The sequence below is a fragment of the Pezoporus wallicus genome, unplaced genomic scaffold (assembly GCF_028554395.1).
Source record: "Pezoporus wallicus isolate ANWC-B61680 ecotype Strahan unplaced genomic scaffold, APGP_CSIRO_Pwel_v1 contig_4722, whole genome shotgun sequence".
NCBI lineage: Eukaryota > Metazoa > Chordata > Aves > Psittaciformes > Psittacidae > Pezoporus > Pezoporus wallicus.
This window is the reverse complement of record NW_026641840.1, coordinates 25,945-314,302: the sequence shown is the minus strand read 5'-3', so window position 1 is coordinate 314,302 and position 288,358 is coordinate 25,945. Positions and strand designations below refer to the sequence as shown.

General features: G+C 47.5%; 2 protein-coding genes across 3 annotated transcripts; one reads left to right on the top strand and one right to left on the bottom strand.

The window, feature by feature from the left end:
* The first annotated feature begins 68,314 nt into the window (after positions 1-68,314).
* On the top strand, positions 68,315-113,788 carry PODXL (podocalyxin like). The gene is made up of 9 exons (XM_057425545.1): positions 68,315-68,412; positions 98,223-99,107; positions 101,186-101,328; positions 102,156-102,221; positions 108,413-108,569; positions 109,647-109,708; positions 109,793-109,960; positions 111,794-111,850; positions 113,066-113,788. Exons 1-9 carry the CDS (start codon positions 68,376-68,378, stop codon positions 113,255-113,257), a joined length of 1,767 nt encoding a protein of 588 aa, XP_057281528.1. The 5' UTR covers positions 68,315-68,375; the 3' UTR covers positions 113,258-113,788.
* A 13,461-nt stretch (positions 113,789-127,249) lies between these two features.
* Positions 127,250-237,699, bottom strand: MKLN1 (muskelin 1). Of its 2 annotated transcripts, none has more exons than XM_057425542.1 (18): positions 237,561-237,699; positions 219,862-219,931; positions 211,210-211,352; positions 209,740-209,828; positions 203,051-203,160; positions 199,081-199,273; positions 190,209-190,286; positions 188,941-189,006; positions 179,425-179,537; positions 158,492-158,704; positions 156,454-156,675; positions 154,447-154,576; positions 145,051-145,198; positions 143,889-144,003; positions 141,123-141,262; positions 137,993-138,095; positions 129,766-129,820; positions 127,250-127,564 (listed from the first exon to the last, which is right to left on the bottom strand). In XM_057425542.1, the coding sequence occupies exons 1-18, from the start codon at positions 237,656-237,658 to the stop codon at positions 127,443-127,445; spliced, it is 2,208 nt and encodes a 735-aa protein (XP_057281525.1). In that variant the 5' UTR covers positions 237,659-237,699; the 3' UTR covers positions 127,250-127,442. The 2 variants fall into 2 exon arrangements, with proteins under 2 accessions (XP_057281525.1, XP_057281526.1); XM_057425543.1 differs by lacking the exon at positions 237,561-237,699 and adding an exon at positions 220,013-220,172.
* Positions 237,700-288,358: the final 50,659 nt, after the last annotated feature.

Sequence of the window (288,358 nt, the reverse complement as noted above, 5' to 3'; positions counted from 1 at the left end):
CCATTTAACAGGCATTTCAGTTACATGCAGGCAAATGAAGAGTACAAATTAAACCAGGCATAAGAAAAAACCCTCCATCCCTAAATATTAGTCCCTTCACACTTCTCAGTGTTCAATATTGCAGCCCCATCAGTTTTCAACTCACCCGTGGTATATTCCAGGAGTATGAGCCACATACAAACAGGACAGGAGAGATCCAGATGACTCCTAGTGCAAAAGGCAAACGGGGAGAAAATCACAACCTTTCACATCAGTTTTGGGCATTGTGAGAAAGCTGGGAAAAGGATTTCATTCAGTTCTGCTTTCCCTTCGGGAGCAGCCCTTAAACATGAGCACTACCTGGGCTGATTTACCTGGGAGCACCAATTAAGCACACTGATTTGCTTTTTGCCTATTAATCCAATTACTTCGTTAGACAGAAGGGGTTTAGTGAGGGAGCCTTGAGAGGTTCAACACAGATAAGCCTGGAAAAGCTCGCATACTTTAATGACACGCAGCCTATGTTCAGGAGATAGCGCTGAACAAAAGCCTCTAACCCACGAGCAGATCCTGACACCAGCACTGAGGTGGGTCTGGATCCATCCTGCGGCTCTGCAGGGAAGCAAGCGCTTCTGGCTGAGCTGTGAAAGGTTTCATGGGCTCCTCCTTTCACCCTTTCACTTGAATGTTCACTATTTCTCTATGGAGAGCTCCAAATAAAACACCACTTCAGCTCCTATCAGCTCACCCAGCTCCAACCCCTGCCACGGGCAGGGACACCTTCCACTTAGAGCAGCTTGCTCCAAGCCCCTGTGTCCAACCTGGACTTGAGCACTGCCAGGGATGGGGCAGCCAAGGTGATCCAGGATCATATCCCTCAGGCCCCGTGAAAAGGAAATCACCTGCATGGAAGCATTAGGGATGCTTTGATCAGCATCCTTCTCCCACCCTAGACAAAAGACCTGGCAAAACATTGCTGTCAGTGCAACATGGATCTGGTCCCCCTGCTGTGTCCAACGTGAGGTCCCCTTTAGAGCAGGAAAAGGGCTCTAAATGTATACAGGAAGGGGGTGCTAGGACATGGCTCTGTGTGTGTGTGTCCCACTGAGGGCATGAGACTTGACTGCCTTTGAAAGTCAACCTGAGCTGTTGTTTAGCTCGAGCAGCCAATTTTTCACCCCTGCTTGCACTTTCATGGAGTGTTTGGTCTGTCTCAGCAGAGAGCTTTTATTGCTGAGATGGTTACTTCAGCCTTGTCTCAATTTGCTTTTAGACTAACAAGCAATGTAGCTGCAAATTAAAAAGATGGAAAACAACAATAACCAAAGCTCTGCCTTTCTTCCCATCCCTCCTCCCCTCAAAGGGGATGCTGGAAGATTGAAAAGTGAGTCATTTAAAGATCATTCTAGGTCGCAAAGACCTTTTCCTAATGCACCGATAATAGAGGAAGGAAGGCTTTGTGATTGCAGCACTGGGCTGGGACCTGGGTTCAGATCCCTGCTTGGCTACAGCCTGTTTTGTGTCTATTAATTACAGAACTCAAGGGGATTGATTTTAACAGAATGGGTAAATGATTTCCCTCTTTCCACATTGGCTTCCCTATTTAGATGGTCATTCTTCAGGACACAGATTGCCTTTCTCGATAGAGTACAACACCGAGTACCCACGCTACACCCATCAGCAGGCTGTAAATCAAAGCCACAATGGACTGCATAAACTGAACTACAACAGCATAACACACCACTCCCTGGCCCACAGGCACCATCCTTTGGCATTTCAGCCAAAAGAAATTTCACCTTCTGGCATTAGCCATTTGCAACTGTGATCACACTGCTTGTAACCAGGATGGTTGAAGGAGGTCAAAGGAGGTGATCCTGACCCTCTCTTGGACTCTTGTGAGACCTCACTTGCAGCATTGTGTGCAGTTCTGATGTCCTCCACATAAGAAGGGCATGGAGGTGTTGGAGCAAGTCCAGAGGAGGCCACGAGGGTGATCAGGGGCTGGAGCACCTCCTGTATGGAGACAGGCTGAGAACACTGGGGCTGTTCAGCCTGGAGAAGAGAAGCTGCGTGGAGACCTCAGAGCAGCTTCCAGTGTCTGAAGGAGGCTACAAGGATGCTGGGGAGGGACTCTTCATCAGGGACTGTAGTGATAGGACAAAGGGTGATGGGTTCAAACTGAAACAGGGGAAGTTCAGGTTAGATCTTAGGCAGAAGTTCTTCCCTGTGTGGGTGCTGAGGCCCTGGCACAGGGTGCCCAGGGAGGTTGTGAATGCTCCATCCCTGGCAGTGCTCAAGGCCAGGCTGGACAGAGCCTTGGGTGACGTGGTCTAGAGTGAGGTGTCCCTGCCCACGGCAGGGGGGTTGGAACTGGATGATCTTAAGGTCCTTTCCAACCCTAACCATTCTGTGATTCTATGATTTATATGCAGGGCTCTTTTCTGAAGGAGCACAATAGTGGTATCTAAAGAAGGAACATGCTTTGAGCACAGAATCTGCTCTTCAGGTTGGAAACAGAAATTATGAGCTCAAGAAAATTGGTTTGGGTCAATTTTTAGTAGAAAAGGGGGAGAACCTGAAGCTACAAATCTGAGTTCAAGCCAGCTTTGCATCCCTGCAGAACCAAGCAATGTGCTTTGGTCAAATGCAGATGACTAAGGGAAGATCTCGATGACAGCCTGAGATGGAGGAAGTGGGATGATTCGGAAAACATGAAAGGGGTTAACAGGTTAATGGGCAACAGTGTGGAGTAAAAATATTAGGTGTCTGGGAAAAACTCCCTAAGCAGCCTCTTGGATACATGACTGTTTTCGAAGGGAAATGATGGAAGCAGCTGTTCCTGGAGATATTTTCAACTTCAGGGAGGCCAAACACTATGGGACACGCTGAAGGAACATTTGAATTAGTGGGGAGGGACAGCTCTTTCCCATGTGTTAAGTATCTGCTTTGCTTCTCTCCCACTAACATTTTCTCCCCTTCTTGGCTCTGAATGTTGTAATACAACAGCATCTCTTGGAAAGAGGACATGGGGTTTTGAACCCTGACTAATTCCTTGTGTCATGAATCATAGAATCATAGAATAGTTAGGGTTGAAAAGGACCTTAAGACCATCCAGTTCCAACCCCCCCTGCCACGGGCAGGGACACCTCACACTAAACCATATCAGCCAAGGCTCTGTCCAACCTGGCCTTGAACACCAACAGGGATGGAGCATTCACAACCTCCCTGGGCAACCCATTCCAGTGCCTCACCACCCTTACAGTAAAGAACTTCCTCCTTATATCCAATCTAAACTTCCCCTGCTTTGAACCCGTTACCCCTTGTCCTATCACTACAGTCCCTAAAGAAGAGTCCCTCCCCAGCATCCCCATAGGCCCCCTTCAGCTACTGGAAGGCTGCTATGAGGTCTCCAAGCAGCCTTCTCTTCTCCAGGCTAAACAGCCCCAACTTAGAATGGCTTGGGTTGGAAAGGACCTTAAGATCATCCAGTTCCAACCTCTGCCACAGGCAGGGACACCTTCCACTAGAGCAGCTTGCTCCAAGCCCCTGTGTCCAACCTGGCCTTGAACACTGCCAGGGATGGGGCAGCCACAGCTTCTCTGGGCACCCTGTGCCAGTGCCTCAGCACCCTCACAGGGAAGAGCTTCTGCCTTATATCTAACCTGAACTCCTCCTATTTCAGTTTGAACCCATCACCCCTTGTCCTGTCACTACAGTCCCTGATGAAAAGTCCCTCTCCAGCATCCTTGTAGCCCCCCTTCAGGTACTGGAAGGCTGCATCTTCTTTTCTCTAGTGCATTAACTGAGACACAGGACACTTAACTCATGGTTTGAGACAGCCTCACCCCCTCTCCAAATCAGCAACAAATAGGCTCAGCAAAGAGCAGAGGGATTTGGCAAGATCACCTAAACCATTCCCTCTGCTCAAAGCCAAGACATACTGTACCCCTGATGTTCCCAGCTGACATCAGGATCAGTTGCTTAGGTTGTTTTGGAGCCAACGGTGATGAAAGCACTTCTGCAATTTCCCCCCTGTTCCTGGATTTTAATTAAGTCAGATGAGCAGCAAGTACATTTCCTTGTACTTCATCCTCAGTTTTCTCTATTCTTCTTGAGGATAGAGAAAACAAGCAGAGACGCAGGGATTTTTAATTGTCCAAAGATGCCATTGACAAATTGCTTACTTGTTTCTGACTCTCAGTTTCACTGCTGTTGTTTTTTCCTATGGAAGAAAACGCCATGCTGGAGGAATACTTATGAGCCTGCACAATGGGGAAATGGCTTGTGAAAGTATCTACAGCAAAGCACACCGCAGACGTGTCTATTTGCTAAGGAGCAGGACCAAGTTACCGAATCTCTGGAGCCACTGATGTATGCAGCAATAGCGTGAAATCAAGCTCCAGAATAAAATGTGCAGTGAGGCAGAGCCCCGAATGAAATGTCATTGCTGGATACAAATGAAAAATTATCAAAGGATAAAATGAAACCCATCAAAACACAATGTCCTTCACTTTGTGGGGTTTATTCTAATTCAGAAACATTTGGGTTTCATCTCCAGCCAGGCCCTAAACGGAGGCAGACTTGTGTTCTTGTGTTTGTTGTATTTCGGGCATTCTTCCTTCGTTCTTTTGTCCTTCTATTTTTTTCTTTTTAATTCAATTTTTGAAAGTGAATCCAAAAAGAAAAAAGGAAAAAAAACACCTTCCTCTTTTGTTTCTAATTTAAGCAGTTTGCCCTTTGCCTGCAGGCTCAAACCCATACCATAATCAGACCATGCTCTCTGACCTCCCTCATTGCAGGTCCCGATGGCTTTGCCTTGAGCATTCCTGTGATAAGCCCAGAGCCTTATCCCTGGACTGGGACAAGAGGATCTGTGTAAAAAAGATATCCAGGCTTCCTTTGCCAGGAGGAGAATTCGCCTGGTCCCTATGCTTGCCTTTCTCCTCTGCCCTCCATTGGTAAATGGTTTGAAAGAGCAATGGCCCCAGTTTAAAACACTTACACGTGTTTCTCCCTTTGCTGTGGATGCCGGCTGCATGGATCTTATTACCCTTTTCCTTGCTGAATGACTGAGCTCTCTGCTCTAAGAAACCCCTACCCTGCATCCTCAAAAGGACTCGCAGAGAGGAATGCGGTGGCTTTTTAGACCCTTCTGCAGTGATTAGACTGAACTCTAATGAAGCATAGGATTTCCAGCACTGGGGACCAGTCTTGTATCACGAACAGACTGTGTTAGTTAGCTGTGTTGTGCTAACAGAGAAAGCAAATTATTTGCTAGAGGTGATTTAACTAACCAAGCACATTCAGATTATGCAGATGTCTTTCTCCCTGCCTGCAAACAACTCGGGATGCAGGATGGGTGCAAGTAAGTCATGCTTGAAGTGGAGGCAAGCAGCTCTGAGGCTGTGGTTTGACTGCTTTTCATAGCTATTTGGGTTTGTGTTACAAGTGCTACCTGCTGCAGTGTGTTGTGCCTGCAAATGGTATTCCTTAGGAGAGCTACCCCTGGGTGCTGGCTGGCAGAGGGGTTTGGACACTTGACTGTGCTGAGGATGCAGCACCACTTGGGTTGTGCAGGGATGTTTGATATGGGAAATTCTGCCATCACATTCATCCATTGGGCAGTGTAAAATGGGATGAGTCCAAGATCATTTGACTCCCAGAGCTTCCAGAAGCCTGGTGGGACATAGAATGGTTTAGGTTGGAAGGGACCTTCAAAGCTCATCCAGTCCAACCCCCTGTAATGTGCAGGGACATCTTCAACTAGATCAGGTTGCCCAGAACCACATCTAGCCTGGCCTTGAATGTCTCCAGGGAGGGATGGTGCATCCACCTCCTCTCTGAGCAACCTGTGCCAGTGTTTCACCACCCTCACTGCAGAAATGCCCTGAAACACTGGGTCTTGGCAAAAGCAGAGATTTGGGGGAAGAGAATCTCTGTTGCAGAATGTGTGGAGATTTCCAAGCCTGACTACTGAGGAAAGCTCGGAAGTAGTCTGATGTTCAGCAGCTCGGCTGTTGGGTGGGATGCTGTCCATCAGACACAGGGAAGCATTAAAAATATCTTGTTCTAGTTGTATCTCGGGCCAGTCATGCTGCAATTCCTCACAGAAAACCATGAGATTGCCTCTGTTGAAGTCAAGGGTTAGAATATGTGGAATTCTTTCTCATTGAGGTCCTCAGGGCATCCAGAAACGTTGCCCAGAAAGCTCCCAACAGCCACCTCTTCTTAAACATTCTTTTCTGTCTTATTTTCTCATGGCAATTTCTTAGCACTTCTAGCTAAGGCATTAAAATATTGTGCTAGTTTCGAACACACAGATCATTTCAAGCACATATTATTGCATTGCTCTGGTTACATTAGTATGGCAGTTTGCCTTTGCATTTGGTTCAAACCCAAAATCAATTCTTCGTACATAACTCTTATATGTATATCTTATCTTTCTATAAGAATATATTTATATTCTTATGAGAATATACTTCTATTTTTAAATAGCTATCACAACTGTTTTTTCTAGCCAATATCAAACATCACTCCAGCCCTTGCATGTAATAGGAGGGCTGATCTGCACCGATCAACCAATTCAATTCACTCCTCTGATTCACCTTTGTAGTTGGTTAAAATATAGCTGCTTAACTTGTAGGTGGGTAAAATTAGGCAATATGAATGTTGCATGAAGCATTCAAAATACGATATTTCCAAGACAATGTGCTTTTGCAACAGTACATAAGATGAACGGTGAAAAATTGTTGCAGAAAGAGCTTTGGGGGCAAACTCAACCCCTTTCATTTAGGTTGATTTCTTAATTAGGACAAGTCGCAGCATAGGATTTGGGAGAAAGAACGTGTTTGTCAGAGATATAAAATGCTGTTGCTTCCTGCTCAGGTGAAAACACTCGCGAAAAGAAGCTATGAGGCTCCTGCAAACATGCTTTGACAAGTCTCAAGGAAAATGAGGCTTGCAAACCAATTCTGAAGGCAAAAAATAGCCTAAGAGAAAGATACTCATAAAAAACCACCAAAACCCTTTAAAAGCAGGCTTAAAATTTAGGGCACGGAAGCAAATGTTAAGCACCTTTCCTGTACATCATGTTGGGAAGGGAAAGGAATGCTGAAGCCCCACCACTTCTCTGTCCAGGTTATGACATAGCTGTGTCCATCAATCCAACCTGAAGAGGCAGGCAAAACGTTTTCAGAAGATATATGAACCATGTGAATGGTCTAGAGGGAGAAAAGCCTTGTCAGCTACCCCAAGGTACTTTGGTTTTCTTACATGAGCAGTAATACTTATTTTACAGGAAGAAAACCAACTGGAATGAAGCAATATTAAGTACTCCCGAGGGAAAACACAGTAGCTGTATCTCAGAACACCGTGTCTGTGCTTAGAGACACGTTAAGCAGAAAATGAAAGCCATGAAGGCTCCTGCCTAACTTTGAGACAAGGCACAATAATAAATAATAACAAAAAGTATGCAGAAGTGAGCAAAAGGAAGTTTATAGTGAAAATAGGAGTCTATCTAAGCGATAGGACTGACTAGACCATGAGATACTGCAGGTACTAAAGGCAAGGGTTCAGAAACATGCTGTCAACAGATGCATCAGAGGTTAGTTTGGAACTGTGCAAAGCTGGGATGATCTTTTAAACCGACAGAGAGGGGATTTAGATTAGATATAAGGAAAAAGTCCTTCCTATCTGAGGATGCTAAGGTGCTGGCACAGGGTGCCCAGAGAAGCTGTGGCTGCCCCATCCCTGGCAGTGTTCAAGGCCAGGTTGGACACAGGGGCTTGGAGCAAGCTGCTCTAGTGGAAGGTGTCCCTGACTGTGGCAGAGCCTTGGAACTGGGCGAGATTTGAGGTCTCTTCCAACCCAAACCACTCTATTATTCTATGGTTCTATGATGAGAGTAGACCGGTTATCACCAGTGTGCAAGCAGCCTGCCTGAGATGCACTCGGGTCATCACACTCCCTGCAGCATTACCACTTTCCCCTAATGTCTGGGTTTTCCACCTAGCACTACACACTCACCAGGGCAGGATGGTCTGAAGACATCATTAGCAAATGATGTCCCAGTGCGACACTGTCCCTTGTCACCCTATGGAGACTGTGTCCTGGACTGACAAAGGAGAAACTGAGTGATCTATGGTTGTGGTAATGTGTGACACAAGGATGGCCGTGGCACAGTGGTGTTAGGTAATGTATCCTCAAATCTTCAAATGATGAAAAGCCATTAAGAGCTTTGGATGGGCAGGAGCAGACCTCAGGCTGCAGCAAACAAGCTCAGGACAAGACCTATTAACTATCAAGGCAGGGCTGGATGTGAAGCTGGGTCTGAAGGAAACTGGTGCTGTTCAACAGCCCCGATCTCAGCCCCGCTGCGAAGGGGGTTTGAACTACCCAGCACACCCAGGGAGTCATGTAAAAAATGGTGGTGTTCAAGGTGGGTGGTCATAAGCACTGTCAGCAGGAACAGCTTAATGGCAGTTATTGCCCATCACAGAAACCTTTCTTGTCGCTTGGACAGCATCCCTCCATCAGAATAGGAAATGCAAGGATGTCATCTCCCATCTGCCTGCCTGAAGGGAGCTCGTTAGCCACCAGTTGCTGCACTGCAGTGGTCCCTCACCTGCCTGAGTCCATGAGCAGGGTTATTCCATCCCAGGGTCTTTGGAGAGTGACTTTTGAGGTCTGTGTGGACTCCTCTTCATGCTTGGGACTGGTATAGTGCATAGTATCAGCACCCCTCCTATAGTTGCAGCTCTGGGGTGTTCAACATCACCACCCCCTATCCCAGCCTCCATCTAGTCCTTCTTTTGGGACCAGACTCAGTCACGGAGCTTTGAAACAGGAGGAATTGCTGCAGGAAGCATGCTCAGGGCAGGGCTGTTTCCTTCCCTTCCTCTTCTCCCCCTCTTTCGCAGTCACAAATACACGCACACGCGTTCGCCTAATGCATGGGCTTCTCCTGCCCTCAGCTGGCTGCACATCGCAATGCAAAGAGCCCGGCTTCCTAAATCACGCCTATTGCCAAAGTCAGTTTGAATGGAAGAGGAGACTTCCCCTCAGCAACACCCAAAGACCATTCGATGCACTCCTCTCTAACCTCGATTAATGGAGACCCGGATACTGCTGGGGGACATGAGACTGAAGAAAGGCTGAGCTGGGGCTCAGTGAGGGGCTCTCCGTGATGATCTGTATTAACTTTTAATTCAGATTTTGCAGTTAGCAGGGAAAGCGTTGGAAGTGTGCAAAGAACTTGTTAGAGCAAGGCCTGAGCTGTAAAACTTTGATGGTGAACAGAGGGAAAAGAGTGATGTACCCTTGACGAGGGTGGTGTATAACATGGGCTCCCAGAACATGGGGCACTAAACTGCGTGGGATCAACTTATGGACAAGTGGAAGAGGAAAAATCCTTCCACAAAACACATCTGATGAGGTTGGTTACATCAGCATTGCAGTATTATTCAGACATTAATCTATTTACAGCAACATCCTTATTTAATGTCATTATGGTGACTTGAAACTGAGAGGACATGGTGTACCCCAAGTCTGATTGTAGGTCCACATATAAATCTGTTTAATGATTAAGAAGTGTCTTAAAAGTAGGCTTTTTGGAGCAGTTCTCCAGGAAAAAGGAGGTGCCTTTCATGTGGGTTCTGCCACGCTGGGATGCTTGGAAAACTTGCAAACTTCTGTTTTCCCAGTAAATCTCTGCATGGGTGGTTTAGTGACAGGAACCCAGTAGCTCAACAAAGGCAGAAATCAATATCAGTAATTACAGCATCATCAAACAAGCGCCTCAGGGTCCATTTGTTTTACTCCCAGCTCTTGGGCCAAACCTTTCTCCCATGCCTCAGTTTCCCTTACCTATGAAATGAAGACATTATTATGCTCCCCATTGCCGAGGGAAGTGGTGAATGCTCCATCCCTGTTGGTGTTCAAGGTCAGGTTGGACAGAGCCTTGGGTGAGATGGTTTAGTGTGAGGTGTCCCTGCCCATGGCAGGGGGGTTGGAACTGGATGATCTTAAGGTCCTTTCCAACCCTAACTATTCTATGATTCTATAGCTGGGTAACCAGTGGAGACCAGACCCCCTTCATATTGCAGGGAATATGTGTGCACAGCACAAGTCTCCATGTCTGCCTGGGAGCGGTTGCAGGAAAGACCTTTGGGATGTGAAGATGACCAACACATGGTTATTCACAGTTACAGCCTCTGGCTGCTGCTCCTGGTGGTCTGGGTCATGACGAGTTCCCATCAGACCTTCAGGTGTGTTGCTGCCTGCCTCAGGTTGTACCAGCTCAGAAGACAGTCGCACTATACCCCAGTGCGGCTGAAACCACTGCTTGGTAAGGGCTCCTAGAACGTGGGACATGTGTAAAATACTGTATTCCTAGAACAATATAGGTTGAAAGGAAAGAAGTTGTCTATGTCCTATCCCTGGCAGTGTTCAAGGCCAGGCTGGACACAGGGGCTTGGAGCAAGCTGCTCTAGTGGAAGGTGACCCTGCCCATGGCAGGGGGTTGGAACTGGATGAGCTTTAAGGTCCCTTCCAACCTAAACTGTTCAATGATTCTGTGGTTCTCAAGGTCTCTGGTCTAAGCATGGGCAGCTTTAAAGTCACAGTGGCTTGCTCAGGGGGGTCCCCCATTGCCCTGTTGTGGTGGGAAAAGCAGTCTGAATTCCTGCAGGAATCTGTCTGTACTAATGTGTCTGTCCCATACATAACCTGAAGGTGTTCCAGGCCCTGCCGTGTGTCCAAGCTCTTCAAAGATGCTGCCAAATCTCTTGAGTACACCAAATAGTCATGAATAGCCTATGTCTCACTGGACTTTAAGGGTGGGTGTGAGTGTGTGTGTGTTAAGCTCACAGAGAGAGGCATAAGTGTGTGTGTCTACTTAGAGGCATCTCCACAAGAGCTGATAACTGAGCTCCCATTACAGCCTCTGAAAATCGGTGACTCCACAGGGTCAGGAAAGAATCAGTTGATCAAATGTAGGTGTTAACGATGTGCTCAACCACTCCCACCACCTGCATTGACTGGACCTTCTCTGCCTGTAATGGAAGATCATAGTGAGATTACATGGGTGTAATCTCACCTGGTGGTGAGCATGGAGACACCATGAGCATCTTCATCCGTGAGCTGGACCTCAACCACACTCTCTTAAGCAGGGTTTAAGCAACTGAATCAATCCTCTGGTACCCTCTGAGATGCTGTAGCATATCCAGAACATTTCCTTGGGTCTAGTGGATACAACACAGGATCTACAGGAGCCTTGCTTGCTTCTGAAATATAAGATGGAGGTTAAATAAAAGAGACTATGGCAAAAGCACCAATGTAAGTGCGACTCTCCTGCACTTCAGGCTTTTCAGTCCAAGTGAAGAGGCTGTAGGGCACAGCCCTCCTTGTCCCAAAGGAGGAAGAACAGAAGGGTCTGTTCCTGAACATCTGAGGACTCTTATGCCTTCACCTGATGTTTTTACATCTTATGTAGACCTAAGCCAGCTCAGCCACAGAAGAGTCCTGCTACTGAGCTGGTAACAGCAACCTAGTGAGCACAACCAAATCTGAGCAATGCATTCATCTGTGTTGCTTGTTCACCCTGTCTAGCCCCCACCAGGCATCTCTATGAAGGAAAGCAGGTAGGTTTCTGTGTAAGAGACAGCTGAGATCCCTCCTTACAGCTTCAGTCTAGGGCTATCACCGTGGAGAGGACAATACATCGTTATGAAAGGAGCTATGGGTTACAGGCGGGAATAGCTGCCATCGGTTCACCTGCAACCGCATCCCTGGTGCTGACAGCTCCTGTGACAGCCCCATCTGTGGTCATGAACTGCTGTTCTGCAGATCTCACAGCTGGAGGTGAAGGGAGGGAATGTAAAGGAGATGTCCCTGGGGAAAGCGTGGCAGGAGATTGCGGCTAAGGAGGGGGAATAAACTGCTCCACCTTGATAAGCAAGCTGTCAAAGCGCTGCCTGGGGATGCTGCGAGCACCTTCATGGTGGGAACAGAGATTCTCAGCTGCACTGTCAGCAGTACCTGTGGTGGTCAGGTGTCTATCACTAGGGAGAGAGTCATTGTGCATGTGGGGAGGGAATCCAGCCTGGTTTCTCTGCTGTCCAGACTGGTTGGTCATGTTCCCAGGAGGAAATACCAGACAATGCAGGCAGATAAAGATGCCTGAGAGCCAACGCTGCAGATACCTGGGTGGTCCATTTGAGACCAACCCAAGCCTCAGTTCTTTCTCTGGCCTCTCTGGACTTCTGCAGAGGAAGAATCACAGCTGAGCTTTCTCCAAACCAGGTCTCTATGGAAGCATTTTCCCATGTTTGCTCTCGGCAATGCAAGTGGGGAGAAGCTGACACCAGCAACTCCATCAGCACCACAGGCAGTCCTCCCTCACCACCCACCCAGATGGGGTCAAATGCAGAAAGCACAGACACTGACAGACAGAATTAGAGGGCAGAGGAAAGCAATGCCTTCACAAAGGCTTGTTCCATGTTGTGCCTGCTATTGGAATGGATGGAAACGCTGTTTAACTTTTATTAGGGATGCAGGGAAAAAGAATAACTTCTTAAAGCCGGTCCTAAAGCTGGAGCCTTATTCCAGGGACAGAGGATAAAATGGTACCAGAGCCCTGACAGTTCTTATGACAGTTCCTATGACAACCTGAGCCAGGCTGGATACCTGGTACACCAGGATATAACAACAAATGCAGAGGTTGCACGGAAGGTGTTGGGAACACGAGGTGGTACCCGTGACCTGAACAAGTTTCACTGCATCACTGAGATGGAATCTGGCTTTGCTTTGTGAAACTCCTTCAATGTTTTGGCCTTTTGGTTTGTTGGAGGCATGTGCTTAAGGGTTGATTATTATTATTATTATTACTTTATTATTATTATACTAGCACTATCGTGGAGATGTGCTTATTTCCTAGACAGCAACTGTGTGAAGCTTAGGAAAAGGGTGTCCCTTCACTCCTCTCTTCAGTCCTCAGTGCCTCTGGTCTGGATGCAAATGTGACCCAGGGAACCCCCCCTCCAGAGCTTATCTTTCCCTGCGAATCCCCTAAGTGTGGGAAAGGGATGTTTCGTTAAAGCCACCACGCGAGGGCAGCCTCTTCCACCTTCCCAAGCTAAAAATCCCCTTTCAACCTCCTGCATCCAGGGTAAAAGGATCTTTAGGTTTGGTTGAAGTCCCTTGGAGATAATATTGCTCTACTGGCTGCTGGCACAGAGTGCCCAGAGAAGCTGTGGCTGCCCCATCCCTGGCAGTGTTCAAGGCCAGGTTGGACACAGGGGCTTGGAGCAAGCTGCTCTTGTGTGAGGTGTCCCTGCCCATGGCAGGGGGTTGGAGCTGGATGAGCCTTAAGGTCCCTTCCAACCCAAACCACTCTATGACTGTGAAATATGGCCCCATTATAAAAAACATCATTAAATGTCTCCCAAAAAGGATGCCTGAAGCTATAGGAATATTGTTAAGGATGGGTTTAACAGTGTTCCCACACCTCAAACTGTGAACACTGAAAGTGTCTGGCTAATACAAACATAATTAATGTTATGATCGCTGAGTAAGAGGTGTGCGTAATGTTGTGTTCCTGAGCAAGTCATCTCCAACAGGCAAAAACCAGATTCTTCTGGCTTTTACACCTACAGCAGATTTTGGCACCTGTATCTACCTACGAGCTGATTTTGGTACCCGGAAGTTGCAGCAGATTTATAAGCTGCTGTTTGATGGAGTAACCGCTGGATGGGGAGAGAATATCTCTCTGTAGGAGCTGAATTACACACATGGGTTAAATACCCTGCTGGCTAGTGTTCTTTTCTGCTGATCACTGGACCTTGATCTGTGTACTCACACCCCAGTGGGGGTAAAAGACCTGCCTTCACGGAGCAGAGATCAGCAGGAAGAGCCAGAATGGTCTCTTTCGGTGGTTGTAGCACTACTATAACGCTGATGTGTCCAAGCTCTCAGCCCTGAGCGAGGATGCCAGCCTTGCAATCAAAATCTCTGGGGAGAGAAGGAATAGCAGTGAACAGCATTAAGTAAACTTGTTTCTGTGACCTCTCCTTAAAGTCTGGGCCCAGATTTCTCCCGGGGGTGCCTTTAAAGAGGTTGAAGAAGTGGTGTGTTTAAGCTCTGTGTGTATGATTAGCCTCTGGAAGAAAACCTCCTTCACCTCTCCAGAGAGAAAGGGTTTTTTCCCATGAACCAAGCCTTCATCTACCAAATCACGCAGCATCCTCCCACACTTGCCCCAATCCATATACAGCAGATGTGCCAACATACCAGAGCCCAACCTGGGGAACTATCACCATCCCAGCTGTGTCATTTGACAGTGTGAGGGGCTGAATTCGTGCAGCCTTGAGCCTGCTTCCCCAAGTGCCTCAGATGTGCAGATTGTCCCAGCAAGTTAGGCAGGAATATCATCAATTGACACCCACTTTGCTTGAGCATGAGCCATTGGCTGAGTACCAGAGCAGTGAATCTGGCACCAGCCTTAACATGTTAAGCAAATTAAGAGCTGGAATAAAACCCATTCTGTCTGACAGAGCACTGTGTGGATCGGGAGATGATGTGGTTTTAATTCGTTGGCAAGGAGGGGGAGAAAAGGGGTGCATCCAGCCACTGCAAACCCCAAGATAACTGGGGATGATTTATTGCAGTGCTGCTCCATCCAAATAAGAAAGAAATCATCAGGCAACTGCCACAGACAGATAAACATGCAACAGAAGAATTGGCAGTTTATTGCAGAGAGATTCGTCATCTCCTCCTGGCACCACACTGAGGGAAAATGATGAAAGCAGATTAGCACCAGGCCACCCCAGGAATGGTTTGTGCAGGCTGAAAGAATAACTGTGAACGTCTCTCCTACCTGCCACCCTCAGGGACCCACCAGGTTAAAACCAGAGGAGCCCACAACATGGAGAGGTCTCCAGGATGGGAACGAAGGCTGAGTGATGGAGAGCAGGTTATTGACATTTCTTTTGATCCAGTCTGTACCCTCAAAAGAGAGAGATGACACCCTGGCTCTCACCTTACCTACTCATTGTCTATGCAGGAGGACATTTATCAGCCCAAGATACGTGCTCTTTCCTTTGCTTCAGCATTATGGAAGTAAATTTCTCCCTACGGGTGCCTCCTTTTAGGCTGGGAAATGGCTAGTCATATTACATGAGCTCTTTTGCAAACAAACAGCAGATGTGTACTGTTTTTTTATGTAGCAGTGCAATTGGTCCTATAGAAAATCAGTTTATAATAAGACCATAATGATTTTTCCTTGGGGAGAAAAAGGAAAATCCCAGTGCAATATGAAACCACAATGTGTGCAGTGATAGAGGGACACCAGAGGAAATACCTGGGGGCGGTCTGGACATAGCCAGCATTTCAAAAGTCTTTGTTGTTTCTCTTTGATGAAGCTCACTTGAGATCTAGCTGTGTTCACACATGCTGCATCACACTGACCAGGGGTATGCTGGGGTAGATATACCCCTCCAGCAAGGTGGTAAATTTAGAGTCATAGGGAAAAAAGAAGTAAAGTCACTGGTTACTGTATAACCAGCATGAAGGATTTAGAGGACAATTCCTCAATCTGCCCAAAAGAGCAGCTTCTAGACATCTTCTTGCATCTTCTGCTCTTTTTTATGCTGTCTCTTCAAATCTCAGTCAGCCTACATCATGGGAAAGTTCTTTCTGTGCTCAGAAGTGTCCTCTGATAAAGGGGACGCAGGAATCCTCCACAGTAGCTCTTTGTGCCACTCTCTTGATTTAGGGGACAAAATAACTTAAAGCTTGCTCAGAGGTTAATGCTCTTCATGGAAGGATGTCAAGCAGCATGATGGCTTTGATGAAAGACATCTCAAAGCCTCTGCAGTATTGGATGCTTTGAAGGAGCACAATTGGGTTAGACAAGACACCAGCAAGTTCAAACCAAGCTGCCCCATGCATTAAGCCTTCCTCTCGGCTTCTTGTGATCTGAAGGGTCTGAGCTGCTCCCGATTCACCAGGGGTTTCCTCCTGCATTCAGTGCTTGTAAGATGTGTGTAAGGGACAGTCAGGTATAGAACAACTGCTGAGATGTGATGCTTCAGAAAGCAGAGGGCATGACCAGAGATCACTGGCAAGCAGCTCTGAACAATGATTTTGAACAAATTCAGCCCAGCCATTTCCCTTCCTCTGTGCTTCATCTGACATACTGCCTAATTGAAAGCCTTGGGGTCTCTATGTATGCTACGTCTACACACGTAGCACCTTGAAGGTGCTCTCCCAAGAGCAATAAATCCCTTGCACAAGAGGCTGACATTGGCTGATGCTGTTCAAAAGGTGTCATCCATGTGTAGTTACCTCACAGCAGTGAGCAGAGCACATCCCATTGGAATGCCATTTTCAGAGCACATCCCATTGGAATGCCATTTTAAGATGCGATGAAAGGTACATCTAAGGCACATCCTATGGTGCCTGCTGGCCGGAGTGAGACACATTCTGCCTCTTGTTCTTTCTTCCAGCATATAGTTCCCAGCAGCTAGATCAGCTCAGTTCACATCTGTGCCTAGCGCAATCAATCACAGTGTCGCACTCAGCAGGGCAAGGCAACGCTTCACTCAAAAGTGAAGAAAAACTAAACAAACATGCATGTTCCAAGAGATGTAGGTTAAGACAAAGTTCAGTATTTGATCAACGAACAGGCAGGACAAACCTATTTCAATAAAGGGGAGAGAATACAAAGTGTTTTAAGCTCTTAGGCTTTCAGTCCCTAAGAATGCAAGCATTAGAATAAGAAGGTGGAAGGTGCCTGTAAAATGGCCATAAGGATTATTTACAGACTGTATGTCAAAAGATGAGAAAGGAAGGAAAATGGAGTGCGTTTTGCAAGGTACCAGGGCAGTGAGGGAGCAGCAATGAGGGCAAACACGGTCTTGTGTCATGTTGTCCATACATGTCTGCATGGTGTCTGGGGAATTGCTGTCAGGGATGGGTTAACCTCCAGCCAAACTCCACCGTGATACCTGCACTATGGAAGTGGGGAGATAGCTGCAAGGAAGCAGTTTCAGGAAGCTACAGGATGTGGGTGCCATGGGCATTCCACAGGCACTTCCTACCACCTATGCAGGGATAGCTGGAGGAAGATGCTGGTGTTGGCATGGTGGGACAGGGTTGGGAAGGGCCCATTTCTGTTCTCTTGTGGACTGGAGCCATTCCCAGCTCTGTCTTCTCACCCCTGTGCATGCTGAGGGATAAAGACTCAAGCATTTCCATTTCAAGCAAGCCAAGGTTTCCCTTGTCCCTCATCTCCTGACACCAAAGGAGAGAAGTTGTTAATTTTCTTCTACAGCCAACATCTGTCCATTTCCTACACCATCACTTTAGCCAGATGGAAGCTGGAAGGCCCCTGGAGCTTTAGGAAGCATCTAAAGAAGAAGTTGTGAATGTATAGATGTTGTGAATGCCCCATCCCTGGCAGTGTTCAAGGCCAGGATGGACACAGGGGCTTGGAGCAACCTGCTCTAGTGGAAGGGGTCCCCGCCCATATCAAGGGTTGGATGAGCTTAAAGGTCCCTTGAACACAAACCAGTCTGTGATTCTGTAATTCTAAAGTGCCTCTATATCATTTTGATAGACCCAAAGACACGCTGAAGCTACAGAGACCCCAAGCAAGGTATCCTCCTTCTAAGAGCAGCTGGCTCACACTCCATGTCAAAGGAGGTGGCAAATGAAGAAAGCAAAAAGCTGTAACTCTGTGAACTTGTAAATCACCAAAGTCCCCAAAGAGAAGAGAAAAAACAGAAACAAAAAACCCAATGTGGCCTTTTTGGTTGCAGATAAGCACAAAGTTTGGCAGGAAAGAGATTAGGGCTTTTTTCCAGTCCACCTCGCAGTCGATAATCCCCACAGCAACAGAGCTCTGGGTTACAAGCAGCAGCACATGTTCCCCCTGCAGAAAATGGGAAAGACCAATGGGAAAGGGGATGGTTCATGTTTAACTCTTATACTGAACTCATGTTTACTTGTTAGTTCTTCAGGAAAGAAAGTCTTTGCCACTGGAGACTTAACCGTGGTCATCACTAATGTCCTCACTGATCTCCTGCACACACCTCCTTGGGCTGTCCTCTAGAGAAGCATTTTTGCTATCTTTGCTAATTCGAAGCTATTGGGACCCCTGTGGTGCTCCTCAGGAAACTCCAGCCTCAATCTATCAGCTCCTGCCAGCAGCCAGGAGTCGTTATGATTAATGACAGAAGAAAACTGCCAATTGTAGACGCGAAGAATTAAGCTGTCACAACAGTTAGAGATCAACGTTAGACCAGGGGAGGGATGAGGGAGGAGGGTGGCGGTTGTACCATATCTGCATCTGCAGCCTCTGCTGCTCCCCATCCCATTCCTCCCTCGGGTGACCTAAGCTAACCCTGAAAAATAAATGGAAAAGAAATAACACCAATAAAAATTGCTATCAACATCAATTTAGAAAGACATTAAATAATTAACTTGCTAACAAAGACATGCTTAGTGTCACTGGAGATGCCCAGGGTCCTACCAAGTACCCAGCTGCTACCCTAAAGGATGCAGGACCCCCATGGGTCTTCCTAGCCCTGTGTGGACATCACAGGTACCCTGGGATATCTCCAGTGGCATCAGACAGCTCTGCATAGGTACCTTGGTCAAGTCCCTGCAGCGCTTCCTGGGGCACAGAAACTGGAGAACCAAGTAAGGGAGAACAAATAAAAGGACCAGGGATAATGGATAAACACAGCAATACATTCAGGCTGAGGGAAGTGGAAGGAGATGGAGAGCAAAGTGACCTCCCACTCCCTGAGGCATCTCCCCACTGTTCACCAGGGCTGAGCCTCAGGGTGCAGAAGGCCACGGGAGAGCCTTGGAGGTAGGAAATATCCTCTAAAATCTAGCATCTTCCTCCAAGATCTGTGCTTAAGGCTGGAGAATGGCAATGACAAGACCTCATGGTTCCAGGGAGCATCTCATAGAAATAGTGTAAATAAAAGGTGAGAAGTGCAGCTGGAAACTGCAGCAGGAGTTTCTGTAGAAAATGCTTCTCCCATCTCTGCAATCCTTTGTGTTTCCTATTCTCACTGTGAACACAAACCCTCCTGCCCATCCCCAGTCCCTTGGCCATGGTCAAATTCCCACCCTTATAGCTCAGTGTCCTGAGGAAGCCAGACCTTCATCCCTGGGTCCTATAGGGGAAAAGCGAAGCAGAGAAAGGGAAGAGGACTGGGGACAGGACCTCCCCTTCCACAGCAGGGGGTATTCTCCTGTCTGGAGCAGATTAGATTTAGGCAGAGCACTCCTTGCAGTGGCGGTGGGGAGGCTGCAGGGACACCTGACAAAGCAAGAAGGAAGCGGTGGCCTCGGTGACGGCGATGGGCTGTGGGATGTCGGGTCACACTCTGTCCCCGCAACGATCCCAGCCCTCTGCAATGCACAGATGGCTCCTTTCCGTCATCTGCCCTCATTGTTTAATCTGACCTGATCCGGTGCTGTAATCTAACGGCTGCTTTAATCACCACTACGAAGCCGGGATTGTTTCCCTGGGCTCCACCCTGAATTCCTTCCCTGTGAGGGCACACGCACAGCCCGGATGCCTGTCCATCTAAGGGGGCATCCTCAGCTAGCTCCTGTGTGGAACCTGCGTGGGGGCTGCTCCAAGCTCACAGATGCTGTTGCTGATAGCCATCACCATTAATGATGGCTGGGAGCAATTAATGATCCATTAATGATCCATTAATTTCCGCTAAAAGGAATTTTCCCTTGTTAACAGGCTAAGAAAACTGGGACTGGAGAAGAGAAGCTGTGTGGAGACCTCACAGCAGCTTTCAGTGTCTGAAGGGGGCCTACAAGGGTGCTGGAGAGGGACCCTTCATTAGGGACTGTAGTGATAAGACAAGGAGCAATGGGTTTAAATGTAAACAGCAGAGATTTAGGTTAGATATAATGAAGAAATGCTGTACTGGAAGCTGTAAGGTACTGGAAGAGGTTGCCCAAAGAACTTGTAAATTCTTCATCACTGGAAGTGTTCAAGGCCATATTGGAAGGGGCTTGGAGCAAGCTGCTCTAGTGGAAATTGCCCCTGCCCGTGGCAAGGGTTGGAGCTGGATGAGCTTTAAGGCCCCTTCCAACCCAAACCAGTCTGGGATTTTATGATTCTGATTCATGAAATCAGCAGAAGTTTCTCCTGTAGTTGCTAAAAGTGCTTCTAGAGAGGTAACACATCCCAGCCAACTGTCCCAAGGGATTCCAAGAGCCTTGGTAATTTCGGATCAATGCTCCTCTAGCATCCGGGTGCCATTTAAAAAGCTCTGGTGGTTAGGGATATAGCCTTGGTCACAGGATGCATTGTGATTCTGCCATAGAGACCCTGTTCTTCATCTTAGTCAAATCATTTTATCTTGGTGGCAGCACCTAAACCGTAGGAAGATTTCCCCAATTTCCTGCTCTGCGTTTAGTTCTGGTCCTGTTCTGGCTCTCTGTTCAGCCACAAGTGATCCCCAGCCTGTCATGGGAAGGTAGCAGATAACACAGCCCCCAGGGAAGCTGCGGTGGCCTCCACTTACCTATCTTTAGATTAAGACCACCCTGCCTTAGTTCTCCCTCTCTGAAGGCCTCAGCCCACCCTCTGCAGCTCTAAATCCATGCTTAATGCAGCAAAGAAGAGATGGGAAAACACAAAAGGCAGCTGAATAGGGCAGCAGACACCGATGACACCCAAAGAACTGCACTCCAATCAGGTCTCAGCCTATACTGTAGTTTCATGATGGTGCAGCCTGTACTCAGGCAAGTACAGCCTTACACACACATCCGTCCATATAGCCAGAGAGGATTTATTCCTTCCCCCACCTCTGCCCACAGCCTCAGAGGGTGGGAAGGGACCCGAAAAGGTCATGTAGTCCATTACATCCCTGCAAGGCAGGATCAGCTCTCCTATGGCCCCATTGACAGATGTTTGTGTAACCTGCCCTTAAGGACCTCCTGTAAAGGAAGGCTCACATCCTCCCTCCCAGCTATCTATTCCTCGTCTCTCTGGGGCAACTGGGAGGATTTTCCCACGCTGTCTGAATTGCACTGCATTACCCCAAGCTATAGGGAACTGCTCTGCTCTCATGGACAGCAGTTGCTGCAGCTCTGTTCCCAGACTGTAGAAAGCAGAAACAATTTGCTAATACCTTTGCAGTGAGGAAAAGAATCTATTCTAGGCTCTCTTCGCCTCGCATCAAATCACAGCCTCTAATTCACAACCCTGTCAACATGTAGGAGAGGATATGGCTCCGCCAGGACCTGTCTGGCAGCAAGAGTGGAGCCAGCGCTTGCTTTCTCAAGGCAGAGAGCCCCATTCCCTGGAATCTGATGGTGAGAAGTGAGAATGAAATGTTAGCTGCTTTTCTGTCCCTACCGCAGGCTAATGTAGGATGCTATTTATTCTGTTGCCTTGTTCTGCATACTTTACCTTACAGTGGTCACCCCAAATCTGCTGTTCCAGTAAACTCGGCCTCCACCTCTCCCTGTATGTGTTCCTGAAATAGAACTAACAAGCAGCTCTGCTTCATGCTTCCATAAGGAATAGCTCTCAGATGAAGGTGGAGGTTGCACAGCTTCACAAACACCTTGGAGTTCTCCATCCTCTCTCATTCCACCATAGATAATTTAATCTGGTTTAATCTAGGATTAAAGAGGTTGGCAATTGGCAAGCAACTCTTTATGCGCACACTAATAGCTGGTGGAAAACCCTCTGGCCAGTGTCTGATACGACACTTTGTTATCTCGATGTTCATCCCCATCTGCAGTGTTTCCTACCTTGGGGATAGCAGCTCCTCTACCCCCAGTTTAGTTTTGGCATTCCTTACTGTACGGAGACTGCTGACACCACGTCCAAGACATTTATTTGCCTCCTGGAAGTCAAACTGTTGTATTTTGCTGGTTTTCTCTGCAATCAACCGTGCTACAACTGCAATGTAATTCTGAGAATCCCACAACAAACCATTGCCCAAGCAGCTGGGGCGTCACCTCAAAACCACATACCCATGATCAAACGCGAATGCTTTGCAAAAGCAATTCTTCTGTTTCCTGCAGTATTACATTAACTTTCTGGCTGAAGCCGTTTTCACTGTGATATATTACCTGTGAAACTGCCGACAGTTGCTTGAGCTTAGACTACAGATTTGGCTGTGAAGGCAGGTTTCACAAATGCTCCCAGGTGATTTTCTTTAGTGCTTGGAAATACTGGGAAGTTCTTTTCCGTGCTAAGTTCACTCTATTTGATTTGGTAGCCTGGAAAGCAGTATCCAGATCTCTCTGTGGCCCTGTTTTAACCATGTTATTTGTCATAGAATCATAGAATCACAGCCTGATTTGGGTTGGAAGGGACCTTAAAGCTCCTCCAGCTCCAACCCCTGCCACGGGCAGGGACACCTTCCACTAGAGCAGTTTGCTCCAAGCCCCTGTGTCCAACCTGGCCTTGAACACTGCCAGGGATGGGGCAGCCACAGCTTCTCTGGGCACCCTGTGCCAGCGCCTCAGCACCCTCACAGGGAAGAGCTTCTGCCTAAGAGCTCATCTCAGTCTCCCCTCTGGCAGGTTAAAGCCATTCCCCTTGGCCTGTCCCTACAGGCCCTTGTCCCAAGCCCCTCTCCAGCTTTCCTGCAGCCCCTTCAGGCACTGGAGCTGCTCTCAGGTCTCCCCTTCAGGAGCCTTCTCTTCTCCAGGCTGACCCAGCCCAGCTCTCTCAGTCTGGCTCCAGAGCAGAGCTGCTCCAGCCCTCGCAGCATCTCTGTGGCCTCCTCTGCACTCGCTCCAGCAGCTCCACGTCCCTCTTGTGCTGCTGCCCCAGAGCTGGATCAGGACTGCAGGGGGGGGTCTCCCCAGAGCGCAGCAGAGGGGCAGGATCCCCTTCCTCCACTGCTGCTCACACCCTGGGGATGCAGCCCAGGATATTAGGTTACATGAGTGTAATGAGTAAACCAAGCCCTGCTCTCAGAAACCACACCAATCCCAGAGGAACAACTCCCTCCTTTCACTGGCTTCTCCCATCTGGTTTCAGGTCAGCCTGCCACTGCCACGCCATCTGGGCATGCTTCCTATACACGTTAAATGGACAACAGCCACAGGGCTTCTGCGCCTCCCTCTAAATAATCCATAACCTCCACAGTGGCCTCAAATCCTGTCTTAACCCGCAGCTAATGTTTTTCTCTGTTCAGCCCCATCCATCTTGTTGAACTGTATATGCTCTCACATTGTGGTGTTTACGTCCTTCAAAGAACCGAAAGCCGTTATCCTATCTTTGCCTTAGTCATAATTTGGCCAGGACTTACACGTTTCTTTCTCCTTTTATTTCCTAATCTGCCCTCTCAAGTCTCTCCCTTCAGGAGACTGGTCTCGCAAGGCTGCTTGTTTCTCTGTTTATCTTGGACCAGGAACAACTCTGAAATCCTAATAACGTAGATCTTGCAAAGCTAGCTGTGAAGCAAGAGACTTTCACACTCAGCAAGCTCATGGGTGGCAAAGTGCCATGGGACAGCTGTTGAACTGGAAAGGGATTAGCGGAGCAAAGTGGAAGCTCTTGAGCCATAAACTCCTTGTCCCTTGGGTATCTCTTCTCCAGTGGAGTGACTGATGTGGGATAGGCTGTCCCACCCTGATCCGAATTAGCCAGTGGGATCATAGCATGGATCATGGTGAAAAGCTCCTGTGAAAGCTGCTTGAAGAGCACATCACAGGCCTGTGTAACAGGGGAGGACAGCGTCTGGTCTCTATACCCTGGGCTGTAGGACCAGCTTGTGCCTGCGAAATGGGCCTTTTCCAGGGGTTACATGAGGCTGTGATTTAGCTAGATGGCATACCAACTGATGGCATGCTATAGTCTCAAACCTTCTCAGTCATCATCACCATAACATGAAAAGGCGATGGAAATCGCTGCTCATCCCAGCCTGCAGTGTCTGGCTGGTGGGCTGTTGGAGGAAAAGGTGTGCAATAACAGCAGGAGAGAACGAGGGAGTCAGTTCTGCAAGTCCCTCACTCCATGCGTGAGAGATGTCAGTTCTGGTCAGTGACTGATGGGAACAACATGGGAAAAAGGCTCTTCTCACTTTGTTTTACGGCTAGATCAGAGCCCAGGGGAGTTAATGAAATTAAACTTCTGCCAGAAAGCGCTGAACCACTGCAACCCTTGGGGGTTGGACTATAGTTTTAGGCTGCTTGTGATGTTACTGGTGCTTTCTGTCCATGCAGACTGAAACATCTTGCTATTCACTGCAACCTCCATCAAGATTGGAACGGATAAGAAGCTGATATGAGAGTGAATGGTACCTGGAGGTCCTCTCTTTTACCCTGCAGAACAATGCCTTTTAGCCCTGGAAGAGGTTGTGCAGTCTTGGCATGATTCTGACATTCAGTCAGGCTTACTCCCTCTGAAAAGATATTAAAAACCAGCATTCATGTACACACTGCCTCCTAACCCTTGTAAAAGTAGGCAGGCAAAAGAACACTATGATCCCAAGGGAACAGCCAGGACAGGGTCGTGGGATACCAGGCTCCTGGCTCATCACAGACTTGTGTTCAGACTTTGGCCAATTCCACCGCTCTTCTCCATGCTTCCCTTTTGTGTCATTGCATTGGAACTCCACAGGAGGGTTTCTCCGTGGCCGTGTGTGGGTGCCCACGTGTGTGTGCAACATCCTGAGGCCTCCTAGTACAATGGCAATATGAATTATATTGTGTCAAGTTCTTGGAATGGTGGCATTGGAAGAGTTTCCTCCCTCAGAGGCTTTGCAGAATAGCTATCTGTGAAATTAAATTAAACATTGCTTCTCTTGGGGTTTAAACTATACACTCCCTCTAGCTTGAGCTGAGGGTTTCTTTATACTGCATTACTTTATACAATAATACAGCTCAGGAAATTAATTACTTTTCTTCAGTAAGACTCCTTTCATTTGTTTCTTGCAGATTTTAGGTATCCAATTTACAAAGAAAACTTAGGGGGGACTGCAGGAAATCCCACGTATGCGAGGAATGTAACCTTAGGATCTCGTTCCTGGTACCTGCTCTGCTCCTCAGACCTGCTCTGCCTCCCCCAGCTGATAAGAGTGATGCTGGGTCTGCCTGCCACGCTCATTCAATCACTCTTGATGCTGTCTCTTGTCTCTGGTGGGCCCTGGACAGGCACAAATCAAAGCTGTCACATCCTGCAGAGCCCTGGTTTGGTCTGGAGTGCAGAGATCTCTGAACCCTGCCTTCTTGCAACCATTCGTTATGGGCAGGAGAGGTGTGGGGTAGAAATTCAGTTGCCTATTTTGCCTCGTTCCCCAGCCTCAAACACTAATCTTGAAGGATGAGGTTTTGCAACACTGACTTTGCCAGAGCTCTTCTGGTGGTCCAGGGAGCGCAACTGGGAGGGGAAGAGCAAAGTACTATTGAGATCTGGTTATAGCAAGGATTTGAAGCACAGAAAAATCTTCATGAATATCCTTTATGTCTTCCAGATCATCAAATCAAAGAATGATAGAATCATAGGATGGTTTGGCTTGGAAGGGACCTTAAAGCTCATCCAGTTCCAAACCCCATGCCATGGGCAGGGACACCTTCCACTAGAGTAGGGTGCTCAAAACTCTGAGGTAGAGACCCCAAATGAGTGTGTACATCTGCACATGCATAAATACCCCAAAATAAATAGTTTTAGGGAAAAATACAAATCCCTCCGTCTCACTTTGCCAGGATCCTTTTTGGTTGTTTGTCTTCTTGCTCTTGCTGCTCTCAGCCAAAGCCTGAAATCCTTTTGGGAGCAGTTTCCTCAGTGAGCTCGGTGCCTACCTGCACTGCTCCTACAACACCTCTCTCCATGAACCCTCCGACCAAGGGAGAGGCAGGAAGGCTGGATTTGGCCAGCAATTGCCAGGCAGGTACCACCATCTCCCAGAGGTCACTAAGCCATTAACAATGTTTTCTATGCAGAGCTGGGTCAGGGAGGACCTCTCCGAAGTGCAGAGGGCAGCGGTTTTATCTATTGCAGCTGGCTATCTTTAGACTATTTTAATAAATCAGTGGGATTAAAAACATTCCTCCCTGCAACCTCCTCAGTGGTGTTTAACCCCATCAGGCTGTGTGGTGAGGAGGAGAGCTTTTGAAAGCCAACAGCGTTAAAAAGGGAGATCTGGAGGAGTTTGTAGTCATCTCCTCTTGAGCAAGTCCTGTGTTAAAGGGGTGAATCCAGCTTTCAAACAATCCTTTTTGGGTATTCATCCTTAGAATCAAGTAGGTTGGAAAAGACCTATAAGATCATCAAGTCCAACCTTTATCCCAGGACTGCCAAGTCCACCACTAAACCATGTGTAACTCATATGGCCCTTAAAGAAAATTAAGATGACAGAAGCCATGCATAGGAGACTAGTGTATCTGTCCTGCCCTATCTCCACTAGATATTGTCTCCATTGCATAGGATCAGAGATCTTCAATGTCCCTTATTAAGTGGTGTGAATCATTCCCACTCTTCTGCCCTAGAAGATATGGCATGTGTATTTGTTCCTTGAATTTAGCAGTTTGGGAAGTCTGGTTCGGGATCCGGAGAGTAATGAAGTCGTGAACTTCCAGTGATCAAAGAAGAGGCAATAACTGACCTAGTAGTGGCCTCTGTCCCCCCATCCAAGGAAGCCCATGCCAGATGGTTACCCTCTCTTCTTGCACTCCTGATATGTCAGGTATAACAGTCACAAAGGACCCATAGTGACCTGCACAGCAGGTTGGGTTCCTGCAAAATGGCCTGCAAGGACAAATCCCCATTAATTGCCATTGCAGGGACAGCCTGCAAGCTCACAAGTCCAAGCCTTTGCACCTACTAGACCATGACAGGGATCCTGAGCTTGGATTTCCACATTGTTCCCCAAGGAATTCTGTTGGGGTGACTCTCTGCTGTGACTCTCTGCCATCAGGGTGTTTGTAGTCGGAACCCACACTAAAGACCTCCCCAAACCATGACTCTGAGGTTGCCCACCCGCCTGCAGGCATTATCTGATCATCCTTTCAGATCGTTCCCTAAGGAAATGCGCTTTCCTTCCCAGCAAAGCCTTTTTCACTGGCAGAGATTGCGCACTGGTGAATTGAGACGTGAAAAGCTGACTGCAGAGACCTAACACCATCGTGTGTGTGTCTCTACAGAGAAACACTGCTTGACACAGCACTTTGCTTGCTTGTGTGGAAATCCAGCCCTTCATAGTCTTTTTTTCAGCTTGAAAGCACAGGTCAAGTGCCTCTTCACACAATAATGGGCTCTGTGTTTCTAAATCTAACCTGTTTTTTCATGACAGGAACAATTTTCAGAGGCACAGACACTGAAAGCTCAGATAAAATGAACCAACAAGACTATTTCCAAAGGCCACGTGGGAAGGGAAGATCACAGGGACATGAACTTTGGCCGTGGCTGTGTCACACAACTGCAAATACACCTCTTGGATTGGGTGTTGCTGGTGGGGGACCACGACTCCAGGATAAATAACACACCCCAGAAGCAAATGCTTTGAAGAACAGTGAAGTCACAGATGAACAAGAGCACCAGGAATGCAAGTGTGTCCAAAAGAAAGGTGGGGCATGGACCATGCCAAAAAAAGCATGGTAAAAAGCCAAGTAAAGGCAGGTTTTTCTCCTTTTTCCCACACTTCCCCCATCTCTGTTCTCAGCACAGTTAAGAGACAGTGGGGAAAACACTGGGTGGTTCTAAAACCATTGAATGATGAAAATCCACCACTATTTTATATTCAGAATAGTCAGCATTTAAAATAAGTAAGCATTGACTTCACTGGGGTTTAGAAACTAATGTTACACTAGTTTTAATGGTTTTTCCTAGAAATCCTCAAGCAAAACCCAAGAAGCTCAGAACACTAACAAAGTGCATCAGGGTTTGCTGGAAGCACCACCCATGATACTGCTACCTCAGTTGCCTCTTTCTCAGCTAGCATGATACACCAGCTTCTTTCTGACCTGCGACAATCTGGTGGCATGGAGCACGTTCTGCCTCCACTAGCCCCAATAAGCAACACCAGGTGATATTTTCCCGTGAGTTCAGGGTACATTTTGAGTTTAAAAGATGCTCCAGACATTGCCTCTGCAGAGCCTTGTGACTGGATTTTCCAGCTGACTGCAAAAAGGGATACAGCACTGAAGGGGCAGCTTTCCTTGTTGCTGCTGTCACTGTTGTCTTACAAATGAGGTCCTAAAGGGTTCAGCCAGCTCTGAAGAGCTGCAGTATCACAGACACTAATGTAGAAGAAAACAGGAAGAGTTTAGATGACTTCAAAATGGAGGAAGAGTCATAGAATCATAGAATCAGATAGATTGGAAAAGACCTTTAAGATCATCAAGTCCAACCGTTCCCCAGCAATGCCAAGGCTAACACTAACCCATGGCTCTGAGGGCATCATCTACATGGGTTTTGAACACCTACAGGAATGGTGATCCTACCACTTTCCTGGGAACATCTCAAGCTCTATTTGTCTGATTTTACTGCCCATTGCTCCAGGTTCAAGCTCAGATCTCAGATATTGTCTGTGGGGATGGTATGGTTAGCTTCAGCTCCTGTTTTGGGAGCTTACCTCTGAGGACGGTAAGCGCCAAAGCCAATGTCACACTCACCTCTGTGAACGCAGGCAAACTGTCAAATAACACATCTCTGTGTGTAATAACCTGCTACCAGATCCAACAGATGGCTGCATCATGCAAACCCCAACCCTTGAGCAGGATCTAAACATCACTTATTCCCTTTAAGGACTTCTAATTCCTCTAATGTGGAGCCCGATGTGACTTCTGACACCTTTTGCATTAGAAGTTCATATCCTAATTAAGTGAAAGAATGAGAAGAACCAGCTGCCTTCCTGAACAGAGACCCTCCTTGCAAATCTCATCTTAACAGGAAGAGCAGGAAGATGCCAACAGCTGCATGAAATCACCGTAATTAAAAAAGTCCAAGAAGAAAACTTTCCAGTAAGCAGATAGCTGTGGGCATCCTGCAATGGGGAAAGGTTAATTCCAGCCTCATCTCCCAGCTGGCTCCATAAGGACAGAGGTTAGGGATGAAACCATAACATACACATGTCAGCTCAGATCTCTGCCTGACAGTCATCCTCCTGGATGTCAGCCCCAATTAAACCACTTCCCCACTGTTTGGTAAAGAGGCTTCATCTGCCAGCATGCTTTAATGGAGTTAAAAATGAAGCATTATTAAATATAAATGTTGAAGAGGTTGTGTCTCCACTTGAGACGTCTGGTCTTGTACCTTAGAAGGCAAGTATTGGAAAGAGAGATTCCTAGGGGGCTACAAGCTAGACAAATCACTGAAAATAACTGGAATATGGAGAATAACTGTACAGGGGTATTACACGTGCTTGCGCTGCTTGGACACCTCCATTGGAGTCTGTCTGCGGACACTCTTCTGTTGGCTTTCCTCTTACAGGCAGGATCAGGCTGCCTATAAAGCCAAACAGACCTCTCTAAGAAGGGAAAAAGCTAGAGGAAAAGGGCAAAAATACGAAATACATTAGTGCTTAAAGCCCAGATGCTCCTGAATATGTCCAAGGAGATGGTAGGCTGCCAAATTGCTCTATAAGTGGAGTCCTGGAAGGACAAGGGAACAGAAACTGTCCCTGTTGCCGCTGGGATCTCCCACCCTGGTTTGTTCTCTTGCCAAGGCTGAGGTTGACAAGGACATCCTGTTATTTCCTGAGTCCTTGGAGGTATAAATAAAAAGGTGAAGGAAAAGGGCAACCAGGACCTCAACAAGAAGTGGTTGCAGCCTGGCAGAAAGGACAGTGCACTGCAGAAAGGACATGGGTCAGAGGATGCTGCAAACTATCTTGTGAAGACATCCATATGCCCTGCAAGAGTGTTTTTCCAAGTATAAGCACCATTTAGGGTGCTTTCTGCATGGCTGTGAGCTAATACACCCAGGTGATTAAATATAGCTATAAGTCCACTTACACAGCTCAGTGATAGCTAAAACATCCCTGGCCATGAGTTAAGGCAAGTCACCCTTTAAAGTGCTTTAGAAGATGCATCACTCTCTCCTATTTTGCTGGTAATTCCTTCTCTCAGCCCCTGTCCTGCGCTTCTCTGCACCTCACAGGGCCCCAGGATCTATCCCTCACCCATGCTTTCCTCCATGCAACCCTACTGAGCTTGTCCTTCACCATGCCAGAAAGCTGCTGTGTTAAAAGAGTGATATATCAAAGCAGCATTGCCCATTCTGAGGTATCAGAAGGCCATTGCTGCTCTGCTGGAGATCAAAAAGCTGCCCTTGAAATGACTGCAAGGAAAGCAAACAAACCAGCCCTTACATATGCATTCCCACAAGGTGAGCTGGTACGAGCCAATGCTGGTCCACAGTCCCCGAGGTGTCCATAAGCAGATCCTGTGCTCATCCACTGCAAAAAGGGGGTTTTATTTTAAAGAAAACTAGATGATTCCTTCATTACCAATCCCAAGAAATGCAATTTAAGTTTGGGGTTTGGAAATTGCACGGGAATGTATAGTATAAAGACATGTATAGTCTGCGGAGGACAGTGTAAGCTATGGAGCAGATGGAGAAAGACATTGACTAAATCCCTGCAAGACTGCAGAGCCCCATAAATCAGCACAGTCAGCATTTCAAGTAGTAAAACTTTGACTTCACTTCACTGGGGTTTAGAATCTCCTTGAAATCTGTGAAAACCTTCTTGAAACCTCACTCCCTTCATGGGGGGTCTGGGTGACCTTTATCTCTGAAGGTTTCCTATGGGGTTTCAACCTCTTGTACTTTGAGCTTTGGGCAGCATCACTCAGAGGTGATTTCTTTTTCCTTCTTCCTCAAATTTTGTCAGAAACGAGCCAGTGTTTCAAGTGAAATTTTCCTTAGAACATGTGGGGATGTTTTCTCAACAAGTTTGTGTTGGTTTGTTTGTTTTGTTGGGGAAAAGTGCTTTGTTACAGTGCTTTTCCTGTATTTTTTCATTTATTTGCCTGTTTTGCAAAACCCCCAAACGGGGTGGGGGGGAAGACACCTGTTTTTCACCAAAAAGTCTGAATTCTCTAACTGAAAGGTTTAGGGAGGTTATTTCTGTTATATCCTGGGTCATGTGGAAGAAAGAATTGGTGCGAACAGGAGCACAGTGTGCAATCAGGTGAAGCAATGCTGTCTTCAGTGGTGTGGCTTCACAAGGATGGTTCATTTGCCCTTTTGAGGGGCAAGGACAGTACACTTGTCCAACGCCAAGGAATGTTCTTGGAGGATTCCCTTCCCCATAACCTCAGACTTTTTAGCCCATCAAACTGGGCTGAGGACTTCTACGTGGGTTTTTTGAGCCTCAAGTCTGTAGCTGGGTCCTCTTTTTCATCCCTGAATTGGAGGATAGCACAAAAGCCAAAGAAAAGCAGCTCACCCTGGCAGCTTCAATGGACACTTGATCCTGGATGATGAAACTGTTGGGAAAGACTGTGGGATAAGGCGTGGGAAGGTGATAAGGAGTGGGAAACACTGCTTTCTATGTCACTTCATTGTAGCACTCTGAAGGTCTGATATCTGAAGGCCTGATACCACTGCAGTGCCATTTGCAAGGCTTGCTGGCCCAGAAAGGGAAGTCAGAGGCTAAGAGACAGCAACATTTCTGGGTCAGTTGTGATTAATGAAGTCTTCATACATAGCAACCTGAATGAGGATAAATGGTGAAAAGCTGGAAAAGTTATCCCTTTGGGAACTAAAAATATGGAAGAAGGGCAGTGATAACAGAAGAAAGAAGCCCTCTACACCCTCGTCATGACGTATAAACCTTGACTACTCATAGATGCTGGAAAAGCATTGCTCTGTTAAAGGTATTTCTAGCACCTCTCTATTCCCTGTTCCCTCCTCTCTCTTCACTCCTTCATTATTCCCATTTGCCTAGTTTCTTGTCTTATTATTTAGATCTTTTATTGTCTAGACAGCTTTATCTGGTTGGCAGGTCTTGCTGTGCGGAGACTCACACGATTGCTTCTCCACCATGAGGTGATCAAGGGCTTTGTACCAACACCTACCAGCTTCCTTTCTCTTTTCCTGTGTAACCCACCTTGAGTTAATCCAGCAGTAGTGGAAAGTTTCCACTACTCAGTCTTTCCTCATATACAGCTGGTCCTTGGGTCAGAAGGGACGTATCAGTGCCACAGCCGCTTCCCCAAAACTTGACAAGAAGTGTATGCTGTTAACAGAGGACAAGAGGGTTGTGGATATCTGCTTCTTCCTTCCTTCCCCTGGAAACCCTGTTCCTGCTTATCTTTAGCCCATCCTCGGTGACCCCGTACAGAGAAGAGTTGTAGCACCAAGAAAGGGATTGGACCACCAAGTTATAAACATCTCCACTCTCCCTCTGACCTGCAGATGTAGGCAAGAAAGATGCACAGTCTCATCCACTAGCAGACACATCCTCCCCGCCCTGCAAGTAGAAAGAACCGACCAGTTTGAACTGAAGGCTGACTGATGTAAGTGGATGTAGGGGGCAATATTCCTGCAACCCCTCCCTTGCAACTCAGTCATGAGTTGAGATACACAGCTCCCTTTCTCCATCACCCCTCCAGGTAAACCCTACCCTCTTATACCACAATCATTCTCAGTTTTCTCATCAGTTTTGAGGCAGTGCTGTTCTTTGCTTCAAAATAGGAAATAGAAGGAGGGGAAGGTTCCTTTTATTTGCAGCAAGGAGAGAAATAAGAACTTGCATCAGATGAGCACAATAATGCAGAATAACGGCAAAATAAATGATTTGATCCTTTCTGAGAAAACATGGCAGAGGCAACCTCTGGGAATCAAATGAAGTGCACATAGGCATGAACAGCAAAACCCAAATGCATTGCATATTAACTCAAGCCAACTGCTTTTCCCAAGTAGAACTTGAGAAACATAAACAAGTTACTACAAAAACAGGAAATTGGCTGGCATTTCCCTGTCTTCCTTTCACAGCTTTTGAACATATTTGATAAGAGATCCTCTGAGTCTTTTGAAGTCAGGGAGAGTCCATTTCCAATGCCAACTGAAAGGCAGAGTCATCATTTTCAAAGGAAATCATGGATTCCATCCCTGCTGCTTAAAGACCGAACTCCATCTTATGGATCACAGCTCCTCCTCCGGTGGTACAAGGCAGATCAGAAGACGCCTGAGAGCTCCCAGGCAGAGCATTTCTGATCAAGGAGACTGGTTAAAGAACAAATACCCGGAGGAAATGAAGTCAGGCTCTGAGAAAATGGCTCTTTCTGAAGATAGACCTTTTATCATCAGCATGACACATCCAATACTTACAGCCTTTTTCAGCCTCAAGTCCCGGTGGCAAAACCCCATTTCGAGCAGAAATCTGGCTCCACCACTTGGCTATTTTCATTGATTTGCGTTGGCAACTGCATGGATATTCCAGGGACTGAGGCCACTGAAAGGGCTTAGCTCAGCAGTTCTGAAGCTGTAGAAAACCTTAAGGTCATTCAGTGGTCTACATAAACACACACAAACATACACATACGAGCTGAACCAATGCTTGCAAATGCAAGATAGTTAAACCTGTCTTGGCGTCTTATCCAGGGGCAAGCAGGCAGCTGTCTGGACAGCAAACACAGCCTGAACATCTCAACAACTTCGGCCCCAGCTCACAACCCAGTGCTGACCCAGGTGTCACTGCCAGGATGCCACATTTTTCTCCTTCTGGAGGATGGTACCCCTGCAAAACAGGCTTGCAAGCAGATAATATGACTCTTGGGTTGGAGAGATATGCTTCTAAATCCCTAAATACCACTTGCTGTAATGAGCCCATCGTTCTGCTTAGGGTGTGCATACTCTTTGTAGGCCAGCCCTGGACTGAGCTGAGGGACTCATCCACTTTGTTCCTAAAAGAACATTTGAATCTGAACTGCTACCAGGCCAAAACCAGCTGTTGTGGTTGGAAAGCAAAGAGACCATGGGTGTTCACATGTTTAAGCCTATTTTCATGGCTGTGTAGACAAAGTCTGTTCTTCCAAATGTAGGCAAAACTATCAGTATCTACTCTTGAAAAGTATCTGTGCTAGGTTAACCAGCCAGTAGACCCTGGAGATATCCAGAAAGATCATAGAAGCTTCTCGAACTCTTTCAGGGATATAAGGATTTTAATTCCCTACTAATGCTACAGAAAGCACAAATAAAACACGCCAGTAGACCTCCACTTCGTATTCTTACTAGGTGATGTGTTGCCCTTTCTTCTAAAGCTCCTGGTGGTGTGTTTCTCCTGCCAGCCATTAGTAACCATCAAGATCACCTTCAAATAAAGAGGTGACTTTGTATGCCAGTCTTTGCTGCCTTTGTATTTAAGACACCAATTCATGATGTCACTTTTCCAGGAAGCTCAATCTATTGGCAATGCTTCTGTTTTCAAAGCCACTTCTAGAGTTAATGATGCCATAAGAAACAGAGAGACTCCATGAGGTCCCTCTCAACCTTTACTGTGTGATTCTGTGAGCTGACTCCTACCAAAGCTCAAGACAAGACCAGACTGTCTCGTACCTCACAGATCTGTTTCTCCTGATACTGTTCCTAAAGCTGTTTATAAGCTAAAATGGTTTCTTACCTGGACAATAACGCAATCATTTAGGCCCCCTGCACAGGGTAAAATGGGCAACTCCAGAATGCAATTCATCTCATACTATGACAGATAGCCAAACCCGTATGGGCAAACATCCCTGAAAGTGATTGTTCCTCTCCTTTAAATATCAAGGCCTCAGAGATAAGCAGATCAGATGGAGGAATGTGAAGTTAGTAAAAGCAAACCCCTTACCATTAAACTGCCAAGACTAAAAGCTCATTTGCCTCCTAAGAAGAACTTGCAAGTTTCTTCTAATGCAACCCTTGAAGATACCAATCAGGGAGAACAAGGCAGAATATTTCTTCATTTTTAAATATTTTCTATTAAAACAAAATGAATATCCCACTTGTTATTAACGTGCCTGTTCAGCAGACTAGATGGAGGGTAAAGCCACAAACCCATTGGTATAAATAGGTCTCACTCTCAGCAAATGTCTTTGTCAGGAGCTGGTTAAAAGCACTCTTCAGGCTAAGAAAGACCTATGTAGAGGGCAAAGAGCCCTCACTAGGGTGAATCATCTTCTGCTTTAACAGGGACACATCCTTCCCAGGGCTGCTGGGAGGACCTGTGTTCAGGAATGCTTTATTCTTGGAGGAAGTCATTTCCAAAAAAAAAATACTAGGAAGGGCAGGGTCACTGTTGCGAGCTCTGATGTTAAAAATGAGTAAAACCTTTTTCATTAACCCATCATCTGATCTGCAGTATGTAACTACCCACATTTATGGTCTCAAGACATATGGATTGCCCAAGTGCATCAGCCTGCACTGTGGCAGGGCTGGCTCAGACCACTCATACAAGCAGTTACTGAGGGCTGAGCTGATGGTTAATAGATTCTAAGCCATGTCTCCTCAGTGACTTCAGACCCTGCGTGTACGTGTCAGCCCAAGACATCTGGGAAATTCCTTTGAGTGAGAAAGTTCATCTGGGATGAGCAGTTGTCTGTGCTACCCACACCTGACCAGTAGGATATAGAGCACTAGAAGCAAGTGCTATACTGCTTTATATAGATATCCTAGTGCCGTCTATCCTACAGCCTCAAGCTGCACCAAGGGAGGTTTAGATGGAGCTGAGGAACAATTCCTTCCCCAGAGGGTGCTCAGGCATTGGAACAGGCTGCCCAGAGCACTGCTGGAGTCATCATCCCTGCAAGTGTTCACACACAGTGTAGGCAGGGCCCTCAGTGCCATGGGTTAGTGGTGACCTTGGCAGCGCTCGGGAATGGTTGGACTTGGTGAGTTTAAAGGCCTTTTCCAACCTTCTTGATTCTATGATCCTATAAAGGCACTCTCAATTTTAACTGCATCCTGCACTTCCTGGCTTAATAACATTACAAATACACACTTAATGCCATTACTAATATGCACAGGGGAATGCTCTGGGTTAAGGCATCACAACAGACTTCTGAGAGCTTGGCTACTTGAGATACAACCAGTGCCAGCACAGCTGCACATGCAAAACCATTACTGCTGATCTTGATCAGCAATCTTTCAGCACTGTGGGTACGTGGGCATAGAAGAAATTGAGACAGTGAAGAGTAGAAAGCGAGTGTGCCTTCTGTCACTGCTGCATTGATAAAAGACTGCTGAGCTCCGACTTAGAGAAACTAATGATCTTCTGCATCACGCAGATGTATGGAGGTGAAAGGCTCTGGGAAAAGAAGATTCAGGTTCCACGCTGAGCAAGTCTGAGTAAGGAAGCTCTGGGAGCCATTTGAACTGGGCTTTGCTACTTCACTGTGCATTTCTTGTCTAACTAATACTATTCATAAGGCTGGAGTGTGTAGTAGCCCCAGAGAGAGCATGTTCCCATTGTATATGAAAGCATAATAAAAGTGAGGCTTGCTCCCAGAAAGCTTTAGAGACTTAGAAAAATGCTGTTCATATTTGAGAGGACAGAAGAAGTATTGAAAAGAAAGCAGTAACGCATGCAGGTGTTGACAGTAGATCACTGGTAGAGGAAGGACATGAATCCAGGTTTCCTGGCAGCCTGTCGCTTTATTCTCTTGCCTACCCTGCCTGATAGAATCAAAAGCTGGAGGAAGGGAAGGACTGGCACGTGACAAAAATAGGTAGGTATGGTTTGTAGGGAAAACACTTGTTTGCATGAGTACCAGGTTTCCTTATCTCATTGATGCTTCTGTTCTAAAAACATAATTATTCACCTCCCCTTCTACTACCAGTATCAAAAGCAGCAGAAAATCACTGACCCTCTTTCTCTGTGTTTCCCATCCTGATCCATTTTCTCTTGACATTTACCATGAGCACAGAGTGTACAGTCCAGTCAGAAGAGCAATGGCCTGATGTGATGTACAGCGCTTCACTCTGTTGCAAGTACACGTTTGCTCTGCCAGAGATACAGCCCTGAATTGGGCAAGGAGCAACAAAGAGCCCATAAAGGAGATAATTTATCCCCTTCCCAGACACATCCATGAAAGCAACTTATCTTCCCCTTCATCCACCCAGAGTCAGGATGTGGCTCTTATCTGCCTGTAAACCAGACAGAGTGGAGCAAGTTGCCCTTTAAGGTCAACCTGCTGAAAAAAAAAGGGGGAGAAGAATAGAAGTAGCATTTTTTAAGCTTTGTTTTTTTCACTAGCAGCCTGGGGCTGTTGGGCATGCCTGTCATCGCGGTCGTCACTGGGGAGTGGGACTTCTGCTTGCCTTTTATCCTCCTGTTGGAAAACATATCCCAAGCGTTTTGAGCTCTGTTTGCAGACAAACCCACTCAGCTGCTGTGCCAGCATGATGCTTCCTGGTGTTCAGCTGTGTAAAGGCTGATGTCCGCAGTGAGCCTACAGCTGAACTAGCCAGAAAAGGATCCTTTTGTGCCTTGTAGAAAAGGACTTGGGGATACTGGTGGAGAAAAATTGGACATGAGTTGTCAGTGTGTGTTTGCAACCCAGAACCCCCCTGCGTGCTGGGCTGCATCCCCATAGTATGAGCAGCAGATCGAGGGACTCTCCCCCTCTACTCCACTCTTGTGAGATCCCACTTGGAATACTGCCTCCAGTTCTGGGTCTCCCAACATAAGAATGACGTGATGTGTTGGAGTGAGTCTAGAGGAGGCCACAGAGATGCTGTGAGGGCTGGAGCAGCTCTGCTCTGGAGCCAGGCTGAGAGAGCTGGGCTGGGTCAGCCCGGAGAGGAGAAGCCTTTCAATGCATAAAGGGGGATTATAAGAAAGATGGAGAAAGACTTTTTCCAAGGCCCACGGTGACAGGACAAATGACAACAATATAAAACTGAAAGAGCATAGATTTAGAATAGATATAAGCCAGAAGTTCTTCCCTGTGATGGAGCTGAGGCGCTGGCACAGGGTGCCCCGAGAAGCTGTGGCTGCCCTGTCCCTGGCAGTGTTCAAGGCCAGGTTGGACACAGGGGCTTGGAGCAAGCTGCTCTAGTGGAAGGTGTCCCTGCCCGTGGCAGGGGTTGTAACTGAGCATTGTTTAAAGGTTCCTTCCAGTCCAAATCATTCTGATTCCATGGCTCTATGTACAGACAAGGGAGCTGGCCAATACAGTCAGTGGACAAGGAGGTATGATGCATCCTCTACTAACATAAATGTCTGTAGTTGGTGAGGTGAGTCACTTGCCTACCACTCTTGACTATAAGTTGACTATAACTGGAGCCTCAGTCCCCAGCTGAGAAGTGGCCTCTAGCACAAAAGATGTCCAGTTCAAGTGGGGTGAATCCACTCCTGAAGCTAGGTCAGATGAATCCCACCCTAGTGACTCAGAGAGAAGGAATTGCATTAATACGGGCATGTGTGATGAAGTATTTCCTTTCATCTGTCTTCCAGTCTGAGTCCTGTTCATTTTTACTTGGTGCTTCCTAATTCCTGTGTTAGGAATGTTATGAGTAACTGTTTCCTACTCACCTTCTCTGTTCTTCACCCACTGTTCATAGTTTTTAAATGTGGTTTTAGAAAAGAAGCTAGAATGATGCTATACAAAAGACATGGATACACTGAAGATTTAAGCAGCTGCATGCTGTTACTTTCTGTTTTGTTCATTATTCCCTTCCAGTAATTCCTAACATTCAGTTTCCCCGAGCTCTGATTTTTTCTGAGTGGAAATAGTTACTCTAGAGACCAACACTGTGTACAAACATTTAGGGCTGCATTCCCCACATTTGCATTACTTTGTATTTACTAGCACTCAGTTCCACCTGTCTCTGTTGCCTGGTGTCTCAAGAATTTGAGATGCTCCTACAGCTCCTGATGGATTAGTTTCAATTACCATGAATAATTCTTTGTTATCAGCAAATTTTATCACTCCTTTATCGTCATCTCCTCCAAATCATTTACAAGTGTGTTCAAGTACACAGCTCCCAGTGGAAAACCCTGCAGGACCCTCCTGGCAGTGCTTTCCATTATCAAAACCAGGCAATTGTTTCTTACCTTTTAAGCAATCAATAACCCACAAGAGTAATCCATCCCACAACAATGTCATTCTTTGTAAACCTCTGTTGAAAGACCTTGCTGAGAACTTTTCCATCTCCACTACACCGGCTGGATCATTCTATTGCACGTCCACAAAGTCATTCAAAACAGTTTGATTCTCCATCCCTGGCAGTGTTCAAGGCCAGGTTGGACACAGGGGCTTGGAGCAAGCTGCTCTAGTGGAAGGTGCCCCTGCCCATGGAAGGGGTTGGAATTGGATGAGCTTTGAGGTCAATTCCAACACAAACCTGTCTGGGGTTCTATGGTTCTATGATTCACGGAGAAGAATTTCTCTGTAAGTCTCTCTTTTCCTCAGTATGTTGCATTAAGCCCTGAGACCATGAATGCTGTTCCTTCTTACAGACCCTACCAGTGAGTTTAATACAGTGTCGGTGTTACTGAACCACAGTTTCTCAATTCCTTCATGATGCCTTTCTCAAAAATTCACAACACAATTGTTACTTTATATTCCCCTGCAGCTAAGTCTGATTGAAATGAGGTTCCATACCAGTATTAATAATAAAATAGTTTAGTGTCTCCATTCCCTTGGAACTCTTGAATCACATTTCCTTTCTTTTCATTGAATTTAATTCATTAATTTATTAACCCTTCTGTTAGGAGTCATTCCTTTGATTGACCCACTCCCTCTTCCTCCTCAAGATAAATGCTGATGTGGGAACCATCTTAAACTACTTTGTAGTTTAAGAGGAGAAGCCTTAAACTACTTTGTAGTTTAAGAATGTTTGGAAGAATTCATCAAGTCCTTCTGCTATAGTTAGTGGCCATGTCTTCCTTGCACATCTCTTTTACACCAATTATGTCTAAATCCCACAATGTCCCTGTCAGATTCTTCACCAATAACTCTGAGAAAGGTTTTATTACTATTTCATTCCTTTAGTAAAATGGTTCTCAAAATCTTTGTGGCATGCTTCATTTACGTTTTATGTTAAACTTCCAGACATTAAGTTCTTTTCTGTTCCTCATTCTTATTTAAATATTTCTAAGGATTGTCTTTTTACTTCAATCACTTATAGTCTTTTACTGACAACTTATTTATCTAGGACTAGTCCTTTTCAAAATCCTTTTAGTACACACTGTATGTTTAGCTTTTGAGTTTGCAGTTTGTTGCCTTCAAAGTATTTGCTGTGCCATCTGTAGATATTTTGCACCTTTTGCCATTACTTAGGGATTCTTTTTGAAAGCTTCCCCCTTTTAACTAACTTAAACCCCTTTTGGACATAAAATTTTATTAGTAGGTTCTTTCATCTTCTCCTTTCTTGCAAGTATTTGTTTGAGCTTATGTACCTTATGTTCACTATCACAGTACAGGGCAGGTTGCCTTTAGAAGCTGCTGGAATTCAGTCTTCAGGAGCAAGGAAATAAAATCCTGTGATTTCTCCTATATCATGTCATTCTTTGCATAGCTTTTTTTAACTATTTTTATACCTCTGGTAGGGAGCAGAAAGCTCACTGGACTCTGACAGTCATTGATAAGGGTACATTGAGACATATCCATGGACCATCATTCAATCATAGCCTGGAAAGACTAGGCTCTGAAGGCCCATGGTCCATGTTTCTGCTGAAAGCAGGGTTAACCTCAAAGTTAGATTCAACTATGCAAGATCTCACCTAGTGAGACTTCGAACACCTCTTAAGAAGGAGATTCTGCAGCTGTTAAAATCATCAGTGATGCCCATGGTGAAGAATTGCACATTAAATCCAGACAAAATTTCCTTTTCTGTAACTTTTTGCTTGTCTCTTGCCACTGTTCACCTTTGAGGAGTTTCTTCTCTTAACAAAGTCTATCTCCATCTTCTGCATAAGTCTCATAGCCTACCCATGCAGTCCACACCTCTCCAATTTGCATATAAAGACACTGAGGCCGTATCAAATGTCTTGCTTAAGCAGAGGTACAGGACATGAGCTGCTCTTGCCTGTCTCTAGAGCAAATCAGCTCATCACAGAAGTCAAAGAAGTTGTCCAAATACAATCTGTTCTCAACAAATCATGCTGAATGTTCCCAGTCAACTTCTTGTCCTTCACCTGCAAGGAACTGGCTTGCTTTGGGGCTTGTTTCATTATTTTCTCAATGACTGAAGAAAAGCTGTCCAGATTTAAGTTCCTTGGGCCCTTTTATTTGCCCCTTTAAAGCTGTGTGATGGTTGCCTTTTTCCATCAGGAAACTCCTGGATTTGCTACAGCCATTTGTCAAAAAAAAAAATCACAATTTCATTGGCCAACTCCCTCATCCCCCTTGAACATGTTCTCTCATGGACTTTTACATGCTTAGCTTACCATTATAGTTCCTAACTTAATCCTCCTCTGCTCTGGGTAGTATCTCTCTTCCCCTCCTATGAGGCAGGTATATCTGGGAAATCTGAGAGAAGAACTTGCCAGCAAATACTGATGCAAAGAAAGCACCATGTACCTTCGTTATTTACATACAAATAGTCTTATATATCTTTGTGACAGTGGAGAAAGCAGCTGCCTCTATGACCTTGTCCTGGAGCAGTTTTAATCAGACACACTCACTTCTAAGGGCAGCTTTTCTGTGTAATATCACCATCATTGGAACAGAGTTAAGGAATACCTGATGATGATATCAGCTGCTTGTTTTGGAGCTCAAGCTGTTTTTCTCAACATGTTGTACAAGGCTACACGCTTAGTAAATGCTAACCTTTCCCACAGATGTCGGGGAGTTAGCAGAGCTGTCTTTGTAGAGGGCCCTATCAACCGGCAACCCAGCCCTGACACTGCTAAGTAGGAGGCAAGAAGAAGAGTAACCTCTTCATCACTGCTGCAGGTCAAAGAGTCTTATCCATCAGTTACCATTTAACCCATGCTTCAGGATTAAAACCCAACATACATACTATGTGCTGCTTGGAAAGCTGAGCTGGAAGAGTGGAGGAAGGATCATTGCTGTAGTTCATCCTGCTTGTCATTTTTTGCAGGGCCAAATCCTTACTTTGGTGTAACTCAGTCCTTGGTCCTGAATTGGCATGTACCCTAAAGCAGAATCTGGTTCTGTATCTGCACAGGGTTGGAAGGAGGGTTAGGTCTGACCTATGCTTGCTCAGAGAACCATGTCTGGAGCTCCTGGGCTCCATTACTAATACGGATCAATACTAACAAGAACATAAGTACAGTTTCGCTCTGTTTCTCTTTCTGCAGTGCTGAGTTCCTTCTTTTCCCCCAGCCCCAGTGCTGGTGCCTTAAATTCAGCTCTCTCCCTTCGTGGTCTGAATTCAAATTGAAATCTGTCTTCTCACATGCCAGTCTCCCTCCCTTCCCTCTACTCCTCATCATTTGCGTTCTCCTGCTTCATTGACACAGATGGGATTCTACGTTTAAACAATGTTCCACCATGTACCAGTTCCCCCTGATAAGCAAACTCAGTCCCAGAATGACTCAGCTCCTTAGCATGAAGGTAATTTCTCCATCTCCTTTCCATTCCTCCCTGGTGCCTGCATCTGTGAGATTCCCACTGCAAGAAGTCAGATATCTATTTGTGTCTAAGGTGACTGAATAATGTATTTGCAAAGCACTTAACCTAAGAAGATATAATGTATAGAATTAATAGAAGTCTTCATAGTGGATCTATCCTGAAAATCTCTGGTGTCCCTTGGTGAAAGAAAGAAAGAGGGTCAATGTTCAGAAAACTATTGCCCACAGGGGCCAAACTCCTGCCAGCAAGTCCATATTGGTGCTGCTCTGAAGATAAGATGTGTGCACAATGTGACCCATCTCGAACCCACACAGCTGCCTTGCAGAGCCCTTCTTTGGCCATGCCAAGATGGTCACCATGCCAGGGTCACCAAAGATTGTGTGATAGACAAAGCTGGGCTAGATGAGCAGCAAATGGTATACACATAACAGCTGGCTTCTCTTAGCAGAGAGCTAGGTCCCAGCTATTCCTTCATCACTGTCCCACAGCTATTTACACATCCATTTATGCTGCTGAATTTTGAAGATTTCTCTTTGGCTGTTTCCAAGCTGTCTCAGCCATCAAATGAGTAGTTGAGATGGGTTGGAATAACACTGTGAAGGACACTGTCAACACAGACAGACATCACTACAGAATCAGCGTGTGGAAGGAGAGCCGAGCAGAGTGTCCCAATTAAAGCAATAATTCACTCCACAGATCTGATGGGTTTGCGTCATGATTATGAAGGCAAATCCAAGACAGTTGCAAATCTACAGTGCTGATAAAAAAGAAAGAGAGAGGAGGATCACATTCCTCACAGCTAGGGCTGACAGCACAAAAGAAATGAGTCCACATAGTGCTCTGCTCAGATATGCACAGGGTGAGTAAGCCTTATCGACTGAACATACCTCCTTGGGAACTTCCCTGAGCCAGGTCACACTTCTGAGGTGTGTTCCCCATCCTGGGTTTGCTTCTGCTTTGCAGTGGAATGATGCAGCCCCTGGGAAGCCATCCCTCCACCTCCTCTTGCTCTCTTGGCTTCTCACTGCAGTAGGACTGGACATAAAGGTCAGCATAACTCAGCTGGTCACTTCCCCATCACCCCCTCAGAAAAAAAAAAAGCCCATTTGATATGCTAGATTAGTCTTTTTTATACAATCATAGAACAGTTAGGATTGGAAAGGGCCTTAAGATCATCAAGTTCCAACCCCCTGTCATTGGGACACCTCACACTAAACCGTATCACCCAAGGCTCAGTCCAACCTGGCCTCGAACACCACCAGGAACAGGAACATTCACAACCTCCCTGGGCAACCCATGCCAGTGCCTCAACACCCTTACAGTAAACAACTTCTTCCTTATATCCAATCTAAACTTCCCCTGCTTCAGTTTTAACCCCTTACCCCATGTCCTATCACTACAGTCCCTAATGAAGAGTCCCTCCCCAGCATCCCTATAGGCCCCCTTCAGATATTGGAAGGCTGCTATGAGGTCTCCACGCAGCCTTCTCTTCTCCAGGCTGAACAGCCCCAACTTTCTCAGCCTATCTTCATACAGGAGGTGCTCCAGACCCTGATCATCCTCGTGGCCTGCTCTGGACTTGTTCCAACAGTTCCATGTCCTTTTTATGTTGAGGACACCAGAACTGCACACAATGCTCCAGGTGAGGTCTCACGAGAGCAGAGCAGAGGAGCAGGATCACCTCCTTCGACCTGCTGGTCACGCTCCTTTGGATGCAGGCCAGGATACGGTTGCTTTCTGGGCTGCGAGCGCACACTGAAGCCGGCTCATGTTCATTTTCTGATGGACCAGCACCCCCAAGTCCTTCTCCTTGGGCTGCTCTGAATCTCTTCTCTGCCCAACCTGTAGCTGTGCCTGGAGATTGCTCCGACCCAGGTGTAGGACCTTGCACTTGGCATGGTTAAACTCCATGAGGTTGGCATCAGCCCACCTCACAAGAGTGTCGAGGTCCCTCTGGATGGCATTCCTTCACTCCAGTGGATCAACTGAACCACACAGTTTACTTCCAAAGGGAGTACTTTGTGGTTCATCCAGGAGTGGAGATATAATTGTCCTTTTTCCATGTCCTTTTTTTCTCTGCTACCACAGTGCCCAAAAATGTGTCTTTTTTGTCTTTTTTTTCTCTTTTGGAAAGGCTATGTCAGCTCATTGGCATGATTCCGGGAGTCTGGGCTTTGAGTACTGACAGGTTCCCTTTCTGCAGCTGCCTAAGCTACTGCATATGAAAATAGGGGTCAAAAATGTGCGAGTCTCACAGGTTTATCTGAAAGCTGGTAGATCTACATGGTCCAATATAAGTGTAGGAGACATCCTCCAAATGAGTTGTGCTGGTGAGGGTACTACTGGAGGGTACCACAGACCTGCCTGTGAACTACTCAGAGAAGGACTCTCAAAGAGAAAATAAAGAAGAATTTGAAAATAAATACATTTAAAGGTTGGAGATGTTTAAAAATATGATTTTTTTTTTATTCCTTTCCAAACTGAAAGTAGGGAGTGTTAAATTGTGAAACTGGCTGTGATTTCAGTTGACCTTTCTTAAAAGTTTGCAGAGATAAGCAAAAAAAAAAAAAAAGCCACCTCATTCTAAAATGAAGGGTTTAATTTTAAGGCAAAACCAAAGTGGAGACTAAACCTGACATGATTTTTGCTTGCTCTTTGATTTCATAAAATCATAGCATAGTTATGGTTGGAAAGGACCTTAAGATCATCCAGTTCCAGCCCCTGGACACCTCATCCTAGACCATGTCACCCAAGGCTCTATCCAACCTGGCCTTGAACACCACCAGGGATGGAGCATTTACCACTTCCTTGGGCAACCTATCCCAGTGCCTCAGCACCCTCACAGCAAAGAAATGCTCTGTGAAGGGAAAAAGAAAACATTTCATTTTGGTTCAACCGATACCAGGGGTTTTATTTCAAGTGACTGCATTTTCTGAGCACTTCTTTGACACTCTGGTTGTTCTATTATTTAATGCAGACTACCAGCTGATAATCACTGAACATATGTCCCTGCCCAAGCCAGGAGGGTTAGAATTAGATGATCTGAAGGTCCTTTCCAACCCTAACTATTCCATGATTCTATAACACTGTTTCTCTGTTTTTATGGAAATCATTTACATTTAGGTAGATATTTTTGGCAAATACCTATAAAAAATGGGAGACCTCATTTCCTTGCATCATCAGCAAAATCAGAAATCCCTCCTAAATTCCTGGAACATATTCCTGTCCTCAGCCTGCTGTGGATGACCCTTTACGGACACACCTCCACGTAGGGTACCCCCAAGGTCCTCCAGGGAAGGGTATTGAAAATGAATGATCCAACTCTAGAGACTGACTGATGCTCCAAGCAGCAGATGTCCTTGCTTGCTTTTAAATCTATTTCCTATTTGACTCTGCTTACTGACTTTATTTCTAACCAGCATATCTCATAGGCTGACTGCCTTGAAGATGCACTGAAAACTGTGCAAGTGCTTAAGAGCTGTTGGCCGTGTCATGTGTTCCAAGAGGGGCCTTAGATCAGGTTCTCACATTCCACCTCATTCAGGTCCAGCTGTGAAGAAGAAATGGTTTTCAGTTAATGCTTCAGGAAGGAAACCAGGTTCACCAAAAGGAATTTGTGTCTGGCCTGGTTACATCCACATACACTTTAAAGCAGCTAAGCTCAAGTTCTGGGATCAGACTTACAAATCTGGGCTCAAATATTACACTGCAAGTCCATCTGGAGAGCAGGAATGTCATGCTGTTGTCACCAAACCATGTCCCTACCCTTGAACTGCCTCAATAAATCACTGGCAAGTATTCCTTGTTTTTTTTCTGAAAGCAGAATAGTATGAATACATGCTTAGTGCTTGAGTTGTTTTAAAATATGAATCCCTTATGGACTTAAAACTGGGTCTGCAGCACTACTGGAGAAGATATGGTCAATTCTTTGGGAAAAGATGGTGTCTGTTATAACTTTCACTCCTTGCCTAAACTAGTGCAGGGCTCTGAGGGCGAGACACACAAGCAGCTCACTATTTGCCTGGAAAAGGGATAACATCAGTGACTATTTGCTTTTACTTTATGCAAACAAAGTGCAGATTCTTGTTCTGAACCTGACTCCTGGTCGCTCTTAGCATCCACCTTGCATGCAGTGTACACTCGAGCCCTGCCTCATGCATTAGCAAAGAGATAATAAGGTGGGACGTGCCTTATGACTAGTCTCAAAGAAATATCAAGACCCTTGGGATCAGCTCTCCCCATCTGGTGGCTCACAGCCCGCTCCAGCAAACAGGCAGGTCACTGCAGTGCTTGGCCACAATGCTTTGCAGAGCAACGGATGCAGGATCACACCCTCTTAGCTTCCTGCAGCCACTGGCACAAAGCTGGCTCACCCTTGCCAGGGCAGCACGGCAGAGCCTTTAGCCAGGCTTCAATTTTGCCCTCAAATCCTCTGTTTCTCCAGCTCAGGAGGAGGTCTGTAGGTGTAAAGCAGTAGAAGGGTTTGCATGGTGCCTCTGGTACAGGGGTGTTGTTGCTCCATCCGTATGGGAAGGGGCAAGAGAGAATACATTTAGGTTGGTGAGTTTGCTATACAATGTCCATTCACTTGTTTCATGCTTTGCTCTTCTTGTTACCCAGGCTTTGTTCGCTTCCCTAGAACCTCTCTGTCCAACAGGTCTGCAAGACCCCACATCAAGAGATGTGGGATCAGTTTGAGAGACACGGGAATCTCCCATTTCCATGCTTCCATCACTGCTTCCATCAGTCATCTGATGAATGAAGACAGATAACAACCACACACAGTAGTTCTTCTCTGCTTCTTCAACTCCAGGTCAGCATACTGGGTAGTGCTCTGGTTACCTTAAGAGTAAATATCACTGTTGCAAATTTACAGATAAGGGAAAGCCAGGGTGGGCATGTGCCTCATCCAGATCCCACAGAAGGAGAGCCCAGCTTATCCAGCTCCTCAGTTCCATGTCAAACCACAGCTATCTCTTTCAAGACCTCCCACCTTCACCATTAGATATTCTAAATACACGCTTATGTCTTAGGTACAGCCTGATCATGCTACTTCTAACTCCCATGCCGTTTCTATGATGTTCACCTTCTCAGAAAAGCACAGTGGTCACTGTCCACCCATCACCTTTTTGTGTTCTGCCTTGCTTGTGTGGCCAATATGAGAAAAGAGAATCCATGCAGAATCCATCAGCAACCTGGCAGCATGAAAAGTTCTTTAGGGCTTCTTCTGGATGTTTTCCTCAACCATTTATGCAGTGTTGGATCACGGGTGTGTTATATGCATGTGGCAAATGTTATGCCTTGATTCCTCTGAGCTTTGAACTCACTTGGTTTTATTTGCCACGCTGTTGTGATTACTGTTTCATCAGCCTACCCCAAAACTCCTCTTCTCAGCCCACTTCTCAGTTGTCTCAACTGTGTAAAGTTCATTCTAGTTTTGTGGCCTTACCTCTGGATTTCTCAAGAGGTTCCCCTTGCAAAAAGAGGGTATAAACTATTTCTTCCTCATGAAGCAAATTTTCTTTGATTCCTATAATAAAAGTTTGTGAAAGTGTAGAGCCAGTCTCAGTGATCAATGTGTTCCTTTTCTTTCCCATTCTCTTACACTAGGAAGGGCGTCTTTTCAATTTATCCAAAAGGAAAACCCTAGTGACTACCTTCTAGTTTAAAACTTCTTTCAAGTAGCTTATATCCACCAGTTTCCACTAAAACAAAGGTTTCATTTAACAATGCACGTCATTAAGTTCTTCAACTCTCAAGAGCATGTGAGCATACAATGGAAACCCTGACTAAACAAAAGTTCTTTTTTAATGGAAATATCTACAGTATTCATCAAGAAGGATGTTCCTTTAAACGTCACTGCTCTTGCCAAAAATATATCTCTACTGGCATTGTATGATGGTCTCAAACCCATGGCAAGGTCTGCCTTTGAGGACAAACAATGCACTTCACTGTCTTTTCAGCCCACTGAAGAGATGGTAACACAGGAGCTGTTAGCTAAGAATGAAGAAAAACATCAAAGGTCCTGAGAACTCACGACAATTGATAACTTTGAACTTATTTTAAGATAAAATATCTCAATCCCAATGCTTTAGCAGAATTAGGCATGAACATACTCTCCATTTCAGGTTCAGTAGGCTGCCTACTACAATAATTTGTCTGGGGACTACTGCAAACACAGCAAGACTTCTGAGGATGAGCCCTCTGTAAGGCGTCTCCAGTGGGCCAGCTGATCTCAGCAGTCCCATCATACAGCTAGTACAGCCTCAGCTCTGAACTGGGCAACTCTTCCTAGTCATGGCTAGGGAATTTGCTACCCAAACTCTCTGGTTTATGATTCCACTAGTGCTGTTGGATAAGTTTTGTTGGGTTTGATATTGTCAGGGTAGGAGTTTTCCTTGCAAACAGCTCAGCATTTAAAATTTGATGCTGCAGATGTTTTGTTTGGTCATGAAAGCCACATAGTGTCATTAAGCTACCGAGATGGAGGAATATTACCTTAAAATAAGTAGAAATGCATTTGTACATCAATACATGAGTCAACACATAGCATCTTTGCCCCCATGACTGGAATTTTCTGTCTGTGAATAAACAGAGACACAAGCATCACATCAGCATTGAGCTGAACACAAGCTGAATGAGTTTCTGACCTAATCAGTAGTGTCAGACTTCCTGACCCAACAGTCTTTTTGGTTTAGGATCCACTATGACAGAAGTTACTGTAGCTGTAAGGCATTAGCTTGCTTCCACCAGAAGGGTTTGAAAAATAACCTTGTTTGCAGTTAATTCATCTCCATCACTCACAATGACTTTCAGTGCCATAAATACTCTGGGAATATCAAGAGTTCCTTGCCCAATGTCCATTAATTTCAATGATGTTTCTAATTTAATCCTAGAAAGAAATCCTTAAATGCCAGTGAGTTACAAAACCACATGCAGATGATTTAAGAGCAGATGTGAGGATCTAGCTCTCAGAAGTTTCCTCTCAATCCTGCCTGGTTGTTGAGCTCAAGATACCCTACAGGATGCCAGTAGATCAAGTGCTTCCTGTGCCCGGAATCAAAACATGCCCTAGAAACAGTTTTCCAAAGACCACTCAGTCCAGTTGGGCCTATATCTTGGCAAAACAGTAGATGACTCTATTTTTTCTTTGCAAGTGATGGGGATTCAGCTGCTCAAACTTCCCTGTGGATCGGGCAAGTGTTGGGTGTTTTTGGGATACGACGGGCTTCAGATGGTGCTCAATGCAGCCTCAGGTCGCTCTAGTGATACAGGAGAAATATTTTTTGCTATGTATTCTTCCCCAAATTCCATGGCTTTCAACCCTACCACCTCCCCAGAAAATGCCTGGCATAGCCCCAAGAATCAACATTTGTCCTTCTTTTTCTTTCCCCTTTCCCATTGCCTGCTTCCCTCCTTGTCCCAGTGCTAGTCCAGCCACGTCAACATAATGCTGCAGCAATAGCTGCACGGAGAGTGACTGGCAAGTATCTCTTCAGAAAGCACAAGAGCATCTGTCTGCTGGATGCCTCCGACCACTGCAGCTCTGCATTGCCTTGCAGCCAGGAGTTCCCAGGGGCATGGACAAAGTGCGCAGTGAGGTTGTGTTAAAGAGGGCAGGGAACACAGCGATCTGCAGGAAGAGGCAGGGCACAGCCAGAGAATGGTGCAGAAAAGGAGTGTGCAGTTATAAGCCAAATGAGTAACAAGCATTCAGGAACAGGAGGTGCCAGAACAGAAAGGACACCCTGGAGACATTCAAGACCCTTCTAGACCATCCATTACTCACTCCTCAATCAGAGTCCTTTCAGCTTGACATACTTGCTCCATCACTCACTTTCATAGACTCATAGAATGGTTTGGGTAGAAAGGGACCTTAAAGCTCATTCAGTCCCATCCCCTGCCATGGGAGGGACACCTTCCACTAGACCAGGTTGATCAGAACCCCGTCCAACCTGGCCTTTCCCTGTGCAAATCATCTCACTCTGTCCCATTCCCTGATCAACACCTCCAGAAATCCATGTAATTTATTCCCTTTTTTCTCTCCCTTCTTCCCACTTCTGACCCTTCCTTCTAGTACCTACATTTCCTGCTTCCTTTTCTTCAGTTTTATACCAGTTGAAATTACAGCACCCATGGGCAACATTGTCCAGGCCTTTACTTTCCCTTGTTCTAAATAATTCCTACTTCAACTGAGTTTTAACAAAAATGTATTGCCCTTGGTGAGGGAAGGAGATGACAGAATGTTTGTGTACAGGCTGGGGACACATACCCTAAAGTTTTCAGGAAGAAGCAATTGTGTTAAGAATGATCTTATGATGTCAATCAGAATCTATATATGCACATTACCTCTTCCCACGTCACCTCTGAGGATGTGCAGGGGGTGCAAACAGGGAACAAAGCCATCAACAAGTGCCACTTTAGGAGGTATAGAGGATGCTACATGCCTGACTCGGCTATCTCCTGACCTAACCTGAAACAACCAGGTGTATGTGTGGTAGGTTCAGTGGCACAGCAGCAGCATCTTCTGAGAAGTAGCCAGAAATAGCAGAATTGTGCCTTAGAGTAAACTTTCTGGGGAATACCCAGGTCTCGGGAAGCAAGTTCTTAGTGTCTTTTTGAGTATTACAGTCAGTCCTCTTCTGCATGTCCAAAAAGCTGTGGCTTTTCTCTAGGTCCTGTGTCATACTGGTGAGCCCCATGTAGATTGTAGGTCTCACACAGCACAAAGTGGATGTCATTGCACTGGGCACCTCTGTTTAGGAAACAGAATCCTAACTTTCACGTTCCAGTTAAGACACCTGCATTGTGTGTATCCTTGAGAGCTGGGTATCTAAGCTGCCATGAAAGTTAATGGAGATTGAGGGCTCAAATGAATTGAGCTCTAGTACCAGCTGGGATGCTCCAGGGCATGTGAGAGATAGATAAGCTTATAGATGTATCAGATACCGAGACAACTCAGATGCCCAATAAATCTATCATTAGGCATCCAAATCCCATCTACATCAAGTGGCATGGGCAGTAGTCTCAGTGGTGATTAGCTTGAGGAACAAGTGGCATGAAAGATGTAGAATTGCCTGCACTGGCTAAGAGTTCCTTCACAAAGGGAGCAGAGACAGGTCAGGAATACCAGACATTATATGGGATTAGTTTGCATAGTCAGAGGCAGTTCCCAAAACAAAACTGGTCTGGATTTCATAGCTTTGTGGGGGGCTAGTCCACAGCAGTGGCTAATGGCATGACGAGCAGTATGCTAAGCCCCATCCTGCCAGTCCCCATCCTTCATACTCCAGCTCCTCCCACTGTGTAAGCAAGAATTGCGGTATGAAGGATGGTTTAACCTCATGGTCTGGGCACCTACCAGTGGTCTTTTGCTGCTGTTTGTTATGCACCAGCAACCTAACAGCAACGGTGGAAACTAAATATAACCTGGCTCGGGCTCACAGATGTCATTATTGAGCTCAGGAAAGGAAACACCTGGGACTATGGGAGGAGCAGCTGAGCACGGCCAGCTCTGGCGCTTGCAGACAATACCCGCCCCAGAAGCACTGGTGTTCCCATCACAAAGAACAAATAGATAGTGTTTTCCATTCCAGCAGCACATCCCTTCGGAGTCTCTGTCCAGGATCAAGCTGTAATTCATAGAATCACAGACTGGCTTGGGTTGGAAGGGACTTGAAAACTCACCCAGTTCCAGCCCCCTGCCACGGGCAGGGACACCTTCCACTAGAGCAGCTTGCTCCAAGCCCCTGTGTCCAACCTGGCCTTGAACACTGCCAGGGATGGGGCAGCCACAGCTTCTCTGGGTATAGTGAAGAATTTCTTCATAATGGCTCATCTAAATCTACCCTCTATCATGGTAGATTTAGTTAGTTTCTAATTAGCTAGGTTTTAATCACCACAGCAAGAGCTGGCCCATCTGCCAGCACCAGGCTGCCTACATGCTCCTCATCCCCCTCAGCACACCACACTCTGCAGATGCTGTCTCTTGTGGAGGCACTTGGTGAGCCAAAAGGATGCCATCTACCTGTCAGCCCTTCAGCTCCCACTGGCCAAGATCTCTTTGTCACAGGACAGTGATGGTTGGCAAAGGATTGTTCCCTACCCCACTGTCCCCACCACCCCCCAACGTGTGGTGTTCCCAACCTCCATCTCAAGCCACCTCCTCCATCCCCAGCCTCATCTCATCAAAGAGCTCAGTGTTGTGCCTCCTGCTCCTATTGAGGTCAGCACTATAAATTATCCTTTCATTCCTGCTGTCATCCCCTCGGCACAGAGCAGAAGTCCCTGTCCTCCCCTATGTTCCAAGTTCAATGCTGAAAAAGAATCCGATTCTTCTTTTTCCCCCTTGAAAAACAGTTCCACCTGCTCTGACTTTCATCCCCAGCCCATTTTCGGCCCTTCTTTGGTGCATTGCCAGCTCTTACAGGAAAGCATTCACAATGAAAGAGATCGGTGGTGGTGGTGAGGATAACACAGGAGCCAGCATCCATCCAGACAGCTGCTCCTGCTCCACAAGCCACCAATAAAGATTTTGTTTTCCCCTCTCCCTTCACATGCTAATCACCCAGCAGTGATTAGAGCTGCTGCCTGACTCCAAGGGGAAAGAAACAGAGGAGAGGGGCCGAGTGGAATGTTTTCAGCATAGCAAAAGGGGGGAGAAATTGGGGAAAGGAAAACAAAACGAAGCCACAAAACCAAGAAATGCAAGGACTTGAAGAATCCTCATTCCTTATGGTTGGTCACGTCCATCCCTTTCAGCATTCAGCCTCCAAGTGACTGGGCAAGGGGCCTGTTAAAGATCCCTGTTTCCTCATTAGTATTCCTCCTTCCCAGCCGGGAGGAGGTGGTGGAGGGGGGGGGAAGTGAGATGGGAGCCGGACTGGGGAGGGCGCTGGGAAATTCCTGGCATTTTTCTGCCTTTGTGTCTAGGGGCTGAACTGAAAGGGAGGGATGCGGAGCTGCACTAAGCCTCCTGCCCCCTCCAGCAGGGAAGGGATTGCACTTGCAGAACTGAGAGCCTTTTTATCCCCTTCCCTAGTCGGCGTCCAAGGGAAAAAACCTACAAATGTGGTGGGGTTTTTGAGGGAGACACAGCTCCCAAGGGAAATCTGAGGTCTCCCTGCCATCTCCCTCGATAACACTGACTGCTTTTGATCCCCGTGGGAAAGCCCTGCTCAGATCTTCTCCATGCGTCTTTGGGATCTTCTCCATACATTCTTGGGGGCTCAATCCCTTCAGTTTTTTTCTCTGCCTTAGCTTTACAATTGCCATCTGATGGAGCTCCCCTGGCTCCTCTTGTGACATGATGCTAGACTGCTTTGTTTCACTGTCACATTCCTCAGGGCAGAACGGCAACCACTGTGGGTCAGAGCAAAGCCTGGTCTAAGCCACCACCATGTCCCCAGTGTAACTAGAGATGGATAAAGAAGGCAAGTGGGCATAGGGAAAGGGGGAGAGTGGGAACTGCAGCAATAAGTGAACTCCCCAGGAGCTCTGGCATGAGGATGTCTGTGCAGAGCGTTGTGTTCATTGCTGGACCCATCCTCCATGAAGCTTTCTATTCCTTTTCCAGCTTTATTCTGCATCCCGAGAACCACACCTGAACTCTGCCTGGCTGTTGTTTGGCTGAGGGATGCAGCTCCCTTGCCAGCAGTTACGGGAAGGAGCAAATGCTTCTGCCTCCTCCCACTTGACATCGTATCCCTGCGGATGTTGTGACCCAGGGGTTGTTCTCCTGCTCAGCTTTCTCTTTTGCAGACAATGGAGTCCCAGTCTATTCCCTAGGCGGTACTTACATAGAAGTCATTCAGGGCCTATAATTGTTCCTGCTGCTTTTACCTTCTCCAGTCCTATTGTAGCCTGTTGAGGTGGGGGGATCGGCATTGTACACACCATGCAAGAAGTCTATGCCCTAGAGATACGCTCAATGCCATGGGTAAGGGGTTTTTTAACCTTATTCTTTTCTTAAAAACTCAATACTTCCGTTTGACCTTTTTGACTCTGGCTCAGTGCAATGATGACATTTCACTGAGCTCTTCACTCACAAAGGTGTCACCCTGGGAATGGCTAATCTGGGGCCCATGTGTGGCCAGGCTGCTTCTTTTCCATGTGCAGACTTTTACACTTTTCTGCATCAAAAGTGGACTGTCCCTTTTCCTGCTCACTTCCTGTAGACTAGAAAATCCTTCTGCAGTTTTTCATGCTGAGCTTTCAGTCGTGTGAATCTCTACTGGTTTCATTATTCACCTTTCTCTGCTGAAAAGACTGAACAGAACAAGACCAGAAGAGGCTGGATTTCTTCACAACTCTACTGGGGAAATCAGGCATGCCTTCCTGTTCTTTGTTCCCCAGTTTTGAACATTTAATTCATCCACTGCAGCTTATGAATGTAGGATATTCTATACTGGGAATATACTACTATAGATAGTCTTCCCGGGAACTGGATCAGTCCAATCATATTGGATGTGACCTGTGTGTCATCTCACCCATACTTTTGGCAGAGCCCAGCAAAAGAGGTCAGAAAGCCCACAGTAGCAGGATGGCCTCACTTATGATGTTCAGCCTACATCTTTCTGGTGGCCACAAGGGAACATTCCCAGAAGAGGTATTCCTGTAATCCACATGGTCCCATGAGAAGATGAATGTGTCTAACAGCAGAAGACCTGAGCACTGAGGTAGTCCCCTGAGCTCTGCCTGAGTTGACTCTCATAGGGGAAGTCATCTTACGTGAATATATAGAAATTACAGGAATTAATATATAGAATCTATAATGAAGAAAGGCTGAGAGAGTTGGACTTGTTCACTCTGGAGAAGAGAAGGCTCTGAGGAGACCCTAGATCAGCCTTCCAGTACTTAAAGGGGGTTCATAAGAAGGATGCAGACAGACTTTTTAGTAGGGCCTGTAGGCAGAGGACAAGGGGGGATGGTTTTAAACTGAAAGAGGGTAAATTCAGACTAGATATAAGGAAGGAGTTCTTCCCTATGAGGGTGCTGAGGCACTGGCACAGGGTGCCCAGAGAAGCTGTGGCTGCCCCATCCCTGGCAGTGTTCAAGGCCAGGTTGGACACAGGGGCTTGGAGCAAGCTGCTCTAGTGGAAGGTGTCCCTGCCCGTGGCAGGGGCTGGAGCTGGATGATGTTTAAAGGTCCCTTCAACCCAAACTATGAAGTGATTCTGTGATAATCTTTGTACACACAAATTATAGAGTGAACAAATGAAAATATGACCAGCACTGAATGCAGGCAGAAAACAGTAATTCTAGGAAAGCTTTCTTTCTCTTTTAACACAAGTTAAATAAGAAGATGGGAATAAAACACAATTGCAGTGTTTCTCCATCCAACCTACCTGAAGGACACAGCTCCTGGTCCTTCTCCACTCCTCCATCTGCTTGGCACCAGAAGGGAAAAACATGCGGGATTTTGCATCATGGGGAGCTATAAACTGTCCAGATCTGTCACATGGAAAGAATTACAATGATCCACCACATCCACATGTCATCCGATGGCTAAAAATAGGGAGCATCCATCAGAAATCATCGAGCCCCACCTCAGCACACCCGTGGGGCACCCAGCAGGAGTGTGTTTGCCTGCACAATGGAAGATGGTGAATGCTAAATATAGAGTTGCTCTTGAGCACAGGTAGGTGGGGTGGAATATGTGCCGTGACAGTAGCTCAGCCCTTGGCTAACAAATAAGAGATGACAACAGCCACGGAACCAAGACAGGAAGAACTTCATTTATCCCTCAGTACGTGCTGTCTTGTGCTCCTGTCTCCTGCCAAGAGTGACTTCAAGGAAATCGGAAACTCCTCACCACCTCTTGCACCTTTCCTTCCCTAGTCTTCTTTTTGCTTTTGACTGGTTTACAGGGGCCAGCTGGCCCTCTGTTGACCATGCTCAGGAGATGCACTAGCACTGCAGAGTGAGATCCACAGAGCATCTCATTCATTGACAAACGAATGTCTCCTACCGAAATCGGAGCTCACTGGAGAGGAAAAGCTGTGGCTGATGCACCAGAGGAGGCTCCAGGCTTCCGTTTTCTTTCTCATTCTTTCCCGTGATTAATCCCTGTGCTATTTAATAAGGAATGGCTGGTCCTACCCTGCATGGTGCTGTGGATGATTCAGACTCAGAGATGTCTCATCGAAATAGGTGAAGAGAGATCCCACCTTGGGCTAGCCATCACTGTAGCTTGGTTCTCTAGTTCTTGCCTACCTGAGGTTAAACACTCATAAAAGACAGCTATGTTGGGAACCCACTCACCCAAGTTTGAGGGTGAGTTCAGGCCTTCCACAGCTTGTTTTGCTATCTGCAGGAAACAGTCAGTAATGTTTCCCAGCCTGTTTTCCATGTTTGCCCTCCAGGACTACTTGCAGCACTCAAAGCTGTTCTCTAATGCCATCACATGCAGACACATTAAAGAGACAAAGAAAGCAGAGTTTGAAGAGGACAAGAAGGCTCTTTTCAGATAAATGTTTTTTGTGATTCAGGATATGAACTACAATGTTACAGCACCAACCTCTTCTTTAATCCAGTGTCTTGAACAGCAACATTAAGAGTCAACAGCTATGTTTGTCATCTACCCTATGACTTCAGACTTGCTTTGAAGGAGCTGAACATTTCCTCCAGGGATTATTCTTATGGGACAGCAGTTGTTTTCACATTCCTTGTTTCAGAAAGGTTTTTCTCCGTTATACAGAAGGCAGTTTGCATTGATTCACATGAAGCTTTATACATTAAATAATAGGGTTTCTGGAGTCTCGGTAGGAATTCATTTGGGGCTCAAGGTCTGGGAGCCAAAAGGGCTGGAAATACTTGCAAAGTTACCAACCTCCCAGTGCTACAGCATACGTCTTACCCTCGTGAACCCACCCTGCTTCTCCCACCCTTCCTACGGGGTGCTCCCCCATCATCAGCATGGATAATAGCCATGGATGGGGAACCATAGAATGGTTTGGGTTGGAAAGGAGCTTAACATCATCTGGTTCCAACCCCCTGCCATGGGAAGGGACATCTCACACTAGACCACGTCACCCAAGGCTCTGTCCAAAGTGGCCTTGAACACTGCCGGGCATGGAGCATTTACCTCTTCTAGAACTTAAAAGCTTTAAAAAAGTGAAAAGATAATAATAATCATAGTAATATATGTATGTGTATATATATATATTTCCAGGAAATAGGAGAAGGTTTCCTCAATGGCAAAGTCCCAAGTCCCATTGGCCAAACACTTCCAACCATACACTCAGCCTTCATTTCCAGGCCCAAGTCAAACTCTGCTCCCTGGCCACCAGTCCTATCTTGCCCAATGCAGACCATGACTTCACCTAAGTGATCCATTGCCATCTGAATGCTCAAGCCCATCACCCAGGGGTTATAAATATTGAAATAGAGCAGACTTACATTTTCTTTGTTGACTTAGCATCCCAAATATCTCCTTATACCAAGAAAATTAGTATGCTATTACCTTCTGGGGCATGAGAGGGTAACTGTGCCTCATCTAACATTAGCCACTGAGAAAGACCGCAGTATAGATTCCAGCTCAACCCTGCTCTTCCTATGTTTGGGATCTAGTTCTAATCATAGGGTAGGTCAATCAGTCAAAGCTCAGAAAACATCCCCTCTTTCTTCTCTGTTGATTTTCCATCCCCTCTTTCTTCCCTGTTGATTTTCCAAACCCATAAGCTTGATCGATCATCAGAGTCATGGGATCTCTCCAGCACGGTCACTGCTGATAGTGAGTTTAGCTGTGGCTCTTTGCAAGCCTATTGGGAAGGAATTGCAGGTTTTCTTTGAGTGGATTTGTCGTTTGTTAGCAGGGGAATCAATCACATCCAACCAGCTACAGAGAGGCCAAAGTCTTTTGTGTCCTTTTGCATCTTTTGCAGATGTTCTCCCAAGCAGATGGCAGCTCGCTCGCATTCAGGATGTAGCTGTAATGACAACTTCCTTTGGTCTCAGAAATTTCAGCAAAGCTCTCCCTACAACAGGGCATTCCCACCATGTTCAATATAGAGTTAGTAAGCACACTGGAACGGCTCCAGCCCAGCCTGCTGCTCTTCCCGGAATTTCCTTTTATTGTTAATCTCAACAGTGTGAAACATAGACTTCAGCTGGAGTGTTCCTATGGATATCTGGCTTTATAACCAGCAGCCCTTCTTCATGATGTTTAGTCCCTTCTCTGGAAGGAGAGGCTCAAACTGTCCCCTTGGTTAGCTGTTATTTTGACTGGAAGAATAGCTCAGCTTTGCTGTGCCCTATCTTGCACTTGGCACAGAGCTGAATACTGCAAAACCCTTCATGTCTCTCTGCAGTATCTTCACATCTTCTGCCCTTTTGCGTGCATGCACCGCTGCACAGGTTGCTTTGTATAAATACATCTCTTAAATGCAGAAATACCAACAAAGCAGCCACATGTTTTACCTCCAGGAGCATGAGATGTCTCTCTGGTCCCCTCAACAGTGTCCATTTGAGCTGCTCCAGAGAATCCCCCATGTCTTCCAGCTACTGCTCCAAAAGGACACGTGCCTCCTCTGGTTACGGGGAGACATCTGCTACTATGGATAAATGTCCAAAAAGCTGGCAAATTGAACCACACTCCACCCTTAACTTGTGCCCCAGGAGTGGTTGCATTTCAACAAAGGGCAAAGGGGGGGTGTTGGATGTGATGTGCACCCTTACAGCTTGCTAGATCCATACTGTAAACCTCATGTAACTGCAACTACTCTGCTGCAAGGACTCCCAGAGAGAGACCAGACCGCATGCTACAGATTACTGAGCATTTATTGCCTTATTTGTTAATCCTGTTTCTCCCCACCCTGGCTTTTAACTCTCCTCCCTTTATTACCTTAATACAGCTGCAGTTTGTCACAGTGCAGAGCAGGGGTTAAGTGGATGCGTGTCTGTGGCTGATGCAAGCGTAGGGGTGCAATTGCAGAGCTCCCTCCTTGAGGCTTCCCAACCTCAGAGGCAAAACTGACATTTTTAGGACAAAGCAACTCCCCTGACACTGCTGCCTGCATCTGTGAGCTGAATCCCTCCTCTTGCAGGTAGCAGAGAACTGAGGTACTTGCTGTATAAAGCAGGGTTGTACCCGATGTAAGATACCGAGGTGAAGATTTGTGAGTGCTGCTAATTCTCCTTTGGGGTGCCTGGGAGCAATCACATTATGCCAGCTCCCCTGGTACCTAATTAGCATCTTTAACCCAGCCAAGATTATGTGGCTTTATCCCGTGCTGGGACAGGGATGCTCTCCAACGCTTGTTTGCATAGCTTATAGCAAAAGACAGAATTGAATCCATTTGAGCTTTCTTAGATCGATCCAAAGCACAAGAATGAATTCCTTAGCTCTAATAAGTTCCATTTCATTGTCAATGTCCCAGGCTAAAAGAATAATATCTTTTTACTGGTACAAGGCTGTAGGCAAACTCCCTCCAGGCTGGCTTGATCTCAAGTGGGTAAAATATTTGCACAAGGTCTCCTGGCAACTATTTCCTAGTGTCTGGGCAGCAGATTTGGAAGTGGCTTAAGCTGAATCAACAGTGACTCCACATTTGGGGTGATCTGGGTTAACAACTTCTGCCTAATCTGTCCTAGACCTGAACATCAGAAAGTTAAACCCAACACTGATGCCCAATATCCATCTGCAGCAGGGAAACGTATCATAAACCTTTCTCAAGGTGTACCCAGCTCAGCACTTTGCTGTGTTGCCTGTAGTTCCATTCTGCCTGTATTTGTCAATAGTAAAGGGACAGGGACACAGAGAAGAACGGAGTTAGGTTGGGTTGATTTGCAATGCAGGATTGAAGGGAAGGAGAACAGGTCAAATTAGTCTTCCTCTCCTGGGCTAGGCTTGGCAGCAGTGCTGGGTACCTGGATGTTCTTTGGTGTTATGTGTTTGGAAGACAGAGGACCTTAAGAAGTTGCTTCCAGAAGATGATCTATGGGGTGTCTTGGTGCACCTAGTCTTTGAAGGATCTTGCATGTCACACAGGGTCTGGTTTCAGCAGGACTCCTGACTATACCAGTATCGGGGTATAATCAGTCCCTATTTTCTCCATTCTCATAAGCAAGCTAAATTCATTAAACCTCTGGCTATTTATTGTGGTGATTTCTTTTGCAACAAGATAGAGAGCTTCAGCTCTCTTCCACTGTAAAGTATTTTGGCCATGTGTCGTGATGAAAGCAGGAATTTTCCTGTCTCTTCTGCACTTGTCCAGCAGGAAAATGCAGGACTTGTATCTCCATCCTTGTCAGTCCTTAAACGATGCTGCGTTCATCTAAGACAGACTTAATTTTTTCTCCTGCCTCAAAAAGACACTGCCCCAGCCAAGAGCCACCAGCTACTGTTAAGATACGTGCCAAGGAGTGAGCCAGCATGTCTTACTGATGCGGTTTAGCTTTGCTGTCCATTAACCATGCCAGATAAAACTGAAACGTGCTGTGATTTGTACTTCTTTTCCTCAGGCTGCAGGGATTTAAGGGGGTTCTTTGTGCAACCGATGTCCTTCTGTAATTCCCATTACTGCTGATGAGAATGACGCATTTCCACTAACTGGATGAATGTCCTTTAAATTAGTCTTCACTAAAACATAGGAGTAGGGGAATAAAAGGGAGGCGGTGTTTCAATTAGCATCCAGTTTTGTTTTAGTCTTGTCTTTAAATACAAGAGAGCTCCATAATGAAGATATTAAAAACCAAAACAACTATTAAGCAAAAAGAGCAAATGAGTTTATCTGGAAAAAGCTTTGGTTCTTGGAAATAAAAATATTTATTACATCTGCTGCATGTTCTTTCTGTAGGTCTCAAAACCTTTCATAGACCCAGGCCAATACTGTCTCATTAAGCTTGTTGAGATGCAGGATGCAATTTACAGCTTTCATTGGAAATTGGGGCATTGAAAGAGAAAAAGACATGTTAAAAACTAAACCAGGGTCAGTATTAGAACTGAGACTTAGGAATGAGGCTCACCTCATCTGGCTGCAAGAAGTGACTGCTCTGACCTAACTTGGCTTCCCACTGAAGAAGTGAATTCTCCTCACAAAAAGCATGTTCCTCCCTTTAGCCTAGCACAAGTAAATGAAAGAGTAAGGATGGGGGTGGTGAGGTGATACAGGATTTACACCAGCTCTGCCATGCTGACACCCCAGAAAGGAGTTTTCAGGGAGGAAGGAATCCAGCTTTGGTGATTCATGTCTCAGCAACCTGCAGTTTTCACCAGACACAAGGGAAACTATTCACTAAGATGAGCTGGGAACATCAACTCTATAGTTGATGATGGAGTAAGGGAGAGAGTATGAGTTCTTGGTAGTACTGGAGGAGGTGGTTGGGTCAGCCACTATTCTCAGACCTGAAGTTTCCAATTGACCTCCTATTTACCTTTCACTTTTCCATCATGTCTAAAAAAGCACAAGGGAAAGCAGGACATGAAGTGGAATGCTTGCGATCCAGGATAGGACCAGAGAGACAAGCAAACAGGACTCCTACAAGACTATTGTATTCAACCAGACCATTAACGCTCCCATCCCGACTCCCAGCTCACTGCAACACTCAGCAACCCTCACTGTCCCCCCATGCACTCCCACAAAGCCCTAACCACATCCTAAACCCACCCTGCTACCAATGGATGCTTCCTGGAGAGGGCCCACAAAGCAAAATCACGTGCAACAAGCTCTCTCCCCCATCCTTTTCCCCAGCCCTCATCTCTAATAATTCAATGAGCTTTGTTATGACAGGGCAACGCAGTTAATGGAGAGTGAAATGGAAGAAGAATGTGTGGAAGTTGCAGCTTTTATCTCTAAAACAAATAGTGAATTCCTCGGGGCAGCTGCAGCCCCAAACAACGATCCAGGCTGCCAGACCTCTGCAGGTTGCCCTGGTAACTCCAAGGCTGTTTCGGGGCAAATCCTTGTTGAAGAGGGATGAGAAAGTGGCAAAGCCTATGGGAAGAGATGCAGAGTTGGTGTTTGGAGTTTGCACCCAAGTGGGAGGCACAGAATATATTTGGGTTGGAGGAACCCAGTGCCAAGAGGAAATTCCCACTGAAGCCAGGAGATTGGGAACTCAAGATGTTCCAGAAGGAAATAACGCTGGTCCATTGTCCAGCAAAAGGGAGCAATCCACCCCAAATCTATTGTAGGGGTCTCCTAGTGATCCTTTCCACCCCATAGACCTCTGCAGGAGTTTGTGGGGAGAGTGAACAGAAGGGACTTTGGGGCAGAACTGATACAATTCTCCACTCACTCTGGGCTTGAAAAAGAGATGCCTGGATTGCTCTTCACAGCTTCCTGAGGAGGGGAAGTGGAGAGGGGGTGCTGAGCTCTTCTCCCTGGGATCCAGTGATAGGATGCATGGGAATGGTTCAGAGCTGCACCAGGGGAGGTTCAGGCTGGACATGAGTAAGCTTTTCTTTACCAAGAGGATCTCAAACACTGGAACAGGCTTCCTAGAGAAGTAGTTGATGTTTGAGAGTCATTTTGACGATGCCCTTAACAACATGCTTTAACTTTCGGTCAGCCCTGAACTGATCAGACAGTGGGGCTAGATGATTGCTTTAGATCCCTTCCAACTGAAATAGCCTGTTCTAGTCTATTTAGCTAGACACAGGCAGAGGGACAGGTTTCCACCAGTGCCTATTTCTAGCAGTGGAAAATGTGTCTAGCTGTTTGCCTGCCCTTCCTAAAGGGCTGTTTGTTTTTCTATCCTGCATCACTTCCCTCCTCCCTTTCAGTGCAAACCATTAGGTGAGCTCTGTATGCAGGACAATGAGAGCCAAATGTGATACGAGACGTTGAGGTGTGTTTATGAACTCTCCTTAGCCCCAGTGGGTAGAGTTTTGCCTCTCCATGTCATCCTTTCCAATGCACCTGCTATGCAGCAACCATTAGTATCCTATGCTGCAGCTCCACATCTCTCTGGGAGTATGCTTCTTGCCATGAAGACATTTCCATTACCTGAGATGCATCCAGGCACCTATGTCTAATCCTGGAATACTGGACTCAGTTCACACCTGGAATACTAGATTCAGTTTTGGTCCCTGCTCTACATGTGGACAGGCTGGAGAGGGTCCAGAGAAGAGCCACAAAGACCATCCAAGGACTGAGAGAGCTGGGACTGTTCAGCTGGAGAAAAGAAGGCTCAGGGGAGACCTTATCCCCATGTTCCAGCAGATAAAGGATGACTACAAAGAAGATGGAGACTCCCTTTCGACAAGGAGTCACATGGAAAAGAGGGGTGACGGGCCCAAGTTACTGCTGGGGAGATTCCAACTGGACAGAAGAGGAAAACGTTTCACCATGAGAACAATAAGCCACTGGAACAATCTCTTCAAGGAAGTGGTGGATTCCCCACTGTTGGACACGGATTTAAGATTCATCGGGACAGGGTGCTGGGACATCTAGTGTAGGTCATGCTTTGCCTAGAAAGGCTGGAGCAGGTGATCCCTATGACTTTAGGATTCCTGATCCTGAAGCAAGCTGCAGTTCAGTTCTTCTTGCTGGCTCAGGTCCAGGCTAAGAAGCAGTCCCTGTCATGACACTTGCAACTCCCCATCTTCTGAAAGAGCAGGCGATCGCCTCCGTTCCCCATCCCATGTCCACCACAAACTGTTTCGCTGTGTTTTTTCTCACAAATCACCAATTCCCATCGCTTCAGATCTGGCTGCAAGCTTAGCTCCATCAGAGGTCCCATTTCCTTGGGGCTGTCAGGCAGACATCAGGCACCAAAAATAGGTATTTTTGACTCTTGCTGAAGGAACGGGAGGTTGGAAGGTGTTTTATGCTCTCCTGCCTGAAATAACCACTGGTGATCTCCACCCCAGGAGCTCCTGTACTGTTGTTCACAGTTACTCATGCCAGAAATACCAGCCCTATGCGCTGCCGTTCGTTTTCTCATCTTAACCCCAAACTTGAATTCCAAATGTTATTACTTTGTACAAGGAAGATGGGTGATGACATCCAATAAAACTGGATTCCTGGCAAGTTAAACGATCCTAAGCTGGATCTCAGCCCGAGGGCTTTCATGCTGGGTAGGTTTTCTCTGTGCAAAGAGGTAAATACTGCAAGGATGCGCGGAGACATCAGTCAAATGTTATGGTGAATCTGAACACAGCTAAGAAGGAATTACATAGTATGGAGAAGAAAAGCTTTCTTTGGGAATTCATCCCAGTGCTGTGAGGCATGGGAGCATCTCCTGCTTTATGTTTTCTTCTCCTTTGTCCAGTTTACTTTTACATTGCAAAACAATGGGGTTTCCATAGCATTTGCGTTGCAATGAAAGCGTATTAGTGTTTCCCCAACAAAGAAACCTTGTGTCATGTGAAGTCTTCCCCCTCCTGAGGCAGTTTTGTCACAGATGACTTGCATACCTTAAAACCACTGGCTTCTTGTCCTGCTCTTTCACAATCTTGGATAAATATTGAGCTGAGACACAGAAACCGGTTATACATGAATCCGTGCTAATCAATATCAAGATTATAGACTGACTTAAGACCATGAGATTTATAATAATAATAATAAACAACAACAACAACGAATTTTAGAGTAAATTCTTCTCTTTTTGTTCCCATTTCTCAGGCAGATGCGCAGACCATTCCCCAAAGGGTTTCTCTGCACCTCTAAACATGCCTTTTCGTGCTTGGAGCTGAAAGCCAAAGCCTTTACTTAATTTCCTGACCCCATGATGCTGGCACTTAGGCAAACCTCCATAGCTGGGCCACTTGTGATAAAGCTCCCTGTTGGCAGTGCCACATATCTTTGGGTGCAGAAGAGTGTTCACCTCTTTCTGTGAAGCCCTTTTTGACATCCCCAGAAGCACAGCTTCCAGAGTTAGGGCTTTTTCTGACCTTCCACCCCAGCAGATGGGTAGGAGTGGAATATGCTTTAATAGACATCCAGATACTGAAGCAGTCATGTTAAATATCCCTTTCTTTATTCCTGCAGCTGCTCATGATTCACAGTCTCGATCTGACACCCTCTTAGTAATTATCCCCTTTGCAGCAGAGACAAGAGGCAGATTCTGAGCCGACACAATCGAGCAAGGCAGCAGAAAATAATGTGAGTCCTTTCTGCTACCCCTTGGAAAGGGAGGTTTAGCCCCATAGAATCATGGAATCAACAGATCAGCTAGGCTGGAAAAGGTTTGGCAGTGTTCACGGCCAGGTTGGATGGGGCTTGGAGCAACCTGATCCAGTGGAAGGTGTCTCTGCCTGTGCCAGGGGTTGGAACCACATGAGCTTTAAGGTCCCTTCCAACCGAACCCTTCTGTGACTCTGTGACCCTTAAGACCATCACCGTGTTTCTGGATGAATCGGTGTTCCCAAGAAGTGGATTTTGTGCTGTTATTTTAACCACTATGGCAATTGCCAGCAACCAAGGCTGGCACAAAGGGAGGAGCTGCAGTCAGAAAGGAGGCTGGAGACCCTCAGGAGACAGCCCTGCTGAGTGAGAAGCAATACCCAGCACAGATGGCAGAGCTGTTATGATTCCAGTATCCAGTGATAACCACAGAGCCCTCAAAGGAAGCTTTCTGCACAGCATCCTCCCTCCCCTGTAGTGGCTGTGCTCTCCTGCTTGTATCTTTAGGCAAAAGGAGGTCCAACAAACATGCTGAGAGCATCCCTGTTGAGAACTGACAAAACTCCCTGTGTAAGTGGCAGGGTGCCTCTTGTGATAACTTAAGAGGAAACCTACAGCCCAGATCAGCCATCTAAAAAGACTTCACGCATCAAATGCTCAGATTCCCTCCTCCCTGCCCAAGGCAAAAGGACCAGCACTGCTGATGGGACCAGCCAGATGAATTTCTTCTCCTCCTAACTCTCAGCACAATCATTGCAGCCTAAAACCAAAAGCCATTGAAGCCAGCCTGAATTTTTAAGTGGATTTCAGGCCATTCTGTTTCCCATAGATCTATCTTAGTTGCTGCCAAGGGAGCTCTGCTCCTGTCCTTACCACAGCCCTCACTCAACATGAAGACCCAACACACCTCAGGGAGCCCCAGTTTCCCAGTCACTGTTACCCCACAGCAACGTGCCATGGGCTATTTTTGCAGTGTATTATGGGTGCTGGTGCAATAAACAGAGCATCACTTCCCTCCTCTCCATCCCAGGGACACTGTTATACTGATGCAGCTCAGGTTTTTCCCTAGGCTGTCTTGACTTGGCACTTAACACCGAAACATGCTGATTGGGAGAAAGTGTGTGCGTGTAGGTGTGTGGGGAGGGGGGAAATGTGATCTGTTATTGAGAACCTTGCACAGGGATAGAAAGAACTGCCTCTCTGATGCTGGCAAGATTAATAATGTGCACCAACACATTCATTCATTGCACTCGAGTTTCATGGCTTTTAGCTGGTGTGTAATGCAGAGTCATCGCAAAGGGAGGTGAAGCTGGGCTGAGGGACACGAAGAGTCTCATTGCACTGACCCAGAAGCTAAAATCAGGACAAGAAGCCTTTAGTGGGGACAACACTCAAAGCAAGGGCTGAGCCAGCTAACCCAGGCTTCCCACCAGGTCTCCTCTAGGTGACCTTGCAACAAGAAGTCAGCCCATCTTTAGCCAAAGGCATCAAGAAAACCACCTTTGGACAGTCCCTTTTGGGAGTGAAGGGTGATTTTACCACCCCTGGGCCCATGATGGTTCATGGTTTAGCTGGTGCAAGGAGGAGGATCCAATGCAAAACCCTGAGCTTATTTTTAGCCCCCTCCTAGCTGCAGTGAGTGCTCCTTGCCTGAACACAGATAAAGAACTTCCAGCACCCTTCTCTCTTGCCACAAAGAATGCAATGATGTGAGGATAATCTTGTCCTTAGTCCTTTGGGCATGTTGTTTCCTTCAAGCCATTCCCAAACTTTTCCTGGAAAACATCTTAGGCAAATGCACATTAATTTATTTAAATGGTATTTAAAAGCAGGGTGAGAATTGCAAATCAAAGCCATCTGAAAATCCCAAATCCACCCCCAAATGTCCATCCTGATAAAAATCCCAAATTTCCTCCACGCCGGTGGGAGCCCCAAGCTGATCCCCGAGTCCCCATCCAGATGAAAATCCCAGATCCTTACCCATGTGAGTGGGAATCCACAATCAACTTAGAAACCCCCATCTCGATGATAACTCCCAATCCCTCTCAAGTCCCAACTCTGTTAGAAACCCCAAATCCCCCACAAATGCAGGTGGGAATTCCAACCGCCCCAAACCCTCAGCCCAATAAAAATCCAAAATCCAACCTCAACGAGATCCCCAAATCCACCATCCCATTCCAGGGGGCGAATTCCATGGAGGAATCCCACATCCCCCCACCCCCCCCCCCCAAAAAAAACAAACCCAAACCTCCTACCCTGGTTAAACCCCCAGACTCCCCCATGCAGTTGAGAACCCCCCACCCTCCAAATCCCCATCCTGATGAACATCCCAACTCCCCACACACAGTTAAGAACCCCAAATCTCCCCCATAATCCTCATCCCAATGAGCATCCCAAAACCCCCCCCCCCCCCCCCCCAAATCCCACATCCCAACGAAACTCCCAAAATCCCTCCAAACCTCCTACCCTGATGAAAACCCTAGAAAACCCAGGACCCACCCCAACAAAACCTCTAAATCCCCCCCCTCAAGTCCCCATCCCAACGAAACCCCTTAAACCCCCCTCCTCCCCATGCACTTGAGTACCCCAACTCCCCCCCCCCAAACCTCATCCCATGAGGGATGCGCGTTCCCCTTGGTGCCCCCTCAACCTCTCACCCTCCCTCCATCTCCCCCCTTTCTCCCGTGGGGCGGAGGCTGGGGCGGGCCGGGGCCGCGTTGTCCCTCCCCCGACAGCGGGAGAAGGCGAATGGGGCGGGGAGGGGGGACCGGGACCGGGGCCGGGGGAGGGCAGAGCCCGCCCGCCCCGCTGGGATTGAGCCGGGAGCCGCGCTGGGGACGGCACCGAAGCACGATGCGGGCACCGCTGCTGCTGCCGCTGCTGCTGCTCGGTAAGTGCCGCCCGGACCCCCCTCCGACATCCCTCGCCTCTTCGCCTTCCCCTCTTTCCCCCTTTACTACTCGGTAGTTGGGAGCAAATAGGGTGGAAAGGTGGAAAAGACGCTCCATACACACCCGCTTTGTGAATCCAGGCTTATTTACCTGCTTATTTACAAACTAAGCGCATCGAGCAGTCCGCAGCAGCTCAACTTGAGCCTCAAGAGCCGCAGTGCTTCGGTTCTTTACGCAGCGGTGTGAGCTAAACACGCCGCTTCTTCGCTCCTTCATCCGGCTTCACAAAGCCGCTGGGCAGGGGTCGATGTGCAAAGTGCTTTTGGGGTCCTATGGAGCAAAAAGGGTGGGGGGATCTTTGGTTGGGTTTGATGCGTCCACTTTTGTGTGGTCCGGTGTGCCAAGTGCTGTGTGTATTGAATGTGAGCTCTCACTCCTGATAGCGTGGGAAAAGAAGGGGGGGAAAGCTGGTGGGAAACAGCAATTCCCTGTTGGAAGTTGATGGTGGAATTGGGAAAAGGATAAACTTCTGGAGACCCTTCGGTGTGGGGTGGATGGGGACCCATGCAGGATGCGTCATGCCGGGGATGTTTGGGAATGGCGTTGGAAGCAGTGTGTGGGGTCCTGTGATAGTGCTGGGGTTAAGGGAGCTGCAGGTGATAAGGGTCTTGTTCTCTGGTGGGGTGTTGCATTGGAGAGATTACCATAAACTGTGCCAAAAAGGAGCAGGGAAAGGGAATGCAGTGATTGTTTCCAAAGTGAATAAAGGTAGGGAGGAGAGGGGTATTTCTTTTCTATATCCAGGGAAGATGAGGGAGGGGGGAAATAGGGAATAAAATAGGATGGTATAAAATAAGATGGAGTAAAATAGGATCTATGTTTCTATGAAGTGAAATAGGATGGAGTAAAATGGAATGGATAGCGTAGGATGGAGTAAAATGAAATGGATAGCATAGGATGAAATAAAGTAGGATGGAATAGAGTGGGATGGAACAGAATAGGATGGACTAGAATGGGACGGAATAGAATAGGATGAGATGGAACAGAATAGGATGGAATAGAATAGGAAAAACTATAATGTAATGGAATAGAATAGAGTAGAATAGAATCACTGCCTGTCTGGTTTGTTCCTGCTCCTCCCAATGCCAGGGCATGGTGGAAGAGCAGGTGGGAAGTGCCCATCTCTCCCTGATGTCAACTTGGGCTTTAAAAGAGAAGGTTTCTGTTTGTATTAAAACTTAGGAAGCCTCAACCTCATCAGTGTTGGCATAAAGTAGGGGCTGCTAATGCAATTTTGCATGTGCTGGCCAAAATTTAGCTGAGTTTAGCTGACTTTGCCTTCTCAGATGGTTTTGTTCTTCAAAATAGGCTGGAATTGGTACGAAACAGGCTTTAAGCAGGAGGGTGGTGGTGGGACCTGCTTCTGTAGCACTCCCAAATGATCCTATTACATTTTTCTCGGAAATTAATGTATTAAATCCTTTGAAACAGTGTTTTCTGCCACGTGTTGCTGCTCTGAGGTTTCAAACCAAGCTCCTTAGAGGTGCTTTTTTGCTCCCTGGCTATTGGCGACAGGGTTTTCTTCCTTAGAGACCCAAAATAGGCACCCCTTTTTGCTGGGTGGTAAGGGTTGGAGTCCAGCAGTGTTTAACTGTAGGGCTGGTATCTGCTGCAGTCGTCTGAGCTACTCAAAACCTAAAATTCACCTGCAAAATGGGGAGAAGCTGGGTTTGCAAGTGGAACTGTAAGATTTGGGGTATCTTAATAGTAATTGGCATGGAGTCCTCATGATTTGGATGTGAAATGGGTGCGTGAGCAGTGAGCTGGGATTTCGGAGCGTGGTTTTGGGTATCATGGGGAAGAAGGTAACAACAGAGCAGCCTCAACAGAAGGCTGCTAAAGTTCTTAAGAGCAGGTATTTGGGGTACAGCTACTTCACTAGAAACACCAGCTCCCAGGTTTGTACCTGCAGAGGTTCTCCCTTTATTTCCCTGCTGTGAATCAGAATGGAACCAGGCTCAGAGAAGTCACAGCCGGTGTGTACGAGAGGCAGCAAACATGATATCGGGCAAATAACATCTTTAAATTCATCCATTACAGCGTGTTCACAGGACGTTTGATCCTATTTGTTCTTTCTCCATACATCATCTTCTCTCCCACACAGGGTATTTTGGCCAAATTGCATCAGCAAGAGGAAAAAGGATACCTTTTATTCTCAGGGGGTTAAAAAGAGCCACAGCTCCAACCTGTCCTGGGGGCAGAAAAAGGCAGGATGGGGGTTTAACCAGAGCTCAACCCTTTGCCCAGCTCAAAGCAAACAGATTGATGGGGTTTAAATCCTTGTTGCCAAAACACTCCTTTTCGTTCCCAAAGCTGTGCTGGCTCCGGGGTACTGGGAGTTGTGTTTGTCCAAGACACGCTGTCAAAGATGTGCATTTTTAAACCCCATTTTATCCACTGAATACTAATCTTGACACGGGCAGGGGAAGGCAATTGGGGCCATGCCTGCAGGAGGAGAAAAACCATTGTTAACCAGAGGGTTTTAAAATCAGCATCGAAGCAGAGCATATCTCCTTATGGATTTGCTGTTGGAGGAACTTCGATAAGGCTTTTGCAACCTTTTTGTGAGCTGTTTTAGCAGTGCAGCGCTTTGATTTTCCCCAGTGGTGAAGCAGACACAGTAACCATACCCCGGGGTCTGTTTAAAAGGCTTAATTAAAGAATTGTTTGTAAAGCACTTGAAGATCCTGGGATGAAAGGAGCTGGAACCATGCAAGACACTGATTTAATTCCGGAGAGTTGCTTTAAAGGCTTATGAGGAGGAGGATGGTGATCATTCATGTTGTCATTGATGGGAGACTGGCTGGAAATATCTGCTCTCAGCATTTGCAGGGAGGCTGGGGTTGTGCTTGGGTTATTATTTGCCCTGTAAATCATGCATTTTCTCTTCCCATCTGCACCCTCTGAAAGACCTAAGCCTGTTGACATGAGTTCTGGGATGCTTTGGGGTTCAGGCAGTGGAAACTGATTGGAGGTTGATTATAGCCAGCGAGGGTCCCTCAGGCTGTGCAATAGCCCTCCTGTGTTATTCTGGGTGTTATATCGCTGTACAAGGGCTGAGAGGAGATGTTTGGGGTTAGGTGCAGGACCCCATTCATCCCACCTGCTCATGCCTGCCCTGAATTTTGCCCCTTCTCCGTGATAGTGGCTGGGTGACCCCTTTGCCCCTTCTCTAAGGACCCACTGCAGCAGCCAGAGCCCTGTGATGCTCGCCTGGGCCAGGAAGGATGAGGCAAATGCAGCTTCATCCTTATAGGGTGATGCTCTGGGGAGATGAGATCTTGCTGTAAAATCCCAGATTGGTTTGGGTCGGAAGGGAGCTTAAAGCTCACCCAGTTCCAACCCCTGACACGGGCAGGGACACCTTCCACTAGGGCAGCTTGCTCCTGTGTCCAACCTGGCCTTGAACACTGCCAGGGATGGGGCAGCCACAGCTTCTCTGGGCTCCCTGTGCCAGCGCCTCAGCATCCTCACAGGGAAGAACTGCTGCCTAATATATAGCCTAAATCTGACCTTTTTCATCACATCCAGCTGAACTGCTCTGTGCTTCTCTAGCCCCAAGACCGGTTGCATTCAGTAACTACATCTCCAAGTGGTCCAAGCAGTAGCAGGACCAAGCACGTAGTGAACAACGCACCCATGGGGGCACAAAAATCCTTCCTTTCCTCCTGTTGATCTGATGGGGAACGAACACATGGGCAGAAACATGCAGCCTGAGCATCCACCTCACCTTCAGTCTTGTTCCACAGCCAACCTCAACGTCACGAGAGGGCTTGCCCTTTGCAGGAATCCAGGTAGCCCAGTTTGGTCCATTCCCCGTGTGCAGGCATGTGAGATCTCACAACCCATCTGAAGCCTTTTCACATACTTCTGCCAACTTCCTTCTCGAAAGCCTGTTGACGTGCACAGCTTCTCCCATAACTGGCCAACCTCCACCTAAGGATGTTGTTTTGGAATTCTTGCAATGCCTGCCCTTTCCTTCACAGAGAACTGACCCAGCCTGGCTTTTTTTCACTTCTAAACCATGCAGTCATCTGGCATTTGTGGTTCTCCAGCTACCTGGGCTCAGCTCACCACTAACCCCGGTGCTTTGATGCATTGTTCACATTGCAGAGATGCAGTGGTCTTGGGATTGCAAATTCACTCTTCAACCCACAACTCCTTGTCCTACCACTACAACCCCTGATGAAGAGACTTGTAGCTTGTGAGGCAACCAAGCTCAAAACTAATTCTGCATGGGGGCCTTGCAGGTCCTGCTGCACAATGGGGTTGGGGGATGCACAACCCATCTCCCCCAAAACCTTTTCCACATGCCGTTGGGGCTTAACCTTAAAAAAGAGCCCATCTTTTCCCCCAAACTTCCTGGTGTGGTGGTGTCCCACACCACGGGGTGAGGTGCTTTCTCCTGCTGCTTCTTCATTCTTTGGGAGGGATGGGGACAGCTCATCTGTGCTTTGGTAGGTGCCAACAGCTCTAACTGCATGTTTGTGTGTTGTAGGCTGGGCTGAAGCCTTGTGGTGCTTTGCTCAGGAGGTCCTTGAGGAATATGGAGATCCAATTAAAACAGAGTAGAGGCAGGAGGGATGTGCTCTGCCCATGCCACAGCTCCAGTTTCAAGGTGTCTAAGCATTGGGATTAGCTTTTACCTGGAAATGTGTTACTTTTGAGCTTAACAGTCCTGGTTGAGAAGGTAGACAGAGCAGAGGAGGCAAAGTTGATCTTCCTTATTACTGTACTTAAATCATATATGATATGCTACGAACCAAAGAGCTGAAATGCTATTTAAAGGACTGGCTGTGCCACAGTTTCTCTCTCTATTTTCCATGCATCTGTTTATACTGTGCGCTGTTTGGTGGAGAGACCATGTGGTGAGTGTCTAGGGATGGGGAGATGCTCTCAGTTGGGATCTCTGGGACTGCTGCAGTGCAAATAGCATCAACAAAGACTTGAGGAGCAGGAGCCTGCAATGCAACACCAGCTTTCCATGGCCAGAAGCAACCTCATGATGCTGCATGGGGAGAAGTGACAAGTGACATTTAGAGGTATTTTATCATGACAATAAGTTTGGAGCTGGGCCCTCTGCTGTGACTCAGGAGAAGTTGCTGGCTTTGCACTTCTGGTTTCTACCCCTTTACAATGTGAGAACGTGGGGCCATGCTGATGCAGCGCTAGTTTTCTTCTAGCTACCCTTCCGAGTCATGGGTATCAGTGTCCTCTCCTCCATCCACAGCTAAGGGAGAAGGTTTCACAGAATCACAGAACACTTTGGCTTGGAAGGGACCTTCAAAGCTCATCCAGTCCAACCCCCTGCAGCGAGAACAGACATCTTGAAGTATATCTGGTAGCCCAGAACCACATCCAGCCTGGCCTTAAATGTCTCCAAGTTTCTTTGAGATTTAGCCTGCTTCACCTTAGCTGCTGGCTTTGAATTGCAAATAGTGCCAGAAATAGTGAGCGCCTGGGGAGTCATGGAAAGAGCCAGTAGCAGCATTAGTGCCTTCTAGGCAAAGCTCTGTGGCGGGTTATTTGGGGGGTCATGCACATATTCACTTGAATTGAGCCTTACTGTGTCTCAGAGTCAGCCTTCAGTACTGAATATTGCTGAAAGCTATTGGGAACCAGCAAATACCAGAATGTCCCATGAACCCTAAAGAAATAAAAACCCTCTCTACTTCAAGAGCTAAAGTTACTCCAAACCCCAATGGCATCAATATCCTCAAATGATCATTTGCTTATTGGGTCCCAACTCTTCTTGCTGATGTTTTCCTCATCTCTAAACGTGGCAGCTTTGCGAATCCCTGCATCTTTGCAGCACGCTCTGCACTGCAGGCACCTTTTCTGTCCCATAGAGAAAGTACATCCCATGGCTTGCCTGGCTGTAGGCCAGCACCACGCAGCAGGCGCTGGTGACAGTTTGGTGACAAAGTGTTGCAAGGAGGCAGGAGAATGCAAATGACTTATTAAAATTAACTCAGTGCAATGCCTCAATGCCCAACATAGAGCAGAAGGGGTAACACGGGGGAATGAACCTTTCCTGGGTGCCCAGAGAAGCTGTGGCTGCCCCATCCCTGGCAGTGTTCAAGGCCAGGCTGGACACAGGGCCTTGGAGCAAGCTGCTCTAGTGGAAGGTGTCCCTGCCTGTGGCAGGGGTTGGAACTGGATGAGCTTTAAGGTCCCTTCCAACCCAAACCAGTCTGGGATTCTATGATTTATTTGGGGTTATTGGAATTCAGCTGCTTTTCGATGTGCATCTGCAATAAACCAGCGGCATGACGACAACATGCCAGTTGAGATTTGGCTTCCAGTGTCCAAGGTCCCTCGTCTCGACGTAGTACTGGGGCTGGGTGGCAGCAGAAAGGGAAAGGGCCCCCATTTGGGCAAGCTGGAATGAGCTGCCTTGCAGTGAAAGGGAAAACTGTGAGTCCTGGTGGTACCAGCTCTTCTGCAGTTGTGGGCAAGTTGCTTTTGCCTCCCACCGAAGGTAATGCCATGTAGGTTGGGATACTTAACCAAGTATCTTAAGCCGTTCTTGAATCCAGCTGCTGTCAGTCAGAGAGAAATGGGCATCTTCTGAAGGCAATGTTGATGCAGTTTGGGATGACTTAGCCCCTACAGATGCTTGTCTCCATACATGCTACCTAACAGGGTATGACCTTACACCAGAAATACCCAGGATCTGCCCCTGGATGCACTTATGTTGCACAACAGTATCTCTGTTTGCTTAAAAAGGTCAAAAAGATTGGTTTTCAGGATTTGGAAGAACTTCTTGGTGGTGGGTCAGGAGTGCACCCTAAAGGCTGCAAAATAGAAAGGCAGATAAGAAGAACGCAGTCTTTAGGTTTAGAAACCAAGTCTGTGTTGGAAGGCAGGTACAGGACAGATGCCTTAGAAAAGGGCAGACAGGATTTACATTAAAACCTCCTCCAAAATGGAAAAAGGTTATATTTTATTTCTGAGTTAGTCTCATTTTATATGTTGCGTGAGGTCTGGCTCATATTCTTAGCATCCTTAATAAAAATTGGATTAATCCAGTGGCTTTTCCTCTGTCTTACTAGCTCTGTGTGCAGGGAGCTTTGGTCTTACACCATATGTCTCATGAGACTGGTGAAACAGAGGAGGAAGGTCATTTTGCAGGGGAAGAATAAGGCCTTAGTTATTAGTGGCAAAGGCTGAAATTTTCCTTCTCATCCTTAATTGATTTTAGTAAATTTAACTGGAGGAGGAGGTAAAAATTGGCTTACAGTTAAGCTGTAGTGCTTAAAGATCTATTAGATCCATTGTAGAGAAATGAGAAGACAACCTTGTCAGACATTTACTCTAAGGGGCAAAGAGAAAAAGCCAGATTTCCAACTTTGCCAAAGGGGACTTGAAAGACTCTGCAAGAAGGGTTTGGAGAAACTGTGTTTGAGAAAGTGCTCCTTTGAAACCTAATAGCAATAGCTTTTCTCCTCCCTGGAGTCTAAAGCAGGAGGGTGAGATAAGACATTCCACCACGTAGGCAAATGGGGAGAAAAAAATGGGAAAGTAAAAATGATCCTGCTGCAGCCTGTGGGAATTGGATAGGTCTCAGAATGACTATTATATGCTGCTTATCGAGATACTGTTTGCTTGACTATGAGAAAAAGCAGAGTAGTTAAAGGGATGCACTGTGCTCCCCGGCACGGATGTGGTTAGCAGGGGTTATACTGGAGTAACGTCAGGTAACCAATGTCCTGGATATATATAGTGTATATATAAATATATATATATGGAATTAAAGAATTAAAGTTGACCTTGTTGGATATTTCTGATTTATTAAGAAACAGAAAATATATTTAAAGCCCAGGTAAGGGAAGCAAGTTTTCTACCGGGCACTAGGCCCACTAATAAGGAGCACTCTCAAACCAGGCTGTGATTGCACAACTCCAAACCCAGCATTCCCATTCATGCATGTTTTCAGCCATCATCCCCCACTGTAGCTGCTGGTGACCTGATTTGGTTTCAGAGCCTACACAGGTTAAAATAACAAATAAAGGAATAAACGTTTGTCCCCGTGGGCTTTTCTTGGCAAAGTGGAGAGAGCAGCAAAATGCAGTAAAAGCATGAAATGACCCCCTCTTGTTTTATTTTCCTCTTTTTCTAGTTCTTTCTTCTGATATTGGTTCAGTTTTCAGAAGCATCAGCCCCCTGATCTGGTTTGAAACAATGCTATGAAGTGTTTGTTCTCTCCACTGCCTCTATCAAAGGGCGTATGAATTGATACCAAAGCAAAGCAATGGTATAAGCACACCAAAATCCCATGTGGCAAGGAAAAGCTGAGCAGCAGTGATGTGTGTGCTGAAAATGGGATGAACCAGCAATTCCTGTTAGGTTCCTGATCCAGCCAAGAGACATCTGGGACAAAACATAAGCAAAACAGGACATGGTATCACATTGGCTCAAAGCCATGAAGTAAAAATCACACCTTTAACCCTACTTTTCAAGTATGCAGAGTTAAATCTCAGCTCACCATCACCTCCACACTCGCCCAAGCCTCGGGGTAATTCCCATGCCAAAAAAGCAATGAGAGATGCTGACCTCTTGGCACAAGTGATAAATTTTCCTGCCCTGAACAGTCATGTGGAATACTGGAGAAAAGTAAGTTTTGAGCTTATTACACCACCTTAGTATAGGAAATCATCTTGTTTCCTGGGAGTTTTCCCAGACAGCTCAAAGAAACCCTCAAGACTATCAGTCTGTGCAATTCTGTAGGCTTCTAAGACAGTTTCTACCCAGAAATTGCACCAATAAACCCCATCAACTGCATTCAACAGAAGAGTGTCCTTTTTTTTTCTCATTAAAGCCTCACAAAGGGTTCAAAACCTCCTTTTATGGCAGGGTGCTTTGATTTAAATTAATGTGGCTTAAATTATGAATTTGAATCACCATTTAAAATACAGAAGAAGAAAGCCTTCATTTGAATGATTTGATTTTAATCATGTTTTTCATTTACAATTCATAACTATAGCCCTATCATCAGGGCTGGTTCTCCCCAGTTGCTTATTATAGAACTTGGAGATTTACAGCCCACTCTTTGGCTTTCAACTGTGTTTTCTACCCAGGTGGACACACTGCAAACATATTTGTTTAAGCTGTTCTATAGCCTGCCACTGCTGTGTTTTGATTTCTGATTGATTTGGGGCTTGTTGGTGGCAATCACTCTTTACCTGCAGAGGAAATCTGATAAACTGACAGATGCAAAACAGCATTTAAAATGCCTTTAAGAGACATCAGTTAGCCGAGGGCATGGATACCTATGGCATAAACTTTTCAACATACCTTTGAGTTTAAAGCGAAACACTTCACTGAGCAAATCTCAAGCATCAATCTTTGACAGGGTTAAGTGACTGAAGTGAATCAGTTTGTGTTCCTCAAGGGTTTTGAATAAACAGGAATCGTTCTCTTAAAACTCACTTTTACTCTTTAAAAGGGGAGAAGAAGCAATTTTGGTTTTCAGCTGCCAGTTTCCACTTGGTTTTGAGTCTTTGGATTAACTATTGCTGGAGCTGCTGGTTGTGTCTCTCCTTGAGCTGCAAAGGGAATGTACATGTCCAGCTGAGATTTATATCCCAGGGTATATATGACTTTTGCCCACCTAACTGAAGGCGAACCCCACACTTACTTAGTGTCTGGATACCCTGGATATCTGCCCACAGCACGAGCAGACAGAAAGTATAATAAAGAAAAGCAAGAATTAATGAAGCTTCCTTTAATTGCCTGCCTAGGTTTTGTCTCCCATCCAAATCAAGTCCTGTTTAGTGTTGGAAAATCCAAGTTCTCCAAGAGGCATGGGTGTTGTTAGCTGGGTTTAGCATGCAATACATTTAATCTTCACTTTGGTGTTTTCACAAATTAGGAAGAGATCTGGCATTGATGGATTGAGGCCCATGGCAGTGCACAGAGCCTCTCCCAATGGGATGAGGCCAGCTTAGAGCGATCCTTCTTGTGTCCAAGAGAGAAACGTAGCCTAGCAGATCTTGGTGGACCTCCATCCATCTACACTGCATGCCTATCATGAGAGTGTGGGGAGGGTGGGAGTGATAAATTCAATCCCCCCTCTTCTTTCCAAAGTAAATCACTATTCTGCAGAGCCTGATGAAGCCTGGATCCTCTCATCCTCATGCTTATTTAGATGCATCTCCTTGCTTTCTCCAACAAGCTTGACAAATAAAACATTGCAGTTTAAGGCAACCATCAGAGGAGAAAAGAAGGATAAAACCCAAACCTCTGGACAACAGGCATGTTCTTGGCTCAGTGTTTTGAGCTCCTCACCATAGGAGGCCCTTTTCAAAGGGCATCTTCACTAGGCAGGATGCTGCTGCAAGCAACCATTGCCACTGAGATGGTTGTAATTGCCACTCCTGGTATCAGTGTTCTTGCCCATAGCCATTATAGCTATTGGGGTATCACCTCCACAGTGTGGACACATCTGCTTCTGCTGCAACACATCAGTTCAGGCTGATCAAGTTGTCTGATATGCTACAGTTCAGCCCAACTCAAGGCAGAGGACGCACTAGCATCATGCAGATGGGCCAGATCTGCAGCCCTCACTCTGTGTTTCGTTAGGCCAACTCCTTCTCAGGCTGTTAGGAGGAGCAATATCCCATGATAGTTATGCTCCCGAGAAGCTCTGCCATGGGGTGTGGTTATCAAAGCCTGGCCTGTAACTTACCATCTCACCAGATCCCTGTTTTCTGCGGAGTTTTCCAACCAGGAGAAGGCTGATAGTTGACTGGGTGGTGTTAAGCTATTCCTAATGAGGACAAGGATGGCTGATACAAGCACCACTGTGGACTTCACAACAAAACACCCATCAGTGTCCATGTTCCCCTTGTCAGTGTCCTCCAAATCATGGTGGGCACATAAGGTTGGGTTGGCAGCAAGAGAAGCAGGGGACCTCATGGTCAGTGTGTACTTTGTACAGCCCTTTATGAATGCCCTTTGTGGGTTAGGGAGGGAAACGCTGAAGCCCAAACTGATGGGTTGATAAATGACTTATTTCTGCCTAAAATAAAATCCATCTTTTTTGTGTTTTTATTATGAAACATGGGGAGCTAACAGCAGCGTAACCTTTTGGGGATCTTAAAGGGGTTTTAGTGGCACAGCCACGAGGAGCAGGGCTCTCCATCCCCTGATCACATTAGGAATGGATATTACAGCATCTCATGATCATCTTATCGGCCTCACCAGCAGTTCTTGCTCCTGCAGGACCCTCTGCGTTCACTCCCTGACCAGTGCAGAGCCTTCTGTCATTGCAGGACATGCTGTGAACAACTGGATAGGCATCAGGATGCGTACGGAGTCCTGGCATGATGCTTATTAGTGAGAAAGTCAAGAGGGAACTGCAGAGAGCTGGTTTGGACAAGACCCAAACCCAAGCTCTGGTGTGGTGGCTGCTGAGGTCCCAGTGCATATAACTCTCTATTATCTCAGCTATGCTCTTACACAGAAAACCCCACTAATAATCCCAGGGAGGTAACCTGCAAAAATCTGCTTGGAAAAACAACAAAAGCCAGGAAACCACCAAAAGAAGAAGCTGCGTGTGCCTTGCGGATTTGATGCAAAATACTTGGGGGACATCCATGCCAAAGGAATGCAGGCTATTTCGGGGCTGTATTTGTGTTTGAGCCGGTGGAGGAGGGCTGCAGCTCTACTCTTTGTCTTCCATGAGAGCTTTTTGCGTGTCTGGCAGGGCCGCTCCAATCTGATTAGGAAGGGGCTCGCTCGGGGAGGACAGCAGCAGCGATGCTGGGATGTAAGCTGCTTTCCTTGGGAATGGGAGCCCCGAGAGCAGTGAACACAGCCCAGCTGGCCTTGCAGGGAAGGGTTTCCCTACAATAATCCAGCTCAGAAGCAGTCTGGAGGCAAGGGTTTATCTATGTCTTGGCTGGGAAAACTGGTACCCGGAGGCGCTGGAAGAAGGGGGCTGATAATGAGGATGGGTGGGTGGGAGAAGTGCTGGGAAACCTCTGTGGGTGAACTGGCTTTGAAGCTGGGTTTTGGAAAGCGCTTTTAGGATTGCACTTTATTTATTTACTCCCATCCTGAAGGCTGATGCTCATCACAGCAGGGGAAGGGTAAGAAAAGTGCAGCCCACAAGCTGTTTTGCTTCAGAGCAGAGGCATGCACCCCATGGAGGGACAGGAGGGAGCAAGGGTTAATCAGATTTTGCCTCTGCCCACATCTGATGAGAGCAGATGCTCACAGCCCGTCTTTGAAGTGGTGAAAGTATTCCTGCCGCAGGAATTTACTTCATAGAGGCAGAGAAAGACTCTCAGATCCTTCAGCTCCTGCTTTAGGCAACAAGTCTGCTCTGTACTGAGATGGACAGATGTGTGTGAGGTGCTTGTGGGCAGATTTCCCATATTCCTCCTTACAAAAGGCAGGGAATGGCTCGTTACTTGGTGCAGCTTGGTGTTACCCAGGCCTCACAGGACTTCCCAAAGTCAAAAGGTCTAGCTTGTTCAATCCATAGCTGTCACCATGAAACTAGCAAGAGTAGGGAAAGGAGGAGGCCTGTCCTTGGTAATATAGGAATTACTAGTAGGAATGCATTTGTTTCACATTAATAAATATCAGCTTTTGGGTCTGGTTGGATCAGGATTTGAGCCAGCTTCCTGGGGTGAGAGTCTGCGTGTGCAGTGCCCAATGTCCTGCTGCTGTAACTCATCTCCATCACAGGTAGGTTCAGCCCTCCATGCACCTGGGCTGTTTGCATGTTTGCACAATGGGGATTTGCTCCACTTCTTGCTTTTCTCCAACACTCTTCTGCTCCCACTTGGGAGAGCTGGCTCAGCTCCTGCAGCAGCACAGGGCTTGGCCATCTGCTCCATCCATAGTCTCACAATGCAACACCTGGCTTCCAGCATGTGTGTCCTACTTATCTGGCCACTGTGCTGTGCGGAACTTGCTGGGCAAAGGACCTGGTGCTGGTTTATGCATCATTCGAGCATTTCACCCTCTCATCCATGACACTGTGGTCCACACAGAGAGGTCTGGATACTGGAAGGAACAGGTGATGGACAAGCAGAGCAATGGCAGTTAACAGGGACCAGGAATATGTTTGCACCAGAGAGCAGTGTCTGGAGTTGAGAGGCTTGCTAGTTATGAATTATTTAAAGCAATAATATGACAATCAACTACTGAGAGTTATCAATAAGCATTGTTAAACGTTGCTATTTGCTGTGGATGTCAACTTTGCTTGCCTCCATGGTCAGCAGGCTCAGGGCTTGATTTCTGAGAGCTGCCCTGACCAGAATCCAGGTGCATTTTGCCTTGATGTCAGGCTGAGATGGGGCTCAGGGTAACAGGGGGGTCTTTTTGTATATTTAATTGTGCTTCTCCAAATCACAGAATCACAGTATGGTTTGGGTTGGAAGGGACCTTGAAGCTCATCTAATTTCAACCCCCTGCCATAGGCTTCCACTAGAGCAGCTTGCTCCAAGCCCCTGTGTCCAACCTGGCCTTGAACACTGCCAGGGATGGGGCAGCCACAGCTTCTCTGGGCACCCTGTGCCAGCGCATCAGCACCCTCACAGTGATATGGTCCTGTCTGACAAGAAGAGATGATTCTTCCTTCAGTATCCTTTCTTAATAGGCACATTAGCTCCTTGCAGTGGCTTTATGCCCTTTATCCTTTGGATTTGTAGGCTGTGTGGGGATTTTTCAGTTCTCTCTTCTGCCTTTCTATAATCAGGGACTCCTTTTCTTGTATGTCATGAAATAGGGTAGTTATTGCAGAAAAGCCATGCTTTGATCTGAAAGTGATCACTTACAAGCATGACAGGGCTGTTCACGTAGCGACAACTTTCACCAGTGTAGCACATCCCCAACATGGGGCTGCATTTGCTCTCCCTTACCCTCCCCGTATTTGCTCCCCAGCTCCAGGACTACCAGTAGCATCCACTGAATCCCAGTTCGGTGCCCTCTCCCTCACACTCCTCTTATCTCAGATGGTTTTCTGTGGATCCCATCATGGACCTGACCTGTGGTCCCAGCCCTCTCCTCCCATCTCCAACCCCACTGTGACTCCAGCTTGGTTTTCTAAAGGAAATGCCCTACCTGATGTGCCAGACTTTCGCTGCTGAGCCAAAAGTAGGATCCAGTCTCTGCCATTCCAGGAGCAGAGTAACTTGGATGTTATCATGAAGCCCAGCGCTGCGTCCCCCTCCTGCCCCCCAGAGCAGGTAACCTTCTGGGTCCCCTACAAGGTAGGAGCCCATTGTGGGGCTTGCAGACCTGCCGGCCTCTCCTAGAAGAAAGAGGAGGACTATTAACAGCAGGGAGGGGATGCAGCTCCTTCTTCCTTCCTATTTCCTTTGCTCCCTTCCCCTGCCCTGCGGCACAACCTCCAGACGCTGCCCTGGAGAGAAGGGTTTTGGTAGCAGAAAAGCTCTGACCTCAAAAGGTGACATTTCCCCGTTGGAAAAGGGGTCTTTTCCATCCAGATAACCCTGCACTTGAGCGCTGCAAGCTTCTCTTTCCACTAGGATTTTCCTTCCTAACCAGCGAGGCCCTTGATGCTCAAACTCCCTACCTGCACCTACTTGTCCAGGGAGACTTTGGGAGCTGAATCTGACACTGTTTCATGCTATATTTGCATTATGTATTATATTTTTTGCTGGAATTTCTCAGCATGTAACCATGCCATTTAAACCTACCACGGAGTGCAAAGCGCTGCATCCCCAACCCAGAGACACCCCACAACTTCCCAGTGCTCTTCTGCTCATCTGAAACCACGCAGGAATCTCACTCCTTGCTGGGCTGCTGGATGGACAACATTGTTCCCCTATTGAGTCATAACAATGAGGTCATTGGGCTGGAAAGACAATGTCATTCAGCAGCCAAGAACCCAGCTGGCTGATCCCGGTTGTGTCTCATCTCCTGTGACAAAGCCACATTTAATTGACTAATTAAAGCCGTTGCAGGCTCCATCTTGGAAGGGGTGACCAAAATGCACATTGTTCTTGGTCAGCATTAAGTCAGGCCAGTTGGCCAACTAATAAGCGAGACCTGTTTTCCTTCTCTGCCTTGTTGTGTAGGCCTAAATTCCAAGTCCTGGCAATAGAAAAACCTGCTCCAAGATGTGCCACGGTGTGTTTCAGAGCAACCTAACTGAATGAGGACCCAAGGGCCTCAAGAGAGCCCACCCAAAGCTGACTCTGTTCTAACGTGACCCAGCTCAAACCATTGTGGATGGCGTCTCTTGCATTGCCATTCCACCTTTTGTTGGACACTTGATATTTTGGGTTCCCAGCTCTCGTAGGAGTTTGATATTGCACCTTAACCTGTAGCATTGGGGTGCTCCTATAGCCTGTGTATTTGACAGACAATTTGCCTGACCCATACACCCAGTGGATGGGTCAACCTCAGCCCAGGACCGGGGGAACTTTTCTTCTCATTAATGGGTCATCTTTCCCTTTATGCATCTTTTGGGTGCCTGCAGTATAGGTAGAAAGCAGGGAAGTGTCCAAGTGTTGGCCACCTACGTGCTCACAGTAAATCTCTGCTTCCCTCAGCTCAGTGCTCCTGCAGTGTTGAGACCTTCTACCACTCTCTGAATGACGTTTTGAGCAGAGACCAGCGGGCACTTCTCCTCTTGACATTTCTCGTTCTTATTTCCATTCTGCATAAGGTCATCCTGTAAATAGTGAATAAATGTGCCCAAAGGGACTTCTCAGGATAAACGCTGTTTTAGGGCCGCTAGGTTACCATTTCCATTAAACCCTCGATTCTTTTTTCCTGCCCACAATGTGATTGTCTTAAAACAGATTTATCTTCTCTTTGCTGCCCAGGCCCAGCGGAGCAGGAACGCTGGGTGTATGTTTACCACGGCTGGTGTCCCAGCCCTAAAGCACAGCAGCCGCTTCTTTTGAAGAACATACAAAGCAAGGAAGAGGAGCAATTGTTTGGGAGGAAGCTGAACCATAATGTAATAGACTCTCTTGGGGATTACTATTAGTAATTATTTGTATTGCTCTGGCACCTAACCAAGGTTGGGGCCCCGGTTAGAAAGGTGCTAGACCAGCCTATAAATGAAGATAGCTCCTGTACCCAAAATCTATCCACTCTTGCATGTAGGGATGGTGGAAACTGAGGCAGGGAGAGGTTAAGAAATGTAACCAGGGTTGTTTCAGAGGGTTGTGGCTGAGCAAGGATGTGAGCCAGTGCATAGCGCTTACACGAGCATCCTTCCTCTCTGGGGGGAAATGGTTAAAGCTCCTCCACTTGTGCTGCTCCCAACTACACATAAGAGACCATTGGGTAATAAATACGCTGTGCTAGAGAATCCTGTGCTAGAGTAGCACTGGGAAAGGTCATCTCTTACTGTTTGTGCCTTTCATCAGTGTTATCACACCTGTGATCATGTGTGTTACTTTAAGGAGGGGAAGAGCAGGAGCTGTTGAAGAACAGAAGTTCTTCAAATGGAAACTGAGTCCCAGTGCTCTCGAAAAACAAAATAAATCCAACAGAAAAGAGCAAAAATGGATATTCTGATTTTTTTTTTTTTTTTCTGTAAACCTGTTTCAGGAGAGTTAAATAATGAGGCAATTATGAATTTGCCAACAATAGACGTTGATCAGATTACGCAGCCTGTAAAGCCAGATCGTCACTGGAGCCATTTGGTGGGAAAGCAGCTCTGTGCCAGACAGTCTTTAAATAGTTTTGAATAGGAGGGAGGGTTAGCTGTGTCCTTCCCTTCCTAGGCTCTCCCCACCTAAAGAATAGCACCAAGCCTCCTGCCAAGTCCCCCGTGTCCACTCCATGCCCGAAGGCTCAACTCGCATGTATATGTAGGTGCATACGTACATGCATGTGTATATATAGAGCTCTGAATTATCCGGGAAGGCTCCACCCTGAGGAGATGTGGGTTGGGAGCTGAAGGAAAAGAGGTGGGACCCAAAATAGCACCGACACACAAAGGATCCCAAGGAAATGTGGAGCCCTCCTTGCGGCGTTAACAGGAAATCTCCAGGCTGCTGGCTTGGTAACCTTGGCTAGCCAAGGTCATGGGGGACTAAGTACAGCAGAGGGATGGATCCTGCCATCCAGCTTGGTTCTTCTGTAAAAACGTGGGGTGAAGGGCACATGGTGGCAGTTTTTCTGTTGGTGAAGGTTCTCAAGTGTCCCAGATGTGCTACAGAAAACCTGTCCTCAACATAACAGCAAAGGAGATGGCACTGGGGAGTGGGTAGTTAACTAAGAATCACCCAAAATTGCTTAGAGAGTTATGTACTGACTTAGAGAGGATGGATGCTTGAGGAGGCCATCAGTACCTCTTGGAGGTGGCATCACATGTGTCTTTAGCCACTTGACATTGCCTCTGCCTTGGCAGAGGGGTTGGACTAGATGGTCTCCAGAGATCCCTTCCAACCCTAATGATTCTGAGACATCACAGCACTTCTGAGTCTTTATGGACCAAAGATCATAGACTCATTAATAGTCTCAAGGTGGTAGGGACCCATAAGGATCATCCAGTCCAAGCCATGTTCAGTCATCATCTTTGGGTCCATCCTGTCTCAATGGTGAGTGATGCACAAATGGGATGGGGAAGGCAACTTGACTCATGACTCCGAAAAGGTTAAGTATAAAGTTTCTTGCTGGAGGGCGTAAATTTGGGCTGGATCGTGACTCATTGGAGGTGCTGGGCGCACAAAGGAGGGTGAGGCTTCAACTCTTATCGCCTCAGAGCCATCGATTTTCCGTTGGCCCTTTCTGCCCTCCGGGTGGACAAGCATCCTCTTGGTCCTGCCCTGAGTGCTGGGGGCTGGCAGCGTCCCCACTGAAAGCCTCGGTGGCAGGAGAAGGCTGAAGCTGTTTGTAGGAGGGTGATTCCTGCTGTAAATCTTCAGAGGAGGTGTGGAGGAAAGGGAGGTGCAAGAACGGGGGACAGCACTTTGAAACACCACTGTGGTGCTGCGTGCCAGCACAAACTGACCTTCCAGTCACACAGCTCCATTTCTTTCCCTTTTTACCAAAGCTGCCTGTGAGTAGGCTGCGGTCTTCTTATTCCACTAGGTTTGGAGACTTTCGTCTCCTTTTCTGCCCCTTAGGGCTGCAGCTTGGATGTCTTCCATGCTAGGCCCCCAGCTGAAGTTTGATGGCAAAAGTCTGGGCATTAGATCCCTTGCTGCTAATGCCAGCTTTAATGCCCCTCTATGGCCTGGCTTTGTTGGGTTGTTAGGTTACAGAGAAGCCAATAGAGGTCACAGAGAAGCCAATAGTCCCTATTTAGGTTTGGGGTTGACTCTTTCCCTTTAGAAAGAGACTCAGCCACAAGAAGGGTCATAATCATGGAATCATAGAATCATAGAATAGTTAGGGTTGGAAAGGACCTTAAGATTATCTAGTTCCACCCCCCCTGCCATGGGCAGGGACACCTCACACTAAACCATCTCACCCAAGGCTCTGTCCAACCTGGCTTTGAACACTGAAGCCGGCTCATGTTCATTTTCTCATCAACCAACACCCCCAAGTCCTTCTCCTTGGGCTGCTCTGAATCTCTTCTCTGCCCAACCTGTAGCTGTGCCTGGGATTGCTCCGACCCAGGTGTAGGACCTTGCACTTGGCATGGTTAAACCTCATGAGGTTGGCATCAGCCCACCTCACAAGCATGTCGAGGTCCCTCTGGATGGCATTCCTTCCCTCCAGGGTATCAACCAAACCACACAGCTCGGTGTCATCGGCAAACTTGCTGAGGGCGCACTCAACCCCACTGTCCATGTCAGCGACAAAGATGGTGAACAAGACCGGTCCCAGCACCGATCCCTGAGGGACACCACTCGTTACTGGTCTCCAGCCGGACATTGAGCCATTGACCACAACTCTTTGCGTGTGGCCATCCAGCCAGTTCTTTATCCACCGAGTGGTCCATCCATCAAATTGATGTCTCTCCAATGTAGAGACAAGGATGTTGTGTGGGACAGTGTCGAACGCTTTGCACAAGTCCAGGTAGATGACATCAAATGCTCTACCCTGTCCATCAGTTCTGCAGCCCATCTTGGAAGGCCACCAAATTGGTCAGGCAGGATTTCCCCTCAGTGAAGCCATGCTGGCTGTCACCAAGCACCTTGTTGATTTCATGTGCCTTAGCATGCCTTCCAGGAGAATCTGCTCCAAGATTTTGCCAGGCACAGAGGTGAGACTGACTGGTCTGTAATTCCCCGGGTCATCCATTTTCCCCTTCTTGAAAATGGCAGTTATATTTCCCTTTTTCCAGTCGTCAGGAACTTCACCTGACTGCCATGATTTTTCAAATATGATGGACAGCAACTTATCATCTTCATTCTCCAGCTCCTTCAGGACCCGCGGATGGATTTCATCAGGTCCCATGGACCTGATGGTCCATGTTCAGGTTTTTAAGATGGTCTTGAACCAGATCCTCTCCTACTGTGGGACCAAGGTCTTCATCCTCACATAATCCCTCTGCTCCCCTTCCTCATTACAAGAGTTAGTGTGATACGTATGAAAAGTGGTAGGTTTTTTGGCTGCAAAATCTACCCACAGGAGATCTGCATGGTTTGGCAGAGCCTTGGGTGACATGGTCTAATGTGAGGGGGTTGGAACTGGATGATCTTCAGGTCCTTTCCAACCCAAACCATTCTATGATTCTATGTTTCTTGCTTTGCAAGACCCCTGGGCCCTCATCTCTCACGGTTAGAGTCTAGACACATCGCCGATGCACAGCACCTAACTTGAGTGACATTAGATGTGACAACTCTCCCCTGGTGCTGTCCAGCTGGCGGAGGTTCAGCTGGCAGGATGAGTAGCTCAGGGCCAACTCCTTCCAACACTGCTCAGTATGAACCCAGATATGAACCCAGCCAGCTGGAGAGGAGGGCAAGGTGATGAACTCAGTCTCCCCATGCTGCCCAGCAAGACTGCTTCTTGCTATGGATGGGTAAATGCCCATTGCCTCTCTGTACACTTGCATTGTCCTGTCCTAGAAGACAGCAGACAGTGGCTGGACCCTGCTGCACCGTGCACCCACTCCTCAGTGCTATGGTGGGGCCTGTCCACTGTCTTCTTATTGTCCTGCCTTTCCCCATGACAAAAACTGGTCAAACAGCAAGAGCTACTGATGTGACATCAAATCTGACATCAATCAGATCTTTCCATTCACAGGAATCAGGGAACACCAACTTCAGCTGCCAAGGGAGGAGTGCCCCATCTCTGATGTTTGGTCAGTATTAGTGCCTAATGGGACATTTAGGGCCTTGCTTAGGTGGACACCATCACCAGATTTCTCCTGAATTAACCTTCTGACACTGCACCAGCTCCCCCTCATCGGCTTTCAGAGCTAAGGAGACTTTAATTTGATTGAACCTACTTCATTTGGGCTAAATGAAGTGAGGGCTGATTTCAAGCCAAACAAGAGTGGCCACCTGGTGGGTTGTGTGCACTTGGACTAATCGACTCTGAAATCAGACCTTCTTTTAATTGTAGATTAATTTTCCTGAGTACTTCTGTGCAGACAAGCCATCAGCCTGAATAAAGCTCAGTTCCTGCCTTGTGGGCTCATGTCCTCACTACTTTCCAAGCTGTCTGAAGTAGAGTCCTCCAGGAAAAGCCAGTGAGGGATGATTCATCTTTCTGGGGTGAAAAGCGTGGGGAGGAACTTCTGCAAGGTCTTAATGAATAAATCTGTCCCCCAGGCACATTGAGCAGCAGCTCTGCGGCAGGGCTGGAGGAAGGAGGTCAGGGCTGCTGTGATGCGACAGTTCAGCCCTCAAGAGCAAAGCGGTGGCTTTGGCCAAGCAGCTTTTCATGTTGGCTTCTCTGAAGGTCTCCTTCCCACCACCTTGCCCTACTGCTGAAGTCAATCCATGGGTGTCGTGGTTTAAACTCAGCCACGCAGTCTCTATCTCACTCCCCCCCTCCCCTTCCTCCCCCCCCGCTCCTGGAGGGATGGGGTGGAGAATCAAAAGAATGTAACTCCCACTGGTTGAGATAAGAGCAGCCTAGTAACTAAGGTATAACACAAACCACTGCTGCTACCACCAATAATAATAATAATGATAAGGGAAATAACAAGGGAAGAGAATGCAACCGCTCACCACCCGCCGACCGATACCCAGCCTGACCAAGCAGTGATCCAGCCCTTCCGGGTAACTGCCCCCAGTTTATACAGTGGGCATGATGTGCTCTTTGGCTAGTTTGGGTCGGGTGTCCTGTCTCCTGCTTCCTCCCGGCTTCCCCTCCTCCCTGGCAGAGCATGAGGCTCACAAAGTCCTTGGTCAGAGTAAACATGACTGAGCAGCAACTAAAAACATCGTTGTTATCAGCACTGTTCCCAGGCTGAAAGTCAAATACACAGCGCTGCACCAGCTATGAAGAAGGAGAAAAATGACTGCTACTGCTGAACCCAGGACAATGGGTCAGTCTTCAGACCTCACTGCAGTGAGGTGGTGAAGCTGAGTGGTCTCCTAATGAACTCAGGGTGGCATTGCCTATCTGATAATCAATGTATTTCAGTCCTTCCTGTGATTCCTCTCCAAATTTGGACAAATGTATTATTTAATCTATTCTTGAAGAAACAGGGTTTTTTAGCATTCATGTTCAAAGACAAAATCCTGAAAGAATATCTTAAAGACTTACTTATAATGGGGAAGTTATACCAGAAAAATCCCAAATGTTTAGCATATAGCAAAGTCGTGTGGTTGTACGTCTTTCATGTGATTTTCAGTGTCATTTTGATTCACAACCAGGATTTAGGGCCAGATGTAGCTGGGCTTTACCTTGCTGCAGAGCAACTTTTCTGGCCCATTCCTCAGCGTAAACCTTGAATTTCTTCCAAAGTCCTGGGTGACTTTTGCATAAATAGAGGGGTCTCCGTGCTAAATGTACCAGACATGGTGTCCTTCAGCCTATGGGTGACTGATGCTCGCTTGATACAGGAATAGGCTGCACTGCCACAAACCTTGCTTCAGAGCAGCAAGGTCACGATGGGATAACTCCACACTAATGGCATAAAGGAGGTAAGAGAAGAGCAGAGTGTGGCTTTGGAGGCTCTGGTTGGTCTGGGACGTGCAGCTCTTTTGGCTTGCGCTCTCCACATATCAGCTCCAGCAGCTCCACTACCGTTTCCTGCAAGATGGGGCTGTTTCTGTTTGGGCTGCAAAGAGCCCATGGTTCATTTTGCAGCCTGAGAAAGGTGTAGGGCTGGAACCAGGTCCCTTCAAGTCCTCTCAGCCCACAGTGGAAAAAAGGATATTTCCAGGCTCAGTGATGATAAAAGTCTGGGGTGTTATAGAGGCGTGCGTGTGTGTCTGTGGTTGTTTGCATCCCTGACAACCTTGTGTGAAGGATTTTTCAGCTTTCCTTTTCCACATTGGTCTTCCTGTCTCCTTTTGATTATATCTTCATCTTTCCCTTCACTTCTTGGATAGCTACAGACTTTCCATGGCAAGAGTTGTGGAGACACAGTCCTGAATAGGATGTCTTATGTTTATCCATACGAGAAGGTGGAATGGTGCTTCTTCCCACCACTGGCATCCCTTTTCTCTGGATAGAGCTGGCTTTGGGATGAAGCACTTCTTAGGATGGACCAGTTGGGTCTATTTGGGTGAAATATGCTTCTAATCCAAATTTTCTGGCAATAACCAGTCTTCAAGGAGAAATTCAGGAGAGGTCCAAGCATGACATGGAAGATAATTCAATGACAATAGGAGTGAGGAGTGCTGAGATACTTCTACCTCAAATCCACTCTCTGGTCTTTAATTAGTACAGCAAATGAACCCATTTCTGCCTCCCCAAATGTGTTTAGAGGGACCAAGGGAGTGAGGAGGAGAAGTGTCAGGGCTGCAGGGGAAGAGGAGTGCATCCAAGTGGGGAGATGTGCCTTGGGATGATTATTCTTCATATTTGTCATACTTCCAAATGAAACAGCAGACAAGCTGAGCTGGCTCAAATATTTGCAGAAAGAGCTGATGGGGAATTTGTTAATGAAGCAAGTTTCTCAACAGAAAATGCCAGTTCATCAGAACGTACACTTTGGGTATGTGCATTTCAGTCCTTGCAGGAAAGGTGTCTCAAGCTGTGGATGGGTTTCTTGGTCAAAACCAAGGAGGTTTAAAGACTGTCGTGTGAATAAAATGAAGTGAGGCAGATCAAACAGGAGGGACAGAGCTGCCAAAGCTTGCCTGAGGTTTGATCCAGCTCCTGCTCTCTGAGCCTCAGGGTTACTTCCCCTGGGTAAAATAGGGAAAACTTAACATTTTCCCAGCTCTGAATTAAAGCAAAGCAGCTTCTGGCGGCTGTAGTGTTGTGAGTGACAGCAAAATCCTGCAGACTGATAAGAGTCCTCTGGATGATTCAGATAGATGACCCAAAGCCCCAGTCGAGGGCTATCTCCAGGCTGGCAGTGCAGCCATGCAGGAGGAAGCCTTGGATGCTTCTCTCTATCTGGAGATGAAGCAAAACCCTTCAGGGCTTGAAGCACATCCTTTTTACCCCTCCCTGTCCAGCCAGGCTTATTGTCCATAGCTTATTGGCTATGACCTTCAGGACAGAGGCTGTGGCTGCAGGTTCATTTCATTTGACAGCAGAGAAGAGGCCACTTGTATTATTGCCTTGATTTTGCTGTCACTTGCATGCAAGATCTAAACAGCACTGATCTGGAGGACTCTTTAAATAGAGCCTTTTCTCAGTGGGATAAAGGAGGTTCCATGCTGAAAACAAGTGCAATGGCTTTATATCAGAATCCAAGCATGTTTCCTTCCCAAGAAATACTGTAGCACAAATGGGATGCAGCTATTAAGGCTCATATTTAACATTTTTGCAGAGCAATTCTATCAAGCCTCTTCTGCAGCATATTTATTCTGGCAGGGGTTTGGAGAGGATTGACATCCCTGCACTGCGTAATTGGACTGATGGGTTAGAGTCTGAAAACGCTTCGGCAACGCTGTTGGACCTTTCCTCATCTTCTCACCCAGAAAGCCAAGTTGGTCTTTGGCTTGGATGAAACTGTTTCATAATGCTGATGGTGAGACTGGCAGCCAAAGGGATGGGTGATGCCAGCTTGGAAGTGTGTATTCTGATGTGGAGAGTGACTCTTTGCAGGGGCAAGGTACCACATCCCTGGCCGAAGGCATTAGGTAGCTAGGATGATGCTGTTTGAAGCCCACCTTTCCCTAAGCAGATAGAAGGGAGAAAGCCTCTATACAGGCAAAATTAAAAAGCCCCGTGAGGTAGCCATTTGCTCTGGTAGCCCAGCTTAATTCCAGGATAAATAACACTGCTCTGTGATATTCTGCCAATCTGATCGCTCTCACAGTTTGAAAAGGAGGTGACAAATTTCCTGTCCTCTGCAGTAACTACTCTGTGCTCCAGCTCAGACACGGCTGCATTGCAGTGGATGAATAAACCCTCCTTTTGCCCATGAGTGTCTTGCAATGCAAATGAAAGGCCGAGAGCCTCTTTACTCTGACACATACCTTCCCCTAGCAAAGGCCACCCCTGGAGCCTCAGCCCCCAGCTTTCCCTTTGACAAACTCAACCCGCTGCTCCTCTTTAATCAGGAAAGGCTGCAAAAAAGGGGAGGAAAATAGGAACTTCCTCAGGCCTGCTTCACATCCCTTCCCCTTCCCTGGGTTGCTTGGGCTTTTTGGCTTTCTCATCCCGCCTTGGGAGGAGCTGGCGTAAGGCTCCGAGCCGGGCTCAGCCTGCCAGCATGGGGTGTGTCACCCACCACTTCCTAAGTTATTCTTTTGGGTTTCCTTTTCTCACTATTAATAGATTTCCAGCCAATATCTGAGCTGTTCCAACAAGGTGGATGCAAGGAGGGGGGAGGCGTTACTGAGATAGGAAGCAGGAAGCTGTTGGGCAGGGGATTAATCAGAGGAACTGCGTGTGGAGAGGTGCTGGCTATGGGTGGGCTGATGGGAGGAGGGATGGGACATGTCCTTTCGCTTTGCATTTAGAGCCAGTTTGCTTCTCTTCTTGTGCTTCAAGCTGTGACCTTTTCAAGCAAGTTAATCCCCTTGAGCTTCTTCCTCAGCCTGCAGAATATCACGCATCTACTGCAGTGAGGTTACGACAAGGGCATCACTTCATGGTGTGGTTAGTGGTGGTGCACAGCGGCTCAAAGTTGTGGTCCTCGACTGATACTGCAAAGAGCTGTGTTGACACAGACCAGCACTCCTTTCCTTTTACATTTTGGGTGGCTTTTCACATCCCAGCAGCTCCTACACCAGCCTTGTCCAGGAGAAGTCACATCAGCACAGACCAACAGTGGCACTTCCACCACCCCAAATGTTGCTCATTGGAGGACGAACAAGCCCATCTTGCTTATAAAATCATAGAATGGTTTGGGTTGGAAGGAACCCTAAAATTCATCTATTTCCAGCCCCCTGCCATGGGCAGGGACACCTTTCAATAGGGCAGGTTGCTCCAAGACCCTTTGTCCATCCTGGCCTTGAAAACTGCCATGGATAGGGCAGCCACAGCTTCTTTATAGCCAGCAATAAGGGAAAGTTCTCTCCACTCTGGGGCTGTCACCACTGCAGACACCGTATCAGAGGCACGGTCATCGCACACACATATGCGGAAATGAAATCATGTTTTTGCAGTGGACTCATTTCCTCCAGGCTGTTTGGCCGCTGTGCACACGGATGCATGCACGGAGGGCTTGGACTCTCCTCCTGCAGGTCTGCCCTGCTACCAGCACATGGTGTGGGGTTTTCTGACTGATACATGCAAGAGGAGAGGTGCAGATCAAAGTATTTTAGACTCACAGCAACCAGTGCTGTCAATAGCTGCTGTATGACCCTCATTTCCCTTAATTTGAGGAACTGATGATGGGCCAAAAGTGAAATCACGTAAGTCGCCTTGCCCTGCCAAAATGCAGCCAGGAACGTCAGGGACATGTAGCATTTTCTGCCTTCTGGAAAACAGGGTGAGGGACTCTGGCTGAAATTCAAGCGCACTTTCCTTTGGAAAGGGTCTCCTCCTGGGAAAGGGAGTGATAGCTTAGAGGATCTCTTCTCCACCTTCCTTCTTTCTCACATCACATGTTAAATCATTTTATCTCCGGGGCTCATGGCTTGAAAGGGTCATTTGTTCCCTGCAAAAGGACATGCTGTATCTTTTGTGACTAATTTTCATGTTAAAGGGCCACCAAATATAATCCTGTCCTGTCTGGCTGTTGTTACCACCAGTCTGTGGTTACTGGGGTTTTCTCCTCCGTCAACTAGATCCTTTTCATTTCTTTTATGGAGGAGACAGTCATCAGGCAGTCCTGGCTATCAGCCCAGGCAAACAGGGGCTCATTACCAGTTATTACCCCTGGGTTTGCCGCCGAGATTTGGCACGGGTGGCCAGTTAAGGAGGAAGAGATAAAAACTATTTATCTGGCATTGGAAAGGGATATATAGCACATGTGGAAGGAAAGCAGTGGCCCCTGGGCCTGCACTGCTCTCACTGTGTTTGTTTCTGCTTTGGAATTAAGCATTTGCTGGGCCTCTGTAAATGAGAGCAATGAGTTCGCATAAGCCAGGTCTTCTGCACTGCAGGTGGTGAAGCTGCCAAAAACCATGATTTGATGTTCCTTAGTTGGAATAAAATACGTTTTTTTTCCCCATTGCTGCAGTGAGAAAGAGTCCCTGGACAAACAACTGCAGTTAAGCCCAGAGTAATAAAACTGCAGAAAGGTGTGCAGCCCTGTGACTGCAGTAGCATCAGGATCCTTGTGGCACAGTGGTGAGGGGTCCAGTTTAGTTGAATGCAACTGGAGAGAGAAGGTAAATTTTGCTGTCAGATGGGTACCCAAAAATCTGTGGGACAGGTATGAGGATGGATGGGGATCCCCCACGGAAAGAAGATCTCACCCAGCCATAGCCTTGGCTGGTCTCTGCTGGTGTGTTCTGGGTCCACAGTGGTGTACATTCACAGAATCACAGACTGGTTTGTGTTGGAAGGGACCTTAAAGCTTACCCAGAACCAACCCCTGCCACAGGCAGGGACACCTTCCACTAGAGCAGCTTGCTCCAAGCCCCTGTGTCCAACCTGCCCTTGAACACTGCCAGGGATGGGGCAGCCACAGCTTCTCTGGGCACCCTGTGCCAGCGCCTCAGCACCCTCCCAGGGAAGAGCTTCTGCCTAAGAGCTCATCTCAGTCTCCCCTCTGGCAGGTTAAAGCCATTCCCCCTTGTAAAAAGTCCCTCTCCAGCAGGTCCACGTCCCCTTTGTTTTGGGGACCCCACGCTGTCTTGAAGAGTACCGAGTCTGAAACCTGCCTGGATTTCATCTTCCCATGGCCATCTCCATGGCTGCTGTTCACCAGAGCCTTTGCATTTAGGCCAGCAACAATAATTCTTCAGAATAGTCTGCTTTGAGACAGGCAGCTATGGAAGAACAAATGGGGAAAGGGAATCATAGAATCATAGACTCACAGAATCACAGAATCATAGAATCATAGAATCATAGAAACATAGAATCACAGAATCATAGAAACATAGAATCATAGAATCATAGAATGGTTTGGGTTGGAAAAGAACTTAAGATCATCCAGTTCCAATCCTCTGCCATGGACAGGGACACCTCACCCTGGACCATGTTGCATAAGGTTCTGTCTAACCTGTTGAATTCCATCCATCCATCCATCCATCCATCCATCCATCCATCCCCTGCATGGTGGCTCACCACTTCCAAACAGGAGTGTGCTGGCTCCTCAGGTTGCTTTGAGCCCATTTAAATCACTGGTCCTAGCTTACTGAATAAGAATAAATAGATGTTTTATCATCTCTTGACCTTAGCAGGACAGTAGTGCTAAGACTGCTAAGGAGATATGGAAAGATAAAATACTGGTAAGCTTTGTAGGCATCAACTTGAGTCTTGGTTCTTCTCCCAGTTGCTTTTTTGGGCTTGAAAGAGGCCCTGCTGTCATCCCAACCAGGGCAAGCCTGGAGTATCCCATCAGATTTCTCCATCAGCAGAGCAACCCCTGGCTTTGTGCTTTTTCATCCAATTTTTGCTGAAAGTGGTAAAAACACATCTGCAGCCCTCCAGGGTTGGATGAGGAAGTGCTGGGGCAGGGATGCTGGTTTCTTGGCTCCCAGGGTCCCAGCTGACCATGGGAGCTGTCTCAGAGACAAAACATGGGCCTGCCCCTTTCTCTTTTGGACCAAATTGAATTGAATTGCCTTTTCTACCTCTCCTTTGGTGCCTGTTTGCTTCCTGCCTCTCTGGGATGGGGCTGGGGCACGAAAAGGAAGCGGGAGCAGTTGGGGATTTCCTTCACCTTCCTTTTGACCCTTTCTTTATTTACATCTATTTTGTATTGTTTCTGCCTTTAAAGGGTTTATTCTTCTGTTTTTTACCTTCTTTGTTGTCAAACCTCTGACAGGCTTTCACAGCCCTATTTATTGGGTTGTCCCACTAACTGGATGCCTGGTCTCTAGCTTGGCGCAACCATCACTGATTCAAGACAGACAGGATGGCAGTTGGAACTGGATGATCTCAGGTCCTTTTCAACCCAAACGATTCTATGATACCTGTTCTATATGATTGTCTATTCTATGACAGTGGCCTGTTTATAGGAAATATGACTTACCTCCACAAAAGCTTTTTTCCTGTACATGTAGTGCTGATGCTTTGTCACAAGCCCAGGGTTTCCTCAAATAATTCATGCTGCTGGTTTCAATTAAACTCACATCTTAACGGTGTTAGCTTTCCGCAGCAGTATGAATGTCAGAAACAAGAGCTTTCATCAGATCTCTGAAGCACAACCGGTGCTAATAAACAGGCTCTGTAAGAGAAAATACATTGCTGGTATGCCAGCACGGAGGAAAGAAGCAGCATTAGGATATGGCTGAAAACCAAACCTTGGAAGCGTGATTCCTGTTCTGGAGGAGTGGAAATCACATACAAGTGTTACATGAGGCAAAAGGACACAGTCATTTCTGCACAGCCATCAAATGGAGGAACACATCCCTCCCCAAATCAGGTTGTTGTCTGGAATGCAGACAGACCTATGGATGAAGTGGCTCAGTGCAGCCCATGGTTCCTATAGAGGAGAAACTGGTTGAACCTTTCCTGGGTTGAATCTCAACAAGAGCCCAGAGCTGATGGTTACCACGTGCACCTCCCATCTGAGGGAGAACTGCCTGCTGGCAGCCAGGAGGTCTTTCCCTCCTGCTCACACTCCAACCTCTTTGAAGCCCTGTGATTTTGAACCCCTGTAGTTCTTGACTACGTTTGTCATGGAGGTTTCTCAGGCTTCCTCTTCCTCCTCCTCCTCCTCTGCTCTGCTTTCTGCCGGACACGGCGAAGGGGGCCTATAGGGATGCTGGGGAGGGACTCTTCATTAGGGACTGTAGTGACAGGACAAGGGGTAAGGGGTTAAAACTGAAACAGGGGAAGTTTAGATTGGATCTAAGGGGAAAATTCTTTCCTGTGAGGGTGGTGAGGCACTGGAATGGGTTGCCCAGGGAGGTTGTGAATGCTCCATCCCTGGCAGTGTTCAAGGCCAGGTTGGACAAAGCCTTGGGTGAGATGGTTTAGTGTGAGGTGTCCCTGCCCATGGCAGGGGGGTTGGAACTGGATGATCTTAAGGTCCTTTCCAACCCTAACTATTCTGTGATACCAACACACAGCACTTGGTACGAGTCTTGAGAGCATGAGACAAGCCCTGAGTGAATGACTCATGGTTTCTGGTCAGCTTATATTTCTGGGTGTAAACCAAAGGTAGCTTCCTTAGTTCAAAGTTTATCTTGGTATTTTCACTTTTCCCTAGGTGTCAGCTCTCAGGATGATGCAAATCCACCTCCTCCAAGCACAGGAGCAACTGGGCCAATCCTCACAACTACAGGCACCACGAAGATGCAAGAGACCACCCCTGCCAGCAAATCAGGAAGCTCACCACACACCCCTACGCCATCACCCACCCCAGCTCAAGAGCCCACCCCTACAAGCAAGCCAGGAAACCCAACACACGCCTCTGTGATATCACCCACCACAGTTTCAGCGACCACCCCTGTAAGCAACCCAGGAAACCTATCACCCACCCTTGCGATGTCTCCCCCTTCACTTCAAGGGGCCACCCCAACAAACAACTTGGTAAACCCAGCACTCTTTTCTACAACATCACTTCAAGCATCTCAGCAGGTCAGTTCTTCAACCAGCTCCACAGCCTCAACAGCCGCCCCTGCTGCCACCTCCAGTATCACACAGCAGATCAGCCCTGCAGCCAGCTTGGGGAGCTCAGCACCCACCACTGCTGCAAGTCCTGTCCTCACACACATGAGCAGCTCTGTAGCCTCTACAGGGAGTATAGGAAGTGCTGTCGCATCCTCTCCCAGTGTGAAAGATCAGGGAAGCCAGCTTTCGGTCCAGGTGACCACCATCACTGTGAGCACCAGGGTCCCAGGGAGCATCCCTTCCCCTGGGCTCAAGGACTACGGTGTCCCTTCCTCCACATCTCTTACCAAACAGCCTCACTCTTCTGCCAGTTCTCCAGGCCAGGGACTGGCCTTTTCCACCAGTCCTGGAAGCATCAGCATTTCTGTTCCCCCTTTTGGTGCATCCACGTCCCCCACCACTAGTAAAGCATCTCTGACTTCACCATCCGGCAGCATCGACAAGGTCTCGGAGGCAGCCACCACGCCGACTCCTGCAGCAGGTACCAGAAGATGAGAACGTTAATTTATCATGCTGGGAGTTCCCTTTCTGTGATCTTTTCCTTTGGCTACTTCCTGTCATTATGGGGTGTCATCTCCTTGTCCCATTGTAGGACTTCCCAGCATCCTTGTCTCAGTGACAACTGGGTGCTTACCTCCCTGTTTTCATTGCTGGAGATCGAGTCAATGCATTTAATGAAATTCAAGGCATAAATCAACTGCCAAAGCGTAGACACTGAATTGGGATGGGTCAAACTGTGCCCAAAGCACCATTGACTGCAATGACTTGATCTTCAGTGGCTGCAGAAAGGAGCCAGCAGCAACGAGTTGTAGGCATTGCAAAGCTGGTGAAACAGATTGACAGCACCCAAATGCTGACTGCAGAAGATCCCTGGTACGGCTGACAGTTTAGTGAAGGCTGTCTGGGCATGCACAGAAAATAAGCTTTAGATGACTAAGGAGATTTTGTGGCTAAACTCTGAGTCTACAAGCTCTAGAGAGTCTAAGTAGCTAGGTAGGATGCTCATCATCGCTGCAGGGGGTTTGGCTGCTGACTTTGGTCTGAGCAGCATTATGAGTGCCTATGTGGTGTTTGGGATCTTGCTGAGCACCATTAATGTGTTTTCTCTGGAGCTTTGCAGAGTCATGTTAGTTCCTAAATGTCCTGCTAAGGCACAGCTTAGGCTCCCTGTTGGCATTTTGTCTGCTAGCATTGGAATCACACTGGGGGACTGTGAGGGTTCCATGGAGCCTTCCAGACTTGGGTGGGATTGTGGGATCAGCTCCCATCTGGCCCTGAATAAAAGCTGTGATGACACTGAGGCCCTTCCTTAACTTCCCCTGGACAATGTTGTTCTTGACCCAATTTCCAGCTACCTGCAGTACAGAAGCCACTCGAAAGCCATCTCCATCCCCCTTCAGCATTAAGCATCACTTAATGCAAGACCACCGTCACTGGCTTCATCCATGTCATGTTTTGAGCAAGCCAGCAGGCGTGAGGAGGTGAAAGGGGTGTCTTCATGAAGGATGTTTCTTTCCCCTCCTGCTCCACAGGACTGTTCTTTATTAGAAGATGATACATGAAATTGTGTTAATTCGAATTTGACCTCAAGTGTTGAGCACGAAGAGGTCTAAAAAACCTTTGCATTTGGTAAGTGAGAGAAGGCAATAGAAACAGATGGCTTTGAAATGAATGATCTCCTGGAGCCTTCAGAATGTGTCTGGGAGAGAAATATCCCTCATCTTTTCTGTAGTCTCAAAAGGTAGCCTCAAAAGCAAATAGGACGTGAAAGAGATGCAGCATTTTAATTCTCTTTGTCAACAGTTAGAGATTAATTAGGAATTCGGGGATGGAGATCCATTTATTCACAAGGATTTGGGGAGGCAGGGGGCTGCTTTACTCTGTGCCCTACTTCCATTGCATTGTACGATGCTACAGACCTTAACAAAGGCATCTGAGGTGATCTCAGGTATTTGAGGCACCTCCATTGGGCTGGTAGACATGGGGCATGTGCCCTTCGGGAGTAGCAGGCAGGCAGGACACCCCAGGCTGTCTCCCATAGCACCAGCCACTGCTTCTAAGCAGGTTACCCTGGGCTTCTTCATAGCTGATGGAGATGCAGCCAGCAGAGGTTATGGGCTTTCATCCCCTCCTAATGGCGGTGCCTGCAGTTGTCAGTGGGACTGCACAGTGATCTCCATTCACTGCAAGAGCTGGGTAACGAGCTCAGGTAGCCTCTGTTTGTTGTAGAAATGTCTATGGAATCCCCTCTAGATAAAGTGAAATGAAGGCTATCCCATTTCCCCAGCAATACTCCTCTTTTAAGTGATCCCCCAGCTACCAACACACAGTCATTATGTTGCCCTTGGGTTCACCTCTCCACAACAGTCTGATGGGTTTCACCAGCAGAAAATAAAGCCAGCAGTAAGACATTTTCCTTATCAAAGTTAATTTTTAAGTTAAAAAAGAGCTCTCAAAGCTTCAGCACCATGAGCTTCACAAATGGAGCTGTGTCACCTGTATCCTCTGTACCGTATCAGTGTCTGTCTGCTTGTTTTTTGGTGTCTACTGGGGACCCAGACCAGAGAAGTCATCCATCAACCAAGCCTGCAAGTGCTGACCAGAGCCCTGCCAGTGCACAGCCATCATCCCCGTCCCTGGGGGACCAGACAGCGAGCTGCAGTCCTGGCCACCAGCACCCTAACATTTCATTCCAAAATGAGGTAATGAAGCCTAAGGGAAGGTGGGCACTTCATGGTGGTGTCTGTTAATGCTTAACTGGTGTCCCATGTACATGTGGAGTCTGAAGGTCTTCTCACTGCACAGGGAGATCTGCCTCAGGGGAACATGGGGCAGCAAAATAACTCTAGATCATAGAATCATAGAATGGTTTGGGTTGGAAGGGACCTTTAATGGTCATCTAGTCCAACCCCTTTCTCCTCTTGCTTTCCAGTGAAGAGACATGGAGGATGGAGCAGGGAGGCGAAGGGGATTATGGTCTGGGTGCTGAACAGGGGAGAAGTCTAATTTGGGAAGAGGGGGAGAACCATTATATAGAGCAGAAGCTGCCTTGGGGTGGACTTGGGCTTGACAAGAGGGCAAAGAATCCAGTTAGCATAAACCATGCATGGATGCTATTAGCAGAAAACAGTTTGGGAGAGTAGGGGTTCTCAAAACACAGGCTGCAACAGGAAGGGGATCCTGCTCCTAGATACTTGTCTTTTGTAGAGTAGGACTGCATCAGGCCCACTGGCATGGATCCTCCCACTGTCCAAGCCAATTCCTGCTTTACCCCATGCTGCAAATCCTAAATGTGGTTTGGGAAGTGCATTAGCAACATCCCGCAGGCAGCCCTGTCAGTTACCTGTGAAAACCCTTCCACATACGAAGAGCTGAGTGAAGGGCTCCCAAATCTGTCTCATTTCCATCAAACGGATCAGAGCTTTGGTTGGGATGTCTCCTGATTTGGGGTAGTGTGTTGTATCAGTGACCAATTCTCCTTCCAATCCATGTCAGTGATGTGAAAGTTGCTTTTCTTCTGTCCTTCCAGGTCATCTGTAAAGACCAAGTGCAAAATACTTGGCCCACCATGTACCTGAAAGAAGCTAAAACCTGTGTGAGTACCACCCTTTGGGACTTCTATGTAGAACCCTACAGCAGCTGTGTTGCTGTTGGAGATCAGCTTTTAACCTGTGGTACCCTGAACGTGTGAGCCTGTAGAGATGAGGGTGATTCATCAAAATGAGTACAACCACTTTAGGGCTGTAAAATGACAGCACCCACTGTGCTCCTGGAGGAGAAGCACAGGTCTGCTGCCGTCTCATGGTCATCATCACCTTCCTGCTTGGGCTTTTACTTGGTGTAAATGCTCCTTGCCTGTGCACCCACAGAAATGATGGTGCTCTGAGCTGTGCTGCCTGCAACACTGAGGATGACTCCAAAGAGGGAGCTTATTACTGTGATGACCATGTCCAAGGCAGGAAGGCCTCTCCCGATACCATCCCCTGCCCTGCTTTGTGCAATGTCTGAACCTGCAGCTTCTCATCAAGTTCCATATTGGATGCATAAAAAAATTTCATCAGATAGATTGATAACATCTAATTTTAGAGCCTGAAGTACCCGGGTGCCTTATGACCATGCTGCTGTTTAATTCTTCCCTTCTCCTTCTGGGTGCAGATGGAGCCAGTGCCATAGCATCATAGAATTCCAGCCTGGTTTGGGTTGGAAGGGACCTTAAAGCTCCTCCAGCTCCAACCCCTGCCACGGTCAGGGACCCCTTCCACTAGAGCAGCTTGCTCCAAGCCCCTGTGTCCAACCTGGCCTTCAACACTGCCAGGGATGGGGCAGCCACAGCTTCTCTGGGCACCCTGGGCCAGCGCCTCAGCACCCTCACAGGGAAGAGCTTCTGCCTAAGAGCTCATCTCAGTCTCCCCTCGGGCAGCTTAAAGCCATTCCCCCTTGTTCTATCACTACCTGCTCTCTCCTCCCCATGGCTTCACTGGAGCCGTGCTGGGAGGCTTTTTGGCAGCAGGGATGGTTTGGCTGGGAAGTGCCAGTGCACTGGTTGTGTTTCCGAGCTGAGCGCTGTGCAGACATCACAGCTTGGCATCCTCCATCCCTCCTGTCTGGCCGCTCCGCTGGGTGCTGGCGAGCCAGCGAGTCTGCTGCCCTGCTTCCCTCAAATTCCTCTGGGCACAATCAATCACGACCCGAAGCATTGTTAGTACCAAATGCCAGTTACAGCTTGAAACAGCCTGCGAGGGTGCATCCTCCCATCGCATCGCGCTCCTCGGCTGCCAAAACACCTCCCACCCGCTCAACGTTAATGTTCCACTCGGTGTATTCCTGAGCTCCAACAGGCTCGGATGCCTCCCGAGCCGAGCAGATAGCAGAGTGGCACTATCTGGTTTCCCTGCTTTGTAGGGACGGTAAACAAGGCTCTGGCCAAATCCTGACAGCAAAGTGAAAAAAGCCTTTGCGTTTCACAAGCCGTGGGAAAACAGGAAAGCGAGCGCTATAAGGAGGAGTGTTCCAGAAATGGATCCAGTCCTGGTGCTCAAGAGGGAGCTGGAGTCAGGGCAGCACTGTACTAACAGTGCTCTTAGTTAGCTCCCTTCCCTCAGCTACAGTGAGGCCTGAGAAGCATCAAAGACATGGGTGTTGGTGGGGATGTGTCCACATCAGAGGGAGGAGGGCAATGCAGATCAACTCCGTGCATGGGGCAGCACATGTGATGCTGGGACCCCAGGGAAATGGTTGGGACTGAACCCAAGAACTGGGTTTCTCCGCCTGCAGTATATGTAAAGACCAAAAAAACCCTCCCCAAAACTCCCCCAAGAGCCAAAAAGAAAAGGTAAATCCTACAAACCCCCTCAAATATATGGTTAGTACAACTTTGTGGACTAAAGGTATTTTATGGTCTGCTTAGTTCCCAACATCCTTCCTCTTCAAGTGATGCGTAACAGTTTGATCCATGTTCCCCCACCCTCCCTTTTTCCTCTTCTCCTTTCTTTGATTACAACAGGATCTTAATAAGTTTCTTAATGAAACTTATTAAGACGAGTTTCTAAATGAAACTTATTAGCTTGATGTCTTGCATTCCATAGGATGACTTTCCCAAGGTGTGGCTCACAAGTGTAGCTTCAGTGGGGTGTTTGCTGCTTCAGGTGCTCCAGCCTTGGGATGGAGGGATGGATGGATGGATGGATGGATGGATGGATGGATGGATGGATGGATGGATGGATGGAAGGATGGATACACGGAAGGATAGATAGATGATAGATAGATAGATAGATAGATAGATAGATAGATAGATAGATAGATAGATAGATAGAAGGATAGATAGAACAATAGATAGATAGAAGGGTAGACAGAAGGATAGATGATTGATTGATTGATTCATTGATAGATAGATAGATAGATAGATAGATAGATAGATAGATAGATAGATAGATAGATAGATGCTGTGTCCCTCATCCCAACCCCAAAATGTGTTAAGTGAAGTGAGAGGTTGTGATTTCTGGGGTGGCTGGTGTGTTTGAAGCTATGCTTTAGGCCAGGGAGCCGTCCTCCTCTTCCATCGTGTCCCAGGCAGGGACATGGATGTGCCCAGCGAGCTGAGCTGAAGGATGCTGAGCCTGCTCCAGCCAGGGCATGCAAAACCAACAGTGGGACCACCCGGACCCGTGCCCAAGGGCATTTGCTGTGTGACAGCAACCAGTGTGGGGCCAGCAGGAGGGTCCCTGAGCAGGCAGAGGGACCCCTCATGGTGCAGGGTCGTGGTCCCCTCGCCCCGTCCAGCTGCCGGGGCTGCTTTGTTGACTCAAGTGCCGTTACCTCATTCGGGGATGTTGGTTTTAGGGCCCCGCCAGTGTGGGAACCGGATTCGAGCTGCTCGGCAGCGCCTCTCAACTCGGGCCAAGGAATGCGAGCGGCTCCGGCGATGGGATGGGAGAGCTGCCAGGGTCGGGGCACTGCAGATGGGGCATCCCTGATGGAGGCAGTGGGGTCCCCCATGGCCCTTTCCTTCCCTGGAAAGGGTAGATCTCTCCAGATCAGCCTCTGAAGGGGTTTAGGCTCTGCCCACTGCAAAGCGGTTCAGTGCTCAGCTGGGTTTTAGCCTCGCATCTGATTTCACTTCCTACCCCAGAAAGATGCATTTTGAAGGGGGTTTTCTTCCCCTGTGGGGTGGTAGGAGGAGAAGTGCGTTATTAAGGGTTGGGTGAAGGCAGAGCTGCAGCAGAACCTGGGGAAGGGGGATGCAGAGAGGCTTTTCGGGCCTGGGCTGAGCAGAAAATGCAGCACAGGCAGGGGCTGATAAAACGGAGGATGTTTAAAGCGTAGGAGCACAACCCAGCGTCCGAAGATGATAAAAGCACTGCCCTGAGCCATAGCCCTCTCCTCCCTGTCCTGCTGGGGATGAGCTTTCAGGGGGATGCTGCCACACTAAGGTCTTGTCTTGCTGCCCAAGGGCTGCCCTGGCACAGGGCTGCAGCAGGGTTCATGGAGTCAAGGAATGGTTTGTGCTGGAAGGGACCTTAAAGCTCATCCAGCTCCAACTCCCTGCCACGGGCAGGGACACCTTCCACTAGAGCAGCTTGCTCCAAGCCCCATCCAAACCATCCATGCTTTGTCCTGCTCACTCCAACCCATCAGCATCCCACCTGCTCCACTGCAAGGGTGGGAGAGGCCTGGATCAGGAAGGTATCTAATCTCACCCCATCTTATCTAAACATCTGGGAAGCAGCGGTGGAGACAGGATGCACTTGCCGGGGCGGAAGACCGGTCCTAGGCACAGTGCGAGGGTGAGCTCAGCATTGTGAGGCCCTGGCTGTCCCTGGGGAACACTGATGGCCCTTGCTTGTCCTTTCACTTTGCACAGGGAAAAACTACCCTCTGGCTCCTCTACTGAGTCCTCACCATCCCAGCTGCATCACTGGGTGGGACTTGCCTGCAAGAAACCTGGAGAGGGGCTTTGGACAAGGGCCTGTAGGGCCAGGCCAAGGGGAATGGCTTTAACCTGCCAGAGGGGAGACTGAGATGAGCTCTTAGGCAGAAGCTCTTCCCTGTGAGGGTGCTGAGGCGCTGGCACAGGGTGCCCAGAGAAGCTGTGGCTGCCCCATCCCTGGCAGTGTTCAAGGCCAGGTTGGACACAGGGGCTTGGAGCAAGCTGCTCTAGTGGAAGGTGTCCCTGCCCGTGGCAGGGGGTGGAGCTGGAGGAGCTTTAAGGTCCCTTCCAACACAAACCAGTCTGGGATTCTAAAGGAGCTGTACATAGAGCATCACCACATACAGGACCTGTGCATGCAGCTGGTGATTGTCTCTACAGCTGCTACAAAGCATCAAGCAGATGCAAAAAGCCTCTGGAACATCTCAGAGGCAAAATAGGCTCCATCCACCCCTCTGCCACCCCTCCAGCTATGTCCAGGCTAAACCCTTCCAGGGATGCTCCAGTTTATCTGAAATGAAAACTCTTCCTCCTGCCTCTGCAGAGCCATGGGGAAGCTCTGGGGAGGACAGGGATCCATGTTGGTGGGGACAGAGCGTAGAAATGTGGGTGGCTGGGATGGCTACAGATGCCCGTGGGGGCACAGGGACGGCTGCACAGCCCTATCCTGCTCCCACCATGGCCCCTGGTCCTCCCTGCCCCACTTCCCTTGGGAACCTGCTATTCCTGTAACGCCAAAAGCTGCAGCTCCCAGATAAGGCCCCAGTGAGGAAAGTCAGCCAAGAGCTTGGCTTCTTGTATAGAAACTCCTCTTAAACCTTTCCTGTTCCCTGGAAATGACGGGCAGCCTCCAGGCAGTGCAGCAGGATGGGGATGGACACAGCATCCCTGGTGACGGGGTGGGATGGGGATGGACACAGCATCCCTGGTGATGGGATGGGATGGGGATGGACACAGCATCCCTGGGGATGGGATGGGGATGGACACAGCATCCCTGGGGATGGGGTGGGGATGGACACAACATCCCTGGTGATGGGATGGGGATGGACACAGCATCCCTGGTGATGGGATGGGGATGGACACAGCATCCCTGGTGATGGGATGGGGATGGACACAGCATCCCTGGTGATGGGATGGGATGGGGATGGACACAGCATCCCTGGGGATGGGATGGGATGGGGATGGACACAGCATCCCTGGTGATGGGATGGGATGGGGATGGACACAGCATCCCTGGGGATGGGATGGGATGGGGATGGACACAGCATCCCTGGTGATGGGATGGGATGGGGATGGACACAGCATCCCTGGGGATGGGATGGGGATGGACACAGCATCCCTGGGGATGGACACAGCATCCCTGGGGATGGGGTGGGGATGGACACAGCATCCCTGGGGATGGGGTGGGGATGGACACAGCATCCCTGGTGATGGGATGGGGATGGACACAGCATCCCTGGTGATGGGATGGGATGGGGATGGACACAGCATCCCTGGGGATGGGATGGGATGGGGATGGACACAGCATCCCTGGTGATGGGATGGGATGGGGATGGACACAGCATCCCTGGGGATGGGATGGGGATGGACACAGCATCCCTGGGGATGGGGTGGGGATGGACACAGCATCCCTGGGGATGGGGTGGGGATGGACACAGCATCCCTGGGGATGGGGCAGGATGGGGATGGACATCCTACCCGAGGTGATGGGGTAGGATGGGGATGGACACAGCATCCCTGATGATGGGATGGGGATGGACACAGCATCCCTGGGGATGGGATGGGGATGGACACAGCATCCCTGGGGATGGGATGGGATGGGGATGGACACAGCATCCCTGGTGATGGGATGGGGATGGACACAGCATCCCTGGTGATGGGATGGGGATGGACACAGCATCCCTGGTGATGGGATGGGGATGGACACAGCATCCCTGGTGATGGGGTGGGGATGGACACAGCATCCCTGGTGATGGGATGGGGATGGACACAGCATCCCTGGTGACGGGGTGGGATGGGGATGGACACAGCATCCCTGGGGATGGGGCGGGATGGGGATGGACACAGCATCCCTGGGGATGGGGCGGGATGGGGATGGACACAGCATCCCTGATGATGGGATGGGGATGGACACAGCATCCCTGGGGATGGGGCAGGATGGGGATGGACACAGCATCCCTGGGGATGGGGCGGGATGGGGATGGACACAGCATCCCTGGGGATGGGGCGGGATGGGGATGGACACAGCATCCCTGGGGATGGGGCGGGATGGGGATGGACACAGCATCCCTGATGATGGGATGGGAATGGGATGCTCCTGGGGCTGGGGGGACCATGCTGAGCCCTGTCTGTCCCTGCAGGAGGAGTGGAGAGCCGCCAGCACCAACGTGTCCTTCTTTGAGAGCTTCTGCTCCACAGCCCAGCACATGTTCAATGCCAGCAGGGAGACGTGCACGGTGACACTGAGCGCCCGTGAGCCCCGCTCCCAGGACTGGGTTGTGCACGCAGTCATACACAGTGAGTATGATCCCAGGATCCTGCATGGAGTGGGATGGGACTGGGGACACTGGGGTGGGGATGTGGCCTGAGGCTTGGCACAGCTCTTGGGTCATAGAATCACGGAATGGTTTGGGTTGGAAGGGACCTTAAAGCTCACCCAGTTCCAACCCCCTGCCACGGGCAGGGACACCTTCCACTAGAGCAGGTTGCCCAGAACCACATCCAGCCTGGCCTTGAATGAGGTATCCTGGATCTTAGATAAGGGGCTCCTGTCCTTGGGCTGCCCTATCCTTAATGGATTTGGAGAGGCACAATGACCTCAGCAATGATTTGCTCCCCAGTGAATGCATCAGATCGCTCTCTCATCCATGATGAGTCAAGGCAGGGAGCAGTCTCCAGGAGGAAAAATTCCTCCCAAAGTGCTTAAATCCAGTGTCCACATTACATCCTTCCCCAAGAGATTATAGAGACTTCAAGGTGAGGTTGGACACAGGGGTTTGGAGCAAGCTGCTCTAGTGGAAGGTGTCCCTGCCCGTGGCAAGGATTGGAACTGGAGGAGCTTTAAGGTCCCTTCCAACCCAAACCAGCCTGGGGTTCTTGCCCACGCTGGAGCCCTTTGGGGAAATCCAGCTTGGACAGGGGTGCTCAAACACTCCTTTAGTACCAGAGTGTCGGGAGGATGCAGACATCACACTGCTGTAGCAGGAGGGGGAGGAAGGACTCAGCTCCATCCTCCTCATCATCAGAACAAGGGCTGGGGGGGGAGTGTCCAGAAGGGTGCTGAGGACTAATCCTGCACCACTTCATCATGGCCTCAAGTAGCTGGTTACAGCCCCTCACAGGTCTCACTTGTAAATGGCCCATTGGAGACCCCCACCAGTGTGGGCACAGCCCGGGGCTGGGGACTGGTATCCCATTTCCAGGACCAGAGGTCTCAGCTCCTTGTCTAACAGTGGAGATACCTGATAGAGTTGGCTTCATTCATGCACATCTCCATCCACCTCCTCCAGAATGAGGGTCACCCATTGACTGAGAGATGGGGGCACAACCTGCCCCGCTCCCCTAATGCTCATTGCAGCCTCTTTCTTCCCCCAGTCCCTTTGGACCCTGAAAAAGTCCTCGAGGAGCTGAAGGAGAAGAAGGACAAGTTAGAGGAGGTACGTGGATTCCCTGTGAACATCCCTCGGGGTGGGTGATGCAGGAAGTCCTCCTCGAGGCCTGACGCATCCTTTCTGTGGCAGCTCGGCATCGCCAACATCACCTATGACAGAATGGAGAGGGAGATGGTCATCACCGATGAGTTTAGCACGCCCCTGATCATCACCATCGTCACCCTGGCTGGCTCCCTGTTGCTGATCGCTGCCATCTACGGCTGCTGCCACCAGCGCTTCTCCCAAAAGAAGGACCAGGTACGGCGGGATAGGGGTGGGATGGGGACCGTGAGGGCTTTTTGACTCGGTGGCATCTTCAGATGAAGATCATCCCTGTTACCATCTCTGCTGGTAGAGACATCCTGGCTTGTCCAGCGAGTATCATCTTTGCATGTTGCTCAAGGGGTGCTCAAGTCCTGTTCTTTTGTAGTGACAGGACAAGGGATGATGGGTTCAAAGTGAAACAGGGGAAGTTCAGGTTGGAGACAAGGCAGAAGCTCTTCCCTGTGAGGGTGCTGAGGCGCTGGCACAGGGTGCCCAGAGAAGCTGTGGCTGCCCCATCCCTGGCAGTGTTCAAGGCCAGGTTGGGCACAGGGGCTTGGAGCAAGCTGCTCTAGTGGAAGGTGTCCCTGCCCATGGCAGGGGTTGGAACTGGAGGAGCTTTAAGGTCCCTTCCAACCCAAACCAGTCTGGGATGCTATGATAAATGCTGTGGGTGCTCTGGAGGGGCAGGAACTGCTCTCTGGGGGTGTTTGAGGCAGGATGAAAACCAGCAGCACCCATCCCTGCTGCCACCCAACATACAGGGTGGGGGAGCTGCATCTTTGGGTCATAATTCCAACGAGAAAGGCTTTCCCAACACAAAAAAGAACCTTAAAATACGTCTATGAGTAGGGGAGCAGTTTTGGATGCCCAGCACCACCTCAGTTCCTCCCCATTGGTGCTGGGCTGGGTGCAGGGTGGCTGCACAGCAGCCACAGGAGGGCATCAACACCGCACGCTTCAGCCTTTGGGAGACCTGGACCAGAGCCCAGTTTCAGAGCAGCGGGATTTAAGGAAGAACAGACATGGAAAAAAAACCCAATCATTACAATTGTTACCTTAGGAAGCAGTTTTGGGTGATTTTAGTGCGGTATCCACCTGCAAGGACTGGCCATTCCCATGCGAGTAGGAAGAGCTCTGCCACATAACCAAGGTTTGCATCAGCAACTGCTGCTCTTGCTGAGGATTTAGCTCCAGAGGGGAGACAGCAACAGAAAGTTGGGCAGAAATGAGGCCAAACCAGGGTTATCCACCCTCCCGATGGAGAAGCAAACCCCTGCATTTCAAGTCATTTCCCCCCAAACCAGCTCATGCTCCCCATGGGGTCCCAACCTCAGCCCCAGGAGCTGTGTGATGCCGAAGGGTAAAGCAGCCTTTGCTTTAAGTGTTCGCACTGTAAGAGGTGAACACAGGAGGCAAAGAGGAAATGGATGCAGCATCAGTCTTGGGTTTAAAAGGCTTGATTGCTTTGGGGAGGGAATGGGAAAGGATGCAAGACCTCGGTAGATGTTTGACCTCCGCTGTGGTCCCCTTGGAGCTGATGTGGTTTCATGCCTGAAATGTCCCTGATCAGGGAGAAAACCATCCCAGCAAGGACAGGGAGAAACACAACACTGTCCTTTCCATGTATTGTTCAGAACACAGCCAGAAATGGGATAATGTTAGTGATGGGAATGTGTGCCCCTCATGAAACATGGTGCGGAGGAACAGGTCCCAGCCCTGGTGGATGCTCTGGAGGCCAGCCAGAGAGTAGGGTATCAAAACCAAATCAAGGGGCTGCCAGTTCGAACTGGATGATCACAGGGTCCTTTCCCACCCTAACCTATGATTCCTCAGCACAGCTCTTGCTCAGACCATAGGAAAAGGTTTTTAGACAAACCAACCCCCTTTCTCCTCTCTGCGTTTGCTTTTGGGTGGTTTCTTTGGTTTTCCTCCTGCTTCTGTCCAAAAAAATGACTTGAAAGTTTTTTTGTTATTTTTATTTTTCTCCAACCCTTTCCCTCCCTCCCTCCCCCCTTTTAAACCCTGTTTTACCTTGGAAATAACCAGCACATCCACCCTGATCTCCCCGGGTTTGATGATGGACATGTGGCCCTGATCTTTAATGTGAGTTCCAACACAGGGATCGGAGGGGCGGGCGCCGCATCCATAACACCCCAGCTCTCACCCCCGGTGCTTGGTAGGATCCAGTAGCTTTTAACAGGACTAAAGCCTACTAAAGCCCAGCTTTAAAGACCCCTTCCCCTTGCTGCACGCTGTGGGGGGTGCATTGCCATGGTGGGAGGAAGCGCTGACCGAGCATCCATCCATGCTGGGGTACCAGCATCTCCATGGGGTGAAACAGCCCCTTAAAGCTTTCGAGCATCCCATCGTCCCTGGCCAAAAGGGACCCAGGGGACCCCCCGCAGCACCTTTGCAGCCCCCCTCTGCTAGTGCCAAAGCTGCAGTTTTGCTTCTCCATCCCTTTCCTTCTCCGTGGATTCCCTCCCATTCCTGTCTCCTGACATTTATTAGGAGCGCTGTAATGAATCAAGCCGTGAATTCAGGTGGAATTTAACAGGGGTGCCCCACAGAGAGCCCTGTGCTTCCCAGAAAGGGCTGACCAAGGACTGCAGCTCCCTGGGGAATCGCTCCAGGGCAGGATGGGCATGAAGAAGCCATAGTGGTGAATGCAGAGTTAGGAAGGGCCAGAGGCTGAAGGGCTGGGTTGGAGCCTGAAGCATGGTGTACCGGAGGATGAGGGTGACACAGGGCCTGGTTCATCTTTCCCTCATCTTTCCCTGCCTGGTTTCCACCATGAGCTCCAGAACGAGGAGGGATGTGGTTTATGGAGGGGCAAATGGGCCGGCAGCATCTTGCCCCAGGTCAAGGGGGAGAATAACAATAAAGCAGCTAGAAAAGGACAGCATAAAGGGGAGGGAGAGAACAGAGTGTAGGTAAGGGTACAGGAGCTGGGATGCAGGATTGGGGTGAGGCAACGATGCTCAGCCTCTTCCCGAGGTCCAGCGGGGACCAAGCCATGGCCAGGCTGAAGCTGGCAACTGCTCCTGGAGGTTTTCCACACGTCTCTGGCTGCTCTTTCCTCCCTTCCACCATTAGCAGAGTCTCTCTCTTGCCAGCTCCATGCTATCCCCTCGCTGCGCTGGCACTGACCGCAGCCCCCAGCCTCAACCTCACCACGAAAGGCTCTATATGTGGTTATATCCATCCATATGGGGCAGTGGTCATGGTAAGCTGGCGGGTGACAGCCCCGAGGTGGCACACACAGCACGGCCAAGCTGTTCCTCATTGGGGTTCCTTGGTTTTCTTTCCACGCAGCAGCGCCTGACCGAGGAGCTGCAGACCATGGAGAACGGGTACCACGACAACCCCACGCTGGAGGTGATGGAGACCTCCTCCGAGATGCAGGAGAAGAAGGTGAACCTCAACGGGGAGCTGGGGGACAGCTGGATCGTGCCTCTCGACACGCTAATGAAGGAGGACCTGGAGGAAGAGGAGGACACGCATCTATAGGATGCAGAACTCGATCAAGCAGACAACCAACCACCAACCCCCCCAAAAGAAGCCCACAATTCCTACACGCACGCACACACACAACTCCAAAACAAGGCGGAATTCCCAATAAACCTCATAAAAATCCACTCATGAACTCATCATGGCCCCTTATGCCATGGAAGAAGAAGGGACACGAGAAGACACCTCTGGGGCGCATCATCAACACAAGCCACTGTGGTGGCCACATCTGGACAAGCATCTCCATCACCTGTGGGTGCTCAGCAGGACCTCCCACACCAGGCATGGGCTCACGGGGTGGCTTTGTTCCAGGAGAGCTGCTGGTGTCTCCTCCAAGCGTGTCCCCTCCCATCCCATGTCCAACCACACCAACTGCATCCTCCAGCTACCGAATCACTCAGAGATGAAGAGAAATAGATGTCAGTAGGGTGGGAGAGGGAGCACATGTCCCAAGAGCAAGTAGAGCTAGGCAGTCCTCCAGCCCATGCCGCTTAGTTGTCACTTTGCCCTCCCAACACCCGGGTATCGAGTATAGATCAGCCTGTTCCTTGAGTTTTAATCTGGTTTCCATCCTCTCCCCAAAAACTGCCGGCTGAAACGCACAAGAGCCTGAGTTGTGCCATAGGCAAATGAACACATCCAGACCAGGTTGGATGGGAGGGAGGGATGCAGCAGTGCCAAGGGATGCTCCATCCTGTGGGATGGATCCTGAACACAGTAGGAGACCAGGAGAGGCACAGCAGCTCCTTGTATTGATGCAAAGGGAAGGGAGAGGAAAAGGAATAACTCCTTGAGCTCATTCCTCTGAGGAAGGGCGAAATGAAACCAAGAGTGATGCCTGGTCACTGGTCAACGCACAAGGTTGGGGGTTCTGGGTGTCAAAGAGGGACTCTTCATCAGCGACTGTAGTGATAGGACAAGGGGTGATGGGTTCAAAGTGAAACAGGGGAAGTTCAGGTTGGAGACAAGGCAGAAGCTCTTCCCTGTGAGGGTGCTGAGGCGCTGGCACAGGGTGCCCAGAGAAGCTGTGGCTGCCCCATCCCTGGCAGTGTTCAAGGGCAGGTTGGACACAGGGGCTTGGAGCAAGCTGCTCTAGTGGAAGGTGTCCCTGCCCGTGGCAGGGGTTGGAACTGGAGGAGCTTTAAGGTCCTTTCTAACCCAAAGCATTCCATGACTCCTGATGCAGGAGTCTAACTCTGTTACTGCATTCCCCTACAGAAGTGTTGATTGCCTTCCAGTCGTTACACAGCAGCATCTCAGAGCCCACATCCATCCTCCCCTGAGGCCGTGGGTTACGTGCACCACGATGGTTTGTGGTTCTTGTGGTCATGTTTTCCTGCATGAGCAGCAGAAGAGGGAAAAGAACAGCAGCACGAGCCGGGTAGCTTGGTGGTGATGCGGGTTTTCCATTGGTACAGCCCTTGGTGCTCAGTTTAGAAGCTCAGCCCACACCCTCAAGCTCTGCTTCAGCAGCTGGTAAAACAAGAGACCAGCAGCAAAGCTGAGACTGAGCCTTGTCCTGCAACCCTTGGTCTGTTGTCCAGGTCTCCCTTTGCTTTAGAGGGGAAAAGAAGAATACACAGGAGCAGGAAGTGGTTGGACTGAGGCTGTTCCCGGTTTCTTCACTCCCCGTCACAGCTCCTGAATGGCTCTAAAAGGATGGGGAGAGTTTCCCACCTTAGCTCTGGATTTGGGGAAGGAGCTCAGCCCTGGCAGAGGCAGGGATCAGCACAGGGCTCCATCCTTTATCACATAGGAAAGGGAGGAGAGGATGGGAAGGTCATTTGGATGAGAGCATCCACCAACACAGGAGGATGTGGTGGTCCCAAGCCCTCTGCAAGCCACAGGGGCTGCAGATGAAGAGCAATGCCTGAGCACGGCCTTTCCTTTCCCCTGCTTGCCATAAACCAGGCATTCACCAACGCACAACACCCCATTCCCTTCGGGCTCTGCCACCAAGTCAACACGATGGGGATCTGCTCCCATGGCTGCCCTGAATGAGGGGAGAAGCAGAGCTGAGCAATGGAAAGCTTGGAGAAACAGGGATCAATTTGGTCCTTGGGAATACACATGAAGGAGAGGGTCGTGGTGGGACAGAAGCTGATGGAGGATGTCTTCTCCAAGGGCCTGGCTCTTTTCCCTTCTCTCCTGCACCGAAGGGCAGTGAGTTTGAAGTGTTCAAACCTATATATTTTTGTACATATATAGTCCTGCTACTCATCAGCGATGTATTCAGCACCCGTCACCTACCCCTGCCCTGCACTGTGGGGAAGTCCTTCCGGAGGGGAGGGGGGTTAAAAGGCAACAAATAAGGAAAGAAAAAGCTAAAGGCCAGTCTGGGAGGGGATCCAATTCAACACGAAGCAGGAAAACACCTCCTGCCCATGTAACCCTGTGCCACAGCAGCACCAAGTTCACCTCTAGCACTGCAGCAAGGCTCAAAGAACCTTGGTCTTGGCATCTGCAGTTGCTTTCCGAGCGCCTTCGCTTCCCTGTTGCCCCAAGGAACACGGTGACCTCGTGTTCCTGCCCTTGGCATGGGATGAATGCAGCCAAAGGATGGGGTTTTGGCCACAGGAGCTGCTGTAGGGATGCCCCTGGCGGAGCATCTCCAGGCAGTGGCGTTTGGGCACGTGCCTAAAGATCCCCCTTCCCAGCAAAGAGATGCCAAAGTGCTTTAATGAATCAGGTCCAAAGACTTGCCACGAGAAACCTTCACAAGGCTTGAGGTGAAGCAAGCTGAGATCTTTCCTTGCAGAGCCCAGTGGAGACGTTGACTGCTCAGCAAGTGCTTTCGGTGATTTCTATTTGAATGGGAATTGTACATTTATTTATTTTTCCAGACACCGTATTTTTTAACCACTGATATTTTATAGTAGAGTTTTTCCTTCCCCCTATTTAAAGAACTATTTCCATGAGAAAAAGAAAGATAAAACCAGTATGCTTTTTATGTTGAGAACATTCTCTTTTGGGATCAAAAAGGAGACATAAACAGGTAGGAAATGCAGTAATTGAGCATCTTTGGCCTTAATCCTTCCCGTCATAGGCTGTAGCCTAACATTTAGACCAAAAATAACAGGTAAAACAAATCTATCCCAGCATTTCCTTCCTCCCTCCCCCTCGCTCCTCTTCTCTCCCCCAAACCAGCTTTAACACCCAACACGTTGGACAAAGAGCTGCTTGCTCTTACCTCCCAGTGGGAGCTTTACAAGCAGCTCAGACGTCCTCGCAAGAGACTTTTCTATCTTCAGATTCCCATGGAACGCGTCGATACTTCAGCACCATTTATCTCCCGCTCACAGTGCCATGAGGTTGATCCCAGGACTGTTGTTGCCTACAGAAGACAGACAGGAGAAGACATAATCCATAAGGGACTGCAGAAGGAGAACCTACTTCCCAAAGGCGGCTACCCGTTGAACCTTGCACATATACTAGAGCTCTTACGTACTGTATAGCAGCATCTCTCACGGGGACAGGAGTCTGATTTACACTGGAATTCACTGAGGAACTGGATTGTAGAGATTATTCTTGCATTTTCCTACAAATATATTTTGAAAGCATCATGTATTTCTGTCAATAAACGTTCTTATGTAAAAGGTTCATTTCTTGGCTGAGTGATGGAGGTGTTGCCACTGGATGGGGTTTGAGCTCTGGAAACACAGCACAGGGCTCGCAGGCTTCTCCTAGAAAAGAATATGGGGAAAACACGGGAGGAAAAGGAGCAAACCCAACCCAGTCCTTCAGCTGCAGGAAGGACTTGTGCTCTGGGTGACACGGTATGGGGCAGCCCTGCCCATGGCAGGGGGGTGGAACTGGATGACCTTAAGGTCCTTTCCAACCCAAACCTGTCTGTGATTTCCCATGCAGAAGGAAGTAAGATAGTGGTGGAAAACGTCTCGTAATTCAAAACACAGAAAGCTCAGAGGGGTGGGAGGCTCACTTGATGGGGGTGAGAGCAGCCCCACCATGACCAGAGCATCTGCTTCATTTACTGGTGCCTTTAAGCCCATGGAGGGAAGGGAAGGATCTTGCCCTTGTTTCTGAACTTCATCCTTACTCAAACCTAGCCTGCAGCCCCTCCTTACACTTGGGTCATGCTGTAGAGGAGGGAATCAAACCTCAAACCCCTAAGCCAAAAGACCCTGGTGAAGGAGGGACACCAAGGGCAAGAGCAGGATCTCCTCCAGCAGCAGCGTGGACAGTTCAGCAGCTCCATTGACCTTTAAGTGCCCAAAATAAAACATTTGGACCCAGGTTAAGTTTCCACTTACGCAAAGGAAGTAGAAAAAGAAAGAAAAAAAAACTATTTGATTCAAATATCAACATTCCAGGGCTGCCTGCCCCATCCCTGGCAGTGTTCAAGGCCAGGTTGGACACAGGGGCTTGGAGCAAGCTGCTCTAGTGGAAGGTGTCCCTGCCTGTGGCAGGGGTTGGAGCTGGAGGAGCTTTAAGGCCCCTTCCAGCACAAACCATTCTGTGATTAAAGATTGATGGGTTGCACCGCCCTGTGTTCTGTGTTCCTCCTCATTAAGTTCTTGCAGCTGCTCAGCACAGGCTGGATTTATGGGACACTGCCCCAGCCCATCCATGATTGCAGGGAACAGGGTTTTTTTCTCAGCTGTTCTGTGCTATGGAGGGACACAGGAGGCTCCTCTAGCAGCAACAGTGACAGCCACTCAGGCATAACCCACCTTTTGGTTGACAACACCTCTAACAAGGCTTTCACAGACTTAAAATCACAGAACCAACCAGGCTGGAAAAGCCCTTCAAGCTCATCCAGTCCAACCTTACCCCAGCACTGCCAAGACCACCGCTGCCCCATGGCACTGAGGCCTCGTCTCCACGCTGTGTGAACACTTGCGGGGACGGTGACTGCAGCCCTGCCCTGGGCAGCCTGTTCCAATGCCTGAGCACCCTCTGGGGAAGGAATTGTTCCTCAGCTCCATCTAAACCTGCCCTGGTGCAGCTTGAGGCCGTTTCCTCTTGTCCCATCCCTTGTTCCTTGGGAGCAGAGCCCAGCCCCTCCTGGCTCCATCCTCCTCTCAGGCACTTGTAGGGAGCCATCAGGTCCCCCCTGAGCCTTCTCTTCTCCACACTGAACCCCCCAGGTCCCTCAGCCCTTCCCCATCACACTTGTGCTCCAGACCCTGCACCAGCTCCACTGCCCTTCTCTGGCCCCACTCCAGCACCTCAATGTCTCTCTTGGAATGAGGGGCCCGGAGCCGAACACAGGATTCAAGCTGCAGCCTCCCCAGTGCCCAGTGCAGGGGCACAATCCCTGCCCTGGCCCTGCTGGTGCTGATACAGGCCAGGGTGCTGGGGGCTTCTTGGCTGTCTGGCGCATGCTCCATCAGCACCCCCAGGTCCTTCTCCATGAGCAGCTTTCCAGGCGCTCTTCCCGAAGGATGCATCAAGCAGTCAGGATGAAGGGATCTCACACAGCCCTGCTGGCATATACATTTTTATTAAGAAAAAAAAATGAACAAAATACATTCTCTCCTTATGTACATTACATACAACATAACTACAGTTGTAATATTCCTTGTATCACTCATTCGTTTATGTACAGCATGGCGCTTACACATCGACCCAGAAACCAGCAGAGATGATTTGTACCAAGGAAGAAAATACCCCACTCCACGCTGAACAAAGATCATCTGTAATGGAAAGGGCAGGATGGGGACTCACCAGAGCCCAGGAATGATGTCTGTAACCACCATGGGCTCTGGTCTAGTCGGTATTTGACTGGCCTGTGTGCAGGTCACAGTGCTCCCCATGGCTGCTCCTCTCCTGCACCCCTCGGTTCAGCATTCCTGTGGGCAGGTACCCAAGACAACAACTGCAGGACACAAACCACAGGGAATTCAGACGGACACCGGTCTGTGGGATTGCTGGAGAGATGCTTCATGTCGGATGCCACAACAGGAAACAAAGGCCAAACTGTGGACAAGGGTTGGACACTCACAACTCCAAGCACTACATAGGGAAAACCAGGTTTTGGGGACCACATGAGGGTGTAGAGGACGAGATAATGAACATTAAAGGTCCTCACGCAACACAAACACCACACAATACAGCGTTGTGGTAAGAGTAAAGGCAACAGCTCATAGAAAGAGCTTGAAAAACCACCCCTAACCAGGTGATGGTGTCCAGCCAGCCAGATATTGGTGTTTAACCACAAGCTACCCAAACCCTGTGTATGCTCTCATCTGAAAGAGAAGTTACTTCGGCAAAGTCGAATATTCACAGGGAAAATGCTGAGGCTCAATGCTTCTAAATGAGGCACGTTGCATTGCAGCATCTAAATGTACAGGATGCACATCGCCCCAGCCCACCAGGACGGGTCATCATCTCCCATTAACTGCAAACAAGCCAACAGGCTCTAACTTTCTACGCTGGTCTGCCAGGTCAGGGCCTCCAAGGCTCAAGAACTCCTACAAATGGGTTTATTCGTGTAATTAAGCTCTTTCCTCTTCCTAAAGGTCTCTCCAGCATCCCCTCATTTCCTGCTGTGGAGGAGCGTGAGCTGGAAGGCACAGCAGAAAATACAGCTTTAGTCTAGAGTAACAAGCTACAAGGGGCTTGTTTTCTTTTCCACTACCCAGCACAGCAGCTTCTGAAGTGAAAAGTGTTTTTGCACATCAAGGGGGGGGAGACGGGAGGAAGGAGAGGAATGATGAGGGAGAGATGAAGGCAAAACTCAGCCTCCGCTGCTCCTTTGCCTTCCCAATTACAGTGGCAGATGAGAAAGGGAAAATGACTCAGCAACAAGAGTTCTCTCCTCCATGGAGAGATAAAAGTCCTCTCAAGTATGGGAGGGCTCCACACTGCCTGGGGAAGGAAATCAAGCTGTCACCTTTTGACTGCAGGGCAAGCAGAGGTAGAAGCATCATCTGCTGTTCAGACCCGACTATACGCAGTGAATTCACAGCCTTGCATCTAGGGTTGATAAGAACCTTTTGCCCCTTTTAGAAGCTGAGTTTCGGGGTGATGAATTCACTTTTCAGCCTCCTTCAATAAGCAGACCCCGTTCACACTCTTCTATTTAAGTGAAACACAAAATAATTGACTGGATCCCTTGGGAGCCAGTTACAAAGTCAGGATATTTAAAGTGTATTTTGTCATCATTAGGGAGAAAAACCTTTCTCTTGGTATCTGGGACATGGAGCAGACTGCAACCACTGAGCCACTGCTGGGGTCCAGCCTCCCCACCATCACAGTAATTAAAAAGCAGCTAATCTCCCTTAATCTCACTGGCAGCTTTCATCAGAAAAGGCTTTAACAGTCTCTTAAGGCCTGCTCTGATAGCTGCTTGTGCTGCACGGCCACCACTGCGTGTGAGCAGTGTTAAACCCAGCAGGCTTTGTCGCCCCTGTTACCAAAGGGACTGAGGAGGGAAAAGGACTTGTATTATTCTCTTTGGTGTCTTTGGGGTGGAGAGGGCAAAAGCTCGAGGTGAAGCTCCAGGACTAGCTCCTGGTGTTGCATCCCTTCCATTTGAGAAAGAGCCAAAGAATCCAGCTTGCTGGAATGAAAACCTCTGAAGAGCACAACCACTTGTTAAATCTTCAAGTCCTTCCACAAGACATCACATCTTAAACACAGCTCCCATGAGCCACCGCATTATCCCCAAGCCTATTTCTCTTCCCTTTCCCTTTGCTACACTGCAGAAATAACCCAAACACCCCAACTATAAGCTGTTCGTCTTCACTAAGAGAAGACCTGGGATGGTGAAAGCAAGTGGCAGAAACCTGGGGTTGCTGTCATCCCCTTCCTGTTTCAGAGGCAGCAGTAAGGAGTTTTGCAAAGGAAGCAGCTGGGATATGATGCCACATGGAGAAACTGATGCCTCAACAACCACCACAAATCCCTAACCTTTTTCTTCAGTGCTACTCCATCAACCTTAGGGAAGTCTGAGGACATAGCATTTTAACAGCAGAGAACGGTCACACAGGGAAGAGAAAGTCAAAATACCCAAGGGGCCATGCCTTGACCATCATGCTGGCCAGCATCTATGCTAGTGATAGCTTACTCCTTACAAATGAGGAGCAAAACCAAACACCTAACCTGGTAGAGCCAGTTTTAAGCTATTCACTCACACCACTTTTCCCAGGGATGAACTGAGATGCCACATTAGAGCTGAACAGAGTCAAGTGATTTCTGACAGCACTCAAGTACTTACAGTCTCCAGGTAGTAAGCAAAAGCTGTGCTGACACACAGCAAACAGCTGGAAGCCAAGGCATCATGTACCTCTGTCTGCACCAAGTATAAATGAAGACTTCGGGATGCTCAATTGATACCCTGACAGCAGCAACTCTGGGGCTGTGGGTATTTGGAAGCAGAGCACTGAATTTGGGGCACAGCAAGTATCTGGAGTTCACTGCTAACAAACGGAGTTCAAGTAGGTGGAAGCAAAGGAGACAGCAGCAATATGTTACCTCGAGGATCTCTGCTTGGGGAAGATGCTGCCTTGCAGACCTCTAGCCCTACGATATACAGCTGCTGACACAGACAACCCACACAACCACTGTCCTCCTCTGAGGTTCACATATAGAGCCAAAGCACAGGTGGATAATCCAGAACTCCATCCAGTTCTTTAGCCTCTGAGGAACACCAAGAGCATACCTGCTGGCATCAACTGTGCTGCTTTCTTATGGCACTCTCCAAGGGCAATAAGCACGTCATTAACCAGCTTCCCCTCTGTAACCACATCTGGATTCAGGGCTTCCAGATAAAAGCATCTGGAGTCAATTCCTCCAAGCCCTGAGCCATGGTTCCAGTGCAGTAAACCTGCATTTTCCACTCCAACTTTTCATTATAATAGAGGCTTTCAGTAAAACACAGATTTTGCCTATAAGTTATGACCACAACTTGAATCATTCCCAGCCTAACCTTTCCCAGGAAAGGATATGATGAACTCTACCATACCCAAAGGCATTTAGATACACTAACAAGCTTCTGACAGTACATTTACCTTTCAACACTGTTTACAGCTTCCATATGACTATCAAGTTATATTAAGAACAACTCATGTAATCGCTCTTAAGCTGTCCTTTCACAAAAGACCCATCTCCAAATTATCACATGTACTTATTAACTTGGCCAAGTGCATTCAGAGTCTCCATAATCTTCCCCCCTTACGAGAACAGCAATCATGTTCATCTTCTCAACTGACCCCACCTCTGTTCCTGTAGTATGTACAGCTATAAAACAACACAAGCACTTCCAGACACATACATGAGTTGGTTTTACTGTCAGGACTTCACTTGACAACAGCCAAACATTCCTCCACTGCCAGCCAACTATGGATTCAAAGCACACTGGGGCTCAAGGTTGCACAAGACATTTTTCTACTTCAAAAATGAATGGAAATGTGTTGATTTTTCACCATTTTCCCCACAAGCAGCACAGAATGACACCAACAGCATTACTGCATGTATAGAGATGTAGTTTAAGGGTGCACTGAGCTAATTTGCACTAGAGGTTTCACTCAAGATGCTCTACAAACATATTTCCTTCTCAGTTCTGAACTACAGCAGGCAGCAAGAGGATTACTAGTTGCAGGTACCTGCCACCCTCCTGCATTTGAAACAAGCAGCATTAATGCTCATCTACCTTACAGTAAGAGCAGTAAACAAGTTTCAAGTCAGAACACAGCTCTGACTTTCTCACCCGCTGTCTGCAGCACTCACACGGCAGCACACCATCAGCATTTAAACCTTGTGACAAAGAAAACTCCCTTCTAAACACTTGCACACATCAGGAAAACGATGCAGGAAACAGCTGTCCCACAGAGCCCTATGGAAAACGCTCTTCCAGAGTCATTCCCCTGCTTTGGAAGAAGGAAGAGCTCATGGAGACCCTGACACTTGTGGCTGCTGATTAAATACACAGATGAAGCCATCGCAATCCCTGGCCACTAGCCCTCTGCAAAGAGCCTGCCCTCCTGCAATAGGTGCCTCCAGTTCATTTGCTTACTGACACCTTGAGTCATTACATTTTCAGGCCTTTTATTATCATCAGTGACCAAAACGTTTCAGCAAGAACTGAAGCCTGGCACTGCATCCCTGCTCTGCTACAAGCTGCACAAAGGGAAGCTTTAGTATGCTCTTTAGGAAAGTCTCCTCATTTCCCTCTCAGTTGTGACTGCACACAGCAAATACCTTAGGAAAAGCTTTTCCAAGTGGGTCTTCCCAGACTGATATTTCAAAAGGAGAGTGGCATTTTGCTATTAATGTTCTGATCCTGGAGATAGCTCGTACCTGTGCACACAGAGCCATCCTGGGACACACAGCACCAAATCCCTGACGTTCACGTCTACATCTGGATATGACTACTTAAACTACACATACAGGATGCTGTGCAGAGAGAGGGCAAACTAAGCTCTTCCAAGACAATGCTCTCCTTCCTCATGATACTCAGCAAAAGGAACATATGCTTAAGAATAAATGTCACAAATGTTACGCCTTTAAAAGAGCCAGAAGATAAAAACTGTATTTCAACAACCACTTTGCCTCTACAGGATCGGTATTAATGGCATCCTCAAAATAAAAGAGGGCAAGAAAGTGGCTGTAATCTCATTTTCACCACCACAGACGTAGGTTCTGCTGCCACCTGCATGAAAACATGTTGGGTCACACTGTGAGAGCAGTTACTTGTTTAGAGAAGGCATTTGGGAAGAACTCTTAAGGACTTCTGCCTCATGGCTACTACCAGGGGTTGCATAAGACAGACATGAAGGAACTCAACTATGCCTAATCCCAGAGACCCAAAATCTAATCAGAAGGGCTTTATTTCTCTGGAAGAACGCATTAGTTGATAGGAACAACTTTGCATATATAGAATATTACTGTACATGTGCATATAGAATAAAGTTTTCCAAAGAGATGATCTACTGATTAATACTGTATGGGCAGCTATGCTGAAAGCCGGTGCAGTGAAGAACCAAACTCATAGGTCTCAAAAGCTAAATCAGAACTAAAGTCTTGTCTGTAACAAGTTTATCCCACCCTGACTACCTACAGCTTTAAAAACCATACCAGAACCTTCTAACTTTGGCTTTAAAGGCCCCAGTCACCATGAACGAGTCCCCTCCTTGCTCCTTCCTTTGCAATACCCTTATTTACAAGTTAATACTTAATTTAGAGATCAGCTACCAGAGTGCAGAGGTGTTAAATCCATACACAAAGTCACCTTATAGTACAAGGTAGAGGCATATAGTCTTGTCTAAGCTAAAAAGCAGTCTCTGCTCCAGCCTGCAAGCAGTAAGGGTGAGGTTCAGAGACTTCTTACGCACAGCCTGGCTATTTATACCCCCGCATGCAGTGGGCTGTGCAACATTTTCAGGTTCTCTTTGCAGTTTGTACTTCAGTTAATTCTGTCCTGATCACATCCAACGCTTTCCTGGAACATCACCAGCATCTTGAAAGATCTGCATGTAATTACATTCAAGCTCTCCCTGTCGCCGCTTGTCAATAACTGGCTTGTTTTGAAAGGAACTTTATACTTCAGTGCTCCCAAGTTTTAATGAGCTTTTTAAAGCAGGTAGTGCAGCACACACCAATGCAGAGTAACCATTTCATTCGGGCTCCTAAAGGACACAGAAGCAGAGGAAAGACCCTTGGCAAAGCCACAAAGCTTTCACTCTGGATTAACCTCTCTGGCCACAGGGTGCCTCTGCTGCTCCACAAACACGCTGGAGCTGAGCAAACAGCTTCTGCTGGTTAATGCCCAGCTGTAACCCACAAGCTGTAGTCGTGCGAGCCGAAATCGATCTGCTCGGGATAAAGGTAGGTCAGTATTTGATCATCCTGAAGTGCTCTCACTAACTGGGGCTGTCAGTCCCGCAGAAGCAATGTTCACCTCGCTCAGGCAATCATCCATTTATGCCATGCTACAAGAACACAAGGTGCCAGGCTTCGCATGCACCCTGATGCAGGGGACAATGGGTTTTGATTGAACTTCTGTAACACTGATCAAGCCTGACACAATGCTCTGCTCACCAGCACCACCATCCACAAAGCTTTTGGCGTTCCTAAAGTACTCTCTGCTCGCCATGGCTCCTACTCAGTCTAGCTGTATCTTTTGGGTTCAGCCTCATGTGAAGCCAAAGATGTACACACAGAAGTTTATGAAGGGCTTGCTTGAGTAGAAAACTGTCATCAAAAGCACGATTCACCATCTAACTGACACTGGAGAATACACAGGGAATGAGAACAAGTGATGGGGGAGCATAACAGCATTACAATTTGAAGTACCAGAGGGCTGCATTTGGACTGATTGCATTAAGAGTACCGAGTTTAATCTCAATGGAAAACCACTTCCAGCACCACCAGCATCTCCATTTGTACCATATAAGCTCTACTTTAGTTAACAAAGCATCAAAAGTAACACATCATAAAGCCCAGCAGTGACGTAAAACTTTCCATGTCACTGGAAAACACATTAAATGGCAATGTTTCAATGAAACAATTCCAACAGATTTCCTTTACTGCACTACATAGAGTGGATTCTCCCACCAGACATCTGATTTGCTGTCCACTGAAGCATACAACATCTAAACAGCCTCCTCAAGTTACAGGTTACCTAAAAACCCTGTGTTTGCATGGTCCTCCCTGAAGCCAAGCAAAGCCCAGCCTCCAACATGTTGTTCCTTCCTTTCTAAGTGATTAAACACTAATATGAGGTTATAAATTCATTTCTAACGTGCCAGGACTACAAAAGTCACACAAAGGACATGATCAAGAGGCAATACAATGCAATCAAAGCAAGCAGACACTCGAGCTCTGAAAAAGACACTTCACTAACTCGTTTTATTTCAGAGTCCAAATCATCTTTGCACACACAAGACTTCAACAGGAGTCATGTAGCCACGGTGGGTGCAGCAACGAAACCCCACTGGCATGAACAGCTCTGGACATAAAGCTTTGCAGTCTCATATCAATATTTACATCTGCCAGTTTGCACTGACAGCAAATGCAGAAAGATTCTGCTGCTGGGTATGTGTATCCTTCATTCCACTTGACAGTGCAGCACCAAGCCCTTACCTTGTTTATAAAGAAGGCTTTCAGCTAGGAAGAATACATATTCTATACATATGCATCAGCTTGCTTTCAAAAGGATGTATGCTAAAAAGGCCTCCCTAACATTCAGATCTAGGCCTAAAACGCATTTAGAAGTGAATGAGCTGCACTGCAGAGGGAGCAGACAAGCTGTTGGGAGCAATCCTCTTTACATTTACACATCGACAAACACTGCACACAGAAGCATAGGTGCGTGTAAACGAAGACAATCTGCTTCAGATATCCTACACCCAAGCCAGAGTCAGGTTGCAGAGGCTGGGATGCTTGTGATGGAAGACCCAGTCCTGCCAGTACCCGCACGGATTCCCACTGGAAGAGTACAGCAGCAAAACCAGAACATCCATTGAAAAGGGGCAGATGAGCACTGCACTCCTGTTGAAGTTGTTCCCTTGGTTTCTCTGAGGTACCCACTTGCCTGGCAGGTTTAAGTGGAAGCTCCAGAGAACAGGAGATAGGCAGGCAGGTATTCAGGTTTAAATGGGGTATCAGATGCAGTTACTCAGCCTGATTCTGGGATGAGGGGGCACATAGGTTGTAACACATGCTCCCCTTCACAGACACACTGCAATACAAGACTCAAGACACAACATTACTATCACCTCAACACGTGCCAGTGTCCTGCCTCCAAGTTATTCAGCTGCTGAGGATGGAGTTGTAGGATAAAGCAATATACCATGACTAGCTACAAATGAGCAAAGAACAACCTTCCCCACTTCCTCACAACCCCCCAAATCAAATCCATCATCCTTAATTCCAGACAACCCACAATTTTCCCCTATAGGTAATCACTGCATGATTGGGTTTTATTTTTTATCCTCTTCCCCCCCCCCCCCCCAAACTTTTCTTTCAATCTTCCATTTGCTAACTCAAAATCCAAAGTCAGAAAAAATATATATATTTAGTCAGAAGTATGTCAGTTACATTTTATTAACCTACTCCAAGGGAAAAGCTTCAGGGATTCACCATACAAGTATAAAACCCCTTGCAAACACCTAGGGGTTACTATATTACTTCATCCCAGCAGTCAATCAATGCAGTAAAAAAATGAAAATACTGAAAGTGGATGCTTTTCCCCTCTTCCATATGTCCAGTGATTGCTCTGTTACAGCGTGATGAGGTCCACCAGGTTGCCTTTAGGAGGGGTCATGTTGTCTGGAAAGAAGTTGACTAGTGTGTCAAAGAGCTGAGTTCTCTGCGCATACGTGTGGTCGACATCTGAGAATCCTGGAGGAGAAAGAAAAGGGGAAATGAAGTCAGTGCTCACTGCTCCAAATGTGGAATAGGCTGGCTGACCATGGTGGACAGATGTTCATATATTCATAGAATGGTTTGAGTTGGAAAGGACCATCAGATCATCAAGTTCCAAAGCCCCTGCCATGGGCAGGGACACCTCACACTAAACCATCTCACCCCAAGCCTCTGTCTAACCTGGCCTTGAACACCAACAGGGATGGAGCATTCACCACTTCCCTGGGCAACCCATTCCAGTGCCTCAATACCCTCACAGGAAAGAACTTCTTTATATCTAACCTGAACTTCCCCTGTTTCAGTTTTAACCCATCACCCTTTGTGCTATCACTACAATCCCTGATGAACAGTCCCTCCCCAGCATCCTAGTAGCTCCCTTCAGACACTGGAAGCTGCTCTGAGGTCTCCACGCAGCCTTCTCCTCCAGGCTGAACAGCCCCAACTCCTCAGTCTGTCTCCATACAGGAGGTGCTCCAGCCCGTGATCATCCTTCATGGCCTCCTCTGGCCTTGTTCCAGCAGTTCCATATCCTTCTTATGTTGAGGACACCACAACTGCACACAGTACTGCAAGCGGGGTCTCACAAGAGCAGAGTAAAAGGGCAGGATCACCTCCTTCAACCTGTTTGCTGTTTCTACCTCTGCTAACAACCAAGGCCCCCAGCTCTCTGGCCTACTACTATGAGCATAGACACACACACAGACCAGGCCACCCCAAGCCAACGCTGAAATCAAACTATATGAAAAGTAATAAGCAAACGGCTGTCAAGCTCATTGACAGCCCTGAAGAACTGCAGGAAGCAAGAACCCTCAGGAGGCTGCTCTGATGTCCCAGAAAACAAAATCTCTGCAGCTATTTTTATTTGGTGCCTCATTTCTTCTGTCCTCAGGCTTTCCTCATTATCTTCACGACTGTCTCACCTAGAACTGGTCCTCGTCTTGCATGCAGTTCTTCTCTAGACAAGCTCTGCTGACGGCAGGAGCCCCAAATCAGAGCTGCGTCTTGGCACAAGGGTGCTTGCTCTACAAACCCCTTTTGTGAAGTGCTGCCTCTCAAAAGGGGAGGGTTTAGTCTGGAGTATTGCTTATCCAAATCCTCATACTAAAACCATCAACAGCAAGAACAATAGAGCAGGCTATACAACTATTTCCTCTGCTTTGTATGACTTCCATCAGTGGGATCTCCAAGGAATGCTTATTAATTCAGTGAACTCACTCTTCAGTTAATCAGAGTCAAGCAAGTTAATCAAATCAAGGAGGGCTTGGGGTTTTTTTGGTTGTATTTTAGAAGCACCACTTGATATACGTATCTGTAGAGCCAACCTCTGAACAAAGTGTTGTGTCAAGAAGTAACCCATCTTTCAGAACACTTAAAACTAGGGGAGAAAACAACGTTCTGAAACTTAGGTTTTCTTCCTTTAAGGAATCCATCATATCACATCAACTAAATAAGACCTTCCAAATCACACGAGCTCAGCTGAGCTTCCTCATCCAGCTGGGCTGACAGTGGAGTGGGCTTTTTCCTTCCATCAATTGCTTAGATTGGGAATTGCTGGTTCATTAAAAACTGAAGGCATCCACGCTCCTTAGCAAGAGCTCGGTGACTTGAGAACACATTATAAGACGTAAATTATGCTTATAGCCTTCCTATAGCTTGTCCAGGATTAATCTCTCGACTGTTCAGAAGAGTTAACTGGACAGAAGAGTGAAACAAATTGTGGCTTTGGCTCAGAGCTCCTGTTTCCAGCCCTCCACACCACTGTTCTCTGCGCTCTTGACATTCTGCCCACAGAACTAGTTCTGCAAAGAACAGGGTGAACCGAACTGCTCCAGGAACTGCAGTTATCACAGCAAACAGAGCTGTAGCCACGCTGTGACATTCCCAAGTGACGAGACAGGAGGGGCTTTATTCTGACCAAAGCTGCTGTTTATTTGGGGGAGGCATCAGTTGTAATAAGAGCCACAAAATGAGCCCAGGAGGCACAGGTTTAAAACCACTGGAGGCACAGGGGCACTGGTCAGTATAAATACTCTCTCTAAGGTCTATGCAATGGCATTTTGCATTTTCAAACCAAAAAGGGCTGATGTGAACTGTAACATTTGATATGAAAACCAGTCGAAACTAATAGCAATTATCAGAGGGAACACAGTCTAATTCTTCTGATACACAATACTCACCGAGAGTGGTGAAATCCGAGCCAGACTTAAATAACGCTGAGGCAAGAAGCTGAAACTGCAGGAGAGGAGGGACAAAGGAAAAAGTGTTATTAACAGCACACAGGAGAAAAACTAAAAGATTCATAGATGTCAGAGTGGTTTTGGAGTTGCTGAGTTCTCTTTGCACAGTCCTTGGAGCTACTGTGCCATACATGTGAATAACTGCAGCAACTTTCATAAGAGCAACACAATTTGTCACCTTGGCAGAGCAAGCCGGATGGTTTTTCCTAGAATTAAGAGCAGTGTTGAAGCAATGAAAGGTACCTGACTGGGAGCCCTAAAAGCTGGTTTTGCATTTACTCTTTTTTGCCTCTCTGGCAGATACCAGAGAGCAGGATTAAGGTAGAGCCTCTTGCACACACAACCACAACGTGGTACAGCCCCAGCAAGGATTACACAACACGAGAACAGGGTAACTGCTAGAGCGCAGAATCAAGTTCCTGAACACAGAGGAAGCTTTATACGGCCCCAACCTTTCTGAACTGCCAGAGAACTCGTGCCACAATGTCTTTTTAACTAAAGAAACCCCATCATAATAAATACTTTTACTGGGAACATCAGAATCACGAACAAAACCATTTTAGGTAACGCATTCATAGTTTTATTCTCCTTTCATGTCTTACTGATAGTGAACATGGAATCTTCCTCTGCCTCTGGCTGCTCTTGTCAGTTACCCACATAGAGACAAAGCTTTGTGCTTTGTCATGTTTCCTTCAAGAATTAGAAGATTCCTTAAAGGCTTATAATCTTTTGCCACTTCTGTGCATGTCTTTACAGCACACAGCCCGAAGGAAAGAAGAAGGGGGGGAAGAAAACAGAAGAGAAGCAAATATGTTCAGAGAAGGAGTGGGAAGGACAGCCAGGAATTACATAGCCATCGGTTTAATTTCAATTGCAAGATAAAATGGGAACCCAGACAATTTGCAGGCATGTAGGAGTGAGGAAGGTGATGAGTAGCAGCCAATGTGGATTTGGCAACAACAAGTTGTATCACATCAAACTGAGTTCTTCTGCAAGGCAGCAGGCCCTATGGAGGGGACCTGGCAATAGACATTGTACATTTTGACTTTCATAGGACTTCTGATGCTTTTATATGGTATTTAAGACAAATTATCATAGCCTCATCTAGATTAAACTAACAGGGAACAGCAAGTGAGGCAAATGACTTTACTGGTGGTAGGCATCACTGGCTTGACATCAAAATGGAGCCATGAATCACAAGTGATGCACTTGCGCCCCAGGGTCAGCATCACTTTGGGTTTTCAGTGAGAACCTCCTGAACAGAACAGGACACATTCACTGGGTCCACAGACCTCACACCACACTCAGACAAACTGACAGCATGGCAGCAGACAGGCTGCAGACTGCTTCTTTATTTCATCCAGCTTATAAAAACACAGAACCCCAGCCTGGTTTGGATTGGAAGGGACCTTAAAGCTCCTCCAGTTCCAATCCCTGCCACGGGCAGGGACACCTTCCACTAGAGCAGCTTGCTCCAAGCCCCTGTGTCCAACCTGGCCTTGAACACTGCCAGGGATGGGGCAGCCACAGCTTCTCTGGGCACCCTGGGCCAGCGCCTCAGCACCCTCACAGGGAAGAGCTTCTGCCTAAGAGCTCATCTGAGTTTCCCCTCTGGCAGGTTCAAGCCATTCCCTGGCAGGTTCAAGCCATTCTCTTTGGCCTGTCCCTACAGACCCTTGTCCAAAGCTACAGTGATGGCTCAAGGCGCAGTTCACCAGGGCAAAGTGCAAATCACCCTGAACAGGAAAAAACAGCTATACCAAACAGATTGGGGTGCACAGGCTCTGTGAAAACACATTTAGGAGTTGAAATAGATCAGCATCACCCTATAGCAAAAATGACAAATGCACAGAAAATGCATGCAATGGAGTGGGATCTTCACATAAATTGAGTACTCCTGCTGCTAGGCTTGGAAGTCTCGTCTACAACAAGGCAACCACTTTTGGATGCTCTCTACCAAGTAGAAATATATAAAGAAAGCACTAGGAAAACAACCAAGTGGTCTGAAACATGAAGCTCTTGTAAAGAAAGTTCAAAGGAGTCAAGGTTGCAGAACCACCACAGAATATCCAAGGAGAAAACTGCAAGAGTCACAAATGCAAAAGGTTGCTACAAAAAGGTAAATCTATACCTAAGTACAAGAAATCACAAGAATACTTCAGCAAGATCAGTATCAACATGACACCAAGAGAAAACCCAGTGTAAAATAAAGCCAGTGGCGCACCAGAATAAGTCGGCATCTTCTGGAGAGGCTACAACATGCAGGTAATACTGGAGAGGTATTTAAGAACAGGCGAGATAGATAGAGGATTGACAAACTGCACAACACAAGTAAGAGGTTGATTAAGTACCCTCTTGAGTGGGAGGTCTGGTTATATGAATCAAAGGGGACTGCAATGCTACATGTGTATTTCACCACTAGCCTAACTTGGCTCCAAATCAGCAATGTACTTAACCAGATGCCCAGCATAAATAGCTCAAAAAGTTCCAATAGAACCTGTGGCTAAATCCATGCTGCTCCTGATAGCAAATGCCATGTCCTGGCCATCTTTCCATCCCACACAATTGCCTTACAGGCCCGCTGCCAACTGCCTGGTAGCACATGAAGCATGGCTCTGCTGGGACAAAGTGGATCCACATGCTCCGAGGGGTTCCCTTGCCTCCCCCAGCAACGGGGCAGCCATCCTGCTGTGAACAGAAAGCAAGCCATGCTTGAGGCTAGGGCTCAGGATGCCCAGCTAAGAGAACATATAAGCAGGATTCAGTCAGTAACTCGCTGAACTGAGACCAAAAATCCCTGGAAAAGCTCTTTCGCCAAGTATTCCAGCCTCATCTGCACAATGCATGATGGATTTTCACGGCTACCAGTTTGCTTCCAGCTGTGTGGGGAAGCAATATCCAGTCTCCTCCTTCATCGATGACACTGCACTTCAGTTAACATTGAGGTTTCTTGTTTTGTTTGTTCTGAAGTTATATTTTATGCATTGTTTCACATTTAAAAAGCTCTTTCTCACACCGAAGTCAAGCACCTAAGTTACAGGCATCAGTTATGGACAGCACTGAGCCTAAGCTGGTTCATTCTGCATTTGCATTACAATGCCAACTAACCCCAGGATGTTCTCTCAAAGGACCCCATCTCTTTTTCCCACACATGGGATGGTTACTGCTTCCTCAAGACCAGGTTTCCCACAGAGTGTTCACAGCATATATCCAATGCTTTATTTTTTCCCCTGAAGCTCAAACTCTGCTCTAAAGAAGGAATTCATTTCCTCATCAGGTTTTCCATCATATTAATTGTTATCACAATAGACGCCCTTCAAATCCTGGTTAATTTTGGGCCCCCTATTTGAAACAGCCAGAACCTGATTTCTCAACACACCCAGTATTATGCAACAGCTCCTGAGTTCACTTGCAAAAGCTCTCAAGCAAACCACACCTCGGATCTCTCCCATCAGGCCCCAGACTGAAAGACCTAATGAATGACCACCTAGGAAAACCCATTTGCTTAACGTCACATAGCAACACCACTACAGAGGACAGAGCAGAAGCATCCAAGTGCTCTGATCACAGCACCACCTGTTTTCTGCTGACAATCCCTCTGCCTCGCTGCCTTCATGCATTCCAAATGAAGTCTCTGTTCAGAAGACAACAGGTCCCTTTTGTTATACAACTAACTTCTCTTTCAGAGACCAAACGCACCTTCTGAACTGAGGCCGGGGTTCCTTGGAGATACATCTATCTGGATAACTAATATAAGGTTATATTAGTTATATACATATATTAGTTATAGATATCTGGCTAATAGAAAGTTAATGAATATAATCAACCACATTCAGAGAGAGGCCAGATTAAGACATAAGTAATACTAATTCTGGCACTTCCCAAGCTATGGCCTTTGTGTTCCCAACAATACTGTTCACCAGCTGTGTGCACTTTAAGCTGTTTCTACCTACAGCAAAAAAGCAATTCTGCCATATAGAAGTCTTGGTATATTTGCTGCATGCCTCTGCCAAATGAAATAGTTAAAGGGGAATGAGTAACTCCTGCTTGGGATACCTGGCAGGTTGGATGAATCAGACATAATTATCCCTCTGTAATATACAGCAAGTGCTCAGATCACAGCATAAAACAGTTCCTCGGCCTTGACCAGTTCTGTCGTAGCACAGCTCAAAGCAGCAAAGAGAGGCTCAAATCCTTTGAGGAGGGAGCCATCCCTCGCTGAAGTTGGGAGGGCTGAATGCTGTTTCTGAAAGGCTCCTCGTCTCCAAAACCTCTCCTCCTGCAGCACTCAGCCTCTGAAGCTTTACAAAGAATCACAGCAGGACACGAAGAGGAGAAGCATGCTTTTCTTAGCTCCTTCCTAGAACTATTTTTCCCATTTGGGTTTCAATTTTCCCAGAAATATCAGTCTAATGCAGACTCAAACAATACTTTTGGGCCCCGCTGGCTTTATCTGGCAAATTTATTGGAGACAAGGTCTTAAGAATGGAAAGTATGAAGCAGCCTTGAACAGGGGCCTCCTGCCTCAGTCTACAGGCTAGTCAGGCCTCAAATTGGCCTCCAGGTCCTTGCTCTTTCTCCTACTATATTCCAAGAAAAACATACTGCAAGTTCTGCTTGCAGTCATGGGATTGAGCTTCACCAGGAGCTGAATCTCAATGTACAAACTCATCTTGCTGTCCTTTACACGGACAGCACTAGCCATTTTTTGTACTATCTTCATTTCTCCTAGAGCCCACTCAGCAGGGTATGTCCAGGAATGATGACTCTAGCGCTCAAGGAACATCATCTATAGCCTTGGAGAGTGGTGAGGCACAGGAACAGGCTGCTCAAGAATGCTGTGAACGCTCCATCCCTGGCAGTGTTCAAGGCCAGATTGGACACAGGGGCTTGGAGCAACCTGCTCTAGTGGAAGGTGGCAGGGGGGTGGAATTGGATGAGCTTTAAGGTCCTTTCCAACCCAAATCCTTTATGATTCTATGATTTCAAGCAGAATCACAGTCAAAGAGAACTGGGTTTGCATTTATGGCAACAGCAGAGGCAGAGTTGGCATAGAGCCTATGGCCACTAAAACATGTACTGCATGATACCCGTTATTTGCAGTCATCTACTTCATTTGGAATAATAAAACCCCCAGAAATAAAACTATAATCCTATTAACATACCTAAAATTCATAACAAAGGAGGAAAAATCTGGGAGTATGTTCCTACTATCAATCATTCGTGCTACTTTAAACAAAATTGGTTACTAACACCAAAGCAAGATTCAAGAACAGCCTGTTTGTTTTCTTTGGCACCCAACTCAAAACAGCTGAAGGGACTTGCCTAACTAAGTTAGAATAAATTCTCTTACAAAGCAAGTCAGCCTTGCCTCAAAGTGCAATTCTGCTTGTAATATAACATTACCCATATACCAGTCCATAAAACATGAAACCACATATACCAGCCTCCAAAAGCACAACAGCATGAAGTCTGGGATAAACCTATTCAACTTGGTCCTTCCCAAGTTTAACAGTTGGCCTAAAGAGAAGGGAAACAACAGGCAGAAACCAATTCCCTTAGGATTTGCCATGCTAAGAAGCCTTACAACATTCCAGCCCTAACTATTCTATGATTCAACAGCTGTAACCAGCCCAGAACAAGCCGATTAGATATACAGCCTTTGATATTAAGACGATCTCAGATATAACTAAAGACAGTGCATGGAGGTGCCTGGGCTGAGATACACAACCAAACTGGTGCTTGAAATTTGATATGGAATCCAAAAAGCCTGCGTCAGTCCTTTGGAAAGCACAAGAGCTATTTGAAGACGTGATGCCAGAGCAAAAAGCCAACTCAATGTGATAACCGGAAGGTAAATTGACGTCAACTGGAAATACACCCAGTCAGTACCAGTGTAGAGGCTGGCTCTGGGCCATATCCCTGCCAGATCTGCTCCAGTGTAAAAAACTTGGGAAGTTAAAGCTCTTGGAACGGCATAATTAAAAATGTTATTAAAAAATGAGCAAGAAAAACAAGACACAAAAAAGCCTCCCGGCAATTGTGACATGGTTTTAGGAGACCACTGGAATGGAAGCTTGAGCGGTACCCTTGATGTGACAGACCAGACAGAAGCTATTGAATTTTGTTTGGATCAGGCACTAAGCCTGCAGAGAAATGATTCACAATATATTCCCTCAGCTGTATTGAGCTACTCATAGGCTACATCATTAATGTGCACAATACTAGTATGCCCTGTGAAAAGGGATAATATGTATTCTATTTCTACATTATATGATAAAACTACTAGTTTCCCTCAAAATCTCAGAGGAGCCCATGCAGTCAAGTAAATTCTTCATTCTTATAAGGTGGCCAAGGTAAATGCTCCACACTGAGTTGGGTAAATCAAATGTAGAGTATTAAAAGGCTTTCCTGTGCCAGATGTTCACAACGTGGAGTCTTTATGGCAGTGCCTTTGGTTTGCTGGTGACAGCAGGCAGCACAATCTAAAAGGAGAGGAGCTTTCTGATCACACCCCAAATGTTTCCTGTTCAGGCAACAAAAAGGCACAGCAAGCCATGAGACACAAGGTCTCTTTAGGAGTAACTGGCCAAAGAGAGACATGGCTTTCATAGGCTACCAGCACACATTGAGAAAACACAGGAGATCAGAGGACATAGGACATGGCCTTAAGAGTGGGTGAGAGGGAGAAGAAGGGATGAAGAGAGCAGCAGAATGGTTTTTTTATGTTAGAGGTTATTATAAGTTCAATTATAAAGAGGAAAGTGTTACCACACTGGGGAGATGGGGCATAATTGGGGCATGCTGCATAGGAGTGATAAAAAAGTACCTCTTTTTCTACCTGAAATAATGCAGGATTGTGTGTCATTTACCTTCCCCATGCTAGAAAGGTCTAGACAGGATGTGAAACTACATGTTCCCCAGAGAAGCTGAGGCTGCCCCATCCCTGGCAGCATTCAAGGCCAGGCTGGGTGGGGCTTGGAGCAAGCTGCTCTAGTGGAAGGTGTCCCTGCCCGTACTGGATGAGCTTCAAGGTCCCTTCATTGTTCTGTGAGTCTATGAACTGAACTGAGAAGCCATTTAACAGAGGCCTTACAGGCACAGCACCTGGATATTTTACTGGATTAGATTATTATAAAGACTAACCAGAATTTATGACCAGTGTGATCAGTTCCAAGGTACTGACATTGAGTAAATACTTTCTTCTTAATTCCTCCAACCCCACAACTCTACACAGTGCATATGCAAGATGCATTTTCTCCCTCAAAAGGTTTTAGTGTCTGGATGAGGATCCTTTCTTTACCTAAAGTAACAACTTAGAACTATCTGATTAAGTGATTTAATGCAGAGACTCAGCATGGAGTAACAGAGCCCATTCCCCTATCACAGCTTTATAGAAGGAACTCTCAAATCACTTCCCAAGTCATTAACACAAGTAGAGAGTCAGAACCATGGTCTCCTCTTCCTCCTCTACCCTGACCACTTGGGCATCTAGTCAGCTGCCCCAAGTTCCATGTGAAAATTCATGGCAGAGTCCAATCAAACCACCTTCTCTGACACTTCTCACTCTTTCTGTAATCCTTTGTGTAAAGCGACACGCACTTCGGTCAGGGAATCAAAACAGGAAATGGGAACAAATGCCTGGAACAAATAAAAGAACATGCCTACTGGATAATAGAAAGGCAGAGGAAACAAGCTTTGAAGGCTAGAAAGCAATGCATATCCACAATCTGCCTCCAGAAATACTTATCAACTAGAGAAAAAGCCTCTTTTCCTCCCCCAGAGCTATTTAATATTGACAAGCCAAAAGGCAGCGTGAGTTTCTTACTCACTTTCTACTACACAACCAACTACAGACTCATGACATTTCAGAGTTTACATTTCAATCAAAGCTCCCAAAATACACACCAGTACCCTGGAATTAAAACAAAGGCCTAGTTCTTCACTGTTTTGAGTGCAAAAGCTATTTTATCTGGAACTGCAGTTGCAAAAGTGACCGTTTGCTACAGCACTATGATCTTCAGTGCAAAGAAACAGATGATACAACGAAGTGTCACACACCTGTAGAACTTTTTCAACCTGAATAAAAACCAAGGTTCAAGAGGCCCAAAACTCTCACATGAATTTACTTTTCTTTATAACTAAACCAGGGATCATTCATCATTACCTCTTTTGTCTCCTCAGGGTCTGAGTGATCCACAGTTACATATAAGTCATTCTGCAGGTACTTCAGTGCACTAAGAGGCTCAGTCTGAGCTTTTTCTTCGAACCTGAAAAGAGGAGACAGAAGACTTGAACACAGCCATTTCCTCTAGGACTACTACTATTTGTACAGAGAGCAAAGCCATCTAAGAAAACCTTCAGCCCAATATTTCCAAGCAAAACAACTTTAATGGCAGCTTGATCCTGTATTCCCTGAAGAACACGCCTTCCAGACAAGCTGAAATACAGAGGAAGGGCTTTTGGGGAGGTGTACAGGAGTTATAAGGGTGAAGTATCACACTCTTACTAAAAGTATTTGAAGGAGTATGTACAGCAACTTCAATTGGTGCTGAGGCACTGGCAGAGGCTGCTCAGAGAAGCTGTGGCTGCTCCATCCCTGGCAGTGTTCAAGGCCAGGTTGGATGGAGCTTGGAGCAAGCTGCTCTAGTGGAAGGTGCCCCTGCTCGTACTGGATGAGCTTCAAGGTCCCTTCCAACCCAAACCAGTCTGGGATTCTATGACTGATACAGAAATATAAACCATTTAGTACAATTTGCTCTCCACAGACAGAGTAAGGTATGAGTAGCACCCCATGTGAGGAGAACAGCTCAGACACAGGCAAGCCTTGAGCACTTCTGTCCCAGGGATATTTACATTCCTGACCATGCAGAAGTGTAACTGGAAGTACAGGGATGGAGATAGCTCCCTGCTGCTGACAAACAAGAGAAAAAGGGATGATGTGGGTGAAACCCCCAGATTCAATGAACACTGGGCCTAAATACTCTCACTTTCAGGAAAAGCACATGTACATGGAAATCCTATGCACCAACAGCTTATTTCCTCATTTTCTTTTAATGAACAGAAATTATAACTCCTATGAATTCGCTATGAAGTTAACAGAGCTGAAAGTGATTCTGGATTCATCATCCTCAGTGAGCACAGCTCCTTCCCTGCAGTTCTGAGGTGGGTGCATAAGCCTGGAAAGGATGAGGTTTAAAATGATCTCTGTTTTTCTCCTATCACCTATCTGCTGAGTGCAGTATCACACTGTCATCCTCTGAATCATCAATACACAGAATTAAACCTTTCCACGAAAACAGCTCAGACACTTTCAGACAGCAGAAATGAGGACCCTAAAAACCGCATTCTCAGTTACTTAACTGCCTTGCATCAAGTGCATTGTAGAAACACAAGGTATTTTATACATAATATATTTCAGTTACCTATAAGAGGTTGTAGCTTGTCAAACTGAAGAAAAAGTCACACTGAATAGAGTTAATCATGTAACGTTTTCATCTGGGTCATCTACTTGGTTGTTTATAATGCAGTGGACATTTGTAGCCCAAATTTGGTACCACCTAAAGATGCAAGTGCATTTAGGCAGTGCACAAAGACTATACCTATTACTTGATGTACATGACATTTTGGTAGTTAAATATTCACACAGATTTTCTTAGATGATATCACCACGATCCAGAGAGCTGAAGTAGCTTAAACAAAGGGACCCACTGACACCTCACTGCTCTTCTTCACTATGGCTTGACTGCTATAAACAAGTTAATAGGCCAAACAGGGCTCCAGCAAATACAGTGGATTTGCAAGTCAAGTACCTGTTCTGGTACCCAGAGCTTGAGGGAATGCAGATAATGGGCAGCCAAGTGACTCTACAACAGTTCAGCTCCAGCCTTGCCAGGCACATGAACTCCATCAAAGCACCCATCATACCAGCCCCTGGGCTGGTCATGCCTGGCCCCCTCCTATGGACCCCAATAAAAGGGAGTATGGTGCATAAACCCCAAACTTCTGCCAGATAACATGCAGCAACATCTCCTTTCAGTGCAACTTAAGGAAGTAATAACTAAGTCATCCAGAGCTGTCTCTGGAGGCTGTACAGCTGAATATGTATACAACCATATGTAGGTTTAATAAACCTCCCAGATTACTGAGACAGACCTTCATTCATTCCTGTAGGTATTCTCATCTACTGCATGGCTAATCTGCAAAAGGCCTCATCAAGCCACAGTGATTGTGAGTTAGGTAAAGCAATTTGCTTGCTGCCTCAGAAGTAAAATATCATCAGTGAAAGCTAACCTCCAACACTTGGCAGAACCCGATAACAAAGTATTCTCACCAAGAATGGAGAAAGAGCTATTTACTGCCTTCAAATCATTTGCTGGGTCTTGAAAGGCTGGCTGACTGCTGCAATTTCTTGCCTAATGCAACACCAGAAGTTTGATTTTAAAAAGCTGTTGCCCTAAATAGCAAATATAAGGCAGCTCTGAAGCAGCCACAGTACAGGAAGCGTCACTGTGTAGCTGAATTCCGCATAAGTGAGATCTTTCAAGTGATTCTGAATGAGAAACTCTGATGACCTCACCATGGTTGAGTCTCAGATGTGCAAAGGCATCCAGCCCCCAGACTTCATTAGCATCCTTGCGAGCTGTTACTATCTCCTAGCACAGTGTTTCAGAAACACATTCCATTTCCTTGGGAGGTGACAGCACCAAAACACATGTTGATGAGCAGCAGAGTGAAAAGGGAATCTAAAAATTCCCCCATGACTCCCCACACAATACCCAGATTTTTCTAGTTTTAGAATAACATAGTAACACCAGAATGAAGTTCATCTTGTAGCTCAGCCATACCCCACTGCTTTTTATTATCATAGAATGGTTTGGGCTGGAAGGGACCTTAAAGCTCACCCAGGTCCAACCCCTGCCACGGGCAGGGACACCTTCCACTAGAGCAGCTTGCTCCAAGCCCCTGTGTCCAACCTGGCCTTCAACACTGCCAGGGATGGGGCAGCCACAGCTTCTCTGGGCACCCTGTGCCAGCGCCTCAGCACCCTCACAGGGAAGAGCTTCTGCCTAAGAGCTCATCTCAGTCTCCCCTCTGGCAGGTTAAAGCCATTCCTCCTTGTCCTATTACTAAACTTAGGTTTTTAACAAAAAAGAATCAAGAAATCTGCAGACCATTATATAACCATCAAAGGGATATTTCTCAAAGCCATTTACAAGACATTCAGGTTTTAGTAACTTTAAAAAAAAACAGACATTTTTGAACAGAAAAGTGCAAACCCCCTTTTGTTTCTGTACCTGTGCTTCCTTATGAGGTATTTGCAGTGTCTTAGCAGGTATTCTTTTGAAGGTCGACAGAGCTTCAGAGACCAGAAGTCATCTAATCTCATCTTTGGAGAGCAGGACTTGCCAGGATTCCCTCCAAACAAGTAATGAACCTAAGCAAATGAGAAGCAGAGCAAAAAAAGTTGACTGACTGTGTACATCAAAGGCTATTTACTATGTCAGCATCTTCGGAGAGGTTTATTCTGGAGGGAGATAACTCTGCTGTGCAGACAAGCTGTTCCATCTTACTATTAGCCTTACTTTGTCCCTTAGGAGATGAAGAAACTTCTCTTAAACTGCTTACATCTTAAGATAATAAAACAGCTGCACTGCTAAAACCTCCCTCTAGCAGATTCCCGAGGTATTTACAAACAAACATCCCCAAACCATTTCATCTCTTTCTTTAGGAAAAACCTATGAGCATGATAAACCCTTCAGCACGTAAGATACGAGTAGAAAAGAAAGATCTGAGCCAACTCTTTTTGCCCCATTCAAAATTCTTGATGCAAACAATACTCAAACTGATGGATTACCAATCTTTTCTCCAATCTTGTCCTCAAAGACCCCAATTTCTCATTGTCACCAAAGAGGGTAAATAAAGAACCTGTATTAAGCCTGTCTTTCATTTGGGGATAAGCAGATTACACCCATATAGTGTGAAAGGACTCCAGCAATCACACATCTTCTTTGAAAAAGAAACACTTCCATGCTTGTTAGGAAAGCTCAGATAAAAGGGACTTTGCAGACTAATGCTCTGGCTCCCATCAGAGCACTGCTGGTGAAGCTGTACTACTGAAGTACCATAGCTCAGATGAGCAGTGAAGACCATTATCTTCCCCAAAGACAAGGGTCACTGATAAAGTGAGTGGGAAGTACTAGAGATGCTCAAAGTGACATGATGTTGGGAGATGACTAACAGGCCTATGTACCAAAGTGTCCCATAAACTCTACAGAGCCTTAGTTTGACTTGCAGAGAGTACTCCCATGGTCCCTAGAAGGGCAGATTTGTCTCATCTCAATACAGCAGCCTTGCTACAAGATGCCAAACACATGACCTGAGCACAAAGGAAACAGTCACCTGAATACAGAGTACATCAAAAAGACAAAATGTAATGTTAAGAACAACTGAGGATGAAAACACCAATCTTATCTAGAATTAGAAATCACAACCATTACTGTGACTGCCTTCAGAAAAGGTTCTAGCAATGCTGAGATGCCAAACATGGAAACATTAAATATATCTTTACCCCAAATTCATTCTGCATTCACAGTAGCTCAAATGAAGCGCTCTAACACTCTTCCAGTAGTTTCAGGACACACCACCTTTGAAACGCAAGGCTAGACTTATGGGAGAGGCACATCTCAAGTGGAAGTGTTGAAAAAGGACTGTTTATTCATTCACCTTTTCCCCTTCACATCATTTGGTATTTCAAACTCTGAACTGTTGATACGAAACATGCCACAGGGGTCTTCAAATAGTGAGGGGGCTCAAGAAGTCCAAGAAGCTACCTTTCTCCACAGCTTTAAAAATAAGCACTCCAAACAATGTATTCTACATCCCATTGATGTAGGCTCTCCTTATTTATATCAGAGAAGTTGAGAAAGGTCATTGGAACAGAGGTTTCTAAAAATAAGGCTCTTCAAAACAAGCACATCAAACAGCTCTTCAGATAAAGCTGGGCAACTGCCATGATTTAGCAACCTTCACAGTAACTTACAAAATACTACTCTCAATCTCATAGTACCTTAGGGGTGGACTTGGCAGTGCTGGGGTAACGATTGGACTTGATGATCTTAAAGGTCTTCTCCAACTGAGTTGATTCTATTCTATTCTTACACTTAGAAGTAAGCCATTAAAGGCAGAACAGTATTTACAGTCTATCATTGTGAAGACGACAAACAATACGACTTCTCCATACAGAAGCACCTAATCCTTCTTAAAAGCCCCTTTACCCCCTTGGGCTAGTTGGGTTTCCCAAAGTTGATGAACATCCCATGAAATGATAAGACTACAATATACTTGTCTTTTTCAATTCAGAGGTTAGGAAAAGGTTTCTTTCAATTGCAAAATATCTGTGACAGATTAAGTAAATGTGTCACAGTAAAATGAATTCATAGATTAATACAATTCTGGTACCTAATCCATGGGGTTTTCCTTTATTTTGGTTAACATGCACAAAGCCCTAAGTTTACTGAGCGCTCATGTACCCTATAAACCATTTAAAATCAATCTAAGCATGAACGTGTCCATTCAAGTCAGACAGTGCTAAAGAACAGTTTGCAGTACTTGCTGCTGATGTGCAGGGCAAAGAAAAGCACCTCTGGCAGAGCAGATTGTTAACAGTGATTAGTTCCTTCAAAGAGAGTTTCTCCTAGAAACATAGGTAACTATTTGTGACCTTTTAGTCACCAACAGGTTGTGACATTAAGTCCCTGAGGATAAAGAAGGAAGCTTCAATTAAGAACAGATAAGAGCTAGCTGCCTGACAACTTTATAAAGGTTTAGTATACACCATTGTCTGCATGTTTACTTCATGGAGGACCTATCATGGTTACTTCACATTGACACAAGTAGCTTAGCACCCGATTGCAAAAGATTAGAGTAAGTTAAAGGACAGGCACCCTCCACATTAACACTATACAAGAAGCTATATTCATCGTACCACCTTTGAAGAAGAAACTACATTTCAAGAGTAATAAGACTTTTAAACACTGTATATGTAAACTGGACCCTCATACCTTGTGCAACTCATCGTACACCAGTTGATGGGCAAACCTTGGGCAGGGCTCCTCTTCCTGAAGGCTTTTACCTGGATTCTCTTTTGCTGCTTGGTCATTCTTATAGACACAAGACCTGAAATAAAAGGCAGGAAGTAATGATTAGCAGTACCTGCAGGAAGTAGAAAAAGTTACTAAAAGACTTTAAGGTACAAATGATGTCAACTTGAACTGCCTGACATGTAACACCAAAGATTTTCTTGTCTATGTATTGTCCTCTACATAGAGGACAATAGGGAACTGCATCCCTATAGTTAACACTACAAAAAACCCCATCCAACAAGCAGAGAAGGTCATCTTGGCCGAACATAATCCTCAATCACAAGCCAAACAGGAAAACAATTCCAGAAAACTCTGTGTCATGAGCTTTAGAGGTATCTTTAGATGTTGCATGATTTGCCAACAGAATTATCAGCATGAAGTATTTCTCATTATGGAGAATACCATCTTGGACACAGCAGTATTGGCCACAGACGGGAGCAAAGCTAACATTTCCAGCACCGATTTAAGCAGAATGAAGTTGTAACTGAAAACCCATTCTTATAAGCAACATTCACACCTTTCAAAGTGATTGCCCCCGCACTAAGAGAGACCCTGAATGCAAAAACGTTGCCAGCTCTGGAAAGGGACAATGGGAACCAGCTGCCAAATACAATACAGGAAATGGATATGGAAATATTTTCTCAGACTACTGGATCTAGTAGCTACCTGAAGTACCCCTGATGCAGCACGGAAAGAGCATGAAGACTTTACCACCACTGTTCATGCAGCAGTTACCTCCTACTATTAACAAGTTCAGTTTGACTGCCTTTGCTGCACTGATGATGAATCCTGGCTTTTAAGACTTCGTAGAGGAAAAGCTCCTTATATTGGCTCACTTCCCCTCATCCCTCCACCTGCCTCCAATAAAGAAGTTCCTATGATGATGTCTCTCCCTCATGTGGCTTACTGCTATGGCGTCTCTAAAGATCATGGGGAAAACAAGGTGCCTCAAGGGAACTCTGTTGTCTTCAACATTACCACCCCATGGCTCTAAGAGGCTGTGGATTGCCTGGGAGACAGGATTGCTTTCTAAAGGAAGTCAGCACTGATGTTAGAAATAGCACCCCTTTCATCAACTTACCAGCTGTTCCTCACAATGTCATAAATCCAGAAGGAATTCCTTACATTCTCTTCCCGCTTCTCCTTGTCTTTACTGAGCCCTGACAAGACATGGATTTCATTCAGTTCTGGATCAATGGTAGCCCTTTGAGTGAAACCTGTCATTGGAACTGACAAAAGAAAAGAGAAGTTACACACTGAAAACAGTGGAGAATACCGTGAAGGTGCTGAGGCACTGGCACAGCGCCCAGAGAAGTTGTGGCTGCTCCATAGAATCACAGAATAGTTAGGGTTGGAAAGGACCTTAAGATCACCCAGTTCCAACCCCCTGCCATGGGCAGGGACACCTCACACTAAACCATCTCACCCAAGGCTTTGTCCAACCTGGCCTTGAAGTGTTCAAGTGCCATTCCTGGCAGTGTTCAAGGCCAGGTTGGACACAGGGGCTTGGAGCAAGCTGCTCTAGTGGAAGGTGTCCCTGCCCGTGGCAGGGGTTGGAACTGGATGAGCTTTAAGGTCCCTTCCAACCCAAACCATGCTCAGAGGCATGCAGAAGTCACCACGTAACCAACTTCCTTCTTGCACATGCCCTCTAAGGCAGGGTGAGGGGGATAAGAGGAAGAAAAATCATCCACAGGCTGACTTCTTCCCTGTTAACGACAAGTCCAGTGCAAAATCTCTTGTTCCCTTCCCACCCATGACTTCTGGAAGCACAAAAACCCTTCTGAAAGTTGCTATTTCCTTCGGAAAGGTACGGCTAGAGCTATTTGGGAGACTACCAGCTCAGGATTAAACTGCCTGAAGATAGAGCTAGATGACCCGTGCAGATGTAAACGGAGTGACTTTGTTCTTGTCTCATTTGTAAAAGGAAGCATTGATTCCAAAAAGCTTAATTGGAAAAGCTGGGAAACTCAACAAAATTCCAGATGAACTCAAGATTCCATGGCTCCCATTGCTTCCTTTAGGACAAAGATGTCAAGAAGTGGGTTTTTTTTTTTTTGTACTTTCTGAATAGTTGTGGTACAATTACCCAGCTCTTCTTCTGCTCCACCTTCAGCTTTAGAAATGTGGTGAAATCCTCAGGGTTCTAACAGTTTTCATCATAATTCCCCGAAAAAAAAAAAGTCAGCAAATTTGTTTGGCAAATCCTTTTTGTTTGTTGTCTAATTCCCCATTTCCTGTTTCCCTAGGCAACCATCCTTCCAAAATGGATTTGTGAAGGGCACGTGATCCTTGTTTACAGATCCTGTTTGTCTCATTCCTCTTTCTGGGTCAGTTGACAAAGGCTGGTGAAGGTTCTTGGCCTTCGCTCAAGATTTTGGCATGAAAAATGCTCACAACTCTTGTATTTTGCAAATTCTCCCCTGCAATTAGTTGTAAATTGCACACAGAGCCCAGAAAACAAGCTCTAATAAACTGATAATATTGGTGTTTAAGAACACACTAAATGGTATTTTTCCCAGCCTGTTCGACGATAGGTTTTGGTTTCATACTTCTCATTGGATAGGCCAAGCATCAGTTAAAAGAATTCAGAGCAAGATTTGGTTTTCTCTGCTTCAAGCCCCTACTGAAATGTTTAACACAGCCAAAAAACCAACCTATTTCTTGAAGAAAAATGCTTAATTCTTACATAAACTTCAATAAGAAGTGAAATCTATTGGCATAATTCATCCTTGAAGTCCCGTCAACAAAATCCTTGCTTATGGTTCTATGGCAAAGCAAGAGGAAGAGCTTTTGGAGCCCTCATCAGCTTAAACCTGCTTATCTCAACCTCCAATTCTGCCATGAGGTTTCAAAGGAAAATTAAGCTGGTTTATAAGCAAATGGGTGGCAGAGCAGAGGAAAGAACAGGGAACAAAACGCTGGTACAACAACTACATACCGTGTTTTACCTGGAAAGCACAAAGAAGTGTTTTAGTAAGACTAATAAAAACTGCCAAAGTTACCCAAATAAGGAAATAAAGAGTAAAAAGGGACTTAAAGATTAAATATAAAGACAATTATAGATCATATATTGTTAATTTTTTGAAGAGCATCATGTTATATGCTTGCTTTCACTGCATTGACCCTAAAGGATTAAATTCAAGGCCGATTTAGACAGTTCTGGCAGGAGAACCATCTGAATTTGAGCAGCAGTGCTAATGTACATGGCAAATGTCTTTGCAACCCTATCTGCTGCTTTGAACAGTAGAGACCATGCAACGTTTTTAGAGAAAAGCATGAAACCTTCACAGCATTAACACCTGAGGCTTATAGTTGTTATAACCATGAGCAATATGGTTGCTATATTAATGCTGATATAGAAAGAGCATGAAACTTGTCTATGGAATTCCATCCCCATGTTGTTAAATAAATGAATTTTGTATCTAGTTTATTCTGGACTTCCTGAAGCTGAAATAATTATTTCAGGAATGAAGGAGGGAAAAGCCACTAAAGTTCAGTGCCTCTTTTCTTGTTTACTCTTGGTAGTAAGGATAGGATTTATCCGCAGCAGCTGCAATCAAAACCAAATCCAAGCCAAGCCACTTCAGGCTTCCCTCAGTTGTAAATCAATGTCTTCTTGAGACTGTTTGAGATGCAGAAAGGTTAAAAAAAAGGGTATATCAGAAAATATGTTATCCCTACATTTAGTAGAGCTTAAGATGAGGAGCAACTTCCACAAACTCTTTGACCTATCTAAGCAACAGTGTAGAAAACGTATTTAAGTAGTGCCTTGGGCTAGAGACAAAGTTGACATCTAGTCTTTTGCAGAGAATTGTGTAAGTTAGATGTAATATGATTAAACAAAACACAACAGAACACAGATTTGGTTTAAAAGTCCCTGAAAATAAATAGAAACTAAGGCAAGCTCCTACACAGTAAGCAGGAAATGGTGGGATATTTTAAACACAACAGAAACATCCAAAAGCTGTTTGCCAAGGAAGTCTGATCCTTGACAGAGCAACAGAGCTGCATAAAGTCCTCATGACTTACAAATCCTTCCACTAGGGGGTAAGAGAGCATCACGATCTGCAAGTGCCGCGGACTTGCAGTAACTGCTGGATGTAATCCAAGCGACTGTGGTCAGCACATTAGAGAGGGACACGGGCTGTAAACCTGAGAAAAGCACTTGTGATATTTAGGTAACAAAATGTTCGTTGGGAAGGAAATTTAATTCTGCATAGGAGATAAAGCTGTGACAGCAGCCGATTGCTTAGGATTTACGTTTTAAAGACTTAAGAGTACAAAGTCATAAACAACAAAGGGTAAGAATCGGACACTAAAGCAGTGTGCTGCAAAGAAATATGATTCACAGTGTAGTAGATCCAAGGGGGGCATGAAGTGGTAAAAGTGGCTCCATAGAAGTCCCTCACTCTTCTGCTTCTTAACATTAATGTAAGTCAGCTTTGGAGCTTATCTCCAGAGATTTCACACCTTTCAAAGTGTGCTTCAGGGCCCGGGATTGCTCAGGTCAGCTTGAAGGACATAAAGCAGCGAGTAAGGACTCAGCCCTGGCTGTTTTGAACACAGCACTGGCCTGTCGCTATGCGATATTAACTTGGCTCCTGTGACAATATATTACTGATTGAAGAGGAAAAGCTGTAGAGGGAAATTCCTAAAAGCAATAAAATCCCCAAAAGCCTACTAGATGGGGAATGCGTTTCCTATGCCATTACTTTTTGCCACTGTAATCTCATCAACCAGCCCAGGGTAGGAGCGCAGGAACTAGCTGGAAATAAGAGGTCTGAATCCGCCCTCCAGAACTTCACATTTTCATTTATCTTTACGCAGCAAAAGTGAAGAGCTCACAGCCTCGATACGTGAAAACAATATTTAACTCAAGCCACACAGGCCTTGAGTTAGCAGTCAGTTACATAAACAAGGAATAACTCCTGAGAAAGCTTTGATAAGGTGCTGTGTAACCCTGTACAATGTAATTCCCATTTAACTATAATGCATGGGAAAAGTTTTCCTACAGAAGTGACACCAAACCATGAAACAGATACATTCCCACCACCGCCATCCCTACTCTGAGGCATTTATTGGATTCTAGTGATCATTCAGCAAGCTGAACGTTTTCTGGCTGCTTCTATGTGCAAACACAGTTGTTTCAAAGCACAGTGTTGGCTGCTGCTTGTATCCAAGCAGGAAAACAGAGGCAGAGCTTGCAAAGCAGTAAATCCAAGTTCACAGATGTGATTCTCATCACACTAGGCAGAAGTTTGGGAATTACATCTCACCTCTCCCCTTTGAGGGGATACCAGAGCATCTTTTTAAACATGCTTTGAAGCACAGCACTGGCAAAACAATGATACAGCACTTGCAGTCTACAGCCCACTTCTGAAGGCTTCGTGAAGGATCAAGAGGAGCAATTTTACTGACAGCCCTTCAGTGTCACCTAAGTTATGAAACCCTCGGAACATGTTACTACCTGCAAATCAATTGCATTGGGATTAGCATCCTTCTTCCTTGTGATTAGAAAACAGGAAGAAGCTCCACCACTTGGATATTGATGTTCACCAGAACTTGGCACCTCCCCCTTAGATTCACTTTTAAAAAGCAGCAGGGCAGCAAACTACTCCATACCACAACTTATAACCCATATAAAACTGAAGCAGCACCCCCCCTGAACTTTAATGGAGCAAACCTGGATGAGTGAGTGATAGCACACAGGGCAGCTGTCACATTGAAAAAGCAACAACCCGATGTCCAATGCTCAGCTGTCTCCTGAGCAACATGAGATTTTGGAAACAACAGGTCAGCTAGTGAATCTGGGTGGAATTCTTCTGCTGCTGCACCATCTCTGTAAAGCATCTTTAGGATGGGGTGCCTGCCTGCCCTCCTCCTCACCTTCACAGTTAGAGGAAAGCATGTTAGGTTTGGTTCACATGAAGAGTACATAAGGGCCCTCACAAAACTAAGTGCTTCCATAGCGAGAGACACGGTAGCTAGTGGCAAGTTAGAACCTGAACTGAACAAGAGCAAAACATGTCAGGTGTCACAAAGAGATGATCAAAATGGGATATTCAGACTGCTGGTCTGAGATGGATCCTGGCCATGCTGAGCTGGGCTATCCATCTCCTTTGATTCATGTGTTTCTGCCTTAGTCTAGGTTTGGCTCAGCATTTCCTGGGCTGGGCTGTGTCGCCTCTGTCCGTGGTACTTATCAATGAAACCTCCCCTCTGCCAGGGCCACACACAGAATCACAGAATCTGTATCCCAAATGAGCACATGCCCCAGGAAGAGACATGGGACCTTCACCAGTAGCTAGAATACAATGCCATTTGTCCATAGGGCCTACTTCACCTTAAATAGGAGCCACAAGAATGTTTAAGGCTTGTTTTCATTTGAAGATAATCGATGCCAAAGGATGTAAGGTGATTGTGATTCTCTTAGAGCTTTTAAAGAACTGATTATTTTTTTCCTCATGAAATTGCATTCTACCATGCAATAGGTAACTCTCCCTCTGACCAACAGCTCTTGAGTCATAAAAGGATTATCACAGGAACCTTGACCAACCACAAGAGTTCCCGTTAGTTCCTGCAGACCACGATTTAGTCATGGACTGTGTGCTGAGCAAGTCATGCAAGCTGGCAGTATAGCTGAAGTCATCTGACCATAGAATCATTAAGGGTTAGGGCTGGAAGGGACCTTGAAACTCGCCCAGTTCCAACCCCCTGCCATGGGCAGGGACACCTTCCACTAGAGCAGCTCTAAGCCCCATCCAACCTGGCCTTGAACACTGCCAGGGATGGGGGGCATACTGATACTGGTGGCATCTCCAGACCACGTGTATGCTTCAGAGATACACTCTCTCTGATATACATAAGCACGGTTTAGTTTTCTTCTTGTTGTTGTTTGTGTGTTACTGTTTGTTGGGTTTGGGGTTTAAGTAACTAAAAGTATAGGACTGCTTTAAAAGGGTATGTCCATCAGTGTATGCATTTCCTCCCGCCCTCCAACCACAGGTACTACACTTCCTCCAATTTGTACCACTACCGCTTTCTTTTTTCCTCAGTCCCGTTTTGTCCATTTACTAGTTGAACTAACAAATCTCTTGCTTCAAACAGTTACCAAGCAGCAGAAAGATAACCATCCCTAATGGCCTAATTTCACTGTAGTACCCTCCTTTGACAGAAAAGAGAAAGCACCACGATTTTACATAGAATCACAGAATCAAATAGACTGGAAAAGACCCTTAAGCTCATCATATCCAACCAGTCCCCAGTACTGCCAAGGCCACCACTAACCCATGCCACTAGGGCCTTATCTACATGGCTTGTGAACACTTCCAGGGATGGCGATTCCATAACCTTGGTGCCATTCTGGCACGTGCCAGACACCACGGGCTGCAAGGCCTACCTATGCTTCAAAGCAGATCAAGTCAGGAGACAAGTTTAGTAGGCAAAACTGTGTGTTTTAGAAACTTCTTTGATCCAATGTGAACTTTCCCAGGAATTTAAAAGAAGTTTGCTACAATTATAGTCCTTCAAATTATGAAGATTTAAGCAATACTCATCACCCAAGATTCTCAAACAGATCACCTACACAAGAAACTGGTTCCATGTTCAACAAAGGAACAACTAAGAGCAAAGAAACACTAACCAGCATGAATACCTCATCTAGAAGATGAAAGCAGCAAAACCAACTTAGTATTACCATAGTTTTCTAGCACTGTAACAAGCCCGTGTTGCTGATAATCCTTAACTATCCCTTTTACTAGTTCTGTAGAAATCTTCTCACTACTCTAATGGCACAAATGCACAATTAAGCTCTTTTAGGAAGGGTAAAAATCAAAATAGCTCCACTAAGAATAGAACTGAATGCCACATGCGAGCCAGGAACAAAATGTAATCATGGGACTTTAGAGGAACATTTAGGTCAGGCATCCTCAACTTGACTCATCACACTGAACAGCTTGAAACTGCGCAGCGACCAGACAGGGAATCACTTTGTTCATACAGATCAAAATGGTATAGCACTACCTAACAGGGCACAATAAAGACTTGCTTTTGGAGGTTGAAAGTAGTGCTGTCAACGTTTGCTGTCTGAATGGAACAAGCATTTTGTTCTCTTCCTGTTAAGATGCAAATAATCCTCTCGTTTTCTTTCAAAGGCAAGAGAAACATTCGGATCTGTTTGTTGACTTTCTACACACAGGAGAACAGTGAACTGAAAATCGACTCATGAATTATTTCCAATTAGTCATTTTCTTACAAAGTCTACTATTCACCACTTTGGGGCCTGTGGGAATGGGGAGGAGGGCTAAATATTATCATCTCATTTGCTCAACCCAACCTCGAGGTTAATGTACTTGCTGAGAAGCAGAGTTCAGTGTATTCTCCAGAAGACTAACCATATGCTGGGCTGATCCCCAGAGCGTGAGCAGCACTTGAGGGAGGGGATTCTCCCCCTCTGCTGCGCTCTGGGGAGCTCCCCCCCTGCAGTCCTGATCCAGCTCTGGGGCAGCAGCACAAGAGGGACGTGGAGCTGTTGGAGCGAGTGCAGAGGAGGAAATGGAGATGCTGCGAGGGCTGGAGCAGCTCTGCTATGGAGCCAGGCTGAGAGAGGTGGCCTGGGTCAACCTGGAGAAGAGAAGGCTCCTGAAGGGGAGACCTGAGAGCAGCTCCAGTGCCTGAAGGGGCTGCAGGAAAGCTGGAGAGGGGCTTTGGAAAGGGCCTGTAGGGCCAGGCCAAGGGGAATGGCTTTAACCTGCCAGAGGGGAGACTGAGATGAGCTCTTAGGCAGAAGCTCTTCCCTGTGAGGGTGCTGAGGCGCTGGCACAGGGTGCCCAGAGAAGCTGCCCCATCCCTGGCAGTGTTCAAGGCCAGGCTGGACACAGGGATTTGGAGCAAGCTGCTCTAGTGGAAAGGGTCCCTGCCTGTGGCAGGGGGCTGGAACTGCAAGAGCTTTAAGGTCCCTTCCAGCCCAAACCCTTCTACGATACTCCAGCCATATGATGAGCTCGGCATCTTTAACTCTAAATGTGTCAGCTTAAAGCCACGTTTTAAAGCTATAAAGAAATACAGGTTTAAAAAAGTAAAATGGTAGAATGCAATTTCATGGGGAAAAAAATAATCAATTCTTTAAAAGCTCTAAGGCCAACAAATGGTGTGTGGGTGTGTGCAAAGCAGCAACAGGCAACATGCAGGCACCTTAATAAAGGAGACCGTCAACAATACAAGCTGGTTCTTTCTTGGAAGCACTCAAGTAAATAAATGACTCCAGAGAATAAGAGCTTGGGTACTCATCTCCCTCCCTGGCATAACTAACTGAATGAGCAAACAATAACTCATAACCATCAATAATTCACCTTCAGAAGTTCAGCAAAAGTACTTGCTAAGAAATAAGGCTTGATCAAAAGGAGGAAGACAGCCTAAATTCAAGATAAATGAGCTTCCTGGGATTCTAGTAAGTGGGAGAAGAGAAAAAAAATCAGGGCTAAATATACATAATATGAGAAATATTCAAAACTTCTGCCCTAGAGTAGTACACAGACTTCAGCTTCTGAGCTGTGCACTGCAGGTCAGGGTATCTGCAAGAAGAAAATCATGCGTTTATACATAGAATGGTTGGGGTTGGAAAGGACCTTAAGATCACACATGCAGAAATACCGTTTGGAAAAGAAAAGAGCATTCTTCTCTACATCATTTGAAAGAAAAGGTGTAAAATCAGTTCTTGATGGTTCTGTTGCAACAGCTTTTGGTTGTTTTTAAAGGTTTCTGGTATACAGACCTATGCCTGGTGTCTATCGCTCTATGATGTGAACTGAACAGGACCAAATTCTTGCTCCCTTCTCCTCCCTTTTTTTGCCTCTCCCTGGTAGTCAGACTTGATGATCCTCAAGGTCTTCCCCAAATCAGTTGATTCCATGGTTCTATGATAATATAGTACAAGAACAACAGGACAACAGATCTCATCTTTCTATTCAGCTCTTGGCATGCAGAATAATCTCTGTCCCTCTACTCCAATTCTCTGAGCATCCAACCTGCCTTTCTGCATCTCAAACCAAGCAGCTTATTTCTATCTTACAGCATCTTTCACTTGGTGGAAAACTAGGAAAAAAAGAAAATGCTTTCTCCTTTCCTGGTTTAAAGAAAAGGACTTTTTCAGCCTTTTTTTATTTTTGCTCCTTGCTGCAGTTTTGAAGGGGATGGTTTTAGTTCTTATTTTGCTGTATTTTTTTCTACTGAGGTGCTGTGTGGTTTCACACATCAATTATTTCTAATGTGATGAAGATGGTGAGTGTCAAATGGCAGGACGGACAGAAGAGCTGGCATAAGTTTAACCTATATAGTGTGGAGTTTACTCGGATGTGGAAGGCTGGTTAAGGATGCCAACCTGACACCCCAGGCCACTGAAGCTGGCCTTTCACCTACTTAACAATATAGTTCTCATTTGCAACATTTATCAACTAATATGCAGTTATTCTCTTACCCATCCCTGAGTCTTTCTTCGTGCCATCTGATATGATATCCACATGATCGCTGTCTACGTCGTAACTGAAGAAGTCATTCAAATAAGTCTTTGATCTCTGGCCACCAAATACATATAAGCAGCGATTTTTCTAGGAAGGAAAAGCAAAGGATGTCTTCATAAAGTATGTTGGCCAACCGTGACCATTAACAGAAGCATCAATGCAGCAGAGAGTAATAGATATATTCCTTCAAAGTTTAAAATCATGCCTTAGCTATCAGGTCTACCAGTATCTTTTACTGCCGTCTCCATGCAGATTCAGAGGGAACAATTATTCCCAGCAGTATCATTGTCAAACTCAATAAAAATCTAAGAATTCTTGGGTCTGGAGTCTTCAATTTATGATTTCTCAGTTTCAAGGGCTAAACTGTTAAGGGTCTTGCAAGTGCAATATAAAAAGTTTTCATGATCTGTATGAGCCCACAAACCTGGATCCAACAGCTGCAGCTCCACAGTGACTAGGCAGATTTTATAGTTAACTATTATAGCCCTGCCTGATCCAGCAACAGCTTCAGAACATTAAAAGAACAATTCATTTTTTAAGTTTAATATTAAACAATTACTAGTCTTCATGTCTAAAACCCCTTTGGTCATAACTTCACTGTTAAATAAATCCAAATAGGAATAAAAGATGGACTGTAAGAAAAATCATCCAGGTACCAGCACATTACTAAACTCAGAGCAGGCAAGCGGCAACCAGCAAGCCAAGAATAACAGGTTTATTACTTCTCTGAGGTTTGCCAAGTGGAAAGTCTCTAAGAGGCAGATTATTTTTCTTTCAAATGGCTGAGAAAACAGCAAGGGAACTGAACTTCCAGGACCTGTGCTTACAGAAACCTGTATTCTTACGTGTGCCACAGACACATAGTTGAGGAATCCTCAGGTACCCTGTGCAGAACTGTGTGTGGCAATATGTTTTTCACCAGATTTTAGACAGCCATGCAAGGCAAAAATCAAATTGAAGGCACTGAAAACATGGTATTCACTATAAAAATTCTGATCCTTCATTTGAAAGGGAAAGAGAAATAAACTCAGTAAATTGCTCAAACTGGGCAGGTCTGAATCGGTGGTATCAGTATACACTTAAATAGCACAATAATAACTTCAATTCTCTTCTTAACCTCTGAGTCAGAGTTTAATGTAAGCAAAACTCTACAAACTCCACTTATTACCACTTAGAAGCTCCATGTAAATACAGTGCAGAACTGCCAGTGCACCATGTAGGCTTTCCTACTTCATGCTAATCTCCTCTGTACTGTGCTATTCCCCTGAGAACACCTATGTGTAAAGGCACCCTAGAACACACAGGCCAGTAACCACCTTCCCTGACCACCTTCCCCCTGCAGTTCCAAACTGGAAAGGCAATGGAAGATGGGTTCTAATACCTAATGATAAATAAAATGCTACATACACACCCCACTGTCCCATCCCTCTGCCTTTCCATCGGCCTGTGGATGAAGTACCCACACAGGCAGCTGTGCCCAGCTGTTAACATCTGCTCAAGACAAGCAGCAGCAGCAAGGGGCTCAGCACAAGGGAACAGGAGGCCTGTGCATCTCAATGCACACGAAGGAAGCCTCTGCACTAGACAGGTTTCCATTCTAGTAACTATGTAGATTATCTCCTAGACCAGAGGCTTCTAAACTGCTCTGCCAACTTTAACAGAAAAGCTCAAACTGAACCATAGCCCTTGGGTCTATTTATAATCATTCTATTAAATCAACCATGTAAAATTCACCTCATTTTTTACTTGGAATTTTTTTCCCTTCAAGTCCTGAAAGCTCCAAATCTTGAATTAATACCACCTGCACTTACCAAAGCAGCAACAAAATGTCAGCAAACATAGAATCAAGCCAGCCAACACACCGCTTGGGAGCTTAAAGAGCTTTAAACTTCCAAGGAAAATCAAACCCAGATGTTCTCCTTCAAGTCAGGCATCATAAAGCCAAGTACGGTGTGGATACTTACAGAATGAAACAACATACAGTGACCTATTCGGGACTGGATATCCTCAGGTCCAGCATTACAGGAATCCTCTCTCAGAAGCTTCCATGTCTGACACTGGCAGTCAAAAGCAAACAACCCACTGAACTGTGGTTCACTGGCTCTGCTGTCATCCACGCTGCCATTGCAGGTCAGGATTCTGCCTCCAAAGGTATAGATCATGTGTTTTTCAGAATCCATACACATCTGGAAGAAAGAGAGAAGTAGTTTTAAGCCAGCACATTCAGACTTAAATACTAAGATTAAACATCCCTCCCTTGCAAGTGATACCTGCTAAGTTAGAGGGTACTTCGCAAAGCTCCTGAGCCTCTAATAAAGAGAACATGCATCTTCACAGCTGATGTGAAAACTAGTTCAAAATGGGTCTAATTCCAACTTACTAAATAAGAAAAAATATAATAAGCAAAAGAAGGGAGAAAGAAATAAAACACTAAACGTAACCTTCATCACCTAAAACCCTTGCCTTTACCTGCTGATTTAAAGGAAGGACATTTTAGAGGCTTTCAACAGGATCCGTAACCAATTCTGCCAGCAAGTTAATAGAATGGCACCTTTGACAATAGCTATGCAAGGGTAAAAACCAAAAATCACTGCTAATGCACTGACCTCAACTCCATCAACCCAAAAATCGGCCTGTGATGTGTTACTCAGATTCCATCCTAAGCACACATTGACTGCTACCCCCACTGCTTCAACACAAAGCAGGAGTATAACCTGGCCAAGGATTTTTGACGAGACTGCAGCAGGAAGATGTTTATCCCCAAAACCTGAATTCAGGTTATGGCAGACAAGAGATACACTGCAGTACAAATCAAACAGCAATCTTCTTGACTCCAGGTGATGTTTTCAGCCGCGGTGCAAGGCAGAGGGTTACAAAACACCATGGGGAAGGAAAAGAAAGAAACAGAACACCAGAAAACAAGGCAAGATTACAGTCAGGCAGAGATGCTACTCAGAAAAGCCTCCAGAAAGGCTTCTAGGGCAGCACGTGTTTTGAAGGTTAAACAAAAAGCGCTATCGCAGGAGGTAGTGAGGGAGAGGAAGAGCTGCAGACTGATAAAGAATTCAGGGAGAACATTCTTTCCAAAGAAACAGCAGGGGGAAAAAGAAACCATTTCAGAGGCAACAAACAAGGTACCCAGAGTAGCCTTGCCAGCTGACAATTTACTTCTGCCTTTACCCCAACACCTGGGAGACTGGTATCTGTTGTTAATAGGACAGAAAAGACTGATTGGCTTTTGTTCTGCAGACAAGACACATCCTAAATGTTCGGTGTCAGCAGAAACTCATATTGTGCTGGCGAACATCAGCTTTGGTTACAAAACAGCTAGTCCCAATAAAAGCAGTTCTGGGGCTGCTTTAAGAATCAGCACTGCTGTGCTGTTTCTTGGCCATGGTTTGTAAAAACCAATTAAGAGCAAAATACCTTTTTCAAGTGCGCACAAGCCACTGAACACACAAGTAAAGGGGTATTTGGTTTGAATACGTGGACAGGTATGGCCTTTTAAAGGTTAGGAGCCACTACTCGAAGGTATTTAAGCCCAAATAAAGCAAGAACATATTATAAAGTGTGAAAGATAAGCAATGTTGGAAGAATCCTGATCCTGTTGGCCTCATTTCAGCAGCTTGCTCATAGCTTTCTTCTGAAGGTATCATACACAGCGTTGCAAGTTGTTCTTCAGTGCCCTCTGAGTAGGCAGATCTGCAAACCCAGCTCAACCACTGATTAAAACCAGATGAACTGTGCTTTGAGCTTTAATAAAATGTGTCTTAATAAAATAAATTTGTTTGCAAAGGTTTTTATGATCCTTCTGATGTGATTTGATTAGAACACCAGTCAGTGGCATGAGACAACGCCGCTATTAAGATTTAACTGAGTGCAGACCACAGCTTTCCTTATCACTCTCTTACCTGGTGGAGCACTTCTAAATCACAGGATACTACAATAAAAACTGATTCATGAACACTGAGAACCTGCAATAGGAGTATCAGTGTAACTGACCTGATGATCAAACACCAGCTTTGGGCCTCCATCCGCTGCGGTGTCTTCACTCAGCAGCATCCATGTGTTGGTGTCAATGTCATAGCGGTAGAAGTCACTCTTCAGAGATTTGCTGTTCCTCACAGAGGAATCCAGGTAACGTCCCAGCGTGTAGATCTGCCTTCGTTGAATGTCAATGCACATCTTGTGACAGGATCTGGCACTGGGACCACTCTAATAGAGAAAACAACCACAAAAATAGAGTTAGGTATCTAGTATCGTTCCAGGTAGGTCATTGCACACTCACTACGGGCAAGGAAGCACTATCAGCTATTGGAAAGCCTTTGAGAAGTCAAGGAAATCTCCTTGCAATCAAAAAACAGGATTAATCATAGAACGGTTTGGGGTGGTAATGACTTTAAGATCATCCAGTTCCAAGCCCCCTGCCATGGGCAGGGATGCTTCACTAGACCATGTCTCCCAAGTCTCTTTGGGCAACCTGTTCCAGTGCCTCACCACCCTTACAGTAAATATGTATGTATCTATATAATTGGACATCCCATAAAACTTCTTTGTCCTTTAGAAAGACACCAGCAACAACCTTTACGTTATTTTTTACAATTTCAGACTCGAAGCCTGTGAGATTCCTCAGGAAACAGCCTGTTGCCTCCAGAAGTGATCCTCAGAGGCATGCGAAAGCTACTTGATCTTTTAAAATAACACAGGTTGATGCACATGAGAGGCAAATTAAGATGTCACAGTCTATAAATAACCACACAGGAAGAAGATTAATAAGTGCTCTATTACAAGAAGCTCTGTCTTATTAATAGGCTGTTTTCTAACAGCTCATAAGCAGACACTCCCACAAGCAATCATAGCCCGTAATGGGTGTCTGAAGGTAATAAAAGCACCCCCTGTCCTTCCCAAATAGATAAGGCCATTCCAGACACAAGATGCAAGAAAGTTTCCCATGGTAAACAGAAATGCCATGAGTTATGATCTTCAAGAGAAACACAGAGAGGCCCTGTATAGTTATGTGCTCATCCACCCATTCGGGATTGCTCAAGTTCAATTATGGGCTGATTTAGTCAATGATATTAAGATCATTGACGTGGTGCTGGGCAGCAACCTTGATGCTTCCCAAATCTGGTTTTGTACATGCATCTTGAAGAACAGGAGTGATATTCCTGTTGACCTGGTTTCAAACCACAACAGCTGTACTCCAAAATTCCAGAAATCAAGATGTGCAAAGGCAAAATACGACACTGCAAAATGTCTTTGCAAAACATCAGACAAACAAGAGAAGAAAAAAATGGCAACTATGTCTTAGAGATGAATTCTATAGTTTAACATAGAATGGTTGGGGTTGAAGGGACCTCAAACATCACCCACTTCCAACCCCCTGCCATGGGCAGGGACCCCTTCCACTAGAGCAGCTTGCTCCAAGCCCCTGTGTCCAACCTGCCCTTGAACACTGCCAGGGATGGGGCAGCCACAGCTTCTCTGGGCACCCTGTGCCAGCGCCTCAGCACCCTCACAGGGAAGAACTCCTGACAAAAGCTATTTGGCCTTAGTTTGTGTAGTTTTGGTACTTCATAAATGAGAATGGCAGAACAAGGCTGGCTAACTCACTTCCAGGGGCTGGGAACCAACATGAAAACTGGTTGCAAGTGACTAAGAACAGCCAGACGCACAGAAGACTGAAGTATGAAAGACAAAACACAAGCCTATTAAAGTGTAGAGAAAAGACTTTAGTATTAATGCTACAGAATTCAATTTCTTCAATAAACATCTGTTACAGGGAACTGTTTACAGCAACAAATGACAATCTGAAGAGGTGAACTGTTCCTAGTTTGTAAATAGGAAGCATTATGTGGATTACAGGTTATTATAAGCAGTTATTTGACAGTAATTAAGATCATTTTCTTTTCTGAAAAAACACTGATAGAAGTGAAATATTAGCATAAAATCCTGGAATGCAGCAGAAGTTCATTCACTGCCTTTGGTTGCATGGAGGCCAGCAACATACTCTGCTTTGTTCCTAGTAAAAACAAGATAGCATGCAGCCTGTTCCAATGCCTGAGCATCCTTTGGGGAAGGAATTGTTCCTCAGTTCCATCTAAACCTGCCCTGGGGCAGCTTGAGGCCGTTTCCTCCTGTCCTACCATACTGTACCTTCCAGAGGACCCTGTTCCAAACACCCAGCATAGCTTCTTTGCCTGAAAAGTACTGATTTTGTGAATACACAAAGCTTGCCCTGATTCACAGCACAGTAACCCCAGCAGACAAAGCCCACCTCCAGTCACACAGCTGGGACACTTCAGGATTATGCCATTGTTCCTTTGCCAAAGAGCACATATTTGCCTTGGCTCAGCTGCCTTGCAGATGAAACGTTCGGAACTACCTGTGCTTTCTGACTCTCCCCTCTTTGCAAAGGTCACAGCAGGTTTTGAATTGAACCTATTGATTTAAGTATCTTTCCTCGCTCCCTCAAGGCCAGGTGGGGGCTTGGAGCAACCTGGTCTAGCGAGTGAATGGTGTCCCTGCCCCTGGCAGGGGCTTGGAACTGGAAGCTTGGCATAGTTACATAAAATAACCCCAGCAATGAAGCCTCCAGTGCATATGATCAGGACATGAGTGAAAACCTTCTTCCCCAGAGGGTGCTCAGGCATTGGAACAGGCTGCCCAGAGCAGGGCTGCAGTCACCGTCCCCGCAAGTGTTCACACAGCGTGGAGACGAGCCCTCAGTGCCATGGGTTAGTGGTGGCCTTGGCAGTGCTGGGGAATGGTTGGACTGGATGGGCTTAAAGGGCTTTTCCAACCCAGGTGATTCTGTGATTCTATGAACTGCATCCTCAACTGAAGTGTGTCTGGGGATAGACATGAGGCTGAGAGACTTCACACCTAGAAGACCAGTTTCAAGCCACGGGCATCACCCAGCACAGTTGCTATGTAAAGTACACAACATACCACTTTCAACTCCTAGAACTATGTCAAAATGAGAGAACTCAGGAAAACTACCTTTTCTTGTGTGCTGGTCACATCTCACAGGAATATTTGCCTTTTTAAAAAGGGCTATTAAAGGCTTTAAATTTGATCATTTCACCTATATAGGCACAGAAGTTTTATCACATCCAAGTTCCCTTCAGAACTTCAACTTTACCAACTTGCAGAGCCTGTCACAGCATGAACCATCTCTTGTAGTAAAGAAAGCTCCATCCAATTCATAACCTTTCCTCAAAGAAAACTGGAGTTACTCCTGCATAGCACTTACAAGATCACATAGAACCTGCCAACATTTATCACTAACTCCCTTAAACAGTGGTACACATTGGTTTGGTATTTGAGACAGAAGACAAGAAAGGCTTAAATTTGTGTTCACTTGATTTGACCATGGAAGCCCTTGTAGTACGCATTCACTTCAAAGGAGGACACAAAGTCCATTTTTGGAGACAGGTATGGGCAAACACTGAGAACGAGTAGAACACTTCAAGGCACGTGTGGTTAAGTGAATCAGGAGCCTGGGGGTGGTTGTGAATGTTCACCCAAAGACGTGTACTTCAGGTGGTTACAACAGGAAGCCTGTTCACCCAAAGAACACAATGCCACAGCTTGCCATGGGGGAAGTGACCCACCAAATTCAAACAGAGAGTCTGATTCCAGAAGCGTTCAAAGAAGTTGACCCCTTATAAGCAACAAGTGAGAAAAACCAACCATGACAATCACAGAGGCAGAGGCTGGAAGGGCCCTCAAGGATCACCTGGTGCAACCTTTCTAGGCAAAGCATGGCCTAGATTCAGACAGCCCAGCTGAATCTTAAGTGTCCAGCATTGGGGAATGCACAACTTCCACTGGGAGATTATTCCACCGGCTGATTGTTCTCATAGAATCATAGAATAGTTAGGGTTGGAAAGGACCTTAAGATCATCTAGTTCCAACCCCCTGCCATGGGTATCAGGGGAACGGTGACTACGGTGCCTGCTTCAGCTCCTCCTTGGGCAGTTCCATTCGTCACAGCCCCATGAGCTCAGGAATATCCACGCCGGTCACCAACGTGAGCCCAGTGCATCTGCAGCACATCAGGGAGCAAATGGCAGTTGCTCTCAAGCGTCTCAAGGAGCTCGAGGAGCAAGTCAAGACCATTCCTGTGCTGCAGGTCAAAATTTCAGTGTTACAGGAAGAGAAGAGGCACATGACGGCTGAACTCAAAAACCACAGGAAAGCCACTCAGAATGACACATACGGTTTCAGAAAGCGGTCCTACAGTGCAGGAAATGCAGAGCAGTGGGAACACATGTCTCAGGTGAGAAGAGGTGGAGAACTGTATATAGATTGTGAGGAAGAGGTGGAGAGGAACACCTCACACTAAACCATATCACCCAAGGCCTCATCCAGCCTGGTCTTGAACACTGCCAGGGATGGAGCATTCACAACCTCCCTGGGCAACCCATTCCAGGGCCTCACCACCCTCACGGGAAAGAATTTCCTCCTTGTATCCAATCTAAACTTCCCCTGTTATCAGTTTTAACCTGTTACCCCTTGTCCTATCACTACAGTCCCTAATGAAGAGTCCCTCCCCACCATCCCTACAGGCCCCCTTCAGATACTGGAAGGCTGCTCAGAGGTCTCCACGCAGCCTTCTCTTCTCCAGCCTGAACAGCCCCAACTTCCTCAGCCTGTCTTCATACAGGAGGTGCTCCAGTCCCTGATCATCCTTGTGGCCTCCTCTGGACTTGTTCCAACAGTTCCATGTCCTTTTTATGTTGAGGACACCAGAACTGCACACAATGCTCCAGGTGAGGTCTCACGAGAGCAGAGCAGAGGGGCAGGATCACCTCCTTGGACCTGCTGGTCACGCTCCTTTGGATGCAGCCCAGGATACGGTTGCTTTCTGGGCTGCGAGCGCACACTGAAGCCGGCTCATGTTCATTTTCTCATCCACCAACACCCCCAAGTCCTTCTCCTTGGGCTGCTCTGAATCTCTTCTCTGCCCAACCTGTAGCTGTGCCTGGGATTGCTCTGACCCAGGTGTAGGACCTTGCACTTGGCATGGTTCTCAATGCGAAAAACTTTCTTCATGTGTCCAAGTCAGAATCTCCCCAGGAGTAACTTGTACCCATCACCCATCTTCTTTGTAGCCACCCTTTAAATGCTGGTACATGGGGATAAGGTCTCCCCTGAGCCTTCTCTTCTCCGGGCTGAACTAAACCAGCTTTCTCAACCTTTCCTCACACGGCTTCCCAGTCCTTGGATCATCTTTTGTGGCTTTTCTCTGGACCCTCTCCAGTCTGTCCACATGTACAGCACAGACCAAAACTGAACCCAGTATTCCAGGTGTGGCCTGACAAGCACTGAGTGGAGCAATGACATCTGTCTCTGCTAGTGATGCCCTTGTTGATGTTCTCCAGCATCCTGTCGGCTTCCTTTGTCACAGCAGCACACTCTTCAATCCCACTGAGTCTGTATGATAGACATGACTCAGTTCAACTCCACAGCTGAAGAGACCACACATGGTTAGAGAGCAGAACACCCTTCTGCCCCCTCTTGCCAGGATATAGGCTGGTTCACAAAGCAGGAGTTAATGTCCCAAGGTAAGTGGATCTTACTAAAGATCTCTATACCCATATTCAAATTTGGCCCTTATCACCAAAGATGAATTACAGACGCACCAAACATATTTACTTGCTGCTCCTCTAAATATGCCAGCTGCCATTCCCAAGCATATCTGCAGCTAATGACAATTTTACCTGCACACTGATAACCACAAGAGAAGATTAAACAAGCCCGAGCCTTCTCAAGCAGAACAGAAGACAAGTAACAGTTTTGACCAGTTCCCACTTAATCTGCCTCTGTGGTTATCTGAACTCTCCACAAAGCAACACGACTCCTCATTAAGTACTTGTCTTTAGAGGTAATATCATCAAACTTTCATTCAAACCATTCAAAGTTATTTGCATGTGGGATCTGCAGTTTGGCAGATGAAGCACCAAGAAGCCTTTGACGGTTTTGGTAGAGGTATTGCTTGCCAAACAGCGTTCTTGGTTAAAACCAGTCTCCTCAGTACAAGACAAGGAGCTACTAGAAACAGTCCAGCAGAAGCCACAAGGAGGATCAGGGGCCTGAAGTATCTTTCTTATGATGAGAGATTGAGGGAGCTAGGCCTGTTTAGTCCAGAGGAGAACAGCCTAAGAGGGGATCTCATCAATACAGATCAATAGCTCAAAGGCAGGTGCCAGGAGGATGGTGCCAGACACTTCCCAGTGGTGCCCAGCAACAGAATGAGGAGCAATGGCCATAAACTTAAATGCAAGCTTCACCTCAACATGAGGTGAACTTCTCTACATTAGAGCATTGGAACAGGCTGCCCAGAGGGGTTGTGGAGTTTCCCCTCTCTGGAAACATTCAAACCCCACACCACGGATCCGCTCCTGTGTAACCTGCTCTGGGTGGCCCTGCCTTCACAGGGGGTTGGCTTGGATGATGTCCAGAGGTCCCTTCCAACCCCAATGATTCTGTGAAAACAGACTGTAGTAAGTCACGTCAAGCAACAGCCTGAGTGACCTGAACAAACACCAGCTTTGGGGACTCTTTCCAATTCTCATCAGGAAGCTCCTGGCACACACAGTGCAGCAACCACACGTGAAAGAAGCTTGTGACCAAGCTAAGTTCTTATTCAGATAGCAAGCAATGTGCTACGCTGCTTTGGCCAGTCCCTGTGCTTCTGCCAAGGCTGTGATGGCTATAGTAAAGCATTAGCATATCACATTTCTAACCCACAGGACACCAAACAATACCAAACATTACTAAGCATGGGCACTGTTCAGTTTCTGGGGAACTCAATAAGTGCCCACACGGAGCTACAACTAACCTGAACAAAATGGCTCTCTGCCACCCAGCACCACTGTACAATTAGCACAGCATAATAATGCCCACAACAGACTAAACACTATGTGCCATGGCCCTGTTTTCCAGCGTTACAATCGGCACCCTGCTCTAATATCCGTCCTCAAAAAGGTTGGTCTTGATGCAACTCCTCCAATCTCTAAAATAGAGATAAATGCCCTGATGAGGATGGGATAATAAGAGAAAGGAAGAGAGTATCTACAACTAGGAGTACATACAACAGGCTTCCAAGCCTTTAATCACCGAGGAGCAACCATGGCCAAACAGGATTTTTTGGTTCCATCAATGCTACACGAGATTCAATTGTACAACGCCAAGTGAATGCACACTATGGTTTATGAAAAGCCTTCTCCCCATGCTAAGCCACTTTATCAAATCTAATTAGAGCTTTCTTCATTTAACTTGCAAATGCTGAAAGCAATTATCCCACTTAAGGACTAACTTACAAAACGTTTTCAAAAGGCAACACAACGGCACCGAGAGACAACACGGCCTCCATGGAATAATTGATTTGTTCCTATACAGGAGGGAAAGGATTGGGACTCAGCTCCTTAAGGGAGGGTCTGCTCAACATAACTACTGATGCCAGAATCGGCATGTATCATCTTAGCAACAGCATCCTGGCATCCACTAAGGCACAGACATGATAGCTTCCGTTTTTTGTTTCAATTTTCTTCTATAAATGTCCTATAATCATGGAATGGTTTGGGTTGGAAAGGACCTTAAGATCATCCAAGTCCAACCCCCTGCCATAGGCGGGGATGCCTCACACTAAACCATGGCACCCAAGGTTCTGTCCAACCTGGCCTTGAACACCAACAGGGATGGAGCATTCCCCACTTCTCTGGGCAACCCATTCCAGTGCCTAAGCACCCTCACAGGAAAGAACTCCTTCATTATATCTAACCTGAACTTCCCCTGTTTCAGTTTGAACCTATAAACTTGATTTAATAGGAACAGGACCACAGGAAGCCAGTTCCACTTCCCATCCCACCTCCCCAAACAAAACCTAGGGGAGCTTGGCTTCTTGTGGTTATCATAACCTTTTGCAGATAAAGGGGTTTCAGTTGCAAGCTGATCTGTTTTATTCACACTGATCCAGATGAAAAACCTCAGGAGCAAGCCTGGAGCCTGTTCAAGAGCCAGGGAAATAAAAACAAAGGACAGCTGACTAATTCTCCCTTCTTGGTGCTGTAAAAGACTGAATGGAATGTGAATAGTGCCTCCAGTATAAAGTTCAAAAATAAGCACCGTGAGGTAAATGCTCTTGTCCTAAAGCAAACTAGGACAAGGACATAAAAAGGCATAAACAACCTACTTTGTTTTCAGTGCTGAGAGCAGGCTGTCAGGCAACAAATAGTCCCTCCTGCCTACACACAACTGCAGAGATTAATTGCTCTCATTTCCCAGTTCCAGAGGAGAATTCATTTCCTCCTCCACCCCACCCCCATCCCCAGAAAAAAAAAAGGGAAAGTTCTTCCTAATGTTGGGAATGAAAGGAAATGTAGATTATTCTTGGGGCTCATTCAAGTCTATATGTTTTTTTACGATGAGAGCTCGTTAGTGCTTTATCAATGCCAGGCTTAGCTAATGAGTCTTCCCAAAATGCTTCATGGAAGCTGTGGCTCAAAACGATTTGCTTTACTCTGCATGTGTAGTAAATTCAGCAACAGAAACTACTATAACCACACACAACACACTTGCATCGCAGACAAATTCCTCGCTGAAGGCATTTTAAGTTTCCCAACCAGAAACCTAATAAAATAATTGAATCTCTTGGGTTTTAGGGTAGCACAGGACATTTGTGTTGCCCAGCAGCCCAAACCGCACAGCACATGGCTGATGTATTGCTCTAATGCCTGTGCAATCCTTGACCATGTGCCAGGAGCATCAAGGCACAGGAGGAAGCAGGTCACACAACAGGAGCATCACGACCATGCTTGTGGTCAAAGCAGCCTGGCAAGGCACACAGCATGGGATGTGTGCTGTCTACGAGGGTTTAAGTGTGCAAGACCCTCCCATAAAGAGGGTCTCCATGATGGTAGGAATCGCAGAATCCCAGACTGGTTTGGGTTGGAACGGGCCTTAAAGCTCATCCAGTTCCAACCCCTGCCACGGGCAGGGACACCTTCCACTAGAGCAGCTTGCTCCAAGCCCCTGTGTCCAACCTGGCCTTGAACACTGCCAGGGCCCCACAACTTCTCTGGGTGACTGCAGTGCATGTCATTGGATGACCATGAACTGACAACTCTAGCAACAGACTTAAAAACCTTTAAATGTCACAGAGGGTACATGCAGCAAAGGATTAAACCGGGCTCTCAGATGTTTCTAGGAACACAGGATGGAAGCCTAGCTCCAAGAAACATTCTGGGTGATGAATGTACACTGCATTCATTCAATTACTCTGCAAGTCTGCCTTAAGTAAAAGCTTAAAGCAGCAGCACACGAAGCTCTCAGCTACACCACGTCAGCAGCCACAGATTTCCACTGTAAGATATTCCTGCTAATCTCCATGAAAGATAACAGCTATTCCAACGTACCTTTACAGCTGTACCAGCTATAAAGAATATTCTTTGAGAATATACAAGTTAATACATTTTGACAATAACCATTTTGGGAAGCCTATTAAACAGATCAGAACCTGGCTAAGAATCGCCATGCTTAAATCCCACCACCCCCCCGCCAGGACCAGTACTGGAATGCCATGGGTCTACAGCATTTGTCACACAGAACACTTAAATGTCTTACAGCAAGTATTACTTTTGGATATCAGAAAGCTTCTAACAAGTATTTGCAAATAGGTAACTCTGAGTAAGTTATGCTCCATCCCTGGCCAGGTTGGACAGAGCCACAGAGCCATGGGTGACATGGTTTAGTGGGAGGTGGCCCTGCCCATGGCAGGGGGTTGGACCTGGATGATCTTAAGGTCCTTTCCAACCCATTCTGTTCTATAATTCTATGATTCTAAGTGTAGCCACCCCTAAGACAAGGAAGGCAGCCTCCGGTCAGGCAGCTGACACGGTATTTGAGCTATGGCTAATCTGCTTACGAGCATCCTCCTATAGCAACACAACCAGATAGATTTAGTTGCAAAGTATTTTCTGGGCATCTGACTCAGACATGATGGAGCAGATTAAAGTCAGAGGTGGGTTTTAGCACACAGTTCTCTCGAAGGTGGGAAAACACAAATAAACCAAACAGGATGAAGAGCCGCTTCTCCTCCTTCCTAAAAGCCCGCACGCATTTGGGATAGGCCCAGTTCCTCGCTGTTGATACTTCCTGGCCTCCAGGTGAACCTTCCACAGAGAGATTTTCCCTGCTTAGACTGGAAGGAAAAAGTAAATACCCCAGTGTTCTATCTCTGAAAGACAGTTCGATGAGCTTGTAAGTCAATTGATTCAGCTCAGAGATCAAGCAACATGATCCTTATGATAGGAATGGACTGGATTTAATGGTCCATGAAGGGCCATCCCCTCTAGTCCTACCTAAGACTTAACTTATGGCTTGCTCAATCCTTCAGGGATCCCAGAATGGTTTGTGTTGGAAGGGACCTTAAAGCTCCTCCAGCTCCAACCCCTGCCACGGGCAGGGACACCTTCCACTAGAGCAGCTTGCTCCAAGCCCCTGTGTCCAACCTGGCCTTGAACACTGCCAGGGATGGGGCAGCCACAGCTTCTCTGGGCACCCTGGGCCAGCGCCTCAGCACCCTCACAGGGAAGAGCTTCTGCCTAAGAGCTCAGCTCAGTCTCCCCTCTGGCAGGTTAAAGCCATTCCCCTTGGCCTGGCCCTACAGGCCCTTGGCCAAAGCCCCTCTCCAGCTTTCCTGCAGCCCCTTTAGGCACTGGAGCTGCTCTAAGGTCTCCCTTTCAGGAGCCTTCTCTTCTCCAGGCTGATGCAGCCCAGCTCTCTCAGCCTGGCTCCAGAGCAGAGCTGCTGCGAGAGGGACCAGTGCAGTTTCATCACAGCACAGACTCAGTGCAGCACATGAGCACTGCTATGAAAAAGAAGAGATGCTTCACGCTCTATTGCTTTTAATGCTCTATTCCCATGAGCTAACCTGTAAAAAATGAGTCTCCCTGCAGACCTGCCTGCAACAACAACTAATCCCAGAGTATTTTCATAAAGGAATGACCCAGCAGATCATCAGCTGGGTTCTGATGAACCCTCATGAACATGCCTGCAAAGAAATAAAGCATACCCTATGCTTTGACTCATGAACTTCCTAAAGCACCAATACTCTGCTTTTGACAGCTGTGGTGCATCAGTTTACCCACAGTGCAGAAACAACTTTGGCAACGGATGCCTGTGCTGCTGCCAGCACAGGGAGCCATGTTCCTGGGTCATTTCTGAGCTATGTGCTCTCACACCAAGGTATCAGCAAGGCCTCCCAGCAATGCGTAACACTGTGGGTCTCATGTTGCAGTAAATAAACCAAGGCATCCTGTGACCAACAGAATGTCTAAGCAAGCAGGTGGAATAGTGGAAAAGGGAAAAAACCTCCCAGAGCTTCACGTGTGCAAATAATTCTTTCACCTATGTGAAGAAGGCTGCAGGAACATGTACGAAAACATGGCTCAGGCTTTAGTCTGCAGTCCAAAACTAGTTATCCAGACTATGTGATTCATTTATAAGTGCAACCAAGAGAAGCACTGAAGTAATACCCTACTACAGGACAACCTCACAGCGAAAGGACATCAATACTGTGCTATTTCCACCAAAAGCCACGATGTACCTGCAAACCCAGGGATGAAATGTGACTAAACCCATAGCTGCTTACATTTCACAAGCAAATTGTTGCTTTGTCACACATCAGCTGCTCAGCTCTGCTTTCAGTACCACTGATGACATACAACAGACGACCCACCACAGAACCAGAGCTTTCAGCAGCTCCCAGAGACGGGCCCTGAGGACAACATGCCTCATGTGCTGAATTTAACTAACCCCATTAACAATTGCAGGATGTTGAATGAGGTCATTTCTGCAAGCATCAGAAGTTCACCCTGTCCTCTCATTACCAGGAACAATGACTAGCAAAGGGCCAGCCAAGAAGAGATTTTTCCATAAATGCAAACTCTTGGGCTTAGCTTCAGATCAACAGGCTAAAAAAGACATTTCAACTAGTCATTTATAAACTGTTCAGCCACAAAGATGGGGATGCAGCAAGGCCAAAATGTTGGAAAGGGGATTTCTTTTCCTTGTATTAACTGTCCATGAAAAGCTGGTGATAGATAAACATGACATTAGACGTCTAAATGCCTTGAGAGCCACAGGCTGTCTCTGAGAAAAGGAAAACAGTCTTCAACAAGTGACAGGGGTAGTTTGTACCCAGAAGTGCTGGAAAATCATACAAGTGGCTGTATAATTTGTCCCCTTGGGCTAAGGCATGGCTATGGGATTGCCACCTCAGGGATACAGACACTAAGTTTACTGCAGGCTTCCTCTGTTAGCTGTTACAGCAACATGGCAAGAGGAAAACATCAGAATAGAGTGGTTTGGGCATCAAAAAAACACAGCTGTGGACACTGCCCTCCCTTCTTTTGAACTAAGAGGCAGGTAATGAAAGTTGTGTCTTCTGAGATTTGTTTCTCACCTTTCAGCTTCTCAGAGAACAACATTTAGTTATCCAGCTCCAGGAACCACATCTATTACGACTGCAAGTGCAGCACATGGCTCGTCTCTGCTGTGGCACAGTTGCAGAAACAAGGCAGCTTCAGTACTGCAATGATCTACAGAGAGGACAATCAGCCAAGAAACAGTGCAAGTATGCTCACTGGAGGTGTGGGAAGCACCATGCTTAACCTTTCTCTTCCGTGTGATCTTCTGAGGTGATCCTGCCCCTCTACTCTGCTCTCGTGAGACCTCACCTGGAGCATTGTGTGCAGTTCTGGTGTTCTCAACATAAAAAGGACATGGAACTGTTGGAACAAGTCCAGAGGAGGCCACGAGGATGATCAGGGGCTGGAGCACCTCCTGTATGAAGACAGGCTGAGGAAGTTGGGGCTGTTCAGCCTGGAGAAGAGAAGGCTGCGTGGAGACCTCAGAGCAGCTTCCAGTATCTGAAGGGGGCCTATAGGGATGCTGGGGAGGGACTCTTCATTAGGGACTGTAGTGACAGGACAAGGGGTAACGGGTTAAAACTTAAACAGGGGAAGTTTAGGTTGGATCTAAGGAGGAAATTCTTTCCTGTTAGGGTGGTGAGGCACTGGAATGGGTTGCCCAGGGAGGCTGTGAATGCTCCATCCCTGGCAGTGTTCAAGACCAGGCTGGATGAGGCCTTGGGTGATGTGGTTTAGTGTGAGGTGTCCCTGCCCACAGCAGGGGGGGGTGGAACTAGATGATCTTAAGGTCCTTTCCAACCTTAACGATTCTATGTAACAGGAGGACAACAAGAGATAGAACAAGGGGGAATGGCTTTAACCTGCCAGAGGGGAGACTGAGATGAGCTCTTAGGCAGAAGCTCTTCCCTGTGAGGGTGCTGAGGCACTGGCACAGGGTGCCCAGAGAAGCTGTGGCTGCCCTATCCCTGGCAGTGTTCAAGGCCAGGTTGGACACAGGGGCTTGGAGCAAGCTGCTCTAGTGGAAGGTGTCCCTGCCGTGGCAGGGGTTGGAGCTGGATGAGCTTTAAGGTCCCTTCCAACGCAAACCAGTCTGGGATTCGACAACAAGCATAACATACGGCAGCAATCACGTGGGGGAGGTTATAAAGACAGAGCACTAAAAACAAAGCATGCACAGGGCAGTGCAAGTCCTAGAAGCCAATGGTTCCTGAAGCCCAGTATCAGTAAAATCCCCATCACATACATGCCCTAGAAAATTCATAGATTAAGTGCTATTAAGCATATGAAGCTCTTTCAGGTCTGAAAACTTGATGTTATCAATGCACTAACCGGTTCTGGCAGTACATGCTCTCAAAACAGTCCAGAAAGGTTAAGCCCTTATATGTCCAAAACCCATTGGTAGAAATAAACCATCAGTAGCAAGGTCCACAAAACCTACTACATTTTCAAGCACGTAATTATCCAGAGAAGTTAGCTAAAGGGTTTATCTATGGTACTACTTGAGAATGCTTCCCCTACGCTACCGTACTGGGATAACTGATATTTCTTTAGGGATTTCTGTATTTGTACAGCTTAAGGAGTGTTAATGTAACACAAGTCTTTCACAGTCAAGCTGAAATAAGAGACTACTCTGCTCCCAAGGCAGAGCTGACTCATGTGTGAATCATGGAATGGATTGGAATGAACCTTAAAGCTCATCCAGTTCCAACCCCTGCCACAGGCAGGGACCCCTTCCACTAGAGCAGCTTGCTCCAAGCCCCTGTGTCCAACCTGGCCTTGAACACTGCCAGGGATGGGGCAGCCACAGCTTCTCTGGGCACCCTGGGCCAGCGCCTCAGCACCCTCACAGGGAAGAGCTTCTGCCTAAGAGCTCAGCTCAGTCTCCCCTCTGGCAGGTTCAAGCCATTCCCCTTGGCCTGTCCCTACAGGCCCTTGTGTGAAGCTACTTTCACCTGGATTACATGAGAATAATCTTTCCTTCTACCCCATATACTCCCATGTTTCTTTAAATCCTTTTTCTCTATCCATTCAGTGGAAACGCAGAGTTCCTGGGATTCCAGCTGGCCTTTCCCTTACAGGTACGTATTTGTCTTTAAGACCCAAAAGGATATAAATCAGCACTCCCTATACCGATATCCATTGCTTCACTGAATCCTTACCTGAAAACCTCCATAATGCTTTGAGCATTTGAATAATGTGTCATCTTCCCTGGGATGCATTCACAACCACTCCAGCGTGTCTCTGTACACTGCCTCATCTGCAATTTACAGGGAACTGGATGATGCAATAACTTCCTAAGAAAGCCATATAAGTAAAATAAAGCTGCATTCCAGATGAGGATCAGAGCAGTAAACTCATCATAAGCCTGAGCTGAAGCGGTGATTTCTATCAGCACCCAACACCACAAATCATCTATGCTTGACACATTACTTCAAGGGGTAAAAGTAGTTTAGAAGCTGCACCCTTTGCATCTGAAGGCTTTAAGATAGTTTGGAAATCCACATCTAAACTATAGACTGGCACATACAACCTCCAGGACTGCCTTCAGAACATAATGTGTTTATTTAAGCACTCCCTTCTCTCTAAGATCAAATTCACTACCAATGTGTGAAGGGACCTCCACACACTGAAACATCTGGTGCTAGAAATAATTGAAGTTTGGCTGCTTTTCTGTGCCTTCTGTTAAGTTGGAAGCAAGAACTACAGGCACTAGTGACGGTACTGAGTAACTAACGACCCAGAGCTGTTTGCAAATAGGGATGATCTTTTCTTTAAGAACAAGTTGAAAAGGGTAAGTAAAGGAAGGGACAGAGCTCCTCAGGCACACAAAGTAGCATAAACAAACAGTTATCTTTAAAAGCTGAAAACCTTCCCAAAAATGTTTATATTACTGTTATCAATAATAATGATGATGATAATGATAGTAACAATAGAGATACTCCTCCCTCAACGAGGTCTTCTTGGTGTAGGCTGCCTATGTGGAAATCACTGGAGAAGTCCGTCAGGCATCTCAAGTGTGTCTCTAACCTTTTGGAGAAAGGATACTGGCTGGAACAGCTGAAACCCCTTATGCCACTAAGGAAGAAGGAAAATAAAACATTAGCATGTGATACTGAGGATCAGCCTGGAGTACTTTTCATTTGGTTCCCTTCAGCACCTGCCTCCTATGCTCCTGCTTTTGTAGGCATTTATGCTATTTAGGAAGTTGGCTCCGACGTGTATCTGCAGTATCCAAGTTTCTCTCGTAGGCATTTTGGGACAGCTGCTTTCTCCCTGTGCGCTTTTGCGGCACCAGGCATCTCATACAACCGAGCATCCGTACAACTGGAACTACTCACAAGTAGGACATGGCACATGCAGTGTATTAGATCTCGAGTCCATAAACATGACAGTATTGGAAACGAAAGAAATCACTCAAGTTACTTCAAGCGTCTTCCAAACTCTACCACCATCTGTGGGAAGGAGTCAATATTTGAGACTAGTTCAGTTCCTACACTTCAAACAGCACAGGGAAAAAGCTTTACATAGAGAAGCTCACATATTTCTGCATGACACCAAGAGAAACCTCAGTCATAGGTGTCACAAATGCTTACAGATGCATCAAGTGGTAATGTGACATTGGAAGCTTTGGGTAAACTCATCCCTGTCAACAAATGTAAAGAGATGCATGCAGACACCATAGAAAATGTAACTGGAAACACAATAGCAGGTGAAATTCACCCTGGCTTTCACTCTTATGAGATCTTTCTACACTTGACAGCTTTTACTTTCAGCACCCTGGAAAAGCACTCGGTGCTGGCAGCAAGCTGCCACCTTACAACACACCAATTCTCTGCATCGTTTTGAGCCCGCTGAACAGGAGGTACTTGTTGACCTACACTTCATTGTGAGGAATGATTTCTCCTCTCAAGCAGTTAACCGTGACAAGACCTTCACTTCTACCTTTGGCATGAAACACTTGAAGAGTTCTGAAGAAAGAGTGTCACCTGAACCTAACCCACTTACACAGTTTCCATATCCTTTAAGGAGCTGGTTTGTGAGCAGGGCTTTCCTCTAGAAAAGCCAGAATAAAGATGAGTCAACATACCACAAACACACACCCCAGAAGACACCAATTGTGCAGTAACACACTGTTTGAAGGGAGATCCTGTATCTCTCTTCATGTCTCTAGGGGATACTGAGACAAGCTACAGGAATACCAGTGACATACAAAATATGCCAACTGCTACGTTGCTTTATTCTCATTTATCAACTCTCCAGAGGCCTCAACATCTCTCAGCATTTTAATCCTATTTTTAAGCGCACATAACTATCAATTTACACCAAGCAAAGTCTTTCCAACAGTTCACTCCAACTGTCCTCCTGCACTGAATAGTTGGGGCTGTTCAGCCTGCAGAAGAGAAGCTGTGTTGAGAGCTCAGAGCGGCTTCCAGTGTCTGAAGGGGGCTAACAAGGATGCTGGAGAGAGGCTCTTCATTAGAGACTGTAGTGATAGGACAAGGGGTGATGGGTTCAAACTGAAACAGGGGAAGTTCAGGTTAGATATAAGGAAGAAGTTCTTTACTGTGAGGGTGCTGAGGCACTGGAATGGGTTGCCCAGGGAAGTGGTGAATGCTCCATCCCTTGCAGAATTCAAGGCCAGGTTGGACAGGGCCTTGGGTTACATCGTCTAGGGTGAGGCTTCCCTGCCCATGGTAGGGTGTTGGAACTGGACAATCTTAAGGTCCTTCCCAACCCAAACCATTCCACGATTCTATGAATTTCACTAAATTAGCCTTCAAGACAGGACACTGCTGCTTGGGAACTCAAAACGTTAAGACAGCAAAACACATACATTAAGTTTCTCTATTTTCTATCCCACTGGCCTGGGATCAAAATGCCCAAGGAATGACAAGGTTTGTTTTCTCAAAAACTATTTATTCCCAAATCCTGATCTACCACCACTAACAAACTCTGGACACAACAGCATTTGTCAGAACATTCCACTTGCTTCAGGGTAAAAACCCTTAAAGGCTCTTAGACTAAACAAGCTTTGGCTGTGCCTCATGCCAACTGATCCACAGGGCTGTTGCATACTTGAGAACCCCACAGAGGGCGAAGTTGTGGGTCCAGCTGAAAGGTCACGAGCTGCTCCATAGTGTAGCTCCTTAGAAAGATGCAAGCTTGGAGAAGAAGGAGGATTTGACCGTGACTGGAGGAGCTTTGCCAGATCCACACGCTGAAGGGATGGTAGGAAGTTCTCATTCAGGTCTCTTTGTCCTTTACGGTACGTACACTGGAGGTTCAGCCCACCACCGCAAGCAAGTCCTCTACACCCCCTGAAGACTCGTAAGTTATCAGCTACTCCAACAGTGCTGGGAGCATCTGTTCCCCACATAAAACAGCTCTGGAGAATAAGCTTTGGTAGTCTAACTGTTAACTCCAAGAAACAAAGAGCCATTTCTCCAGTTCGCTGGCAAATTCAGAACAACAACAGCAGCAGAGGTTGTTGAAAAGGTCACACAAGCTTCTCATAACACATTGCAACAGAAGCTCCCAGCACCTTTATCCCAAAAGCATTGCTGTGTGTTACCTCCATGAAAACACTGGGTAAAATGCAACTTTCCCCATATCCTGCTCTTGTCCAAGCTTGATTGAGTGGCTGACTGAACGACAGCCACGGATGGATTAGAACCAAAGAGCCAGAAGCAGAACCAGCACAAGAAAACACAAAAACAAGACAAAGTTCTACTGGAATCCACTCTGAATAGTTTTTCAAATTCCATGTCAACAGATATTTCCTTTTAGCAAATTGTTTGTGAGCAGTCGATGTCCCCATTAGAGAAACATCTGGAGTCTTTGTTTTTGAATTTACTTCTCAATGTTTGAGATTGACCTTTTCCATTTCTAAATCAGGTTTTATCCAGACCTCTTTAGAAAGAGGGGAAAAAAACCACTTGCTGGTTTGCAAGTACAGAATCATCGAACCATAGAATCAAACAGGTTGGAAAAGACCTTTTGGATCATTAAGTCCAATCATTCCTAGCACTGCCAAGGCCACCACTAACCCACGGCACTGAGGCCTCGTCTCCACGCTGTGTGAACCCTTGCAGGGACGGTGACTGCAGCCCTGCCCTGGGCAGCCTGTTCCAATGCCTGAGCACCCTCTGGGGCAGGAATTGTTCCTCAGCTCCATCTAAACCTGCCCTGGTGCAGCTTGAGGCCGTTTCCTCTTGTCCCATCCCTTGTTCCTTGGGAGCAGAGCCCAGCCCCTCCTGGCTCCATCCTCCTGTCAAGCAGTTGGAGGGAGCCATCAGGTCCCCCCTTCAGTCACCACCACCCTTCTCCTTGTGAACTCCACTGCAGACTACATCCATGCAGAAAGTCCTCCTAGGTCTCCATTTCCAAAGCCACACACGTTTCTTTGCACTTTTCTCCACTAAGTAGGTCCCTACTTCAAAACCGCCCATACATGCAACTCATTCTCCCTATTTTTTCCTATTCCCCTATCTCGCTTCTTCTCAGCTCAAAGCTCTTCCCATTTCTCATTGTCATTTCCTGACCTTCCATTGCACCCTGTATTTTTTTTCCTCCAAAATCACTGTATTGCCACTTCATTGTAACAACCCAACTCTTCTACTGCAGCCCTCCTTCACATACTCCTTTCTCCCATCCCAGTGTTACCCTGCTAAAGCCAGACAGGAAGAACTCCAAGAGCAAACATACCCTGCTGCTGGCACTGCTGATGCCTTGCATCCCAGCCAGGTCTCCCAAGCTTTACGGAAGCCCAACTGGATGTGTCAGGATCCCAGCAAGAAAGGGACTCAATCCCTTAAACACTAGAACTACCCACAGTGGTTTGTGTGGGAAGGAAACGTGGTAACTCCTCTTTGACAGCAGGCCCTATTTCACTGTGTCCTGAGCCAGACAAATGTACACATTAAGGGGCTACAGAGCAAGAAGTAAAAGAAGAGACAATTTGTTGTGCCACCTTTTCTATACCTGCTCTTTGCTTTCCCAACCTCCTTATAGAGGGAGGCAAATGAAAGGAAGGTCTAGCTGTTTACCATACAGTTGAGAAAAGGGATAAGTCCCAATTTCCACTTGCTACTCTGTCACATACACCCCCCTCCTGACCTTAAAAATAGGTTACCTGCTGAGTAAACAGTGAGGAAAACAGGAAAAGCCATGGCTCAAGGCAAACAGGGGCAACACAACAGGACTGGTGCCCTGAAGACTAAAACCACCTTCAGCATTGTATCATTAAACACAAGGTGTCCCTGCCTGTGGGAAGGGATTGAAACTGGATAACCTTTAAGGTCCCTTCCAACCCAAACCATTCTATGATTCTGTAAGTAGACACAAGCAACGATGAAAGGACTAAGAGTAAAAAAACAACTTCAAATGAGACTAAAACCAACTTACAAAGGTATGAAATATAAGGACAATTTTACCTTCATACAGCTCTATTATGATGGAAACTGGAATGTCAGTTCAGTTTTGTTACTGCCCATTTTGTAAAGGATGTCAGAATCAGTAAGTGCATGACACACACAGAGAGGTTTAAAGGCTAAAGGAAGTGCCTTACTGGGAGGCTTTTTCAGCTCAGGCTATGTGTCCTACTTGATTACACCCTCTAACCACCTTTGCCAGGAAAAAATGGCAATACTTAAGTGTTATTTAACCTGGGACAAAAGCTCATGAATCAGTTGTGACAAGAAACTGGAAAAATACAAGTGGGAAATAAGGTGGTTTTAGCCTTTTCAAGTAGTTGAGGAAATCAGGTGCTGAATTTGTCACAGAGTGGTGGAATCTCCAACTTTTCATACCTTCAGGAAGAGGCTGCATGAAGTTCCTGAAGTTATGCACTTGAAGTAAGAACCCCAAACACAATAACTACACAGAACTTTAACATTTCACTGTGTACAGCAAAATGAATTACACAAGCAAAAGGTCTTGGACTTTCTTTTTGTTACCTCCTCTAACCCAAGCTACGTTCATTTCAGAGGGCTCATACGTCAAACACTGAGCAAAACAGGCCAAGGCAAATGGCTCAAATGAATACCACAAAAGCTCTTGGGATTGTGTGGCCTCTGGCAGCTACTCTAGAGACTTCCAGCTGTTGGTTGTCCGTTTCTCCTCCTTTTTGATAGAAAATTAAAGAAAAGAAATAAGCAATTTGTTTCTGAAGCTCAACACCAGCATCAGGTCTGAAATGTTTATCAGTAAGTCTGTGTGTTCAGTCCCTATCAAATTATTTACCTCATGTTCTACTCAGGGAAGTGATTCTTGGCCAACCAACCTACTCTTGAGGAATAAATCTTCCCCCTTCCAGCCATCTCAACACTTCACATTCATATTTTCCCCATGTCAGCATTTCAGAAGCCTTCAGAACTGAAGGGTCCGTATTCTGTGGCTCTCACTGCGTGTTACACATCAATACAAGCCCTTCAAGCACAGCATTTTCCCGTGCAATGATTCATATATTAACAACAGGATGCTGGCAGAACTTACCTCTTTCTCAGTATCCCTGGATATACAGGTCCACTGGTTTTCCTTCACACTGTATGCCCAGAAGTCGGCCAGATCCTGAGTTCCATCCCAGCCACCAAACAAATAGACCGTTTCTGGAACCAAAAAGAAAGAACGTGTTAATTTTATTGTTAAAAGATGTCCCAGGTGTTTGGGAGGTACTGGCCTGTTTAAACACAAACAGAAGAGAAACTGAAACTGATTCTTACTTTGACTGGAACCACTCACCAGGACAAAGAAATCTGGTTTGGTTTAGTAAAGGAAGTTGTGGGGATTGATAGCCAGCCAATTCTCAAGGAGTCATTTGCTGCTTCAACATTTACAATCAAACCCACAGCCTCCTGATTAACAGTCAAGACAGAACAATAGTTAACGTTTTGGATGCTGTGCATTGCAGTCTATCAGTGATATCTCAGCTTGCACCCAGTTTGGTGCAAGATCTGTACCTCAGAAACGCTTCAGAGAGAGCAGCAGCAAAGCTTTGCCGTTTAGTCCATCCCTCAGAAAGAAAAACTCACTTCAGCTATGAAGTCCTCTTCAAGGGAAACATATGCCTTGCCTAAAGTAACTTACCTGATGCCACAAAAGCAAGGAAGCAGAACAGTTAAGAGATTTAAGTCAGGCCTATCTTCAGAGCCTGGCACCTTAAACCCACAACTGTGCTGTGCACAGCAAGTTCTAAGGCTTCTCAGAGTCACTGATAAAACCAGATGAAGCATCTGAACACGGGAAGCATTTGAGGAAGGAGACTCTGTCCTGACATGGAGAGATAACTAAAGCTGCTCCCGTTATAGAAACATCACTATCTGGTCTCAAATGCTAAAAATACTTGGTTTTTAGACTGCTTTTAAACACAACACAAAGCCAAGTCCAAGAACAAGTCACTGAAGACTTGTAGAGCTTTGAAAAACTCCCTTTAAAATCCACAAACCGCTTCCATTTGGGAGGTAACAGCCAATTTTTAATCCAACCCCAATTAAAGAGCAGAGTTAGAAGCATGAGTATAAAATGGGAATAGTCCCTGACCCTTACCTACCATCAGGATAGTGGTCATCACCATGGAAAGGTTACCCTGGTTCATTAACTTTAATTACCCTTCCTCCTGGACTCAGGGCTCCCAGTGTTCCCTGCAAAGAGCAGGTCCCTTTGTGCACATAAATTCTCACAGCTCACAAAACCCACATTACCACAACAGCTTCATTGATAGCCGGGGAAAAGAAAGGATTTGGCACTAAGCGACGTATCCTACTGGGGCCTTGCCAAACTTCATGCCTGCCTGTGAAGGCTTTGTTGTCTCACATGAAATTTAATAGCAAACCTGAATGAATCTGATGAAAACTCTCGGTTTTGAAAGTTACCTAAAGGGAGCTGACAGAATTCAAGAGCATGGAAGTGCTGAAAGAGGAGCACAAACCTACGGCGAGCGTAAACCGCGAGCATCCCTGGAGCCTGACAGCAACACCGATAACGCAAGTGCCATGAACAGCATGCCAAACTTGGGTTTCAGCCTGATGGAAAACTGCAGCTCGGATGAAAGACAAGCTCCATCAGGACCCAGACTCAGAACGATTCATTTTTTACTCTTATGATGCAGTAACAGAACAAAATACTTATTTTTATGCACATTTCTTAGTGCACAAATGCATCTCTTGGTCATGTCAAGGCAATCTTTTTCCATAGGGTTTAAACTTGCAACTGTTCTCCTGTAGTATAAGGAAAACAGTTTGGTGACTTTTGGAGTTTGGGGGGCTTTTGTTTTATTTTGAAGTCAAACTTCACTTCTCTCCCCAACCAGTATCACACCTTGTGCTCTATCTAATTCAGGTTTTACGGGGAGGGTTTGCCTACAAGAAACCTGGAGAGGGGCTTTGGCCAAGGGCCCATAGGGACAGGCCAAGGGGAATGGCTTTAACCTGCCAGAGGGGAGACTGAGATGAGCTCTTAGGCAGAAGCTCTTCCCTGTGAGGGTGCTGAGGCGCTGGCACAGGGTGCCCAGAGAAGCTGTGGTTGCCCCATCCCTGGCAGTGTTCAAGGGCAGGTTGGACACAGGGGCTTGGAGCAAGCTGCTCTAGTGGAAGGTGTCCCTGCCCGTGGCAGGGGTTGGAACTGGAGGAGCTTTAAGGTCCCTTCCAACACAAACCAGTCTGGGATTCTATGATGATTCTAGGGTTTTCACCCTGCATGCAGAGATCCAATGAGACAGACCCACAATGCATGCCCAGTGCTCCCAGGCATTGTCACCTAAACAACATACCAGCAAATACCCAAAGAAGATGCAGGGAAGAGACCACAGGAGGCAGCAGGAGGAGAGCACAACGGTCTCACATCAACAGAACTATTTCTACTTCAGTAGCACTGGGGAACTGAAGATGCAAGCAGGGCATCTTGCTCTGGCAGAGGGAAGGATTCTTTCTTTGTATCCCAGCGATATTTAACGCAGCAATATAGATGCTCCTTTATTAAAGCAAACCTCTATTCTGCTTTAGGGACAGAGCAGAAAGATTTTCAATCCTACCCGCAAGGCAACAAGAAATACATGAAAGTGGTTATATTTACCCACAGCTTTTACCAGCTACATTTAGGAACTCCAATTCCTCCTCCAGCATCTTAACCTTATCTCTTCTACATTTATTTTTTAATACAAATTCAACACTTTGAATTAAAGATGCTCTGTGACTATTTCTAAACTGCTTGCTCAGCCTAAAATGTCTCTATAATGTCTGAATTCTTTTCTTCCCTTACTCTCTAGAAGCCCAGAAGGTGCAAGAGCATTCCTCACATTATTAGAGAACTTATGTTCCCAAAAATTAACCTATTTCCTGTCAACCTCTCCTTCACTTCTACTTTTCAGAAGAGAACACAAAGCAGCCTTCTCCAATCCCTGTTAAATACCAAAATCCTGGAGTAGTTTCAGTCCAGGTTCACGTGTTCTCCAAGTCAGCTTTTCTGACTCCTTTGAACTCCAGCTTTTCCACATGGTGGGATCCTGGTTCAGTGGATGTCTCTCACCTAATGGGTGTTCCACAGCAAACTGCTGAAGCCAGGCTGATAAGAGATGCTTGATATGACTGAGCATCCTGGGTTTTACCTCCTAATAGGTAGGTACAGTGAAGACATTCCAATCCTGGTGACGTATTTAACCTTGCCTATGAGGAACTATAACACCTCTGCAAGTCACCCAGCCCATCAGTCATCTCCCAGACCCCCCACAGTAGAGCTAAACTACAGCAACAGATGAGGGTGCATGGAAAGTATTCAGGTACACTTTCAGTATCTCCAAAGATGGATATTTCAGGCCCTGGATCCCTGCTCCAATGGCTGATTATTCTTCCTAATATCTAAGTGGAATTTCCTTGCTGCAAGGAATCCATTGCCTTTCATCCTATCCCTCTTCACCACCCAAAACGAGCCCAGCCATTCTTCTTCATGCTCTCCCACCACCTAATTGAAGAGAGCTCTGAGCTCCTCCCATGGGTACAAGGAGGAGGGCTTTTCTTTTACAGACTGAACGAAACCACCTCCATCAGCATCTCTCCATACATTACATCTCCACTCCAGCCCCTGCCTACCCTGGTGGCCCTTCACTGGGCTCACCTTCAGACTGGCACCATCTTTATCGTACCAGAGAGTCCAAACTGAGCACAGCCCTCCAATGTTCCTCTGTCTCATACTTGAAGCCACGTTAATCCCTCTTCTTAACCTCCTAATGCAGCCTAGGAGGAGGTTGGCCTTCATTGCTACAAGGACACTGCTGATGCACATGGAGCTATCTCCCACCTTGCAAATCCTCTTTCCATGCAGTCAGGCCCCAGCCCACACTCTTGCCCAAAGGTACTGCATCCCACTTTCAGTCTCCTACCAGCCCAAGCTTCAAGGCCAGGTTGGACAGGGCTTGGAGCAACCTCCTCTAGTAGAAGTTGTCCCTGCCTGTGGTAAGCGGTTGGAACTGGAAGAGCTTTAAGATCCATCTCAACACAAACCAGGCTGGGATTCTATAATATAAGGTGCGCTTCTAGGGTGGGATTGTCCTACTATCTAGGTGTAAGAGATCTCAAAAGCCTTCTGCAGAAGGACATCAATTCCCCGTGTAGTAACCACAGATTCAGTTATCTGCAAGCAGCATCAGCCACTTTGTAAGGAGCACTTAGAACACAACTATAAAGCCAGACCTTAAATGTTCTTAAGGTATCACACCACAGTTCAGTGTAGATGGTGGCTGGATATGAGCTTTTTCAGGCATACACTCTTCTCAAATGTGAGAGCACCATGAAGTTGAGTAACCTCCAGGATTCAGCAGCTGTTTGTGTTTCAGAGCTCAGAAGCCATCTGTGTTTTGTTTCAGAGATCTCTTCATCTTGTACACAAGTCCTGTCTTTAAGTATCTTACGGATAACAGTGTTTTTTCCTCAGGCAAAACAGCATCCTTCATGTCTGCTGCTTTCATCTTTCCATGCTGCTTATGAGCCAGGCTCGTCATTTCCACAGTGTTGCTGGCATATACTGTGGGCACACTGTGCCCACTGCTCTGCATCTCCCACTGCTCCCAACTTAGATCTGTTGGCACTTATCTAATAGAATGAAATAAGCACAATTCCTTGCTGTGAAAGGAAAAGCAAAATGAAGCACACCCAAATTACAGAGGAGCTTCACATCAGTGGGTGAACAGAGGTAGCATCAATACAGACCATTTCACCAATGTTTTCCTTCAAAACATGTTTCTCTTTCCAAAGAGAAGAGAAATGCAGACAGAAAATCATCCTGGTTGCTTAGCTGGTATTTATGGGTTCAAACTGAAACAGGGCAAGCTCATGTTGGATATAAGGAAGAAATGTCTGCCCTGTAAGAGCAGAGAAGATCAATTCCACCTTAACTATGGAATTGTAAAAACAAATCTCTGCAACAAAGTACACACGTTCCTCTAAAGTACTGACATTATTCCTTAGAACTGGAATTTGGCAATCCCTATTCCCACTTCCTTCCAGAATAAGCATTAGTATTTCAAAATGCATGCGCATCTCAATTATAAAGGTCTGAGAGGGCACAATCAAAGTGGTATTAATCAAGGTACCAGTACTAGATGCCTGCATCCTCATCCAAAACTGCATCAGGCCTTAATGCATCAGGGAACACAGTATTCCACACAAGCCAACATTTACTGCCAGAGTATTTCACCAGAGCCTACATAAACAGCAGTGTAGGTTTTCATGACAGCACACTTAACACAGTGTGTTCCTGTGTAGTTTGGGCTTGGTTTCACTTTTGGTTTAATCCATGGTTTGTGACCAGGAAAATACTTCCCTTTCCTTGTAGAAAAGGGCAGAAAACTCTCCAGCCTTCCAAATGAACAACCACATAAAGACATGCACCTTGCAGGAAAAAAAAAGCAGAAACAACATAAAGCTTCTGTTTTCATTTACAGCTAAGGCTTTAAAGTACGTAACAGTTGTTTCCAGCTATAACCAGGAATGCCTCTTGGTAAGCTTTTCCTTATAAGCATCCCAAAATTATGCCATCAGCATCATTCCAGTCTCAGTGTTAATACGATTAAAAGCATGGAAGACACTGTATCATTACCTCCTTTTTCTTTAATACAAAAACATCCCAGGCTGCATTCACAGTTCTGGATCCCAAAATGCCCAATACGTTCATTCCAAACGGCTTTAAGAGTTTTCCAAAGCACAAAGATGACTACACTTAAGACAGTCGCAGCAGGCATTAAGGGTGCAAACATCGGATGGAAACGAGCCACAGCACAAGTTACTACTTGGCAGCAGAGATCCCAGAATTGCTCTTGTAGTTACTTTAGCCTACCCTAACTGGAAGACAAAACATACTAAAAGGCAGTTTAGATGCAATTAAGCTACATTCTACATGAAACCTAGAGACAGAGTCTCAGTGACTTAACGCACCATCAGTAACTTCAGATCTATCTCAACTGCTACCAACACGCATCCTTCATCCCAACACTGGCACGTGTGCATCCAGCAGGCTCACTACCATCACCCAACTTATTCATTTTGAGTAAGTTCAAAATGAACTTAAGATTCCTGTAGTCAGTAATAACTGACTGATATTTCCTTGAGGTTAATCAAAAAGCAAAGCTGTTCATAGTTCAGTTATAGCGACAGCAGGTCTTCACATCAGAGAATCCTATTTGCTTCCAACACCTATTCTGTGTGATATGAAATTTCAGAACCTCCTTGTATGTATAATTTTGGTGTTCCACTTCATTTCCAAGCAACTGAAGAAGAAAATATTCATGTTTGAGAAGGATCTAACCCAAAGCACAAAGGGAGTGCTCTCTAGTTCAGTTACCAAAGACTTCTGCTGAGTTGAAAGAAACAACTCAAGTGTGTGGGTGCCAGTATCTTCACCCCCACCTCCTGCAGTCCTGATCCAGCTCTGGGGCCTCCAGCACAAGAGGGACGTGGAGCTGTTGGAGCAAGTGCAGAGGAGGCCATGGAGATGCTACGAGGGCTGAAGCAGCTCTGCTCTGGAGAAGAGAAGGCTCCTGAAGGGGAGACCTTAGAGCAGCTCCAGTGCCTAAAGGGGCTGAAGGAAAACTGAAGAGGGGCTTTGGACAAGGGCCTGTAGTGACAGGCCTGTGAGGGTGCTGAGGCGCTGGCACAGGGTGCCCAGAGAAGCTGTGGCTGCCCCATCCCTGGAAGTGTTCAAGGCCAGGTTGGACACAGGGACTTGGAGCAAGCTGCTCTAGTGGAAGGGGTCCCTGCCCGTGGCAGGGGTTGGAACTGGCTGAGCTTTAAGGTCCCTTCCAACCCAAACCCTCCTGTGATTCTGTAAGGAAGGGAGGATGTCTTTGAAGGATAAAGTACCCCACTGCTCTTTTTTCCATTGACATTAGATCTGTTACAGGTTAACCAGCTTCACAGCTCCAGTCTGTAAAACACATCCTGACACAACTGGCTGAATTCCCACAGTCTCATTAAAAACTCCCTATGTTCAAAAGGAAAACTCAAGTCAAGTGATCAGCAACAGCCACTTTTAAGAACAGCACCAAGAACTTCCCCGGGCCTGTCATGAGCCAAACTGAATGGCAAAAGTGATAATGTTTTTGAGATTAAGGCTTTTACAAGCCTCAGTGAGCCTGGAAGTAAAACTAAGAACAACTTCCATACAACCCACAAAGAACCCTCCTGAAGGCATTCAGTGACCACTGGCTAGAGCTGCAGGAAGGAAGGAGTGGTGGAACAGAAGGAGGTTCAGTTCTCCCTCACCGTGACTCTACTTCTGTAGGTGCTTTCCAGCCAGTTCTGTGCAAGAAATATTGATGCTTTTCACTGCCTGGTTAAAGCAGAGTGAAAACTGGAGTCAAAGGCAGAGATAATACACTGAACAAAGACTTAAACCAACAGCAGTGGAAAGGAAGCCTCACACTACCATGACTATCATGTTTTCAGGAGGTTTATACCGTTTCCAGCTTGACAAGTGTAATTTTTCTTGTCAAACAGGCACCGGGTACTTGTATCCGCTGATGCCACTAGGGAGCGTTCCCAGCTTCCTTTGTAGGCAAACACCAGCACTGCTCCAGCAGCCGTTAATTCTAACGAGCCTCAAACCTCTTCCACCGAAAGGAGAGGAAAAAAACCCAGCTTGCTTTCACAGACAAAATACCTCAAGTGCTTCCTCCAGAGCAGTAACTACACCCTGAGTAAAAGCCAAGGACTGCAGCTACTGCTGCTTTTCTGCTTGGTCACTGTGACTTAGCAAATTACTCCTGAAGGGACGATCCCGTCACATGCTTCACTCCCCATCCATATGACCACAGCAGATACGGGCACGGCAATTTGTTGCCAACTCTCTCAGTGCCACCCTATACCCTTCCCTGCTGCTCACTCCCTCATCTTGTTTCGTCTTCCCTGGGAACAATCCTTTCACTCATACAGTTATTTACTTAGCAAAGACGCAGGCAGATGCATTCCTTAGTTTAGTAAGGAGTGAAGGGGGCTACAAGGATGCTGGAGAGGGACTCTTCATCAGGGACTGTAGTGATAGGACAAGGGGTGATGGGTTCAGACTGAAACAGGGGAAGTTCACGTTAGATACAAGGAAGAAGTTCTTTACTGTGACGGTGCTGAGGCACTGGCACAGGGTGCCCAGAGAAGTGGTAAATGCTTCATCCCTGGCACTGTTCAAGGCCAGGTTGGACAGAGCCTTGGGTGACATGGTCTAGAGTGAGGTGTCCCTGGTCATGGCAGGGGTTTGGAACTGGGTGAACTTATGGTCCTTTCAAACCCAAACCATTCTGTGATTCTAAGACATACCACAGAAATCTGATTAAATAATAGCAAGATAAAGGGAATTACGGGGAACATCAATCCCAGGAGCTGCTACACATACCCCCCTTTTTTTTCTCTGCAGGCTGAGTCTGAACCACTCTCTAACATAATAAGGAAACAGGTTGGTAGAAAAATGTTTAACAACTTCTGTTTAACACAGTGTTTCTTGCACACTGTGGAAATTAAAAGCCACTCCAAGGCATGTTTCAACACATTGGATCTATTGTTGAGCATTATTTCAGAGAGCACGGTACGTAGCAGATAAAGGAAATCATTGTCCCTATTTCCTCTTCTCTTGTTTAAGCTTCTGCTCAAAGAGGGTAGGAGGGACAGAAAATTAAAACCAATTGTTCTTGGTTTCTTGGTTAAGTCAAGACAATGACTAAGGTGTAACAGAGAACTAATAAGAAGAAGGGGGCTGGGAATGGCAGTTGGAGTATCGCTCCAGAGGGAAAGCAGAGGATTTAATCCAGTTATTAGAAAGTCCTTTTGGTTTTCCTCAGAACTTGAAGTTAAAACAGCCTCTGTCCTGGGTTCAGCAGTAGCAGTCATGTTTTTTCCTTTGTGTTAACTGGTGCAGTGCTGTGTTTTGACTTCTAGTTTTGAGAACAGCGTTGGTGAAGCCGATGTTGTCGGTTGTTGCTAAGTGATGTTTACCCTGACCAAGGACTCTGTGAGGCTCATGCTCTGCCAGGGAAGAGGGGAAGCTGTGAGGAAGCAGAGACGGGGCGCCTGACCCGGGCTAGCCGGGGAGGTATTCCATACCACAGCACGTCATGCCCGGGGTGGGGGGTAACTGGGAGTTACCCGGAAGGACACGGGCTTCCGGGTGGAACTCGTTTTCTTGGCCGGTGGTATCGTATTCTCTTCCCTTGTTATTTTCCCTTATCATTGTTTTTAGCTGATAGTAGCGGTGGTGATTTGTTGCTGGACTGTTCTTGTCTCAACCCGTAGGAGTTGCACTCTCTCGATCCTCCTCCCCGTTCCTCCGGGAGCGGGGAAGGGGAGAGCCCCGGTGCAGGGAGGGGGGGAGACGAACACGGACCTTGATTGTTGTCAGCTCGGCACCACTCACTGGGAGTGAGTGAACAAGTTACCTGACTGGGTTTAAACCACGACAGCCTCCAAAAAAAAAACCAAACATATTTGCATATTTATATGCAAAATGGCTGATTAAATAAGCAATGTAACAGCTACTCACCTGTCTGAACATCTATAACCATCTGATGGCCACCTCTCATCCCTGGTCGGCTGTCTTCTCCATCACCTTCAACAAAGAGGGAAGGGAGAGTTTGCCATAACCAGACTTTAAAAATCAAAGATACAACCTCAAAATGGCCTAAATACTATATAGAAGGAAGCTAAATAACTTAATAGCTCACCATTCTTTAAGCATTACCACAACACTTTTCTCAGGGAAAATTCTTCTGGGCACTATAAAACTGTGGAGCTTTATACTGAATTACTTGGTGACTGATAGTACAGAGGGCTAAAGTGAATCCAGTGCTCTGCTGTGACTCTGAGAGCCTTGGAAAGGAGCCTGAGAGCTCCTGAAGCATGCAGGGCTGCACAAATGAGGTCTGAGCTACCTTTGCAGCTCTCCAGCTGTGAGGACACAGACAACCTTTTGCTCTCCTTCCATCTCTCCCCAGCTGAGAGCTGCCTGAAGGCTGAGCAGTGAGACCAGACACTCGAATGACAGGGCAGGTACCACGGATGGCAGCAAAGAGGTAACAGTGTAGACACAGCTCTGTGCTAATTACTTATTCTCACATAGAAGGGAATTCCAACTATCCCATTAAAGCAGCTTTCCAACCACTTTAGGTATCTTAAGCATTCAGGACAGGTGTCACCTATGGGAAGCAAAATTAGAAAGATAACCCACATTCTGTTGGCACTCACAGATAACCCTTCCCAAGAGGTTTGGGTACTGTCACACCTGGAATCCTACATGTGCTGTAGGACAATGATTTCTGTACTCAAGGCTGCTGCTAGGAATCTCCTCTTCCCATGTTTTTTTTTTCCAAGGCAAAACGCAATGGAAAGAGATCCTGCAGTTTAGAATTACTGTGTGACAAACCAAGACTTCAAAAGATGCATCTGATTTTAAATACTCCCACTTCAGATAATGTATTTATTTACCACTCTTTGCTGTGCATTCAAGTTGACTCCACGTGTTCAATCCAGTCACAACAGGTAACTACTCTCATGCTTAACCTATATTCTGAGATTAGATTCTGAACTGATTAGCTACCCTTGAACTTGCAGCTATGCTCCTGTGGCGTTCCTTATTTAACCAGAAACCAAGCTGCATTTCACCAACTTTGCAGAGAAATGCACGTTTTTTCATAGGGGAAACCATTCCCTGTCCTAAAGGAGGTTTTCTTGCCTTATTTTCTTACTCAACATCCTCAAAGGAACACAACAGAACTGGCAACACATGAGTTATTTCTTAAGAGAAGTCCTTACCTTTGGTGCTTTTGGGTATGATCTGCCCCCAGCGAGGTTTGTATTCTTGTTGGCTGATATACTGATTGAATAAGCCATCTGCAAAACAGAAGTTACGCTGTGTGAAACACTTATGAAGACAGGCTGAGAAAGCTGGGGCTGTTCACCCTGGAGAAGAGAAGCTGCTTGGAGACTTCACAGCAGGCTTCCAGTATCTGAAGGGGGCTACAGGGACGCTGGAGAAGGACACTTCATCAGGATCTGTAGTGACAGGACAAGGGGTGATGGGTGTCAACTGAACAGGAGAAGTTCAGATGAGCTCTTAGGCAGAAGTTTTTCCCTGTGAGGGTGCTGAAGCCCTGGCACAGGGTGCCCAGAGAAGCGGTAAATGCTCCATCCCTGGCAGTGTTCAAGGCCAGGTTGGACAAGGCTTGGAGCAACCTGCTCTAGCGTGAGGTGTCCCTGCCCATGGCAGGGGGCTGGATCTGGATGATCTTAAGGTCCTTTCCAACCCAAACCATTCTGTGATTCTACGATTTATACTTTCATTATAGCAGAGTCACGTCTAATGCAGGTAACTTCAGCCTAACTGAAGCCAGAATGCTACTCCAAACCCTTCCTTTGAAGTAAGTTCTCTCTATATATCAGTTACTTTGTTAAACTTGTTACTGAACTAAGTATGTAAGCACTAAAATAAAAAACACTCCTCACTTTGCCTGCCAGGTTATGCCAATTGTCTATAAATCTCCTGTGCAGTGTATTTAATGAAGAAGAGAATCCCTCCCCTCTATTTAAGCACAAGGAAAGTTGCCAGCGCATGTAAAACACAACCATTTGACTACATTTTAAGTTAAAACTAGGTCAGGCAGCATCTCTGAAGCTTCAGCTAAGAAAAGGGCAGCAAAGCAGATTGTTTAAACACTATGATATGGGACAGCCAAGTCCTGGATGAGAAACAACCCAACAGTTTAAATTCCCTTCAGACTTAAGCAAGAGGAGAAGCAGAAGATGCATTAGGTCAGTGGCCAGATACACCAAGTGCAGCACCTCTACAAAGCAGCAACTCCAGCACTATCAAGCTCTCTTGTCTCTCTTCTTCTGTACATCTACCACATTTCATCTCCACAGGGTCAAGAGGCAGCTCCCAATTCTGGTTACATGTTACCAGAATATCACACCCACGTTAACCCTTTGAGAAGAAGATTCATAGCACCCACGTTCTCTGGGGCTGCTCTTCAGTCTGGGAAGGGCTTCATTTGGGGAACTTGTTGCTAGTGTTCTCCAAATGTCTCCGCTAAACCTACCTTATGTTCCTGCAGGCACAACAAACTATTAGACCACTAATGGCCAGCCTCTTGCCCACTGGCTATATCCCATCCAAAACCACCCCACAACCTCCAGACACAAGTTCTTCATGGTTTTAAGCTGAAAGAGGGGACATTTAGGTTATATGTAAGGCAGAAGCTCTTCCCTATGAGGGTGCTGAGGCACTGGCACAGGGTGCCCAGAGAAGCTGTGGCTGCCCCATCCCTGGCAGTGTTCAAGGCCGGGTTGGACACAGGGGCTTGGAGCCACCTGCTCTAGTGGAAGGGGTCCCTGCCCGTGGCAGGGGCTGGAGCTGGATGAGCTTTAAGGTCCCTTCCACCTAAACCATTCCATGAGCCTATATAAACATTCATTCCACATTTATGCATTACCTGGAAAAGAAAAGGGAGTTCAGACACCCAGTTCAACTACCACAGGCAGACTGAGGACTCAAGTGATAAGATTCACGCTGTTCTGTATTGAAACAGTACATTGCACATACACTGCTCTGATGGAGGATGCAATGAGGGGTCCTTAATCACCTAACACCCGACAGGCCATTGTCCAAGACCAGAGCAAGACCACACCAGTCACGCTCTTTGGCAGAACACTACCCTGAAAACATGCTCAGGGAATCAGTTTTGCATTCCAGAGCAGAGAAAGGAAAACAAAAGTTACCAAACTGCATCTAATACTTTGTAGTTCTTCCGACCCCAGTCAGTGTGGCTGTGAGGGAACGATTTAACAGATTACCAATGCCTCTATTTATTTATAGAAAATCTCTTGGGAAGCAGACAGACAGAAGAGGAATAATCCTCCCTGCACACATCCCTATTTAGTTACCAAAAGGTAAAAAAAATCTTTGTTAAGCAGAAAGACAATGTTCAAATCATGTTTTAAAGCGTTTTCTTGGCATCCTGGAGTTTGCCATAACCGAAATCCAGGTTTTCATTAAAACCCAAGCCAGCAAGTGTTTGCTGGGAGAAGATGAATCCTCTATTTAGAGGGCTTCTAGTAGGAAAAGAAGGGTACTCAAGAGCTCCTGAAAGGTGCTGAATTTGGTGTTAAAACACGAAAGTGCTTTCAACTTTGCTAAACTCAGCTTTGCACAGTCAATGCTCTATGAAAGCAGAGTTTTTCTTTCACCTGCCTTAGAGCCAAAAGCCTCTTTCTCCCAGCACAAGGTAACTGAGGGAAGCCAAAGGTCTGTTCAACGTAGGTAGGAAAGCGGTTTATTTTGGTGGCAAGAGGAGGGTTCCAAACTCCCACTTCTTCAGCATCTGCCAAGTTGGGATCAGCCGTGAGATGTTTTAAGCTTGAGAGTTTGTGAATTCTCATGCAGAAAAGCCAACTTCCAACAGAACAAACGCATGAGCTGTAAGAAATCCCATACTTGAGAAAGTTCAGGCTGGATATAAGGCAGCAGCTCTTCCCTGTGAGGGTGCTGAGGCACTGGCACAGGGTGCCCAGAGAAGCTGTGGCTGCCCCATCCCTGGCAGTGGTCAAGGCCAGGTTGGACACAGGGGCTTGGGGCAAGCTGCTCTAGTGGAAGGGGTCCCTGCCCGTGGCAGGGGTTGGAACTGGGTGAGCTTTGAGGTCCCTTCAACCCCAACCATCCTATGATTCTATGACTCAGGCAGGTTTTTCTAGCCACAAACCTAGACAGAAATCCAGCTTTTTGGCTATCAGTTGTCTTCAAGATAGAATGTAAAACTATTTATCCCTATGGCAGCTAACAGATAAGTGGACATAAATAGCTCAACGGGATGAATTACACCCCAGACCATGTGAAAGGGTGATTTAACCTCTCCCTCATGCTCCACACCCACAGGCTGCACTTGTCAAGATATGACACTTCTCCCCTACTGTGCTTTCAAGCCTCTTAATAATGCTTCTTGTCTTCCATGGGACACTGGTTTGGAAACACTCCAGCTTGCTTCCCAGAAATGTTTCTTTCTGCTGGGAGCAGTTCCACATCCATTCTACTCGCACTGCAAACCAGCAGCAGCTTGTTTTGGAAGCTGAATCACCACCAGGGAAATGAAGGCGGATTTCTAGGTGGATCCTGCATCCGATGGCAGCCCTATCCTAGCACACTACTTATGCTTCCTGCCAGGATAACAGTGCAGACCAAAAGGTCTCCAAAGCTTCTGCACTGGAGGCACTGATGATCTGGGCCTGCTCATGTCTGTCAAGCTCTTCCCAATGAATCACCTTAAATCTCAAGGCTCCTACAGAAAACTAAGTGTCAAGTGGAAGCTTTTAAAGGAAGCTTTTTCCTTTGCTCTCATTTCATTGTCCTGTGTTTACTCTCCAAAATCCCAGCCAAAACCAGCACTTTTCTTCTGTGCTATTTTCAAGCCATTCACAGCGAGTTGTGACGCATTTTGGACGTAACAACATCGAGTTCACAGTGGTTAAAGCTCAGTAAATTCCACCTCCCTGATAACCAAAGCCTTGATTTTGTCTGTGAATTACAGGTTAGCCAGAAAGGATAAGGATAAACAACACAGACAAATGTATTTTGTTGAAGCCATTCAGGAACAAGTAAAAGCTGGATTGTTTCTTTTTAGACAACACACATCTCTACATAGGATTCCTAAAATCTATTCCCTGCCAGTGGCTGCAAACACTTTCGAGTGGTCACGTAGCCCTTAAGTTCTGGGTGTTGGGGTTTGAGACATTCCAAGAATCAAAGAAAAGCACCCAAAACCCCCAAGAGATTGAGGGTTTCTGCAGTCACCAAACTCCCTCTGAAGAAAAGCTGAAGCAGAAAACAAACCTGACACCAGATAAAACCCCAGCCATCACTCAATGATTCCTCTAGGCGTGGGAGCAACAAGGAAAATACACACAGGTTTTCCAGCCTCAAAGCTGTAGTATTCTCATGCACTTTCTGCTTAACAGAAATCAGGGTTGTTCTCAATAAACCACAAGACACCCTGCTTCGACACAAACTCTGCCATCTACTTGGTTTCAGGTCCGCTAGCAAGGCCTCTGGGTCTCCAGCAAAGCTTCTCCCTTTCATATATTCCAGTACTACTAAACAACAAGCCAGCATCCACACCTTCTCAGAACTGAATCCAACCATATTTAATAGTACAATTAAGGCATATATATATAGCTTATTTTATATAGAGAATCACAGAATGGTTTGGGTTGAAAAGGACGTTAAGATCATCCATTTCCAACCCCCTGCCATGGGCAGGGACACCTCACAATAGACCAGGTTGCTCCAAGCCCCATCCAACCTGGCCTTGAACACTGCCAGGGATGGGGCAGCCACAGCTTCTCTGGACACCCTGTGCCAGTGCCTCAGCACCCTCACAGGGAAGAGCTTCTGCCTTATATCTAACCTCAACTTCCCCTGTTTCAGTTTTAACCCGTTACCTCTTGTCCTATCGCTACAGTCCCTGATAAAGAGTCCCTCTCCAGCATCCTTGTAGCCCACTTCAGATACTGGAAGGCATGTGTGTCTCTCTAGAGCTATTCCAGGAGAATACAACTGTTCCTGTGTGTGCATCCTAAGTTTTTGAAGACACTTGGGCCCACAGGCTGTGCATCACCACCTCTTACTTGTCATATGGGGCTGATGTGTCAACAGATAAACACATATCACACAGTGACAGGAGACCTGCCAGAAGCAACACCTCAGTCCCTAGAATACCAATATGAAACCAGCAGATCGTCAACCCATTTCAAGCAGCTTTCAATGTCTACAGGAGCTGCAAACAGCTCAACTGAATCATTTGCACTCCACATCCCCTCTTGGAGGAATATTAAGCAGATTCCCCCCCCCCCCCTTCAATAATATAAGGCCATCTGAAAGCTATAGGAATGAATCCAAATGTGCAGCATTTGAAGGGAGTCTGCAAAGCAGCTGAGATTTAGGGAACCTTTCTCTTTTTCTGAGACGAAGTCAGGCAGCTGCCAGAGTTTCCATTTGCCCATTTTCTAAGTGTAATGCACAAGTCAAAAGAATCTGCGGGAAGAGCGTGGCTGCCTGCCACCGAGCGCTCAAAAGGAATCATCTGGTGCTGCGAGGTGGAAGACAGCGTTCAGCATTAGCAATGCAAAAGAACAGGAGCTAGCTCTCTGCTTAGCACTAATTCTTGACCACCTACTCTTTTTCTCCATGACTCAGCCTACGGAAATAGCCTGTGAAGAGACGCAGTGCACTGCGCTTCGTAGGTACCCACGGCTGCAAACATCAGCCTCGAGAGATGGGTTAGGCTGAAGGGCGTGCGCAGGATCCCTGTCAATCTCACTGCACTTCTGCTTCTTTAAGGCAACGAAAACGGCGATCAGCAAGAGGCCACAAGTTCACATGCTCATGTCCTGTGTGTAACAGAACAGTTCCCTCGCTGAATGCTTGCAGGGATCCTACAAGGATATGTAGACTGCAATTAACTCCACACTTCAACTACACCACACGGACCATACACAGGATTAAAGTTAATCTGGGAAAACAGCACATCAGAGAGGAGCTCAGTCGTAAGAACACCCACACCTTAGAGACTAAGCAGCAAGCTATGGAGATGCTAAGACAGCAAAACAGTAAAATGCTGGGTGCTGAGCTGGAGAGATGCAGAACTGCGGAAGGACAGCTAACCATGGAGGACCACAGGGAGCAGATGGTAGCAATACTGTAGAAGCTATGTTGAAGGCTGAAAACATCTATTCCCACCCTACCAAGCAGAAGGATCCAGCTGTTAATACCAGCTGCATTCAACTGTCCCCTTGTACAGCTTCAATCTATTCCAGCTGCAGTTTGAGGGGGTTTGTGGCCATCAGAAGAGGTTTGTCCTGTCTTCTCCCCCCCCACACCATAGCTCAGCTCCTTGACCTGGTTTGCCACGTGGCAGCAAAAGCACTGGTGCCAGCAAGCGAGGGCACATGGGACACACTGTCCTGAGGAAGGGCAGGATCGACCCAGTTAGTAAAACCTGCAGTTGTGACAACTTCAAGCAAACACTGGATACAGCTCTGGTATCACAGGATAGATGGCACTTCCCTCCAAAGGCTGCTGGGAGGCGACAGAGCTATAAATGGGTACAAGAGCTGAAGTCAGTATAAAGACTTGCAGGAGGCTGGGGGAAGGTTCATGTAGTCAACCACAAGCAAGACCCATTCAGGATGACCAACAGAGCAACAGCAGATGCATGCACTGACCTTTAAACTTCATCCAGCCCAGTGCCATGTTAAAAGGAAGCCATATAAACATCCTCATGCATATTATTCTGTCCCTCAGAAGCAGTGACAACACAGAACGATGCTACCTGAAGACTCTCCTGCTATGTTATCCACTGTCTGTTATTAGAAATCATGGAATCCCAGACTGGGTTGGGTTGGAAGGGACTTTAAAGCTCACTCAGTTCCAAACCCCTGTCACAGGCAGGGACACCTTCCACTGCAGGAGGTTTTCTACCTGCCAAGTCCTTTGCCAGCACTTCCACAAATGGAAAAGCTGAGCACTGCAGACAGCAATCCCGCTCCCAACACAGAATGGGAAACAAACACCTCAAATCCTAGGGGAAAACTGCTGGATAGAAGAAATGGCGCATGTTAAATATTGAGTAATAAAAGAAATCAACATGTAACAGCACAAAAAAATCAGGGCACAAACATCCGCTTCATTAGTGGCCAAGAAAATAAAAGTCCATTTTTAAGGGAACCTTTTCAGCATGCGTCTAGTGCCATTTCATTCAAGAAATAGTTCCTACTACAGCCTGCACTGAAGTAGAAGGAGGACAGCCTCTAGGCACTGACAAGATTAAGCCCCAGCCAAGGCATCAGACACTGATAAAATCATCTCCATCAGCACACGGTACCGCTCTGGCTCGCAGCAGATCCTGCCTCATGTTGGTGGGCTCATCAGCTCCCCCCAGGCAGTCCTGTCTTTGGGAACCACTGCAGAGGCAGGAGCAGCCAGCCAGCCCTCCCTGCTTCCCTCTCATCCTGCAAGCCTCGGGAGGAGGCTGCCAGCTCCAAAAAGCTGCTGCACTGCAGGAAGCTGCTCACGCTGCTGGCTCAGCCGACACCGCTGCGCTGTCTCAGGAGGGCAGGATGAACGCTGGCAGCTCTCTGTCTCAGTGCTTGTAGCTGCTCAGGGAGCTCAGGGTAAGGCAGAGCCCAGCTGTTTTATCTACAGAGTCAAGAAACCTTGGGCCAAATCTGTAGAAAGCCATTTACTGCAGGTTTTGATGACCTGTTGCAGTAAACTCCATGACACTGTGCTTAGTGGAATAGCTTATGCACAGTATCATAGAATGCTTTGTGTTAGAAGGGACCTTAACACTCAGCCAGTTCCAAACCCCTGCCACGGGCAGGGACACCTTCCACTAGAGCAGCTTGCTCCAAGCCCCTGTGTCCAACCTGGCCTTGAACACTGCCAGGGATGAAGCTTATTCAGAAGAAGATGGTGGATTTTCATAGCAGACAAACCTTGACTGTCGGGCTCTCTTTTCTATCAGATCTCAAGAATCACTTCCAACTTCAGTGATACAAACCACACTGATGGTCCAGCACCTATGTTGGCATTTACCCAAAAGGTATCACAAAATGACTGATTAGCCCAGAATTAGAAGAAACACCTCTGGTGCCAGCATCGAAGGAATTGGTCCACTAAGCCCCTAACTCCAGTGGCATCAGACACAAAGCTCTCTCCTTATGCCACAAAGAGCAACTGCACCACAGCCAAGAGCACCTCTGTTTTATCAGACCGTGATCCAAAACCACTGCACAGCTCTTGGGAGACATACTTCAGTGCAACAGCCCACCTCTTTCTGTATCCCACTCCATCAACAGAAAGTCCCTATCCCCCATTTTAGGAGCTGAGAGGTGTTTACACATGGTGCTTCCGAGCTGAAAGCTTCCAAGTAAAAAATTAATAGAAGTTCCAATGAAACCTTCTGCCAAGCTCCTGTTCTGCAGGGAAAACAAGCTCTGCCTCCAGTCACTGTAACAACTACACCGTTCTCCAAGGACTGTTTTCCACATAAGCAAAGGCAGCACCCTCATCCAAACACTGAAAACTGCTGAAACACCAACTAGGTTATAAGCGCTAACCAGAAACCATGGCACAAATCACTACTGAGAAGTCTTAGGCTTCCCTGCTCACCACTCCAGTGGCTTTTGTGACAGTTAGGCCCTCCTTCAGCTTGCCATACACTTACATGTAGAGTTCATTTTCACCTCAAGTGCACCACGTTATCATCTCTGGGGGAACGAGACTCCAAAAGTAGCAGTGATGAGACATTTCATCGGCTGAGTTTTTAGCCTTCCTCATACACATACGAGTCCAAAAGCTGACAGTACACCATGCTAGATATGAAACAGCACAGGGACTATATTACTACTAATCATAGAATGGTTTGGGTTGGAAGGAGTCTTAGAGAGCATCAGGTTCCAACTCCCCTGCCATGGAAAGAGACACCCTCCTAAGAGTGCGTCTTACTCCTAACGGTGAAGAAGTCCATCCCTTCTTCATTAAGACATGCAGTGGAAGTACTAAGTCCATCAACATTCAAAGCAGTAACACCTCAATGCTGTTTCTGCTTAACATACCAGACCCCTCTGGTTCTCTTACCATTCACAGCTTTCTCTATGAGCTCTTCACAAGCATCGAAGTCTCCCTTCAACACCAGCTTGTCATGCAGGTCTGTCAACATGGGGTGCTCCAGAGCAATCTTGGTTTTCTTCTGCAGCGACTCGAAAGCCTCCGTGTAGTTGTGCTGACGAAAATGCTTTAGGCAAAGGCGAATGGCTTCCTGTTCACGGTACTACTGGAACACAAGAAAACCTATGAGACATGTAGATTTGTCTTTTACCACCACTGTACCTGGGAACATGCCTGGAGACAGAAGCTTATAGATGCTGCTCATAAATTGCTCACAAGCTTGGAGGAACGCTGTGTGAAAGACACAAGCTGTGCAGGGATTTACTTGCCAACAGCGTACACAAGTTGTACAAGGTGGTACCATCCCATTTAATAAGCAGAGGAGGCAAGAGCCACAGTACCCCAGATCTCTGGAGTGACCATCACCTCCCCACCATCCGCTGCTCGAGGCCTACACAAAGTGCAGAGCAGGAAAAAGCCTTTGCTCTCAGCGTTACGTAAGTTGATTGTATGACTCTTACATAACAAAATAATTTGGAAAAGTAGGTCACAGCTTTTCGAGAAGCAGAAGGAAGAAAAAGCTAAACATGAGAAACAAGAATACTTGGAATGACCAGCGCTCCTGCCCTCAAATCCTGCGGCTTTCGGATCGATGGCAGCACCGACTGACGTGCACGCCAAAGCGTTACCTTCCGAATATCCCCCCCCCGCACCTTGAAGCAGAGCCTTTGCTTTCACACCATGGATGATTCAAAGCTGCCCATTTCCCACTCAGCTGTGGGAAGGGGTGAGAAACCCACGCTGGGTCAAACATCCAGGCACAGAAACGTGAGAGGAGAGTAAACTGTGTAAGAGCGGCAGCTTGTGCTTTAACACACCAAACATCCACTGTGTTTTCAAAGCTGCTAACTATAAGTAACAGATTTTTAAGCTGATAAGGAGCAGAGCCACTTATTTTACATAGACTCCTCCAACCTAAATGCTAAAGCATTAAAGTGTCGTGGTTTAAGCAGGACATGAAGATAAATAATCCCAATTCCATCTGTAACACACACCTACCGTGGTACAAAGCAAATGTAACTTTAAGCATCCATAAAACTAATGAAGTTACAGACAAGATTTTGCTCCTAAACAGACCTCACTGCTCCAGGTGAAGTTTATGGTATTTAAACGAATACCATCTTCCTGAAAACCTGGGACTAACACTGACATGCACTAAAAATTAGTGGTCTGAATAGCAGGAACCTCATACACTGAAGCAGCTAAAAAGAAACACGGCCATGTGCTGTATTTTTAGGTCTTAATCCATCCGTATTTCACAGCTGCAAACAGTCAGAACCATGCATTTTTAGATAAGCGGCTCCCAGCCCACACAAAAAAGGCCAAGGACATGCACTGATAAAAATGCAAGACTGTGGCAAAGGAATACTAAAGCTAAAGCAGAGTTTTGCAGCACAACTTGAAAACAACAACTTCTTTTTCCTTCTTAAGAGATACTTTAGATGCTGTCTTTAAGCAAAAGTTCACATCATTCCAGGCCAAAACCACCACAGATTCTTTGCTGCTCAAAGGGATAGCAAGCAAAAGGATTTGCTGCACACCAGGAATAACCGGCTTCTGCATTTCAGCTCCTTCAGTTTAGACACGAGACAAAACTCAGACCTGGGCATATTTCCATTGAGCCTCTCGTGACTGACAGAGCGGGTTTATAAAACACAAAATGACTGTTGGATACAGGTTGGCCACTCAATGCAATAATAAAGTTTTTATTTCAGTGACACCAGAGTAATACTTCAAAAGCTGAATGTAAAAAGCTTATTTTAATGCAAAAAAGGTGTACAAGAAGTATAAAAAAGGCTCTTTTTTAAGCGCTGTCAGAGATGACAACCCAAATAATAGCTTTGATTTGAAGCTGTAAATAATTCCTATGGTTAAAAATGTAATGAGAACATGAGCCTAAGATATTAACACTGTCAAATAAACTAGTAGAAATATTTAAGTGTTCAGCATCAGAGTTATAGCCATTACTTAACTGCCATTTAGTTGCTAAAGTATATCCACTCTTAGTAAAAGCAGAGTGGTGAGGCTTCAGGAGGCAGTAGGCTGAGCTGGACAGCAAGGGCAAAGCAGCAGGGAGGGAGTGGAGTAGGGGAGCCCTAGAGAATGAGGACTGTGCTTGCTGTTTTGAGTCCGTATCTGTTATCCCCAACTCTACTCCTCTCTTAATGGGAGTGTTTTGTTGGTGAAAGCACACAAAAGGACAGGCAACTTCATGTAGAACATGATTCCAGTCTGATGGCTAAAGCAGTAAAGGATTACTGGATTTCAAAGCTTTTGAGACTTCCAACAAGAAAATATTCACACCAGCTCAAAGAAGTGGAAGAAACAGGTCAACCTTTCCCCAAACATGGGTCAACACAGATCCTCCCTATATGGATCCAGCAACAGGGCTGTGAGAGAGGAGAACACCAGTGAGACATGCTCTCACCACCACAATCTTGGCAACCGATTCTAGTAGAGCCCAAACAATCATGACTAAGTCTCTGCCTTGCTGCTTTAGGGCTCAAAGCTTTAGAAGAACAATGGTGGCACCCCTTGAAGAAGTCGTCACTACATATATGCTGACCACAAGAAGTGTCAAGTCCATGGGAGAAGGGGGAACAAACCAGATGGTGATATCATCATCATCAGATGGTTTCTGAGCAAAAGCAACAAAAGCAAAAATCAGAGCTTCCTGGTTGCAGCATCTGGTAAAGATGCCAGAGACACCACCACGTGCTGAGGCAGCAGAAAGAAGCACAGAAAACCATCAGCAACTGGACCTTTCAGAACTGGACATCAGTAACCAGAAGACTAAGGACCATCAGTATCACTTTAATCATGAAGCAGCTACAACATCCACTGAGGCTGTCAGTGGTGGTTTTAGATCCTCCATGAAGCAGCTTGTGATGCTGTTATGAGCAGCAGAGGCCACAGGGTTTCTTTAACATACTGGCAGCACTATAACTGGTGAGGGAGTCCCAGTATTACAAGGCACAATCTTTGTCCCCTTTTAAGTTCTTCTTTCTGGAAGCACAGAGATGCTGCTCCACTCCTCACTATTACTCTAATGGGGAAGGGAATCTCTGCAACACAATATGAATTTCATTGAACTGGTCCAGAAAAATCTATGCATAAAAAGCAGCAGCAAAATGAATTCTGGTTCACAATGTGCACTTCCCTCCCACAGGAGAGGCATCTGTTGTACTCAGTTACATACAGTTTATACAACTCATGTTTAGAACCCTTTGAACTTTCTGTCTATCAAAGTGACAAATGGCATAAATCAGCTCATCCCACAGGCCAGTGGCATCAGCTCCCCTCTGTTCCAGGGTATTCAGCAAGAAGACACTAAGAGGGAAACACTGGAAGTACAAGGAGCTGCAACAGGAAAGACATTAAGTGATTCTCTTTAGAACAAGCTCATTTTTCTACCCTGTAACAAAAGCTGCATATGGGATCCAAGAGGCTCTAGGCTCACATATAGCTCTACAGAAGGGCTGGTATGGTAAAAGAATGAGTAATCAAAAGGCAAGAAGAGGGAGAAATGGAATGTGGGTTTGCTAACATTCATTTCCCTTCCAATACAAGTGCTGTTTTACCCATATAGTCCCCTTTGACTCAGTCTTTCTTTTGTCTTTCTTGTGATGTGTATGGGGGAGGGGGGGGTGGAGGGATTTTTGGTGGTGGTTTTGGGGTGTGTTTTGTTGGGTTTAAGCAGATACAGGATTCGCCCTGAGTCAAAACCTCAGCCATGTGGCTTGAGTTGCAACAATGCATGTTTGTCGTTTCAAGAGCTGATATTCCAAGGAATGAAAAGGTCAAGCAATCCCAGTAAAAGAAGTTTCACAAGATTCTGAGAGCACACATCTTCAAACAGGCATCTAAAATGGAGGCCTACCTTGCTGTACCAGTTGAGGCACGGCTGGACCACATCTGGATCATCAATGCCATTAAGTTCAACATACCAGATACTAAAATTGAAGCTAGGTCCCCAGGATAAGAGTGGAACTGGAGAAAAGAGGAAAAGGAGAAAAAAAGGATGCATAAACATCAAAGCACCACTGTGTTAATCTCATCATAGGCTATATACACAGTACTATTTCAAACAGAATGATTTTACAGGTTACACACAAAACTCAGTATTTCTGATTTGACATAAATTCTAGCTCCTTTAAGCAAGCTGAGGAGAATTACCAAATACATCATGTTCAAGCTGTCATTTCAAGCAACCTGTGCCAAGCAGCATTAACACGGCAGATCATTGCAAAGCAGAAGCTCACTTCAAGCAAAAAGAGCAAAAATCCTATCATTTAAACCAGCTCAAAGAGGCAACAAGCTTTGACATGGATGAGAATCACAAGCACACTAGAGACAGTATTTGCTCCTCACAGTACATTTATTTCCCCATTTGTCAGCAACAATTATTTCCCCTAATGGTGAAGACAAGAAGCTTGGGTAGTTTCAATGGGACAGAATTAGTAACATCTGCAAGTTGTGGAGGAGGGAGGGAGGGAAAACTGTCAGTTTTCTATTTAGAAACTATATCTACTCCTCTTTTTACTTAAAAAAGGCTTAAATCTGGGCAGCTTTTAGGCTCATGTTTTATCTACATGCTGGAACAAATGTTATTCACTGACCCATGAAACAGAGGCTGCAGCCTCTCACCTAAGGCTTCTCCCCCCCTCTGTTGTGAGCAACTACAGTCTTGCACTCATTTATTGATTAAGCTGCAGGTTAAGGCTTGATTCTGCTTGTTGAAGCAACTCCAACTCCTTCAAACTGCAGCGAAACCAAGTGCTTTCGTTTCAGATACTTCTGTTTCCTTTTTAGCTGACTGGAGCTAATAAACAGGAAAAAGATAGTATTAGAGGCAAATGAGGAGTTCCCAGCAACAGCATGGAATCCACTACCTCCTCCCTTCCACCAAAGCTATTTTTACAACAGGGAAATTCCTTGTGACTTTCAAACCACCACAAAATACCACGGAGATTGACTTGGTGAATTAAGGGGTTTTCTGACCTACTCCTTGAGGAAATAAAACCCAACATGGCCCTTAAAGTTGTTCCTCAGCTCTTCAAGGTTCTTAAGTATTTATACTTCAAGCAAGCAACATCTACGACTTCCTGCAATGCGCCTGGGCACAAAGCATATGTTCAAACACATGATTTTCTCTATTTTAAAGGGTTTTTCTACAACCCTATTGCTAAAGACTCATGACAACTTCTGGGAACAGTCATCAAGGGAAGAGATTCTTAGAAAAGAGCCAAAGAGATTCTGAATATAGGACTCTTAACTGATTTTATTACCCCTAAGTAGGCACTTTATGTGTTAGAGCTCTCAAATCATCCCGTTCAAGCAGTTTTCTGCTTGGCTGTTCAGCGCAGAGTGAGCTGCTTTCAGAGCATCCCCAGTGGATGCATGTGTGCGGAACCAGGAGAGAAATGAACTGGTCAGAACAACCAGAAGTCACTCATCTGCTGTTCATATGGCAGATGCTCTGCCCAAGAAACCTCTTTCCTGCTTAGTTCTGTCCCCTGCACAAGATGAGTGCTGCCAATAAGGGACCTTAATACCACAAAACAGCTTAATCTGGGGTATTCCACCTATTAAGGCAGCAGACTGACAAAACACCACATGGAAGGGTTAACACCTTTGATCTGTCCTCACCCTGAACACACAGACCAAGACCAAACTGAAGTTAAAGTTGGTATTTGGTCAGATATAAAGAATCAAAGTCTATCCATCAGCTCATTGCACCAAAACACTGCACCAAACCACAGACCACCTCAAACGGACTAAGGCCATCAATTTCCTGATGGTGAACCTGAGGGTAATTTCGTAACACTGACTTTACTGGGTGAAAAACTAAAGCTAAGTATTACCACTTTCCCACTGTATTCCAGAAAAACACAAAGAAATGTACATCTTCCAGTGCCTAAAGGGGCCAACAAGAAAGCTGAAGAGGGGCTTTTTATAGGAGCATGTACGGCCAGGCCAAGGGGAATGGCTTGAACCTGCCAGAGGGGAGACTGAGATGAGCTCTTAGGCAGAAGCTCTTCCCTGTGAGGGTGCTGAGGCGCTGGCACAGGGTGCCCAGAGAAGCTGTGGCTGCCCCATCCCTGGCAGTGTTCAAGGCCAGGTTGGACACAGGGGCTTGGAGCAAGCTGCTCTAGTGGAAGGTGTCCCTGCCTGTGGCAGGGGTTGGAACTGGAGGAGCTTTAAAGTCCCTTCCAACCCAAACCAGTCTGGGATTCCTTTTCAACAGTTTGTCACAGAACTTACATGAGCTTCTCCCAGGAAAACTTTACAATTCACCTTCTTGGTAACCAAACACGACATGAAAGACGTCCTGGGGATGTGCACCAGAATCCTGGGCAGCTACCACCACTGTTATCACCAGTACCAATGCAAAGCCATCAACTTGCTAACACTTCTCTCCCCAGTTAACGCAGCACTTTCAACAGTTCTGTTCACATTAAGGAAACAAAACACCAGAAACGGCGATTTTAACATCAGGATTTTTATTGTGCCATTACCCACTTTAAGGAAAACCTTAAATAGTCCTTAAGTTACACAGGGAACACAAAATAAGTTCTTCCCCGGTGCTGTAAAGCACAGAAAACTGAAGCTGATCTTTTTACAACCACTCCATAGGAGTAAGAACAGCGACAGAGCAGAAGGGTTGAAACTGCAAAGTGGTTTCTATACCAATTAGGAAAGATGAAGTGTTTTGCTGCATCATCTCCTCATTTCTGATGCTACTCCCTGATCCCGGGATCCTCTGCCTTTTTCTCAGGTGTCCATTTGACACATCTCCTTTTAGAGCACATCTAACTCTGACCTGGAAGGGGGAAACAGTAAGTGCAGCAAGGAAGTAGCAACAGTCACACAGACAGTGATAAGCATTACTTGTCAGTGTGACACGCAAATCTCATTGCTATCGCTGCACAGAGTTTGGAGGTAACAGCAATGTAAGATCCTGGGTGCAAGGATGGCAAGTCTATGTACTAGAGAAAACAGTAGCAGAGGCATTAAACACAGTAGAAACATTTCAAATACCTCTCTCAAGGTAATTTCTGTGTCCCTCCTCTCCAGGCCATAGACAGACAAACAAATTATGTGCATAAAAACACTGGGAACACCCATAAATAAAGTCTGGCTCATTTCTATCACCCCTAAGCTTCAAAATCTTGAAGCCTTGTTAGTAACTCCCATGCTAGTAACAAACTGGCATGAGAATTACACCAGCAGTTCTTCAAGATCCTTCATGGCGAATCAGCCTTTACAACACTTGGTGCTTTCAAGGACACGCTACAAAGAAAAAGCTTTACGCTGAGTAACCACAAAAGCAGAGGCAAAAACAAAGCTCAAAGGCATTAAAATGATTATTCTCTAGTATTTTGTTTGGATACGTATCTTCTTCCCCCTCCTAAGTTCTTAGATGAGGTGTGACATGAAATGCACAACTGCCTTGTCAAGGAGGACAAAAGCCTGCACAGCAACAGGAGCTGAAGTTGAACTAATTTAAGTCAAAGAAGTGTTAAGTCTTTTCTTGACAGAGTGAGAAGTTATTTCTTCTGCTTTCTCTGAATCTCAAACTTTCTCTACAACGAGAGCAACTGAACTTGTAGGAGTAGGAAGTATTTTCCCCTCTCACACATAAAATAATAGAATCATAGAATCAACTGGGCTGGAAAACATCTTTAAAGAAAAAGCCCTTTAAGCTCATCCAGTCCAACCATTCCCAGCACAGCCACGGCCACCACTAACCCACAGCACTGAGGCCTCGTCTCCACGCTGTGTGAACACTTGCAGGGACGGTGACTGCAGCCCTGCCCTGGGCAGCCTGTTCCAATGCCTGAGCACCCTCTGGGGCAGGAATTGTTCCTCAGCTCCATCTAAACCTGCCCTGGTGCAGCTTGAGGCCGTTTCCTCTTGTCCCATCCCTTGTTCCTTGGGAGCAGAGCCCAGCCCCTCCTGGCTCCATCCTTCTCTCAGGCACTTGGAGGGAGCAGTAACATCCCCACTGAGCTTTCTCACATCTTGTTCCTCCTGCCTTACCTCCACACATCAACCTCACCACTGTGTTATTAACAGTATGCTTAGCTGTGGAATGAGAAAGCAAATGCCTGATGGAAGTCGCTGCAGAACTCACTATAACGCCTCCCCCAAATACACAAACCTCACTAACAGCAGCAACTTCAGCCGTGTCAGTCTCTGCAAGTCCAAAAGGGCAGATTTTGGCCTCCTGTGTCCTGGCAGCATGACCAGGAACATAGCACGGTGGTGCACATTTGTGAGCTCCTTTGGCTAGGAGCTTGGAAATTCTAACAAACCCAAAACACAGTCAAGCTGTGTCTCTGAAAAATAACACCATTTCGTAACTTGGGTTTGCAGTTGTGTCACAGCAAAGAACACCCTCAGAACTTCAGGAGCAAACTACCCATCAGCTGGAGGCTTTATTAAGCTTTTATTAGGGAAGAGATTCTCATTTCTGTCCTAGCACAGGGATTTCTTCATAGGAGACAGTGTCAAGAAACACAAGGCTATCGGTATAACTAGAAAGGAGAAGGCATCTCAAATTATAACTAGTAAGCAAGTGACAGTTAAATACAAATCTTTTTTGAGTTTTATGTATATACATCATAGAATCACAGAATGGTTTGGGTTGGAAAGGACCTTAAGATCATTCATTTCCACTCCCTGCCATGGACAGGGACACCTTACCATTAGACCATTTCAATTAGACCATGTCACCCAAGGCTCTGTCCAACCTGGCCTTGAACACCAACAGAGATGGAGCATTCACAACTTCTCTGGGCAACCCATGACAGTGCCTCACCACCCTCACAGTAAAGAACTTCTTCCTTATCTCCAGCCTGAACTTCCCCTGTTTCAGTTTGAACCCATCACCTCTTGTCCTATCACTACAGTCCCTGATGAAGAGTCCCTCTCCAGCATCCTTGTAGCCCCCTTCAGATATAAAAACGATGTTAATATATATAAAACAGAATCCCAGACTGGTTTGGATTGGAAGGGACCTTAAAACTCATCCAGTTCCAACCCCCTGCCATGGGCAGGGATACCTTCCAGTAGAGCAGGTTGCTCCCAGCCCTGTCCAACCGGGCCTCAATCCCTATTGCTATGTGTGGAACCACTTCCCAACAGAACAAGCCACCTAACTATTAATATTACTCATGTCACGTCAGAGAAAATAAAACTCTAGTAGTAGAAATTAACCAGCATTTCACTTTCCTCGCATGTTTCAACTTGCTGCTAACACTTCATAACATCACAACCCGTTTTGCTGGATAGGATTCACACATCCAGACAAGTAGCTGGTAATCATTCCATCTTTCCATCCACCCCTTTAGCCCTCTAGTAACTACTTGCTGGTTTCTAGCCAGTGAAAAATAACATTTCCTAAAAACCTAAAGCAGAAAGCTCCACAAATCAACTTTCCTGCTGCAGTCAACCTTTAACTCCATTACTCTGCACCTCTTGAGGTTTCCCAAAGCCAAGTGTTACGGATGCTTCCAAAAGTAACAGCCAAAAACAAGCCCAATGCACAACCGATTCCTCTACTCTTCTAAGAACGGAAACACCACTGTCCATGGCACAAACACAACTGCTTGATTCCCAGCCTGAAGCTTTCAATTCCACAAGCAAACATGAGAGGAGATGCAGAAAGCCATGCAGAGACACGAGCAGAGGGCTCTGAGGGGAGCCCCTGCACAGCCACTATCATCCAAGTCTTGGCAAAGGAATTACTCAAAGCTTCAGAACATTCCTCAATTCATCTAAGTGAGTCAACACATCTCATTTTTCAGCAGCTACCTCTTTGCTCCATTTTTAACCTTAAACAGCCAGTTTAAAACCAGTCATTATTTTACTATCTCCGTATAGGAAGGGCAAGATAACTTTATGAAGCTACAAACAGCTGAAATGCTCTAAATTCTTGGATTAAATCCACTGATGGTCACTGTAAGGCTCTTGTTCTCGCTGGACTGCGTGAAGCAAAGAAGAGAGCTCCCTACCCGCTCCCATCACAGGTCACAGCAACCTGCCTTCATCAGCTCCACCAGAGAAACAACACTAGACAGCATTTCTTTGCCCCGGATGTCATCTTTAGTCACAGATTAGACATAACTATTAGAGTACTAGGAAGAGAACAAGGAAGGCTTTTGCTGTTGCTCTATGTGTTGTGAGAGTGTCTGAGAGTAAGAGTTCAACCTGTTTCAAGCTCTAGGGCTGCCACTTGTACCAGTATTTTATGATTTATTTAAAGCTCTAGATAGCAATTTCTAGTAGGACAGAAACAGCTTCTCCAGCAACTAGTTGACTCAACAGCTCTGTTTCTGACAATGACTGTATTTCACTTTCATTCCCCAGGACTTATATTATGAAGCTGTTATTTCTTATTAACAGGACTTCACTAGGTTCCCATCTAACCAGCCTAAAAGATCATGAAATGGAACAGCTCTTGTGGATACTTTGCCTGAGTACAATGAAGTCACAAGTGCCAAGATCGGCACAAGTATAAGAAGAGATTAATTTCTACTCAGAATGCTGAAAAAATGCATTTACCTATCTTAATGAATCGACAGGGGAACATCTGTTCATCAATTTTATGCTTCAAGGTGAATGTTTCTTTGTTATAATCATTCTTTAAGCCACTGTGGGAAAAAATAAATAAGGTTACTAAATCTTACCTTGTATTTTAGAACTAGCTAATAAATGCAATCTAGGTCATGCCTGAAATGGTTCACGTTACTATGAATCATAAGTATGCATGCTGGACCAATGCCTGGATTCCTCTCCACCACCTTTTATCTCCCTGGAACATCTCCACCTCCTTCTATCCCCTGAGCACTGGGGAGTGGGTTTAGGAGGGCGCTGACACGGGATCAATGCTGCTCATCTGTGCCTGTCACCCTATGACTTCAGGAAGGGATCTGCCTCAACCGCGCTGTCAAGAGGGGGGATGGATCAGCTCTCTGTTACCACACCACCAAAGCGCTTTGTGAGCCATTGATGGGCTCTACTTTCTAAAAACATCAAATATTTAGTGTCATTTATCAAAAAGCTTAAGGATTTTTACTGAAGATACAAGTGCAGGACCCAAAATATGGATTTGTATTCAACTTCAGTACAAGTGACATGACATTAGGTCTCAAAAATCACTATTCTAGCAGCAATGAAGTCAAACTGCAAGGCTGGGCTATCTAAAGAGGGCAAAAGGGTGGGAAGGGTTGTGCCTAGTTTCCATGTGGTCTTGAAGGACTCCTGCAACAAAGAACTTATATTTTTCCACGGCTATTCCACTCGACTACAGATGATGTACACCCATACGTTCCCTGGAGGTGGACTTTCCTTCTGTTGGCCTCCAAAAATAGACTGCTTCTTGCTATTCATTTCTCCTGTATTCCTAAGACATTTCAATATGATTCCTCTTTCTTCTCCTCAAGAAGGCCTTTGTCAATTTACATTAGCAACTCCTCAGCTCTGGATATCTGGAATAACCAAAAGGTATTTTCTTTAGGCCCCTATCAGTGCAACTATCAAACTAAACACAGGAAAACACAGCTTTTCCATCTGCTTATTTAATGTATTTACCCATTAGAAGACAGGCAGAGCAGCTGACTAGTTCAGGCCCTCTCAGCTGCAATGAGGTTCTTGACATAAGCAGGTTTTTCAGGCTTTTAAAAGCTACTTTAAGTTACCCACACCTGAGGAATCATTTCTCTTGTGCCTGAAGCACACAGAAGAAAAGAATCACAACCCAGCAACATCATACCCTGCTCTCAGCTCTTCCAAGTCTCCAAGAATTTGCTCTCCACAAATCCTCTGTGGTTAGAGCAGGATAAGGAAGGCTTCCTGGAGCAAGTGTTGGGGATTGCTGCTCTCTGACCTGCCCATAAACACAAGGATAACTAACTGCAGGATCACAACCACAGCTCTATTACACAGTGAGCTATGTGTCTGCTGAGGTGTGAAGGGAAAAAACCTTTTGGTCCAGCCTTTATGATTCTCACAGCTGACAAAATCCCATCTTACCTGGATAAGAGATCTGTCATATTTTCCTCATTCATTCCACCAAAGACTTTAAACTTCTTTAAATTGCAGACATGTGTTTTCTCGTATTTGCCAAATGTGATGCTCTGGACTATGGCAGGTCTTTCAAGTTTCAGAATCAAATACTGTGGAAGAGAGAACAGTGAGTTTTAATAGTAAAGTCAAGGCTGCAAAACACACTGAGGGAGAAGCATTACAGCCTTCAAACACTCAGTTTCCAGAGCCACAGAATGAAAGCTATGGTGATTCCTCCCCATTATCATATTTTCTCTTGGGATTAAACAAAGGGGTTTTTTAGGAATATTACTTTAAAAGCAGTTTATCCAGGAAAAAGATTTGCTTGAACCACCTATACCTACAAAATAGCATTTCTATTCAGGGCTTACATACATTCCTTCAAGTTGGATGCAAGACTTCCTGAAATCTGGCAAATAGGATCAAACTACACAGAGTGATGATTCAAACGCCCACTCCAGCCTGAAATGAAACCTAAACTGAATACACAATTAGATAAATACAGTATGTTCCACATGCTAAGAGAACATCAAATTACTTTTTCCTCTCTGGGCTGACACTATTTAACCACTGAACACAGACCAAGCTTGATGTGGGGCCAGTCTAGGAACTAACTGCTCATTAACCATAGCAAATATACCCAAGCACTTAACAGACAAGAAAGGGGCTTTAGACATGGAATGATGCCTGGAAAAAGTTTTTTACTGTAAGGAAGAAGTTGCCCAGAGAAGCTGTGGCTGCCCCATCCTTGGCAGTGGTCAAGGCCAGGTTGGACAGGGCTTGGAGCAACCTGCTCTAGTGGAAGGCGTTCCTGCCCGTGGCAGGGAGTTGGATCTTTAAAGCCCCTTCCAACCCAAACCAGTCTGGGATTCTATGATGATGTTCTCCCTTGTGAACATTTACTCCCCCCTTAACCAAATGTCCACCGCCCCCCAGTGCATAAACAGTCAGATAATTTCAGGTCCCAGCTATCAGCTTCACCAGCACTGATGGAAGAAAAGCTCTGTTCCACTGGAAAAGGCTGCGTAGAGAAGCACCTGCACCATTCATCAGGAAGCACCAAGCATCAGGTTTATTTAACTTCCCCCTACAAACCAGGTCTTGGAAGGAGCCTGGAGACAGCCTGGTTTGCAGAATACATCGAGTTTTACACCTGCAAACAGTGTGTTTAATTCTCTTGCCTGACTTCTGAGAAAGGACACAACAGCGAAAGGAGGCCAAGTGCAGAATCACAGTTACTCATCCTGCTGGATTTTGTTACAAAACCCTGTGATAAGGGCACAGCACAAGCAGATCAAGCCTGGCAGGACACCTCTCACTGCAGGCACTGCTGGTGGCCCTTTCCTCCAAGCAGCAGCACTGCCAAACCAGACACGATATGGGATTTTCAGTCTTTTATCTACATTAACTAGGGGATCTGCATGCACGCAGATGCTTTCTGTGGTTCCTGAGAAGAAACTAGCAAAAAGTGCCATGGGCATCAATCTGCTTGTCCTAAACTGCTCCATCAAGCTGAACGCACAGAGCGTGAGCAGCAGCTCAAGGAGGGGATCCTGCCCCTCTGCTGCAATCTGGGGAGACCCCCCCTGCAGTCCTGATCCAGCTCTGGGGCAGCAGCACAAGAGGGACGTGGAGCTGCTGGAGCGGGTGCAGAGGAGGAAATGGAGATGCTGCGAGGGCTGGAGCAGCTCTGCTCTGGAGCCAGGCTGAGAGAGCTGGGCTGGGTCAGCCCGGAGAAGAGAAGGCTCCTGAAGGGGAGACCTGAGAGCAGCTCCAGTGCCTAAAGGGGCTGCAGGAAAGCTGGAGAGGGGCTTGGGACAAGGGCCTGTAGGGACAGGCCAAGGGGAATGGCTTTAACCTGCCAGAGGGGAGACTGAGCTGAGCTCTTAGGCAGAAGCTCTTCCCTGTGAGGGTGCTGAGGCGCTGGCACAGGGTGCCCAGAGAAGCTGTGGCTGCCCCATCCCTGGCAGTGTTCAAGGCCAGGTTGGGCACAGGGGCTTGGAGCAAGCTGCTCTAGTGGAAGGTGTCCCTGCCCATGGCAGGGGTTGGAACTGGCTGAGCTTTAAGGTCCCTTCCAATACAAACCAGTCTGTCATTCTGTGCTATATATTGCCTCAAGAGCTGCAAACAGCTGGCTGCGTGGAGATTTCTGGACTGCTACCAGGCTTTTACATGTGTCAGACTATTCTCTATAGCTCTGAAAGATGTGATACCAGTGTACATAAAATCAAGTGATTTACTCAACCTGGAGAGAACAAGTCTAGATATTTCAGACATACCCCAAGCTATTTGACACTCTTCCATCCTATTTCTATAAGCAACATCAGTATGTTTCATTGCCCAGTAGTCATGAAGCATTCTAAAAACCCAGACTTATCAGCTGAAGTGTTTGCTCATTAGAAGCCTGGCACAGACACGAATGGGAGTAACTGCACTAAAACCTCAGCCGCAAATTACAACACTTACAAAGATGCTACAAAACATTAGGAGAGTAAAACTTCTGCTTTATGATTAAACACATTGGGAAGTGAAGGTGCCCAAAGAGCAGAGCAAGTCATGTATGGCACCTTAACAGCTTGTTAGGGTACACACCCCAACACCAACAAGCAAATCCAGCCCTGTCACACAGGCAGCTGCAGCCAACTGCAAGCTCATATGAAGCTCTAGTATGTGCTACTATTTGATGACAACCATGTGCAGTGCTTCTGCATCACACAACAGAGTGTAAGTTTTATTAATGGACTTTAAATTAGTTCCTGATACCATTGACACAGCAGGATGTAAATCAAGAGAAGGAAAACTGGTCTTCTCAGATGCAGAACTGAAACCAGTTGTTTGAACAGTGCCACTAACTTTAGACATACGCTCTTCAACTGGGCAGAACTTACATCTCCACATCAAACAGACTGGTTCAGACTTCAAACTGCACCTTGCAAGCTGCAAGTGCAATTAAAGTCACACTGAATTCTATTCATTCTCTGTTCTGCTCACATAATTAATTAGGGAGGAGTGAAACTTGTGTTGAATGTAAAGATAAAACCACAAACCAACAAAATAACTGGGGCTGCTGCACAAACCTACCCGCTGCCTTTGTAATGAAGCCCCTTTTGTTCACCACAGTATTAATCAAGCCACCCAGGGAAGTTCAGTGCTGTTCTGTGTTCAGTCTTCCAAGTCAGACCATCACTGGAGCCACCAGGATAAGCATTTATGACAGGTCTGCAGCGTTACCAGCTTCACACTTCCTATGTAAGCCTAGAACTAGTTTATAAATAGACCCATCAGCCCTCTTCTGCCTGAATAGGTTACTACATAACAGGTTTGTTATTAAATATATAGTTTCTGGGTCATTCTATTTTTGACTGGAGAAAGATATCTAGTTTAATAAACAGAAAAGCAGCTGTCATCTCTTTTTCTTATCCCTGGCACTCATTCATAACCAACTGGTGGCTTTCAGGGCCACAGGAATTATTTAACTCTCCCATACCCATAAAGTTAGGGAAACCCTTTGCTAAATATAGTCACATGGCAGCATTTCAAGTGGCCAGACTTCCACTTTCAGTTCCCTTCCCTTTTCAAAGGGGTTTAATAGGGACTCTGCCACATTTACTGCCAAGCATGTGCCTTTGTTGAGCTACTGAACACATTCTCAGATTCTTTCCTATGTCCTTCTGATTTGTGCTCATCCCAGCAAGGGAATGCTCTAAAAGACAAGGTGCCTGGAAGGTTTCACTCAGGAAGGGAATAAATCAACGTTCAGGGACTCACTTACCATAGGATGGGTTGGAAAGGACCTTAAGATCATCCAGTTCCAACCCCCTACCATGGGCATGGACACCTCACACTAAACCATGTCACCCAAGGCTCTGTCCAACCTGGCCTTGAACACCAACAGGGATGGAGCATTTACCATTTCCCTGGGCAACCTCTTCCAGGGCTTCAGCACTCTCACAGTAAAGAACTTGTTCCTTTTATCTAACCTGAACTTCCCCTGTTTCAGTTCGAACCCATCACCCCTTGTCCTATTGCTACAGGCCCTGATGAAGAGTCTCTTTCCAGCATCCTTGTAGCCCCCTTCAGACACTGGAAGCTGCTCTGAGGTCTCCACACAGCCTTCTTACCATCCTCATGGCCTCCTCTGGACTTGTTCCAACAGTTCCATGTCCTCTTTATGTTGAGGACACCAGAACTGTACACAGTGCTACAAGTGGGGTTTCACAGAGCAGAGTAGAGGGGCAGGAGCACCTCCATGACCTGCTGGTCACGCTCCTTTTGATGCAGCCCAACACATGGTCTGTATCTGGGCTGCGAGCTCACACTGAAGCCGGCTCTTGTTCACTTTCTCATCAACCTAGTATTTTTACCTCTAAGCCAGCACAGCACCTACCCCTCAGCAGGGAATTACTCAACCCTTCCACGAAGGTGAGACACTGATGGGTCAAACAGCAGCAACGATGGCTGCAAAGGTTCCAGTGAACACCACTGACACTAGTCCTCGTGTTGTGTCTTAGCCCACAGGTCAGCCAACACAGCTGGGAACAAGGAGCACTTTATTAGCCCAAGTTTTAGTTCACTTCCTGTCCTGGACTGTTAAAGCCACCCACTTGTTTTGTGTCACCACAAAAGTGAACAGTTCTGATGCCAACACCCGAACTATAAAACACTTTGAACCGCCGTGTTCCATAGAAAAAAACATGTTTACTCTGGGGAGTAAAAGTTACGTGCACAGATCAGACCCCTGGATGTAGCCAACCTCTAACAAAGCAACTCATTTCCCAACTTCTCAACCACACTTACATAGAACCATAGAATAGTTAGGGCTGGAAAGGGCCTTAAGATCATCCACTTCCAAACCCCTGCCATGGGCAGGGACACCTCACACTAAACCATATCACCCAATGCTTTGCCCAACCTGCCCTTGAACACCACCAGGGATGGAGCATTCACAACCTCCCTGGGCAACCCATTCCAGTGCCTCACCACCCTCACAGGAAAGAATTTCCTCCTTATAGCCAATCTAAACTTCCTCTGTTTCAGTTTGAACCCATCACCCCTTGTCCTGTCACTACAGTCCCTAATGAAGAGTCCCTCCCCACCATCCCTATAGGCCCCCTTCAGATACTGGAAGGCTGCTCGGAGGTCTCCACGCAGCCTTCTCTTCTCCAGCCTGAACAGCCCCAACTTCCTCAGCCTGTCTTCATACAGGAGGTGCTCCAGTCCCCTGATCATCCTCGTGGCCTCCTCTGGACTTGTTCCAACAGTTCCATGTCCTTTTTATGTTGAGGACACCAGAACTGCACACAATGCTCCAGGTGAGGTCTCACGAGAGCAGAGCAGAGGAGCAGGATCACCTCCTTCGACCTGCTGGTCACGCTCCTTTGGATGCGGCCCAGGATACGGTTGCTTTCTGGGCTGCGAGCGCACACTGAAGCCGGCTCATGTTCATTTTCTGATGGACCAGCACCCCCAAGTCCTTCTCCTTGGGCTGCTCTGAATCTCTTCTCTGCCCAACCTGTAGCTGTGCCTGGGATTGCTCCGACCCAGGTGTAGGACCTTGCACTTGGCATGGTTAAACCTCATGAGGTTGGCATCAGCCCACCTCACAAGCGTGTCGAGGTCCCTCTGGATGGCATTCCTTCCCTCCAGCGGATCAACAGAACCACACAGCTCAGTGTCATCGGCAAACTTGCTGAGGGCGCACTCAGCAGTTCAATTACAATTCAATCCCCACTATTTCAACCAAAGATTCCCAAGCTAAGAATCCACTTTAAGAACATCAGCATCTGCAAGAATGAGGAAGCAGAAAACCTGCATAAAGTTTAACCTACATTAAAATGTGGCAGTTTTTCAATGGTCAAGGTGCAAACACTCGCTGCTTTGAGCAAAATGCACCCAAAACTGAAGTTCTTTTGTGAACTGTGAGGCAACACAGTTTGGAACTCTGTACACATTAAAAACAACTGCATTCTCTGCACACCACACTTTATAAACTGCAACTCCCTGATCCCTCTTTCAGTTAACTTTTCAACAGAGAAGTTTACACTGTAAAGAAATGCTTTACATGAATAATTAAACTCTCAGGTTAGAAGCACAAGAATGAGCTGAAGTACACATTGGAGACACTGCAAATACACCATCACACTCAGAGCTCAGGACTGGGTTTGCTGAATTCATGAGCAACGACACAGCACTTCATATTCTCACTGCTGGAGACAGAGGCTGAGGCAGGAGGAATTCAGCATTTTCCACTCAGGCAGGCAGGTTTTCTGTTGGCTTTGTCTTTTAACACTTAATAAAACTCAACTATTGTCTTGCAAAATCTCAGTCACCATTACAAAGAGGAACATTTTGCAAGTCTGATGAAAGGACCTCAAATCTGGACACCTCACATACACACATATACATATGTAGGTTGATCTGAGATACACAGGTAGATACATATGATAATGTTAATTCATCTCTACACTAAAGCTTGGTTTCAATGACTTGCTCAGTATGTGGCGCAGTGCCCATTTCTCAAGGGTTGGACTCAATAGCTCTGCAAAAGCATCTTCATTCAGGCTATGACCAATACACATACACTCTGCTCTGCTCTCATGAGACCCCACTTGAAGCAGTGTATGCAGTTCTGGTGTCTTCAACATAAGGACATGGAGCTGTTGGAACAAGTCCAGAGGAGGCCACAAGGATGATCAGGGGCTGGAGCACCTCCTGTATGGAGACAGGCTGAGGAAGTTGGGGCTGTTCAGGCTGGAGAAGAGAAGGCTGCGTGGAGACCTCAGAGCAGCTTCCAGTGTCTGAAGAGGGACTCTTCATCAGGAACTGCAGTAGGCTGCCCAAAGAAGTGGTAAATGCTCCATCCCTGGCAGTGTTCAAGGCCAGGCTGGACAAAGCCTTTGGCAACACAGTCTAGCATGAGGTGTTCCTACCCATGGCAGGGGATTGGAACTGGATGATCTTAAGGTCCTTTCCAACCCATTCTATGATTCTGTGAAACCTGTTGGAAGACATCTCTAACAAGCTCACGTGGTTTGTACAGGAGTCCACCACTCTAATCGCTCCCTGATTCATCTACATGTCTGACTGTAACTTGTATCACTGCTTGTGAGCTTTAAGCATAGACTGGGAATATTCTAAAGCACCCAGTTACAAGAGATGAATTCCCATGCTAGAATCAGGTTTTTAAAAGCACAAAATATTCAGGATGGCTTAGAAAAATCAAAGAGCAACTTTGAGCCACAACTAAAAGCACCTCAGATGAAGAACCCACTCAAAAGCTGTGCCACAAGCCAACCTTGCTTTGTGAACAAGAAAGCCCTAAGGAAAACATGTGCTTCCTGCATGAAAGGAGTAAAGGATGGCACAGACTGGGATACAGTATATGCTCAATGCCTATTACACTCCAGTCAATAGTTCCTAGATAGGCCAAAACTGCTCAAGGTTATGGATTAAATTCCTATGCTGTTTATCAAAAAATATATATATAAATCAAATTAAAACAGCAGTAGATGCACAGAGGATCAAAATTAAGCCTCCACAAGTAGGTTTATGAAACATGTAAATGGAACCAATAGGGGAGTTTTCCATCTCCTCCTAAGAAAACCTCACTTTTAGAGACACAACAGTATAGAAACCTCATCAGGAACATCAAGACAAAAGCTTTGCAGCTAGATGACACGAGCTGCTGCTATAAGGAAGCCACCAGTCCAGACTATAGATTCTTAATACACTTTCAAAACAAAGCAGTAAGATTTACCTACACAGATACTCTGTGAGACTTGACTCACGAGGAATACCTGGATTAAGTAAGCAGTTAAGCAAAAGAACTTTGCATGAGAGGGATAAATACTTTGCATCAGTGTTTCAAACATAAGTATCTAGAATAAGCAGCATTCAAGGCCAGGCTGGACGAGGCTTGCAGCAAGCTGCTCCAGTGGAAGGTGTCCCTGCCCATGGCAGGGGGATGGAACTGAGTGAGCTTTAAGGTCCCTTCCAACCCAGTCCAGTCTGGGATTCCCAAACAGCACCAGAGGAATAAAGTACAGAACTAGCATAAAGAGAATGATAACACATCTACTGGAGGGAAAAAAAATAAGTAAAAGGATAATCATTTTTTCTGGATAATCTAATTAATAGTGGCAAAGCAAATTAGAGGCTAAAAATCAATACAAATCTTACTTCAATGAACAGAAGAGGCGACATTCAAATCTCTTTAAACAGAGTCTACATTTCTAAATGTGCTATTAGGAGAAACAAACACAAGCTCTTTAGATCCAGGACTGAAGGCCAGGAATCTCCAGCAGCTTCCAGCAGCACTGACAAAGGGGGACCCACACGCCTCATTAGCAGCTTAATCCAACCATAAGGTAGACAATTTCCAGCATGACTGCTATTGTCAAGGATGAAACATGAAATGTCCCTCCCAAAACCCAAGTATTTGGTGAAAGATTCCAAATAAATAGCTGGAAATGTAAATACCTCATGTAGCAACAACCTGTATTTGAGAGAGAGAAGGTAGCCCCTAAAGGCTGTCAATATAAATAGGAGCAGCCTAATGAGAATTCCAGTCTAGATCAAGCTGTACAACGACTACAGAGTTGCAGAGATTCAGATGCTTACCTGGGGAGGGTAATTGCTTTCTGAAGACCATCTTGAGGATTGATCATTGGGCTTATCCACCAAGATATTCCTAAAAGAAAAAAACAAGAAGCCAGAAGTCACTTAAGGAACAGCCACAGTGTATTTGAATCTCCAATAAGACATATCATACATGCAGCTCAGTAATATTGGAACTGGATGATCTTAAGGTCCTTTCCAACCCTATGATTCTATGATTCTCATGCAACTACCTACATCTCTGGGCAGAGACTAAGGTTCTCCTCTCTTATTAGAGGTTTTCTACATTGCCGTTTTACAGGACCCATCAAAATCCGCCTCCAAACCCTTGTGGTTGTGAAATGCAGCTCCGCATTGCAAAATCAAAGCCAAATTGTGAAATCAATGTAAACCAGATGAATTGACGTAGGCTCCAGTCCCCAGCAACGTGGAAAAAATGGGCTCATTCACCTCAGTGGGAGAAGAACTTTTCACTAAGGTTAATGATGAACAGTAAAACGGTTTTGAAAGCCAAACACTGTTCTTTACTAGACAGGCGAGACTGGAACGAAGAGAGGCCTGCAAACATACTTAAGAGCGTGGAAGATGACCATCCAACTCACGCCAACTTTTAACAAGTATTTTTCATGTGAGCTACAAGCCTAGAACAACAAAACAAGAGAAGTCCAACTCTTCAACCCAGCAAAAACACCTCTGAGTTGCTTTCTTACAAGTTCAGGTAACAAACGTGAATTCAGAATAGGTTTCTTGGCTAAAATGAAACGCATTCATTTTAGAAGGATGTGAAGATGTTGGAGCAAGTCCAGAGGAGGCCACAAGGATGATCAGGGGTTGAAGCACTTCCCATATGGAGACAGGATGAGAAAGTTGGGGCTGTTCAGCCTGGAGAAGAGAAGCTGCGTGGAGACCTCAGAGCAGCTTCCAGTGTCTGAAGGGGGCTACAAGGATGCTGGAGAGAGACTCTTCATCAGGGACTGTAGTGACAGGACAAGGGGTGATGGGTTCAAATTGAAACAGGGGAAGCTCAGGTTAGATATAAGGAAGAAGCTCTTTACTGTGAGGGTGGTGAGGCACTGGCACAGGGGGCCCACAGAAGCGATAAATGCTCCATCCCTGACAGTATTCAAGGCCAAGATGGAGTCTTTGGTGGTTTAGTGGGAGGTGTCCCTGCCCATGGTAGCAGGGTTGGAACTGGATGATCTTAAGGTCCTTTCCAACCCAAACCATTCTACGATTCATCACAACAGTCACATGAGGGCTCTGCCTTTCCCTCTCCTATAACCATGTGGCAAAGCCTACCTCAAAGATTAAACTAATATATATATATAAAAACTAATTTATATCTATAATTATGGGAGGGGTAGTGAAGCATCACCTGCTGGACAAGGCTTAGGGGCTCTACCCCCTCCAACTAACAAACTTGCCAGCTCATAAAACTTATGTAGCAAGAAGGAAGCTGTCATCAAAGGCCTTATGCCATCTCCATCTGCTGTGTAGGAGGAAAAGAACACGAGCATCTGGATTACTGTAAAGAACTGGAGGAAAAAGTGCTCATATAAAAGCTCAGAAGGGAAACAGGTGAAGTCAGAGGCTGAGCATTAACAGACAGAGTTATTAGCTCGCTCTTTCCACACTGGGCAGACCAGGATCACCACAGTAGCAACAGTATCCAAGCAGTCCTGTGCTGTGACAAGGGGGAGAGCAAGGAGCCGGAGCAAGGTGGCCCAAAATAATACACACACATTGAGAGCTGGCTGAGATGTGTCAGGATATTTATACAGCGCAGAAACAAAACTCAGGTTCCCTCTCCCTTTAGCTGGTTGCCATCATAGCATGGTGGTTATTATCACAGCCATGCAGCTGGTTTAGTCACGTTTATTCAACACGTTTGAACACTACTCTCTTGCTCTAACGTCATCAAAAAGGGAAACATCACCATTAAACATCATTTCTGTATAATTAAACACCCAGCTACATCTAGTTTGCAGCACACAGAGGCTCAACTCCAAAAGAAAACCTAGCTGCTGTCTTTAGTTGTAACAGGGACAACATGAACCAACCAAGCCAAAGGGAACTGTGCTCCACACTGCATAGACAGGACCCTCAGTGCCATGGGTTAGTGGTGGCCTTGGCAGTGCTGGGCAATGGCTGGACTTGTTGATCTTAAAGATCTTTTCCAAACCATATGATTCGAGGATAAGACACAGATTTCTAATAGGAGTTGCCAGTCTCAAACTAGAAAGTCACCACTAGAAGCCAAAACACACTTGTTTTGAGAACAACCATACCTGCAGCCTCCTATACCACGCCACAGGCAAGGCAAAAGGATGCTTATTAATTTCCCAATACCTTTTAATATCTGGAGAGAGGAAAAACTGCTGTACTTGAAGGAGATCTGGATCATATTAAATAACTTAAGGGACATGAAGGGAGACAGAACCACTATGTGGCTTTTCTCCTTTGTGGAACTTAATCCCAGCACGCAAGAAGACAACTCACCCTACAGAAGAAGTTTTATTTATAATGCTATTACATTTGTTTAAACAACAGATAAGCTCTTCATATGTTGAGCAACATTTGCAGGAATTGGCACTGGTACACGGTCAGATAATGCCCTGCTGAAAGAGGAATTTTATAACTGGGACAGATCCCAAAGATTGTATTTTTAACAGTAGATTTGTTTGCTTCTCCAGGTCAAAGCTCAGTTTGCCACAACTAAAGAGGACCTCAATCAGTACAACTCTTCTGTAAGAGAGAGGAGAGGCACAGGCAGCTCACCAAAAACCAAGGCTGAAAAGCAATTTAAAAGATGAAGATGGCAATGTCAATGGAGTTACAAATGTTTAAAAACACACGGTTTATTATTTTATGAAGATTAAACAAACACTGAAGACAAGTCCATATGTAAAAAGTCCATTTATTGCACTGTTTTAGGGAAATTTATGAGCTTGGAGAAATTCAAGCATTCCAGAAGTCATGAGACAGTAAGAAACAAATGCATATCCTAGTGACAGATGCTGTTTCCCACATAAAGCCCTTGTTGTGGACATCACAAAACTCTCACACAGTACCTGGAGGTCCTGTATTACACCTAGATTAACATCTGAGAAACCTCAGAAAATTCCATTAACTCAATGATTTTCAATGGAATTTTCACAAGGCATTAAAATTTGTAAGCCCTGGAGCTACCACAAGCACCAAATAGTTTTATGCAAGCTTTTCCTGTGAAGAAAAGCAACCCATTAAATGTGGGTTGAGAGAACTCGTAACCATCAACTGCAGATCCAAGATCTAGTCTAGCATCGATCTACACTGCCAAGAGGGACCATTCCATCCCCTCATGCCTGATCCTCCCTCTCCTCACACCTATAATAAAGAGCAGCATAAATAACTCCTTTAGTCAGATCTGCTCCAATTCAGCTTCCTACTGGCGCCAGCACAAAAGGACAAGGAAAGGATGAGCAGCTGGATCTGGATGAGGGGTTCAGAGAGAACACCCAATCTCCAACACTGGCTGGTAGCTACTGAGGAACTTAGATGTCATGGTAGTTCTGCTACTCTGTGGCCACCAAATGCTGCACTAAATGCTAAGCAGAAGGAGCTGTTTTATTTGCAGCACAAACAATACCACGTCCAGAGGCACTAATGTGCCTTAAATTCATAACCCAGCTTCCTTCCCAGCTATTAGTAGCTAAGCCTTTCTTGTAAGCATTCCCATTGCTAAGTAGAAGTGGCTGTCTTATGGAGAAAGCCCTCCTGGCAGACCACAGTGGAAGTTTCTTTCTTCCCCTGCAGACACCGGTCTTGCAACTGCTGGAAGATCATTTCTCCTTTTGCCAACCCAGAAACCATCACATCCGCTGTACCAACTGCTCTCTGTTGGAGCTGGAGAGATGTCCCCCCCCTTGATGCTACCAGAGGCCCTCTCTCTGTGCAAACAGCTCTGTGGTTTCAGGCATGACGGTCCCTATGGGGGAGTTATTCTCTGTTTCAGTGGGGATGGGAGGAATAAGATAACTTTGCAGAAAACACTCGAAATAAGGTTTAAGGCTGCTATAATTTGCATCTAACCTAAATATTTTCATGAAGCTGCTGCTCAAGAAACCCATGACTTTAGGAACAAGTCCTTCAGAATAAACAAATCCAAAACACCAGCTTTGCTTGGTACATTCAAAGTGCTCTTCAGAGAGCAGCTGTGCAGAAAAGAGCCCACACGGCTCTGAGAGGACTTGGAACTCAGACACAGCTCGTGGAGAGAAGGAGGTACCATAGCATCACGCTGCATTTGGAATGCAACAAAACCCAGCCTGACTGAAAATGGACAAAGTGCTTCCTTTAGGGTTGTCTATGTGATGCTTCCTCATTTTTTCTTACAACCACCCCAAAACAGACCAGCAAGGACACAGCAACTAGAAGGCACTAAAACAATCACTAAACCACTTTACAGAGGGCTGCACGACGTGGTGAACCAACTATTTCAAGTATGTGGAGGCATCACACCAGCCAGTACAAAGTATCAACAACAGAGATACTCCTGCCCAGCCTAAATGACACTGGAATGTACACACAGCCTTAAGCAAGAAAAAACAGGGGGAGAAGGGAGAAAAACCACCAGCAAAAAGCCCAGTTCATGGATCTGGAAAGAACTATGGAATTTTCCCCTCATGCAACTCCCAGACACTTAATGCAACTAATGCTGACTTCAAACCATGTTTTAAAAAGCTCAGTGGGCCACTGGCTCTCTCCTAAAGTAGTACCAAAAAAAAACTTTATAGATTTTGTTATGAAGTTTCTCTCCTTTCTACTGGAAAAGTTCTCTGCTTCAAATGGCCTAAGGACATAAACACATGAACATTTCTTTGTTGAGACGCTAAAACGTGCACAAGTATGCAGTGCACAGATATATTCAGGGAAGAAGGGGGTTTGAGTTTGGTTGTCTTAAAGAAGTCTTAACTATGGGGAGTGAATAAAGAAGTACTTCTTAACCTGTGTTACTGCAGTGCCTGCAGCAGTATCACTGTGTGGTTAAGCAGTAGGTTGGTTTTTAATCAAGGCCTCTGATTATCACTGGGCTGCAGTGATGAGAGGTATCTTAAAAGAACCAAAAGTAAACTTGTCATTGAAAGTAGTAAGTGAGAAACTGGTTTGAACAGTTACATCTACAGAGCTGTGATACGCGGTTTGCTGTCCAATAGAGTCAGCTGTGAGCTGGTGTGTTTCTGTAAGGTGATTTCTAAAGCAGTTTATTTTTCTACATTGCACTTGCTTTGCTATTTTACCTTTGACAGAATCACAGAACTGGCTGGAAAAGCCCTTCAAGCTCATCCAGTCCAACCATTCCCAGCACTGCCAAGGCCACCACTGCCCCATGGCACTGAGGCCTCATCTCCACGCTGTGTGAACATTTGCAGGGACGGTGACTGCAGCCCTGCCCTGGGCAGCCTGTTCCAATGCCTGAGCACCCTCTGGGGCAGGAATTGTTCCTCAGCTCCATCTAAACCTGCCCTGGGGCAGCTTGAGGCCGTTTCCTCTTGTCCCATCCCTTGTTCCTTGGGAGCAGAGCCCAACCCCTCCTGGCTCCATCCTCCTCTCAGGCACTTGGAGGGAGCCATCAGGTCCCCCCTGAGCCTTCTCTTCTCCACACTGAACCCCCCAGGTCCCTCAGCCCTTCCCCATCCCACTTGTGCTCCAGGCCCTGCACCAGCTCCAGTGCCCTTCTCTGGCCCCGCTCCAGCACCTCAATGTCTCTCTTGGAGTGAGGGGCCCAGGTAAATCTATAGTTACCAGATGCATGTACAAAACTGCTGAGGAGCTGGAAGCAAGTTTATAGATGGTTGCAAGATGTAGTGGACCAACTACTTCGAGCACGTGGAGGCATCACACCAGCCAACACAAAGCATCAGCAGAGATACTCCTGCCCAGCCCAAGTAAATGGCAAATCCCATGACAACACAGCATTTAAAACTGAAGAGTTGCACACGTTTTACTCAAGCTTTGTTTCACTAAGCAAGAGGTGCTGCTGCACTTCTCTGCAGCAGGGTTATAGGAAGTCCTGTACTTTAAAAAATGCAAAACACATCAAAACACTGAACCGGGGGGTAAAAATCAAAATCAAATTATACACCCAGAGTCCATCCCATTCCCATGTTTGGCCATTGCTTGTGCTTGTTTTGTCTTGGTGCACTTCACAGCAAGTTAAACTTTACTTTAAGAGCTGTGTTGGGGTCTGCTGAGGTTAGTTTTGCCTCATAACTATGAGGTTAGTTTTGCCTCACAGAATTGCTCTGATTTGGTTCTCATCCATTAGAACAGGCAGATTTATGGGATTTTTACCTTTATAGCACAAATTCTGCAGTAGCTTTTCATCTGTTATTCAAGGCCAGGCTGGACAGAGCCTTGGACAACATGGTCTAGTGTGAGGAGTCCCTGCCCATGGCAGGGGGCTGGAACGGGCTGATCTTAAGGTCCTTTCCAACCCAAACCATTCTGTGATTTACAGTGATCTCAGAAATCACCTTACCAGATCACATCTAACTACACTGGACAACAAAACAGGTATCACTTAGCTTCAGCCTTTGCAAAACAAATTGCTTCTTAATCACAAACCAACACTGCTGCAGCCATTTCCAGTAACACCAGTTAAGAAGTACTTCGGATTCTCTCTCTCCACTCAGTTAAGACGTCTCTAAACAAAATACTTGGATTCCTCAGAGCTTCCTCCTGACACGCCAAGAATTAAATGTCACCAGGAGTGACTAAAACTGCAGCAGGGTGATGAATTCCCAGCAAATCATCAGAGCCTGTGGAATAATTTCCATTCCAGTGACACTCAGCAACCCTAAATCATGGATTAAACTTTTCACTGTATCACAGCGCTGAGCAACCCAAATCCTTCGCAGCGAGAGCTCCCCAGCTCCAGGGTGCTTATAAAAGTGTTAGCACAGAGGAAAAAGAAATCGGAAGAGAATAACCAAAGTCAGGCTTAGTCAGGTATGTTGGTGATCACCGTAACTTCACACATTGCTGATGATCACCAGTCCAAATGTTTAGGGATGATGGTTTAGATGCAACTTAACTGGTGAGTGATGCTGAACCTTTAAGCTTAAAGATTATCAGGTTTGTTCTTTCTCCACACCAGCCTTGGGTTTAAATATAAGAACTGTTACATCACTAAAACTGATCTTTCCCATGTACTTACTGTCTACCTGCTTTTGGAAAAGAAAACAACTTAAAAATGCTGATGTCCTAAGTGAACTCATATTAGTGAATGACTATTCATGCTATAGATACGAATATATTTATTATATATAATAATCACAGACTGGTGTGGGTTGGAAGGGACCTTAAATCTCCTCCAGTTCCAACCCCCCGCCATGAGCAGGGGCACCTTCCACTAGACCAGGTTGCTCCAAGCCCCATCCAACCTGTTATTATACATTCATTATCTGGAATGATTTCTTTTGCTTATCTCATACCCAATGTTCATCTGTACATCTCTAAGACACAACGATGCTTGAAACGCAGCCTTTTCAGCAATGCATAAAGCACTAACACAAGTGACACGGCGTGCACTCAGCTGAGCCTGGATGTGGTTCCAAGAGGTTCCCCGAGCAGAAATAAATCCCTGGCTTAATAACATGCCCAAGAATAGCACAAATTCTACCCTTCAATATTCAAGGGAAAAGTCAAAAGAGATTAAATTCTACAGCTGATTGGACTTGTAGCCAATAGATACAATATTGCAGTAAAATCCGCTGGCAGTTTAAGACATCAGGAGCCACTGCCGCTTTGTAACAAAGTTCATTTTTCATTTTAAGCAAATACCACATCTTGCTGAGGAAATGGTTTAGACGAGGTGTGAGCATTGGGATTTCTACTGCCAGCCAGCACCAGAAAAGCCACTGAACACAGAACTGGTTGGAAGGGACCTTAAAGCTCATCCAGTTCTAACCCCCTGCCACAGGCAGGGACCCCTTCCACTAGAGCAGCTTGCTCCAAGCCCCTGTGTCCAACCTGGCCTTGAACACTGCCAGGGATGGGGCAGCCACAGCTTCTCTGGGCACCCTGGGCCAGCACCTCAGCACCCTCACAGGGAAGAGCTTCTGCCTAAGAGCTCATCTCAGTCTCCCCTCTGGCAGGTTAAAGCCATTCCCCTTGGCCTCTCCCTACAGGCCCTTGGCTAAAGTGATCCACAAATGCTCCATACTGGGGGAATAGAACTGCTCCTCATTTCCAAAATCAGTTTCCTGGAAAGCAACAGCCCCTTCACAAGACGACTAGAGGAAAGCAATACCTAACACATCCATGTAAATCCCCTGTCCTGTATTTTGGAAGTATCACAAGCTCGGTAGAGTATTTTTTTTGACTAACACACATATGGAAGCATTTTACAAAGGAAGTAGATTTGGGTCTTCCATGATTTCACAGCATTCCAACAATGCTCTGACATGCCACAATGTTGGGAATATTTCCACTCAAAAGAGGAATCCACAAAATCAGAGTTGTTATACCTAAAGATGAGGAATTCCTCATGTGAGCCATAACCACAACTTCAATACTCATCGGCACTGTAACTTCTCACTCAGTATCAAGTTCACCCAAAAATGATGCCTGTAAAAGAATGTATGTTTGATAAAGAGACTGAAGCCCCCCCAGGTGCAAAGTAACATCAGGTATTGAGCTTTTGTCCCTAAGAATTCTATGTAAAATGCCTGGTTCCAGGTGGGACAATCTTAACTACATCAACTTTCCTTTCAGGATCAAGGAAGGCTCTGTTACTACCAAGGCAACTCTATCCAGGGAATCCAGAAGACAAAACACTGACCTGGGAAGAGCAAAGAAATATCCTGCCCTTAAGAAATACCCTGTTCCAAAGAAATAAGCCTGTCCTTAAGCACAGGTTATGTGAGGAATTGTGTTACAAGTCAGAAACACTTGTCCCTGGAGCTGCATTATGGAATAATTCCTCATGTTGAGGCAATATACACAATTCCTGCTAAAGAATCCCCCAGTCCCCAAGCCAACATCACTTTCATACTTGGCAGCTTCCAAACCCTGTACCAGAAAGCAGGATTTTTAGGAGACTATATGCAGTAACACGCTGTCCTGAAAGAGCAGGGTATGAACTCATTCAGCAATTCCTTACTCACAGGTCAATTTAATACTCCAAATTTTCTTGTTCCATTTTAACCCCCTGTGTTAAGAGCACCTCTTTACTACCACAATTTCCATACATAGAATAGGTGAGGAAATGAGTATCTAAATAGTTACCATAAGAATCAAATGCTGCTTGATGTATGTACCTAGAGAAAAGCATTCAAAAATACACAGGTCATGTCCTAAGCAGTGTTTTCAGGCACATTCCCACAGCTTGAGAGTGACATTATGAACCCAGGAGTTAGGGGGGAAAAAGGCAGAGAGTGCTGAGGAAAACACCACCAAATCCAAAGTGAGCAGTGGGTAATTTTCCTCCCTTACCAAATCATGCCATTTTCCAGGAACTGCAGAACATGCCAGCAGAGGAGGAGCAAGGGCTAGAAACGGGTTTGCTGGTGCAGTGTGGAGTCAGATACCCAGGCTGCTGTCCTCAACTTAAATATATGGTTGTGCTCCTTGATTTAAATTGATCCAGGAAATAATTCAGCTAACATTATGCATACTGAGTTTCAAGTCATGACTAAAATAGCAGCTTCCTAAGGTAACAAACCACTCTACATCTCCAGCACTCCTTCTTCCCTTTCCAGTAATTTGTATATTATTAAACTCAGACCCAGCTGAACTTGCAGCCCGATGCTGTACACAATTCAACAGACCACAATCAAAAAAGCAAAACTACATTTGGTTCTACAAGTTTATATTAATATGGAACTAAAGTAAGTCAAATACTGGCTTGCTTTGGAAGTCTGGGACATAGAACCACAGAACTGGTTGGGTGGGAAGGGACCTTAAAGCTCATTCAGTTCCAACCGCCTGCCATGGGCAGGGACACCTTCCACTAGAGCAGCTTGCTCCAAGCCCCTGTGTCCAACCTGGCCTTGAACACTGCCAGGGATGGGGCAGCCACAGCTTCTCTGGGCACCCTGGGCCAGCGCCTCAGCACCCTCCCAGGGAAGAGCTTCTGCCTAAGAGCTCATCTCAGTCTCCCCTCTGGCAGGTTAAAGCCATTCCCCTTGGCCTGGCCCTACAGGCCCTTGTCCCAAGCCCCTCTCCAGCTTTCCTGCAGCCCCTTCAGGCACTGGAGCTGCTCTCAGGTCTCCCCTTCAGGAGCCTTCTCTTCTCCAGGCTGACCCAGCCCAGCTCTCTCAGCCTGGCCCCAGAGCAGAGCTGCTCCAACCCTTGCAGCACCTCTGTGGCCTCCTCTGAACTTGGTCCAACAGCTCCACGTCCCTCTTGTGTTGGGGTCCCCAGAGCAGAACACAGAACTGCAGGTGGGAGATCCTGATCTCTAGATAACTGATTCAATGCTGCACACACCACTTAACTTTAACTTAAAAATCACGATCACTTCAAAAAAACAGGGGAGGTGATAAACCCCACAGTGCATTCTAACAGCGACCTGTTAAGAAGATGAACATGCAGAATAAGAAACTATATTCTTTGCCACGAAGAACACAAATCAGACTATACATGTATGAGCAGTACCAACAGTTATCCGAAAGACGCTGTGCTCTGCTTGAAATAGGGTTTTAGCCTTCAAGTAATTAGTAATCAGGAGCTTGAATGCCTTTATTAAACTTTCCAGCTATAAAATCACACAGAGAGCCAATGATCCATAATGTGATGGTGCTAACAGCTCCTAGGAAAATTTTACATTCTTCAAGTTCCCCCAAAATGCCATCCCAGAAGAGGCTGTACACTGGAGTTACACAGGTTCTGCCAGGTTAGGCACACCCGGGAACTAGAGCTATCAGCACTTCACCTTCAGTCTTCTGCCAGGGAACAAAACTCTGCCAAACCTCTCCTATAATGGCTGTTTGAACTGGAGCTTAAAGGAATTTCTTCTCAGACCTCAGCAGTTGAGCTTTTACCTGGGAAGAAAAAGCTGTCGGACTTCGGATGCCAATAACTGCATTCGTGTGCGATTTCTTCACTCCCTCCACCTCCCTGACCTTTTCCTTTCTCTCCACATCCCCTTCTCACACTAGAGAAGCACCTAATACATATTCAACCTGTTGATAACTTGATTTTCTATGGAATTATTTTGCTTTGTAAGCGCTTAATTTCAGGCAAAGTGATGTAGGGAGGGAAGAAAATGCCTGTCGTAACATGAGATCTTATGGATTTCCTCCATGTTTCTGGACAAACAAGTGGGAGAAAACTATTTCCCACTGCACACTGAAAAGGACCAGAAGCAGAAGTGAGAACATTTCTATACACAGGGTTCACCTGAGGTGACAGAGTCCATCAGTTCACTTCACTGGGCAGTGTTTGCACTCCCAGCTCATTTTAGTCAATGTTATTGATCTGCATTGCAAAGACATCATAAACACGTAATTCCAGAGAGCCTGCAGGTGTGCCCTTCATCTTCCCGTGGCTCAAGGGAAAGCAATTACAACATGGCAAGTGAACTGGCTACGTTTAAATGCTCAAGTAAAGCTGTAAATGCTGACTGTTTCAGTTGAAACAACTACATTTGTGCTTGTACGTGCAAAATAAACACCAAAGTCAAGGTTCTACATCTAAATGGAAATCATCACTACCACGTTAATGTAAGAAACCATAAGACATAAGCACTATCACAGGGTGGTCTGGGTTGGAAGGGACCTTAAAGCTCATACAGCACCAACCCCCTGTCACAGGCAGGGACATCTTCCACCAGAGCAGCTTGCTCCAAGCCCTGTCCAAGAGAGAGATCTCATCTCAGTCTCCCCTCTGGCAGGTTCAAGCCATTCCCCTTGGCCTGACCCTATAGGCCCTTGGCCAAAGCCCCTCTCCAGCTTTCCTGCAGCCCCTTTAGGCACTGGAGCTGCTCTAAAGTCTCCCCTTAAGGAGCCTTCTCTTCTCCAGGCTGAACCAGTCCAGCTCTCTCAGCCTGGCTCCAGAGCAGAGCTGCTCCAGCCCTGCTGGATTTTTAGTGTATGGACCATGAGCACAGATCACCCTGCCAGGAAAGTTCTGAAGTGCACTCTGCAGTCCACCATTAGGTCTGGTTTAGACAGCTTGAAACTGCTGAGACCTCAAAAGAAGTATCTTCACCTCACCAAGCAAACAGAGACCAGTATGAGAAAACGGAACAGGAAAAACCAAACCTTTTCATTAGTCATCGCTGATCTCAACTTGAACATGAGGTTCCTTGAGACCTGGCTGCACCTCTAATGAGACTTATGAACCTGAGGCAGCTGAATCATCAGCTTCATGTGGTAGGAGGAGAACCTGAGAATCACATTTCACTAGCCACAAATACACGGTGTTTCCTGTTACAGAAATCACAGAGAACAGCGTAGCTGGAATTCAGGTTATTTTCTGGCTGGCTTTGCAGGGGTGTTTTTAAATCCTGATGGACTTTACCCCAAAAAGTTTGGTATAGATGCTCTCAGCACTTTCTTACTAATGCTTTGCACTACCTTAAAGTTGAAGGCACAGGAGAATACATCTCTGTTTCAGAGTAAACACAACACAGTGGATGTTTGGTTAGACCGGGCAGGAACTTACTGCCACATCCTCTAACTAAAAAGCAAAGGAAACGTTTGCATTCTCATTTTGGAAATGTACAAGGCACTCAGATTTTACGAGCAAAGTATCTTTCACTTCATTTGCTTCCCCTGGTTTGATGGAAATAGAGAAAACTAGCAAAAACTAAGCTATTTTAAGTGTATCGTAACAGGTCAGCTGGATCTTTCTAGGTTCCAGTGTGCTTTCTAGGAAAGAGAAGAGAGGCTCCCAGCCCTCAAGACCTGCTGCAGCACCACTCGAGGTGTCAAAATGGAAAAGCCTGGAGTTACCAAGTCCACAGTGAAACAGATAAAAATGGGTTGCATGAACCCATACCAATTAGAAGGAGGTTGCTAATGGCATTTAGCTATCAGGTGGGAAAACAATCTTGGTTTACATGCTTAATAACAACCTGATCACAAGAAATAATCAAACAAAATAGCAATAAAAATCATAAAGACCAATGTCGGGAACAGCTGATCTTCCTCTATAGAAATATCCCACAGCAAAACCTGAGTGACTCTGAAGGTCTGAGCAACATAAACGGGATGAAGCTTCCCCACAAAGGAACACGAGGATAACACAGCAAAAAGCTCTTGTTAGTCTCTGAAGTGGGATTTCAGCTGCATAAAACAGTGACAGAAGGACCCGAGTGCATCAGCCAACTACAAGATGCCATCAGTCACAAGTCTGACACAAGCACTAGAAACCATGGTCCTGACACACAGCAATTGAGGGGACACGACTGCCATGCACACAGCACAATGCTTCACCTCTTGTTCACCTCAGTTCCAACTGGAGCAGGCACAAAAAGGGGCTATTGAAAAAAGCAGGATATGAAGTGCTTCTGTCAGAATGCAGAGCAATGGCTTTTGGTTCTCTCTGTTACAGAAAATAACCCAAGTTTGAACAATAGTTGTTTTACCTTCTGTGAGTTCTTTATTCCCTCCTTGTCCAAAAACAAGGAGTGACTGAGCTCACTGCTTTCTGTGGAAGGAAAGAGGGGAACAAAGTCCAGGTCTCCCTCAGCATATGTCTAAAGCATATGTACTCACATGAAGTGACTGGGGTGAGGGAATCTATGGGATGATCCTTTGTGAGACATCAGGGAACAACCAACCTCCCACATGGCTCCATTCCTTCAGAGAGGAACCACAGAGAGCCAAAGGAAGGGATGTGACAGAGGAGTCTCAGGCGATGTGCTGGGCTGAACATTCTCCAAGCTGGACAAGCCGAAGCCTCTCCACACACGGCTGCCTCTGCCCAGGCAAAGTGTGTCTGGAAACACCAGATGTTTCAAGAACATATTTCCTCTTGGATCAGTTTGCTTCCCAAAGGCACAACCTACTGAACTAGACGCTAGAACTAGACATGAGAACTAAATCAGCTCTTTGACTTCTACCCGCAGAGCTTTTAAAACAAATACACAAGTCAGTCTTCCTGCTGGTAGCTACCGGCCAAGAGAGGACAACTCCAGCAGTTTGGGTAACAGAGGAATTATTCCTTGGCTGACTCAAGAAGGACAGTCTTCATTTAACGCTTGTAAAGGCTTTGCAAACATGGAGGTAAACTCCAGCACTGGTAAAAGAGCCAGAAACTGGATCCAGCACTAATCCCCTTGTACGACCACCAAACAATAGGAAAGAACCTGGCATTCAACAGAAGAAACTTCTCTGTCAGTGAAAGAAGTGGTTTTCTACAGAGTGATGCCAAACCAGACCATGACCGGAAAGGTCTCTGCAAAACACTTGTGGGTTTCGTGTTTGTTTTGTGTTGGTTGGTTGAGGGGGGTTTTGTTTTAATTAAAAAGAGCAGTTATCAGATGATTTCAGTGTTCTGGAAAGCTTCAGTTTCAGTTCAGCATCACCTAAGCAGATGTGATGGAAGTTACTGGGCATCTCATTTCTCCCCTGGGCAGTGACAATGAAAGCTTTATATTTCATGGCTTTGTTTCACATTTCAAACCACACAACTACTTCAGAAGTGTGCTTAAATTGCACTTAGCTGACAAAGACCACAGCTAATCCACTCTGCTACTCTTCCAAAAGCACTCTGTTTGCAATACCACACAGCTCCCAACGACAAGCAGTATGATTTAACAAGCAGTATATTCCTATACACATTATGGTAGAGTTCCTCTTCTTCAAGGTTAATGTGGTTCCCTCCTGACTAGCAAACTTACTGAAACTAAAGTATAAGCAGAATTCCCAACATCCTTCCAGAAAAGCATCATTCTGTTCCACAGATTAAATACTAAACCAACTTTCAGCTTGATCTGCTGCTGGATGTTATGCTCCTGCATGTTAGAAGTTTTCCATCTTCCCTCCATCCTCAAAAACCTACCCTCCCGTACGTTCCTTTATAAATCATCTCCTTTGGAGAATCCCATCTTCAATCACACGTTCCATTTCACACAGCAGTTAAACTCTCCCCCAGAACACGGGCAGCAGAAGTTAGCAGACGGCAAGTTAAAACCCAAAGCTTTCACAGAAGACAACACACAGCACAGGACCAGCATCCCTCAGACTCAAGGTCAGTCTGCCAGAGAACAACCCCATCACTGAGATTATTGAACACTGCTTAAAAGCCTTTAACATTGTTTTTACTGGTGATAAGCACATTTAAACATCATAAAACACAGCGGAATGCAAGGTCATGCATTTGGAGAACACCAGCCCTACTACAGGAAAGGGAATTGCATTGCAGAAGGCAATGACATTAAGGGCTTTGGGCAGCACTGCAGGTATCACATGAACATTAATTCCCAACGTAAGTCTATAGCAATAAAAGGACTGAGAGCCTTGGAAAGGAATATTGAGGAGAATCATCTTTTCATGTCACAGCAGTGAGATCAATAACGGGCTGTCATTCTTCTACTCAGGGACCAACACTAACACGCTGTTGAAAGCCAGAAGTGCTGGTAGAAACAGCTACGAGTGTGGTCACAGAGCTGAAACACCTTAAAGTCAAGTCTTGTTAACAAGGAAGCTAAAGGGATTACCTTCATTACCAAAGCCTATCAAACAGAACGGAATCCTGCTCCTTTTATTATGTAACAAAATACACAGAAAGCCACAACAACAAGGAGCTCGGTCAGGAAAACTCTGGTTTTGTTAAAGGCTTCATTTCGGAAAGCGGAGATTATTCCTGTCATGAATTATTCACAAACATCCAACCCTGTCACTTGTTGACTGTGGGTTCAAGCACCGGTTATTAAATCCAGCCCCATCAATGATTAGACAGGACTCCGCAGTGACGGATGTGGCCAAGAGCTGCAATCCTCAAGCCCTCCCGACCTCCAACCCTGGAGCCAACTGCCTGAAGAGGTGTGATGAAAACAGCACGACCAGACCACACCGTAGTCACTCCAAACCTTACTTTCAGTAAGTAAAGGAATTGAACAGGAATACACAGCCGAGCTTCCTGTGCAGGATGGGTTCACATTAGCGCAGCAGCACAAGCTGATGGCTGTAAAAGTAAAACGGCTTCAGCCCCCTTCTGCCAAGCCCCAAACAGAGAGGACACGAGGGCAGCAGCTGACCCCCTTTCCCTAAACACAACAGGTGATGAGAGCCCAGTGTTTCAGAGGTCAGGGGCAAGACACGCAGCCAAATAACACAGTGCCCCAGGCCCCTGACATACCCAGACCTGTGGGGCAGGGCAGGGGGAAGGTTTAGTGACCCTTCTCCCCACTTCACGTGGTGACCAGCCTCTCACACACACAGCGTCCATCTCTCCCCACGGCTCCTACCCGACCCTAACACAGCAGCCAGCCCCCCCACACACTTATTCACCCCCAAACCTGCAGCTCAGACCCCCCCACACCACACAAAGCCCCCCCCCCCCCGGATCTGTCCCTCAACCGCTCCCCAAACCCAACACACATCCCTCCTCGAGGTGGTGCTCAGCCGCCGACCCAAACACCCTCCCAGCCCTGCTGAGCCTCCACACGCAGCACCCCTCAACCACACCACACAAACCCTTCCCATATACACAGCCCCTAAAGCCTGCCGTAGAGACCCATACACACAACCCCCCTTGAACCCTTCTGTACAGACCCCCCAAAGCCTGCTGCAGACCCTCACACAGAGCCCCCCCGCTGCACAGACCCACACACAACCCCCCCCAAATCCTACTGTAGGCACACCCAAACTCCTGCCATGCACACCCCACACACCCCCTACCCTAAGGCAGAGCCCCCTCACCCACAGCCCCTAAATCCCCCTGTACAGCCCCCCCAAACCCTCCTTCACAGACCTACACCCACACAGCCCCCCCAAACCCTACTGCACAGACCCCCATACACCCCCCCAAACCCACCTACACCCACACAGCCCCCCCAAACCCTGTGGCATAGACCCCCATACACCCCCCCAACCCCTCCTTCACAGACCTACACCCACACAGCCCCCCCAAACCCTACTGCATAGACCCCCATACACCCCCCCAAACCCACCTACACCCACACAGCCCCCCCAAACCCTACTGCACAGACCCCCATACACCCCCCAAACCCACCTACACCCACACAGCCCCCCCAAACCCTGCTGCATAGACCCCCATACACCCCCCAAACCCACCTACACCCACACAGCCCCCCCAAACCCTACTGCATAGACCCCCATACACCCCCCAAACCCACCTACACCCACACAGCCCCCCCAAACCCTGTGGCATAGAGCCCCATACACCCCCCCCAAACCCTCCTTCACAGACCTACACCCACACAGCCCCCCCAAACCCTACTGCATAGACCCCCATACACCACCCCCCCCCCAAACCCTACTGGACGCCCCACACACACAAAGATCCCACAAACACTTCCCCCCCCCCCCCTCAAATCCCCACACAAACCCCACAGCGCCCCACAACCAACCCCTCCCCACACAAACCCCCGCCACATCCCCTTCACCGCTGCGGCCTCTCCGCGCAGGCCACAGGCGGAGGCAGGGCCTCCGCCTGTGGCCTGCGCGGAAAGGCCGCAGCGGCCCGGCGGGGATCGGAGCAACACCGAGCCGTGCTCGGAGCCTCGGGCCGGGGCCGGCACTCACTCGGGCAGGTAGGTGGAGGAGAAGCTGCTCCAGCGGTGCAAGGTATAACCCAACACCCGGCTCTCGGCGCCCGCCGGGCCCCCCGCCGCCGCCGCCATCTTGTTGTCGGCAGCCGCGGCCCCGGCAGCGACCGCGAGGGGCGGGGCCCGGCTCTTAAAGGGGCCGCGGCGGTTCTGTGGAGGGGGCGACTTGGGGTGCTGGGGGGGGGGGCCGGGGGAGTGGAGGGAGTGGAGGGAGATGGGGTGCGGGGCAGCAATGGGGCCTGTGAGGTCTGAAGGGTGCTGTGGGGGGCCGGGGGAGTGGAGGGAGATGGGGTGTGGGGCAGCAATGGGGCAACAATGGGGCCTGTGAGGTCTAAAGGGTGCTGTGGGGGGCCGGGGGAGTGGAGGGAGATGGGGTGTGGGGCAGCAATGGGGCAGCAATGGGGCCTGTGAGGTCTGAAGGGTGCTGTGGGGGGCCGGGGGAGTGGAGGGAGATGGGGTATGGGGCAGCAATGGGGCCTGTGAGGTCTAAAGGGTGCTGTGGGGAGCCGGGGGAGTGGAGGGAGATGGGGTGTGGGGCAGCAAGGTCTAAAGGGTGCTGTGGGGGGCCGGGGAGCAGCAGTGGGGCCTGTGAGGTCTAAAGGGTGCTGTGGGGAGCCGGGGGAGTGGAGGGAGATGGGGTGTGGGGCAGCAATGGGGCAGCAGTGGGGCCTGTGAGGTCTAAAGGGTGCTGTGGGGAGCCGGGGGAGTGGAGGGAGATGGGGTGTGGGGCAGCAATGGGGCCTGTGAGGTCTAAAGGGTGCTGTGGGGGGCCGGGGGAGTGGAGGGAGATGGGGTGTGGGGCAGCAATGGGGCCTGTGAGGTCTAAAGGGTGATACCTCTTGGAGCTGTGGGGGCTGCGTTGTGCTGTGGGGCTCATGGGTGTCCCCCGTGGGGTTGCTGTGGGGCCCATGGGGATGCCCGTGGGGCTGAGGAGGGCTGTGGGGCTCAGGGAGATGCCCTGAAGAGCTGAAGTGGGGCTCAGAGCGATGCACCATGAGGCTGCGTTAGGTTGTGGGGCTCATAGGGATCCCCATGGGGTTGCTGTGGGGCTCAGGGGGATCCCCATGGGGTTGCTGTGGGGCTCAGGGGGATGTCTATGAGGCTGAGAAGGTTTGTGGGGCTCAGAGAGATGCTCTGAAGGGCTGAAATGAGGCTCGGGGTGGGGGGGGGGATGCACCATGGGACTGCATTGGGGTTTAGGGCTTACGGGGATCCCCCATGGTGCTGCTGTGGGGCTCAGGGGGATGTGCCATGGGGCTGCATTGGGCTGTGGGGCTGGAATGGGATGTTCCCGTGGCCGTGGGTCAGTGCTTGGGAAAGGGATCTAGGGAGACCCAACGGGACGTGATCCCACAGCGCTCCTGCACCGGTCCCTGTGCCGTGGGTCGCCCATTGCCATCCCCTTCTCTCCTCTATAGCCCAGCACTTGCCTGTGTAATCCCACACTTCCAAGCAGCTTGTTTTGACACTTCTGCCAGTGATTAAGCCCTGGGTGGGTTTGGCTGTGGGGGTTTGCATCCCTGAGAAGGAGTTAAAGGCGTTAAAGTCACCGCAAATTACAGTAAACAGATAAATACAAGCAACTAAGAAGTGAAATCAAAGTGATGCCCGCATTCAGCTCATGACCAGCAGTCCCTTTGGAAAGCACCCGCAAGCTGAGGGTCAAGCGCGGCTCCTTTCCTTGGGTCACTCTTTCCACCCATCCACCAGCTCATCCGTGGGCTGCAGGGAGAGGAGCCCGGAAGGTCCCGGCTGTGGGAAGGAACGCGAGTGTTTCCCCACATCTTGTGCCGTGTTTAATCACTTATTTATCTCCTTCTTCCTTCTGCGGTGGATTTTAGGCGATCCCATGTGGTTAATGGCAGAACCCCAGGTTGGAGGGGACCTCGAGGATCATCTGGTCCTGCCTTTCCAGGTAAAGTATGACCTAGGTTCAGATGTCCCAGCACCCTGTGCAGATGAATCTTAACAGTGTCCAACACTGAGGAATCCATCACTTCCCTGGGGAGGTTATTCCAATGCTCTCATTGGGAAAACTTTCCTCTTGTGTCCAGCTGGAATGTCCCCAGCAGTAACTTGTGCCCATCGCCCCTCGTCTTTTCCACGTGACTCCTTGTCAACAGGGACTCTCCATCTTCTCTGTAGCCACCCTTTAAATACTGGAACATGGGGATAAGGTCTCCCCTGAGCCTTCTTTTCTCCAGGCTCAGCAGTCCCAGCTCTCTCAGCTTTTCCTCACACGGCTTCCCAGTCCTTGGATCATCTTTGTGACCCTTCCCTGGACCCTCTCCAGCCTGTCCACATGTACAGCACAGACCAAAACTGAGCCCAGTATTACAGATGTGGCCTGACAAGCACTGAGTGGGACAATGACCTCTTCATCCCTGCTGGTGATGCCCTTGTTGGTGGCCCCCAGCATCCTGCTGGATTTCTTTGCCACAGCAGCACACTGTTCACTCCTATGGAGCTTGTGTCTGCCAGGACCCCTGGGTCCCTTCCCACAGAGCTGCTCGCAGGGCAGATCCCAGCCTGTGCTGCACTCTGGGATTGGGTTTTCCCAGGTGCAAGACCTTCCACTTGTCCTTGTTGAGCTCCACAAGGTTCTTGTTAGCCCAATATCCAGTCCAGGTACTCCTGCTGAAGTGTCACCTTCCCCGCTCAGTTTGGTGTCATCAGCAGACTTCATCAGGGTGCACTTGATCACAGAACCCCAGCCTGGTTTGTGTTGGAAGGGACCTTAAAGCTCACCCAGCTCCAACCCCTGCCATGGGCAGGGACACCTTCCACTAGAGCAGCTTGCTCCAAGCCCCTGTGTCCAACCTGGCCTTGAACACTGCCAGGGATGGGGCAGCCACAGCTTCTCTGGGCACCCTGTGCCAGCGCCTCAGCACCCTCAGATCACTCATGAAGATGCTAAACAGCTATGAAAACATTAACCATTTCCTCCCTTGCTGTTGATGCTGCTGAATAATTCACTGGCAGCTTTGGTACCTCTCTGGGTCTGCAGCACCAGGCTCAAGTTTGGAGGGATCCATGAGGATCTCCAGACCTGCACCAGGTTCAGTGCTTTGTCCCACTGCATAGCTGCATGCCAGGAGGCTGGCGCCAAGCGCCTATGGAACCAGCACCTACATTCCCTATCCTCTGACACGTTTCTCTATGTGAGGTTATCGCAGTGTTTTCCCTGGAGGTCATTCCCCCAGACCAAAGCAATGGGGAGCCCTGGGACATCCCTGGGGCTGCTTGAGAAACAGAGGAGATCTTTCCAGAGCAGGGCACCAAACACAGGAAGCCAAACAAACAAGCAGCTGCGTGCTGGGGTGACAGCTTGGGGAGGTATTACCAGGCAGGACAGCGATGCCTGCCTCGATTAAATTAGCACAAGGCTCTTTTTATTTTTTTTTCCCCCCTTTATTTTAGGCAAGCGAGTGAGAATGTGGCAGCGGGATCTGCCTGCGGATGGAACACTTGTGCTGCAGCCTGGAGCATCAACTGGGGATTATAAAAAGCAAGAGGCAGCAGCGAGAGCTTCATCTCCAGACCCTTCCCAGGACAGGGGCTCGCAGGGTTTTCACTGCTCTCAAAGCCACACGGTTCTGCAGTGGTGCTGTAGAGTCCGTATGTGAGGCACCAAGACCCACGTCTCCCTTCATTGATGCAGCGATGGGGCTTTGTGAAGTTTGTGGCCTTCCCATGACATTTTGGCTTATCAAACCTGCTGCCTGTAGGCAGCCCCCTCCCCACATTGCCACAGGACTATTAAAAGAAAGCACAGAATGATCGAATTGGAGAATCAGCTGGGTTGGAAAAGACCTTCCCATCCCTTGTTCCTTGGGAGCAGAGCCCAGCCCCTCCTGGCTCCATCCTCCTCTCAGGCACTTGGAGGGAGCCATCAGGTCCCCCCTGAGCCTTCTCTTCTCCACACTGAACCCCCAAGGTCCCTCAGCCCTTCCCCATCACACTTGTGCTCCAGGCCCTGCACCAGCTCCACTGCCCTTCTCTGGCCCCGCTCCAGCACCTCAATGTCTCTCTTGGAGTGAGGGTCCCAGAGCTGAACACAGGATTCAAGGTGCAGCCTCACCAGTGCCCAGCACAGGGGCACAATCCCTGCCCTGGCCCTGCTGCCGCACTGGTGCTGATACAGGCCAGGATGCTGGGGGCTTCTTGACTGCCTGGGCACAAGCTGCCCATACTCAATCAGCTCCCCCAGCTCCTTCTCTGTGGGCAGTTTTCCAGCCTCTCTTCCCCTATGTGTAGCATTAAATAGTTTACTAAGGTTCTCACTAATAATACACCCCCAGCCACAGAGGCAGAGATGCCACCTCGGTGTTGAAGCCTCTCTAACGACCAGCCCAAGAGGAGCAATGCCATATAAAACCTGTGACCTCCAAATAGGAAATTCAGGGAGCTGTGAGTGAGTGGTGGGTGACAGCCCCATAGCAGCCAGGAGGCGGCAGAGGAAGAGGAGGAGGAAGAGGAAGAGAAAGAGGAAGAGAAGGAAGGCCATCCAGCAGCCGCTTGCTCACCGCTGCACTGTGCAAACCACCCCAGGAGTTTCTCTGCCCTGGTATCCTGTTACCAATTGAATCAGGACCTGGATGCCAAACCAGCTTATTTTTAGCACATTTCAGACTCAAAGCGAAGTGAATGCTGGTGAAATACGCAGTACTGACAGCCCTGGAGAGCCTTTATTCATCTGCAGCATAGGCAGCAGGGAAAGCTGCGAGGAGGCAAAGCAATCCTGAGCTGCAAGCTGGAGTCCTCCTGGTTTCTCAGCCTCCCCAGTGCTATGCAGTTACTGGGAGAGGGTTTTTCCACGCTCCGAGCAGACTCAGCATGGTGAGGAGGAGCGTGGTGAGCAGGAGAGCAGCATCCTGCCCGTCTGGACAGCCTGGAGCCTCCAGCTGAGCTCTTTGCATTGCCGTCAGGGAGGCTGATGGGGCTCAACTGCAGCAGCAGTGGGGCCATAAAGATAGGAAAGACTCAGAAACCGTGAGTATCTGAGCCCTGCTCTGCTGGTCCAGGGCCATGCTGTGTTTGCAGCACTCATGAAACACTGAATCCATGCAACCTGGGGAGCCCAATGGCACCAACACCATCCCAAGATTCAGATCCACTGCTTTGGGGAACCCCAAAGAGGGCACTTAGGGAGCAAACACCATGCAGAGCAGTCCTATTCCTGACCCCCTCACTCGGGACCTTGCTGAAACCCTGCAAGTGTTCCAGGCCAGGTTGGGCACAGGGGCTTGGAGCAAGCTGCTCTAGTGGAAGGTGTCCCTGCCTGTGGCAGGGGGTTAGAACTGGATGAGCTTTAAGGTCCCTTCCAACACAAACTGTTCCACGATCCTATGAACCCTCCAGCACGATTTGGTGCCTCCAGGACCAGAGCTGGGTACATCCATGCTGCCTGTAGCTGGCTGCTTTGTGAGGATGGGGCCACAGAGGGGAAGCGTGGGCTCTCCTAGCCGCAAAAATGAGTCCCTTTGGTGTTCAGGGCACAGCATTCCAGAGAGCAAGGAGGTCCCTGTCCGGGCGCCTTGGACAGTGGGTAGAGTTGCTGTGCGAGGCCAGGGTGACCGCAAGAGATGTGCCCCGCATCCCTTTGCCAGGAGGATGCTTGTTGTCAGTGAGCTGGAAATCCAGCCACGGGCAGCTCGAGGATTTGACAATCGTTTGTGTGTGCCTCGGGACAGACATCCCATTCCTTCCCCCCTCCTTCTCCCCATCGCGAAGTCGCTCCTCTACTGCGCGTGTGTTTCGAGTTTCCTCATGCAAAACCGGCGTGGGTGTTTGGATATGGAATGAGCACATAGTTCAGGATGAAAACAAGTTGCGTAGAAGAGCCAAGCGATGCCAAAAAAATGAAAGCAATACAAACAACAACATGGCACGGGGCCATACCAGCTACATCGTGGGCCAGCCGGATCTCACGTCCTCCCCGGAGCTGCGGAGCCCATCAGCTGTTGGAAAAAGAGACCTTTAAAGCACAAGCGAGAGGAAATAGCATTGGCAGCGCAGGCCGCAGCGTGTTTCCTTCCAAAGCACGACAGAGCCAAGGACATGAGGCAGAGCTGTAACATTTGGGGTCTCGTTGCTCAGCCGTGAAGTAAGGCGAAAGCCTCCAGTGGGCTGCAGTTGTGTAAGCTCCTATTGTTTCCCCAGCGGAAGCGGAGTGCTGGCCTGATGGGGTATTGTCGCACCAGAGGCTGGCGATGCTCACCTAACCCAGCTCCTTCTGCAAAGGCAGGGCCTTCATTTTAACTCAGCGTATGGTGCAAGGGGATTAAACGTACCTGTTTGTGCTAGAACCGTGCTGAAGAGCATCCTCCCAAGCCAAACGTGTGCTGGCTCCCATAGTGCCTTCCATGAAACATGCCTCTAATCGGTGCGCAAGGGTGGAGAAGGATCACTGCAAAAACCTCTCCAAACTGGCCTCACACATCACAGAGTGGTTTGGGTTGGAAGGGACCTTAAAGCTCATCCAGTTCCAACCCCCTGCCATGGGAAAGGACGTTTTCCAGTAGACGAGGTTGCTCACTCTCATTTTGATGACACAGTGGAAAAAAAAACATAGCAAAGCTGATGGAGACCCATTCTCTGCAAGGTCACAACGCGTATCCACACTGAGAAGAGGTGAGAGAAAGCCTCAAAGGTTATATTTTGCCTTCGCTGATAAAGGGAAAATATAACCTTTATAGGGAGGTTTTAGGGAGAGGGATCATCTGTGCATCCTCATGAGCAAAACAATACCTCCTTCAACGTAATAAAATACCCCTTCTGATCCAGGCACTGATCCAAGCATCTGCTCCCAGACTAAGCACTCCAATACCTGCTTGAGTCCCCTTCACCACCTCCTGCAGCATCCGTCCTTTGGTTAAAGGCTGAAATCAGTGAAAGAGCTCACTGACGAGCCAGAAGATTGAAAGGGACCAGAAATACCAGCGCCTCCATACGCACATTGGCATAATTCTTTGCATAAAAGGCAGCTTTAAAAGGCTTGTTTCACAAAGCACAAGCATGCTTTTTCTCTTTTTCTGAATCAAGGTCAGTAACTCAGCTTCATTCACCAGACTCCAGCTGCAAAACAACATGCCCCAGACAATGGAGGAGAGTGTATCTGAGTCAGAAGATGCCTTTTAAGGGATGCAAGTGGCTTCGAGCCACGCTGAGGAAAGAAGATCTTCTTGGTACCCTTGTGTGCTCGGCCCCATCTGAACTGAAACGGGGCACCCAAGAGCAGGGAAAGCTGGGGAGATGGGAACTGCATCACAAATCGTACTCATACCCTCAGTGCTTTGGTAAAATTTAGAATCATAGAATGGTTTGGGTTGGAAAGGACCTTAAGATCATCCAGTGCCAACCCGCTGCCATGCGTAGGGATGCCTCACACTAAACCATATCTCCCAAAGCTCTGTCCAACCTGCCCTTGAACACTGCCAGGGATGGAGCACTGAGCTCTTCTTTGGGCAACTTTAGGCCTCGCCACCCTCACAGTAGAGAACTTCTTCCTTATCTCTAACCTGAACTTCCCCTGTTTAAAACTGAGCTTTCTAACATGCCCTCACATCACCCCCTCCGTGCCCACCAGCGTTAGGTGCCCCCACGCTCGCTCGGCTCCACGCTGCAGCGAGCACTCGTAGGAAGCAGAAGAGATGCTCAGATGCTTGCAGCTGTGCTGCAGGCTAAAAATATTTGCTCTTCTCTTCCCCCCCCCCCAGGCAGGTGTGCTCAGCTTGGGCAGCGCTGATCCCATCAGGATGCGCCTCCGCTGCTCATCGCACACTTCAGTGCTTCTCCCTTCCCTGCACTTGGGGTGCTGTGATGATTTCTCTGAATCACCCAAAGAGGATGCTCTGGCCTGTGTTTCAGATGCAGACTGTGCCTTGGAATTCAATAGTTGCTATAGTGCCATAATTACACATTCTATGAACTACTTAGTCACAATGGCTAGAGCTCCTGTTGTTAGGTTTGGACTCCTTCTGTTGCTTTCTTTTAAAGACCTTTCTGCTCAACGCTTTCCCTGTGCATAAAACCAGGTTATTTCAGCATTTGCTCCCTCCAAAGATAGCCTCAATTTGTGGTTGTAGTGGAGCGCTGGTCACTGAACTGATAGTAGGAAGGACAGAGCTCGTGGCCCACATTCTGTCACAGCTCATCAAGACATCAAAACGCACATCCAAGCTGGCTTCAATGACACCAGCAAAACATTCCCCAGGATCCAGGAGCTCTTGAGCACTGATCCTGCCAACATTGCTGTCTGCTGTTTGGAAGCAACTCACACTGCCTGCTTGGGGCATCCACACCTTCCCAGGTCCTTCTCTTCCCCTCTGCACTATGGAGAAGGTGGAGCCTGTGGGAGCTCTTCCTAGAGGATGATTCAGCCACCACAATGGGACACGACTTGGGTGAGGCTGAATCACTCTCCCAAGGTGCTGGTTATTTATACCTACACTAGAAGAAGCTCAGCTTTAATGCAGGCGTGAGAAGGGTGAAACAAGCCCCATACTCACCATTGCTCCTCCAAACTATAGGCTGCTCTCCACCCTACACAGTGGGATTGGCCTTTCCCTTATTAACCTCTTTTGTGTCCCAGTTTTCCCATCAGGAGAATGGAGCTAACTATTTAATTGCCCACTTTCTAAGGAGTCAGCAGGATAATTAGCTAATGTTTGGGTAATGCGGCACAGGGTAGAAGTGCTAAGTAGTATTGCTGTCAGCAGCACAGTGGGAAGTGAAGGACTCAATCTTGGTTTCCAATCGGGAATGTCACGGTCTTCCTTAAGCTCATTGTTCCCATTGACTAGTCTGCTGAGGGCAGGGGACTTGTGCAAAGTGTTTAAAGGAAGAGGATGCCAGGGACATGGGAGAGCTGTCTGTAATCCAGGAGAAGAGATGTGAGAACAACTGGGTGGGTTTTGGAAAGAGACAACTGCCAATGAAGACAAAAGAAGAGAATGTGCCTGAAGAGGCACAAAGCATGCTTGTGTCTGCAGCTGTAGAATCATAGAATCACACAATCATAGAATCATAGAATGGTTTGCGTTGGAAAGGACCTTAAGATCATCCAGTTCCAGCCCCCTGATATGGTCAGGGACACCTCACACTAAACCATGTCACCCAAGGCTCTGTCCAACCCGGCCTTGAACACTGCCAGGGATGGAGCATTCACAACTTCTCCAGGCAACCCATTCCAGTGCCTCACCACCCTAACAGTAAAGAACTTCTTCCTTATATCCAATCTAAACTTCCCCTGTTTCAGTTTGAACCCGTTACCCCTTGTCCTGTCACTACAGTCCCTAATGAAGAGTCCATCCCCAGCATCCTTATAGGCCCCCTTCAAATATTGACTGGTTTGAATTGGAAAGGACCTTAAATCTCATCCAGTTCCAACCCCCTGCCATGGGCAGGGACACCTTCCACTAGAGCAGCTTGCTCCAAGCCCCGAGTTGAAATATTCAATAGCAACATCCTCTGAGTAACAAAAGCACATTAGGGAACCTTTTCTTACACTGCGTTTATGGCATGCACGCAGCGCAGTGAGAAGCACGATACAGAGACCCTCTCTCTCACCCTGGGGACTGGAATAGACTCAACCTAAAAGAGATTTCACATCTTTAATTTGTATTATTCTGCAAATTACGTTATGGATGAACTCGAAGCCCTTCTCATGTCCGCTGATCATAATTGATGAGATTTCAATCATGCCTCCTTGAAGTTAAACATCTGAGAGACACTTTGGTTAATAGTTTGTCTTTCAGAGCAGTGCATTAGCTCTTTTGTGCTCCCGTCTGCTTAATTTAGAGCAAGTGGCCACGAGTGGTGCAATTAAGGAAGGAATCTCGGGCTGAAGCTCTCTCCATGCTTTCAAATGACCAGCAGACCCTTCAGCGCCGGCTTGTTTTTACAGTAGGTGGAACACTTTTTTCCATGACTCACTGCTAATTATGCTCTGGATTTGCAAACAAATGTTTTTAAGCTCTTCTTGTTGTATATGAGATTTATCAATATCAGTGCTGTCCCAGTGCCCTCCTGATAACACCACTGAGATGCGTCCCAGCTCTGCAAGCCTGGCTCTTTTGCTTGCCAGGCAATATAGAATCATAGAATGGTTTGAGTTGGAAGGGACCTTAACGCTCATCCAGTCCAACCCTTCTGCAATGAGCAGGGACATCTTCAACTAGACCTGGTTGCCCAGAACCACATCCAGCCTGACCCTGAGGGTCCCCAAGGATGGGGCATCCACCTCCTCTCTGGGCAACCTGTGCCAGTGCTTCACCACCCTCATTGGAAAGAATTTCTTCCTCACATCCAGCCTGAATCCCCCCTCTTTTAAAGCCATCATCCCTCATCCTGTTGGAACAGACGCTGCTAGAAAGCATCTCTCATAGGTCCCTTTTAAGTACTGAAGGGCTGCAATAAGGTCTCCCTGGAGTCTTCTCCAGGCTGAGCAAGCCCAGCTCTCTCAGCCATTCCTCATAACAGAGATGCTGCAGCCCTCTGATCATCTTTTGTGGCCTCCTCTGGACCATCTCCAGTTGGTCCATGTCTTCCCTGTACTGAGCACTCCAGGGCTGGACACAGGACTGAGGTGGGGGGGGTATCACCAGAGCAGAGGTTAGGAGCAGAATCACCTCCCTTGACCTGCTGTCCGTGCTCCTTTGGATGCAGCCCAGGATACATCCAATATACAAGCCCAATCCAAGGAATCACATTCCCCCTCTGCCTCTTTTCTAAATGACCAGACGTTTCTCACACTATGTATGTATTTTCTCACTCCAGACACAATCTCCTGCTTTGATCCATGCAAAAGATGACTTTTCCAGTGAGGTTGCTGGGATCTCCCTGTTTCCTGTTGAGTGTCCAGCCACAGGCCACGTGGAGATGATGCCAGCTCCCATCTCTTTTCCCTAGATGTGTTTAGCCAGCCACACACCACCTCAGCATCTTCTGCCTACTGCTCTGCACCCCCTCTGGATGTGTCACTCATGATCTCCTTTCCAGGAGCAGGAAAGGGAGAAACCACAGATAACCTGGAACTGATCCTCTCCACCACGTACGCGCCTAAATCTCTGCAGAGAGCTCCATAAGGAGGAGTAATTCCCGACCTCTGGAAAAGCAGAGCATCCTTTTGCTTGCCAGGCCTGATGAAACGCAGCTCTGTGGCCATGCTGTCATGGTGCATTGCCAGCTGTAAGACAGCCTCATGCCCCATCCCGGCGCTCCCTAGGGAGAGGTTGTGCCCATTCCCTGAAGGTTCAGAAAGGCTGCTTTATTCTCAAGGATTGCTGCCTGTTGTGTCTGCTCCTGGGTTTGTTCGAAGTAGGTGGGAATATTGGCAGCAGTTCTGGGAAAGGCAGGGCTTTGGGAAGGACATACTCATTATATCACCCTCCTGCCTCCCTTCAGACCCTCCTCAGCACTCGGGTTCAAGTGGGAAATAAAGGGAGCACGCTGCTCCTATGACGAGGGACTAATTTTCCTTCAACCAAAGACAGAAATACCATTACGTGAAGGAACGAGAGTCTTCTCTCGGTGCAAGTTATTCAAGGAATCTCAAGTTGCATTTTTGTTTCTCCAGTGGTTGCCTCAGCAGCAAATGCACCCAAATAGCCTTCTCTGTACTATCCAGAGCCCAATCCGAAGGGCTATCCCCACGGAAAGGCTGTTTAGGGAGGCGTTGGGATAACACATGCGATGGGGCTGGTTTTTCCTATAGATCCAGAAGTCTCCAGTCCATTGCAGGGCAGCGTTTCCATTATCCGGGGAGACATTCCCAGCAGGAAGCTTTGTGTGTGTGTGTCACCAAGCTCAGTTCTCCTGCCCTGTAGGAAGCAGTTTCCCAGGAGCCACAGATGGGCATGGACCGGTGCCTGAGCCCGTTCAGACACTGCTGGTCTCTGCGGTTACATGCTTTTGCAATCTGCTTCCTGAGAAGAGGAGGGAGGCGATGGCCCTGTGAGTGATGAAGGCTTGGGATGGACTCGTGCTTACAGACAGGCATCTGCGTGGGCTTGGCAGACAGAGCTCAGAGGTTTGTGGGCTGTGTCGGTGCCATCCCTGCTGCTTTCCTGACCTGCTCCTGTATCCATGGATTGAGGTAGGGCTCAGGGGCCTCCCCACAGAGCTCAGAATGAGGAGTTCTGCTCCAGATGCGCCAGAGGAGGAGGATACCCTACCCAGAGCCGAAGAGAGACAGGAGAATGATCCAAGTCACCATATCCTTCAACGTTGGCACCTGGAAAAGCACAGTACAGGGGATATCAGCCTGGAATAAAACAGGCTTCCTCTAACTCCATCCAGCATGGGTTTTCCTTGCTAGTTTAGACTGGGACATAGGGAAACATTCAGATTGTGTCCTGAAGTGGTTCTGCATGACACCAACCAAGCAGACCCCAACTTCTCCTGGTCCTGGGGGTAACAGGATGGACACCTGCAAAAGGCAGTGTCCTGGTCTCATCTGGAACAGTTATTTATCCATGTTTGTCCAGACTTCAGTGCAGGAAACTCAAGGTCCTTGATCACTGCAGTGACGGAAGGAGTTTGCTTTGCATAAGCCCCAGGGTAAGAGCCCTTTTGCAGACACTTTGTTCCTGGGATTTATCTCGGTGAGGCCTAAGGCTGCCTGTGCCCTTCTGCAAGGTGAGGCTCTGAGCCTGTGGGAGCCCTCCAGTTCAATACCTCATGTCTCCCCCAAACCCCTTATTTCTGCCCTTTACCATGAATCCCATCATCTTTGTCGAAGATGGGCAGCCCGGCTCCATGCAATGCTGGAAGAAGCTTGAGGGTGTGCTGTAACCTCACTGAATATACCCCTACATGTATCCCAAAGCTGTTGATCTGCCCATGATCCCCAACTCCCTGGATGTCTGGGAAGCAGCTACCACCCATTCCTGCAGCAGAGCCCTAGGAATGAGCCCAAGGGAGGCAGAACAGCCCTGCTTCTTCCAGCAGGACAGCAGCAGCAGACGTGGCTCCCCTGGGAATACACAGAGCCAAGGATAAAAATAGCTTGTTCTGGAAATGAAAAAGGGCAAAGCAAGCAGAGAAGAAAGCATGAATCAAGAAAGGTTTGCACGGGAAAAGGGAAGGTAGGGGAAGAGGGACTAAGAAGCATGGAGCATGGGGACTGGTGCTATAGAACAGTTAGAGGTCTTGCAAAAGTGACAGCACAAGAAGCTCCAGAGAGACATGGTAAGGGCTAGAAGGTGGGGACCTGCTCTGCCTGACATTGCCTGTGCAGTGCTGGAGGGGATGGCCACATAAAACACATCCCACAGGATGCTCTGAGCCCCATACACGGCTTTCCCCTTGCAGCACCAGCCCCATCAGCCCCAGCTCCCCATGCGGCTCCTTGGCTGCCAGCCCCACACCATGAACACGGGCTTCCTCTTCCTAAGGCAGCTGAGATGCCAACATCCAGCCAACAGAGCCAGCAGCACTGGGTAACGTTAGGACCCTCTGGAGATCACAACCACAGGCAGACCGGAGGTGCCAAACCTGCCCACGGTGCCTGCTGGGGTGTCTCATGTCAAGTGTGATTCAAGCCACCCACTGCTCCTGCCCGCTTAGACCTTGGCTTCCCCGGCTGCCAGCAAGAAGCAGTCACGTCGCGCTGTGTAGGCACCTAGAGTACATGAGTGCATGTGAAACCAGCTAGCGATTCAATAGAAGGTAATTCCAAGAAAATGCTTGCATGTACTAGGCAAGGACAGCGTGTACTCTGCTGGGAGGAGGAAAGAAGCGGCAGCGGTGACCTTTATAAGTGATGGAAAACCAGGGAGATAGCTGGGAGCTTGGAAAAGAGGTCAGGAAACGGAAAGAAGAGCAATCCTGGAAATTTTAACAGGGCAGTTCTTCAGTCCTGAATACAGCAAAGGGAAGGGCAGGCCATGACATAAATCTCTGGCCATCTACAGGATGATGCAATGACGAATGTTAAGCCGTGGGACCATCAAGAACGTGTAGATCGGGAGATTTCTTATCGTTCTCTGCAATGAGTGGATGTGGGAGCACTGTAAGGCAATGCATCAACTCATTTGTGAGGAATTCGATGTAGTGTCTAACAAAGCCCCCTTTTTTTTTGTCTTTTAATTAATTCCTCTTGGCTTGGATCTGAACATCATCACATGGCTTCAACGTTTAAAGGTCCTCTCAGATGACCATGAGGTTATCTTGATTCCACCCCAGATGAAGTTTACGTGTTTCTGCTAATGACCCCATCCCTCCATTGAGGCTGTCACTCTGCGGACATGAAACCACTGCATTCATCTGCTTCTTCCAAGCTCAGTGCAGATAAGATGTGACAAAACACTGCATCCTCCAGGATGGAGGCGGGGAAGTGAGAAAGCCAGCAAGTGAGTCATTCCCAGCCTTACGGGGAGGATTCGCCTGGCATCTGTGCCGAACAGGGGAAGAAGAGCCCTGCAAAGGGCTTGCGGGAAGCTGAGGGTGGTCCCTGGACCCTGCTTAAGGACTACTCTGTTCTATCATCATCATCATCATCATGCCCCTGTGCTGGGCACTGGTGAGGCCACACCTTGAATCCTGTCTTCAGCTCCGGGACCTTCACTCCAAGAGAGACATTGAGGTGCTGGAGCGGGGCCAGAGAAGGGCAGTGGAGCTGGTGCAGGGCCTGGAGCACAAGTGTGATGGGGAAGGGCTGAGGGACCTGGGGGGTTCAGTGTGGAGAAGAGAAGGCTCAGGGGGACCTGATGGCTCCCTCCAAGTGCCTGAGAGGAGGATGGAGCCAGGAGGGGCTGGGCTCTGCTCCCAAGGAACAAGGGATGGGACAAGAGGAAACGGCCTCAAGCTGCCCCAGGGCAGGTTTAGATGGAGCTGAGGAACAATTCCTGCCCCAGAGGGTGCTCAGGCATTGGAACAGGCTGCCCAGGGCAGGGCTGCGGTCAACGTCCCTGCAAGTGTTCACACAGCGTGGAGACAAGGCCTCAGTGCCATGGGGCAGTGGTGGCCTTGGCAGTGCTGGGGAATGGTTGGACTGGATGGGCTTAAAGGGCTTTTCCAACCCAACTGATTCTGTGATTCTATCATCAAAACCTTAATGAAAGTGTGTACCAGCCCCCGACACGTCCTTGTCTCATCCTGAAGGTCCAAAGAGCCATCTCTGCTGGCTTTCCATCAGTGAAGAAGTGCCTTCTCCAGTGATGCAGCAGTGGTTTGTTGCCCAACTCCTGAAGGGTGTTTATACAGGTCACAATGCAGAGAAACTGGCTTTCCGAATGTGTGTGGCAAGAGCAGCCCCTCATTAAGGAACCAAAGCGCGATCCGTCGAGGCTGACTCTTGCAACATACCGAGGACCTGATTATGGTCCTTTTCCTCCCTGCTCCCATTGCATGCCTGGGAAAGGGACACAGTAATTAAAGCCTGAATCTCATTAAAGCCCAGAAAGTGCTTGGCTTTCCGAGAATCCAATTATCACAAATGCTACGTAACGGCAGGCAGGGCACGGCCTGGTTTTTGGTGTTTGGAATTGTTTCTGTTAAACATACAAATATGGTGTGAAATCAGATTTTCCAGAGGATGTTGAAAATCCAGAAAGGGCACACTTACAGAAGCAGTGCAGGGCCTTGAAGAGGAAGGGAGAGGCTGCAAGGCCTCTGCTCACCACCAAGAGGAAGGAGAGGGATATGGTGCAAAGGAGGACAGAGCAGGGGTGATGAGCATCCTGCTCAGTCCTCCTGGGGCTGGGCCTGGACCAGCATCTCATGGATGAGGCAAATCCCAGCTCCTGGCTGATGCCCCATCCCTGGCAGTGTTCAAGGCCAGGTTGGACACAGGGGCTTGGAGCAAGCTGCTCTAGTGGAAGGTGTCCCTGCCCATGGCAGGGGGTTCGAACTGGATGAGCTTTAAGGTCCCTTCAACCCAAACCCATCTGGGATGCTATGATTCTATGACCTTAGGCACAGAGCAGTGGCCTGCCATGGCTCCATCATGTCCTGACCTGTTGCTGGCTCACTGCATGGCTGCTTGTGTTTTGCAGGCAGAAAGTCCTCAAGTTAATGAACAGCTTTGTCTGGTGTGTGTCCATGGGATGAGCATGAGCTGGGACATGACGTGAGGCCAGCAACAAGAGGTGAAGCTGCTCTTCCTTTCCCTCCTCAATATAGCAAGCCCTACAAAAACACAGAACCTTGCTGCCTTCAGATGGAATTGCTTCTTCTAACAAGCAGTTGACCATGGAGAGAGAAGAGGTCTCCATCCTTTCATAGGATGGGAGTCTTTCTGAAGACAGAAGCCACTTGTCTCAGCACACTACAACCATCCCCTTTGGGCATGCACTGACCCAGTGGTCCTTTCCCCAAGTACTGGTGGGCTGCAATGACTGCTGAGCTCATCCAAAACATCCTCCCCTTCTGCTCCCAGCTTGTCTCAGGCTTTCCCAACAGTGAGCATGGCAGCAGCCATGTAGCTTATGGAGCATCACTCCTAATGGAAGCTGGCAGTGGGATTTGGGATGCTTTGCTGCAGGCTCATTTGCTGACTCATCAGGGGAATGGGGACTTCACTGCTCTGTGCCTCAGTTTTCTCAGCTCTAAATGTGTATTAAGACAACAACCCAATTTGCCAGGGTGCTGACAACCTCCAGCAGGGGTAGCGAGCAGCTCTGCCAACCTGGGCTAAAAGGTGCTAGTTCAGTGCAAAACAGCACTATGCTTTTTTGGTGGCACGTGTGTCTGCCATACATCACACTTCTGTGACATTGCTTAGCACTTAGTCGGCACTTCCCATCTTTAACTAATTACAATCGAGCCATTTACTAGCTTGAACAGAAAAACAGCCAATAATGATGGATCTGGAACGATTTTCCAGACTCCTCCAAGAGTGAGAATTGCAGGAGATGGGAAACAGGATTGCAGAAAGGAAAGGCCAAACATAGAGATGCATTAAAAGAGAAATAAAATATATCAAGCCATGCTGGAGAGGGACTCTTCATCAGGGACTGTAGTGATAGGACAAGGGGTGATGGGTTCAAACTGAAACAAGGGTAATTCAGGTTAGATCTAAGGAAGAAGTTCTTTACTGTGAGGGTGGTGAGGTGCTGGCACAGGGTGCCCAGAGTAGTGGTGAATGCTCCATCCCTGGCAGTGCCCAAAGCCAGGTTGGACAGAGCCTTGGGGTGACATGGTCTAGTGGAAGGTGTCCCTGCTCATGGCAGGGGGGTTGGAACCCAAAACATTCCAACCCGAAGCATTCCATGATTCTATGTGTTTGCATAGAAGGAATTACAGGGGGAAAAAAACCCAACCCACTGGCATTTTCTCATGGAAGCAACCATCCAGAGCTGAGGCTGCAGCATCTCCAAAGTACGTTTAAAATTCACCTCCTCCTTCTTTTTGCAATTAAACACATATTCTCATGCACCTCGACTTTTAAAATAAATAATGACAATTTTAGCACTGGCAATTAAAAGCAATGCTGGTTTACATTCTAATGAGCTCCTCCGATGTGACTAGCTCAGCTTCTTTCAATCACAAATGGGTGTATTTAGAAACAAGGCATCTTGAAATGCTCTCCGGTTCTCTGTAAACAGGAGCCCAGCTCTGCTTTCAGGTCCTCAGGGTAGAGGGAGCAGAGCGGGAGGCAATCTGCTGGGTAGAAAACGCTGCACAGCTTTTCTTCCCGGTGGCGATTCTCTGTGGGAGTGCAGGGAAGGAAGTTTATTTTGGAAGTGAGTAAAATAAAGCGCGGTTTTGTTCCAGGAGAACGCCGAGCGGAGTGGCGTCCGTGCAGCTGGACGCGCTGGACGTGGATGGCTGCGAAGACCATCTTTGCAGCTGCAAACGTGCCATGGTACGTCGGCACATCCCCGGAAGACTTCAGGAGGCAGCAAAGTGTTCCCAAGACGGGCTCCAAGATGCGTTTTCCACCCACCTTCGGCTTGCGCTCGCAGAACCGTCCGTCTTGTTTCGGCTCCGTGCCATCTGCAGGCCTCGCTTCAGCGTAGTGGAAGCTTCACCACTTTCTCAGTACAAATGAAGTGCTGTTGCAGCCTGGAGAATACAGGTGGGGTTGATAGGTGGATTGACTCCACGACTCGTTCAAGTTGTCAAGTAGGTATGCTTTTTATTCAGCGCTGAGACGCACAGGGATAATTCCTCAACATCATGCGTGCCTCAGGGTTGTTTCCCTCTACATTTATGCTCTAAAGTTATATGTATTCATCAGGTTGTACAATACGCCTATACATATTCATGTCCTATCCCCGCTTCGTATTATAATGAGCCAGAAGGTCCTCTGCGCCTGCGCAGTGCTCCCTCTGGTCATGGGCAGGGGTCTCAAGATGCAGCAACTGAGTCTTCCTCCTGTGGGTAGGGGTCTTCAAGATGAAGTAAATGAGTCTTCCTCTTCTTGAACTTTTCACCTTTTAGTCTTCATGTGTGGCCTATGGGTTTGGTCGGTGTCCCAGCCATAAACCATCTGCTTCTCCCCCTTCAGGGGTCTGCTTTTCCTTATCAATAGCTGCTTATCAGTAGAATCAGTCTGCTTTTCCTTGTCAATAGAACCAGGTGTCTGCTTTTCCTTATCAATGGTTAGTGCCTTTGTTCTGCTTAGTAGGCACAATAGGTACAAACAATACTTTTGTTTAAGCAAGTGAATTCCTCTAACCCCCCTGTACAACCCCCCTGTACAACCCCCCTGTGCATTGGTTAACCCTGTACCAGGGTATATTGGGCCCTTGGGCTCTGCACATCAAAACTGCTCCGTCTGGGGCTCCTTCCTCCTTCGATGGCTGCAGGCAGCAAGTTGCAGCCACACATCTGCATCACAGAGGTAAGAACCTCTTGGAGAAAAGGCGAATATCAAAACCCTGCTAGGAAAAGCTTTTGCTGCTCAATGATTCTATCCATTAAACTGCAAAATAGTTCCATGTAATTATTTTGCTGCTAAATAATTGTATCCAATAAGCAGCAGCTATGAACGTGTTGGTAAAGTGCATAAAGGAGAAGGTTCAGAAATCCAGGGTTAAGAGGAGCATGGTAGGGTTTTAGTGCTGCTAAGCCACTTTCTCCTTTCTTCACCCTCAATCTGCTAAGTGGTGTGATTATTTCTGACTCACAAATAAACTCAGTGGCTTGCCCAGGGCATGGGGGAATGTCTTTGGAGGTAGGGTGAGGATGTCACATCCAAATATCTCTGTTTTCTCCTCCCCAGTGATTTCAGGCAGGTCGGTGGGGTAGAATATCCAAAGAAGCAGCAACTCCTGAGAGCTCAGCCACTGAAAACCACATTTACCTGTCTCTCTGCTTCGGTATCCCTCTGTATAAACCACTACAGAGCATCCTGGCCTGGGATAAACTCAGGGAAAATACCCTTTAAAGACCAACTATTGTTATGGACATGGGAGAGTAAAGGCAAATCGCTGTGATTTGAATAATAACAGAGCATCCCTGCCATGGTTGAGTTTGTAAGGAGAAGGGATGAGGTGTCTGGGGGTTGTCTGAGGTATTTACACGGGCAATAACTCTTTTATGCCGGAGAAAAAGGCTGTAGAGACCCTGCCTTAGGTGATTTTTGCCGAGGGATGGCTGCTGCAGAGCTGGCCTGAACAAACCAGGCTTGTTCCCCTAAGCCTGTGACCTGCTCAGCCTCCTCTAGCTACATAATAAGCAGATAGAAGAGTCAGACTTGCACTTGACACGTTCCACCTTTCCCCTCCCACAGATGCACATCTGGATGGCGAGTGCAGAAACACCGGCACCAAGTGCATCCCCCACAACAAGGTCAGTGCAGGGACATCCGACCCAAACCCAGGAGCCTCCCTGCTATTTCGGGAGCATCCGTGGCCTGCATCTCCCATTGGAGCAAGGAGCTGCGGGCAGACAGAGGTGACCAAGCCGTCAGCAAGGGCTGATTCCTCGGGTGGTGCAGCAGAGCCTGGAGGCAGTGCAGGCGAAATCGAAGCTGTCACAGCTGGTTATGGCTGCCTGGCATGAGGCTGAGTCGCCAGCTCCTCGGAGCCAAAGGATGGCATGATGCTCTGAAAAGGAGCCCGTGGCTAATCAGCACCATTCGCTGCAGCATCAGTGTGAGGCAGCCCCTGCTGACAGGCTGAAGGACCACCCCAGCCTCCCTAAAACCACTGGGTCATGCTGGCTTGTGCTTTGAGACTGCACTGAGCTTTCCTGATTTTCCAGCCAATCCTCCACCCCCTCTCTGCTTCTCTCCAGCTCAGCTGCTCATCCCAATGCAAGAGTCTGCTGCATGTACTCGTGTGATGAGTTATGCTTTGGAAGACATTCCTAAATCTGGTTCTTACAGACTGGGGATGGATGGGAAAGCTTGGACATGCAGCTTGTGAATGGAGTTCAGCATGGGCTAGAAAGCAAAACAGGGATTTGGGGGGTTTAAATCCGTGCTTGAAGGGAAGCCAGTAGTGAGGGAGGATGGAAAATCCCAAGCAAGGCTTTACCCAGGGCTGAAGGCCAGGACGCTGTCCAATGTAAACCTGGCCAAGGCTGAGTCTCAAGAGGCTCCTCAAGGATGGGGGAGCTGTGGACAGATGTGCGCTCCCAGATCCAGCTGTGCCACTGGATGTGCTCCCCTTCCAGGCGCTCCTCCCCACCCACCAGCTGCTCCATCCCATTTAACACGGAGCAGCATCACTCGCTGGAGCAGCCACAGCGGATCTGGGGTCAGGACGATGCTTGCCATTGATGGAGTGGTGCAGCCTGTCCCTTCCAGCTGAAGACACTAACAATTAGCTGGGCCATGGTGACATTTCCAGCTGGCACAGCCCTCTGTGGGTCAACATCTGCCTGTGGCTGGCGAGCAGAGGTAGGTAACCAAGGGGGAGCCTTTTGAGATAGTGGAGGGTTGCTGGTAGTTAGTCTTCACTGAAGAATTAAGGGCTTTGACACCCAGAAATGAGGCAGGGAGGTGAGTGAAGAGGAAAACAACACCATCAACAAGCCAAAAGGGTCAGTGCTTTGAGTGCTCCTTAAAATCTTGTCCTCTGAGTGCAGGGAGAAAGGAGAAGGGGAGCGATAAAGAGGAAAAATGGGTTCTTGAGACATTTTATATGTAAGGAATCAATCTCTGTATGTTGAGACACCATCCAGCATTCATTTGTAGGCGCTAATAGCGGGATTAGTTAGTGAACATATTGATCCTTGGGTGGCTGTATTTTGAAGTCTTTGGATAATATGATCCCGAGAGGCAGAAGAAAGGAAATGCCACAGTGATTTAAAACAGAAAAGGGGAAGAAATAATTCTGGAAATCACCAGCCTGTAAAAATAACAGAAGGAATATTTAAGACAAAATCATGATGAAATATTTAGAGCTCGGTTCTGTCCACACAACAGTGTCAATGGGGAGAAACTTCGCAGAAGCCAGCTGCTGAATAAAATTGCCATGAAAGTCAGGCTCAAGGGATGCTGGGTGCAGAACATTCCCAGTGTGCTTATTTTCCAGCTCTTTTTGGTGTGAAGCGGAATGCCATTAGAGAATGGCACAGCCAGAGGGTAAAGGCAAGCAGGGCCTTTCGGAACATGTGTTTTGATTTTGACTAATGCATTTTGCTTCTTTGTCTCAGGAAATACAAAAATTAGGGGGAAAAAAAATTGCACTGGTCTGCACTGTGGTTTGTACAAAGTGAAAACACATTGAGATGCAGTAAGTAATCCTAGAATGTGCTACAGTGAGCAAGGCGCATTTATCAGGGAGGAACAAGAGTCAAGGCTAAAGATCACATTTCATTAACATCTTTGCTAATGATCTTGGAAGGACGATGCCTTCCAGTAGAAAATGGGACACACAAAGGACAGTAAATTTGGAGCAGATTTGTGAATAATCAAGAGTTTTCTCTGGTTTTGTTCCAAACACCTGGAAATTTCCACCTGATATAAAGCACTGAAGCATCTCATCTTGCTGAGTGACATCTTCATTACTCACCGCTTAGCCCACTCAGTGTCTCTTTTTAACCCTCTGAATACACTTCTGGGTGTCTTTCACAGGTCTTTCTGATGCCCAGCTCTCCTTTAGCTGGTTTGAGGTGTAGAGATCTGTTTTTGGAGCAAACACAGCAGCCCATTGAATGCAGCCACCTTTCTGGGTTTACTACCTGCCTCCTTTCCCCCCCTACCTCTCAAAAGGCTGGTGATGAGCATTGTGCCCTTAAACATGAGTCCCATCTCATCGCCTCCAGTGCTGTGACCTTGCTAACTGCTGACATGGCTTAGACTGGTCCCACCAGAAACCTCCTAGGTCTGTGCTTGCCTACGCACCCCTCTGTCCGCCTTCTCTTTGCGCTACTTGGGCCATTCATGGCTGTTGCTCAAGAGCTTTCTGTCCATGAGGTCTTGAGCAACAGCCATGAATCGCTCAAGTAGCATAGGCCATGTCCCTGAAGCACTGAGCGGAGCTCTCCTGGCCATCAGGAGAGAGGGAACAGTGGAGGACAGAGACCTGGGAGCCTCTGCGTGTTGTCTAAGAGGCCAGAAGAGCACTGGTTGTTGCTGGGGCTGATTTAGTGACTTTTGTCTTTCTCATAGATAAAGCTCAACGGTGCAAGGAAATCAGGCTAGTGATGGGAAAAGTGTTACCCTCGAAGAGGGAACCAGGAGACACAATGGGAAGGGGAGACCTTCATTTAGCAACCTTAGAATCATAGAATCCCAGGCTGGTTTGGTTGGAAGGGACCTTAAAGCTCATCCAGTTCCAACCCCTGCCACGGGCAGGGACACCTTCCACTAGAGCAGCTTGCTCCAAGAACCTTCTCAGGATCTACTGGGGATGGAGGTGTGAGGGACAGAAGGAAGAGGTGGAGATGGCAGGAATGGGTTGTTTTCACCTCTGGTTTATGCAGCAGGTCGCAGCACCTCATCCTCTCTCCTGGCTGCGTCCGTAGGAGATGCTCCAGTTGGAGCATCACCGCTTGACCTTGGGGTTGCAGCACCACGGCATCTTAGACATCAGCATCACACCAGGACCAGGAGGCATGCAGAGGGGTTGCAAATACAACAGTGACACCCAAGAGGCCTGGAGATGTGGTGGCATCTGGTCCTCAAGTTCCACATTTTGCAATTCCCAACTCTTCCGTAAAGCCTTAAATGGGAGGTGGGGATGCAAAACTGTAGGACCCTCCATGATCATGCACTGGAATTCCTTCCCAGGAGGTCCAGAGTGCTCCTGGGATGAAGCAGGAATAAACCTGGAAAGAGCAGAAATAATGGATGCAGTGATGGATGAGAGGACCGGGAGCAAAAACACTGGGGATGGGGTCTGGGTGGGTAAACTATGGAGCCTGTACACCAGGACGGATGGGAGCAGGCAGCATGGGACAAATCCTTCCCCAGAGGCAATATTTATCCGGTTTGGTTTGCGGCTGTTGAAGCCTGCTGGAGAATTCACTCCCAAACAACCAACCAAACAGAGGGAAAAGAAAACGCATGTGGATGGATCCAAATGTCTCCTTATGGCGTGGCTTTTGCTTTCCCCTTAATGAAGTGTGTTGATCTGGCCTTCGCAGCACGTCAGGGCTAATTTTAGGAACGCGCTATTATTTGCTTGAAACAAGAACCCCAAAGGGTTGTGGAAACCCCTGCAGGAGAGAACAGCGGTCTTCAGCCCCCCGAAGGCTGAACCTTCTGCTCTGGTGCCAGAGAAGCAGCAATCCCTGGGGTGGAAGGGCAAGCTGCAAGGCCTTCCAACTATACTGGGATCCTCAAACAGGGCAGGAGCCCAAAGAAAACCACTGCCTCCCAGCACGGGAGGCAAACACAGGGTGGCCTGCGTGGGGAAAGCAGCTCCGGGCTGCTGGCGGGACCTGCAGTCTGGTACCTCCTCATCCCTCGGAGCCTCTAAGGGACCTCCTGAGTGAGGGGGGCACAGCACGAGCCATCGCTGACCCTGTTCCCTCCCTTTAAGCGGCTCTTCCAGCCCATGCTGGAGTTGGCTGCGGCCGCCTCGTTCTCTGACTCAGCCCTTATATCTGGGGAATTTATGGCCTTTCCTTCCTGCCAGCATTAGTAAATAGCCCTGTCATCTGACTGGGGCTTGGGAACACACCAGGAGCTGGAGCCTCGCAGGCGGGCTGCGATGAGGACCTGCATCTGAGTGGCATGGATGGGGATACAGGGGTCCCCAGCGGGACCCTCACCCATGGCTGTCCCTAGTGGGACTCTCGCCTGCAGCATCACCATCCCTAGCAGGATCCTCACTTGCGGCACCACCATCCCCAGTGATACCTTTGCCTGCAGCATCACTGTCCTCAGCAGGGTGCTTGCCCACAGCATCAGCATCCCTGGCAGGACCCTCACCTGCACCATCACTGTCTCCAGCAGCACCAGGGTGTCCCCAGTCAGGAACATGAACACCAGGCATAGTGATGCTCCCACCCCTACAACACCAAGCCAGGATCTGGGTTTTATATTTCTTTTTGTTGGAAGAGCATCCATGAAACTAGAAGGAAGGTAAAAGGGAGCAGTGAGTTAAGGCCACTGAAAACCCAGGTCTCCATCAGCAACGTGCTTTAGCACTGCTGGAACCTCCTCTTCTTGCTTATTTATCCAGTGGGGGATACCCAGGTAGCAAGATGCTCTCACCCGGAGCATCCCATAAAGCCAGGGACTGCAGTGGGCTGAGCAGAGCAGGGAGACTCGGTCACTGATGGGGAAACACCTCACTGCTCCTGAACAGGCTGAAGTCACCTATAAAGGTTCCCTATAGCTAATTTAGGCATCCTGGCTTGCCCCCTGGAGGCAGCCCCATGCACCGTGACGGACGGAGGTAATGAAGATGCTACTTGTAGTTAGAATGCGGGGATGAGTGGAGGGAGGAGTTCAAACGCAAAGGGCTGCAGGGAGAAATCTGCCCTTTTGGGATGTTAAAGCAGCTCTTTCGGGCAGATGGGACCGTGATGGACTGCGGATAGGACGAGGCAGAGCCTAAATCCAGCGTTTAAGCTGATGTCTGTGCTCCTCCATCCCTCGAGCACTTTATCCTCTTGGACACTGCCTGGATGGCATAAGGACAACAAGCAGGTATTAGAGAGGTCTTTTAGCTCCCTGTGGTTAGGGAGGCCAGGCTGAGCCTCAGGGACTGCTGTGGAAACTGCCACCTCTGTGCCAGGAATTATGTGCACAGGGAAGTGCCTCTTCCTGCCTGGCTTCCTTCTTCCCCATCATCACTTCTGCAGCCTTTGGGGACTTCTCTGAGGACAGGGTCTCTGCTCCCTATGGCACCAGGGGATGAGAACCACCTCTGTGCCCCCCTCTCCAAGGACCTTACCCTTATGGAGGGTTTTCCATGCAGCCCCTCTTCACAAGAAGACCTTTCCCTGATGCCTCCTGCACCAGCCAGTGGCCCAAAGCCCCATCCCCACACTACCTGTAGCTAAGGCTGCCGTTTCCTATTTAACAGCCCCACAGTCCCCAAACCCCTCCCCTCACTGCCATAGGGCTGTGTAATGACCTGAGCTGGGAATCGATATGGCATGAAATAACCTGGCAAAGAAAAACCCTGCCCAGGCTATGCTTGGGTGGCAAAGCTGCAGAGAAACGCTCCTGGAGCCATGACGGGGCTGGTTTGGTGACCAGGCACATCTCTGCATCCACACCTTGCTCCTACAAGGCTTCAGCACATGGTGAACTGGAGGAGCACTGAGGAACAGAACCATAGATTTATACAACCCCAGACTGATTTGGGTTGGAAGGGACCTTAAAGCTCACCCAGTTCCACGGGCAGGGACCCCTTCCACTAGAGCAGCTTGCTCCAAGCCCCTGTGTCCAACCTGGCCTTGAACACTGCCAGGGATGGGGCAGCCACAGCTTCTCTGGGCACCCTGGGCCAGCGCCTCAGCACCCTCACAGGGAAGAGCTTCTGCCTAAGAGCTCATCTCAGTCTCCCCTCTGGCAGGTTAAAGCCATTCCCCTTGGCCTGGCCCTACAGGCCCTTGTCCAAAGCTACAACAATGGCTCAAGGCGCAGTTCACGAGGGCACAGTGCAAATCACCCTGAACAGGAAAAATCAGCTATGCCTCCCCTCTGGCAGGTTAAATAGCATTAAGCCATCCCCATGCCATGCAGTACCTGTGGGGTGTGTGTGTACCCTTAGGAGCTGGGCTGCAAAAGGTGTAAAGCATCCTCCGCTTCATGGCAGAGCCCTAACGTGCCACCTCATGGATGCCTGGCTGCAATTGTACGTGATTAGTTCCATGTCCGCTGTGCACTTATCTTATCTGTGTGTTCGGTACCTTCAGTGGCGAATTCATAAATCAAAAGCTCTCAGGCAGTCTCCTACCCCAAAGCAATCCCCACAGCAGTGATTTATAGCACCCATGTCTCTGTTTGGGCTGGTGCAGAGCAGTGCGAATTCCCATTCCCACTTGCTCACCGTGAAGCCTGGCGCTCGGCACAAGTTCCCATCCTCAGAAAGGCAGCAAATGCAAACCCTGCACTGGAGTCAAAACTAAATGTCTGAGGAGAAAAACAAAGGGGCTGCTGGAAGCCTGGCAAAGACCCCACGGGACAAAGGCTGTCAAGACAATCAGTAAATTGCCACTCTGGACGGAGCTGCGGAGGCAGATTCTAATCACCACCCTGATGCAGGGCTGCCTTAGTCATGCTGTATTGATTCCCTTTGCTGGGGACGTGAATCATCAGCTCCTCGTAGGGAAGAGCTCTCCAGCTCCCTGGCTTGGAGAGACACAAATGACTGGCGTGCAGGCAAGCAGGCACTGAGGATGCAGGAGGAGATGCTCTGGGTCACGAGCCCAGCAATTTGGAGAGGTGATTGGTGCTGCTCAGTGAGGAGAACAGAGGAGGGGAGGTGATGGGTGGCTGCTAAATGAGCTGGATGAGGCAGCAGGGCACGAGGGAGGCTGGGGGCCATCCCCGGAGAGAAAGCCCTCTCCTGTTCACCTCTAAGGGAGCAGTGGGGAAGGGTTTGTCCCCTCTGACCGAGCACCCTCTGCTCTTATTGATCAGGTAAAAGGAGCATGTCAGAAGCAGTGATTTGAGGTCGCTAAATCACTCCAATCTGCTTTAAGCTCCTTAAGGCATCCATGCCCTTTCACACCTGACCCGTACCCTCTCCTGCTCTTCCCCTGAGACCATAGAATCACAGAAAGGTTTGGGTTGGAAAGGACCTTGAGATCACTCAGTTCCAAGCCCCTGCCAATGGCCAGGGACGCCTCACACCAGAGCAGGTTGTCCATTCATCAGCAGGAGCTGAAATCTCCTCCCTACATGGCAATCCCTGCTCTCACTGGGAGGTCTGTGCACGGAGCAAAGGGGGGAAAAGCAGAGAAGGCAACTAAGGAAGGATTTGGACCTTCTGGAGGGGAGGCAGCTCTTGCCGTGCTCTGCCAGCACCCAGCTATGAGCACTTTGCAGAGCGATCCTGTCTCCTTGCGAGCACAAACTGCAGCAGTGACAGAGGCAGTGGGTGGAAGAACAGAGGTGCCAACTGAAAACCTGGAATGGGTGTGTGTGTGTGTGTGTGCGTGTGTCCCAGCTTAGGGCTGCCTCTTAGCAATTAACCCCCGGGGCAGGGGAAGGCAGGGAATGGGCTGCAATCCATTGGGTTCTATTAGCGTGCCTCAGGCAGGGAGGCAGATGCTGCTGCAAGGGCGATGCAGGCGGCTCCTCTGCAATCCAGAGCAGAGCGAAGGCGCTTCCGCTGCCAGGGAACGAGCTTGAAAGGGATCCAGCGGATAAAGAGATATTCAAAGTTCAGCTAATGAGTGGGATGAGTCACTGGCTCAACAGAGACAAAGGTTAGGCTGGAAAATGCAACCCCCTCGCTGCAAGGAAAGGGGCTGGTGGCGATGGAAAAGGCAGAGGATGAGGCGTAACCCAAGGCAGACAGTGCTGTTAGGGGCAAAGGGGCAAAAGCAGTGGTTGTGGTTTGGATGTGCCCCTCGGTTTGGCCTGGATTTGTCCCAGGGTGGGGTTGTGATGGGTAAATGGAGGAGGCAACTCCTTCCTTCTAGCCCCTCTCCTGCATAAAGCACATCTATCCGCAGCCCAGAGGATGCTGCTTGCAAATGAAGCACAACAGCCCTTCAACAACCAGCACGAGAAGGGACAGAGGACAGCCAGGCCTCAAAATACACACTAATTAGTCATTAGGAAACATCAGCTACTTCCAGTTGCTACCACTGTGCCTGAGGAAGAGAAACACTGCAGTGAATGTGGGTCCTGCTCCAAAGCATCCTGAAAATGAGGGTTGAAAACCTTCCTGCTCACTGGGGATGCTGAGTGGCTTGGGGATACCCAAAACCTCTGTTAGAGCATCCCTGTGGCAATGCTGAGCAAAACATCTCTTCCACTGGTCTTCAGTCTGGAAAGCAAGGAGCTGCAGCCTGGGAGCCTATAGACAGCACCTGCATGCATGGCACAGAGCAGGTGCAGTGCTGTCAGGGATCTGATAGTGACCTGGGGGCTTCCTTTCTGGATGTGCTTGTATTTCTCCACTACTGGGCTCAGCCCAGGCCAGCTGAGATGGCAGCTGAACTGCTGAGCTGGAGAAGTGATTCCTTCCTCCAGGAGGAGCTGAAAGAAAGAGACATGGGGATGGATGGATGGATGGATGGATGGATGGATGGATGGATGGATGGATGGATGGATGGATGGATGGATGGATGGATGGATGGATGGATGGACGGACAGGTGGATGAATGGATGGATGGGTGGGTGGATGGATGGATGGATGGATGGATGGATGGATGGATGGATGGATGGATGGATGGATGGATGGATGGATGGACGAATGGACGGGTGGGTGGATGGATGGATGGATGGATGGATGGATGGATGGATGGATGGATGGATGGATGGATGGACAAATGGATGGATGGATGGATGGATGGATGGATGGACGGACTGGTGGACAGGTGGATGGATGGAGCAGCTAAGGATGGAGCAGAGCAGGAGGTCAAAGAGGAAAATGGGGCATGGGTGGGGAAAGGAGAGATGCAGCAGGACATGGCTGCATGCATGGATGTAGGAGCTCAGAAAGGTGGATGCAGGAGCTCAGAAAGGTGGATGCAGGAGCTCAGAAAGGTGGATGCAGGAGCTCAGAAAGGCAGATGCAGGAACCAGGCTTTGCTGCCCTGCTGACCGAGATGGATGCTAATATCCCTCAGCATTCCTATGGGAGCTGCCACGTGCAGTTATTGGGGGTGCTGCAGCAGAGCAGATGATACCTCATCACCCACACTCAGGTCAGGATTTTCGCATCTTTGCTCCATACTGAATGGAGATGCTCTGCAGTGCTGGATGCTTGTGGGTGATGGTGGGAACAAAGCAGGGGCATGGAGACAAGGAAGAAGAGAGCTAGAACTGGAGATGTGGGTCAGGAGGACAGGAACCACCTCCCGTTTTCCACAGGCAGGTTCCTCATAGCCTCCTCTGTGCAGTTTCATAAGCAACAAAGGTCTGTCAGTGCTGGGAGACCTCCAGGGAGCTGGGGTGTTGCTTAGGAGCAAGGTGCAGGCAAGGAGGCAGCTCGGCTCAAGGGACCATTGGGCAGGATGCTCACCTCTCCCACAGCCCTCTTCTTTCTCTCCAGCTGCCTTTACCTTCCATGGATGAGCCTTGGCTCCCCAGACACAGTCAGAGGTGAAGGGATGGAAACCAAAGGCACAGATCATCTGGAGATGCTAATAGAGAACCAAGAGACCATCTCTTTGCCCTTTCCCATACCCATCTCTGTGTAGGGAAGCAGGCTTGGTTATGGTCCCCAACATCCTCTTGCTACCCTTTAATGGATATTTATTTGGAAGCTGCATTGGAAAATGAACAGCACAGGAGGGAAGAGAGAAGCAAAGAGAGAGGCATAGCAGGTCCCAGCCTGCTCCAGCTCCTCTCTTCCCAGAGCAACCGTGGCATAGCTCAGGCTTTACCACCAAGACCTATAGAATAGGCTACGAGCAATGGGATGTGCATACAGATCCTTCATCCTGGGCAGTGGTCAGCTAAAACCAGACTGTGGGGACAGGATGTGACCCAGGGGGGGTCTTGACTGCTTGTGACAAGGGCCATCCCCTTGTCCTGGTTTGGTGCAGCACCACAGGGGCCTCGCTCCTTTGTGCTGCTGCCTCTTTACAAGGCATAAACCAGAATAAACAGCACACAGGATAGCAAGGGAGGCTTTGGATGACAGAGCACATTGCCAAGCCTGTCTTCTTCATTCAGTCAGGCTGCTGTACCACTAATTGCTGATGCTTGAAGCTGGAGCATCAATGAGACCCCAGGATCCCTGCTGCCCTTTGCATCCAGTGCTGAGGACAAATCAATAGGAGGGCACGTGCTCCTCAACAAGTGACTGCAGAAAGTACCCAGTGAAGAAATGGGTTCAATGAGGCAGCACTAATCAGCTGCACTCAACATCATCACACTGATGCAGTGGGTACTGCTTCAGACAGAAGAACACAGCAAAGAGTCACGCTGGTCCATGGGATGTATTTTACCCGGGTGAGGACCAAAATCAGCTTAGACTTGCTAAGCAGCAGCTTTCGGTGAGGCAGGAGAAGCTCATGGGTGAATCGAATTCAGAGCTTGGTTGAAGGATGTAATCTCAGAGGTGATGTGCCAGCGCGGGATGAATGTCTGAGCTGGGCTTCCCAAAATGCGGCACCTGCATCAGCAGCGTTAAAAAAGCCAACTCAAAGAGGTTTATCGCCTCATCCAACCCCAGATGCTGTCACTGCCGGGAGCTGGACCTGCTGTTGTCATCCAAGTTGATGGAAAAGCCTCTCAGCATGTGAGGGAATGGGTGGCATGGACAGAGGCGAATGGCTCAAGTCATCAGTGAGCTCACACGAAAGGGTGACAAATCAAGTTGCTTTTAGAAATCATTCCCATTTCAGTGGTCAAAGAGGCCACAGATTTCCCTGAAAAGCCCCACTGAAGGAGAGTGACTCCAAATAATGCTTTCTGTAATAAAGATGTTGTCATTTCTAAGGCTGCACAAAGAGGTCCAGCCTGACATGAGAGGATGCTGATTAAAATAACCCCATGACTGGCTGGTGTTTACAGAGGAGAAACATGAATAAGAGTGGCAAGAACAGAATTAAGCTCCCAGGACATTCACCCCTTCAACATCATTCCCTCATGCAGGGAATCCACTCTACATCAGCTCAGACAAGGGGTTGGAACTGGATGATCTTAAGGTCCCTTCCAACCCAAACCATTCTATGATTCTATGATCTCCAAGGGCACACAGGTCAAGCCAGCCTCCAGCATGGAGCAAACCATGTCACATCAGGCTCAAATCCTGCCCACGCCTCTGGTCCCATGCCCCATGACTGCTGTAGACCACAATGATTTGGCTATTTAGGTAAGAGTCCTGCTTAGGGCTTAAACAAAGTGGTAAATGGCAGAAACACACATGTGGATGGGGCTTGGAGAAACATTTCCTTGCAACAAAAAGCTTTGCCTGTGTGTATATTCTTGTGCATCTTGAGCTAATGCTTTCCCAGGGTGGTGCTGAGGAGCTTTGCTCATTTTAGGTGAGTGAAAAGCTACCAAAATACCTTGTTTTCTTTCATCTATTGGCCTGAGATGCACGTCATTAGAGTGAAAGTAAAGGATGCTCTGCATAAAAGCAGTGCAGCGAAGTCCTCAGCAGCTCGTGGTGCTTGAACGGCATCATCTCAGCTGCTGAAGCCAAAATTCCCCCCGAGGGACACCACGAACTAAAACCACCTTCTGAAAACTGTGAAGAAAATGCTGCTTGTAAAGACGTGGAATACAAATGGGGTTTGTGTCTGCAGAGTCGGAGTCAAAACGAGACAAGAAGGTAAATGAGAATGAACAGATTTGAGTTTAAGGCAGATTTACACCCAAGGGACTGAGGAGAGGGCTCAACTGTGAGAAGGCAGTGCCATTGTTTTCATAGACTGATAGAATCGGATGGGTTGGAAAAGCCCTTTAAGCCCATCCAGTCCAACCTTACCCCAGCACTGCCAAGGCCACCACTAACCCATGGCACTGAGGCCTCGTCTCCACGCTGTGTGAACACTTGCAGGGACGGTGACTGCAGCCCTGCCCTGGGCACCCTGTTCCAATGCCTGAGCACCCTCTGGGGCAGGAATTGTTCCTCAGCTCCATCTAAACCTGCCCTGGTGCAGCTTGAGGCCGTTTCCTCTTGTCCCATCCCTTGTTCCTTGGGAGCAGAGCCCAGCCCCTCCTGGCTCCATCCTCCTCTCAGGCACTTGGAGGGAGCCATCAGGTCCCCCTGAGCCTTCTCTTCTCCACACTGAACCCCCCAGGTCCCTCAGCCCTTCCCCATCACACTTGTGCTCCAGGCCCTGCACCAGCTCCAGTGCCCTTCTCTGGCCCCGCTCCAGCACCTCAATGTCTTTCTTGGAGTGAGGGGCCCAGAGCTGAACACAGGATCTAAGGTGCAGTATGCAAGCCAGTGGCATGGGCGATGCCAGGTGTATTTGCTGTGGGCTCCTGGGCAGGAAGTGTTTCAACATTTACCTTTTGCATGCATTTATCACACTTTTTCCACCTTCAAGCGTAACTTGGAGGAGACTGGATTCATCCAACGGTGGATGAAACCCTACACTCTGCCCTGGCCAAGCATGAAGATGGAGGGGACCTCACGCAGGGAATAGGTTCTGTGTCAGCTCAGGCACCTGGGAGCTTTTAATTTAGCCAAGCGATGCTCCCAGCCCAAACAGACTTGGTAGCAGTCATCCCTTTAACGTTATCTCAGGGCTGCTGGAACTCCCTTGTTACTAGCTTGGAAGCAAGCTCTGTGATGGATTGCCAAGGGGATAAATGGGAATAAAGAAGTGAAATGAAAGAGGAGCTGTTTAGGTTAAATGCTGACTTTTCTCCCTGTGGAAGGGCTGGAAGGTGCCCCCTGCACATACACTTTGTCAATGCTGAAGACCGGTAAACACACCAAACAACCCTATGCTGGCAGGGACAAGGGCTGGGTGACCTGTGATTTCTTTCCTATTTCTATGTTCAGAGTAAAGTTTTTGCTTTAACTGACTTTAAACCATCTCTTTAAGCCACTTCAATGGCTCCCAGTGCTCTAGAACATGAACGACGGCCAAGCTTGAAACATACTTATCTTCACACTGCTCTGCAGGGGTAGGAAGATACCAAGACCTGCTTTTCAACTGGGAAACCGAGACAAAGAGAGACCAAGGGCCTTTGCCACAGCTTGCCAGGTGGGACTGCTTCACCATTGGGTGGGATAGAGTGTTCCCTCCAGACAAACCACCACTGGAATGGAAAACCAGGCACCCCGGTGCATTATAAAGGCAAAGCATGAGGGCACCCTACTCTGCAGGAGGGTTGGGGCTGTGAACGTGGGATATTTTGCTCTTCCCTCTTATCTCAGTGGGCTCTAAAGCAAACTTGTCAGGTTGGAGGACCTGTTTATGGACCCCACAGCCATGATGAAGCTCAGCTTCACAGGACTGCTTCCCGGAGGACACCAAACTTGCGTATTCCCAAGTATGGACACTTGCACCAATCACCAGACCATCAGCCGTGACTTAGCCCTGAAACATCCTTCTGTGGTTACAGGCATGTTGCTTCAATGGTCTACACCTCAGGGTCTTTATCTGTCAATTAGATGTGCTGTAACAAACACCCTCATTGCTGAGGTCTGGCTGTGGTGGCCAGATCCGTGGCTGCCAAATCCTCTCTGACCAGGAGAGGTGATGCCTTGGTGACCTCCATTCTTCAAACCCACCACATGCAAGGTTGAGCACAGTTTCTTGACCACGTTGGCACCTGGTCTGGTCAGGTGTCAGTGGTGTTGTCTATTGTGTGGGTTACCCAAACATGCCACACGTGCAAGAATGTGATTCATTGGCTCCACCACCTGCATAGCACTGATATCTTCCAACTCCTGATACGTGCTTGACTTCACACATTAACCAATCATACTGTAGCATAGCAGAAGAATGATGCTGAAATACCTTGAGCACCTGTGAGTCACTTCAGAAGCATCTCTCTCTTGGAGACAGACAGTAGCATGGTTGGATGCAGGTCTATTACTGCTGCATTTCATGTCAAGTTACAGCTTGTATTAGCCCATACCCTCCCCAGCAAGCCCATCAAGGACATTGCTCTACACCACATCCAGCAAACACCTGCCTGGATGGCTCTGCTCCGAGCTGAGATAACCTCATTCTCCATCTCCCTCCACAGCACAGCTCTTCACTTGGATATTATGCATGACTTGTCCCGCTGCCAGGTTTGAGCCTTGGTCTCCATCCAGGAGGAAGAGAGACCAAGTTTGGCGGCTTTTGCCTCCAAGTGCAGCTCCCAGGTGTTGTGCTGAGCAACCAACAGGAGCCACATCATCCGCAGAGCCAAGGGCAGTGAAGGTCTCTCCACTGATGACAGTGACTCCTGAGGGATGCGTCAGCTCTTCTCGAGCCAATGGCACAGGGAATGCCAGTTTTCCAGGCGCCTACTGTATTGCAGAGCTGCTGCCTCTTGCCCCCAGTGGCCTCTTCCCTTGCAGTTGCATGAAGGCAACTTCTTGGTGTCACCCCAAGGCAACGGAGGCAGACCAAGGGGGAGGACTTTACTGCTGCCCTGCCTTTGTGGCTGGTCCAGGACAAGGTTCAGTGTCCAGGGACACCTTCCACTAGAGCAGCTTGCTCCAAGCCCCTGTGTCCAACCTGGCCTTGAACACTGCCAGGGATGGGGCAGCCACAGCTTCTCTGGGCAAAGATCTTTGGAACAGGGTTGTTCTGGGCATTCTTTGCAAGTCAGCAGTGCCTGAGTGCTGGCAATGGGGTGAAGCTGGCGCAGGAGCAGGCGGTGACGCGTTGGTCAGCATCCGCTGCAGCCCGACGGGTGACCTTTTCCCTTGTGCAATGAGGAGGCAATGTCCTTCCCCCGTCCCAGGGGGACTGCACCACACCACAGGCAAAGGAGAAGCACTCGTCTCCTCTAACTGTGGGTGTCAGCAGCAGGCACCCACTGTGCTCATCACCCCGAGCTCCCTTTAGTCACCCACTAATGGAGAGATACAAGTGCATCAAGAAGAGTAAGGAAGAAATCAATGCACAAGGAAGTTCTTCCCTGTAAGGGTGCTGAGGTGCTGGCACAGGGTGCCCAGAGAAGCTGTGGCTGCCCCATCCCTGGCAGTGTTCAAGGCCACGTTGGACCCAGGGGCTTGGAGCAAGCTGCTCTAGTGGAAGGTGTCCCTGCCTGTGGCAGGGGTTGGAACTGGGTGAGCTTTAAGGTCCCTTCCAACCCAAAGCAGTCTGGGACTCTATGATCAAGAGATTGGTCTGTCGTTTCTGATGCCAACCCTAAAATAAAGCAAATCAGGCCCTATTACTGCAATTAATTGGTATTTATAATGCTACAGTCTTTGTTTCTTGTGGATTAGAAAGGTGCTTTAGTCAGCCACTCCACAGCCCACCCATGAAACCTAACCATTTCCATAGGTTCTACTTGTCCTGTAAACATACATAGGTCTTTTCACACGTCAAAGCATCCATGTAAGGGATACAGTGTGCCTGTCGAGTTCAAGGGACAGTACCAAGGTAATCCCTAAGCAGCTTTCCACTGCTGGGGGATGTATCTCCCCTTAGCTATTACAACAATGCCCAGTTCAAAATCAGTCGGTTTGGTACCACAAATCAGAAAGCCCATGAGCCAGTCCTGCCCTGCCTCACCAGAGAGCACTGTGAAAAGCAAAGCTCATGGCCTCAGTTATGTTTTGCCCCAAATACTTCTCATAGATCTTTAACATCCTTTGGTTTCTGCCTCTGGCACAGTGGACAGGAAGTTGGTCAACATCCACGGTGCAGTGGGGATCACAGAAATAGATGGTTTTGTTGGAAGACGTCCTACTGGGATCTCTCAGTTTGACCAAGGCATCCTTTGTATTGCTCTCATGGGCCACATCCAGTGTGCCAGGAAGTGCAAAAGAATCATGGTTTGTATTATCAAGTTTTAGGATTGAATGGCTTTATTCAGGTAAGCTCCAAAACATCACTTGTCCTTTTCATTCAGTTTTCTTCTTCGTGGCTAATGCCTTGATGAAAACCTCTCCTTCCAAACCAAGGCCATACATCTGTGGGACTGTAAGAGGTATGGCAAGACACAAGACATCTCTGTGCTTATAGCAGGTATTTCTAGTTCCAGTATTTCCTCATTGTCCTTCCTCTCATCAGGCTGAGGTCAAGGTCTATTGATACTTTCATAGTTATTTTCATCTCCTGAACTCTCCAGAAACCCTGAAGACACAAAATGCTGTGATTTTCTGGTGTCTTTGATGGCTTCTTTGTTTAAAAGAGCTTTTGGGGAAGAAGAAGGGAAACATCCCTGAATCTAATCTGGAAACTGGATCTTCTGAAGCATTCCCCTTTCCGTTTGGCAGTGACCTGAACTAAGAAGCCATCTCCTTTGGGGCAGTTAATGCTATTAAGTGATGAAGATATATAGTTTTTAACTTCTGGGTAGCACTTGGGCTTAGATTACTTAAAGCATGACTTATCCTTGTGCTGTCAGGGCTGTGTGGGTCATTGTCCAGCTCTGTGGGGTCAGCAGCAAGCAGCCAAAGGACAACACTGATTAACTGCTCATTAGTGAGCATGGCACATCCTGAGCACAGGCAAAAAATAGCACAGGAGTGTGTGATTAGGGGCTATCAGGACTTACCCACATGAGATGGATCATTGCAAGTTGTGTGGGTGACAGGGTCTTCCCAGCTTGTGTTTGCTCTTTGCTTGGTGAGGGTGCTCCATCAAAAACATGCCTGGGTGAGAGCTGCTGAGGTTATCCACTGAGGTTTCCATATTGGTTTTGGTAAAACCAGTACTAGGATTAAGGGAATGTAGGTGTCTGTTACTAGTAACAGTCAACAACAGTGATTTGGGGGGATCTGATCGATATGTATAAGTATCTGAAGGGAGGGCACCAAGAGGATGGGGCCAGACTCTTCTTAGTGGTGCCCAGCAACAGGACAAGAGGCAATGGGCATAAACTAAGCAGCAGGAAGATCCAGCTGAACATGAGGAAGAGCTTCTTTACTGCGAGGTGACTGAGCATTGGAACAGGTTGTCCAGACATGATGTGGAGTCTCCTGCCCTGGAGATACTCCAGAGCTGTCTGGACACAATCAAAGAATCATAGAATGGTTTGGGTTGGGAAGGATCTTCAAAGCTCATCCCAGTTCCAACGCCCTGCAATGAACAGGGACATCTTCAAACAGATCAGGTTGCCTAGAACCACATCCAGCCTGGCCTTGAATATCTCCAGGGATGGAAATAGACCTCATGGAGGATAGACCTCAAAGGAGCCTTCCAGGCCTCATAGCAGCCTTCCAGTATCTGAAGGGGTCTTATAAGGATGCTGGGGAGGGACTCTTCATTAGGGACTGTAGTGATAGGACAAGGGGTGATGGGTTAAAACTGAAACAGGGAAAGTTTAGATTGGAGATAAGGAAGAAGTTTTTTACTGTTAGGGTGGTGAGGCACTGGAATGGGTTGCCCAGGGAAGCTGTGAATGCTCCATCCCTTGCAGTGTTCAAGGCTGGGCTGGACAGAGCCTTGGGTGCCATGGTTTAGTGTGAGGTGTCCCTGCCCATGGCAGGGGGGTTGGAACTTGATGATCTTAAGGTCCTTTCCAACCCTAACCATTCTGTGATTCTATGGTGCACCCACCACCTCTCTGGGCAGCCTGTGCCAGTGTTTCACCACCCTCCTTGTGAAAATGCTATTCCTCACATCCAGTGTGCTGCAGGTGAACCTGCTTGAGCAGGGAGGTTGGTACCGATGACCTCCAGTGGTCCCTTCCAGCCCCATCCCTTCTGTGACTTCTTCTTCCCCATGCCCATAAAGGAGCTCACATCACCCAGACACACCACACAGAGCACGGCAGGGCAGAGGTTTCGTGCTCTCAACTCGGGAACAGCCCCACTCCTTCCTGCCAGCCTGCAGCAAGACAGAGCACGCATCCCAGCAGCACATCCCCAGCACCATCCCACCATGTATTGGTCACAGGTTCCTCCGTGGTGACAGGAGCAACACGACCCTGTCCCTGCTCCCAGGGCCCTCTGTGCCATCCCATGCTCCAGTTTCGGGATAGCCACACAGTGCATACTCAGAGGGGATGAGGCAAGGTCCCTGTCAGCAGTGACGCCACCGCCTTCCCCAGCAAAGCACCCTTCTTATCACCCTCCCAGTCATGTTTTCCTGGCAGGCAGCCCAGCCAAGGGATACGGTAATCTCCCAAGTGATATCAGGCAGGGCAATCAGCTGAGGCTGGAATATCTCACTGCAGTGGTTAGGGCGATAGCATCCATCCACGCGGGCAGATGAAGGACGGCAAGGCAGGAGAGAGATTTCTGGCTCCTTCTCCCTCTCATTCCCTGCCTGCTCTCCCCATGGCTCTGTCCCTGTCTGGACTTCAGCCCCTGCCTGGGGCAGCAAAAGCCTCCTGAGCCCTTCATTTCTGAGGACTACAAAATCCAGGGTGGTTTTGAATGGCTTTTGGTCTTGTGGCGTTTAAAAGGAATAAAAACACTGGGCAGCAAGGGGGCAGCAGGAGGGAGGTTTGGGTTTGCCTTAATCAAGCCTGGATTCCAAAGAACCCCAGACTGGTTTGGGTTAGAAGGGACCTTAAAGCTCACCCGGTTCCAACCCCTGCCACAGGCAGGGACACCTTCCACTAGAGCAGCTTGCTCCAAGCCCCTGTGTCCAACCTGGCCTTGAACACTGCCAGGGATGGGGCAGCCACAGCTTCTCTGGGCACCCTGGGCCAGCGCTTCGGCACCCTCACAGGGAAGAGCTTCTGCTTAAGAGCTGTCTCCCAGACCAACAGCACATGCTGGGTCCTTGCTTTCCGACCTGTCAGAGTTCATGGGATCAGCCTGGTGCTCCCTGCTTCCCTTTCCAGGGTGATACAGCTTATAGGTGGCCTCCATGAGGTCCTTTGTCTGGAAACGTACTGTGACTCTAGGTAGCAAGTGTGAAGGCAACATGGGGACCCTGGGAGAGCAAAACTTCATCCCCCATATCCTGGCAAAAAAACAGGGATCAGTGGGTCTTACTGCTTGACCTTCTTTAGCCCCAGACAGTTTGAACCCATGGATGCTCTCTTGAGATGCAGAAGACCCCAGTTTTGTGTTATCATCTATGTGCTGGAGGTCACTGCCCTGCTGTGAAGACCTCTGTGGTGAAATCACATGTGGGGTGAAATCATGTCCTACAAAGCAGCAGCTGTGCATGGCGCTGGCAGACAGCCCATCCTCCAACACCACAGCAGGATGCAGAAGAGGACATGTTCTGCAGCCCCATGGAGCCACCTGCGTCAGGTAGCAAGGATGCTGAGAGCAGCCACCTTGCAGGTGAGCCCCTTTCCTCCAAATACACAGCAGAACAAAACTGGGTTGTCCTAATTTCCTGTCTCTGGTTCATAGGATCATAGAATCATAGAATAGTTAGGGTTGGAAAGGACCTTAACATCATCCAGTTCCAACCCCCCTGCCATGGGCAGGGACACCTCATACTAAACCATGTCACCCAAAGCTTTGTCCAATCTGGCCTTGAACACCAACAGGGATGGAGCATTCACAACCTTCCTGGGCAACCCATTCCAGTGCCTCACCACCCTCACAGGAAAGAATTTCCTCCGTATCTCCAACCTGAACTTCCCCTGTTTCAGTTTGAACCCATCACCCCTTGTCCTATCACTCCAGTCCCTGATGAAGAGTCCCTCCCCATCATCCCTATAGGCCCCCTCCAGACACTGGAAGCTGCTCTGAGGTCTCCACACAGCTTCCCTTCTTCAGCCCCAGTGTTCTCAGCCTGTCTCCATATGGGAGCTGCTCCAGCCCCAGGGTTCAGCGTTGCTCACTTGTGTCACCTCATTACAAACCCTGTGACGTTTCATGCCAGCTTTGACGCAAGGGTGCCCGGGGTCACAAACCTTTGTGACAAGGAGCTTTTATTAGGGGCAAAAATAGTGTTCCCTGGTCCTCACACTATGAGGAAAGAGGAAAACATGCCCCCTAAAGGTGCAGAAAGCCACCATGGGAAATAAACCCCCACTAAAACACAACCCAACTGTGCATACAAACCCCATGAGTTTTAACCCGCTGTGGTTTTTCCCAGTGCTGGTTCCCCATCTCCTGCTCTCCCCAGGGCAGCTCCTGCGGCGGCTTCCAAGCTGTTCCCTGAAACGTGGAAATTCCCCTTACACAAACAATGGCACTGTTAGGTTTGCTGACTTTCTGGAAGCACAGAGGCATGTTTGTTCTTAGCCATGATCCACTGAGGGAATTTCCTCCCTGATTTGGAGTTCGGGAATCCTTGTTTCTATATTCCTCTGAAAGCCACGTTGCCCGCTTCCAAGAGCCTTTAATAAACTACAATTACCAAGATAAAGAGCATTGTGTGGTTGGCATCAGACACAGAAACAGCCACTGAGTTGTGATCACTATGCTGGAAGCTGGCAGGAAGAGCTGAGTGACATGACCCCTTTTCCTGCATAATCTGAGGGGGTGAAACCAATGTGCCCCTATTGGGGATAACAGATTGCCTTTGGCAGGAGTTTTGTGTCTATAGAAGTGCCCAAAGTGCTAAAGTTGTGGCTGATGGGCAGGGGAGAGCTGCTGGCACCGTAAAAAGATGCTGCTAAGGGGGTAGCAGGTTCAGGGGAAGGAAGTCTAAGGGCATTTCCCAATAGATAAATACACTGTGAGCTGGCATGGGTAGAGTGGCTGAGCCTCCAAGCATCCAGCATCTCATCTATCAAGCACGCTGGAGTCCCTGTTCACACCCAGTGTGCCCCAGATGTTGCTGCTGGCCATAGAACCATAGAATGATTTGGGTTGGAAAGGGCCTTAAGATCATCCAGTTCCAACCCCTGCCACGGGCAGGGACACCTTCCACTAGAGCAGCTTGCTCCAAGCCCCTGTGTCCAACCTGGCCTTGAACACTGCCAGGGATGGGGCAGCCACAGCTTCTCTGGGCACCCTGTGCGAGCGCCTCAGCACCCCCAAAATAAAGAACTTCCTTATATCCAATCTAAACTCCCCCATTTCAGTTTGAACCCATCACCCCTTGCCCTATCACTCCAGTCCCTGATGAAAAGTCCCTCCCCAGCATCCTTGTAGCCCCCTTTCAGACACTGCAGGCTGCTCTGAGGTCTCCACAAATGCTCTGTGCACAGCTCTCAGTGTGAAGCTGATGGAGGGATGGGTGAAGAGAAGGGCAGAGCACTCAGGTCAGTGGGTGGGTGACGGGGAGGAACGCGCTGTCCTCACGGGGAGCATTGGAGCGTGACTCCTGGAGCCGGTGCTGGGTTTGAGGGCATGGAGCTTGTGACTCATCTGAAAGCTGATCCGTGCTGGCATGTGGAGGAAGAGCTGCTCCCGGGGAAGAGCATCTCCAACTGCATCCCTGGCAAATGGCCTCGTGGTTCCCGGAGCTTCCTCCCTAGTCTTGCTCCAGCTGCTGATGTGCCCCTGTGCGGAGATATATGGGCAACATCACCTCGCGCCCAGAGCCTGCAGGGATGGCCTTGTGCCACCAGCAGATAACACTGCCCCATCTCACCGAGACTCCATGGAGCCAGGCGAGCTGCAGCACTTGGAGCTCCCAGTGCCGCCCTTCCTTCCTCTTGTGCTTTACTGGCGGCCGCGGCCATCCCATCCCTGCGCTCCGAATCCCAATGGCACGTCAAGCCCTTTGATCCCTGCCCCGTATCCAAGCGGTGTCAGCCTGCAGAGCACATGGACGCAGAGCAGGCAGCAAGGCGGCTTTGGGTGCCTCAGCAGAGCAATCCTTGCAGTGTGGAAGACGTGAAGTGAGGTCTGATCCTCCCCCAGGAGCTGCAGAGGTGGGGAGTACCATGAAGGCTCCATGCACATCCCTGCTGTGGGAGGAAGAAGCTCCTCTGCTGGTTACACATACAGATCTCCCCAGCAGGAGCGAGAGCAGCTATTCAAGGAGGAAACCATACTGTGCTGCAAGTAACTCACACATCCTCGGTGAGCCCGGGAGGGATGCAGGAGAAGTTTGGTTTTCTAGAATAGGTTGAAGGATATGTGGAATCTCCTAAAATAATCCTCAAGGGACACACTGGTATCCGCTTGTGTGACCACAGCGCTTTGATCCCTGAGCTGACAGGCACGCTGCAGCTTGGCACATCCATTGGAGGGCAGGGATTGTTGTTGAGCATGGGTTTTGTGCTCCGGATACTCAGTGGAGACCCAGGAGATGTTGAAAATTCATCAACAGCCGTTCTGTTCAGATCCCTACATCCATGCAGCTTTACTGCTGCCCCAAAAGTGATCCCAAGCACAGTCTTGCCTTCTCCTTCCAGTCATACCTACAGCTCATAGAATCATAGAATAGCTCAGGTTGGAAGGGACCTTTAAAGGTCTAGTCCAACCCCTGCAATGAGCAGGGATATCTTCAACCAGATCAGGTTGCTCAGAGCCACATCCAGCCTGGCCTTGAGTCTCCAGGGATGGGGCATCCACCTGAGCAACCTGCACCAGTGTTTCACCACCCTCATTGTAAGGAATTTCCTCCTCAATGGTGTGACTGCACCCAGTGCAGGAGGATGAGGAGCCCTCACCCCCCTTCCTGGTTACCTGAGCTGCCCCTGAGATACCCAGCACCCAAATACACCCTTCTGCCCTCCACAAAGCATCCTGCAGACGGGTGTCCGGCACCCACTGGTCTCAGGAGAGCATCCTGCAGGCAGACACGCTGCTTTTGCCATGGCAGGTTTCCTGCAGTGCTCCACCAGCACAAGAACTGCTTCGCCTGCGCGGGAGGCAGGACTTAATGAGAGCAACGTGGAGAAAGGCAGATTTTGTCATGTAAATGATTCCTGTCATAGGACACGTTCTAAATTTGGATTCCGAGGCTGGGGCTGAGCAGAACAATCTCTGCCGTAGCATGGCAGCTGTCAAAGGTAGGGAGAAGCTTTGAATGCCTCCAGGAGTGATGGCTGGTGCCTTTGCTTTCACTGCGGGGTACATTTCATCCTCTGAGCACATCAAGTGATTACAGAGCGCCGGACAGAAACAATCCTATGAGCCAGACACGATTATTCCCACTTCTTTCAGCTCAGGTAGCCAAAACCCCTGGTGCTTGCAGGCAATAAAAGGAGTTGTTATCAGGGATGTGATTTGATCCCGGGATTTCCAAACCCTCAGGCCGTGAGCCAATATCACAGCCTGCTTCTGGGTAATACTTGCTTCCTCTGTGGCTCGGTACCACACAGCAGCACAACGGGAGGCAGTGCTTTCTGCTCAGCTCCACCTGGTAATGGTGTCTCTCGCTGTGTTTTCCTTCTGATGCTGCACCACAAGGTACCTATTCCTTTAACACAACATCTTCTAAACAAACACACCAGCAGTGGTCCTGACAGCAGCAATAAGGATGCATTTTGTGTGTGGATTCTCCGGTGCCTTGTAGGGTGGAAGCTCTTACAAGGTCTTACAAGACTTCATTTCTACCTGGGTTCCCAGGAGAGCTGCAGCCAGCCTGCAATCTCTCTCTTCCTTGCTGCTCCCCTTTGCCTGCTTGCTTTCATAAAACTTCCAGGAATCTGGCACTTTGGAGTTCTCCATCTCGCCACCAAAGATGCCCAAAGGGTTCAACGGTTGCGAGAGGAGTTGGAGAGACAGGTCTATAAGCCTGAACCCAAACGCACGCTGCTCAAGAAGCAAGCCTTGCTTCCTTGGGAAGCCAAGCTAACAGAGAACAGGGAAAATTCACTTTGGATATGGCTGGAACAAGCCCTGTCGACTGCATAATGTGGGTAATCTTCCGGAGGCTGGGAGAAGCACGAAGATAACCACGGCGGAGCGATAAAGTGCATCATTCATAAGCCCCAGCTTCCTTAACAAATGTGGCTCCTTATTATGCTCATGAAATATACATGGAGGCATCACAATTCCTGACGGTGTTCAGCATCCTCAGTCGCTCGGTTCAACCCCTTAACTCTGCATGGGCCAGGCGCTGCTCTGGAGCTGATCCCATTTGGATGGGTTCGTTTTGGCTGGCCAGGAAGTATGGCTGCTCCTTAACTGAGTGATTATTTAAACAGCTCCAGCCTCCACGTAAATCTCTCAGCTGTGGATATTCCGGTTGTAAATCTGATGTACGGTTTCTATATGCCAGTAAAACTTGACCTAGACCAGTAAAACTCTTAATGAGCTAAAAAAAGACCCTACCCACCCCAACACAAGTCTAACAAATCTCTTGGAACATGGAAGGAAATGTGGACAAAATCCTGTTGGCAGTATTTGCTGAAGGTCCTGCATCACTTCTTACTTCTGTGACCCTTAGTGTGTTACCAACAGAGCATTAAATCAAATAGACAGTGCTAATAAATCATTTTCAGGACTAAAACCACAGAGGAAGAGGTCCAAAAGTCAGGCTGCTTGTTCTGCCATCATGTACAGCCACGATCCGCCCTCCCTCTGCCCTCTCCATCTGCACCATGCGAGAAGTAGCAATTAGCCAGCCTGGGGGAGCATTCCCTGCTTGGGATGAATGACACCCCGAGCCCAAAGAGTTCAGGTGTGAGCCCCATTTTGTAGGAAACCTGGCTTGGATTCAGGTTGGATTCACCAGCCAGGGGTGAATTGAACTCCAAGGTCAAGCTGAGTGTGCAAAGCAAAGAAGCACAGTGAGCATCAGCCTGAAATCATGCCCCGATGCCATTGCGGTGGCTGGACCACATCCTGGGCTCCAGGACACCGGGACCTGGGCTCTGACCCATCTCGCACTCAAAGACATGGTCCTGATTTTGGAGACCTGATCCTGAGCTTGGCTGGGCTCCAGGAGGGAGGAAATGACTCAAGTGACTATTTGGCAGCAGTGTGAAGAGGAAATAATAATGAAATCCTTGAAAATAGAAGAGACACTGTCATTAGTAAAGGACAGTGAAAGCCCAGCGGAGGTTTTATGGGCTGCTTTGTAAGATCCTTATCCTGGTTGAACAATCAATCCCAGAGGGAAGCATTGTTCCTATTCTTCTTGTACCTGGTGACTGTGCATGGACCAGGACTTGGTTGTGCAAATCCAGAGCGAAAGGACAGACCTTACCCCAGTGACAGCTTCTACGTCCTATGTTTAACACAGGAGACAGCAGATGGACTCCGATTTAAGGACAGATAAATGAATATGAGATTTCAGTGACAAAGCCATCTGTCTAGCCAAAGTCACCCACTTCTGTAGTCTGTGAGGCTTGGATCCACCCACTTGTGTTGTAGAGCCAGACTCCAAGCTCAGTAATTTTACTTCTGGTTGAGTGTGATGTCTGCTTTACAAGGAGATGAATTGTGCCCTGGGGGTATGTACTTCCCTGCATCAATGGCAAACACAGAGCAGGATTTAGTTATGAGTTTGTCATCCATAGTCAAGATGTACCAGGCAAATGCTCAACAGTTGAGCTCCTTCCTCATTAAGAGGTAACTGGGTTTCATGTCTTGGTTCATTTTTATTTAGGCCCTAAATGACGGGAATCTTGAGGATACTCTCATGAGCTGACCCAATGGCAAAAGGACTGACGCTCAGAAGGACCAGTCCTACTTCTTCTCACCCACTGCCACTTGGCCAGTGTCTTCTCCTAGCTCAAAAGGCCCCGTCAGAGCACAGACAAAAAGAACTTTGATATTTCGGTGCAACCTGTTGTTCCCTGCTGTGACACAGGTTTGCTTTTTGGTTTGTGTGCTTGGACATGAAGAACTGACTGATCCCCCACCCCATTCATCCCAGTCTAATGTCTCCTTTGAGTTCCTCCACACTGGGAAGTGGTAGGGACATGCTGAATGCACCTGGGGGCATGTGGCCAAAGGGAGAAAACACCTTTTGGGGCATTAGAAACAAGCCAGCCAAGGAGCTCCTACTGGGTTAGCCTGGCTTTGCGGAGGTGCTTGTGCCTGTGCATTGAGCCCTTGAGGACCTTCTGGACCAAAGACAGAGCCCCTGGTGAGGGTCAGGCTGTGTCCCTTCCTCCCCACTGGTAGAGTCTTGTTTTCACATTGCTATTCTGCAGTGTCAAAGCTATGTCACATTTTGATGCTCAATACAGAATCACAGACTGGTTTGGGTTGGAAAGGACCTTAAGATCATCCAGTTCCAACCCCCTGCGATGGGCAGGGACAGCTCACACTAAACCATGGCACCCAAGGCTCTGTCCAACCCGGCCTTGAACACCACCAGGGATGGAGCCTTCCCCACTGTGCGGAAGCAGCCCCACATCCACGTATGTGACAGGATGAGACACGTGCAGGGAGCTGGGTCGGGTTCTGGCAGAGCCTCTGAGGCTGCAGCAGCCTCAGCATTGCCTTCAGGAAAGGCGGTAGCTCTGCTTCCAATGTGTTTCCTTTGCTGTCCTCCCACCCTCGTTCCTACGAGCTCCTCATCATCATTTCTACAGCACAGCTGACAATTCCCTCCTGTATTTTCTGTCCCTGAGAACTCTCTGTTCAAAGCCCCAGTGAGAGCTGCCAGGTATTTAGACCCAAGGCTCACACATGTGAGCTTCAGAGCTGTTTCTCCACTCTTCGCCTGCTTTCTTGCGTGTGCAAAGTGCGTGAGTGGGAAAAGGCAAATCCACCCTCTGGACCCCTGGGGTTCTTTATGGGAAGAGCATCAACAGCTCCAACCTTCCCAAGCTGTGCTGCAGAGCTCCTTGCAGAGTCATTGCTGTCCTTTGCCACATCACTGGCAGCTATCACCTTGTTAAAACACGGGTTCCCATTAGCTCTGACACGGGCAGGAGCGTTACAGGTGCCTTGCTAGGCCTGCACGTGTTCCTGCTGCAAATGCATCGCTTTCCTTCGGTCTGCCTGATTTTTCCAGCCCTTCCCACAGCCACTCATTGATTCTTGTAAGCAAATTGCAAGGCAAACAAACAAACAGCAACGAAACCAGACCACAAGCCACAAACACAAGGCAAAACACGAACTAAAACACCCCAAACCTTCCTCAACCTGAGGAGCTGAAAGCCAGGGAATACATTAAAAATTTCCACCGTGGAAATTTCCTGGCTCAGCATGGAGAATTCCCACTATCTCAGACGCTTCTGTTTTTAAAGGCTGCAAGCAAAGAATGGAAATTTCCAATTACTGCATCAAAGGCTGCTGCTCTCCTGACAGTCTGCTTAGCAGGGGTCATCTGCTCCTGTAGGACACTAAATAATTTAAGGGAGGGACAGGGAGGATCTGCTCGGATGCACTATTTCCTGTATCAGGCACAAGCATTTCCTATGGTGGAAGGGAAGGAGCCCGGTCCTTGAGCAGATTAGGGTCAGGACTTGTGGGGATGCTTCTCCTCCATCCCAATAGGCTTGGCAATGGGGGGACCCTGGTGGCACCTTCACTGGGTCTGTCCAGCCCTTAACCCATTGCATGGGTTCCCAGCACCAAGATCTCCATGCAGAAAGCATCTCTCTACCAATGGACCGTCCTCATTCCTCCCAGTGCACTAGACCGGGAGGAGAGAGGAGGAGGGAATGTACCAAAGCAGGGAGGAATCATCCTGCTCCTCCCACTTCGGGGCTGCTCCCCACTGCTGCTCCCCTTGAACTGCAAATAAAAGCTCTGCTGGCCACTTCTAGCCAGGTTGTGGATGGAGGGAGGCAGAAAGGTGGGAGAAGCAGCCCCTGCTTTCGTGTCCTGACCCCACCATGGGTTTGCAGCATGGGGTGAGTGAAGCAGACCGAGTTTTGGCATGGTGGTTGGTAAAGGTGGGTGATAGCTCCATCAGTTGGTGCTTGTGGACGGCGCTGGCATTCCCAGCTGAAAGGTACTGCCTAAAAGTGCAAAGTAATGCCATTACACAGTGATTTTCTCTAACAAGCCTCGGTGCTGCAACATGAGAAATGTGCAGGATGATACCTTTAACAGTAGCCAGCTCATCTCCTTTGGCAAAGGCAGCAGGGAAGGAGCAAAGGGAAGGAGGGAGGAGAAATGAATTCATATGAGTCCCAGGAGAATTCCGATTTGGACTTGATGCTTATCTGTGTCTTACCCATATTTGTAGATCTGGCTCTGGGGCATTTATGGGAACAATCTTGGACTAATGCTTCTCCTGAATTCTGGTGGTTACAGGGTGTTTCTTGTGGGTCCAGCTCATTACAGAGGTAATCGTGCGAGCCGGTTTATTTGAAGGGGGAACTAGATCTGAATGTTCTCCAAGCTGAAAACATCTCTTACGAGCATGAGTCTGCAGGAGCAACTGTCTGTACCCGTGCAACTTCTTGAGTCCAAGAAATACAGAACTTCCTGCAAAGCGGAGTTGATGTTTCCATTGTAGTGATGGGGAGGCAGAGGAAAAGTGATCTGTCTCAAGGTTTCTTTGTGAGTTACTGATAAAACATGATGAGAGGTTTGTTCCTGAGGTCCATATACCTTCTATACCCTCTCAGTCTTAAAACCAAGCCAGGCTGATTGCAGTGAAGCCCAAGAGCAAGTATTTGTAGCAGCTGAGAATCGCCATGGGCCATGGAGTTAGAGAGCAGAGTAAAACGAGGTTTTTGTTTGAGATGATGTGAATCCATCTTTATCATACATTAGAGAGAATACATCTGTTGTTGAGGGGGATGTCAGTGTGAGTCAGGTATGTGACGAGCTTCAGGCAGCCAGCAGACAAAAACAGCCACAAAGCCTTCTAAATACTAAAGGAGATAATTCCTGACACAAATGGTCCTGCACCAAACATGAGCCAACTGGTTCAAACCTCATTATGACAGACAAAATGATGCTTATCACTGGGCTGGAAGCTGGTGGCTGCTCGCAGACTTGTGAACATCACCTGTGACAGCATGTGGTGTGGGCTAAGAGAGAACAGACTCCAAGAGGGATGCAGCAGCTGGTAGCACAGTAGGTTTCCCAAAGCTGTGGAGGGAAATGGGATAAAACACTGAGATGAAATCCACTGCATGGGAATGAGGAGGTTGTGAAGAAGAGGGGCTTTGGGATGTCCGAAAAATGACAGTGTTCAATGTGGTCCAGCAAGATGCAAGCAGCAAGAAGAAATGAAAAGCAGTGTATTGTGAACAAAAATCAGGGGAAAAGGGGGATACAGATACCAGGTAGAAGGCATCATATGAAGACAGGCTGAGAAAGTTGGGGCTGCTCAGCCTGGAGAAGAGAAGCTGCGTGGAGACCTCAGAGCAGCTTCCAGTGCCTGAAAGGGGCTACAAGGATGCTGGAGAGGGACTCTTCATCAGGGACTGTAGTGATGGGACAAAGGGTGATGGGTTCAAACTGAAACAGGGGAAGTTCAGGTTGGAGATAAGGAAAAAGTTCTTTATTGTGAGGGTGCTGAGGCACTGGAATGGGTTGCCCAGGGAAGTGGTGAATGCTCCATCCCTGGCAGTGTTCAAGGCCAGGTTGGACACAGGGGCTTGGAGCAGGAAGGTAACGAGATGTATTTAAGGCATATGAGGAGCAAATGGAGTCCTTGCAGTGGAGATGTGAAATCAAAGGGAAGAGGGCCATCAAGCATCAGTGTCTGATCCAGCTATTTTGCCTCTCTAAGCAGTTGATGGAGAGAGACAGCTCTTCTGGAGGGTGATTCAGTCGCTCCAGAGATGGGTGGGATGAGTTGCTTTCTAAAAGTGCTTCCTTCCATTGACTAGAGAGGGGGAGGCTAGACACTTGGCTCACACCTAACACCTGCCTTCTCAGCAGCTAAAATTAGGTGAGATGAATCTCATCTGTTGGTAGAACCAAGGAGGATGTTGTATATCTACTACAGACAAATATTTTTAGATCTGGCAGCAAGGGAATTTGCACCAAGGGGTCCTTCGGAGGTGCTTCCATAGGTCTCTGGACTGCTGCTGTTAATATGACTGCAAGGTTTGGCATACGGAGGAGGTCCTGAAGGGCAGGAGAAGGATAATGCATTGGTGAAGGTGCAAGCAGGACAGCACAGGGAACCAGAGGTGTGGCAACAATGCCGTGTAAAATGCTGACCTGCTTCAATCCATATGAAATAGGACAGCAAGAATATAATCAACATCAATCACAGAACCATAGACTTATAGAATGGTTTGGGTTGGAAAGGACCTTAAGATCATCCGGTTCCAACCCCCTGCCATGGGCAGGGACACCTCACACTAAACCATGTCACCCAAGGCTCTGTCCAACCTGGCCTTGAACACCAACAGGGATGGAGCATTCACCACTTCCATGGGCAACCCATTCCAGTGCCTCAGCACCCTTACAGTAAAGAACTTCTTCCTTATATCCAACCTGAACTTTCCCTGTTTCAGTTTGAACCCATCGCCCCTTGTCCTATCCCTACAGTCCCTGATGACACCATACTTACTGGTGGCACATTTTCATCCAAAACCTCTAAATTATCAAAGAAAAATTTGTAAAACGGATTAAAACCAGACCTCACAGAGCAGCCTCAGCTGGGGATTGGCACCAAATGCAGCTCTGAAGGTGAGGTGCCACAAGAATCGGGAGGCCTGATGGTCAATACAAAATCACTGCTGGTGATTTCAGATGATGCATGGCTGGATGAACAGTCTGACTCAGGCTCCTTGTGCAAGATGTGCTTGCTCAAACCCCCGCCCATGGCAAGTTCTCCACCTCCGAATGACAGCAGGTCATCCCCATCTGCCGCAGGGTTATACTCTGGGAAGGTTGACTGTGGAAATCATTCAGGAGATAAGGAATTCTGTATGAGCTCCTGGTGTGAGACTGGCTAAAATGGCTAATGCAAACCTTCTGTAGGAAGAACGTCTTCCTCTCCACACGTGGTGAGGAGCTCAGCCCAGCTCATGGCTGCAAAAGGGGGGAAAGGAAGAGAAGAGACACATCATGTCCA

Excerpts from the sequence above, each read along its gene's own strand:
- PODXL (XM_057425545.1), top strand. The coding sequence starts at position 68,376 with ATGCGGGCACCGCTGCTGCTGCCGCTGCTGCTGCTCG. Across the intron at positions 109,961-111,793 it reads TCTCCCAAAAGAAGGACCAG|CACATCCACCCTGATCTCCC; the intron begins GTACGGCGGGAT and ends GGAAATAACCAG. Across the intron at positions 111,851-113,065 it reads ATGTGGCCCTGATCTTTAAT|CGCCTGACCGAGGAGCTGCA; the intron begins GTGAGTTCCAAC and ends TCCACGCAGCAG.
- MKLN1 (XM_057425542.1), bottom strand. The coding sequence starts at position 237,658 with ATGGCGGCGGCGGCGGGGGGCCCGGCGGGCGCCGAGAGCCGGGTGTTG. Across the intron at positions 203,161-209,739 it reads CTGTCGATTCATTAAGATAG|TTCCACTCTTATCCTGGGGA; the intron begins GTAAATGCATTT and ends TCTTTTCTCCAG. Across the intron at positions 129,821-137,992 it reads ACCCTGAGGAGACAAAAGAG|TTTCAGCTTCTTGCCTCAGC; the intron begins GTAATGATGAAT and ends CCTCTCCTGCAG.